The following is a 266,265-nucleotide window of genomic DNA, read 5'->3' on the forward strand; positions in this document are numbered from 1 at the left end:
TGTTTTAATGCTTATTTCACAAATATCACAGATAATCTGAATATAGATCAAAACATTAACAATTCTAGTAGTTGTTTTAACAAACTTGATGATTTTATATCGGGTCATGTACCAAATGAGGTGTATTTTTCTATACCACTTATGAGTTATGATTTTGTGTGTTTACAACTAAAAGCACTAGATCGATGAATCAAAAGCAACAGGCCTTGATACCATTAGTGCAAAATTTTTAAAGATGTTATCTCATGCTATTTCACTACCACTTTGTTATATTTTTAATTTGAGTATCAAAAATTGTATTTTTCCATCCTCATTTAAACTGGCAAAAGTCATACCAGTTTATAAGAACAAAGGCTCAAAACAAGATGTTTGTAATTTGAAATTGTAATTTTACCACTCATTTCTAAAATCCTTGAAAAACATGTAAAACACACTTAGTAAAATATCTTAATAAATACAAGTTATTGTATAGAATGCAGTCAGGCTTTCGTACAAACCATTCTTGTCAAACTGCGTTAACAGTTTTAATAGATAAGTGACTTAAAGCCATTGATGATGGCGATCTTGTTGGAGCAGTATTTCTAGATCTAGCAAAAGCCTTTGATCTTCTCAATCATGAACTGCTTATTCAAAAAGTAAACAAATACAAATTTGCCTATACTTCATTACGTTGGTTTACATCATATTTGGCTGACAGATATCAGAAAGTATCTATTTCAAATACATTATCAGACGTACAAAAACAAAAAAAACGTATGTACCTCAAGGATCCGTATTAGGACCGGTGTTGTTTTTAATTTTTGTTAATGATCTTCCTTTGTCTAATCCTAATCATAACACCGATTTATTTGCTGATGATATCACCATATCAGTCATTGGACAAATCAAAAATTGCATCAGTCAAAAACTTAATACGGTTTTACAAGATATTTTTCGCTGGTGTGATGACAATAAAATGGCTGTAAATGTATCTAAAACGAAAGCTATATGCATTGGATCTAAACAAAAGCTTTCCGTTACATCAAATGAAAACATTAATCTTACTTTAAATGGACAACAAATTATAGAAAGTACATGTGAAAAGGTTCTAGGTGTTTTTATTGATGCATCTCTATCTTGGTCTTCTCATTTCGATTATATAATCAAAAAAGTTAATTCTTCTTTAGCTTTACTTAAAGGATAAAGAAATATTTAAATCACAAAGCTAGACAAATGTACTATAACGCTAACGTTTTACCTCACTTAGATTATTGTTGTTCAATATGGAGAAACTGTAATAACTTTCTATTAGGTAGTTTACTAAAACTGCAAAAAGGGCAGAAAGAATAATTTTAGACGAACATGATTACACCAAACCTTCAAGAGAATTATTTCACGAATGTAACATTGTGCCAATCACGCAAAGAATACTATATCACAAATCATTACTAATGTATAAGGCAAAACATGGCTTAGCTCCAGAATATATGTCCAGTCTTATTGTATCAGCTTCTGCAAACCAAAAATATAACACAAGATTTTCATCCTCAGATAATTTTATTATTCCAAAACCAAATACACAGTTGTATAAGTCTAGTTTCTCGTACACTGGACCAAAAGTGTGGAATGCTCTTCCTAATTCAATAAAGAAATCAAAAACAGTATCTGAATTTAAACATAAATACAAATCTATGTATTTTTAACATAATTATTACCGTCATATTTGTACTGTAATGCCATATCATAATTGTTTATAGTATTTTTTAATTGTATATACTAGTAATTATGTCACCCGATCGACAATGTCGGGTGACATATTGCTTTTCCTCTGTTTCTTTTTCTGTATTATTATTATTCTTCCACCTATTTTGTCCGGCAGTTTTCTCGGAGCCAATGGAACCAATCCTTATGATAGTCAACTATAATGAGGAACAGAAAATTCCGGGTTGCAGTAGGTCTTAAGACCATTAAAAATGGCTGCCGTTACCATGGAAACGGAACAAGTGTGAAAAAATCCAGTTTTTTGTTTTGGTGAATTATTTGGAGATGCTTAAACTTAGAATCATTATATTTTGATACAATGTAGGTGGCGGCCATATACTGATTTTGGAACGATTTTGGCAATAATTGGAACTATCATGTTGCCATGGAAACTACACCAAAAAATTCAAAAATATCAAAATGCTCCAATTTTTTTTAAACTTCACAGTAACGATGAGCAAAATTGGTAGATGTGCAGTTTGGCGTTGGAATTTCGAAAATGTCTGCCGTTACCATGGAAACAATGCAAAACAGGTCAAAATGGTTCAAAAAACTAAGAGTGGCATTTACTTTCTTAAAATGGTAGGTCAGATTGATTGAAACTTTGATGGTATAGTACCATTCATGTACCAATGTACCATATGCCATTAAATTTTGGGAATGGTCTCTGTTGCCATAGGAACCAATCAAAATGTCAAAAATTTCAAAAATTTCAAAATGCTCCAAAATTAATGAAACTTTATAGGATTGTTGACTGGTAAGTCTGCATAAGACTTTCATAGTTGGAATTTCCAAAATGGCCACCGTTGCCATGGAAACTGCAAAAATGTCAAATATTTTCAAAATGCTCCAAACTTAATAAAACTTAATATTATGGTAAACTGGCATGTAGAGATGAGACTTTTGACTTTGAAATTTTCAAAATGGCTGCCGTTGCCATGGAAACAGCAAAACTATCAAAATTTTCTAAAATACTCTGAATGTACTGAAAATTTACAGAAAGATGTATTACCATGCTATATGTGCATGGACTGTTATACAATTTTGAAATAGCTGCTGCTTATTGGCAATGGGGGAAGGGTGACATTCGCTATTGCTTGCAATAGCAATTCTAGTTATTATTATACTTCCACCTATTTTGTCCGGTAGGTTTTTTGGAGTGAAATGGAACCAATCTTAATGATAGTTCACTATAAGGTGGAACACAAAATTTCGGATTGCAGTAGGGTCTAAGACCATGAAAAATGGCTGCCGTTACCATGGAAACGGAACAATTGTGAAAAATTCCAGTTTTTGTTTTTGGTGAATATTTTAGAGATGCTTAAACTCAGAATCATTATATTTTAATACAATGTAGGTGGCGGCCATATACTGCATTTGGCGGATTTTGGCAATCATTGGAACTACTATGTTGCCATGGAAACTACACCATAAATGTCAAAAATATGAAAATGCTCCAATATTTTTGAAACTTTACCATAACGATGAGCAACTTTGGTAGATGTGGAATTTGGCTTTGGAATTTCCAAAATGTCTGCCGTTTCCATGGAAACAATGCAAAAAATTTTAAAATGCTCCAAAAACTTCTGGGTTTGGTATATAACTTTGTTATGCTTCATTTTAAAATCATCAAATTTTCTTGCAATATAGTTGCCCACTATATACAGGTTTTGAATGATTTTGACCATCATTGGAACTACTATGTTACCATGGATACAGGATCAAATATTTCCAAAATTTCAAAATCCTCCAAAATTGATAAAACTTGATATGATTGTTCACTGTCAAGTCTGAATGATACTTTTGAAGTTGGAATTTCCAAAATGGCCACGGTTGCCATGGAAACTAAAAAAATGTTAAAAATTCTCAAAATGCTTTGAACTTGATGAAACTTGATATTATTGTTGACTGGCAAGTAAAGATGAGACTTTTGACTTTGAAATTTTCAAAATGGCTGCCGTTGCCATGGAAACAGCAGAGATATGATAGATTTTAAATGCTATAAATGTACTTAAAATTAACACAAAGATATGCTGCAATTCATAGATCTGCATTCACTTATAAATTGTTTTGAAATGGCTGCAGCTTAGTGTCAATTGGGGGAAGGGTGACATCCGCTATTGCTTGCAATGGCAATTCTGGTGAATAACTTTGGTATGCTTGAACATGAAATCATCAATTTTTTACATAATATAGTTGTCCACTATATACAGGTTTTGAATGATTTTGACAATCATTGGAACTACTATGTTACCATGGATACAGGATCAAATATTTAAAAAATTTCAAAATGCTTCAAAATTGATGAAACTTAATATGATTGTTGACTGGCAAGTCTGGATGAGCCTTTTTACTTTGAAATTTCCAAAATGGCCACCGTTGCCATGGAAACTGCAAAAAAGTCAAAAATTCTCAAAATGCTTTGAACTTGATGAAACTTGATAATATTGTTGACTGGCAAGTAAAGATGAGACATTTGCCTTTGAAATTTTCAAAATGGCTGTCGTTGCCATGGAAACAGCAGAAATATGATTTTTTTTAAAAATGCTCTGAATATACTGAAAATTGGCAGAAAGATGTATTGCCATGCATATATGTGCATTCACTGTTAAACAGTTTTGAAATGGCTGCTGCTTAGTGGCAATAGGGGGAAGAGTGACATCTGCTATTGCTTGCAATGGCAATTCTAGTTTTTATTTATCATTATTATTGATGCATTGTTTTTTTTTTTAATGTAATTATTATTGTATTAAGAGAGCCTCATTGAAAATTGGTGTAATCCAAATGAGCTACTCTCTCTAAATAAAGATATTATTGTTATTATTATTATTATTATTGCATAGCAATATAATATTTCCCACGGAAAGTAACCAAAAGTTAGCGTGCAATAAATTCTATTATTGTATAGCAATAAAATATTTCCCTCAGAAAGTAGCCAAAAGTTAGCGTGTAATAAATTCCATTGATGCACTAGTGCAATAAATCTTCAAAATTCATGACGTCATCAACGACAAAATATTAGTTTAAACCAATTTTTACTTTCAAATATTATATTGCTATACAATAAAAGAGTTATTGCATGAATATTGTGAAAAATTTTCCCTCGTAGAACAAATATTGCACTCGCAAGCTCGTGCAATATAAAATTCTACTCGGGACAATATTCCCCAATATTCATGCAATAACCCTATGATATTGCACTAGTGCAATAAATCTTCAAAATTCATGACGTCAACCCATTTTTTACTTTCAAATATTATATTGCTATACAATAAAAGGGTTATTGCATAAATATTGTGAAATATTGTCCCTCGTAGAACATATATTGCACTCGCAAGCTCGTGCAATATAAAATTCTACTCGGGACAATATTCCCCAATTTTGCAATAACCCTATATTATTATTATTAATATTATTATTATTATTATTATTATTATTATTATTATTATTATTATTATTATTATTATTATTATTTGTATATCTAAATGCGAGAGAAAGGCGATGTTCGCCGAGCTTTCTCATTTTTCGTACAAATACATCTTATATTTTCCTCCAATGAACACACTTATGTTTTAGCCGACAATTTATAATTTACGGATGAAAACATGTACCTTTCTTTGATCGACGTTACTTTTCAATAAAAGCAACAACATTTCAACGGTGACCGCAAAATAAACTGCAACATAAACAATGATTCAAATGTGTCCGTTCGCTTCAATAAAAGCAGGATACAGGGTAACTATGCGAATACTACTTGTATCTGTATTTCCTATAGTAAGACGATCGACTCCAGGACAGGAGTTCGTCTTCCAGCTATCGAAATAAAACACCTTTGCTTTAGCCGACAAAGCACGGTTAGATTTTAATTAATTAAGTTATTTTTATACTCGCGATGTTTGTACGTATACGTGTAAGCGTAACACATCGTCGCGAAAAAAAAACTTTGACTTTTATAAAAACGTTGTTTTTAAGCAATTGCGACATTCTTGTAAGACTCCGCAAAATCGACGATGCTGTTTAACTACTTATTGAAAATTGATGTATTTCAGATTTTTGAAAAATTAAAAAAATAGTTTCAACAATTATTATACGGCCCACGCAACGGGTTGCGGAGGGTGTAATGTTTTTGACCCGTCCGTCAGTCCGTCCGTCAGTCCTGTTTCTTGTCATCGCAACTCCTCTCAAACCACACAACAGAAATTCACGAAACCTTTTCAGATAATAAGGACATACTATTTAGTTGTGCATATCGACGGGAAATTGCGATTCAATTTTTTTGTCTAGGAGTTACGCCCCTTTGAACTTATTTACTTTTTTTAATGTACTACTGCAACAGTTTGTCATCGCAACTCCTCTCAAACCACACAACAGAATTTCACGAAATCTTTTCAGATAATAAGGACATACTATGTCGTTGTGCATATCGACGGGAAATTGCGATTCATTTTTTTTCTAGGAGTTAAGCTCCTTTGAACTTATTTACTTTAATGTACTACTGCAACAGTTTGTCATCGCAACTCATCTCAAACCACACAACAGAATTTCACTAAACCTTTTCAGATAATAAGGACACACTATGTAGTTGATCATACCGAGGGGAAATTGCGATTCAATTTTTTTTCTAGGAGTTCCGCCCCATTCGAACTTATTTACTTTAATGTACTACTGCAACAGTTTGTCATCTCAACTCCTCTCAAACCACACAACAGAATTTCACGTAACATTTTCAGATAATAAGAACCTACTATGTAGTTGTGCATATCGACGGGAAATTGCGATTCAATTTTTTTTCTAGGAGTTACGTCCCTTTGAACTTATTCACTTTAATGGACTACTTCAACAGTTTGTAGGCAACTCCTCTCAAACCACACAACAGAATTTCACAAAATCTTTTCAGATAATAAAGGACATACTATGTAGTTGTGCATATCGACGGGAAATTGCGATTCAATTTTTTTCTAGGAGTTACGGCCCTTTGAACTTATTCACTTTAATGTACTACTGCAACAGTTTGTCATCGCAACTCCTCTCAAACCACACAACAGAATTTCACGACACCTATTCAGATAATAAGGACATACTATATAGTTGTGCATATCGACAGGAAATTGCGATTCAATTTTTGTCTAGGAGTTACGCCCCTTTGAACTTATTTACTTTAATGTACTACTGCAACAGTTTGTCATCGCAACTCCTCTTAAACCGCACAACAGAATTTCACGAAACCTTTTAAGATAATGAGGACATACTATGTTGTTGTGCATATCTACAGGAAATACAATTCATTTTTTTTCTAGGAGTTTCAACCCTTTGAACTTATTTGCTTTAAGTAGTACACTTCAACAGTTTGTCATCTCAACTCCTCTGAAACCACACAACAGAATTTTATGAAATTTTGTAGATGATAAGGAAATACTATGTAGATGTGCATAGTGATAGGAAATTGTCAAATTTTTTTTCTTATACAATTTTTTTTCTTACACTTATATAATTTCTCCAATGACAATGTGGGGACGTGGGGTGTGTGAGCGCGCTCACTAAGGTTCTTTATTTTTTTTTACGTTTTTTTTGGTTAAACATTATTTAAAAAAAAAAAACGTACAATAGCAGTGAATATGATATCACAAAATTATTGATTTTGGACTTGCATCTTGCTAACTGCACCGATTTTCCCATGAGGTACGAACATCGCACGTAACGGCGTGTTCATTTTTAGTTCATGTATAAAAGTCATAATACAACTACGTTTCATACGTCTTTACTTTCGCAGAACATTGGATTTTAGCGTATGGAGGAATCGCACTTTAGTTTGATCATCGTACTTTGGCGTCCCCATCGCACTTGAGAGATCTACATATATATTATTTTATAGGACTGGTATTTGAAAATACATTTACAACACCAAAGATTTGGATACAAGGATTTCTTTTCCATAGCTGATATTTTGAGGTAGTCAACAGTCTCCGGGACAAGTTTGCAATTCCGCTGAGTGCAAAAGTTGTCACCTTAATTTTTGGAGTTAAGTCAAAACAAAGTTGATAACTTGGTTGGTATTGGTTCCCTGATATTTGTCCTAAAAAATTTTGGCTCTAGCACCACTGTTGAAAAAGTTATGCCCCTTTTTTCAACAATTTCCTCAGAGGAAAAGTACTTTTCCTCAAGGGAAATCAAATTTCCCTGAAGGAAAAAGATTTTTCCTCAAGGGAAATTGTTTTTTCCTCAAGGGAAAAAGATTTCCCTTAGGGAATTTGCTGCATAATTATTTCCTTTGAGGAAATTCTATTTCCTTAGAGGAAATTCTTTTTCCTTAGAGGAAATTCTTTTTCCTTTGAGGAAATTTGCAGCTTCAAATTTTCCTTCGAGGAAATTTGCAGCTTTAAATTTTCCTTTGAGGAAATACTTTTTCCTGTGAGGAAATTTGTAGCTTCAAATTTTCCTTGGAGGAAATACTTTTTCCTGTGAGGAAATTTTTGACAAACACTTTTCCTTGGAGGAAAATTCAAGACAACAAATTTCCTCTGAGGAAATCATTGTATTTCAAATTTCCTCTAGGGAAATTTCTGAACATCAAATTTCCCTTAAGGAAATGTTTTTCCCTTATGGAAATCTCATAACAGTACAAACAGTATTAATATATTTTCTGCTAGACTGAATTATTGATACAAAAGATAATTAAAACTTTAATACTGTAATACAAATTTTCATGGTGAGTATTTACAAAAACATACAAAAACAAAAGGCTGAATGTTTAGCATGTTTAAGACCATACAATAATAAGCAAAACGCTATGAATAGCATACCATTTGTGATGTTATTAATATTGTGCTCATATTTGAATATTAAATAAAATAAACACTTTTCATGTCAAATTAACTTGTCTTCTGTTACAGCTGCTGTGTATTCAACCCCCTACATAACAGTTCAGTGCATAAATAATTCAATCCACAAGACATCTTCCTTCAATTTGTTGAATAAATTTTTTGCAACATGTTCTTCAAACATCTTCTTTGTATATTTGATATGATGGAGCCATGTACATGAATGGATAAAGCAGGTGTTTATTTCGACAACAAACATGACAAAGACACTATTATTTTTCTTAATTTCTCCATAATCCATCAGTGAATATGAATGTAGGTTGTTACATTTTACACAATTGTGTTCTTTGATAGTACTCCATTTTGTTTATAGCAATTTTGTAGGATTTTTTTCTATTTCTTTTTCCAGAAAAACACACAGTTGAGTTCATTTCACATTAGTAATCCAATTAGCACATTATGTAGAAAAGTATTAACAATTAAAATTCCTCTTCAGTATAGACCTGCAGGACCTGTTGATGATCATAAAAACCAAGATATCTGACCTATGAATACACAAAATAAAAAAATAAATGTTATAAATTGAGAAAAAAACAGCAATATAAATAAGCTTATTTTATCACGTTTTAATGAACATTTTGAGAAACTTTCATTTGATATTCTTACTTGTCATGCTTATGAGTTCTCTTATTTCAGTGCTTTGTGTAAAAGATTTAATATTCTTTGTTTAGTGCCTTGCAGTGATATTTAAAGTTGAGCCACTTGCAATAGTTGTTATAGAATGTTCATATGTTGTGTTAATATTTGAACCACTGTCCTATATTATGGTCAGGTTGAGTGCTCACAGACATGAGGCCTAAATTAATATATTGTTTGTTTCCCTAATCCCTATTCTGACAAGCCAGGTGTGGGTAGGTAGGTAGGTAAATAATTTTATTTTTCCCAAAAGCCTGAATATTATCTGATGATCCGGTAAGCCCGAAAAATCAGAAATGAATATAATAATATTTGGCTTAGTTTTGACAATAAAATTTTATGAGTAGGACCATTTTTGCAGGGTCGGTCGAGATTGGAGAAACAAACAATATTTTATATTAGGCATGATTTTTTTTTATTAATTGTTATTGCCTTTGAACAGAACATGTTGAAATAAATTGGATTGTTTAAATCTTTATATGTTGGGATCTTTAATGAATGACCTATAAAGGAAGTGTTTTCTCATTATTGAAGGCAGGCCCATGATTGACCTTTAATTTCTTGCATCCGCTTCATTGAACTCTGGTGGATAAGTCACTCATTTACCATACCACATTTTCTTATTTTTATATGATTCATCATTCAAAGGCAATTTCTTTTATTACTGTAATTCAGAAATTATCCAAACTTTTTAGTAATGCGAATAATGTGACTGGGTGAGTATCGCAAAAATAAGAAATCATATTTTGAAAACAGAAACATATATATATATTATATATATCATGTTATGATATATATCTTTATGCAGTTTTTTTTTGTAATCACAATAAGTTGTCCATTCCCTGAAAAATCTGAATTTACAGTATATAGAAGTGGTCTTACCATTTAGGCCTTGTTGTATTCTGTTTATCTTGTTTTGCGCTCATTTCTATTGTAACTGTTTATATTTTTCGTTATTTTTCTATATTTCTTGTCCTATAAAACATAAAAAGGGTAAAAACTATTATTAAACATCAGTTTGTGTTTTTCTTTATATGCAGTTATATTTAAAAAGAATGGAATATTTGTGCTTTTTCATTTCACAAACTTTTTGCCAGTCATGACTTTCGCAGACTTTCACCCTGGTCAATAGTTTAAAAACAAACATTCCCATACTTTTTCTTTGTGTTCGTACTAATTTTTCATTTGACAAAAAAGACATGATTCAACTATTCTTCTATAATTTGTTTCGCTTGACTACGTTAAACTCTGAAATATTGTTAACAGTATAATCAGTATGTGTCTCACTCGTCAAAATTTCAAATTAATATATAAATAACCAATAAAAATGCTATGCATGGCTCAGCTTGATACAAACGTACAGGTTGAACCCAGAACAGTTTGGGCAAGTATGGACACAACATTCAAGCTCGATACAACTCTGAATTTTAAATTTTTATTGTGATTCAATAGTTGATGCAGCATAGGTTTCTGACACAGAATGAATGTGGTCCAAGTACTTAAAAAAATTTAAATTGACAATTAACCTCTAAAATGGTCCAATATTCAAAATCTCAATACATGGTTAGAAGCAGCATATCAACATGATCAAAGAAAACCAATAATTCATTTTTTGATGAAATCAAATAAAGTTAAATTTTGGACCCTTTAGAACTCAATGTGGACCAATTTGATAATGGGACAAAATATAAAAAATCTTAACGAATGGTTAGATTCAGCATATCAAAGAGCCCCATATAATCAATTTTTGTTGAAATCAAACAAAGTAAAATGTTGGACCCGGATTTGGACCAACTTGAAATTTGGGCCCTTAATAAAAAAATCTAAGTAAATATTCAGATTCAGCATATTAATCTGAACACCAAGAATTTAAAAATATTGTTAAAATCAAAATAAGTTTAATTTTGGACCCTTTGGACCTTAAGGTAGACCATTTAAACAGGACCAAAAAAACTAGGAATCTTAATACACAGTTAGATTTGGCATATCAAAGAACTCCAATAATTCAATTTTATATAAAATCAAACAAAGTTTAATATTGGCCCCTTTTGGCCCCTAATTCATGTTATTCCTAAACTCTGAACAAAAACTCTGGTCACAAATTTTAAACCTTGTGTTTTAATTTCACAGATTTCTATTAACTTGTACTAAAGTAATTAAGCGGAAACTAAATGTCCTGGGACAACGACGACTACATGATAAAATTGAGAATGGAAAAAGGGAATGTGTCAAAGAGACAACAACCTGACCATAGATTCAAGGGTTGGAATCCTTTTCTTTTACCGACCAATGCATTTGAATGGGAGATATAGTTGGAACCCCTCTTTACTCATGGTTGGGACCCCCCTTTGAAAATGGCTGGATCCGCCCCTGAGAAGCATTATAGAAAAATCTATAAGCTTTAACTCAAAATAAGGATCATTTTATTTTTAAAGGGCAGGCACAGATCCAGAGGGGGGTTCAAGGGATTGGAACCCCCCTTTTTTTGGATTATCAATGCATTTGAATGGGGACATGTAATTGGACCCCCCCCCCCCTTTTCCCCTTTTGTCCTGGGTTAGAATCCCACCCCACCCCTTTTTAAAATGACTGGATCCACCCCTTAAGGGTCTATAATTAAGTTTGACAACATCAGACATACTACTTTAACAAAAATAAATGCCACATTTCATCCAATTTAATTTCATCTCTTACTTGCTATTTCATCCATAATATTTAAAGAAATATAAATTTGGGAGTAGTATGATTTTAATTTGCAAGTTATTAACTATCCAAACTAGAGACCTAATCATGCTAATAGAGTAGATATACTTGACTAATTTAAATCAAACTTGGGGTGACTGGGAACAAAGATATAAGGGAATAGATGCCAGTTTACCTACAATGACCTAGTTTCATAACAATAGCATACATTAATAAAGACTACATGGTCACTCTTATGTTTAAATTTTGGGTGTTCATTTTTTAATGTTTAAAGCTAACAATTTCAACTACATACAAGAATCAAGATTTGATCCTACATTATTTGAATATTGAAAAAAAATAGCTTTTTAAATTTGGATCTAACATTATATATAATTGTGTATGTCACATGGGTGTATTTTAATGTAAAGCATCTAAAAAATCATTAGCCGTCTCATATTAATTTCAGTTCTTCAAAAGGCAAATTTATATGAGCTTATGCGGAAAATAGAGATTTCTTATCCCTGCCCCCCTTTTTGTGTGAAAAATTTTGTTGATTTATACAGAAACATGACTGAGGCAACCATCCCCCATCTGAACCCCCCCCCCCCCCCCCCTCCAAATAATTATGACGTCTTGAAAGGCTATTATATTTTTTTTCTACGTCGATGTTAGGCGCCAAAGAAAAAAAATATAAGAGCCTTTCAAGACGTCATAATTATTTGGACTACCCCCCCCCCCCCCCCCTAATCACTCAGGTCATTGGTGAAGAGTTGTCACACAAAATAAATGATACTAAATATTCATATGAATATGTTTATATGTTTTTAGCTAGTGTAAGTCAGTCAGGAGAGGAGGCAACCATTTGATTTGTAGGGTGAAAAATGTGATTAATCTTGTTTGGTAAACTTGTGCTATAAATAAAAATTACCAATCCATTAAAAAATCCGTAAGCCCAATCTCATCCAATGAAATAGATTATTGTCTGTTTTCGAAGTTATATGGAAGTAAGTTAGTAGTCCAGATAAATATGACGCATTGCAAGGCATTTTTTCTGAGGAGAAGTGTAGAATGGGGGAATGGAACCAATAAATTGATCAGATCCGAAATGCCCTTCCCAGTGAAGGAGCACCTATTATTTTGTAGGTAATTATTATTAGTGTCGGTGGTCTCACAAGTAAATCAGAGTGAATATTGCATGCACATTAAAATTAGCAGAGAAGAGACAATTATCAACTTGTGTTTTATTAATTTTCTCGCAGTTATTTACGGTAAATCAGCTATATAGACATAGGAAGATGTGGTGTATGTATATATATAACACAAAACAGGTGTTCGGTTCTAGTACTATATAGTGGCTATAGTATATGACTTTTAAATAACAATTATCAATTATATCTGTATTCTGTGGCGGGTCGAAGGGGATGGAATCCGGGATTGGACTCCCCTAGCTTTTTGTGAGCAATCATTGCATAAATGATTATCTCGGGAATCCTCTCAAGTTCCTACAGAAAAAGGGAGAAGGTTTGGATCCATTAAAACGTTTAATCCCTCTGCAAATGTTTGCACCTGTCCTAAGTCAGGAATCTGATGTACAGTAGTTGTCGTTTGTTTATGTTATATATACGTGTTTCTCGATTCTCGTTTTGTTTATATAGATTAGACCGTTGGTTTTCCCGTTTGAATGGTTTTACACTAGTAATTTTGGGGCCCTTTATAGCTTGTTGTTCGGTGTGAGCCAAGGCTCCGTGTTGAAGGCCGTACTTTAACCTATAATGGTTTAATTTTTAAATTGTTATTTGGATGGAGAGTTGTCTCATTGGCACTCACACCACATCTTCCTATATCTATATACAAGGTGATAGGACGTTCCGTTGGAATAGGTTACCTGTGCATCAGGAAAAGTTTTAATATAAGAACCTTAAATATATGTGAACAGGTCGGTAAAAACTCTCTTTTGACACATAGGTAGTGCACTGTTGCATTGAACACCAATCAAAACGCTAACAATATGTGAAAAGATAACGTTTTAACCTACACAATATATGAATAAGGTATACACTTTTGAAATCTAAATTATATGAAAAGGGTGAGGTAACAGAAACCCAGCGGCAATGACACCCCTTATTTAATGGAGACATGTAGTTGGAACCCCCTTTATCATGACTAGATCCGCCCATGATTTTTACATGTAAATCAAGCCTCGGGTATTTGTTGGCATAACGGTAACCACGAAAGGGGGAGGGCTAATTAAAAGCACGAGGAATTATAAATATACAATTCAACAGGGGTAGAGTGCATGGAGGAATGGGAATTAAAATTGTCTCTTCACGATAATCGAAAAAAGTATCTTGCACGTTATTTTCATCATCTTGTCTGAAACACTCTGAATAATGAGCTTTAAGGCGAAAACAAGGCATGTGAAATACTATAATAACATACACTTCTTTTTTTATACGTTGTATGGACAAACCCATAAATCCCTCAAACAATTTGCTTGATTCATGTCATATCAAATAAATTACAGCGCGGAAAGGTATAAACTTTAATTTAATATCAAACCTATTTTTTTTTTATATTTTTCAATAAATTTAAAAATCTTAATTAGGCATGCGTGAGTTCCATTTCATGAGACCTACACAGATGTCTATAAAACAAATTAAAAATTATAAATACAGTTTTTCAATTCTTTCCGGCATAAATTAAAAAAATATGTATATAATCTTTATACGAGTTTGGTTGAATTATTTCACTTCATTATAATGATAAATCTTTTAGTTCTTAAATTTTTGATTAAAAATGAATTTATCATTTTGATATCTAACGATAAACTTTTTAAATTGAAGTGACATGGTCAGTAACCTAATTAGTTGCATGGCTGATTACCATCTTACAGGTGACCCAGTAATTTTCCATATGACAGTAGCGTGTGCCCTCGGGGTTATATCGGGGTGTGTATAACTTATTTTCTGGGGAACATCCTGTCCACGTGTAGTACTTAGCATATATTGCAACAGATGACATTAAACAAATTTTCTTTGTAGCATCGGAGGCAATTTCATGTTTGCCGACCACACAAAATATTTAACAAAAAAAGATATGATAAAATCAAAAGAAAAAGATAAAGAAATATTAACAAATAAAGGTGAAATTGAGTAAACGGGGATTCGTGTTTTTATGAGCTTATTTTCAGTGGACAACAATAAATGGAAGTTTTTAACGACCTTGTGTGACCTATAGTTGTTGATGTTTGTGTCATTTTGGTCTGTTGTGGATAGTTGTCTCATTGGCAATCATACCACATCTTTTTTTTTAATATTGACTGGTTATATACATGATATAATATATATAGCCCTTGCACGGTCGGTCCAGTGGACATATTTCATACTAGATAACTTATACAGTAATTCTTTTTATATATATGACAATAATTGTCCGATCTGATACACGTACCTTTAATGTACAGAATTTTGAACAGCTTCAAATATATGGGGTCCGTAGAAACACCGCAAAGGACCTCCTTAGTGCACTAAGAACAAAAATGTGCACTAAGGACCTGATGGAATGATACAACTGTCACAAAGGATATGGCATATAGAAATAGACTTTGTAAAAGGAGAAGGTCCGGTAAGGCCCCAAAATATAGCAGCTTTACAAAATTGTTAAAAGTAAACTTTTAGTTATTTTTTGGACAGTAGAATGCTTCAGCTTCATAAATATGGGCTTTTTTTGACAATACATGCATGTCACATATATCGGGTACTGGCACCATAAAGTCATGCTAAATGGCAAAAACCATCTGAAAAGTGACATTTTCCGGCATATTTGCTGGATTTTTCATATTTGAGCTTGAATCGGATCGTTTTTAATGACAAAATCAGTGAAAATCTTCCACATACACTAATAAATCAAATAAAATAGACACTTAAGTGTTTCAAAAGTGGTCAAAATCTTTCGTCAGATGAACCTGAAATTTGAGGCCAAAATCGGTCCTAACCGGACCTACTACTTTCATAATTTTAAATTATATCTTTTCTATAATGTTTTCTCGACACGTACCTCAAAAAGTTGATTGTCACCTTTAGTATAATCGGTAGAAATTCATGTTCGCTCAACCTTGAACCATGAATAATCTGCTAGTATACTGATTAAACATGTACTAGTATATGGTATTTCAAATTGTTCTCTATTTATTTTCATTTGTTTGTTTCTGTCGTATTTATTCTGTCTGCTATATTTTTTACTTCTAAAGTAATACCGTATTTTCAACTCTTTTCAGTTTGGGATTTTTTCATCCTTTTAATTTTATAAAGACAAATAATTGTGAACACTTCATGGAAAAGTGAGGATTGATATTTGGTTGCCAATACTTCATTTATTTTTCTAATGTCAGGAACTATGCCATTTATCAATATTTCGATTAAATAATTAAACTTATAGAATTATATATATATATACACTTAAAAGTTTATTTAGAGTAACCATATGCCGGATGAACAAAAAGTGTGCCATTTATTGAAAAAACATATGGTTTGGTATAACAAAAAAACTTCTCTAGTGTTCTAAACATTTCTCACATAACCCCTCCCTCCAAACCCCCACTTCAAGCTCTGGATCCGCGCTTGCCCATAGTGCTTATTACATTATAAAATAAAATGGTATTCGTCTTCAATTGTTGAAATAAAGATGAATTGTTAAAAAAAAAAGCATTGACACCAGTTTAAAGTTATCGTTCATAGAAGACAGTTATGATTTATTCTATAATTCTCTTTTTAAAACGTCAAATAATTTTACCTCTTGGAGTTTTTCTATATTACTTCTGTAATCGGATTTTGAAGAACCCCATGGACACCACATACTCTCAAATGTCTTTCAAGGAATAATGATAGTATGTAAACTCTTGTTTTGTTAGTAAGGAAATAAAATATCAAAAGCCTTTGTTTCTCAATTTGTATATTAATAATAGAGTTTGTTAATTAAAAAAAAAGCTTGCTTAGCAATTTCCTTAAAAACTAAATATATATAACAAAGGCAAAGTTTTAAAACACAAAATTTATTTTTTATTTTTCTTTCATAAACTTTTAGTTTTAGAAATTATACCACGCTAAACCGTTAGGTTAACAACCATTGATTAATCAATAAGTAACGATCAAAAGACAATTGTTTATTGGATTAGGTTGATTGAACATGATGATTCGGGAATCTGCAATAAACCGTTGGTCACGTGGCGAGTGGCACGCGTTTATTAAAAAGTCATTTAACTTCAAAATTACAAAATCTATTGATACATAACTTTATAGATATGAGGTTTTTAATCATACCCTCTTATATTCATGCTCGCTGTGATCTTAAAACATCGTTTTAGTGTCCTTAATGCAAAAACTTTCTTCTTAGTGCACTAAGAAGTCTTTTGCAGTATTTCTACACACCGAAATATATGGCATTATTATTGGTAATATACCATATTAGTGTCACTAATGGCTTAACGTGTTACCAAATTAAGAAGAAGAAATAGGCTCAAAACCGCATTTTTAACTTTAGATTTTTTTTCAATCCCAAAATAGAGAAGAGGTCCGGTATACAGACTAATTAAAAAGTCCAGATGAGAAGTTTAACTTTTAACTGTTTCTTGACGCATGCAAAAAAAATGCAGTACCTGGTTACAGTTGCTCATTGAGAAATTATCATCTTTCGATTAAATGATCTTCAATCTATATGCCAGGTCTTCATTTTAAAAGTTATAAAATCTAAATGTGAAGTGATCTAAAATGTTCAATATTAATGAGTATTTTCGCTGTGAAATGAATCTTAGGTCGTCTAAAAGTATATACATGTGTATTTGACCCGACTACTGACTACATAGTAAACTATTCATTATGTATGTATAAGGGGGTCTGAGCGGGACTCGGGATTGTCGAGGCGTATTTTTTGTTGTGCCGTGAAAAAGCGAAATGAAGTTTAGCGGGACATGGGAAATTACAAAAATATCAGAATTGTTCACTTATATAGTGTAAGCGTAATGGCATCATGCGGGAATCTAAAAAAATAAAAAGTAACTAAGCGGGATCCGTGAACAGAACCCCCAATGAGACCCCCATTAGTTGTGGCTTATTTTGGTTCTTTTTAGGGGTTACACTAATGACTGGACCGAATGACAGGACCGAATGACAGGACCAAATGAAAAATGCTAATAACTTTTTCGTTTCTTAAATGATTGATCTCAAATTTGAAATATAATAAGATTTCATCATTTGATAAATAGATTTAAGAAAAAAAATAAAAAAAAATTTGTAAGAAACTTTAGAAAACGTGACATGACAAATACTGATAATGACAGGACCAACATCGAGAATGACAGGACCAAATAAAAATGCTAATAACTTTTTTATTTTTCAAAGAAATTATCTCAGATTTGAAATATAAAATGATATGCCATATTTTGAAACAAAAATGTTATAAAAAATATAGTTTTATTTTCAAAAACTTTCAAAAACATGACATGACCATCGCTGGCTGACAGAACCAACCTCGATAATGACCGGACCAGATGAAATTGCTAATTTCTCTTTTGTTTCTCAAAATATTTTTCTGAAATTTGAAATATAATAAAATTTCATCATTTGATAAATAGATTTAAGAAAAAAAAATTAAAAAAATTGTAAGAAACTTTAGAAAATGTGACATGACCATCTCTGATAATGACGCCCAACGCGTTATTTGAATTTTTTATTGGTAAATTGTATTAATAAACCGAGTTGTCGAAATATTGTTGAGCTTTAGAAACTTTTTAGATTTATATATTTCTGTGAAAGTATATCCTACTGGTTAGTACAACTATATGTTTATTTATCTAACTATGTATACTTATTTGGTTTATGAGAATAAAGATCATTCATTCATTCAGAATACTTTGTATATTAATTACCGGTCATAATCTGACACATCTGAAAACAATTATAAGGTAACAAACAAAAGGTGTGACATAAGCCATAAATAAGTTGATAAATCCAATAAAGATTGTGATGACAGTAATTAAAATCACATAATAGTTCATGTCGTTGTTGTATTATTATTTTCAGAACAGTGAATAATTATGTCCATGTATGCTTGAGTATATGCAGGGTATATCTTGATAGTTTTCCCTCATAATAAATAAACAAATAAACATGTCTTAAAGTATGCCCGACTCTTGCATGCATGATTTCTTGGTTGTTTTAAATATTTTCATAAAATATTATGTAACTGAATCAAACATTTTCACGGACTATACTTTAAAAAGTTTGATACCTTTCCAAAGTGGCTTAAATTGGGCTTCATGATGTCAAGAAATATTATGATGATTATTCAATAAATCTCAATTAATCTATAGTTTAATGAACTATCTCTTAAACTAAAAAATGATTCTATTAAATTGAGAATGGAAATGGGGAATGTGTCAAAGAGACAACAACCCGACCATAGAAAAAAACACAACAGCAGACAATATAACATATAAATATTTCAACAACAGCAGATATTATTACATATACATATTTCAAGATCTCTTTCTTAAATATAGTGAGCACTTAATTAATTGTGTCTTTTTGTCCTGTGACTCTCCGCCAACATACGTTTAGTAGCTAGGTCAAGATTTTTTACCACCATAGAATATATTTTCCTGAATTTATAAGATATATCTTATTAGTTATGAATCAGATTTGAACAATTTCAGTAAAATAAGAAAGAAAATATGATTTATCACCGGCCAGATCATAGCTGAAGTTGGTCAGGTCACACAACCACAAGCTTTCAATACGTTTTTTTTTCCTATAGTTTTCTTATATGATGTGCGAAATGGTCTAAATTGTCATTATTTCAAATTTGAGAGGAATATTCTGACAAATGTTATGCATCATTAGCATTTTTATTTTGTCCTGTCATTAATTGCGAGGATTGTCCTATCATTGACAACGTTAACCAGGTCACAGTTCAGCAAGCTTTTTATGCCTTTGTCTTATATTTATGCATAAAATGGTATAATCTTCACATATTTTAAATTTCCGTGAAATATTTTGAGAAATAAAAGAGAAATTATCAATTTCATCTGGTCCGGTCATTGTCGAGGTTGGTCCTGTAAGTCAGCGATGGTCATGTTACGTTTTTGAAAGTTTTTGAAAATAAATCTATATTTTTTATAACATTTTTGTTTCAAAATATGGCATATCATTTTATATTTCAAATCTGAGATAATTTCTTTGAAAAATAAAAAAGTTATTAGCATTTTTATTTGGTCCTGTCATTCTCGATGTTGGTCCTGTCATTATCAGAATTGGTCATGTCACGTTTTCTAAAGTTTCTTACAATTTTTTTTTATTTTTTTTCTTAAATCTATTTATCAAATGATGAAATCTTATTATATTTCAAATTTGAGATCAATCATTTAAGAAACGAAAAAGTTATTAGCATTTTTCATTTGGTCCTGTCATTCGGTCCTGTCATTCAGTCCAGTCATTAGTGTAACCCTCTTTTTAGTTCGTTTCTTTCCCCTACATTACTTGACCGTTTTGAGGTATAATATTGGTGGTTCTTACCATTTAAAAACCACGATATGGACCACGCTCTGATTGGTTAATTTACCAATCATTTTTGTCATCTATCTTACCATTGGCTCTTAATCAAACTCGGATTTTTTATACAAAGAAGAGAGGTTCCGAAGTTTATGTTTACTTTCGTTTTAACTTTTTTTACTTCTGACTAGAAGATGCCGAAAAGGGTAACAAAAATTTGTTTTCGACCCAATTCCTGATATCAATTCGCTTTAAACATTTAGACATACCATGCTCTGGTTCAAACTGGGATTTAGATTGCTCGAAGATGTTATGATTTGGGGCTCGTAAATTATATCTTACATGGTGTGACAATTACTGTTTATAGTTTTATTTTTCCATTGATATTCATGATTGTATCATTACTCAGTCTTATCATGATAAAGCATAAAGGCCCTCTGGCTGATATACACAGGCACTTGTCTCAAAAAAAAATATTCCTGTATACCTTAATATAACACAAGGTACTTAACTATTTTTTTGAATAATGACACCCAGTCCCAAATTCCCGTTATTTTTTTTATTTCTCGGTTGTCAAACCTTCTTAAACTTAATATGCCGTAAATCTAAATTGATTTATCTACACAATGGTATATGACACGACTATCATTGTTGTCGGGATCATTAGTAGCAGGCCTCAGAAGTCGGTCAACGGGATGTCTTTTTGCATTCGTCTCATTTTTTGGCAACACCTAGCCCGCATGTAAGTTTATACATGTTTCTCATTGGTCAATCGTCTGTCTAAAAATAAATGTGGGAAATTTTGGTCAATTTATAACTCTACATTAGTGTCGTTGTGTACACGTGTGTTTCATAACAAACTTATTTGTGTTTGTTTCACATAATTTGTAAAGAATTTACAATAAAAGTAATAATTCATAGTCAGAGGGAAGCTGACAGTTTTTATTTTAATAACTTTTTATAATAATTCAATCACTGCGGGCTGGGTGTTGCCAAAAAATGAGACGACTGCAAAAAACATCCCGTTGACCGACTTCTCAGGCCTGCTACTAATGATCCCGACAACAATGATAGTCGTGTCATATACCATTGTGTAGATAAATCAATTTAGATTTACGGCATATTAAGTTTAAGAAGGTTTGACAACCGAGAAATAAAAAAAATAACGGGATTTCGGGACTGGGTGTCATTATTCAAAAAAATAGTTAAGTACCTTGTGTTATATTAAGGTATACAGGAATTTTTTTTTGAGACAAGTGCCTGTGCTGATATACACCTTATCGCTATTTGTCTGCCATTCCTGGATTTCACACAGGTTTCCGTAAAATTTTGACGTCATAAAACAAAACATCTGATGCCACAATGGAAACGTGATTGTTGTGTGCGTCAAAAGGTCAAGCTGCTGGGTCGCCCGGCTGAGTAGGCTAATAGCGATAAGGTGTATTGGTATCTCTGGATGATACGGCATATGATATGGATTTAGACTTGTATTATTCTCTATTTAAAGAACCATACACAATACTATAAGTTATCTACGTTCATATCCATATCTACAGTCGTTGTCTTAATCTGGCGATTTATAGAGAAATGTGACCACAAAGTTTAACATGAAAGTAACATTTTTCATTTTTTTAAATACCTATTATTGAAATATGGGATTTTGACATGTTTTTAATGGGATGTAGGGTACTACCTTTAGAAGAACCCTACAGGTAGACAAATATAATAAGTTTTCAATCTAAATACAGAAAGTGAAATGGGTCCAATTTGGCGCTCAAAGTTGTGAGAGTTACATCATAGACAGTGTGAAGTAAACATGGGTCACTTTCATAGCTAGGAACAATACATATAGACTTTAATGACCCGCCACATTATTAATGTATGTGCCTGTCCCAAATCAGCAGCCTGTAATTCAGTGGTTGTCATTTGTTTATGTGTTACATATTCATTTTTTGTTATTTTTTTTACATAAATAAGGCCGTTAGTTTTCTCTTTTAAATTGTTTTACATTGTCTTATCGGGGCCTTTTATAGCAGACTTTGCGGTATGAGCTTTGCTCAATGTTGAAGGCCCTACAGTGATCTATACATTTTAGTTGTTAATGTTTGTGTCATTTTGGTCTTTTGTGGATAGTTATCTCATTGGCAATCATGCCACATCTTCTTTTTTATATTTACATGAGAACCACAGACAAAACATATAGACTATACCTAAGAACCACAGACAATACATATAGACTATACGTAAGAACCACAGACAAGACATATAATTTGTACCAAAGAACCACAGACAAGACATATAAACTGTACCAAAGAACCACAGACAAGACATATAAACTTTTAATGAGAACCATAGACAATACATATAGACTATACCTTATAAACAAAGACAAAACATATAAACTGTATAAAAGAACCATGCACAATACATATAGCCCTTACCTAAGAACCATAGACAACATATATATTCTATGCCTAAGAACCACCGACTACATATAGACTGTACCTAAGAACCATGTATAATACATATATATATATATATATATATATGTATTATACATGGTTCTTAGGTACAGTATTTACAGATCTAACATTGTTGGGTTGATGTTTAGACGAGTTGTATATATATATATATATATATACACCTAAGAACCATGCACAATACATATAGAATACATCTAAGAACCCTAGACAATATATATAGGCTTTATCTAAGAACCATAGACAATACATGTATACTATACTTTAGAACCATAGACAATACATAAAGAACATACCTAAGAACCGTAGACAATACATAAAGAATATACCTAAGAACCATAAACAATACACAAAGAACATACTTAAGAACCATAGACAATATACATATATAGAATATAAATGCCTTATAACTATGCACAATACATATAGACTTAATAACCATGCACAATACATATGTAGTATATATAAAAAGTAAAATAAAAAAAATACTGAACTCAGAGGAAAATCAATTTGGAAAGTCCATATATGTAAGAACCATAGAAGAACTTTGCACAATATGTATCATGTATATACTCTATACTTAAGAACCATAGACAAAACATATAAACTGTATAAAAGAACCATAGACAATACACATAGACTTTACCTAAGAACCATGCACAATACATATAGCCCTTACCTAAGAACCATAGACAACATATATATTCTATACCTAAGAACCACAGACTACATATAGACTGTACCTAAGAACCATGTATAATACATATATATATATATATATATATATACCTAAGAACCATGCACAATACCTATAGAATACATCTAAGAACCATAGACAATATATGTAGGCTTTATCTAAGAACCATAGACAATACATGTATACTATACTTTAGAACCATAGACAATACATAAAGAATATACCTAAGAACCATAAACAATACACAAAGAATATACTTAAGAACCATAGACAATATATATATATATATAGAATATGCCTTATAACTATGCACAATACATATAGACTTGATAACCCTGCACATATGTAGTATATAACCCTGCACATATGTAGTATATATGTAAGAACCATAGAAGAACTTTGCACAATATATATCATGTATATACTCTATACATAAGAATCATAGACAATACATATAGACTATACCAAAGAACCAATTGCACAATACATATACAATATACAACAGAACACTAGACAATTCATATATATGCTAAAGACAATAAAAATGAACAATACATACATTGTAAGAACCATACACATTTCATGTAGACTGTTCTTAGGAAATATTGATAATACATATAGACTGTACCTAATAACCATTGATAACCTGTACCTATGAAAGATTGACAATACATATAGTCTATATCTAAGAACCATAGAAGATACATATAGACTATCTGAAAAATCATAAGCAATATACATATAGACTGTATCTAAGGACCATAAACAATACATATAGGTAATACCTGAGAACCGTAGACATAACATACAGGCTGTATATAAGAACCATAGACAAAACATATTGACTGAACCTATTAATCCAAAATGACACAAAAAGACTATACTTAAGACCACATACAATATTAATTGACTGTATCTAAGAACCATATTGAGTAAACTAAACAACCAAATAGGATACCTATAGTCTACACGTGAGGACCACATACAATTCACATACACTCACTTTATTTAGAACCATGGACAATAGATAGATATTATATCTAAGAACCACAAACAAAAGATACCGATTATACATTAGAACCATAGACATAACATACAGACTAGATGTAAGAACCACAGACATAACATATAAAATATACTGAAAAAAACAAATACAGAACATATATACAATACATAAGAACCACAGGTAATACATGTAGTCTTAACTTAACAACCATATACAATATATATAGACTATACATATGACACTTTAGACAATGCATATACACAATACCTAAAAACCATATACAATACAAACATGAAGACTATAGCTAGGCACCACAGGCAATACATATAGATAGTACCTAACTGTTAGGTATCTTGTATTAAGTTTAAATTTTTTGTAAACAAGAATAGACAAAACATTTAGAGTTAACATAAGATGAGAGCCACATACAATATATATATATATGGACTATACTCAAGAACGACAGACAATAGTTCTAGATAAAACAAAAGAACCATAGAACCATAGACACTACAAATAGACCATGCAGACTTTACATTACACCATTGACAATACATAAAAACATTACCTAAGAACCACAGACATTGCAAATAGACTATACCTAATAACCATAGAAAATATATATTAACTATACCTAAAAACCATATAAGAAACATATAGACTATACCTAAGAACCATTATACAATGCATATAGACTTTACATAAGAACCAGAGCTAATACATATACACTTTACCTAAGAACCACAGACAATAAAAAAAGACTATACCTAAGAACCATAGAAGAAACATAAAGGCTATAGCTAAGAACCATAGACAACTCATATAGACTTTGCATAAGAACCAGAGCCAATACAAATAGACTTTACTTAAGAGCCACAGACAATACATATAGATGATTTAAATAAGAACCATAGACAATACATATAGACTTTACATAAGAACCACAGACAATACATATAGCCTTTATTTAAGAACCAGAGCCTAAACATATAGACTTTACATATGAACCACAGACAATACATATAGACTTTACCTAAGAACCACAGACAATACATATAGACTTTACATAAGAACCAGAGCCTATACATATAGCCCTTCCCTAAGAACCACAGACAATACATATAGACTTTACCTAAGAACCACAGACAATACATATAGACTTTACATAAGAACCAGAGCCTATACATATAGCCCTTCCCTAAGAACCACAGACAATACATATAGACTTTACCTAAGAACCACAGACAATACATATAGACTTTATCTAAAAACTAAAGACAATACCTTGGAAACATAGACAAAACATATAAACTGTATAAAAGAACCATATACAATACATATAGACTTTACCTCAGAACCACAGACAAGACAAATAAACTGTACCTAAGAACCTTAAGAACCACAGACAATGCATATAGACTATACCTAAGAACAACAGACACTATATATAAACTGTACCTAAGAACCACAGATAATACATATAAACTTTACATAAGAACCACAGACAATACATATAGACTATACCTAAGAACTACAGACAATATATATAAACTATACCTAAGAACCACAGACTACATATAGACTTTACCTAAGAACCACAGACAAGACATAAACACTGTACCAAAGAACCTTAAGAATCATAGACATTGCATATAGACTATACATAAGAACCACAGACAATACATATAGACTATACCTAAGAACCACAGACAATATATATAAACTGTACCTAAGAACCACAGACAATACATATAGACTATACCTAAGAACCACAGACAATATATATAAACTGTACCTAAGAACCACAGACAATACATATAAACTTTACATAAGAACCATAGACAATACATATAGACTATACCTAAGAACCACAGACAATATATATAAACTATACCTAAGAACCACAGACAATATATATAAACTTTACATAAGAACCACAGACAATACATATAGACTATACCTAAGAACCACAGACAATATATATAAACTATACCTAAGAACCACAGACAATACATATAGACTTTACCTAAGAACCACAGACAAGACATAAACACTGTACCAAAGAACCCTTAGAACCACAGACAATGCATATAGACTATACATAAGAACCACAGACACTATATATAAACTGTACCTAAGAACGACAGACAATATATATAAACTGTACCTAAGAACCACAGACAATACATATAGACTATTCATATAAACCACAGACAATACATATAGACTTTAACTAAGAACCACAGACACTATATATGAACTGTAACAAAGAAGCACAGATAATACAAATAAACTTTACATAAGAATCATAGACAATACATATAAACTATACCTTACAAACATAGACAAAACATATGAACTGTATAAAAGAACCACAGACAATACATATTAACTTTACATAAGAACCATAGACAATACATATAAACTATACTTTAAAATGACAAACAATACATAAAGACTATACTTAAGAACCAGAGACAATACATATAGATTATACCTAAGAACCATAGACAATAAATGTAGACTATACCTAAGAAACATAGACAAAACATATGAACTGTATAAAAGAACCATAGACAATGCATATTAACTTTACATAAGAACCATAGACAATACATATAAACTATACTTTAAAATGACAAACAATACATAAAGACTATACTTAAGAACCAGAGACAATACATATAGATTATACCTAAGAACCATAGACAATAAATGTAGACTATACCTAAGAACCATAAGCAAGAAATATAGACTTTACCTAAGAACCATTAGCAATACATATAGAGTATACCTAAGAACTATAGACAAAACAAATTGACATGTATATAAGAACAAAGACAATACATATTAAACTATATCTAAGAATCACAGACAAGACAGATAAACTTTACATAAGAACCAAAGACAATACATATAGAATTTACCAGAAAAATAGACAAAACATTTAAACTGTATAAAAGAACCATAGACAATACAAATAGACTTTACCTAAGATCCATAGACAATACATATAGACTTTATATAAGAACCAGAGCCAATACATATAGACTTTACTTAAGAACTACAGACAAGACATATAAACTGTACCTAAGAACCACAGGCAATATATATAGACTATACATAAGAACCAAAGACAAGACGTATAACTTATAAACTGTACCTAAGAACCACAGACAATACATATAAACTGAACCTAAGAACCACAGACAATATATATATACTATACCTAAGAACCACAGACAATATATATAAACTGTACCTAAGAACCACAGACAATACATATAAACTTTACATAAGAACCATAGACAATACATATAGACTATACCTAAGAACCACAGACAATATATATAAACTATACCTAAGAACCACAGACAATACATATAGACTTTACATAAGAACCAGAGCCTATACATATAGCCCTTCCCTAAGAACCACAGACAATACATATAGACTTTACATAAGAACCGGAGCCTATACATATAGCCCTTCCCTAAGAACCACAGACAATACATATAGACTTTACATAAGAACCGGAGCCTATACATATAGCCCTTCCCTAAGAACCACAGACAAGACATATAGACTTTACATAAGAACCGGAGCCTATACATATAGCCCTTCCCTAAGAACCACAGACAAGACATAAAGAATTTACCTTAGAAACATAGACAAAACATATAAACTGTATATAAGAACCATAGACAATACATATAGACTTTATATAAGAACCATAGACAATACATATAGACTTTATATAAGAACCATAGACAAAACATATAAACTGTATATAAGAACCATAGACAATACATATAGACTTTATATAAGAACCATAGACAATACATATAGACTTTATATAAGAACCATAGACAATACATATAGACTTTATATAAGAACCATAGACAATACATATAGACTTTATATAAGAACCATAGACAATACATATAGACTTTATATAAGAACCAGAGCCAATACATATAGCCCTCAACTAGGAACACGAGACAAGACATATTAACTGTCACTAAGAAACAAAGACAATACATAAAGACTTTAACTTGGAACCACAGACACAATGTATATACATGTAGACTATAACTATATATACAATACAATTAGGCTATACATATGAAACACAGAAAATACACAAGACTATTCCTCAGAACCACAAGCAATACATAAAGATTGTCTCAATATCTATAGACAAAAGATACTTTAATAACCATGAACAATACATATATAGACTTTAACCCCTCCATATTATTATTTATGTATGTGCCTGTCCCAAGTCAGGAGCCTGTAATTCAGTGTATGTCGTTTGTTTATGTGTTACATATTTATTTTTTATTAATCATACCACTTCTTCTTTTTTTATATTTACATAAGAACCAGAGCCAATACATAAAGCCCTTACCTAAGAACCTCAGACAATACATATAGCGCTTACCTAAGAACTGGAGCCTATACATATAGACTTTACATAAGAACCACAGACAATACATATAAACTTTACCCTAGAATCATAGACAAAACATATAGACTTTACCTAAGAACCACAGACAAAACATGTAGACTTTACATAAGAACCAGAGCCAAAACATATATACTGTACTTAAGAACCACACACAAGACATATAAACTGTATATAAGAACCATAGACAATACATATAGACTTCACCTAAGAACCACAAACAATACTTATAATATATACCTTATTAAGAAAAAAGTAAAAACACAAAAATACTGAACTCCGAGGTTAATTCAAAAGTCCAAACATATCAAACGAATGGATAACAACTGTCATATTCCTGACTTGGTACAGGCATTTTCTAATGTAGAAAATGGGGGATTGAACCTGGTTTTATAGCTAGCTAAACCTCAAACTTGTATGACGGTCGCATCAAATTACATTACATTGTCAACAATGTATGAACAAAACAAACATACTCAAAGAGTAAAGCTCAAATAGTTAATACACAGCAATTACAGTATTTTTACACAAACACTATATCAACTTCTTACCAAGTCATAGTGTTTGTTTTGTTCTGTTGTTTTATAAAAAAATCTTCTTTTTTATGCAGAAAGACACTTCTCCATTACCTGTTCCATTGAATAAGATAAAAGGAAAGGGAATATTGAAATATGACTTGTGCAATATTCCCCCAAAACTTAAACGCACAAAATCAAACCAGAAGGGAAGTTCATCAACTACAACAGAAAGAAGAGTTGTTGACAAGCACTGCAATATGACAGATGTATTGGTAATTATGTATAAACTTTTACTGAAAGTGTAAATGTGGAAAGTATTGGCCACCTTGAAAATTGTACTTTAGCACAGATTAGGCGCAATAATATTTCACTTTAAGGTTTATTGATGTATTAATCTAGTTAATACATTTATGCTGATTAGGCTGTTGTACTTTTAATTGACGCAATCAAATAAACAAAATATTGGTTTAACTTTTACTCTCTTGGTATAACATGGAATAATGTGATAATAATAATTTCAACACTGGATAAACAACCACATGCATCTTATAGTTTTTGTAGACTTCAAATATTTTTCACACTGAATTAGGAATTAACATTATATAAAGGTTGCATTATTTTCCAATATAAATTTACCACCTGTAGTGGCCGCTGTACAAGGAATAAAAGTACATAATAAGCATATCTGCCAACCATCCAAAAATTAACCAGAAGCAACATGGCTAGTGGAGGGTGCAATAAAATTGTTACTCTTATTGTCAACAAATGAATGTTTGATTCATATTATTTCCAGACCTGTATTTTTTTTATTTGTTATAAAATTAAAATTATACTCTGCCTAAAAATGTAACCTTATGAAACTATCAATTTTTTAGAATGCTCATCAGGACACTGAAGAATTCCGTAAATCAGATGAACCTATTTTCATGGCTACAAGCAGTGTACCTGTTGATGATCCATTTCAGTGGTATTGTCTTGGAATCAACAAGTCAAATTATTTCTGTCCTTGTAATGAAGACTTCACAGCCTTTGCGATGGCAGACTTTGACATAAACAAAAATGAGGTTATGGTAAGAAATATATGATATATGCATACTGATCAATTCACAAGCAAAGTTACCCATACTGCCCATTTCTTCCCATGGCAGCAATGTTGTTAAAATCATTGTCAGTCATAATCCATCTTAAAAAATATTGAAATTGAACTGTTTTATATATTTTAATATGATATTTTAGATACCCTACATTACATGATTGCTCAGAAATACAGAGATGATCAGGTGGCATGGTATATGGTAACTTCTTGAACGTTGTAGGCAATTATATCTTACCTACTTATTACCAAAAAAAATCAGATTTATGCAATACAACAAATTGTTAGAGGGTTGTACTTCAGTGTATTGCTGTACCTTGATCTCATACTTTTCCTGGTAAAACCTATCTGAAGTAACTACCAAAATGAAGTTAGTGTACAATTTTTACTACTGTTCTGGTATTTTACATATAAACCAAACAGAAAAGAATAATATACAGTTTGCAGTTTTCACCAATCTTTACTCTTGGAATTATGTTAGATACTTATTTTTTCATTTAGGAAAGAAAAGTGCAAATTGTAAGGAGAAAAGCAGTGTCATTCATTGGAGATGTTAGATGGTTGTATAGTTGTTCCTGCAATCTAACTTATGCAGAATACATTGAGTCATTGTCTGAGAAATTGAACTTCCCATTCAAAGGTAACTTATTTACTTTGTGTTACAAATATTAAAACGTGAAGATGGCAGTTGAAATTCATGTTGATTATTCTAACAACATTGTTCGGAGGCAAAATATAAAGATAACTAAAACACACTGTTTTAATACAGGGAGCATTTGATTCTCTGGCTTATTTGAACTGATGAAAACAACATGATTTGTGAATAAAAATTACCCATTGTGAAGCAAGAAATCTATTCTTAGGTTAATTAATACAATGAACAAGTAGGTTTTTATACAACTTGGATTTACTAAAATTCATTGGATACTTTATATTTTCATACATTTTTTGGTAACAAGCTTAAGTGAGCCACAAGTTTAAATGTTTATTAAAGTCTTTACATGATTGTATGCAGATTTATGTAAAACCAAGAAAAATCCAATCTCAACAAAAAAGATCTTCCTTTATGTCTAATTATTAGTACCCACTAAAATTAAATAATTTCATAGTATTGTGAATTCTCTTAAATTTGTATTTACAGATTTTCAGGAGACAGTGTGTATTCACTCTAAGTTAACAAATCACATTGTAAAGGATTTAGACACACTCTGGGAAGTCACACCAGAGTTGTTAGATACTGGTAGGTACACAGACAAGATCACTAAAAAAATTATGATTTCAAACTTATTGCATAACTCTATATATAACCAGGGAAACACACCTTAGCATGTTTATCCCTGGCAGTATAGCATGCATTAATTAATACCCTTGACATTCAAAATTGTAAATTCCCTTTTACTCTTTAAAACCATGATGTTTTTTTTAACATATCAGAAATAGTAAAATTGATAATGGAAATGGGGAATGTGTCAAAGAGATAACAACCCGACCAAACAAAAAAACAACAGCAGAAGGTCACCAACAGGTCTTCAATGTAGCGAGAAATTCCAGCACCCCGAGGCGTCCTTCAGCTGGCCACAGAAATTTTGTTTATATATATAGAAACAAAATTGTTAGGTGTTTGTATCAAAAGATAGAAATATCTGGGAAAAAAATGGAATTTTGAGTAAATGACTAAATTTTGACCACATTTATTATTACAGTAGCACATGATGATATATATATTTCTTTTTAATTTTGTATGCAAATTTTTATAAAATAAATAATCATTGGATCAAAACTGTATCACATGCCTTTAACTGTTGCAGAAGTTCAAATACCCATGATAATGTATTCAAAATTATTAAATTTATCTTAATTTATGTACCAATTTCAGATCATTGCTATGGGAGAAATCCTCAAACAGACAAAAAGGTAAGTTTTTTTTTTCATTCTGGGTAGAGTACAGGAACTACCTTATTTAAATTGTTTCTCTATTTATTGCTTATATAGTTTATGAATGAGAATTTTACTATTAAATTACTTGAACAGTGACCATTACATTGGTAATATTTAAATTAAAGACAAACCTAGCTGTTCTGTCAGAATATGTTTATATTTTCAGTTGAGTAAACTGCAAAACTCACAAGGTCAAACAGACCCTTCCCTAGTGGTTTTAGATTGTGGAGAGATAAATAAAAATTTAAAAAGTTAAAGTTTACTTTTCCAAAGAAGTATACATTGTGTTAAATGGAGAGTTTTCTCATTAGCATTCACACTGCATCTTCTTATTTATAAATGTTTATATATTATGTCATTAAAGTTTCATATTGTTTTGTAAATTTGTTATTGTAATTTTCAACATCTGGCTTTGGATGAAAATGAAAATCCTTATTTTCTATAAGCTTATATGTAAGTCAAACTGACTGACTTTACAGTGATCATAGTCATGGGTACTAACTATTTTGTGTTATTATACTTCACGTTAAAATGCCATATTTTGATTGGCTTATACAAGGGTGTTAATTTACTCTATCACTTGGCTGAGTGGGTGACAATTACTTTGAATGTTATCCTCTCATCCAGACCAATCAAAATCGACCCTGTTTACAATGTTTCCTCGTGGTAACAATCTACTCTGTCACCCTCTCAACTATTTCCTATTTATATACTATTATACTTGTGAATTTTTTAATTTTTTTATTTCAGACATTACAATTTACTGAATTAGACTTTGGCAGTACTTATGTTGCTGTGATCTGTGCAGGTTTCTTTCCTGGGGTAGTATCTATATCTTCCTCAAAGCTATTTTGTTTGACTTGTCACCAACAATACTGCAATCATTGTACATATGTAAAGTCCTTTATGGACAAATCAAATGATGAAGAAGTGCCTGATATTATATTACACATGCTTGATTTAATGGCTGAAGGAAGTAAACAAAAAGAAACATACATCTATAAATGTTTGTCATTGGAGTCAATAGATTTCCACTTGCCTGAAAATTTAAGACAACAATATATGCATCTAAACTTTATCAAAGAAAATGATTCTTACCAAATTTTTCCTGATGAATTTGCAAAGCCAGTATGTGATAAATGTCAATGTGAATGGGAGGATACATGCTTCAGCCAACAGAAAGATGTTATACCTTTGTTTTGTAGAAACGAAATACACAAGACAACAGGTAATATTTTGTTTAGCTCTCTTTCTCTTAATTTTTCATCTTGATTAGGTCTACAACAATTGATATTTGTCATATATCCTCTTTGAATTGTGTCTGTTAACATGACAAAATAGTAAAGGGATAAGGAAGTAATAAGAATAACACACATCTCAGTTAAAATTATTGTCAACAATCATGTTGTCAGTGTTACCGCATGTGATGTCCTTACTCATCATCATTTTTTAAACACTTTTGAAATTTTTAGAAGAAAAAAATATTTATGTCTCAGTGTTGATCCAATTTGTTATTTGAACTAAATTTGTATTCTTGGTAGACAAATTACTTAACATACCACATAATAAAGTAAGCAAATAAATAATGTCATTTATCTTGCAGATAAGTAAAATTGGGTACAACACTTATCAGTTTTTACGATAGAAATAAATCAATACAGTGAAGACTGCTTATATTCCAGACAGCACAGGAAACAAAAACAATATAATAAATATCTAATTACATAAACCAAAAAAAAAAGAAATCCTCATAGTATATTTTAACAGTATTATAAATGTAGATATTTTTTAAGCCATGTACATTTATTCCATTAATTTTTTATTAGCAACCCTTTATCCAGGATCCTGTTATGATAGGAATTGACTCTGTTAATGTTGACTTTTTTTAACCAATTACAACAATATCTTAGGTGTAAAAACAATTCAATACATTGTATTGCACCAGGTGTCAGAGAGGTAATGTTATTCTGATGCATTGACTGGATAAAGCATACTGTCATTACCTTCAGTCATATGTCTTTCTTATTCACAGTCTTTGGCAAGAAATGTCGACAGTGTGATAACCAATTGATATTTGATGGTGGCAGTTCATGCATTTTGAATATGAATTCATTTCTAATACACCATGAAGTTTTGCGAGATTACATGTTGCATTTCCTGTATGCAAGGTATGTAGTGTAATAAAAAAAAATACCTTTAAAAAGATAAGTAGATGCGGTAGGATTGCCAGTGAGACACCTCTCCATAACAGACCAAATGACATAGAAATTAGCAACTGTAGGTCACTGTTAAGCCTTCAACAAAGAGTAAAATCCATATTGAATCTTTGCATTGTTTTAATTTATGAAAACTAGATTGAATAACCATTCATGATATTTTAGTAATGCATGTTATGATAATACAATGAATTTGTATAAAACCGAAAAAAGGCAATATAGTCTAAAATTGAGAATGGAAATGGGGAATGTGTCAAAGAGACAACAACCGACCAAAGAGCAGATGAAGGCCACCAATTGGTTTTCAATGAAGCAAGAAACTCCCAGACCCTGAGGCATGCTTCAGCTTGCCACTAAACAAAAACTTAAACTGATTCAGTGATAATGGATGTCAAACTAAACTCGGAACTCTGAAGTAGACACAAGAAACTGAAATTAAAAATCATACAAGACTAACAAAGGCCAGAGGGTCAGGACTTGGGACTGACACAAAAATGTGGCGGAGTTAAACATGTTTTTTTATATCTCAACCATCCGCATATAACTGTAGCAAAATAGAAATAAAAAAATACACACACAGTAAAACTCAGTTCAAAAGATGTCAGAATGGGTAACAAAAAAAAAGATACTAAAAAAATGACAATGATACATAAATTAACAAAGGACTACTAGCAGTTAATTGATTATTCCAGCTGGCTGCAGACCTCAATTAAAGTGATTGAAAGATTATGTCTTCATCATATATTATCAAGTACAATCCCTCCTGTTAGGGGTTCAGTTTTATACCATCATTAAACTAGTCCACTTAGTTGTTTACCTGTTTACTGCATACTTTAGTTACTGAAAGAATCTCACTTGGCCTGTATTGGATTTATATTTGCAATCACACAAAATAATACTGATTTGTGTTGAGACTGACTTAAATAATTTTATCATGCTGAAACCAATACTTAATTATTAATATGTAATATATATTTCTTTCAATTTTCTGTCCTTAACAGATGCACACTCTATGCCTATTACAATATTTGGAATGTGCGAATGAAGCAGATGGGTATCCCAAATTTTCAGAGTCTGCTATCATACTCTAAGTTTAGACATTCATGGTATGGCTATCTCAATCTGCTGAACATTGACTATCAACAGGGATTTTCATGTCCAGATTGTAAGGAATTTCCAGATACAGTTATCTGTGATGCCACATCCCTGTCATTTCGTAAAACTTTTGTGACGTGGAACACAGAACTAAACCAATCAACAGAAATAAGGAATGGCAGATAAGTATTTAGTGAAATAAATCAAGTAACATTGTCCTCTTTGTCTTATAAAGATGTTATGTTAGCTAAGAGGTGCTGAAACCAAGAACTATAAGGCTACGGGAATGTATGAATACTTGATCACTTTAGAAGCTAAATTACCAATAAAAAAAGACTACAGAAGAAAAACTAAATCTTTTACTGTGATTTCACTTCAGGTGATGTTCATTGCTGTTATTTATTAGTCAACAACATTTAAAAAAAAAGACAATGCAATTTGGAAATCTAAATTTCACAGTTGGTTCTGTAAGAGATAATGAGTGGACAATAATTCATACATTTAAAGTACACCTTCATGCTGTCATTACCTTACCTGTTCCATTGTCACTATTGTAGTGTTACTGAGATAGTGATTAGCCTTTGTTTTCATCTTCTTTTTCGAGTAACATTTAATTAAGATATAGTATGGTATGATTGAAGACAAGAGTATGGTCACAACATGCAAACTTGTTTAATACCCAATCTGCTTTTTGTTCAAATATTTGAGGCAGAATCCTAACTTCAAACATAATCATTTCCCCATATTTCATTTCAGACATTATGGTTTTGCAATAAATTTATTCCTCTAAGTAAATGCCTATACCAATTGTGGCAAAACGTTTCAGAGCAAAAATATTAATAACTGTAGGTTAATATTTTTTCAAAGAGCTTTTCATAAGAGGAACGTATAAATGCACTTTTTTTTTATTTTCTTCGAACTTCTTTTAATGTGATAAGCATACAGATCGTACCTTGAAACCAGTATGTAAACAAAAAAATTATCTATGAATATTATTTATCTCCCTAATAGAAGCATGGTTTGTCAAACAGCTGTTTTTTACAAAGTGCCACATAAATCTTAGAAAAAGGGATGAATTTGAGGCTTTTTGATGTATAAATTGATAGTATTACTCTATCTTTTATAATATCTTTTTATACTAGGTTCAAGGATAGAGTACTAATAGACAACAAACCAACAAGAATATTGATCCAAAAATATGCTAGTGGAAAATCCTTGGAAGCTGCAGAATTTCAGACAATCTTAAAAAACATAAAAACACAATTTCCAAGCAGTCTGCCATTGTTTGAAATGTTAAATGACATTGGATGTTCAACTTTGTGTCCAAAGGAATATCAGTCCCTCCTACAAATGATCAGCAGTTCATCTCCAGCCTGTGCAATGTTGCCACATTCTGCTGAAAATGATCAGGCTATAAAAAAGTTATTGGAGATTAATGATGATATTGGATTTCACCCAGACCTATTGCTTCATATACAACAAAATTTACCACTTCTTTATGAAATTGTGAAAGACATTGGACCACTAGAAAGCAATATCCAAAAAATAATATCAGCTGTTTCAAAAAAATCTAAAGCAACTTATGATTCCAGTGAATATCGTGACATTGAATCATTTCCACAAAAGAATGATATTTCAGCGTTTTTCCCACTTTTGCAAACACTAAGAGACAGAGGACTTTATAAAGCTGACAAGTTAAGAAAGGAGGCAGACTTTTGTAAAAAAGATTCCACAAGACACCCCACCTTGTTGCCTGGGATATTCACTGTATTTTGTAAGCATGGTGAGAAATTGTATGCTTATATGCTAATATTTACGTGTACATTGCATTTTACCACAAACTGTGCTTAGACAATTCAGTATTGTATCTAAAACTGGTTTATGTATACTAACTTTTTTGGGGGTGTGGAGGGGTCCTGATCCCGAAATCCCTTGCTTAAAAACATGTAATCCCCAGGTCCCGATTTTAAATAAATTTAAATCCTGAAATTCTGAAATTTGAAGAAATAATTCCAGGCTCCTGAAATCCTGAGCTTAAAAACACCTGATCCCGGAGTCCAGATAAAGATCCTATCCCCCCTCATTAATGTCAGTACAAAAATTATGAAGTTTAGCATAAACTCACTAATAGGAAATTGCAATTGAAATGAAAACAAAAACTTGAAAGATTCATTCTTCCTAGCAATAATTCATTTTTCAAGAAGACAACAATTAATGATTATAAATGGCAGGGTCTAACTATTCTGACCGGTTGATGAGCTATCAATGCAACTGTACTCCAGTTAAGGTATTGAAGGTTATACAAATACCTGCCAGTTCAGAAAAATTCATGATTAAGAAATTATTATTAAACATGTTAAGTGATTAGTATTACCCCTTTATGTGTATTCTCTCTTGCAATTGTAGGGATATGCTATGGTTTCCAAATAATGGAAAGTAATGAGTCACCAAATGTGCCATTTACTTTTCTGAGGACAAGATTTAAAAGAGGTATGGAAGTTGGTTTGTTGAAACTTGACAATTGGAAGTATTAAATTGGGGGGAAAAAATCTAGCTTCTGTCAGAAAAGCACACTTTTTTTCTGAACCAACACACAAGTTGGTGGGGAAGGTAAATGTATACAATGATAATAAAATTGAGAATGAAACTGGGGAATATGTCAAAAAGGCAATAACCAGACCAAAGAGCAAATAAGAGTTGAAACCCACCAAAAAAGCTTTAAAGTAGTGAGAAAATCCAACACCTGCAGATGGTCCTAGACAAGGAAAATGGATGACATAATAAACACCAAGACATATAACCAAAATAAATTTGAAAAAAAGACAAACATAAGGCCATGCAATGGCTTACGAATGTATTAGTGCTTGGAATTAATTTTATATATATATATATATTTATGTTGGGGAAAATTGTATTAATGTCAATTGATGTATTTCAACCTTGCTTTGATAATTTGTGATTCCAGATATTTTCCTATTTTCTGTTCTCTTTATTTTACAGCTCCAACAACTGTTGTTTACGACAATGCATGTAACCTTCATGCATACTGCCTGAACAGAGACCCAGCATTTTTTCAACAAACATTATTTGTGGTGGACAATATGCACTGGGGAAATCATACCAGTTAGTATAAATAAAGACATACTAATGAATGATAATTATAACATATGATTAAAGTTGATTACAACTGTTTCTATTAATTTTATGAAATTAAGTTCCAAAGATTATTTTTTGCAGTTTGATCAGTTCATAATTCTGTTAAATGGGGAAATGTATAATTACTGTTTTATTGTTTCAAGACTTGAAATGTGTTTCATTTTATCATTACAATTTTATTGCTGTTGCATGTCATTGCTTTTTACATGAATACTTCTGATATTCTAAGGGTTTGCAAATGAAAGGAACTTATTTCTGCTTTAAAAGTACATATATGTTGTTTCAGATAATATTTATGCTATTGATACATCTCAAATTTCAATGTATTCTTTCTGATTTCTTGGAAAGTTCTAAGTTTAAATACTGAAAATATCGATGAAAGCTTTCAAATTCTATTATAAATATTTTATATTTCAGGTTGTTCAAAAGTGTACCATGCCAGAGTTCACCCCAGACTCCATGGAGTTAATACGCAGATGGTTGAGCAAAATAATGCAAAATTAAGAAAACTAAAGAGCCAACTTTCTTACATGAACCACAATAATTTCATGAACCACTTAAAGTTTTTTCTATGGTACTGTAACATGAATGTACTTGGTAAATTATAAACAGTCAATTAAATGCATCTCATTTTAGGAACTTTGTTTCTGTCTTTATATTCTTCTATTAACATTTTTTTAAATGGTCAATGATGAAAGGTAGTTGTAAATAGAAATATTGTTGTAACACTTATGGAAACTTTTTGATTTCAAATCTTATTCTTAATAAACGAAAATTTCCTAATCAGTAATAGTAATACTATATCTCAGTTAGGAGAGAAAATAATTAATAAATATAAAAAGGTTGTTGTACAAAAATATTGTCATTTTATTGAACAGTAAAATGAGAACATATAAATGTTTCAAACATAACAGTATAACTTTGAGCAAAATTTGCTATAGAAAATTTCACTACATCATTGTTATACTTTTATGATTTAGATTAATAGTTGAAACAGGTAGGTTTAAAAAGAGATGACAATATTTGTTTTAACTAAAATATCTTAGAGGAAGAAAAAAATGTACTTTTAAATTGTGCATTTTATAAGGATCTACGAAAAGCACTGTTTATTGATATATTGTGTTACAGTGATATGTTTTGATTTTGTATGATGAAGTATTATATATCTTTTTAGAAATACTGATATTTGTAATATTGTGTCCAAAACGTGCAATAACATTATCAAAAGAAAAAAAAGGTAATTGCTCTTTGTGGTGTTTTATTTTGGTATAGATATGTATATACATAGTCTGTCATAATTCTTTCAGATTGTCATATATATTTGACTCGTTTCATATATGTTTACTGTATATTTATTTTTATATTATTTCAGATGTATTTTATGTGTGTTGATACTGAAATAAACTATTGAATCTGAATCTTGAATCTTTAATGGCTCAACCAAATAATGACATCTAAAAGCCAAAAAAACAAAAAAACATCCACTTGGTTTCCTCACATAATGCTTCCATCGTATTACATAAATTTGATTGAATATTCTCTTGTTCAGTTTTTGATATTGTCTGTGGTCGTAAAACACAGTCTACATAGGCTGTCTGTGGTGATTAGATACAGTCTGTAGATCTTGTATGTGGTCATGAGATACAGTCTACATATTCTATAAATGGTTGTTAGATACAGTCTGTAGATCTTGTATGTGGTCATGAGATACAGTCTACATATTCTATAAATGGTTGTTAGATACAGTCTGTAGATCTTGTATGTGGTCCTGAGATACAGTCTACATATGCTGTAAATGGTTGTCAGATTCACTCGACATATGTTGTCTGTGGTTGTTGGGTAAAGTGTGTGTATGGTGACTGTGATTGTTAGGTGTAGTATACATATGTTGTCTCTGGTTGTTAGATACAGTCTGTATATGGTGACTGTGGTTATTATATACAGTGTGTTAATTGTTTCTGTGGTTGTTAGATGTAGTAAACATATGTTGTCTGTGATTGTTTGATACAGTGTATGTATGGTGTCTGTGGTTGTTAGATACAGTCTGTATATGGTGTCTGTGGTTGTTAGATGTAGTATACATATGATTGCTGTGGTTGTTGGATACAGTGTATGTATGGTGTCGGTGGTTGATGGATACAGTCTGTATATGGTGTCTGTGGTTGTTAGATGCAGTGTGTGTATGGTCTCGGTGGTTAATAGATACATTCTGTATATAGTTTCTGTGGTTATTAGATACAGTATGCAGATGGTGTCTGTGGTTGTTAGATGTAGTATACATATGTTTTCTGTGGTTGTTAGATGCAGTCTGTATATGGTGACTGTGGTTATTAGATGCACTCTGTATATGGTGACTGTGGTTATTAGATGCACTCTGTATATGGTGACTGTGGTTATTAGATGCACTCTGTATATGGTGACTGTGGTTATTAGATGCAGTCTGTATATGGTGACTGTGGTTATTATATGCAGTCTGTATATGGTGACTGTGGTTATTAGATGCACTCTGTATATGGTGACTGTGGTTGTTAGATACAGTGTGTGTATGGTGTCTGTGGTGGATAGATACAGTCTGTATATAGTGTCTGTGGTTATAAGATACAGTCTGTAAATGGTGTCGGTGGTTGATAGATACAGTCTGTATATGGTGTCTGTGGTTGTTAGATGCAGTGTGTGTATGGTCTCGGTGGTTGATAGATACAGTCTGTATATAGTTTCTGTGGTTATTAGATACAGTATGCAAATGGTGTCTGTGGTTGTTAGATGTAGTATACATATGTTTTCTGTGGTTGTTAGATGCAGTCTGTATATGGTGACTGCGGTTATTAGATGCACTCTGTATATGGTGACTGTGGTTGTTGGATACAGTGTGTGTATGGTGTCGGTGGTTGATGGATACAGTCTGTATATGGTGTCTGTAGTTATTAGATACAGTGTGTAAATGGTGTCTATGGTTGTTAGATGTAGTATACATATGTTGTCTGTGGTTGTTGGATACAGTGTGTGTATGGTGTCGGTGGTTGATAGATACAGTCTGTATATGGTGACTGTGGCTGTTAGATACAGTGTGTGTATGGTGTCTGTGGTTGATGGATACAGTCTGTATATAGTGTCTGTGGTTATTAGATACTTTGTGTAAATGGTGTCTGTGGTTGTTAGATGTAGTATACATATGTTGTCTGTGGTTGTTGGATGCAGTCTGTATATGGTGACTGTGGTTATTATATGCAGTCTGTATATGGTGACTGTGGTTATTAGATGCACTCTGTATATGGTGACTGTGGTTGTTAGATACAGTGTGTGTATGGTGTCTGTGGTGGATAGATACAGTCTGTATATAGTGTCTGTGGTTATAAGATACAGTCTGTAAATGGTGTCTGTGGTTGTTAGATACAGTCTGTATATGGTGTCTGTGGTTGTTAGATACAGTGTGTGTATGGTGTCTGTTGTTGATGGATACAGTCTGTATATAGTGTCTGTGGTTATTAGATACTTTGTGTAAATGGTGTCTGTGGTTGTTAGATGTAGTATACATATGTTTTCTGTGGTTGTTAGATGCAGTCTGTATATGGTGACTGCGGTTATTAGATGCACTCTGTATATGGTGACTGTGGTTGTTGGATACAGTGTGTGTATGGTGTCGGTGGTTGATGGATACAGTCTGTATATGGTGTCTGTAGTTATTAGATACAGTGTGTAAATGGTGTCTATGGTTGTTAGATGTAGTATACATATGTTGTCTGTGGTTGTTGGATACAGTGTGTGTATGGTGTCGGTGGTTGATAGATACAGTCTGTATATGGTGACTGTGGCTGTTAGATACAGTGTGTGTATGGTGTCTGTGGTTGATGGATACAGTCTGTATATAGTGTCTGTGGTTATTAGATACTTTGTGTAAATGGTGTCTGTGGTTGTTAGATGTAGTATACATATGTTGTCTGTGGTTGTTGGATGCAGTCTGTATATGGTGACTGTGGTTATTATATGCAGTCTGTATATGGTGACTGTGGTTATTATATGCAGTCTGTATATGGTGACTGTGGCTGTTAGATACAGTGTGTGTATGGTGTCTGTGGTTGATGGATACAGTCTATATATAGTGTCTGTGGTTATTAGATACTTTGTGTAAATGGTGTCTGTGGTTGTTAGATGTAGTATACATATGTTGTCTGTGGTTGTTGGATGCAGTCTGTATATGGTGACTGTGGTTATTATATGCAGTCTGTATATGGTGACTGTGGTTGTTAGATACAGTGTGTGTATGGTGTCTGTGGTTGATAGATACAGTCTATATATAGTGTATGTGGTTATTAGATACTGTGTGTAAATGGTGTCTGTGGTTGTTAGATGTAGTATACATTTGTTGTCTGTGGTTGTTGGATACAGTCTGTATATGGTGTCCAGGGTTGTTAGATGTAGTATACATATGGAGTCTTTGATTGTTCACACAGTATGTATATGGTTTCTGATATTGTTAAATACAGTCTACTTATGGTGTCTGTGGTACTTAGATGTCGTATATATATGTTATCTTTGGTTGTTTAATACAGTCGATATATTATGGCTGTGGTTGTTATGTACAGTTTGTATATGTTGTCTCTTATTGTTATATGCAGTATCTACAGGGTGTCTGTAATTGTAAGGTACATTCTGGTATTCATTATCTATGGTTGTTAGATGCAGTTTGTATGTTTTGTCTGTGGTTAATAGGTATAGTCTATATTTATTAGGTACAGTCTGTATATTATGTCTGCGGCTGCTAGATGCAGTCTGTATAAGGTGTTTATGGTTGTTAGGTACAGTCTGTATTTGGTGTCTTGGGTTGTTAGATGCAGACGTGTAATTCGGAGTCCAGTAGGACGTCCAGTATCACTGAACTAGTATACATTTTTGTTTAGGGGCCAGCTGAGGGACACCACCGGGTGCAGGAGTTCTTCGCTGCAGTGAAGACCCATCGATGGCCTTCTGCTATTTTCTCTTTGACACATTCCATATTTCCATCCTCAATTCCATGTCATAAGTTGTCTTTAGCTGTTTTTTGCAGTCTGTATATAGTGTCTGTGGCTGTTGCTGTTATATATACTGTTTATACGTATTACAAAAACAATCTGTGGTATGATTGTTTATTAGATAACTCTTCTCAAAAGACAAAATGAGTGAAGTGCGACAACCTTTAATTTGGCAATCGCACAACGGGTACAGAGGAGGGTGCATGAACGTAATGATAAGTGTGTGTTTTAAATTAGTTAGTGACAGGGATAAAGATTAAACGGTTAGCAATTGAACATTATTTGTTTTTCATATGTCTATTATTTACGATCACTTCGATACGACGGGCACATGACGTTTGCGCTTTCTACCTGTAATACGATATGACATTTGCGCTTTAAAATTTCATTCATCTGTATTAAATTGACCGAAGATTTGCGCTTTTTGCTTACAGTCGTCTACCCGTTAATGCATTCTACTTCTAGTATCGGTCGTTAGTTACAGTCTTAAACACGGAGTTTAAAGTTACAGATACTAGTAAAGAAATAAATGTATATGTCATGATGGATTTTTATATCGTTTGGATCAAACCTTCAAATGTGGATACCTTTAATAGAAAATAACCGTGAAAAATTAAAATGCTAGAATTAAAACGGACATTGGACTACTAATATTACAAGCAAGAAAGTTAACCTAATCACTCACAATGTGATGACAGATAAAATGAGCGTTTAAAATCCTTCCATGCCCACTGTAATGAACAGTTATACTCGACTCATCTTTTATGTCTATCTTTTTAAGGAGTATCATTGCACAACAGTCTGTGTATTACATCAGGAACATATATATTGTTCCCAGATTACATTTAGACTGGTTATGTTAATAAGCAAGCACCGCAGTCAAGAATTAAGAAAGAGAAACTTGATTAATAATTTTTATTTGAAACGTGGGTCCTTGCATGTGCTATGAAATGTGATAAGAACGTAAGTGTCCAAAAATAAAAGCGCAAATGTCCTATGAAAAAGCGCCAACGTCCCGCGCCATATACGACAATGTACGGCAGCGTAGTTAGAATATTTTGCATCATTGAAACAATAAGAAACCAAGATAATAATAAGTTAACGGTCATTTCAGTAAGAGTAATAATAATTGAAATTAATGATTTGGGTCAATATCACTTAAAATGCATATTCAGACAAGGAAGTGAATGCTTACAATGATAGTGATGTGATTTAAACCCGCTTTGAAATCAAGCAACACTGATCTTCATTTTTTGAACTGTTTAATTCCAAATGTTGTCATGCACAAGAAGACGTGTGACCATACACAGACTAATTGGTATGATCCCGTGTCTACAACTATTTGTCCTATTTACCAACTTCTTGCTGGGAATTGAATGTTAAGCCATAGTACGAAGATATAATATAAAAACTTCTGAACTGCTGATCCACGTAGTTTTACATGTATGTTAGACCATAGATGTGGTTATGAAGGAACTGAAGAATGTTCACGAATAACCTGTATTTCAAAGTATGTCACTGTATTGACCTTTGTCTCTACGTGTATTAGTAAAGTGTTATGCATTGAGTGTAGTTCATTTTTATACAAATGTAATCTTCTTGAAACATCTTTTTGACCGACAACTCACATCCGGTCATGGTAGGTATGATAAGACGAAGAAAACTGTATGCATCCACGAATTTGAATATCACGTTGGTATCTTTCGAAACTTCCATAAGAACCAAAACATGCATAAAAATCTGTATCCAGAAACATTGACATGCATAGAAAACTAGACCCTATAACAATACCGTGCAGAGACAACATCATATTATTACAAAGTCATGTATGATCAAGTATAGAGAACTTGTACCTAGGAACCATACCATGCATAGACATCTTGCCTCTAGAAACCATGATATGCATAGACACCGTCAATCTAGTAACAATACCATGCATTTATAACTTTAATCTATGAACAATACCATGCATATATTACTTGAATCTATGAACAATACCATGCATTTATAACTTGAATCCATGAACAATACCCTGCATTTATAACTGGAATCTATGAACAATACCATGCATTTATAAATTGCATCGTGGAACCATACCATGTACAGATAAACCTGTATCTTGGAACCACACCATGCATTGATAACCTGTATCTAGGAACCATGTCATACATTGATAACCTACATCTGGGAACCATATCATACATTGATAGCTTGTATCTAGGAACCCTGTCATGCATTGATAACCTGTATCTAGGAACCATGTCATACATTGATAACCTGCATCTAGGAACCATGTCATACATTGATAACCTGTATCTAGGAACCATGTCATACATTGATAACCTGTATCTAGGAACCATATCATGCATTGATAACCTGTATCTAGGAACCATGTCATACATTGATAACTTGTATCTAGGAACCATATCATGCATTGATAACCTGTATCTAGGAACCATGTCATGCATTGATAACCTGTATCTAGGAACCATGTTATACATTGATAACCTGTATCTAGGAACCATATCATACATTGATAGCTTGTATCTAGGAACCATGTCATTCATTGATAGCTTGTATCTAGGAACCATATCATGCATTGATAACCTGTATCTAGGAACCATGTCATGCATTGATAACCTGTATCTAGGAACCATGTTATACATTGATAACCTGTATCTAGGAACCATATCATACATTGATAGCTTGTATCTAGGAACCATGTCATACATTGATAGCTTGTATCTAGGAACCATATCATGCATTGATAACCTGAATCTAGGAACCATGTCATGCATTGATAACCTGTATCTAGGAACCATGTTATACATTGATAACCTGTATCTAGGAACCATATCATGCATTGATAACCTATATCTAGGAACCATGTCATACATTGATAACCTGGATCTAGGAACCATGTTATACATTGATAACCTGTATCTAGGAACCATATCATACATTGATAGCTTGTATCTAGGAACCCTGTCATGCATTGATAACCTGAATCTAGGAACCATGTCATGCATTGATAACCTGTATCTAGGAACCATGTCATACATTGATAACCTGTATCTAGGAACCATATCATACATTGATAGCTTGTATCTAGGAACCATGTCATACATTGATAGCTTGTATCTAGGAACCATATCATGCATTGATAACCTGTATCTAGGAACCATGTCATACATTGATAACCTGTATCTAGGAACCATGTTATACATTGATAACCTGCATCTAGGAACCATGTCATGCATTGATAACTTGTATCTAGGAACCATGTTATACATTGATAACCTGCATCTAGGAACCATATCATACATTGATAACCTGTATCTAGGAACCATATCATACATTGATAACCTGAATCTAGGAACCATGTTATACATTGATAACCTGTATCTAGGAACCATATCATGCATTGATAACCTGTATCTAGGAACCATGTCATACATTAATAACCTGTATCTAGGAACCATGTCATACATTGATAACCTGTATCTAGGAACCATATCATGCATTGATAACCTGTATCTAGGAACCATGTCATACATTGATAACCTGTATCTAGGAACCATGTTATACATTGATAACCTGCATCTAGGAACCATGTCATGCATTGATAACTTGTATCTAGGAACCATGTTATACATTGATAACCTGCATCTGGGAACCATATCATACATTGATAACTTGTATCTAGGAACCCTGTCATGCATTGATAACCTATATCTAGGAACCATGTCATACATTGATAACCTGTATCTAGGAACCATGTCATACATTGATAACCTGTATCTAGGAACCATGTCATACATTGATAACCTGTATCTAGGAACCATATCATGCATTGATAACTTGTATCTAGGAACCATGTCATACATTGATAACCTGTATCTAGGAACCATGTCATACATTGATAACCTGTATCTAGGAACCATATCATACATTGATAGCTTGTATCTAGGAACCATGTCATACATTGATAGCTTGTATCTAGGAACCATATCATGCATTGATAACCTGTATCTAGGAACCATGTCATACATTGATAACCTGTATCTAGGAACCATGTTATACATTGATAACCTGCATCTAGGAACCATGTCATGCATTGATAACTTGTATCTAGGAACCATGTTATACATTGATAACCTGCATCTAGGAACCATATCATACATTGATAACCTGTATCTAGGAACCATATCATACATTGATAACCTGAATCTAGGAACCATGTTATACATTGATAACCTGTATCTAGGAACCATATCATGCATTGATAACCTGTATCTAGGAACCATGTCATACATTAATAACCTGTATCTAGGAACCATGTCATACATTGATAACCTGTATCTAGGAACCATATCATGCATTGATAACCTGTATCTAGGAACCATGTCATACATTGATAACCTGTATCTAGGAACCATGTTATACATTGATAACCTGCATCTAGGAACCATGTCATGCATTGATAACTTGTATCTAGGAACCATGTTATACATTGATAACCTGCATCTGGGAACCATATCATACATTGATAACTTGTATCTAGGAACCCTGTCATGCATTGATAACCTGAATCTAGGAACCATGTCATACATTGATAACCTGTATCTAGGAACCATGTCATACATTGATAACCTGTATCTAGGAACCATGTCATACATTGATAACCTGTATCTAGGAACCATATCATGCATTGATAACTTGTATCTAGGAACCATGTCATACATTGATAACCTGTATCTAGGAACCATGTCATACATTGATAGCTTGTATCTAGGAACCATGTCATACATTGATAACCTGTATCTAGGAACCATATCATGCATTGATAACTTGTATCTAGGAACCATATCATGCATGTATTTTACGAAATCATTGTGTAGAAAACCGGATACTCTAGAAGTATCTTTTCTTATCAGAAGATACTATCACATTGATTTTCATTTCTGCATATTAGGGACTGTTCAATATTCATCAAACAGATCGGCATGTGCTTTATTATGTTGTTTCATTTAAAAAAAGAAATGCTTTTTTTGCAAAGCAAGGCTTGCCAATTCCTCTAAATTTCTATAAAATAAAAACTGATTGGCCCTGAAAAAATAAAGACAGTAAAATGATTTAGGTTTCATTTCTGTTTTAATGTTTGCATGTTTCTGTCTGATAAACCACAGAATTCAGACTTTGTCGTTATACAAAATACAAAATATGCTTCTTACATTCATATATATATATCAAAATCATAAATGTTATTGGTATTAAAATCCAGTATGATTATAAATGTATTAAATAGATTTCATATAAAGTGCAGTCTGATACAATACAATATACATATGAACATCCATATTACATGTGCATCTCCATATATGTGTAATAGTGAACTTTATCAGCTAGCCTTTAATGAAGACTAAATAATGCTAACAATATTCATACAAGTCATAAACCTATGAAGAAAGATTAACTACCATATTCTGTTAAGTGTTATTAAATGAAATTTATTCTGAAAGCTGAAATCATTTTAAATTTGAACTGTTTAATACATCCCTGTTCAGTATTTGTTGTAATGAATGATTGAATAAGTGACCATTTAATAGTTAAAATTAGAATTCTTCTTTTGGAAATTGCATGGATAAATACGGTCTACAATAGAATGGATGTATCTATTGGCATGTGAATATCCTCAGTGATCTTTCTTTAGTTAATTATATTGCTAATCAATATGTTATCTCCCCTTTATAATAGTTTGTATAGAATTCACCCTTTTAATTCTTTCAATCACTCAGGTCCATTCAATATAAGGGTGATATAAGTTATCTGTACATCTTTGATTTTCACTAAAAAAAGAATAAAAGCTTTTGGTTTTTCCTGAAATACATGTACCTTAATCATAAACTTGGTTCATGAAATATAATAGAGCTACTTGTTATCTGTAAGATCTGTGTTTACAATATTTGTGTAACAAACTATTGCTATAGATGTATGTATTGATCCTTTGACTGTCTTTAATATTAATATAGAATTCTAACTATAAGATAAGATTATCTCTGATTGAAATGTGTAATAGAGGACAGTTGCTATTAATTTGTTAAGAAGAGCAAATAATGTGAATCTTTTTCTTTAAAAATATGTGCTCTTTAAGTTATCTCATCATTTAGAAAAATGTAAATATAAGTCAGTATGCAATAAATTCTTTAATTACCTTATATGTTTTTAACATTGATCAGAAATTATATACTGAATATTTTGAACAAGTACAATTTTACAAGCTTGAATACATGGGAGATAACTCGATTCTTGTCAAAATTTATGTTAGATCAAATTATGAAAATATTGTGTTTTCAGGTTACGGGATTTAATTATTCAAAAAATAAGGGAGACATTTAAAAAAAAACATAAAAATCCTATAAAAATTGTGACTTATTTTTTCATAATGATTTTTGTGTATTTAAAAAAAACAATTATTTTTCCAACTTTGAGCACTGAGGAACTGTTATTCATGTTTAAAGGTTGTACCATTTTAATTTTATTAAATTACATCACAGTGTATTAACAAATATGTTTGTAGTTCTGTGTGAGGTTATAATGAAACTTACTTGTGATTATGTACATGCAACTTATCTAAGGCAATATTTTTGATAAATGCCCAGATACTCACTGTTCCTTCCAGGAATTCATCTCCTGTTTTTGGATTTGTAAATGTACGATATATGATATTCATTAACAAATTGTTACAAAATACACTTCAAATTTACAATTATCAGACTGAAAATAAATGACATTATTTGCGAGTATCTGGCAGTTTAAAATCATTTATAGACTGCAACAAATTGTCAACTTAAAAGAAAGTTTTCTTTTTTGTGATGTAAGTATGACAAAGTAAAATAAAAAATATGAGCCAGGAAACTCATGTGGAACATGAGTGTAAATTGGCCTAACAGTGGCACTGATCCTAACTTTTAACAAAAGTATATACATTGAAAAAATATCATATAACTATAAATCATGATTTATCTTACACATTTATACTCCACTGTATTATGTAAATTTGATTGTCCTTAAGAAGAATGCACTTTCAGATTTGAAATTTCTATCAATAAATAAAAATTGAAGAAAAACCCCAAATATTTTTTTTGTTGCCAGTATATGCTGTTGTAATACCACTAAAACATAGTATGTCACATCCAGTGGCTTTTGAAATAGGATAGAAAAAAAATCCCTAGATTTTGAGAATTGCAGGAAATCACTTATACATTTTACTGTAATAGAACATTTCTGAATCATAAATATATATATTTGGTGTTTAAAAGCAAGTTTTGTTATTTTGTTTTTCAATAGAATAAGCTGCTAATTCTGTACAATTCTTTGAACAGTGAAAATCTAACAAAGACAAATAGGGTAAAATAAATTGTGGTATTACAACTGAAATTTGAATGCACCAATTGTCTGTGTTTTTGATACCAGCCATACCAACAAAATACACTGTCAACAGTCATTACACCCTATCTAGTGCACATGTGAACTCTGTAAGGTTGAGTTGGTCTACATTTTCACCAACACAATGGCTCTTCTTGTGGAAGAATTTACAGCAAGTAATGCACTTCACCTAAAAAAAGGAATATAAATATGTGATATAATTCCTGGTTACACCTTTTCTTGTACTTTATCATCTTGATATTTTTTAAAGACAAGTTCTCTGTATAAAGCCTTGTACTAATATTGATTTGATTGTTAAAAGTTCAATCCAAAGTACATAATTATCAACAAGTGATAATAATAAGTTATTAATCAAATATCTTTTTCTATAACTGCTATTCTATGGGGGTTATTAATCTATCATGCTTTTTTATAAGTTGAAAAAGAAGGGATCATGAAAATTCAAAGCTTTAAGGTAATCTAAATTTATAAATGAACAAGTTTTCAAAATATGTCAAATAAAATGTAAATACTTGCATTAAATTTTAAAACTTTTAAAAATTCAGGCCTTCACAATATTAAGATATAAGCTACACCTATCACCAAACAAATACATTGCTACAAAATACATTTTAAGTCAGATGTTAATGTGACTAAAATACCTTATGGGAATAAACCTGGCTCTTATCTATCTAAAAAAAAATCTTGAGTAATTTGTTTTCTTTGTTGATAATGACAATCACAAAATGTTTATGACATTGTAGTGACAATGTTGTATGTTAAGCAGAGGAATGAGCACTGTCAAATGTATTAATAGAGCATGATTTTTTTTTTTAAATCTGTGGTGCTGTCTTTTTTGGTAGCTGCCATGAATGTTTGCATTTAACAAAATAAAAATGTCATTTTCTTTTCTGACAAAAAATGTAAATTAACATAATTATAAGATGAAGACAGTTTAAAATAGTACCAAGGGTTCTGCAACTGGGTTGGTGTGGTAACCACAACAAGGACAGCAGCCTTCCATATATCCTGTAATAGAAAAAATAAGTTATTAAGAGTTAAATGTGGAATAAAAGTTATCACACATTAATATTCAAAAGTAAAAATTATTAAGTTAACATTTTTATATAATTCTTCAGTTCTGGAAGTAGATCAAGAAAAAGACAGATAATTGTGTGAATCATTGGTTTCATCAAAAAGCAAATAAGATTAAACAAAATCTGGTACATTTAATATGTAATAAAATGCCATTAGAATGATTGAAAGTTACCTTCAAACATCATCAGACTGCGGGCAATACTTTTCCTTTTCTGATTCGATTCAGCTGGCGTTATATGTAACGAAGTTCTAGCCAGGTATTTGTCTGCAAACTTATAAAAAAAATCAAATTATACACTTAATTAAAGTAGCCCAAAGGTTTTGTATATTTACTGTAATATGTTTTTATGAACAGTAACTAGTAACAGTTTGTATGTATACAACAGGGATCATGTACTGCCAAATACTGATACCCCATGTAGGCAATGAATGTGAATATGCATTGTACAGTATCAAAGTGTACTCAATTCTAATTTTTAAGGAAGTTCTGATTAGCCAAACGGGGATGAAATTAAATTAATTTCTTTTTCAGACAAATTTAGACAAAAATAATAGACTAATTTTAATACAAGGCATGTGTGTAAACAGACAAAATAAATTCCTTTGATTGTATGTATTCCTCTTCCTTTTTCCCCTACTTATTAGTTATTGTAACAACTGATCAACTACCCATTGTCATCTACTGGTATATGTTCTTTTATACAAAGAAATAGTAAAGTAAAGTTAAGAATTAGATAACCATAAATTAAGGGAAGAAAACTGAATCTGGTTTATCATAACACCACCAGCATTCTTTTCTTTTTATTTGAATGAGGTAAACACGTTACTAAGAAAACATATTTCTGTGAAAGAGAAAGCAGGTCAATACAATACACACCATTAGGCAATAAATTCCACAGCTGGATCCGTCCTGTTGCTTGGAATGAGTTGGTACCTCTAGGTTCCACTCTTTATCTATAACAGCAGCATCTGCTGGAAACTGGAGTAGAAGTTGTTCAATGAATTTTCTGAAATGAAAAAAAACAAATATGACATTGACCATTGACCAGTCACATTGGACTGATATCTTTTAGAAAAATATTTGCTAAATCCTTTTATAAACCTAATGCAACCTCACTTTCACCTTGTATAACTGAATTGCATGTAGTTTGTAAATACCCAGATGTTCCCTTTATATGACAGAAATATTCCTTGCCCAATAGGTTTAAGGAGTCATTAAAGAAATGTCATAGATGTTTCACAGTTTGAATGAAATCTGATAAGTGATGAAATATATATTTGTATGTTGAAACCAGTTCTAAGAGGTTTATAAAATTACTGTTTTTATTGCAATTGTAGGCAACATTATCAATATGTTCAAAGGATATGTACTGTGTCATATTTGAACATATATGAATATGATGACTGATTTGAATGGTTGAAGTAAAATTATTGTGCTCATTTATTAAATGTTAATTTATTATTTGTGCATTGACACAAATCGACAAATTCAAAATAATTACAGGTACATTTTGTTGTTGAGTCTTTGGTGCAGCATTGAGCATTGATATTTTTTTATTTTATTTTACAATATTTTTAACATGTTCTTACTTCCATCTTAAAGGAACTGTCCTCATCTGGAAATCTGTTTCACCCATTGGATTAAGGAAGATAATCCTTCCATTTAAAGGTTCTATAATCTAAAATAAACAGGTTAAATAAAAAAATCTATCGCTATCTCTCCTTATAAAAGCACATGCATGCAAATCTAATATACAGTGTATTATATAAAAAGCAAAACATCTTAACCTTTTCAGTGTAGTGTCAGTCAGTCTTATCACATTAATCTAGCATGCTATGCATTACTAAATAGTAGCGCAATGTTTCAGTCAGGGTATGGTTATGGCCTTACCATTATTAAATATGCAAGAAATAAGGAAATGTAGCTCTTATCAACAAATGTATATTTTTATAAATTGGCTTGAATGCCCTAACCATTTTCTGGTTCATTTCCATCTTTCTTACCTAGCATATATTATTTTGTGAATATTGAATTTGCTTTTAAATATTATATGTTATTCAGGTCTCAGACAGGGTATATACTGTGACATTCCTGGCTTAGAGTTTATATCGCCTGAGCCGAGGCGAAGGGGATATAAGCCCTAAGCCAGGAATGTCACAGTATATAACCTTTCTGAGACCTGAATTACACATACATTACGGATTACCCCTGACTTTTAATGTTATTTTCCAGTGCAGGTAATTGTTGACAACATATATATATTGAAAAATCAAACCTGATATATTCAGCGTACGTGAAGGATTTTCTTATTTGCTGTGAACATAATTTTATCATGTATGTAATAATTTTTAATAACACTTTTAACATTAAATTTAAGTATTAATAGTGTAAATTGCGTGATTTTGTATCAAAAATGTATTATTGACTGAAGCACGTCATTCTTTTCCCTCTGTGAGCCTCTGACAGTCTGATAGCTTTTGACTACATCACATAGTAACTGGTGTTATGATGCCTTTTTGAGGTTCCAATTGGAGAGAAAAACATGGTATAAACCCCAGCAGTTTCCTGAATATATACTGACATCTCTGTGTTGTTATCCAATCACAAACCTCGACACATTTGTAATCCGTAATATATTGATATATTTTCATAATCATTTCATTAAACAAAATTATACTAATAGAAAAAAGATGAACACTTACCAACAAATCCCAGTGACTTCCACTTTGGTGGTATGCACCAATTATGAACTCAGTAGACATCAATATATTCTACAAAAAAAAAAAAAAAATCAAATCATACAAAATCTTAGCACATGGAATTCATCTCCTGAATAATTCACCTCCTGAATTTCATTTCTATACAAATAAAAATGTCTAAACAAATGAAAATATATATAAAAAATATGTTACTTAGATCACTTAGTTTTAGAAAATAGTTGTTATATTTGATAGAGTCACACATTATATCACTAGACAAACTACATGTAGCTTCATCAGCTCATCATTAATCAGTTAACATTAAACACTGGATGCTGTTGAGAAGTTTTTGCAGGTTATTTTACATTTCATACAAACAGATCTAATGGTTTTGTGACATTGAATAAGTTTCTTCAGGGTTCATTCTGTCGGTAAAAAAAAATAAAACTGTTTTCCCTTTTCTAAAATGGAACGGATTATTTCTTTGACTGGATCTTAGGATCTTTTACAACAGAAATTTTAGGTAATCTGCCATAAACTCCATCTTCTTACCTTAAATATCATGTACTGCAGCCATATTTTTTTAACACCAACAGCTCCTAGAAATTAAATTCAGACAAAACTAAATCATTGTCTCCTAATTTTCCAATACAGTATGCCATCAAACAGGACCCTCCCAAATTTGGTTTTATTGATGTACTTTATAGTATAATATAACAAAAATTGTGTTTTTAAAACAGTAATTATACAGTTCCCATATAGGAACTATACCTTATCATTCCGTGCAGGAACATATTCCCCATTTAAAATGTTGTTGGTTGTTGTCACTAACATATGCTTTATTTTTATACCGTTTGCCATCTCTCTATTGGCAACAAGTTCTAGGTAGGCGTCCATTATCTGAAAAAGAAAAAACAATGACAAAATACAATGTTATGCCTTAGCATAAATATATTACACATCAACACTGAAAACCAAAAAAAATATCAGTGGTCACAGATGCTATTAATGTTGCAAAAAAAAAAAGCATCTACATTTTATCATTTAAAGAATATACTCAATTTGATTGCAATCTCCATGTATATAACATAATTGACATATATTTACTTTATCAGTAACCCAGCTGTTCTTTTTCAGAGAGTAAATATCTCCATACGTGATGCTAGTTCCATATACTTTTGCAATAAAGTAATGTGACCAGGGTGCAATTTGGTCCTCCCAAATCTTTGCTATCTTAATAGCAGCTGAAAAAGAAATATTGCTTAATCACAACAATAAAAGAAAAAGTAGTAAATATCAAATAATCATGTGTCCCACACCTTCATTAATATGCATATTAGCAAAACAATCAAAAAAACATTGAAGATAATAATAGAATTCATATTCATGACAAAAATCTTCTTTTTGCTAATTTGTATTGCTGATCATTTATTTTTTGTTGTTGATATCTATCTTCTTTAAAGGGCAAAGAGTTATATAAAGAGTCACATTCTAATAAGTATTATGACAAATTTTAACTTGCTTGTAGAGCTTGCCTTGCTTATCAAAGTTTCTTTTTATCTATCATAAGTTTAAAGACATAAAAAAATGGTATTTTTTTTATTACACAACAATAACTCTTATAATTGTTCAACTGACAACATAACCTTGCAAACTTAAGACATCATTTAGCCAATATAAAGATTCTCATTATCCGTCAATTTTTTACGATAATAGGCAGAAATTTAAAAAAAAAAAATGGTTAGGGCAATAACTTTAGTTATAAATATCTCAAAATTATTCCATTACCAACCTTTTTGTCTATCAATTTCATTGGTTGACAAGGAATCATCTTCAATTGATGTTGAAACACCTTTAAAAGAAATAAGTAGACATGAAAAGGTAACCATATCTTGTCTTATATATAGTAATAAATCATATTCTGAAACAAAAACATCATGGGGTGATGCTAAGAGTTGTTATCCTGTGATTTTGTAACTGCTGTCATCCTTTTTTTTTCTCTTGACTATTTTTTATCTATACACATAACAGGAAATTCATCTTATCAAAGGAACCCTGTCACATAAAGGGAGATAATTCAAATTATAGGGATGATTACATAGATAAAGTTAAATTATAGAATAAAAAGATGTTGTGGATTGAGCTATTTTAATATGTAGCAAGAAAACAAGTCTGATTTTTTCTTTTATTATCTGGAAACATGATATAAAAGCTATCTTTTCAATTATATATGAAAACTCGAGGGTTAGTTCCTTTTTTCACACAAATTTGGATTTACCATCCATAATCTATACAAACCTGAAATATTTGCACAGGTAATGTGAAAAAAAAATCTGGTGACTCTGGTTATTATTGAAAAAAAGATTGATCAGAAATACATTATGACAACTTATATACACCTTAAATTAAGGGCAAAAACTTTAAATAAATTGTACAAAAAGATGAATGAATCATGTATGAATGAAACTGTACAAGTTTTTTTTATTTTTTAATGTTGGTCTGATAAAATCACCCTTACCTATCAGCTGAAAACATTTTTAATCTGAAACAATTGGACATTTGAACATAAGTGTTTCTTTTTTTCATAGCAGTTACACATTGTTAGACAACTAAGGCCAAAATTATTAAATGAATATAAGTACCTGCATCAGGACTTGAATGCTCTACAAAAGAAATAATGGAACATATAAAACAGAAAGTTAACCAATGGTTTTTGTACTTTGAGTCGATTTAATGAATTTCAACCTTATCTATCATTTATTTGTAAAAGTTGGTTTAAAGATTTTATTTTTACATCACTGATATAAATTAAGGATCAGGTTACGCACTCACAAACAAGTTTAATCCTCTCCTTAACTCTGGTTTTGTCAATTACAAGTCAGTAGCAAGCGATTGAGTAGTTTTTGGCTAATGTCTGTCCTATTCAGTATTTTTACATATATAAACCAGATTTGCTAATAGGAATTGTCTGACATTTTAGGATAAAGTTATTAAAAGCTGCTTTGCCTATAGGGTGTAGGTATTGCTTATTATCTAGGGTCCTGAAGTGACATATATTTTCTTACATCTTGTCATTTACAAATTGAATAGTGTTTTTTAAAATAACTCATAGCTGGACTAACCTGTACACATTTTCTTCGGTTGGGACTCTTTAAAATCATCATCTTCCATTCTGTCTTTTGACGTACTGCAAAGGTAAATATTAAATTGGTCAACCAGATAATTTCTTTCACCTTTATTTCTCGCATGCATTAGGTCTATGGAAATATTTTTCCTCATACACTTTAATCATTTACCAAGAAAAATAATTTGATTATTACTGGTAATGTACAAAGTAACAAGTCATGCTTTCATTAATATATGTGTTAAAAAAATAAACAGGCATAACTCTATAGAACAATTAAAGTGACACCCCTAAAATTCAAACTTGATGCATACATTTTTAGGGGAAATAAGCATTGTCTATAAGTTTCATAACATTTATTTGAGGCAAACTGGAAACAAAAAATTCAACACTTTTTCCATTTGTAAAGATGAATTACTCTAGAACAATGAAGTTTATGTCACAAAAAATCAACCTTGATCTGTATTTTGTAGTAATTATCATTGTTCATTAGTTTTGTGTATCAGTTTCATAACATTTAGTTGAGACAATCTGATGTTAGTAATTCAATCAAACTTTTGGATATGCAGAGATATGTATGTACAGACAGACAAGGGTAAAATTGTATGCCCCCTCCGCTATAGCAGGGCATACAAATATGCACTGTGTGTACTATATATGTTGATAAACATTTAAATTAAATAATTTTGGTTTAAACAATGACAATATCTATAGTGTATATCCAATTTTTTTCGCCAATATACCTAATCCATACCTTGTGTCTGTAAATGTTTGTTCTGATTTACTGGAACATATTCCCTGAGAAGGAAAAAAGAAGAGTGCAATATAATAGTAATTTGTTCATCATATATTGGAATATAATTGTAGTTTTGCAAAACAGTATAAAAGGACATGCTATTATTAACATGTCATTTCTACAATGAACATTTATGATACATTTTTGCAATGAATGTGGCACAGAGATTGATACAAAACAATAAATCATTGCTTTGTTTCTTTTTATATTATTCATATATTGCAAGACACAGAATTGATATCTTCATTGTGTAGTCTTGCATATGCTAAAATGATATGGCAATTAGTTTTTACCGTTAGAGGACACTAATATCAGAACAAAATTATGTAAAGACATAGCAAATAATTTGTAAACTTCTTACCTTTAAAACAAAAGTTTTGTATGACTCAACCACAGACACACATTGCGCCCTACTTAAACGTTCTTCTGAAAAAAACAGAATAATTCTTAAAATATCTACTGGGTATAAAAGAATGGTTAGAAATACCCTTTAGAAAACACCACCAACATGTATATGCTATATAAATCTTATGTACAAAACCTTATTTATGTTGTAGAAATTATTTTTTTTTTTTAGATTTTTAGTAAAAGTTGTAAGTGTTTAATGGAATGCTATCACAAAGAGATGACAGAAGCACACAGTCTTTTGCTATGCATATGTCTGTAAAATTTCCATGGCTATGATACAGTTACTAAATATTATTACAAAAAAATCATTTTATGAAACACAAGAAGACTTCTTATGGATATGATTTTGGTATAAGGAGAAAAACAAAAATAAATTAAAATCATTATGGAGGTCCTTATTTCAAGTTTGATGACAAGGAGAAAAGCACTAATTATAAGGTTTAAGTATAAAAATTTGAATTCATAAACAATAAACTGATACATTTTAGGAAATTCACTTTTATTACCTGGTGAAAACAGATATGTGTCAGAAAACTTGTGACTGGTACAACAACCTGGTACAAATTTAAAGGTATAAACTTAAATCTTAATTAAACACAACAAATATATATATTGTTCTTTAAAACTGTTGACCTATAACCTGTTAATTTATACAAAGGAAAGGAAAAGTGGACAGTCATATTATATATTTTCCTACAATGGGTTGTTATTGAAGTTTAATGACACATGCATTTTTTCCCTGAAATGTCCTATAAATTCAATAAATTGTTCCAAATTCTAAATGACTTACTGTTTTTGTTGTCATTTGGTGACACAAAGGGTACCTCCTCAGGGTACCATTCTGGGGCCAACTTTCGTATACCCCAGAATCCTCTCTGTATGTTGAGCCTGCTGAAAACTGGTAAATAGAAAAAAATGTATAGTTTCAATGTATGAAAATTAAAGACCTATTTGATTTGTATTATCATCTCTAACAACTTAGTTGAAGTTGATATTTGTTATGAAATTTTCTTAAAACTTTTACAGAATGGTGATTTGGTATGTCTACAGTTTGAATTTCAAATTTTGTTCGTCAATCAAAAAACACATAATGAAAATTGAACTTACAAATTTCTGAATTGAAAGTTAAATTGTGTACCTTTCAAAAATTTAGTCTGTTAAATAGCATAATATTTATTTTTAACACACAAAAAAATTAAGTCTCAACTAGTGCCATACAAACCAAAAAAGTGTGTGAAATTGTGTATAAATATAAAACATACATGACAATAATTAGTTATTATATAGAAAGGTATAAGCAAAGCAAAAATTATAGTCCATATATATGTAAAGAGAAAATTTCCATGACAAAATTCCACATGAATCTAAAATACTCTGCACATATCTGTTAATGTAGGATATCATATTATATATATCATCTAAAACTTTCACCAAAAACAGGATTGATATGTGTTTCTGTTGGGAAAAATTGTTTAATCATTTACCTTCAATGCCAATTCTATTTATATTAAAAGTGTTCCATATTAACATGCAATGTGCTCATTTGTAGATCTATTAGTATTATATATATATATATATATTTATAAATATGAATATAATATTTTGTCTAAACGTCAGTCTAACAATGTAAGATCTGTAAATATATATATCTTAGTAGTATGAGTTCACATCCCATTGAGGGAAGAACAGAAAATTGGCGTATGCAATTTACAGTTTTAACATTGTTGGGCTGTTATTTTAGACAAATTATATCTATTTATATGGAAGCATGGGTATATTCACACAATATCTTTTTACAAGTATGCATAAAATGGTACAGCTAGCTAGCATTTTAAACATGAAATACTTATTTGTATATAGAATCAATGATTAAATTTTCTTTTTTTTATCAACTTAGTTTTCTCGTTTGAATTGTTTTACATTGTCCTATCGGGTCCTTTTAAACCTATATGGTATGGGCTTTGCTCATTGTTGAAGGCCATCTATTGACCTACAGTTGTCAATGTCTGTGCCATTTTTGGTCTCTTGTGGACAGTTGTCTCATTGGCATTCATACCACATCTTCTTTTTTTTATATTTGTCACATTAAACAGAATTGGATATCTTCAAAAAAGGTTGAAAATAAACATGGTATTCAATTTTTTCCATAAAATGTATGCTGGCTTCTACAGTGAATAAGTAATAAGTGCTGAATTAGGTTTTTTTCCAGAATTATGAGAAGATCAATAATATTCAGTACTAATTTTCAATAAAGAAAACAGTGTTTTAGGTTCATTTACTATTCAAGCTAAGACTAACTTGCATATAAATCTAGTAAATAATTGGGTAGTCTACTTCAAAGTTTAATGAAGGAGTAGAATGATATTATGATACAGATAAGTAGAAGCAGTCACCACAGCTAGGAACACTTAGTACAAGTTGTAGAGACACCATAAGCTACACATTATATAATAATCTCAAATCACAAATACTTACCAAATATAATCTCCTTTAATATAATTGTAGTGATATTGTTATAGTTAATAAAGACAAATATATAAAAAAGCAAATGATTCATACATTGCATTTAAAAAGTAATAATAGTATATCAATTTTATCTTTTTCCTATGGGGTCAGTTTTTAATTGCTTGAGGAAGCTGGAGATCTACTGACCTTCAGTACAAAAACTGATGATCGTAGTCACTTAAGATAGAAGTCAGGTACACAAGCAGGTGATGCAGCGGTAAAACAAATTAAACCACTGGATCACCAAGTATAACTAACATTTATACATAAATGTATTAAAAATATAACTATGCTGACCAATTTTCTTTTCTATAAACAAATACTGTCCTGTTTGCAATATCATATATCATATATTATTGTAAAGACCGTTTAATGCAGTGTCATACTGTAAAAACAAAAATTTTCATGGAGGATTTTTTTTTTTTAAATTCGTGGAAAGAATATTATATCCACAAAATTGAAACCTCCAAGGAAATTTAACTTACATATGATATCACTTCCCTTTACTGGAAACCACGAATGTAAATTCCCATGAAATCTTATATAGAGACAAAACCATGAAATTTTTATCCCACTAAAAAATAAATGTTTCTGCAGTATCTGTCAACATTAAAAGGTGTAAAATGCCTAATGGTGTCTGCCTTTTTAAAAACTCATTATTGCATGTAGAAATGGTAACATCCTAAATTTGATAAATAACTGTAACAAACATGATCAAAACACTACAACTATCTAAAACTTACCATCTGTGTTGACAATATCTGCCATCACCTTCCTTATGTTATGTGTATTGGCATTGTCTATATCCATGGTTGCCACTCCTTCAAAATATGAATATTTTTAAATGTAAAGCACATGTGTATCAGCTTGTAGTATTTGTTACATGCTTATTATTCATAGATGATATGGCATGGTTACCTGTTTTTAATATTGTCTGCCTGTTGAATAATGTATTACTTTTGTTGGAGTTGCTCTCTTAAGATTTCAACATTGCTTATGTTTGTTAGTATATCAATGTTTTCATTTTTATTGTTGCAAAGTGTTTGTCCATCTTTATTGATTTAATGAACTTGTTCATGTCTTGGCATTATCTGCATAGCACATAAAAAATTAAAAATTAAAAACATAAGAAAATAATAATTCAATCCCAAACTTACACTTAACTATATAATCATTTATGATACATATGTCAACTTTGTCTGGGCTAAGTGGAAAAAAGAAGTTTGGCTTTGACAAAGGCTAAAAACCACACCCCATAAACCACAATATCCGTCAGATCAGAACTTTTAATTAAGGTTGCCAACAAACAAATTGCATTTGCACTCAGTATCATTAATTAAAGGGGGAAAAAACACATTGCTCTGTACATCTTATCATTCAAAAATAAAAGAAAAATACCTAAATTTATTGAGGGTGCACAGACTTCTATCTTTGTTGCAGCCTGGACAAAATCATTGGCAATCCTTTGCCCAAAGCCTTTCATGTGGTCAGGACCTGAAATTACATTTATCATCAAAATATAAATACACATGTAAAAAAGGAAACTCCATGTACATTTTAAAATAAACTGTTTTGCTTATAAAAAAGATACCTTATCTTCTCAGTTGAAATTGGTAAAAATTCTATTTCTATCAATAGCAATATTTCATACTTCAAATACTTGTGTCTTCAATAAAAATGAAACCATATCTGTGCTTACCACAAAACTCAACTGTTTTTGAATCTTTGTTAATCATTATAGATACAATAGTATCCCCTCTGTCCAACATCTTATTCACCTGCAAGTAAAAAGAAATTTATCAAACAAACTTGAATACTAGTCAAAACAGATCAAGCGTACAGAATATCATATATACATAAAAAGACATTGATAAAAATTCTATCTATAAATTATTTTTTTAATGTAAGCCTTTGTTAAAGAACACCATTTAGAAAAAAAATCTGAGTTTCAATGTAAAAATCTAATAAAGATACTGAAACATAAAAAGAAATGACACCTATTAAATGTTTGGTAATGAAAGTTGTTGCAAAGAATATGAGTTATTAAAGCTACTACTGCAATTGTAATTTGATGTTGAACTTACAACTGCCTTCACCTTTTCCCAATCTTCCTCACTTTTTCTGTCCTATAAATATATAATAGAAATTATTTACATATTGGCACAGTAATTATGCACTTCCATTTTTTGTTGTTGCAAAAACTATAACAACAAATGGGAATCAAAGATAATGAAACATGTAACACCTGTTAATATTGTAAAACAAGATGATATGTATATACATATAATGAATTATCGATATAGAGTCTTGATATATTATCTGTGCTCATAGATAAAGGTTTATGTTGTTCTAAGAAACTATCTATTTGCCTAGTATTTGCATTATCTATGGTTCTTAGGTATAGTCTGTATGAGTTGTCTTTGGTTCTATATACAATTTTTATGTCTTGTCTGTGGTTCTTAGGTAAAGTCTATATGTAATGTTTGTGGTTCTTATATACAGTTTATATGTCTTGTCTGTGGTTCTTAGGTACAGTTTATATGTCTTGTCTGTGGTTCTTAGGTACAGTTTATATGTAATGTTTGTGGTTCTTTTATAGTTTATATGTATTGTTTGTGGTTCTTATGTACAGTTTATATGTCTTGTCTGTGGTTCTTAGGTACAGTTTATAAGTCTTGTCTGTGGTTCTTAGGTACAGTTTATATGTCTTGTCTGTGGTTCTTACATACAGTTTATATGTATTGTTTGTGGTTCTTAGGTACAGTTTATATGTCTTGTCTGTGGTTCTTAGGTACAGTTTATATGTAATGTTTGTGGTTCTTTTATAGTTTATATGTCTTGTCTGTGGTTCTTAGGTAGAGTCTTTATGTCTGTGGTTCTAAGGTAGAGTCTTTATGTCTGTGGTTCTTAGGTACAGTCTATATCTATTGTCTGTGGTTCTTAGGTATAGTCTTTATGTCTTGCCTGTGGTTCTTACATACAGTTTATATGTCTTGTTTGTGGTTCTTAGGTACAGTTTATATGTATTGTTTGTGGTTCTTAGGTACAGCTTATATGTCTTGTTTGTGGTTCTTAGGTACAGTTTATATGTCTTGTTTGTGGTTCTTAGGTACAGTTTATATGTATTGTTTGTGGTTCTTAGGTACAGTTTATAAGTCTTGTCTGTGGTTCTTAGGTACAGTTTATGTTTCTGGTCTGTGGTTCTTAGGTACAGTTTATATGTCTTGTCTGTGGTTCTTACATACAGTTTATATGTCTTGTCTGTGGTTCTTACATACAGTTTATATGTATTGTTTGTGGTTCTTAGGTACAGTTTATATGTCTTGTCTGTGGTTCTTAGGTACAGTTTATATGTATTGTTTGTGGTTCTTTTATAGTTTATATGTATTGTTTGTGGTTCTTATATACAGTTTATAAGTCTTGTCTGTGGACCTTAAGTAGAGTCATTATGTCTGTGGTTCTTAGGTAGAGTCTTTATGTCTGTGGTTCTTAGGTACAGTCTATATCTATTGTCTGTGGTTCTTAGGTATAGTCTTTATGTCTTGCCTGTGGTTCTTACATACAGTTTATATGTATTGTTTGTGGTTCTTATATACAGTTTATATGTCTTGTCTGTGGTTCTTAGGTACAGCTTATATGTCTTGTCTGTGGTTCTTATATACAGTTTATATGTAATGTTTGTGGTTCTTTTATAGTTTATATGTCTTGTCTGTGGTTCTTAGGTAGAGTCTTTATGTCTGTGGTTCTTAGGTAGTCTATATCTATTGTCTGTGGTTCTTAGGTATAGTCTTTATGTCTTGCCTGTGGTTCTTATATACAGTTTATATGTCTTGTCTGTGGTTCTTATGTACAGTTTATATGTCTTGTCTGCGGTTCTTTTATACAGTTTATATGTCTTGTCTGTGGTTCTAAGGTAGAGTCTTTATGTTTGTGGTTCTTATGTACAGTCTATATCTATTGTCTGTGGTTCTTAGGTACAGTTTATATGTCTTGTCTGTGGTTCTTATATACAGTTTATATGTATTGTTTGTGGTTCTTATATACAGTTTATATGTCTTGTCTGTGGTTCTTAGGTACAGCTTATATGTCTTGTCTGTGGTTCTTATATACAGTTTATATGTCTTGTCTGTGGTTCTTAGGTACAGCTTATATGTCTTGTCTGTGGTTCTTATATACAGTTTATATGTCTTGTCTGTGGTTCTTATATACAGTTTATATGTCTTGTCTGTGGTTCTTAGGTACAGCTTATATGTCTTGTCTGTGGTTCTTATATACAGTTTATATGTCTTGTCTGTGGTTCTTAGGTACAGCTTATATGTCTTGTTTGTGGTTCTTATATACAGTTTATATGTCTTGTCTGCGGTTCTTTTATACAGTTTATATGTCTTGTCTGTGGTTCTAAGGTAGAGTCTTTATGTTTGTGGTTCTTATGTACAGTCTATATCTATTGTCTGTGGTTCTTAGGTACAGTTTATATGTCTTGTCTGTGGTTCTTATATACAGTTTATATGTATTGTTTGTGGTTCTTATATACAGTTTATATGTCTTGTCTGTGGTTCTTAGGTACAGCTTATATGTATTGTTTGTGGTTCTTATATACAGTTTATATGTCTTGTCTGCGGTTCTTTTATACAGTTTATATGTCTTGTCTATGGTTCTTAGGTACAGCTTATATGTCTTGTCTGTGGTTCTTATATACAGTTTATATGTATTGTTTGTGGTTCTTATGTACAGTTTATATGTCTTGTCTGTGGTTCTTAGGTACAGCTTATATGTCTTGTCTGTGGTTCTTATATACAGTTTATATGTATTGTTTGTGGTTCTTATGTACAGTTTATATGTCTTGTCTGTGGTTCTTATGTACAGTTTATATGTCTTGTCTGTGGTTCTTATATACAGTTTATATGTATTGTTTGTGGTTCTTATATACAGTTTATATGTCTTGTCTGTGGTTCTTAGGTACAGTTTATATGTCTTGTCTGTGGTTCTTATATACAGTTTATATGTATTGTTTGTGGTTCTTATATACAGTTTATATGTCTTGTTTGTGGTTCTTATATACAGTTTATATGTCTTGTTTGTGGTTCTTATATACAGTTTATATGTCTTGTCTGTGGTTCTTAGGTACAGTTTATATGTCTTGTCTGTGGTTCTTAGGTACAGTTTATATGTATTGTTTGTGGTTCTTTTATAGTTTATATGTATTGTTTGTGGTTCTTATATACAGTTTATATGTATTGTTTGTGGTTCTTATATACAGTTTATATGTCTTGTTTGTGGTTCTTATATACAGTTTATATGTCTTGTCTGTGGTTCTTTTATAGTTTATATGTATTGTTTGTGGTTCTTTTATAGTTTATATGTATTGTTTGTGGTTCTTATATACAGTTTATATGTATTGTTTGTGGTTCTTATATACAGTTTATATGTCTTGTTTGTGGTTCTTATATACAGTTTATATGTCTTGTCTGTGGTTCTTAGGTACAGCTTATATGTCTTGTCTGTGGTTCTTACATACAGTTTATATGTATTGTTTGTGGTTCTTATATACAGTTTATATGTCTTGTCTGTGGTTCTTTTATAGTTTATATGTATTGTTTGTGGTTCTTATATACAGTTTATATGTATTGTTTGTGGTTCTTATATACAGTTTATATGTCTTGTTTGTGGTTCTTATATACAGTTTATATGTCTTGTCTGTGGTTCTTAGGTACAGCTTATATGTCTTGTCTGTGGTTCTTACATACAGTTTATATGTCTTGTTTGTGGTTCTTATATACAGTTTATATGTATTGTTTGTGGTTCTTTTATAGTTTATATGTATTGTTTGTGGTTCTTATATACAGTTTATATGTATTGTTTGTGGTTCTTATATACAGTTTATATGTCTTGTTTGTGGTTCTTATATACAGTTTATATGTCTTGTCTGTGGTTCTTAGGTACAGCTTATATGTCTTGTCTGTGGTTCTTACATACAGTTTATATGTATTGTTTGTGGTTCTTATATACAGTTTATATGTCTTGTCTGTGGTTCTTATGTACAGTTTATGTTTCTGGTCTGTGGTTCTTAGGTACAGTTTATATGTCTTGTCTGTGGTTCTTAGGTACAGCTTATATGTCTTGTCTGTGGTTCTTATGTACAGTTTATATGTATTGTTTGTGGTTCTTATATACAGTTTATATGTCTTGTCTGTGGTTCTTATGTACAGTTTATGTTTCTGGTCTGTGGTTCTTAGGTACAGTTTATATGTATTGTTTGTGGTTCTTATATACAGTTTATATGTCTTGTCTGTGGTTCTTATGTACAGTTTATGTTTCTGGTCTGTGGTTCTTAGGTACAGTTTATATGTAATGTTTGTGGTTCTTTTATAGTTTATATGTCTTGTCTGTGGTTCTTAGGTAGAGTCTTTATGTCTGTGGTTCTTAGGTAGTCTATATCTATTGTCTGTGGTTCTTAGGTATAGTCTTTATGTCTTGCCTGTGGTTCTTATATACAGTTTATATGTCTTGTCTGTGGTTCTTATGTACAGTTTATATGTCTTGTCTGCGTTCTTTTATACAGTTTATATGTCTTGTCTGTGGTTCTAAGGTAGAGTCTTTATGTTTGTGGTTCTTATTTACAGTCTATATCTATTGTCTGTGGTTCTTATGTACAGTTTATATGTCTTATCTGTGGTTCTTATGTACAGTTTATATGTCTTGTCTGTGGTTCTTATGATAGTCTTTATGTCTTGTCTGTGGTTCTTAGGTACAGTCTATATGTATTGTAAATCCCGGCATCCCGAAAGCGGAAATGAAGAATTCCCGGATCCCGAAAGGATCAATCCGGAAATCCCGAGCTTATTAACAGCCGATACCGGAGTCCTGATAAAGGTCCTATCCCCCCTCATTTGACGCAAATGGTAGCCGAAAATGACTGAAGTAAACAGACATTACTACCCTCAAGAATACAAAAAGGTGAAGTAACTTTGGTATTTTCATCTTTTAATCAGTGGTAGATCCAAAATTGTTTATGAAGCGGCCCATAGACTGCCACGAAGGCGGGACAGCTCCAGTCAGGCTGAAGTAATCCCTTGTCTAATCATCAATTGTTTCCAACAAAAAAGGGGGACATTTTTTTGCTTTAAAGTTTAATGCAAAGGTTATATTTGCAATATGATGGTTCTATTTTAATGTGTTACCCTTTTCGGCATCTTCTAGACTGTCTCAGTAGTAAAGTAAAGTTAAAACGAAAGTAAACATAAACTTCGGAACCTCTCTTCTTTGTCTAAAAAATCCGAGTTTGATTAAGAGCCAATGGTAAGATAGATGACAAAAATGATTGGTAAATTAACCAATCAGAGCGTGGTCCATATCGTGGTTTTTAAATGGTAAGAACCACAACTATTATACCTCCCGTTTTTGTAAAAACAACAGCACTCGAGGTCTGACAGTATTTTACCAAGAAATGCACAAAATATTCAAAAAGAAGGCCTAGAAAATTTAAATATTGGTATGCACACATACTCCCCTGTCAGCACAGACAATTATATTTTTGTAAACGCGCCAAACTCGTTTCTAATATTTATAATAGAACTGAAAAGAAAATTGAAATGGAAATGGGGAATGTATCAAAGAGATAACAACATGACCAAAGAGCAGATAACAGCCATAGGTCACCAATGGGTCTTCATTGCAACGAGAAAATCCCGAAACATGAGACTTGGGTGGATCCTGAGTCATATAAAGGGGTTCCTAACCCAGGACAAATTTGGGGGGGGGGGGGGGGGGGTGTGTTAAACTACATGTCCCCATTCAAATGCATTGATCGTCCAGTAAAGAAAGGGGGGGTTCCAACATGTCCAACCCTCAGCCCCCTGGATCCGTGCCTGTGAGGCATGCTTTAGCTTGCCATTAAACAAAAATGTATACTAGTTGAGTGATAATGGACGTCATACTAAACTTTTCAATACAAAGAAAAAGAAACTAAAATAAAAATCATACAAAGGTCACAAAGGCCATAACTTCTGGCTCCTGAATAAGAAAAAGTGCAAAATGCAGTGGGGATAAAAGCCTTTACTGTAAATCCTGAAATTACAATTATATAAATCATCTCGCATCTTTGTGCATTTCTTGAAATTGGTCATATTAATAAATGCATGCAATATTTTCAGAAAATTTCAATATATAGGCTTTTTTAAAAAAAGTCAATCTTGTGCATGATTATCAATGATTATACTCGCACAATTAACACATGTGGTTCTCAAAACTCAAAGGTGTCTATGCTATTTATGACAACTTTTATACCCCCGCTTTCAAAAAAGGGGGGTATACTGTTTTACCTCTGTCTGTCAGTCCGTCCGTCCGTCAGTCAGTCAGTCCGTCCCATGAATATTTTTCTTCGCATTTTTCGCAGGAACTACAATACAAGGATTTCTGAAATTTGGTTTCAGGGTTTATCTAAGTCATTTATACCATGTGATGCGTTTTCAGATTGATCACTTGTCAACTTCCTGTTAACCGAACACTTGTATGATTTTACACATGATACTGAGCCAAGTTGAAAATTTTCGTCACATTTTTCTCAGGAACTACAATACAAGGATTTCTTTAATTTTGTTTTAGGATTTATATAAGTCAGCTATACCGTGTGATGCGTTTTCAGATTCATCACTCGACAACTTCCTGTTTACCGAACACTTGCATATTTTTACACTATTTATATTATCCACTTGCGGCGGGGGTATCATCAGTGAGCAGTAGCTCGCAGTTTCACTTGTTAATAAAGTATAAATTTACAAAATATGTTTAGAACTATATGATTTTTATGTTTTTAAGCATAGATATAGTAGGTCAGGATCTGCCAACTCTCACTGACTGACTGAGCACATAAATTCAACACTAGTTTTTTGGTGTTGCTTAGTGTTTTGTTTTGTTTTGTTTTTCTTTTCTGCATCTTATGTTTTGCCTTGGCATTGTCAGTTTCTCTTTCATTGCCTTTGGTTTTTTTTGTTATGTTAAATAACAAGTCACATATAACATGTATAATCATGATAATTAAGGTCCTTTTTAATTTTTAGGGATTTTAAATTTTTTATTTAAAGTTAGGGATTTTATTCATAAAAGGGGGGATTTTCCAGTACGTATACTATTAATAATGCTTTGAGCAATTTTAATGAAACTTGGTGAATTATTTTTGTATAACATAAACATGATAATTTTCCTTTTAATTTTAAAAAAAAATCTGATTTATGTCATTGTACTATCATGACTTGGGATTAGGATAGTCTCAAGAATGCTTTCACAAATTTTTATGAAACTTTGGTGAATTGTTTTTATATCTTGACATAAACACCCTTTTTATTATTATGACCCAAAGTGGAGGGGGCATAATGTTTAACACTTTATCGTTTGTCCGTCTGTCCCAAAGTTGTTTTTTGTTCTCTTACATTACTTTAGTTTGCCTCAAACAAATTCAATTAAACTTTTACAAAAGCTTGTTATCACAATACTCAGATCAAGTTTGAATTTTGGTGATGTCAGTGTTACTGTACTAGAGTATCAGAGTTATGCCCCTTTAGAAATGGGGAAAATATGCTGAATTTTTGGTTTCCTGTTTTCTAAACTTTAGTTTGTCTCAACCAAATGTTATGAAATCAATACACAATGCTTATAACCACAAAATACAGATTAAGTTTGAATTTTGGTAGTGTCTCTTTTACTAAATTCTATAGTTATGTTCTTTAAAAATGGAAAAAATTGTTTCAGCCTTCTAACTTAAGTTTCCCTCAACCAAATTTTATTAAACTTTAAAACAATACTTTTTATCACAATTTTAATCAGATCAATTTCAAATTTTTGTAGTAAAACTTTTACCGTTCTTCAGTTATGTTCCTTTAAAACTTTGAATAATATGCAAGCTGGAGTATCATTCCCTATTTATCATGTATATTTTTTTATAAGATGCAGAGTTAAGGAACTTTAGTTGTTGCAAAGTTATTTAAAATTTGTCCATTTTCAAAATCTTTGAAAGGTTTTAGAAATGTATTTGTTAAAAAAATCGCAGCCTTAAACTTATAGTCACTTGAGAGATCTATAAATTGAGCCAAATTATATACATGTTTTATGTCAATGAATACCACTGTTTGTGCATGTTTTTGTTTTTTTGGAGGGCGGGGGTCTTATTTGCGCAGTGCTCATAGTTTTTTAGTCGATCAATAAAATTCATTTAAAGCTTACAGACCAGCTATAAGGGCAAGAAGCTTATCAAGCACTCATGGTTTAGATTTTTATTAAACACACATTAATATACATATAAATGTACATTAAACAGAAAAAATATTGATGCAAGATGTCATTCAACTTTTACTCTTTTATGTATAGGACAAGAACTATAGAAGGTACAGAGAAATAATATACAGCAGAAATGATAGGCAATGTAAAATTTGCAGAAGCCAACTAAACCTAAATGGTAAGGCACCTTTTAATTTTAAAAAGTTATTGAACTTGAAAGATGATTACTAGTATCATGATTACTATAAAAACTCAAAGATGTGGTATATTAAATATGAAAACTATCACGGCTTTGAGAAAGAAATTGTAGGCCTGTTATGACCTTCAATAATGAGAAAATCAATACCCTATACTATAGTCAAAGTATAAAAGACCTAAAGATGAAACATTGAAACAATTCAAACTGTAAAACTAATCATGCTAATTGCCTAGTTTATAACAAAATAAATTACAAAAAATAAATATGACCGGTATGAAACAACAACAACAACAACCACTAAATTTTAGTGTCAGACTAAACTGATAAAAGCTACAGGCTCTGAACTTTGGACAGGCACAATAGGAATATGGCAAGGTTATATAAAAATAAGATGTGGTATGATTACCAATAAGACAACTCTCCACCAGACAACCAATGATGTAAATTTCCTGCAAACATGGACTTGACTACTGTAAATCAACTAATTTTTCGTGAATACTTTATCTTGCATTTTATACTTTTTAGTCTACATCGCAGTTATTTATTTTTCTCGAGTTCAAGTTTACTTAATGTATTTTAATAAGGAAAGATACACATGAAAAACATTTATTGCTGTTTCTCTCTCCATTTATAACATTTTATTTGCTTTTTTTGTGTATTTATAGGTGATCAGACATCTCAGTTTTCATGATTACTGAAGAGGAAACTTAAAGTTGAAATTTATTTACATAGTGCATAATTGGAATAATTTGAAATGGAATGTGTGCTTTCCTGCAAAAAAGAAATAGGAAATTTCAACATGTGATAATGACCATATAAAACAAAATGGAGTTCTATCATAGATACCCGAAAACACTATTGCATAAAAGCAACAACATATCTTAATCAAAAGAAAGGAGAATGCAGAATAAATACTATTTTGTTGTTGAAAAAAGGATAACCAGTTTTATCCACTCATTTACATCGCTCCCTCATATCAAATATACAGAAGAAGATCATTGAAGAACAATTTGCAAAAATGATTTCTCTTAGAATTGAAGGGAATTGTTTAGTGAATGGAATAATGTATTCACTGAATTCTTACATAGTGGATTGAATAACTGTACACAAGCTGAAACAGAAGAAATTCTAATTTAAAATAACACGAAAAGTGTTTATTTTATTATTTAATCTGCAAATATATAAATATTTTTTTTAGAACACCACAAATGATATAATGACATTCAAATTGGTTGCTTATTATTGTATCGCATTGAAACAATTACAAAGAAAACAGAAGCATTTGCTCCAAAAAAATTATAAATCAAAGTTAAATTTATATAAAAAGTATAAACAATACCTAGATCTAAACAGTCAGACTGTATTATTTTCAATGTCATTAAAATTTTGAGTCAAACATTTATTATTAAATTTTTAAATATCATTTGCATCAATTCTACAGTCTTTTAATAATTATATTCATACTGTTAGTATACATGGTGTAGTGAAGAAATGTTTAACAAGTAAAAATAAGGAAAAACATTTCCTTAAGGGAAATTTGATGTTCAGAAATTTCCTTGGAGGAAATTTGAAGAACAATGATTTCCTCAGAGGAAATTTGTTGTCTTGAATTTTCCTCCAAGGAAAAGTGTTTGTCAAAAATTTCCTCACAGGAAAAAAAATTTCCTCAAAGGAAAATGTGAAGCTACAAATTTCCTCACAGGAAAAAGTATTTCCTCAAAGGAAAATTTGAAGCTGCAAATTTCCTCAAAGGAAAATTTGAAGCTGCAAATTTCCTCAAAGGAAAAAGAATTTCCTCTAAGGAAAAAGAATTTCCTCTAAGGAAATAATTATGCAGCAAATTCCCTAAGGGAAATCTTTTTCCCTTGAGGAAAAAACAATTTCCCTTGAGGAAAAATCTTTTTCCTTCAGGGAAATTTGATTTCCCTTGAGGAAAAGTACTTTTCCTCTGAGGAATTTGTTGAAAAAAGGGGCATAACTTTTTCAACAGTGGTGCTAGAGCCAAATTTTTTTAGGACAAATATCAGGGAACCAATACCAACCAAGTTATCAACTTTGTTTTGACTTAAGTCTAAAAATTAAGGTGACAACTTTTGCACTCAGCGGAATTGCAAACTTGTCCCGGAGACTGTACTACGTTGTTGATATCAACAAATATGGCATTGATTTAAGTGGGATAACGACACTTACATTTGAGGCGAAGGCATGTCGAGATGTTTCAATTATTATGTCCAATTCAGTTGATGGAGATTCCTCAAAGCCCATGTATGGTTTTATTATTGGTGGCTGGGCAAATGGAAAATCAGCTATTCGAAAACGGTATGACGATTCACTAACAAAGGATAGCAAGCAAAGCGTCAAATACGACACCCCTGACGTTTGTAAATGTGATGAGTACCGACCATTTTGGATCAGTGCCATAAACGGAGATCTAAGGATAGGAAGAGGACTTATCATTGGTATAAAGGTTATAGCTGAGTGGACCGACCCAAATCCCTTTACAGTAAGAAGCATAGGAATATACACAAATCATGATAATTTAGGAGAATGGAAGGTACAATTAGAAGGTAAAAGTGTTTCACCTTCTCAATTTCTTAATGGCTTCAATACAATAGTTATTGTTTATAAGAGTTTGTAAATTTTGTTCTTTGAATTCAATTGAGAATGAAATTTATTTCCTGATGAAATGCCCAGTATTCGAACAACAGCGAAAAGTAATTCTTCTTTAAAAATGGTTTATAATTAATATAAATACATAAAACACATGGTTGTTTGGTTTCTGACTTGCAAACATGAAGAAGTATGGAACATTGGGACTTTCATTTTTTATAAATATTTAACGATAAGAAAACAGATGCTATAGTTAAATCCATATTATCATATTAAACAATATCATTGTTGTTTTTTTGCTTCACAATATCTTATTATTTTGGAGTGAACACGTAGAACAAGATAGCATTACAAGGCAGTAAGAAACTTAAATCATTTATTCAATCATTCTGCATTCAAATATCCGAACAAGACCATTTACAAGAAGATAATGTATTGCCAAATAAGGGGCACATAGAGCATGTATAAGGGAAAAAACAACATTGATTAGTATAGATATTAAGAATCTAATTACACAATCACAATACAATTTGATTGTAACAAAAACTTTGGTTTACAATATAGTTACATGAAAAATAAATAGATCTAACTCATATTCGTATCGAGGACCTGATTGTCTTCACACTTAAATAAATTAATTTTTGCTGATTATTCAGTGTAGATAAGTTTAAAATTTCTTAAGCAATGTCAAAGAGGGCATCTCTATCAGACTTCACATGAAGTTAAGAATTGATTTCAGCTTCAACACAATCGAGGAGCGTTTTTTTTTGGTCAATTCTGTCATTTCGTGGAATATTTGAAAAACGACCATTCCAATTAAAATATAGATCTCTGATTTCGCCATACTACGTTATACTACATATTTTAGATCAAATAACTACCGTAATCTCTTTTAAAATTTATATTGTCCAAAATGTTTACTTCTTGTCTAATTTACCAAAAAACTTCTACCAAGGAGTATTGTTAGATTTGTGAATTGTGAAGTTCTCGAACTTGTATTTTCATGTGTTTTGTAGTTGTAAACAACCTTTACGATGGCAGATTCTCTAGATGTAAAACAAACTATAAAGCAGACTTGACCATTTTGTTCTCAAAGAAAATACCATTGTTGCAATGTGCTGCCGTGTGTGATACGCAACTCTCATGCATCGGATTCAACTATCATAATCAAAGGTAGGTTTTGATCCTCTGCATTGTCATTCCTCCAAATTATCTGAACCATTAAAAAGTATACTGGTATTAGATATATCGGACAGATATACCACATACAATACCAAAATTTGAAACAGTGATGACATAAGCCAAACTTCTTTACTTTGGAGAGAGCGGAGGATATGACCCGAAAGAAAACGACGTATGGAGTTTCTGTAGTGTATGATGCACGTCCGTCGCGTGAATATTTTTCGTCGCATCTTTCTCAGGAACTTTATAAAATTATAAACTTTTAGAGTTAACAACCTTTAAAAAATTATATACTAAAACAAATCTAAATTTTAGATAAAAGAGGAAGAACACCGGTCATAATTTTGAAATCCTTTCATTATCCAAGAAGTATTTTCTGAAAAGATTTAAGACGTAAAGCTAAATTCTATTAAAAAGAAAAAACCACATGAAGGTTATTAATGATTTAATCTATTTCAGCTGTGAACTAGTCGCAGTAAGTCCAGGTGTTATAACACAGATCCCTAAGATAAAAGAAGACGGTTGGAAATTTTATACAAAATGTTACAGATACGATAGTGCATGTCTTTGGTGTAACTTCTGATGTTGCTTTTCGCCATCTTAGAGTTTGGTGTTGCTTCTGATGTATGGATGTTACTTTATTCAACTATATACTTCACTCGACTTGGTGTCACTTCTGGATGATGAATATTACTTATGACGGGCTGGTGTTACTTCTAGATACCGCGTGTCAGTCGACATTGTGAATATTCTGGATGTTGAATGTAACATCCAACGTGCTGATACCTCTTCTGGAGACTTGAGTGACAGTCGACATATTGATTCTTCTGGATGTTGAATGTAACACCTAACGGACTGATACTTCTTCTGGAGACTTGAGTGACAGTCAACATTGTGATTCTTCTGGATGTTGAATGTAACATCTAACGGACTGATACCTCTTCTGGAGACTTGAGTGACAGTCGACATATTGATTCTTCTGGATGTTGAATGTAACATCTAACGGACTGATACTTCTTCTAGAGACTTGAGAGACAGTCGACATTGTGATTCTTCTGGATGTTGAATGTAACATCTAACGGACTGATACCTCTTCTGGAGACTTGAGTGACAGTCGACATATTGATTCTTCTGGATGTTGAATGTAACATCTAACGGACTGATACTTCTTCTAGAGACTTGAGAGACAGTCGACATTGTGATTCTTCTGGATGTTGAATGTAACATCTAACGGACTGATACTTCTTCTGGAGACTTGAGTGACAGTCGACATATTGATTTTTCTGGATGTTGAATGTAACATCTAACGGACTGATACTTCTTCTGGAGACTTGAGTGACAGTCGACATTGTGATTCTTCTGGATGTTGAATGTAACATCTAACGGACTGATACCTCTTCTGGAGACTTGAGTGACAGTCGACATTGTGATTCTTCTGGATATTGAATGTAACATCTAACGGACTGAATTTTTTCTGGAGACTTGAGAGACAGTCGACATTGTGATTCTTCTGGATGTTGAGTGTAACATCTAACGGACTGATACTTCTTCTGGAGACTTGAGTGACAGTCGACATATTGATTCTTCTGGATGTTGAATGTAACATCTAACGGACTGATACTTCTTCTGGAGACTTGAGTGACAGTCGACATTGTGATTCTTCTGGATGTTGAATGTAACATCTAACGGACTGATACCTCTTCTGGAGACTTGAGTGACAGTCGACATTGTGATTCTTCTGGATATTGAATGTAACATCTAACGGACTGAATTTTTTCTGGAGACTTGAGAGACAGTCGACATTGTGATTCTTCTGGATGTTGAGTGTTACTTCCAATGGGCTGATATTACTTCTGCAGACTGAGTGACAGTCGACATTGTTTTTTCTTTTTCTTCGGGATGATGAAGCTTACTTCTGAAGGGCTGATACTACTTCTGGGGACTGAGTGTCAGTCGACATGATTTTTCTTCTGGATCTGACCGGCTAGCGCTACTTCTTGGGTGTTAAACTTATTACTTTTTTGTGTTAAAATGTTTCGTCTTTTCGTTTGTTGTTACTTTTGTTGATTTTATTCATTGAAGTAAAAGAGGGACGAAAGATAACATAGGGACAGTCAACCTCATAAATCGTAAATAAACTGACAACGCCGTGGTACAAACAGACAAACAATAGTACACATGACACAACATAAAAATCTAAAAAATAAACAACACGAATCCCACCAAAAAATAGGGATGATTTCGGTGCTCTGGAAGGGAAAGCAGATCCTGCTCCACGTGTGGCACCCGTCGTGTTGCTTATGAGATAACAATATAAAAAAGAAGATGTGGTATGATTGCCAATGAGACAACTATCAACAAAAGACCAAAATGACACAGACATTAACAACTATAGGTCACCGTGCGGCCTTCAACAATGAGCAAAGCCCATACCGCATAGTCAGCTATAAAACGCCCCGATAAGACAATGTAAAACAATTCAAACGAGTAAAACTAACGGCCTCATTTATGTAAAAAAAAAATGAACGAAAAACACATATGTAACACATAAACAAACGACAACCACTGCATTTACAGGCTAAATAGTCTAATTCGGTAGATCACATTTATGAAAGGGAAGGAGATTGTAGTTACGACGTAGGGAACATATCCCATATTCGTTATCATTTGTGAAACGGTTATTCCATAACGGTCAACCAACTCGTGATGGCGTCCGTAAAATTTACGAAGAAATTATTTCAACTTCACCATTTGGAACTCTTGATTTAATAGCTTCCTTGTGAGAAACAACCCTCTATCAAGAAAATCATTATAGGAAATGCAAGCACGGGAGTTTCGTATCAATTGGGAGATATATACACCGTATACAGGTGCTGCTGGTATGTTGCTACTTAGAATTAGAAATGGAAAGTTCACAATTAGAAAGCTGAAATCATCTCATTTGTTTTGTTTTCAATCGACCCTCAATGTCAATTTCTAGATGTAAGTCCAGATATGAGGCCGACTTAACTGTATCTGTTGTATCCTTTATATCTAGGTCAATGAGATAGATGCGTTCGACATATTCACCAAATTTTGAATTATTTAGTGAAAAACATCATCTATAGAGCGGAAAGTAGAGTTACATGATATTGCTAACTTCTTATCTTTCTTCCTACGACGTTTCTGTATAAAGTCAGCCTCAAAATAATAAACAAGTCGGCAAGAAAAGGGCATAATTCGTTCCCATTTGAATCCCGAAAGTCTGTTGATAAACACGTCCGCCGAACGTAACAAATATGTTGTCAATCATGAAATCAAGCATCTTGATAATGTCAGTTTCAGAGAATTTTTTGTTTGAGTTAGAGTGATCCTTTACAAAGTAGGATATATCCCTTCCTAAGACAATATACTTGTTTCTTTGTAGGCCATTCTTTTTTATGAAACAAAACAATACCAACTCTTTCAATTTGTCTTTTAGATTGGAATGTGGAATACTTGTATAAAGTGTAGAAAAATGAAATGTTTTAATACTATTACCAGATGAAAGAGAGTTAGATTGTATGTACTCTAAAAAGTAAAAACACAAAAATACTGAACTCAGAGGAAAATTCAAAACGGAAAGTCCAAATTCAAAAGGCAAAATCAAGGTCTAAACACATCAAACGAATGAAAATAAAATATCTTTGGAATTTGAAGTATCCACATCTGATTCACGCCAACTCTAAAATAGGCATTTTCACAATAACTTTGAAGCCCGTCTATAATTGCTGATAAAATAGATATTAATAATTTAGAAAGGTTTCGTGGAGTACTTGGAAGACCTAGCAATATACCGTTGGTTTGTAAGGACACTTGTGCAGTTTAGGTATCCAATACAGTGATGGAAGATCCAGTTCATCATCTTTGGTTGAAATTCCAAAGAAAAACAGAGCAGACCTTTGATTATCCAGGATTTCCTCTTTAGTGAGTGTCGTGAGGGTATTTGTTGGGTTTCCAAGTGAATTTTCAATACCTTATTCATTTATCAAGCAGTTAATGTAACGAGTTGAACACACACAAATGATGTTGCTTGGGGCTTTACATGTATTTGCGGGGACAACAACATATTTGTAATGAAGGTAGGATAAGTGTTTTGCAACATTATGGTCTTTAAAGATTGATGTAGCATGGACATTGATAGTAACATACTGTCAGGGTTGGACAGTGTCTACGAACAGGGTCATTGGATTGTAATTAGACCTAAAATGTGGTTGACTGTTTGATGCCGTAGATCTTACTTCTAGTCAGCTGATTGATTAATCGGTGGGTTTTTTTAACGTGTATCGACCTTTCATTCAACTAGAAACAAGAAACATGAACAATTTAACCATAAATTGGTAGGAGATGTCATGTAGGTCGACCGGGCTGGAAATGTTAAGATATGGGAAGACACCTTGTATTCCTTGCCATATGACACATACAGATTTCTTTGAGATTTCGTATTGGTTCTTGGACATGCAGATACCGTGGTATTCAAAGAGAACAACTGTGGATTCATTTATTTTCGTGAGCATCAATTTTCGTGGATTGAGGATACCTTGCATTTCCGAGGATATTTAATTCCGTGGTTTATTACAATTGCTGCTTACAAAGCCTAAAAAACATGTAATTTCGTTGTTGATATTTAAATTCATGGTTGACCTGTACTCACGAAACCCACAAAATTTAGTATCGAACGTGAATCCACAGTGACACCTAGATAAGAGATCGATTGGTTGCTGTCATGTAGGTCGACCGGGATGAAAATGTTAGGATAGGGGCAGACACCTTGTATTCCTTACCATAAGCCACACACAGATTTCTTTACGATTTTGCATAGGTTCTTTAACATGCAGAGACCGTGGCGTTCAAATAGAACAACTAGAACTACTAGTAACACAAAGTTGAGTGATCAATTTGTTGCTGCCAGGTGGTAAATATTTCATGCATATTTAGAACGATAACAGATTAAAATCAAAAACAGAACCATTGAAGGACTTTCCACATCTATTTTCTAAATTATTAATGAGAAGGTACTTCCGGTTTACTCAAAGTTACTATTGGCGTCCAAACATTATTGCAAAAAAAAAGCATGTTAGTGATTCAAATTTTTTATAGTTGTCGATCAAGAGCATAATTTATGTTCTGATACAAGTGTAATGGTCATATTCACAATTCCTCTAAAATATTTAAACCATTGTTTGGGGCTTTGAATTATTATCAATGACATAATCCAGATTTAAGCTAGAGATCAATATGCCAACGAACAATATGGTGTAACAAGCTAGCGAGCATTTTAAGAAATACGCACCGAAAACCGTCGGAAATGCTAGACATGTGCATGAAGGCAAAATTGATAATTTATACATATAAATATGTAAATTGACATAATATTCCTGACTTCCGGGCATCTCTGATAGGATTTTCAAAAGTAAAGTTATGAAACGTCTAAAAATTTCAGTCAAAAGATAAGGTATGATGACCACTACACACCGTCCCTGTTTTGATTCATAAAAAAGTCCCTACGAAAAAGCTTATACTTTTTTTTTACTTCTCCCTTGTTGAAAAGTGACGTCCGTTTGTCTGTGCAAAAAGTAGCCAAGGCCGGTGTTATATAGCCATTCTTCCCCCATGCCAGTTTTTCCCCCAGGGGAAAGACTGGCATGAGCCAATGTTTCCCCCGGGGAAATTTTGGATCATTGTCATTCTTCCCCTGCGGAAAGTTTACAATACGTATACATATAGTAACTTTTCCCCCATGCCACTCTTTCCCCCATGATATAGATTTCAATATATTTATATGCATGTCTGGAAATTAAACCGAACAGTGTTAGAATTATATTTATTTGTATACAAATATGTTGTTCATTCAAATTTACACAAGTCTGTCTATGTGTCAACTAGTCTGTCTTTCTGTTTAGCAGTTTTCTATGTGTCCCCTAGTCTTTACGTTTTCAACTGTCTGTCTTTATGTCCACAAGTCTGTCTACATATTCACCAGTCTGTCTATGTGTCAACTGGTCTGTCTTTCTATGTGTCTCCTAGTCTTTTTACATATTTAACTGTCTGTCTATATGTCCACAAGTCTGTATACATATTCACCACTCTGTTTACATGTTTATCATTCTGTCTATGTCCACTAGTCCGACTAGAGACCATTTTCACTGGCTTTGAAATAACTTTCAGTGTAAACAGCGCATACATTTGACTTTCATTTCGGTGCTTTGTGTCTATTGTTTTTTAATTTAAGTGATTATTGTGCACCGTACTAACAATTAAGTGAAGTCAATTGCAGATGATATTTTACAGTATTTTCTTGTGGTGTGCTGTCTCGTATTGTGTTGGAGGAGGGTTGAGTTTATTGCCGCCATGTTCTGTATGTGCCATTCCAGAGCCAGGAACAGTGCTACAGTGGTTGTTGACGTTTCATGTCGGTCATATGTTTTTCGTAAATTATTTTGTTATAAATAAGTCCGTAAGTTTGGTTTGAATTTTTTCACATTTTTATGGTAGGGGCATTCTAAAGCCGACTACATGAGGGTTTCTCGTTGTGAAATGCCGTACGGTCCCAGTGGCCTTTAATTACTTAATACCACGTCGAATTTGTATCATTAGTGCTGGAAAGTGTTCGACCCTATATATGCACCTGTAGGGCAGATGTTTTTTTTTGTAGATCTTGAACAGCTCAAACAATAATGTGGTTAGTCCCTGTACTTCCATGTCTTCCGTGCTGGCAAAAGCGGGTGTTAATATCTCCTCTAAGTTTAAAGAAGTTTCATCCGTATCGGACTTCTTCTCCTGAATGAAAGGTTTAAGTCGACGAGTATTCCTCTCTATCCGTGCTTTTTTTAGTTCTTTTACTTATTAATACTTTATACTTTATACTTTACTTGATATATCATGTGAAATCATTTCACCATAATACTTTGGAGATATCATAGACGTCTGTCCTGGGGAAAATCTACTAATTGACCAGAAGTGGTAAAAGTAATTGTATTCATTTAGTCAATGATACCAAGGGTTCACGAAAGAGAATGGATGTGATCATCACATCAGAATGTGTTTCGTGTGTATAAATATAAACTCTATTAATACCTATCAAAGGATTAATCATACAATGAAGCTTTGGTTACTATAAACTGATGCTGAGTTCACACGTAATTCGAATTCGATTCGCACTAACTAATTCGAATTAGTTTAATTCGCATTTGAAATGTTTTACGTCCTAACGTCAATTCTACATCGAATTGCAATGCGCGTCAAATTCACTTGACTGTCCAAACGACGTTTACTTTTAAGTCGTATTAACAAAACCGTGTTTCTAATGCAAATTGGATAATTCGAATGAGCCAATTCGAATCAATTCGAATTAAAAATGAAGAGTGTGTGGACGTGATTAGCGAATTCGATTCGCATTCGATTGAAATTCGAATTAAATGTACGTGTGAACGAGGCATGATATAAGAAAAGTTACAATTCTTTTGTTTCATAAAAAATTCTTACCGCGACGTCGCCGACGTTATGTTACAAGGCGGAAAATTTAGCTTCTCACGCTACTACGGGGGAAAAATTGGCCTGCTCCTGGTTTTCCCCCCATAACGCTGAAGGGGAAAGTGGGATCATGCCAATTTTTCCGGGGGGGAATATTAGATCGATCCAGTCTTTCCCACCGGAAAATTTGGCATGGGGGAAGAATGGCTATAGGACACCGGTCGCCTTCTATATATTAAAGAACCATTTGATTAACTCTCTTCTATCTACACACAAGTAAAATAATTGAAATCTTTAAACATCAACTAAGGTTCGCTAGATCTTCAAATAAATCACATGATTGTCCGTCGTCTGCAATGACGATAGTTTACTTTTGTTGCGCCTTTTGCTAAGACAAATGTAGATCAGCAAGAGAGAAGTCAAAATGTGACAATATTTCTATACTTTTGGTTTTGAATAAAAGGATATAAGGGTAAATATTGGTGAGATAACAAAACAACGACACAGACAATCAAGACATTTAGAGTCAACAGCAGTCTTCTAGCAAAACAACTCATGCATACGTTAATGCTCAAAAAGTTTAAGATCCTTACAATTATTTAGGAAGAACTTTTAATTACAACAGTAGTTTTTTACTGCTAGAAAACGATTTTTGATCAACTACAAAAAGGATCTACAGGAAGACAAAACGTATATCATTGCCAATTGATATCAAGTAACAACTTTTTGATGCTGTAATCGCACCTATATTATTATACTCATCAGAGGTGAAGAGGTTTGAACATTAACAGAATATTGAGAAAATGGATTTGCAATTCTGTAAACATGTTTTTGGTTTCGGAATAGGACACCAAATTTTATGGTTTATGGGGAATTATGTAGCATTTCTTTATATCTCTACAAAGCTAAGGATATGGCATCATTTTGTTGCAGAACTATTAAAGCAGAGAGAAAAATGTCAAATATTCCTTTAGGACTTTATGACTAAATTACACGGAACTAATCCAACCCAATTTAAATGATACTGGTCTTAGTTTTTTATAGGACGATCAATTAGTTGTAAATATTGATTGGTTAAAGAGTTACATTGTTAAACAGCGATTTTACAGATTAGTACTGTCAGCATTGGTTCTCACATATGCATAATGCATCAAGGGGGAATACTTTTCTTTATTAAAAATTAGTTTTGTTTGGAACCATATTTGTTATGATTATTACGTAAGGACAGATATTACATATCTAAACGTCTATGTTCGAATTTGAAGTATAAAATGTGTCCCCACCTGCAAACCAAAATGCCCGACAAGGCGAACAAAAATCGATCAAAGGAATAAAATGCAAGTTTTGTTTATTAATTTGAAAACTGTAATAAATAGGGAAAATCTAACAAAGCAAAAGTTGAGCTTTACAAATTATCATGGCAAAATACGTCAAAACTGTCAAACAACTTCTTATAGGAGTTCATGATTGCCCTTAGATGACAAATGTTACCATAGTTTTTTTATCTTTGTCTATTAACTTGAAAATTATAATAGATAGAGAGAACTTTAAAATGCCAAAGAAATGATCAGCAAGACAAATTCATGGTTGAAATCGTCAGTCGAGTGTTTATTAGAGTTTTTGCCTTTTGGTGTAAATTTTTACCAATTTTTTTGTGAGTCATTTTTGCCTAACATCTATAAAATTAAAATGGATAAATAGAAACTCAAATAAGAAAAAAATCAAACTTTGATGAAAAATTGAAGAAAAAAAAATATTTGAAAACTGTTATGTATATAATTTAACAAATAAATTGTTTTCCTTTCAGCCCCTTGATTGGTCAAAATTGAGGACAATTACTTAAGTTGCTGCTGTCTTTCTGGACAGTTATGTTGATATCTGAATGAAACATAACCCGAGAACAAGATTGTAAGTTGCTTAGCAGTACTTAACTCGTTTAGTTCGCTGCTCATTACACCCTCAAATGCTATCTGTCGATCAACCACCAATCTACCAAGTCATAAATTTTATATAAAGTTTTTACCTTTATGTTATCAGAATGCGTATGCATGTCCATTAAAATTGATGCTTACATGTAAATAGATTTAAAAAAAAAAAGAATTACAAGCTAATGACCATTCGAGCATGAAGGATTCAAGTACTTTATTGTTCTGATTTTTATAAAGTATTATTTTATGTGCCTTTTATTGTTATCCTGCCGCTAAGAAGGAAGGGAGGAAACAAACAACACTATAAAAAAAAAAGATTCACCGTTCTATACTTTACACAGATTTAACTCAAAAACATTGAAAGAACTAACCCAGCTTTGTTTCGTGAATAAGTGGACCGACGTACTTAGATACAAATGTCTGCTGTAAGAAAGCAATCCGATTCAAACAAACCAATCTCTGAAACTGACACCATAAGATGCTTGTGGTTTTATTGCCAACAAACTTGATATGATAAAAAAAAATGAAATATGATATGATTGCCGATGAGACAATTTTCCATCAGAGACCAAATGACGATGATTTCAACAACTGCAGGTTACTATACGGCCTTCAACAATGAGCAAAACACAACATAAACCTACACCGGATGGTTATCTATCGAAGTCCTCGACATGCCATACCCGACAACTGAATGTGCACGGAACAATTCAAAAGAAAAAAAAATCAACAGCCTTATTTGTGCTTAAAACAACAACGAAGAACAAATAAAACAGAGGTCAACATGCGACAACCATTGAATTTGTTTGATGAAGAGGTCTACAGAAAGCTGTCAATTAAATGAGAATCGACTGTGCTATCTGACTTGTTACTTTACTCGTGTGCTGTTGACTTTACACAGGGTCTTATCAAGACGTTTCAAGTAAGCTATCATTGTCTCTTTAGCCGCATGTGCCGCCATGTATAAGATATCCTATGACTGAATTTTTCAAAATGTGTTCACATTGTTGAATGTAGTTACCCTGTTGACATTTAAAAAGGATATCACAGAAAGTGTTCAATCTGCTTCACATATCTTGAACTAGAAATTGGCAGTGTATGTTGATTGATTGATTGATTGATTGATTGATTGATTGATTGATTGATTGATTGATTGATTGATTGATTGATTGATTGATTGATTGAGTGTAAATTTATCCAAAAGTTAGAGCTTTCATTGTCTGTGTTTAATCTATTTCAAGACTTTTTTTTGGTAATTTAGATACATGTATTGACATATACAGATGTCTGTCTACTGACGAGGACCGTTTGCTCCATTTTGGTAATATCTTTTTTGTGAGGGTGCTGTCTTATTGGTGTATATTACATATTTCTATCTATCCACGTTAAAACCAAAAGAGAACAACATAAATAATTATGTACGAATAAATATATTTGTAGAAAAGATTAACTGGAAACGGCACCACTTGTAACGTCACTGGTGACATTCACGTGACCGATAACTCGGCTCGGCTACTTGTTTCCAATGTTATCCCTGAGAAGTTTGGATTTCATCATTATAGATCTTTATCATCGTCCTACCATAGAGACACCATATTCACAACTGCTGCTCTCGTCTGATGCTTTCACAACGTGTTCATAACAACCATCTGAAGATACTATCTTTTTACAGTCGTCAGGGATTTTTTTAACTTTATTTCCAACTCTGAAATTATTAAAGGGTGTACATTTTAATAAACAAGAAAGGTTATATCGTGTGATGCGATAATCAAAAAGACAGCACTCGTCGTGTTATTAAATATACTGTTCACAAGACCCTGATTATGTACCTTAAGGAAAAAACAATAAAAAAATGTCTTGATTTCTACAATAGAATCTCGTATGAAATCTGAAAATTCAAAAATGTTGGTGTATCGTTGCTAATTAGCAGCAGAATACCAGTAAATCTGCGACTTATTCTCAGTGTAAATGTATTTGTGTTATTACAAAGAAAGGACGGAGACAAACGAGCGATGCAGGTTTAAACAATTATTATAATTTCAACGAAACAGGAGAAGTAGCACGTTTCGCACACATGATCTTACTGTAACCTATAATTTCTATGTCATTTGGTCTATTGTAGAGACTTGTCTCTGTGGCAATCATGCCACATCTTCTTATTTTTATATATATGATATTAAAAGCAATAAGTTAACCTAATGATTCTTGAAATTAAAGACCCGGAATATGATTTAATCGAAAGTCCTTACACCAAACTGTACCCGACCAGGCGATTTTAAAATGAACAAATTATTGATTTGATTTAAACTTACGTGCAACATTTGAGATATCCGCCACTGGAATGTCCACAGAAACAACTCATACAGTTCCTTGTAATTGTAGAACCGGGATACATTATTTCGCCAGCAAAGAAACATGTGTCATACACGTTATTCTGACCTGAAATACAAAATTGAAATTTTTAAAATAAATATATATTTCTATCGAAGTGAAAATTATAATTATCATGTAAAATTGGTCAGTATCGTCGTTGTAAATAGTCTCTGTTGTATCGTCTTTTGTATTTTATCATTTAATCTACATTCAGTGAATTTATAGGGTATCAAGTTTTCATATTTTATTTATTTCCATATTGGAAAACAAAATAGAAAAAAGAGAATACCTTTTAGCAACTGGTAACATTGGACTGTGTGAACAATTACAGAAAAAATATTAAACAAATGAGGTGACTTTAATACCAGCTTGTTAAAAATAATTTTATGAAAAATAACCTTACCTGAAGTAGGAGGTATCACCCAGCAGGATCCATGGCAATAGTAAACAACAGCAAAGAGACAACATACAATAAATGCTACTTTCATCTTTACGGTAGATATAAACACAAGTCTTAGTTCTACAGTAGTAGTGTAGCTTGAATGCTGTTAAAGTTATGTCCCAAGAAAGTCGAACCATTGTTTATATACTTTTTGAATTCCGTAAACAAATTTAAGACATGCATACTCATCATCGATGTCAATAAAAAGGTCATGTGTGAAATAACTAAAATTAGACAATTTCCTACTTTTTTTTACTATAGATTACACATTCTGAAGTAATCAGAAAAACCCACGCATCCTTCACATATCTAAGTGTGTATGTTCGTAACATTTATGTTAACAAGACAAAACATTAATTTGTTGGCCTTTTTTCCCTGAAACGTGTTATGAATGGTGTAGACCAATCTCTTCATTTGTCATTTTAGTTTGTACCTGGTACATAACTTTTCAATGAATGTACAGAAATTCATTAATTATAAATTATTTACGTGATACGGATTTATGTACAGCAGGCGTAGTGCTAGTTTCCAACTTGTTACTTGAACAAGCAATGCAAGCAGTAAACAGGAAATTGTGAGCCTACACATGCAATGTAGACAATAAACAGTAGCTCTGTTAACAAGCACAACTACATTTTATTAATAATAAATCAGTCTGACTGACTTTACTATAGTACATCTACGCCTATATACAAAATATATTGTAGCAAAAGATCAGTTAGTGCTTATCGTGAACTGATTTTATTGTATGTTCCTTTATGGATCTTTTGCTAGTCAACTTATCGAGATTAGAAGTCTACTAAAACTAGTTTAACCCCAATGCATGCCCAAGTGCCTGTCCCAAAGTCATTCTTTGCTTGTTCCTGATAAATTCATAATAGTAGTTGTCTGTTTATGTAGTTCAAATGTGTTTCTCGTTTCTCGTTTTTATGTAGATTAGATCGTTGGTTTTACCGTATGAATGTTTTTACACTAGTAATTTTGGGGTCCTTTGTAGCTTGATGTTCGGTGTGAGCCTAGGCTCCATGTTGAAGCCCGTACCTTGACCTTTAATGGTTTACTTTTATAAATTGGTACTTGGATGGAGAGTTTGGCACTCATACCACATCTTCATATATCTATCGACTTGTTGAAAAAAAAATGAACGCTATAGAGCTTGGCATTTTGTATAATGGTTACTTTAGATGTCTTTTAGAGTTGTGTGTGTGTGTGTGTTGTTTTGTTGCCTCTTGAACGTTTATCCCACATCTTCTTTTATTCACATTTTACACGTTTTGAAAGAATCTTTGTATTTGATATAAACGAGGGAAATAAACTAGAGACAAATTCGTATGAAATAATAAGAAATATACAAAAAAAGGAACTAAGAAGATCTCACATGAGAGCACACGACCCAAAATCACCCTGTTTGTTTTAGACTTTAATTTAGGGGACATATAACAAGGGGAAATAAAACCATAAATCATAAGAAATAACCCAGACAAAACCATTACTTACATGAAAAGACAAAACGGATATCAAAGTTTCACAAAACACAGCATGAAAATTTGAGTTTGAGCAACATAAACCCTACAAAAAACTGCGATAGTGAACTCGTGTGCGTCCAAAGAGTGAGCAGTTCTTGTAGTTTAGATGATACTCTTTTATTTCAAAGCGAAGATAACTGCCATACCATATCTATCTGCTTCATTAGTATGATAAAGTTTAAAGAATATTGGAAATACTAAATAATTCGTTCGACAGAATCGCTTTTCTGTGTTTAAAATATCAAGAACTCAACCCTAGAAACATTTGAAAATCAGGGGAGGGTAAATACGTAGAATTTTAGGATATATTGAATATGATAAAAAAAAGGACCGAAAATAGCTTCGTTCCTCCTGGATTTTTTTTCCTGCGGCCGATATTATTATTATTTAAATCTTTGGTTATAATAAAGGAGATGTAAATTGATTGCCTACGGGACAACTCAACTGTTTAAACAACGTGAATGTAGGCAACGAAAGGTGAACGTACAGCCTTCAATAATGAGCAAAACCCATACCACACGCGGCTGATTTTATTCCAAATAGTATTTCTTGAATTTTTAAATCTTTAATTAATGTGTATTGATAACGACAAAAATATTTTATATAGATACGTAATGAATTTTATGATGAGTATTGTGTACAAAGTACAGACAAGATAAAAACAAATATAAACATAAACAATTATGGACATCCGATGGATAATTTATGTATTGCTATTACACGTATGCACAGCTTCTCCAGAATATTGGTCTCCGAACGTTCCAGAATGGCCGGAGGTCTACAAGGTATCAAACTAATTGTGAAAACAAGAAATTGAAAGGGGGCTCTCAAAAAGAGGAAACTTTATTTAATTTCCCTGTTTTTATTTATCCCCATTCTTTGGAAGCTTTCATTATTTTCGTCTGCATTACCTATTCCATGATTTTTGATTTGACGCATCGAAACTTTTTTCTTTTTCTTATTTCTAGCAATATATGTTTTCCTTATTTCAGGCATGCGTACGTTTCGAGTCAACACGTGAGTTTCTGACCACTGGATGGTATGTTGATAGTCACAACGAATGGATGAGGCTAGACAGTTATGGTGTCCCTTCGGGTAATAAATCTAAAATAAAAAAGTCATATCACGCTATTTGAGTTTAAAATCTATCAAACAGAAAGGAAACATTGATATGAAAGAATATTTATTATTTTAAACTGCAGCTGCATTTGAAAAAAACTAATCGTTCATGCCATTCTTTTTATGCTTGTTACATTACTACTTTATGCTACTTATTTTGGTGTAGAGTATGGTTTAAAGGGTATTTTACTGTATATTCATAAAAGAATTGTGATGAACAATTGGTATTCTTGTTGCGGTTAAACAATTTTTCTATCGGTTTACCGCAATTTTTTAATAACGCATACAAATTTAAAAGGTTAATCGATAACGTAAATAGCGACTAACCAGGCTAACCACTTAAAATAGCGGTTAACCAATAAAAACATAATGAATGCGTTTTGTCATGCAAATGTGGAAAATTGGTTGCACAATCGTAGAAGAAACTTGCACAAACGCAACGCACCGACGTTGTTTCTTTTCTCAGTGATGCCATAGTTCTAAAAACATTTTTGTCTATATGTGCACTTTAAAAAAACTTTGAAATTTTCATGATTTTCAAAAGAGTTCTTTTTCGGAGAGAAACTTTATATTATTCAAGATTGTTTTCCATTTTCCATTTTCCAGAATCCAATACGACCTATCTCCTGGACACAGATGACGATTATGCCTGTGATAAACTTGGTGAACCATTGTACATGTATCTGTACCACTACAGCCAAGGACTTCAGTTTAATATATTCCCTGCTCCAGACCCTCCATATGTCAAGTGTACAGCTATGTATGTACTGATAATGTTATAGTATACTACCACCATATGTTCTGTATAGTAACTGAGTACATACATGTATCCATGGATGTATATCATTTAATATAATCAGACCCTAACCTTTACATAACAACGCTTGTTACAATTTCAACTTTCCACATTATGACATATCTATAGGGAGGTTACAGTTGCTAAAACCATTTTCAAAAGTATTCAATATGCTTCCCAAAGAAATTACGCCTTTATACATTCAAGTATTATATTCCATACATCATAAAATGTATAGTAGCTTGCACCTTGATATTCAGGTTGTTTTGTTATGTTCATTTGAATTTGTTTGTCGGTTACTTTTGAAATTAAGGCCTATACTTTATTGAAATAATCGTTTTTTCTTACGCAGAATGGTAATTGCTTCATGTGCTATTTTCCTTCAAACGCACTTTTAAAACACAGTTTAACTTAATAATTACAAACATTCTTTATTTGTTATAATGATCATAATTTGGTGGTCTTTATTAATAGGAAGATTCCAAAAATATTTCTACCAAATCCTCTGTTACCAGGAATACAGTTTGTAAGGCAGGCACGTGATAACGTTACAACATTTGATCATTGGAAAGCAGAATACTTCCTCTTTACGTTGGATTATTTCTTTCACACTGAGTCAGGTCTGCCGTATAAGTAAGTGATATTCTTAATATGCAAATTAAACTTTTCACGAAAACATACTTTACAATTGTAAAAAATGTCGAGAAAATATTTTCTTACCATTGTTTTTAAATGAGCTATTAACTATATAATAGAAATGAGAATAAATCCCCACCTAAACAAACTTGAAATAATAAAACGAAAATCACACACACACACTCACAAATAAAGTCCCCAAAACAAAATAAAACAAAGAAATTAATGTCATGTACTTTATTTCTATAATCTACATTGATGTATATATGTTGGTGTTAACTATTTTTCCTTGTTATATTAATTAAGTCCATATGAACATCGCACACAAGTTGCGGGAAGTTTCACACTCTTACCTAGGAGTCTACTCACTTATTCGGAAAAAGAGGAACCTCGAATAAGGCCTTACATTTCGAGTACCCGGTCATCAATATGAATGAAGTGGCTTTTCTTTATTTCATTTATTTCTTATGGAGATTTTTATATACACATCCAAGTCTTAATGTATCCTCCTAAAGTATACAATTTATTATTTTGCAGGATGTATGTCGAAACCGAATTGTTTGAGTTTTTGTCTATAGAAAGTGGTCCATTAGACGAATCCGTTTTTATGTTACCTCAAGGCGTCAAATGTACATGGGCAGAGACATAATTGATATTTTTACTATGCTGAACTACTGATATTAAAAAGGGTTAAAGATTGTCTAGTCTTATTTGTAATCATGATTTAATATATAATTTCGTACCTTACAATGTGTTTGTCAAATTTCTCTGTGGAGCATCTTTGAATACAAGCAAAGACTATATATATAAGACGCCATAGTTAGCCAGGTCTACCAGTGAACTTTACTCTACTGAAAGTATATCAAGAGAGCAGAACTCTTATTAGAAAATCCTATTGTCTCCTCTTAGACAAGAACCCGGCGCCTTTGCGTTTCGCGTCAGCGCTCTAACCGACTTAGCTAAAGATGTACCTCCGTAACGCTTTTGTCAGCTTAAAACGGAAAAATAAACATTAACCTAATAAGTTTTACTTTTTTTCTCTTTTCTTTAGATGGACCAGAAATCCATATTTAATCTTACACCCCTTACGTATATGTACCCACTGCTTATAGTACTGTGTTATAAATATAACAGCAACCAAGATTGAATCTCAGCTAAACTCTAAAAATGACAGGACCTCACCATTATTTCTATGCAAAAGACGCCAGCTTTAACTATTTGATGCTATCTAAATTTGAAGGCCCGAAATAAAAATTTATTTGATTCAACTTGATTTTTCCTCAAGGATAGCTGTGTGCGTTTGCGTTGTTGTTAGCACATATGTTTTCAGAGGAGACGGTTGTTGGTATTAAGTGTGGTCATGTTGTAATATCCGTTGCTGGTATTACGTGTGGTCTGTTATAATGTCCAAAATTTGCTGTTATTCCTGTTATCATCTTTATTATGAATAACTTAAATATGTGTTCCTTAAATAACGTAGCACCAGGAAATTGTATCAACTAGTATATGACGCTGTCTGTTGTGAGTCATTGTGTAGCATTTCTGACAGAAGACCTAATTATGCAATGCAATAAGTCTTTTAGTTTTTGAATTTGACATAATTTTTACCTAGTGTTTGATCAATTACGAGAAGTGTTTCTTTAAAGCTTCCGCATATTTAATTTTTAATTATAAAATAAGAAATGCACATTCATATCCCGAGGGGTTGAAGGCATATGAACAATGTAGTCAAAACTTAACGTGATAGAAATGTATGACTATGATTCAGAGCAATTGAATGTAAATCCAAACTACTATATATCAATTTTATATTTGTTAATTGTCTCCTTATCCATCATCATATATTATATTTTACATGTAAAATGTTGATAAAATTTTAAGTGGTGCCTTAAATTTGATTTAATGCACAATGGGTTTTTCAACCATCAAACCTAGAATTAAGACCGATTTTCTGAAAAAAGTAACGGTCATAAAAGTAATAGCGATACCTCACAATTTTACAATTAAAATTGGATTAGAAAAATAATTACCAACAACTCAAGCTGAGAGGGGGTTGTATGGTGAGGGGTATCTTTCTATTGATAATTTGATGTATGTATGGATATAGTGGTATGGGTGTCTTCCTCCATCTTGGATTGTTAAAAAACAGAGAACCAAAGGTCCAGATTTTCTATCAAATTAACAAAATTTGATGCAGGAATGCAGATATTTAATGTGAATTTTAATTTAAATGAACTAATTTATACGAATATAACTTACAAATATTAATATTTTTGAAAATGTTGATTATTTTTGGTTGTTTTGAAAAGAAAAAATAATTGTCATTTTAAGGGGAGTTAACTCTAAAACAGTGCATTTTGTGAAGGATTCTACATGGAATTTTCCTACTTTTCCTACTTGTATTTTAGCCGTAAAAACGTACGGTTACCTTATTTTTTCTTTTTATATTCTCAAAGCATTGCCTGAAAGCTATCATTTCCTTAAGCATTTAACAATTATTATATCATTTTGTTTATTTTCATATCACAAAATGGTGTTTTTTTTTCTGTATAATCCATACAAAATGTGCCATTTTGTCACGTCCTGTAGCTTGAGAAAATGCGCGGTGACCTACCACTTTTATCATATTTTTCAACATATATCAATAGATACTACGTTTTGGCAAAGTATGAACAAATTAATTCTATCATTTTTATTTTAGACTCCCATACCACCTTAAGACTTTTCTGTGACATAATTGAATTACTGCAATAGTGGGTTACAGACTAACGATTAGCATCTGAAATACAAGTACTATTGATCTACTGACCTTCGTTTTATCTGTGAATTATCATTGATTAGTTGTTATAGGTTCCTAACTAATGATATACTGCAGCCTTTTAGTGACTAACTACCAATCTGTGTTCTATTGATGATATACTGCAATTTGTTCCTGATATACAGCAGTCAAGTTCTGACTAATGCCAAATTTGTGATAACTCGTTGATATACTGCAGTCAACTTCTGACTAACGCCCAATTGGTGAAATATCGTCGTTATATTGCAATCAACTTCTGACTAACGCCCAATTTGTGAAATACCGTTGATATATTATATACTACAGTTAATTTCTAATTAAAGCCTAATTTGTAAAATATTGTTGAAATACTGAAATATGTTTCTGACTAACGACTTATCTATAAAATATCGTTGATATACTGCAGTCAACTTCTGACTAACGCCCAATTTGTGAAATATCGTTGATATACTGTAATCAACTTCTGACTTACGCCAAATAAGTGAAATGCCGTTGATATACTGCAATCAGCTTCTGACTAAAAACCAATTTGTGAAATGTCGTTGATAAACTGCAACCAACTTCTGACTAACGCCCAATATGTGAAATATCGTCGGTATACTGCAATCAACTTCTGACTAACGCCCAATTTGTGAAATATAGTTGATATATTATATACTACAGCGAATTTCTGATTAAAGCCTTATTTGTAAAATATTGTTGACATACTGAAATATGTTTCTGACTAACGACTAAATCTATGAAATATCGTTGATATGCTGCAGTAGATTTTCGTTGTTGCTAGCTTAAAGTTCATTGGCAAATTCCATATTGCACATTCAGGATGACAATTAGTTTCTTAGTACAAGTGACCTAAATTTAAAACTTAAAAAAAGACTTTTTATACATAAATGAGGGGGGGATAGGACCTTTACCTGGACTCTGGGATCGGGTGTTTTTTAGCTCGGGATTTCGGGATTACCCTTTGGGGTCCGGGAATTCTATTTTTCGAATTTCGGGACCTCGGGATTTCGTGTTTTTAAGCCCGGAATTTCGGGATTTCTTGTTTTTAAGCCCAGGATTTCGGGATCTGGACCCCTCCCCCCCCTCATAAATAGATGTCTAACTGAACTATAAATCAGGAACAAGATAGGATGTATAAGATGCAGGTGAAATATATTGTTTTGGGGATATTATGTTTTTCTCGTAATTCTCGGGAAATCGTGGTACCCCAATGAAAAGGTATTGCAATGGTGGTATGAAAAATGAACCTGACAAAAAAAACCACATATCTATTTAAGTTCTTATAAAAATAGACAAAACTAGAAAGAAAAAAAAAAATAAGTCGTATACTGAGATACATCATCCAAGAAAATGAGGTCAAGGACAGATAACCCAAACAAGAAATACATGTACACCTTGCATTCATTCCATAAAAATGAAAAGTAACCTTTTGCTTATACAATGTAGTGTACAACAAACAAGACCATGAAAACTTTATATTGACCAAAGAATCATGAAATAGTCAAGGTCTGTCAGATGAACCCTGTCAGACAGACATTACACCTTACAATCATTCAATACACAAAATATAGTTGACCTATTGATTATTGTTTAAAAAAATCTTACCAAAACACATAAACCTAACATTGAGCAATGACCTGTGAAAATGAGGTCAAGGTCAAATCAAACCTGCCAGACTGACATGTGCATCTTAACATATTTCCATACACCAAATATAGTTAACTTTTTATATATAAAGTATAAGAAAAACGGACAAAAACACAACAATAGGCTGTCAGAGTGGCATCAAACAGGATTTTCATGTAGGGATAACCCTGACCAGTTGAGCAAGTATGGACACAACATGTTAGCTTAAAACAGCTCTGAATTTATATTTTGACTGAAGATTTGATACAGCATACATAGGTTTGCGACACAAAATGAATGTGGTCAAAGAACTGAAAAATTTCTGAACTGAAATGTTGAAAGGGAAATTGTTTCCATGGACCAGAAATGCAAATCTAAAATAAGGTATGATTTTATCATTAGCAAAATGTTCTCTAAAATAAGATATGATGTTTTCAAATTATAATAAAATATAATTAATAGTTCCCAGTATTTTTTATTTCATTGGTCACACATTAATATCTTACCTGCATTTTATCTATCAATGTAAACAACTTTACCTATACAATATAACCTAATGCAAAATATCCTTTAATAAAAATAGATAATTATCTAAAGCAAATGATATTTGCAAATTTTAACACCCAAACAGGATCATGTAAAAATTTAATATTAACCCACACAACAAAAATAAAATACTAGTACCACATAACAACTATGAGAAAGGACACTGAAACGCACGTCTGGCGTATTAAATTATAATCCTGGTATTTTTGATAACTATTAAGCAGCCAAATCAATATCTGATTTTTCCTTCCAAAATCCAATTTTAAACTGAATTTAACAACTGAACCATGAAAATGAGTTCAAGGTCAGGTGATGTGTACAATTTACATAATTTCATACACCAAATGTAGACCTATTGCTGAAAGTATCTGAGATGTGGGCTTGACTTTGAAAACTGATGTATACATGAAATGAGGTCAAAGTCAAGTGAATACAGTCCGACAGGCATGAGGACCTGGCAAGGTATGCACATACTGAAAATAGTTATCCTATCACTTACAATAAGAGGTAATAAATTGCCTTGCCGAGGCCAGCTGGAAACGACTACAGAGGCCTATCCCAGAACAGTTGGGCAAAAATGGACACAATATTCACGCTTGATAAAGGTCTTAAATTGGATTGTAATTAAATATTTAAAAAAAAAAAAAAATCTTTCCCTCAAGATATGGTCAAAATCTCAATTCAAATTTCCAATGGAGCTTGCAACCATAACTTTACATTTAATAATTTAAAAGCAGTGTAAGGGAGGTAATTCAAATTTACTTAAAAGTAATTGTCCATTAACCAGGAAACCCTTGGGTTTTCCCCTTTTTGCCCCTAATTCCTGAACAGTTTGAACCGTAACCCTCAAAGCCAATCATAACCATCCCATTTCAGAGGGATACATACACTGACCCATAAAAAATTGTCTGAAAACTAGAAAAAAAGCCTTTTTGGGCCCCAAATTCCTTAACTGTTAAGACCACAACCCCTTAAATCAATCCCAACCTTCCTTTAGTGGTTATGAACCTTGTGTTTAAATTTGATAGACTTCTATTCACTTATATTTCAGCTATTGTCCAGAAACCAAGTGTCTTTGAAGGACGCTGACGACGACGTCATGATAGCAATATACGACCGCAAAATTTTTGGGGTCATACATTTTTTTTTTTAAAGAAGCTATTGAACTTATGAACTGAATATAAGGTCAAGGACAATGGACATATGACAGACGGAAACTTCATCACATTTTATGCCTGTTGACTTATTTGCAGATCTTTATTTGCTGAACATTATAAAAATAAGAATATTTTTGGTAAAATTGCCAATGTCACAAAGGAGTAAGTTCGGTAAGGGCCATATTTAGCCCCAATTATAAAGTTCATAGTTTTAAGACAATAAATGTTTTATGTTGCCTTAAAGGCATGCTAGAAAGTCAAACAGAACTGTTTTTGTCAAAGATTAATTCTAACACGTTGATTTTTACATCAAAAAAAGGTCAAGATTAGGAATTTTGTGAAATTTGACAAAATCAGCTAGATTTCAACTAAATAAAGGACCAGGAAACATAGAGTGCAGGCGTCGACAAGCTTAAGATTCGAATAACACATGTGAAATGTCTTCACAAACATTATTTTAAAAGATCTTTGTTGTCGACGTATGCGCTCTATGTTTCCTGTTCAATAATCTATGGAAATTTACCCATTTTCATTGAATTTTTCGTGAAAAATCAATATGAGTACAACTTGTGACGTCATAATGAAACACAGAAACATAAAATTTTCAACAAAATGGTTTATATCTTAGCTAGTCAATGTATTAGCTATAATTTATCGTGATATTGGTCGATAAATCCGAATTTGAAACTTACGCTAAAAAAGGGGGCCATTTTAGTACCTTATTGAACATACTCCTTTCTCATCTACTATTGTTTTGCAAAAAATGCCAAAAAAAGGGTTCAGCACTGAATTTCATACTGTTCAAAGACATTGTTGATATAAACCTGTAATTCAAGTTTCATATAATTCTATCAAGAAATATACGCATCTGAAGGCTAACAATGTCATTCATTGAAATTACTTATACAGTTTTTTCATATTTTTTAGGGCAAAGTATCAATTCAAAAATTATTTTTGTATCATTATTTGGGTGTTGATGTCAAAACCTTTTTAATTTATTCACTTCTTATTCTAGACTTCATAGACATGTATTAACTTCTAGTCTAGATGTCTTTTTGTGTTGTTGGGTTGCTGTGTCAACGACATATACCCACAATCTACTTTTATTCACCAATGTATACTTATGACTTCAAAATCAATAAAGCTTTACAAATTACTGTGGACTTCTCAATATTCATTGTTTACCAATTTTCCTGAATTTTGTTGGTGTATGTAATCCACAAGTTTGAATGTCCAGCAAATTATAATTTTATAAGGGATGTATGCACAATAGCAAATCAAGGAAATCAGATATACACCAAATTATATTTTTCACAATCCACGAAAACCAGTATCCACTAAATTAAATATAAATGAATCCAAAGTAAACAATAAAAAAAGGTAGACACATCATTGTACTGCAGCCCACCACAAGTCCTACTACTCAGAATTAACAAACATTGATATTCCTAGAATCAATCGTCTTTCAAGGTCACGTCTGCAGCGTAGACAAGAAAAATTGAATCATAGTAAATAAAGGCAAAATTAGCTATTTTGGGAAAATAATCAATTATTACCACACAAACAAACAAATAAACAATGTTGAATTTGACATTTAATGCAGATTAATAAGATGTTTACAATGTTTACAATATAATAAAACAAGCTAGAATTATACAGCAAAATTACATATGAGACAGCAAAACAGGCAAGAAATTTTTATCAAAACCCCCCATCAGCTTCAAATATGTATGTTCTCTTTCTGATGTAAATTCTTCCTATATAAAATTCAAGATTAAGAAAACATATTTTTGTTTTTATATTTGCAGTCCACAATTGCTGCAATTTTATTTGTTGAAAAATACAACAAAAAATAAAATTATTGTAAATCTCTATACAAACTCCAGATTGTGAAGAAATGTTGACAAGGAATGGTCATAGAGACAACATGAAGTGTTTTAGCTGTAGTATAAAAATCTATAACATCATATGAAACAAAACAAAAGCTCACTCAATATTACATTGGTACTTTTGATTTGATAATATCAAGCATCAAGATACATTATTGCAGCTTCCATTCTTATCATGGTGAGGAAACATTTCTATTACCAATGTTATTTCAACTGATCGGGCGAAGCTAGCTTTTAATTTGAATAAGGACAGTCTATTTGAAGATGTGTGTGATAAGGATGATTGCCGTTATAATTATTACTGATTTCTAATCACCTATCAGTGTCATGAAAGGAATTCACAAAAGAATTACTGTACACTTCATTGATGAGTTTATCCTAATACACCTGTCTATAGATGGACTGGTTTATTATGAGCGAACCGGTTAAACTCTGCCCAGTCAAGTGAAATAAATTGAGTAATATCATACTGATGAAAACAATGTATATTAATTTTTCATCACATTTATCCTTGTAAGGCAAAACCACAGCAAATGTATCTGTCATATGCTTGAACTAGCATGAATTCAAGGATGCATTCATGCATGAAAACCAATATAATTTTTAAGAATCCTTAAAATATCAATACACAGAAAACAGAAGGATAAGGAAACTGCATGCTTTTGATTTTAGCATCCATTTTTTAAATAAATATTCCACCCTAAATCAATTTGTTTTGACTATGCATGAAATATTTGCCGTGAACAATAAAATTACTATGAATAATAGAGTAGTTCACAGAATAATCTTTAATATCAAAATCTGATTATGTCATGAAAAAGACTTCTCTTATTGAGTATTCATAAAACATTGTCACACATATAAGCTACCTTTGATTTCCTGGTCTCTATTTGTGGTAAGCTTGAACAAAAGTACAAAATCAAATTAGGAAATGTTCGTAGCTAAAAATAGAAAAAAATCCTAAAAAAAGATGGATGTGTAACATATGATGTCAACAAGAAAGTAAGTAAATTTCCTAACTGAAAGGGGATTAACCTTTTGATGATAGCAATACAAAAAGTACATTTTTACGTCATCTCATAATTTTGATGTAAAAACTATAAATACTTCATTGATAGATGATGGATAATTACAAGACATTTTTACTTTTTACAAAAACTAAATTTTACAACATTTCAAATATCCATTTAAAAAAAATGATTTTTGAAACTTCGAAATAATGCATGAGTATCTGACTGAATAAAAGTTTTTCTCTGAAACAGCTACCATTATCCATGCAAAAATGTCTATATAAGAAATAGGGACTGAACAAATTTGATCTTCAATTTTCTAATCTTAAAATTTACACGAGCAAAGTTCAAATCTAGAACAGAAGAATAATAAGATATGTAAGATGTATGTCAGTGATCAACAAACTAAACATACTAAAACAGGTTTGAACTATTCCACATGAGAATTAGAATTACAAATCCTGGACTAATGTGATAGAACCTTAAAAAAAATCTTTAAATCAGGCTTATGATGCAACTGAAACAGATTTACTTTTATAGATCTATAGCAGCAGTGGCAGATCCAGAGGGGGGGTTCGGGGGGTGCGCACCCCCCCCCCTTTATTTTTGCCGATCAATGCATTTGTATCGGGACATATGTTTTGCACCCCCCCTTTACCCTGGGTTAGCACCCCCCCTTTCGAAAATTCCTGCATCCGCCCCTGAGCACTATATCGATGTTAGAATAAAGTCAGTATTAGTACATGTACTGTATGTGAAAGTATTGTAAGAAGTTGAACTATCCTTTTATATCATAGTTTTCATCCTAAAAAATATCTATCTAACAGTTCTAATGCAAACAAAACAAAACTAAATAAATAACAAGATAGCACTTTAATGTATATTGCACAGAATTTTAAATTCAACAATTGTTGGACAACTTCTGAGAAGGATAGACAAAACAAAAACATAAATTTTCAAAATTAACAAAATAGCAAACATACCTCAGTTATTTCCCTTTAATAGCACTCCAACCAATTCACTTATTATCACTCAATTTTTTTTTATCACATCACTAAATAACAACCAGGTTTACTTTTGCTACAAACTTGGCCATCAATTTCTACTTCATCATAAAATATCAAGAAAGCAGCACTTTGGTTTTTAAACGGATCTATTTCAAATTCTTAATACTAAATAAAACAAATCTTTTCATAGCACTATTTTATATGGTCTAAAGTCATAGCTATTTGAATATATTGTCAAAACACAATGATTTTTTGCCTTTTGTGTGACCTAAAAGTCTCAGTCGCCACCTATAGCTATGATCTAAAAAGTACTGAGGCACAATTTTCTGGATCAGGGCCAAAGTTATCTAAGAAATCAATTATGAAAAGATAAGATAGCAGATCATCTACAAAAGTGAAATCCTCTACAAATCTTTAGAATATTTAAATAAAACACTACTGGTTTGTGACTAGCAAGTAAAGTCAATTACACATGTTACCACTATAGACATCCTTCCTGAATCTTAAACCACTAATATCATATACCACTATGACTAGCAAGTCAAGTCAGTTACACATGTTACCACTATAGACATCCTTCCTGAATCTTAAACCACTAATATCATATACCACTATGACTAGCAAGTCAAGTCAGTTACACATGTTACCACTATAGACATCCTTCCTGAATCTTAAACCACTAATATCATATACCACTATGACTAGCAAGTCAAGTCAGTTACACATGTTACCACTATAGACATCCTTCCTGAATCTTAAACCACTAATATCATATACCACTATGACTAGCAAGTCAAGTCAGTTACACATGTTACCACTCTAGACATCCTTCCTGAATCTTAAACCACTAATATCATATACCACTATGACTAGCAAGTCAAGTCAGTTACACATGTTACCACTCTAGACATCCTTCCTGAATCTTAAACCACTAATATCATATACCACGATGACTAGCAACTAACATAACAATACAAATAGTTTACTGATGGCATCCAATATTCACACAAAGTGCAGCAACATTCAATTAATATAAAGTTATAACAGAAAAATACTACTGAACTTTAACTATCAATTGAAACAGAAAAGTGTAATAAGTGTACACAGTACAAATTAATGTCTTACGGCACATCCATTAACTTTTAGAATGAAACTTAAAACACTCAGAAACGGTTGTAAAAAGACCCTGAGTACTTTTGCTACTCAAAAGTAATAAATTTCTAGTACTTTTTCAAGGACTCATTTATTTTTGTGATAACCAATTTTCATGGATGAAGCAAAAGCAATTTTTGTTCACTTTAAAATTTGATTTTGTGGTTAAAACTGTGATCATTGAAATTTGTAGTTCCCCTTTACCCTCAAAATCCATGAAAATTGGTATACCACAAGAAGAAATGAATCCACAGTATATCAATATGACAGGTTTCTAAATCATGAGTCACAACATTATACAACGAGTGTAACAATATGGCAGCTTAAGATATCATGGTTAAATAAATCTTGGTTATTGGTCCTATATGTCAGCCTTAATAATATTGTATCAAAATATACACATAAATGTATATCTATATAAGATATCACTTCTTACTATCAGAAAGAAGCTCTAACAACTGGGTATATGGTGCACCTAATGAAATGACCATCTGGAATGTTGATACAAAAGCTCGAAGCTGAGCATCATCAGTTAATTGATTGTAGAAACTCATTGCTGCAACACAGAATAACCTAGTGTCTACAACTTCCATTTTACCCATTCTATTTACAACATGAGGAAATCTGTATCTAGAGTTAAGGAAGTTGATATTTATGTTCATGCAACTAAAGTTGCTTTTCCTACTAAAGCGAAAATATTTCATATGGGAATTAATTCATATATAGTTGAATCACAACTTTATTTTGCTAGTTGAGTTTCAGTGAACAATATAGTTGGCCTTCAAAGATCATCTTTGCTAGCCAAGGGTTACGATCCACTCCCGTTCTTTTCAACCTTGGCGGATTGAGCCAACATTTGTGATAACAATGTTGAAACATCTATCGGAAGATAAAAATCACGCCAATTCCGAATACATTAGTCTTGACGAATGGTAGCACTTGAACTCTTCAATTTGGAGGTAAAAACACGATAGTATCTAGATTCTACACACTTGGTAAAGCCGGAAATGAAAGCATACGTCAACATTCATGCATTTGTGCATGAAACATACACAGGAACTTCTATTTGTTGATTAAAAACATTTTCACTAAATATAGTGGTTTAGGGATGTTAAGGCTTGTTGCACAAAAAACACGTGGCAATTGTTTACAAACACTTTCTACATTTACACTTGATCATGTTATAGGCGCATTTTGATTGGATGCAGCGAGTTTTGACTGCAACCAATAAAAAAATCCAGTTAAAAATCCTTACCTTGTGTCTCCGAAATTTTATCTCAATCCGCCAAGGGTGAAAAGAGCGGGAATGGATTGTAACCCTTGGCTAGCAAAGATGTCAAAGATGAGCTCTCTGAATATTTCCCCAAAATAACGTTAATTAAGTTTAGTGGAATGAATGTATTAAACTTTAATTACAAAAAAGCATATTTAAACTGATATGCTTTTAAACAATAGAATTGAAAAAATAAAGACTTTGTTCAAATAACAATGTAATATTTTAACAAAATTACTGTAATTTTGTTAAAAAAAATATTAAAAATTGAGGAGTTTGAAATATAAAAAAATGAAGGGAATCTATGGTCATGACTTGCTAATCTGTCAAAATATCTAGTACAGCTGATTATTTTGTTGCCTCAAGTTTCTACCTATCTTATTATATTTCAATATAAGGGACAAAATTATAATCAAGTCACAAATCTTCATGAGAGCAATAACTCCTATAATTATTTATCCCATGGATTCAGTCATATTGGCATTTTTGCAGATATTGAATTGTTGAGTGTCTTTTTTCCAAAATGTAATTTTGTTTATGCTAGTTTATCATAAAGGATACAGAGATCGAAGCCATCGATTGGTTGATGCACTGATGAAGAAACATGTCAGACTCCAAACAGCCAATGAAATAGGAGTACGCTGTGTAAAGTTAGATAATGATAACATAACCCAGTCTTGTACCAGTAATGTCTGCGCTTGGTCATGTAAATTGCTGAAAACCTAAAATAGGAAAAAAACATTAAATTAAGATTAGTCAACTACAGTAACTGTCAATTCATTACTATTCTTTGGAAACCATTTTTTTTATTGGATTTCTTTGGAATATGTAACTTTTGTGGTTTACAGTAAATCACAAAATTAAATGCTTAACCAAGAAAACACACAAATCACAAAACCTCAAAAATCCTACTTTCCCTCAATCCACAGCACAGTACAGTAAAACTGTTTTACTTTCATAAATTACTAACCAGATGCTCCGCAGGGCGAAGCTTTATACGACCGCAGAGGTTGAACCCTGAACGGTTGGGGCAAGTATGGACACAACATTCAAGCTGAATCCAGCTCTAAATTTGGATTGTGATTAAATAGTTGACACAGCATAGGTTTCTGACACAGAATGAATGTGTTCTAATGAACTTAAAATTTTTGTTTTCTCTTAGAGCAATTCACTATGCTGTTGAATATTAATCCTCTCAAAAAAATGTTTGAAGAAATTTTCTTTTTATTTATGAAATTTCAAATGAGAAAAATTGAACCACCCCGCCCAATTTTATTTTCACATCCCACTTTCCCTTATTCCCAAACTGATCTCAATTAAAATTTCTAATGGAGTTTGCAACAATAACCACTCATTTAAATACATCATAAAATATTAAGATGTAAAAAACTGCTTGTTATCACTGAATTGTAAAGATTGTTTTAATTTATCAGTTGGTAGTAAAAAGTGAATATACATTGTATATTGTATATAAAAAAGATTTAAGTTGATTCTGGACAAAGATAGATAACTCCAATTAAAAAAATTCTTGCTATTTCACAATATTGTGCAATTAGATATTTCTTGCTTACTATTCTGGACAAAGAAAGATAACTCTAATTAAAAAAAAATTGCTGCTATTGCACAATATTGTGCAATTAGATATTTCTTGCTATTGCGCAATACTGTGCAATTGAAAAGACTTGCTATTGCACAATACTGTGCAATTGAAGATTTCTTGCTATTGCTAAATACTGTGCAATGGAAAATTTCTTGCTATTGCACAATACTTAATATAATAATTTTGGATCCTGATTTGGACCAACTTGAAAACTGGGCCCATAATAAAAAATCTAATTACATTTTTAGATTCAGTATTTCAAAGAACCCCAAGGATTAAATTTTTGTCAAAATCAAACTAAGTTTAATTTTGGACCCTTTGGACCTTTATGTAGACCAATTGGAGAACGGGACCAAAAATTAAGAATCTACATACACAGTTAGATTCAGCATATCAAAGAACCCCAATTATTCAATTCTTGATGAAATCAAACAAAGTTTAATTTTGGACCCTTTGGGCCCCTTATTCCTAAACTGTTAGGACCAAAACTCCCAAAATCAATACCAACCTTCCTTTTATGGTCATAAACCTTGTGTTTAAATTTCATAGATTTCTATTAACTTATACTAAAGTTATGGTGTGAAAACCAAGAAAAATGCTAATTTTGACCCCTTTTTGGCCCCTAATTCTTAAACTTTTAGCACCAAAACTTCCAAAATCAATACCAACCTTCCTTTATGTGGTCATAAACCTTGTATCAAAATTTAGTAGATTTCTATTTTCTTTTACTAAAGTTACAGTGCGAAAAACAAGAAAATGCTTATTTGGGCCCTTTTTGGCCCCTAATTCTTAAAATGTTGGGATCAAAACTCCCAAAATCAATCCCAACCTTCCTTATGTGGTCATAAAACTTGTGTTAAAATTTCATAGATTTCTATTCACTTTTACTTAAGTTAGAGTGCAAAAACTAAAAGTATTCGGACGACGATAACGACGACGACGACGCCAACGTGATAGCAATATACGACGAAAATTTTTCAAATTTTGCGGCCGTATAAAAATGAATCAACCACAAAATACATCATTTCAATGAACTCTCTAAACCTGAAAATTTACTGAAAACCAGAAATACATTTTGATGAATTCTAGATGTGGTGAATTGCTGAAAACATAAGTAAGAGAGGAACAAGAAAAATACAACTTACTGAACTTAAACTTTCGTAGTACTAAGTATTGAAATGCATAAATTGCAAAAAAAATATAATCATGTTCTCATATTACTACTAAGTCTTAATTTTAAAAGTGAAAAGATGATATATTACCTGAAAAACAACTTGAGCCACTAGTTTAGGGTAGGGTTGTTGACTAGAAATAAATTCTCCTATAACTTTGTTCATTATGTCTTGTGGTGGAAAGAAATCTGCCAGGAATGTTGGAAGGACCCTAGTTATCACTCTAGCTTCATATGGGTAACCCTTCTTTATTCTGTAAGAAAATACAAAAGGAATTGACATTTTTTTTCTAATGTAACATAAGTAAAGCTTAGTTGACTGTGCTATAATAGTTTTAAGTGGTCATATAAATGGCACCTGCTAGTAAAGAAAACTGACAAAGTTGACATAAAATAATAACAAATATCTGTTAAAACATACAACTGGTACTCATCTGGAGTCAGAAAAACCTCAATTGTTTTGTGGTAAAATTTCCATTTACTCGTGGTAGGTCAAGGGTATAATTGTAGACAATGGTAAATATAGATTTATTATTACTTTCTACTCTGCTTCAGTATTCAATTCAGGTCAGACTAAGTAAAGTAACTACCTACTAAATATACTCATGTGAATTGAGACATTAAAAAAAACAAGTTCCTCATTATAGTATTAAGCAAAGCAATGGCCAATGCATATTCCTTTGGTGTTTACATATTGTCACAAGAATTATATAGATGTATGTGAAATATACCACAATATGTCAAGCAGCCATCAGTCAATCAACTTTACAATCATATGAAGTAAGACACATATGTTTTCTTTTACAAACTGTATTTTCCTCACTCACCTATCAAATAGAACAGTAACTCTTTCCATAGCTAATATCAGAGATTCTGGATCCTGATAGACAGCATCAAAGTTATAGGCACTTGTATTCTTAGAGGTATCTCTGGGTACTGGGCTGTATTGGTCATACTGCTTACCTAGTGTACAAAAAGATAATAAATATATGTTAGCTTAGAAATTTTTTTTGCTCTCACGGGGCATACAGTTTAACTAAATAATATAAATACTATATTTATAAAGAGAAGAACTGTAACAGAGTGTTTTTCTTTCAGAGACACAAACAAGAGAATGTGTAAATAAAAAGTGCTACAGATTTGTTACTCTCCAGAACATGCAACATATTTGTGACTTACCAGAATACATACAAGTAAACACCAAACCAAGGGCTGCTAAAGATCTTTGTGGACTAGGAAGACACAGTCTACAAAAGCATATACAAAATGTTAGTATACCTACTAGGTAAATCAAAGATGAAGCTAGACATTACTTTCATGTCTTTGTGGACTCTTTTTTTTTTAAATATTGAAACATAAATGATATGATAAAAGGGATCAAGGAATATTTTGTTTGATATTTGAGTATGAACAGGATTTAATTTGATGCAAGAAAATGAAGTATCTGCATGCATTGGTATAACTGAGTATATGTATAGGTTTTAAGAGGTCCTTTAGAAATCTATAGTACCTATCTACACCTAACTTCATGATGACTTCTGAATCTTGTTGTGACAATACATCTGTCAATAGGAGTCTCTCTAGACCTTTCAATATAGCTAGATAGACAGCGGTAGATACACTCTCTTCGTTTCCTGAAGCTGTTGTTACTGCAAACTACAAAACACAAAGTTGTTGAATTGAAGCAATGGTAATACATGAGGATCAGGATTGGGTTTACACAATAAAGAATAACGCACGTTTGCTTTGTGGTGTCTAACAATTTTTTTTTATGCCAAATTTGAATGCGGATGTCCATTAGGTGTTACAAAACATTTTTGCAACTGGTGAATTTGAACGATTTCTTTTTTGCTTAAAATCTTCAGTTAAACACAACCTAAAATCTGTTATAGAAAGCAAACTTTGCCTGCCAAAAAAAGGGGCAACTTCATATTAATATTCGATCTTTTTTTAACAATGAAGAACACTTTTACCTGTAATATTTTGCTTGGAAATTCTAAATCTTTGAGATCCACATGATAGTTTTCCATGATGTAGAATGCTGTTGCCCACATTGTCAGAACATAGGTTTGGCTTGTTATACATGTCCTGTAAAATAAACCAATTACATGTACAAACTAATCACTGCACACTAAGTTCATTTATTAGACCTTCATCACCAACATAGGAATGGCATTCATTGTTTACCATGAACTTATTTCTGACTACATACACATAGTCTTCCACACTAAGAACACATTATACAGGAATAACATTATCAGTTTAGGATAAGAACATTTTAAAGCAATTTCTAATGAGTTAACTTCAAATTTCATATCAGATCAGCATCATCTTGAAATATTTCCCACTGGACATAATGCAAGTATTCATTCTTACAATTTAAACTACAATAAATATGTCAATTTAAAACAAGGGCAATTAAAATGCAGATGATATATATTTACTGGTTTACTGATGAAAGATTTTTCAAGAGGAAGTCAGTGGCCAATGGGATGATTTGTTTGGTGGTCTCCTGTATCCCTGCCTCTAGTAAGTACAGGATCCCATGTAATGCTGATATCCTGCTAGGTAAGTGTGGGGTCTTCAGTCCATAATCTAGTATAGTCATTATCTTGGAAGCAACAGAACTGTCCTGTAAATTGATGATAAACAATTTTATATGAAGAGCAGCAATGAACACATTGTTCCTTAACAAAATATTTTTTCAGTTTCTAGCTTTTAAATTTTGATGTTGGATTTTGTGTAACGAACTAAATATGCAATATCCCACATCTTGTTTGTTATTTTTACGCTATTGTTATCCAAAGTGAAATCAAAAGATGTTTTGCATTATGACATAAACTTATTTAACTGAAATACCATCATATTATGTGCATTGATAAAAGTGTATATTAACTACAATCAATAACTGGTAAGCAAGATCTGACCATCAAAATTAATTTCTCTGAAAAAAAGAAATGTCTGATCATCAATATTCAATACAGAAAAAAATATTTGAATGTTTATGCAATAACTGAAGCAAAGTATGAAGAGGAGAGATATACAAACTTACCACCCCCACTACTGCAGCAGCTTTACAGAGTCCTACATTAATATACTGATTAATCATCTCATCCTCTGAGGGGTGGATCTTCTGTGTCTCCAATAAAATGTTTAACATCCAATCATACTGGTCTCTCTCAACATACACATCAGATAGACATACAACCTTAAAACAAAGAAGAGAATGAGTTAGTTGGATCTCCATCACACTGGTCTCTCTCAACATACACATCAGATAGGCAGACAACCTTTAAACAAAGCAGGGATGAGTTAGCTATCTGGTTCTTCATTTTAATGGGTATTGCCAGCATTCTTATGTGAAGATGTGTCATATGCTATTAGAAAGAATGGTTAAAACCCTATCTACTTACATTGATAGTGCAAACAAAAATAGATACATAATTCATTCACTGAATTAAGCCACATTGAGTGAAATTTCCAAATGGAGGTTTAAATTTACAATAAGGGATTACCTTGCCAATGTACTCACTGATTGAGTTCATTAATTATAGAATTTAGGTTAACAGATCTGGACATGTACTGGCCATACAGTATTCTTATAGATTGTCTATGATTCTGAAAAGGAACATGTTTTGAGTACAACCTCAACAAAGGACTATAGCCCTGAGAAAAAAATGTAACTGAAAAACATCCACAAGTTTCAAGACCATAGATGATCTGTAATATCGCTATTTTCCTAAGCAACCTTAATGGCATCTGACAATGTCACTATATTCTCAATCTATTCAACTTAGGAAAACCTTTATCAGGTAGTTAGTAGATTGAAAATGATGATATAGAAATATTAAGTGTAGTTAATGGCAATTTTAAGAAGACCACTGACCATACATGTACTTACTGATTTAATAACTTCATTCCTTAACATGAGAGGAGGTTTAGGACTAGCACTACTGGACAGCCACTGACCATACATGTACTTACTGATTTAATACCTTCGTTCCTCAACATGAGTGGAGGTTTAGGACTAGCACTACTGGACAGTCACTGACCATACATGTACTTACTGATTTGATGACTTCATTCCTCAACATGAGTGGAGGTTTAGGACTAGCACTACTGGACAGCCACTGACCATACATGTACTTACTGATTTAATAACTTCGTTCCTCAACATGAGTGGAGGTTTAGGACTAGCACTACTGGACAGCCACTGACCATACATGTACTTACTGATTTAATAACTTCGTTCCTCAACATGAGAGGAGGTTTAGGACGCACTACTGGACAGCCACTGACCATACATGTACTTACTGATTTAATAACTTCGTTCCTCAACATGAGTGGAGGTTTAGGACTAGCATTACTGGACAGCCACTGACCATACATGTACTTACTGATTTAATAAATTCATTCCTCAACATGAGAGGAGGTTTAGGACTAGCACTACTGGACAGCCACTGACCATACATGTACTTACTGATTTGATAACTTCATTCCTCAACATAAGTGGAGGTTTAGGACTAGCACTACTGGACAGCCACTGACCATACATGTACTTACTGATTTGATAACTTCGTTCCTCAACATGAGTGGAGGTTTAGGACTAGCACTACTGGACAGCCACTGACCATACATGTACTTGTTGATTTAATAACTTTGTTCCTCAACATGAGTGGAGGTTTAGGACTAGCACTACTGGACAGCCACTGACCATACATGTACTTACTGATTTAATAACTTCGTTCCTCAACATGAGTGGAGGTTTAGGACTAGCACTACTGGACAGCCACTGACCATACATGTACTTACTTATTTGATGACTTCATTTCTCAACATGAGTGGAGGTTTAGGACTAGCACTACTGGACAGCCACTGACCATACATGTACTTACTGATTTAATAACTTCATTCCTCAACATGAGAGGAGGTTTAGGACTAGCACTACTGGACAGCCACTGACCATACATGTACTTACTGATTTGATAACTTCATTCCTCAACATAAGAGGAGGTTTAGGACTAGCACTACTGGACAGCCAATGACCATACATGTACTTACTGATTCAATAACTTCGTTCCTCAACATAAGAGGAGGTTTAGGACTAGCACTACTGGACAGCCACTGACCATACATGTACTTACTGATTTGATAACTTCTTGCCTCAACATAAGAGGAGGTTTAGGACCAGCACTACTGGACAGCCACTGACCATTCATGTACTTACTGATTTGATAACTTCGTTCCTCAACATGAGTGGAGGTTTAGGACTAGCACTACTGGACAGCCACTGACCATACATGTACTTACTGATTTGATAACTTCGTTCCTCAACATGAGTGGAGGTTTAGGACTAGCACTACTGGACAGCCACTGACCATACATGTACTTACTGATTTAATAACTTTGTTCCTCAACATGAGAAGAGGTTTAGGACTAGCACTACTGGATAGCCACTGACCATTCATGTACTTACTGATTTGATAACTTCGTTCCTCAACATGAGAGGAGGTTTAGGACTAGCACTACTGGACAGCCAATGACCATACATGTACTTACTGATTTGATAACTTCGTTCCTCAACATGAGAGGAGGTTTAGGACTAGCACTACTGGACAGCCACTGACCATACATGTACTTACTGATTTGATAACTTCGTTCCTCAACATGAGAGGAGGTTTAGGACTAGCACTACTGGACAGCCACTGACCATACATGTACTTACTGATTTGATAACTTCGTTCCTCAACATAAGAGGAGGTTTAGGACTAGCACTACTGGACAGCCACTGACCATACATGTACTTACTGATTTGATAACTTCGTTCCTCAACATAAGAGGAGGTTTAGGAATAGCACTACTGGACAGCCACTGACCATACATGTACTTACTGATTTGATAACTTCGTTCCTCAACATGAGAGGAGGTTCAGGACTAGCACTACTGGACAGCCACTGACCATACATGTACTTACTGATTTAATAACTTCATTCCTCAACATGAGAGGAGGTTTAGGACTAGCACTACTGGACAGCCACTGACCATACATGTACTTACTGATTTGATAACTTCATTCCTCAACATGAGAGGAGGTTTAGGACTAGCACTACTGGACAGCCACTGACCATACATGTACTTACTGATTTGATAACTTCGTTCCTCAACATGAGAGGAGGTTTAGGACTAGCACTACTGGACAGCCACTGACCATACAGGTCCAGTAGGAATTGTAGACAGGAGTTTATATCTATACTACTGAATGTCATGGACCTTTCTCTCTTCTCTATGGTTATCAATGGAAACTGTTGTTTACTTGTCTGGACTGATTCTGGGGTACTGTCAGGAGACTCTGAGGTATCAGATTCCACAATTCTGGTACTGAGGGCTCCAACGACAGACCAAATACCTTCAACTGATATCTGTAAAATATAAAGATCATCAAACATTGCCAAAATGGGCATTAGAGAAATGAAAATTTAACATTATTTTGGGGATTTTTACACTGATTAAACATGCATTTTTTTCATGCATGCTAGCTGATTTTCATGAAATTCTATTTTCAATCTTAAGTTGCATTTTCTTTTTTTTTACAGTATTCAAATTTATTATCTGCAATTACTTCATACAAAGGAATTCATATTGAATATAAGACAGATCATTTTAAATTATGAGTACATTGTAACAACTGACCTGTCCTAAATTAAAGTTCTCTACCCCTAATTCTCTCTCTAAGTTACTATCAAACATATATCTCAGAAGTTTGTTATCATCTTTCCCACCATTATAATACAACTGTCTACTATTACTGAAAATATAAAATGTAGAAAACTTTTAATAACAAATGAAAAGGTTATCAGTTATCAGTAAATTATCACATTTATTTTTCTTATCAAAGGAATAGGGGCAATAAGGCCCACATTTGGCCCAAAAATAACTGCAAATTTAAAAGTTATCATACATATTATTAAATAACTGAAAACTTGGACTAAGGTACAAGATATTCAGAAAAGCAAAACAAATTTGACATTGACCAAGATACCTTGGCAACAAATCATGACTTAATTTGCATATTTTGTATGTAAAATTTCATGATTTTCCTTGTTTATCATCAAATTTTAAGCATAGTTTAAATTGAAAAGTATATGCACACCCAAGAAACAACTTTAATTTTGGTGAGATTCTGTCAATAGTTACAGTAAAGCTTCTGTTAAATTATTGTGTTGTTTCTTGGCTGCGCACATTGTTTCCACAATGGAAATAAGGATAGAAAACTACCAAAATTCTGTATTTTTCATCCTTTTTGTTAAAACAGTATATATATTATGACGTAATTGTGTACTCCTTTTATAAATTTGAATGAATGGTTGTGGGTGACATTTTTGGGCCACCAGCTAATGCTTGACTATTTTTTTCCTTTGGATTATCTGGGGCCTCGGTGGCTGAGTGGTGGAAGAAATTCTGATACATCTACCACAAGTCTAACAACACTAAGATTGTTAGTTTGAAACCCTGCAAGTGGCATGTGTATTTTACTGCCAAAAAAATGGTTGCTAGGATATTGCTTATAGTGCAGCTAGTGACATAAAACAAAGTTTTCCTTGTTATACATACAAACAGGAAATCAATAACTTGAATTTATAGGGCAAAAAAAATATCAATGCAAGTAAAAAGTTACAATATCTATGATAAGGAATTAACCAGCATCAAAATTTCAAATGTAAGGAAAATTCCTGTCACAGAAAATCCAAAGATATGAGAATTTGTGATGTTCTTAATAACAACATAGGAAATTTTCAACCTAACAGTCTTATCTTTATTCAATACAAACCTTCTATTGTAAAGATTCTGTACTTCTTGTTCTATCACACCTCTAATAGACGTTAACTTTTTACCACATCTAAAATCAAAAAGTTGGTTTTGGAATTCAATCAAAGTTTTAATAGAAGTTGCATTTAAAAAACAATGTATTTATATAAAAAAAACAAGTGAAACTGCGAGCTACTGCTCACTGATGATACCCCTGCCGGAAGTGGATAATATATATAGTGTAAAATATGCAAGTGTTGGGGAAGTTGTCGAGTGATGAATCTGAAAACGCATCACACGGTATAGCTGACATATATAAATCCTGAAACCAAATTTCAGAAATCCTTGTATTGTAGTTCCTGAGAAAAGTGTGACGAAAATTTTCAACTTGGCTATCATGTGTAAAATCATACAAGTGTTCGGTAAACAGGAAGTTGTCAAGTGATCAATCTGAAAACGCATCACACAGTATAGCTGAATTAGATAAACCCTGAAACCAAATTTCAGAAATCCTTGTATTGTAGTTCCTGAGAAAAATGCGACGAAAAATATTCATGGGACGGACTGACTGACGGACAGACAGAGGTAAAACAGTATACCCCCCCTTTTTTAAAGCGGGGGTATAAAAATTGGCAGGGTATTATTGTCTGAGAGTATTTATCAAAGTGAGTTCATACTAATTTCTAAAACATTGCTGAACGTATGATTGAGTAGTATTCACATTTTCAAGGTAACAAGAAGGACATAATTGAATCTGATACAAAAACAGTTGTAAAGGTGATTTTCAGGATTGAAAGTTAATAGTCAAAAGGTTTTTCTTGAAATCAACAAGCATAAGAAAGGTTTGCTTTGTGTGAATATATTTGAGGATAAAATCGGTCAGCTTCATCACACGACCAATTCATAACTTTTATACTGTTAACTAGTGTGGATTCATTTATTTTCGTGGGTACCAATTTTCGTGGATTGAGGAAAATTTACAAGTTCGTAGATATTTGATTTTGTGGTTTTGCGGAAGTCTGCATACAAGCCATAAGAAAATTTGTCATTCATTGAATATTTAATTTCGTGGTTCAACTGTTCCTATGAAATCAAGGAAAATTGGTATCAAACGAATAATAATGAATTCACAGTACCTTGTATGTAAAAACCCTAGTGGTTTATCTCTGGGTCTCATTTCAAAGTTACTGTTGCTAGGGTTACCAGGTACAGGGGTCAAAGTTGAATGTAGTAACATTGAGGTCACACATTTTACTGCTATCACCATACACTGTGATTTTTCTACTTCTTCCTGAAAATTACAATCATATGATTATTTGATAACTTCAAATTAAACTTCTTCTATTTAAATAAAAACCAAATTTCACTACATATGTACATTACACTTTATCACCAATGATCTCTGAATTATTTTGAATTAAATTTAATAAAGAAATATCATAATCAAGAGTTTTTTTGTTTGTCTTCTGACCTCTTTCATAATTTATATGTATTCCAAGGTGCAGTTTATGGAAGTTTGAATATGGATGAAATAAAGTTACTAGTTAAAACTATGTTAAATCTATTGTAATCAATTACAGCTGATTAACGATTACAATTACAATTACCCCAAGTCTGGAATCAAAATAATTTCATCACATTATAATCTTGTTGAGGAGAACATGCTTTGAAAATTCATTACTTGAACTAAAATATTATCCCTGGGACTTGTATTGGTCTCAGTTTTAATATCCATAATACATTTTGTAATCTATGTAATCAAGCTGACACTAAAACCTACCTCAGGACTATTAATTTCTTCTGTCTCTTCATCCACTCTTACAGGGTTAAGTATTGGTAACAAACTCATCCATGTCTCTTCAAATTGTTGTCTACTTATCCAACCTGCAGATAAAACATTTATAAGGCACTAGCATTCTTTTAACCCACTTTCTGGAAAATTAATACATTTCTCCATACACATATCTTGAAAATTTATAAGAAAGATTTTCATTCTAGTTTTCTTGGCTTCAATGAAAGGGACTGTTCAGTATAATGCTTTAGTATACATGTGACATCTATCAATCACATGCAGTTCCAGACATATTTTGGTCTTGTTCCTAATTGCAAGAGTCAGCTTCTGCTTTATAAAAATATATTCATGCTTAAATCTGAACACCCATTAGAATTGTATCTTTTTCATCAGTCCAATTATAGAAACTGTGTATATCATGTCAACAACTAATATTTATTTTCATACGATGTATTCTGTCTTTTAGTCTACTTACAGTTCTTATTCATTTAAAATTCTTGTTTTACTTTACTTTCCTACTGTCTTTATAAAATGCCAAAGCAAATATTACCAAATGTGTTTATTCGGAAGACAAATTCCTTTAAAACATCTTTATCCTGTAGTAAATCTAGAGGTAAGGGAGGTAACTGTGTCCTAGGTTCTCCTGTTGGGGTTGGTGTCCATCCTATCTTCCATACAATACCAGGTACTCTGGCATAACTGTTGATGACGGACTGTCTACTCAAACCTAGGTAAAAGTACAATTCACATTCAAATAAAATAATGTGCAGGAAAAGTTGGAACACATTTTAATATTCTTCAGCAGAAAAATGACTCCATATGAGTTAAAACTAATTCTGAAATCGCAAGTAAGTGTGTATGGTCTGTATCTTCCTCTTTTCTTAGGAGCACCAGCATGAATATAAAGTACAATACATTGAAGCTAAAGGAACATGTAATGAAATTATGAGTCTCTCTCTTATTAATTCAGTTTAATTTTGGATTTTCTCATGATGAATTTAGAATATTAGAATATATAGTGTAAATTATTTTATCTATAATATTTGTCTTAGTCATTTAACATGTATAATGTGTGTAAAGTTTCTATATCTATTACTAACCTAAGATGATATTTTTGATGTGATCAGCAACAAATGAAGGTAGTAAGTTAGATGGTCCTTTTAATCTGGTATGGAGACAGATAATTAAATCAGAAACTCTATCACAGGCTTTAATTATTTGCTGCAAATCTACAAATAAAAATTAAAAAAAATTTCAATAAATAGAGAATGTATCCATGGGACACAGATGATGCCCATGCTTGCATATATAGTTTTAAAGGGAACCATAAAAGTGAAATGTCCAGTTCAAACTTAATCTGAGTTTTGTTGGTAATAAGCATTGTGTACATGTTTCATTACATTAGGTTGAGGCATTTGGATACATCTTTTGCAATTCCATATATGTTTTTATTTTGGCAGATTCAAATTGCATCATTGAATTATGTACTCTTATATTTCTTTGGACATTTGTTACAGAAAAAAAGGAATATCATGTTCAACAAATAATGGCAAGCACTGTCAAAGACTCAAACTGTAATAATGAATCAAAACATTCCATTTGACAGATATACAACATCATATATGATTAAAGTTGATGTGGATATCTCAATGAAACAACAACCCAATGATGCATTTTACCTGAAGATTTCTAGTGGTGCACATTATCTATTATACTGTATCAACATACCACTTTGTTCAGTATCTTGGTCTTCAGACGTATCATGAGCTGGAGATTTAATCAGCTTTTCACCAGGTAATACTTCATCTGAAAAAAAACCCAAACCCATATTGATATTGTGATATCTTGTATCTATTTTTTTCAATTGCTAACAAATAGAAGTTTACATATATTGTCAATGTTTAGATACCTTGGTAATCATTAAGTTAAAAGTTACCAGTAAGTGGAATAAAATGAAAGCTGGTAATTTTGATTAACTAGTTTCTATATTATAGAAATCAGCCCTGAAAGGCCATACTAACTAACTGACTGTTCAGCTTTGCAGGAATATAGCCATTTTTATTCCATTTCAGTATTAAATTCTAATGCTGACATTATGAGTTTCACATAGTTTTCAATAAAACAATAAAATTGAGAATGGAAATGGGGAATGTATCAAAGAGACTACAACCAAGCCATAGAAAAAAACAACAGCAGAAGGTCACCAACAGGTCTTCAATGTAAGGAGAAATTCCCACACCCGGAGGCGTCCTTCAGCTGGCCCCTAAACAAATATATACTAGACTAGTTCAGTGATAATGAAAGCCAGTACTCACATGATAATACAACCTGATAAACCATGGATACCAATGAACACAACCATGTGACTTGTTTATCTACTTGTTGTGAGAGCTGTAAACTCTGTAGGACAAGTGACACACAATGTAAACAGGAACTCAGCTGTTCAGATGTTGGTAGTTGGTTATGATGCAACATCCAGTCTATAACCTATAGAGAGAAATGAAAACAAGAAAGGTCATGGTCAATTACATAAAATGCACTATTAAAGTAACAACTAAGTGGGGTAATGGTAGTTCTAAGTAAAAATTATATCAGAAATAAACAAGCGAAACTGCGAGCTACTGCCCAGATATTTTGGTAAAACAGGAAGATGTTGAGTGATGAATCTGAAAACCCATCGCATAATTTAGCTGACTTATATAAAACATGAAACAAAATTTCAGAAATCCTTGTAATCTAGTACCTGAGAAAAATTATTGAAATGTTGCCATTGTAACAAATAAACTTTTTTTCAGAAAACCTGATGGAATGCAAAATTTAAAAAAATAACTAAACAAATTCTAACTGTTAAATAATGTTTACCTCAGCTGACAAAACACAAAATCTACAAATATCACAGACAGATTCTGCTGGCACTTCTGGTTGCCATGGGAATGTTGATAAAGCTTGTAAGTACACAGTTAAAGAGTTTGTCAATGAAAATATCATTTCAATCCAAGAAGAATCAGTTAAAATATCCTCTAATTTCTCCTCATAGCGTGACTGTCTAAGGACAGCTTTTTCAAAAGTTAATATTTGATGTGGAATAGGTAATAGATTGACAATATTATTAAAGTGTCTGTTTAATGTCAGTTGAGCAGCCTGAAACAATGGATCAAACTCTGGTTCTAATAACACACGGTTTCCCTCTTGATCTAATACAATGACCGTCTCATTGTCCTTCATCATGGTCTGATAGGCTCCTAGGTATAGGCATTCTCTAAGTATACTTAAACAGAATTCCTAGAAAGACAATAGTTCAAATTAAGAATCTTCAAACCCTAACTTAAAAGAAAAATTAACTATTTGTTGGAAATACATGTATACATTCAAGATATAGATCAAGTACCCCAAATCATAAATCAAAATAAAGAATATCTAAAATTAATAATACAACTAGCACAAACCCACAATACTAAAGAATATTGTAAATACAAATTTCATTTTGACACCACTGTCAGAGGTAAGGGGAGGGTTGGCACCTTCAACCATGTTTAACCCCATCATATTCTTTATTTGCCAGTCCCTAGTCAGCAGCATGTAGTTAGATACTGTCATTGATTTATGTCGGTTATATTTATTTTAAAATATATTTTGTTTTGTTATTTATAAGACTCTTAGTTTTCTCAATTGAATTGTTTCATATTTTTCATGGTAGGGCATTTTATAGCCAACTATATAGAATTGGTTTTCCTCATTGTTGAAGGCTGTGTGGTAGATAGTTGGCTAGTTGGCGGTCATACCATATCTCCTTATTTCTATAATGAAATAAATTATTTTTTTCTTTCTCTAATGGTCCAAGTTGTCTCCCCTTTTAATGTACTTTATTATCCACTAACTTCTCATGAACATGCTATCTTACCTTTGTCATTGTTATGGACAATATATCAGCATAATCAAGCTGTTTTAACAGATGAGCACACTCCCTTGTATCACAGTCTGGCCTATAGCATTGCTCCTTTACTACAGATATAAAACATTCCTGAAATGATAAAATATTAAGCTGTTTTAAATTGGTGCACCTACTGTCTTGTATCCGTTCTATATTTAGTGAACTGTGAAATTGAAGTCAAAATCATAATTTGGCGTTCAACTTAAAAACCTCACATTAGAACTGATATATGTAACTTAGTTTCATGTTAATATAATAACATAAGTGTTAAATTCATACAGATACAGAAGTTTTTTTTATTATTCATTATGGCTTCTTCTTGGCATTATGTGGTTGAATATTTTTGAAGGTCTATATAACAAATAACAACAGATATTTTCCACTTGTTGTTTGCTTTTCAGAAAATTGAAGCAGGAAAGTCATTTAAAATTCACTTAAACAGACAAACAGAGGCAGATTCAGGTGATCTATAAAAATAACGTTTAGACAAAAACAAATTCAAGATATATAGTCAATTTTCTGGTATTATGCCCAAATGAAAAAACCTGTATCCCACTGTAAGAAATGTAGAATAATATGTCCTTTCCACACTGATTTTTATCAGAGCTTTATAGAGTTTACACTGATAATTGTCTCTATGTATATCACATTCACTGTTAACCTTTATTGTACCTTGTTAGGTAGGATATCTGTAACTTTATCTGGTAGTGTAATTGGATGTGGTCTATCTGTAGAGAAGGACACATTGTCATCTGGACTTACCTTGTTAGGTAGGATATCTGTAACTTTATCTGGTAGTGTAATGGGATGTGGTCTATCTGTAGAGAAGGACACATTGTCATCTGGACTTACCTTGTTAGGTTGGATATCTGTAACTTTATCTGGTAGTGTAATCGGATGTGGTCTATCTGTAGAGAAGGACACATTGTCATCTGGACTTACCTTGTTAGGTAGGATATCTGTAACTTTATCTGGTAGTGTAATTGGATGTGGTCTATCTGTAGAGAAGGACACATTGTCATCTGGACTTACCTTGTTAGGTTGGATATCTGTAACTTTATCTGGTAGTGTAATTGGATGTGGTCTATCTGTAGAGAAGGACACATTGTCATCTGGACTTACCTTGTTAGGTAGGATATCTGTTACTTTATCTGGTAGTGTAATTGGATGTGGTCTATCTGTAGAGAAGGACACATTGTCATCTGGACTTACCTTGTTAGGTAGGATATCTGTAACTTTATCTGGTAGTGTAATTGGATGTGGTCTATCTGTAGAGAAGGACACATTGTCATCTGGACTTACCTTGTTAGGTTGGATGTCTGTCACTTTATCTGGTAGTGTAATTGGATGTGGTCTATCTGTAGAGAAGGACACATTGTCATCTGGACTTACCTTGTTAGGTAGGATATCTGTAACTTTATCTGGTAGTGTAATTGGATGTGGTCTATCTGTAGAGAAGGACACATTGTCATCTGGACTTACCTTGTTAGGTTGGATATCTGTAACTTTATCTGGTAGTGTAATTGGATGTGGTCTATCTGTAGAGAAAGACACATTGTCATCTGGACTTACCTTGTTAGGTAGGATATCTGTAACTTTATCTGGAAGTGTAATTGGATGTGGTCTATCTGTAGAGAAGGACACATTGTCATCTGGACTTACCTTGTTAGGTAGGATATCTGTTACTTTATCTGGTAGTGTAATTGGATGTGGTCTATCTGTAGAGAAAGACACATTGTCATCTGGACTTACCTTGTTAGGTAGGATATCTGTAACTTTATCTGGTAGTGTAATGGGATGTGGTCTATCTGTAGAGAAGGACACATTGTCATCTGGACTTACCTTGTTAGGTAGGATATCTGTAACTTTATCTGGTAGTGTAATTGGATGTGGTCTATCTGTAGAGAAAGACACATTGTCATCTGGACTTACCTTGTTAGGTTGGATATCTGTAACTTTATCTGGTAGTGTAATGGGATGTGGTCTATCTGTAGAGAAGGACACATTGTCATCTGGACTTACCTTGTTAGGTTGGATATCTGTAACTTTATCTGGTAGTGTAATGGGATGTGGTCTATCTGTAGAGAAGGACACATTGTCATCTGGACTTACCTTGTTAGGTAGGATATCTGTAACTTTATCTGGTAGTGTAATTGGATGTGGTCTATCTGTAGAGAAGGACACTTTGTCATCTGGACTTACCTTGTTAGGTTGGATATCTGTAACTTTATCTGGTAGTGTAATGGGATGTGGTCTATCTGTAGAGAAGGACACATTGTCATCTGGACTTACCTTGTTAGGTTGGATATCTGTCACTTTATCTGGTAGTGTAATGGGATGTGGTCTATCTGTAGAGAAAGACACATTGTCATCTGGACTTACCTTGTTAGGTAGGATATCTGTAACTTTATCTGGTAGTGTAATTGGATGTGGTCTATCTGTAGAGAAGGACACATTGTCATCTGGACTTACCTTGTTAGGTTGGATATCTGTAACTTTATCTGGTAGTGTAATTGGATGTGGTCTATCTGTAGAGAAGGACACATTGTCATCTGGACTTACCTTGTTAGGTTGGATATCTGTAACTTTATCTGGTAGTGTAATTGGATGTGGTCTATTTGTAGAGAAGGACACATTGTCATCTGGACTTACCTTGTTAGGTTGGATATCTGTAACTTTATCTGGTAGTGTAATCGGATGTGGTCTATCTGTAGAGAAGGACACATTGTCATCTGGACTTACCTTGTTAGGTTGGATATCTGTAACTTTATCTGGTAGTGTAATCGGATGTGGTCTATCTGTAGAGAAGGACACATTGTCATCTGGACTAATTTTACATCTAAACTTCTTCAACAAAGACAACAATCTTGCATGTCTGTAAATAAAACAAAAAAGCAAATTGTATAAAGATAATAGATTTGTACAATGTTTGGCATAACAATTAATTAGGCCACGGTTTTTTAATTTGTTGGTTTACGGATTTTCTCCATGAAAAAGTCGGGTCGGTCGGTCGGAAAAAAAAGAAAAAAAAGATCTTTCAAGACAGAAAACTGATATGCAAAATAAAAATATATTTCACCTTTCCAATATATGTTTGTAATACTATTTTTTCATCGTTCTTAAATTTTAGTTTGATAATTATTATTGCTCAGCTGTAAACATCGCATGACATTGTCTAATAATTTCCCGTAAAAAAAGGGGGGGTACACTGACAAAGACGAAATTAAATCGTCAATTCACAAACAAGAAAAACAGATTCACGTCAGTTATTTGACTTAGCTTTTAATCAAAACTTGGTGAAAAATAATAAGCACGAAAACTGATAAAGAAAAAAAAGTAAAAACGTCGTACGAAAATAAGTTTCAACACACGTGTCAAAAACGTAATAGACTCGTCCATTGGAAAAACGAGAATATCAGGTTAAATAATCTGTTGTCATGCATTCCCGTTTTTTTATCCAAATGGACGATATTTTTTTTATTATCTATGAAACAAGAAAATATCAAATGATTTGTTAAAATTCAGTATTTTAACTTGATGTCTTGAACTTCCACCTGTCCACATTTGGACAAGTCTATTTATATGAGAACATGCATCTTACGGACTGGTGACAAATAAGGGAAACGAACTTATTGTGTAATTGGTTTTAAACACAGGTTTCATTCCGCAAAATTATTTGCGCAAACAACATTTCAAGGTCATTAATAATTGATTTGTCTATTTTTAGAAATGTAAACTGAAAGTTTCATTTTTCACAACAGAAAGGGTCATCACTTCTGTTAGTGATTAATGCATTTTATTTCATAAAAAAGAATATTTTAATTATTTTTCAGGGATAATGCATTTCTTAGGGTCGGCGAGAATAAAAAAAAGCCTGAAAATTCGATTTTATTTTTATTTTGGAAATCGGTTAAATCGGGTCGGCGGATCCGTAAACCAACAAATTAAAAAATCCTGGCCTTACTGTTACAATAACAGCATTTGACTACCTATAAGGGTCTCACATAGTTGCTGCAGAGTGCTTCTTTGTGCATTACAAAAAGGAGTAAGTAACTGATAATTTTTTATCAACCCATTTAAAACTAATTCTTATAGTCATGTTTTTTATAGGTTTATTGTAAATCTAACCTACCTCTTTGTGAGTGAATGTGTTTCCATAAATCTAAAGAGTTTATCTAAATCTTCTAGAGGAAGCTGCATCTTGGCCTCCTACAAGTAAGTTTTTATTTATTAATAATGAGATTGCTTTTGAAATCCGGAACAAAATGTTAAAAGAGACAAAGTGGATGTGACACAATATCAAATGTACGGCTGAAACAAATGAATGATAATAGAGAACAAACCTGTGGTTCCATAAAGGTATATGTTTCATTGCAGTATATGTATCCAACTTGTATGTATATTATTGCAAATTCAGAAATTATTAATGCGAATAATGCGATTAGGTGCGTATTGATATAATAAGAACATGCATTCTGATATCTTGTACATAAATCTGTATGCAGATTTCCATGACACCACAACAATTAATGTCACAGGTATCAGTACTTAACGTTTTCATTTTCATCTAACAAATGAATAGTTTTCAATAAAAATTTGAATATCAAAAATATATATGTATCTGAAATCAAGTTTACTTAGTATCACTGCTTTATTTCCCACAATTCTACTTATTTATAAAGTCTGTGAAGTATATTACAATACACTTGCTCTTGTGCAGTATCTAGTGCTGTATCCAAACTACATGGTACTAACCTCAACATTATCAGCCAGTAACAGCTCCACCCGACGACAAGAAATGGTATCACAAATCCTAGAAACTGCTAAATGGTGAGTGTTTAAAAACTTATCAATTAACAAAGTAATTAAAGCTCCTGTCTGAGACAGATGAATAGCCTCTAAACACTTTAAAGTTCTTTTTATCACAGACGGTCTGGTTACATTTCCACATCTGGCATGGATGGCTTGGATGAATAGACTGCTAGCTGCTGGGTTTCTGTGTATAGCACTACAATGTAAATATGGGATTAATTCGATGTTTGTGCAATTTTGAAACAGCAGAATAGAATTAATATGTTTTATCTTGAATTGTTCCTCATTACTGGGAGTAATATGATGTCCTTTAACAAGCTATGCAAAAAGGCAAAACAGAAAGAAGCATTTCTAGAATTTATTGGGTGGAGAATCACAAATTACTTGTGTAAAAGTAAAATAGTTCTAAATTAAAACTAGTAAAATTATTTTTGACGTAAGCTCTATAGCAGGATGATCTGTGTGTCCCAAATTCTACAAAATGTCTTTATTGATTGAACAACTGCATTTGAGATAACAAAATTCTATAATTCCATAAGGAATTATTCACGAGTGGGACGTTAAATTCTGAGTTGTAAAGGTATAGTTTTACACACAAAAAGTTGTAAAATATATAAACTATTACAGTTCTAATAGCTATACTATGTATACTTAGCGCCTAATGAATATGCACAAAAAACTTTAATTTTCACCAACCTAACAAAGTCCAGTACAGGTGATTCCTGAACCAGTTCTATCAAATCTCCAACATGATTAATCACTAGCCAAGTTAACTGTTCTGCATCACTCAAATTCTCACACTGAAATTTAAAGTTACAACTTATTTCAGTATATCAAAACATATTTAATACTGGGATAATCTTTTCTTTTCAATATATTTTCCAATCATATATTCTAAAGTTGATGCCATATGCAGTTTTTGTTTAATATGTTTTCTTCAATGTGTAAATACATGTACTATGCCCATGCTTTTCTTCCAACTAACTAACATTAGCACGTTCTATTTTGTGTTTTTGATACCATTTTGGGGGGTCTGTAGTTTTTTCGATAACAGTACACACTTTAAGATATTTGGAGGCAGAAATCATAACATGAAGTGATAATTGTAAAAACAGAATGTAGAAATGAGCATTGTCTTTATTAAAATATAGGTCTTGAGTAAAATTTATGATACAGAATTCATTTCTGAAAACGGCTATGAAGGAAAATTTGCCCTGCTTCTTTGATTCCTATAAAATCGTAAACTTACCACATAATCACAAAACAATACCAATCCACCCTGTCTTAAGATCTCTAGATTACAACACTGAGTCAGTGGTGACAGAGAACTCTCTAAATTCAACGATTGGCTGAAAGGGAAAATGTTCACTATCAGTAATTTACCCTTTTTCTTACAAAAAGTCAGTATCCCAAACAAGAACAAGACCAAATCTATCACAACTAATATAATTAATACTACAGAAAAATCTTGTCAAAAGATTATCAATTGACTGAAGAAAACTAAAGAAAAGGTTCTGACTGCACATAAACATATGGAGGTGTAAAACTGTAGTTTTTAAAGAATTCCAATGTCAATCAGACGCTTTTTGGGAAAAAAACAGTTTTGTAAAAAGTTTAGTATAATTTAACAATAAATGTAATTACTGAAAATTATTTTTTATATACACTAACCTCATACCCGGTTTAAGGTATCTTTTGGGTGTCTGCATCACATCAGACCACAGGATCTGATCATCAAAGTTCAACAGAATCAGAATGTTACACCACTGTAATGTCAAGGTCGGAGAGGTCATGGAGAAGGACAGGAAGTACTGGTTTAATTGTTTGATATTGTACAGACATTCTGGAGATTCCTGACTTGATATCTGCATAGAACATGTAGCTACTTTTCTAAACATCCCTACAAGATAAACATGACAATACATATATAAACAATCTCTATTTTTACTTACGAATTTACTATGCGTCTTTTTAAATGTTAAATAATATATATAACAAGGAGATGTTGTGTTAAAGCCAATGACAGAATTATCCACAAGAGCCCAAATGATGGAGTTAAAATAATTGGCAGCCATAAAACCTGCAACTGTGAGCAAAACCCATTTTCCACCAGAGCCCAAATAATGTAGATGTAAGGAACTATCTACCACCAAACAACCTTCAAAAATTAGCAAAACCCATACTGCATAGCAAGCTATACAATTTTTCTACATGTTAAAATGTATAACAATTCAAACAAGATATATAACAGACGGTTTAAGTACAAAACAACAAACAAACAAGAATGTGTCCAAAGTACACAGATGCCCCATCGGCATCCTCACTATCAATTTCTATGTTCAATGGACCGTGCAAATGGGGGAAAATCTCTAATTTGGCATTAAAATTAGAAAGATTATATCATAGAGAACATGTGTACTTCAACTTCATTAAAAACTACCTAGACCAAAAACTTTAACCTTAAGCGGGACAGACAGACGCATGAACGAATGAATGGACGAACGAACAGACAAATGAACGGATGCACAGACCAGAAAACATATTGCCCATAAATGGGGCATAAAAACAAATCTGAGAAAAAGTAGATGAGGGTAACATCTCAAAGAGCCAGCAAACCAACAACTCATAAAACACAAAAATATATCTTTTACATTGTATATACTTCACATTTAAGACCAAATAATTAATCTTACTACAATTAATTGAAACAAACTCCACTTTTTAGTTAAGTGAATATTGTAATATTTTCATTATTGTCGCTTCTAAAATTCAAAATAAGTAAAAAAAAATCATCAAAATGAGAGCATTAATGATCGAACTACCTTTAAGCCTCTCTTCTAGTTTCATTTTTTACAATAAATGTATTTCTAATACAGTTTGATTTTTTTTTTTAAATGCAGAATGTTTTTAAGTTGTGTTTTGTATAACTTACTAACCTGATTGAAACATATGTGTAATATACAATAGAAGTTGTGAGAGCTGTATCATCAGGAAGTCACATGACTCCATTCCTGTTATTCCACGATTCCTGTTAATGGCATCCACACATCTACCAATTATCTGTATCAGAAACCTAAAAAATATTTGACAGAATTCAGAAAAATAAATCATGTTTTCATACAAGTTGCAACTATTCCCGTATTGAGCAGAAAAAATGTCAGAAAGCTGAACTGTTGAAAAGGAATAATTTATTTTCTAAATTACACAATTGACATGTCTTGAATTTTAATCACTTACCAAGCTATAGTTTCCTCTGGAGTGAATGCTAAAACTAATAGTCTCTCCTCCTCTGAAAGTTCTGAGGCAGTCACTTTGAACACAGTTAGCTTAAGTTTTAACTCCTGCATCCTGGTTAGAATAACTTCCTCCTTTGAATGAGCCATTAGTACCCTCAGTAAAGATAAAACCATGCAGAGCCATCGCTGAAGACTTTCTACGGATCCCTGTAAAATATAGTAAATAAAACTCATCACAGATAATAGATGTATAATTTTGTAGACCAGACACGAGTATTGTCTTCTAAAGAGAATCATCAGTGACACTTGAATCAAAAGAGAGGTATTTGGATTAGCCATGTACAGTTAAATCAGTCATTACAACTTATTGGATATATCTCATCATATTTTCTTAATTATTTCTAATATAAGTAAAGTATAATGTTGATCACACATATCAAAAAGCACTTTACATAGGGTATATAAAAAAGAAGATGTGGTATGATTGCCAAATGAGACAACTATCCACAAAAGACCATAATGACACAAAAACATTTGTATTGGCTTCAGACAGAAAATGATAAAAACAAACATCAATTCAAAGCAAATCTCAAATTATTTGTGCTGGACATTTAAACACAGACAAAATTCATAGCCGACATTACTTTACTAATTTCTTTTTTAAATTGCATTACTTTTAAGTGCTCTTCATTTTTAAATTTTGGATATTCAATATTTTATTTTGGTGTATCTGCCTCACTATTCTAATTTTCATGATTTAACAAATATACAGGAAAAGCCTGAAGACAGACAGGAAAGGAGGACATTGAAACAAGTGTAAAACAATGATTTTATCTGTTATAATTACAAACAATTATCTCACTAATAAAGTGTACAACACATGTAATTACATGCAATTATTCCACTAATATACTGTTAAACAATGATTCCATCTATTATACACATCTAATTACATGAAATCATCCCACTAATAAAGTGTTACATTTCTACAGCTTCAATCTTTTTTTGTTTTATTATGTGTGAAATATATCACTAGTAAATCATATTTCATACAGATTATGGAATGGGAAAATAATTATATTGTTATCATTCCTAATCATGTTTGTCTAAACATCACAAAAAATAACCATATTACAAAAATATTAATTATTAAAACATGTTCAATTTAAAAGTCATATTTTAAAATTTTATAAATATACCATGTAAATTGTACTGTTTATCTTCTGAATTTTTAAAAATATATTATAAAATGTGTTTAAGTATTATCCGTTCACAAAAAAAACTGAGCTACTTTTTGCTGGACTATAGGGTAACAGCCAGATATTTCATGGCGGTCATTTAAAAAAAAAAAAACACATTTTAAAATCATTATTTTTTCATATCTCAGACCAATTTTAATTTGTAGCAAATGTTTTTCAGCCCTCTTTTAATTTTCATTTTGGATATTAGGAACTCTATTATGACGTATCTGCCTCACTATTCTAATTTTCATGATTTAACAAATATACAGGAAAAGCCTGAAGACAGACAGGAAAGGAGGACATTGAAACAAGTGTAAAACAATGATTTTTATCTGTTATAATTACAAACAATTATCTCACTAATAAAGTGTACAACACATGTAATTACATGTAATTATTCCACTAATATACTGTTAAACAATGATTCCATCTATTATACACATGTAATTACATGAAATCATCCCACTAATAAAGTGTTACATTTTCTACAGCTTCAATCTTTTTTGTTTTATTATGTGTGAAATATATCACTAGTAAATCATATTTCCTACAGGTTATGGAATGGGTAAATAATTACATTGTTATCATTTCTAAATATGTTTGTCTAAACATAAAAAGTATGGTAACATAAATACTAATCATCAAAACATATTCATTCAAAAATCATATTATGAAATTTGATCAACAAATTCACAATTCTTTAAAAAAGTACAAATGTGGGTTATTCCTTTTCCCCCAAAATACACATGTCCTTGCGTACCGTTCTTTTCTCCCACTATACATATCATAATTTGTCTTTCTCTCCCACTATACACATCTGAATTTGTCTCCAAGAACATATCATAATGATTTGTCCAGATTCTTTCTGTTTTCCAGAGTAAATATTCTCAAATGACTTTGCTTTCAAATTGTCTAGTTGTAAAAAAAACACCAATCTTTAGAGTCAACAGTGGTTTATATTTAATTTTAAACAAGCCATTAAAATATTCTAAATATTCCTTTTTTTCAATGCAAATATTTTCAATCCAAGAAAGGGAGATAATCAAATATTATATAAATTTTACTAAAATTCAGAAGACACAGGCTCTTAAAACCCCTGAAACCACTTCCAAATGTCTGAATTTTGAACGTTGAATTCTACAAATAATTTATTCTATTCATATTATGGAACCCCATAAATGAAAAATAATTAAGGCAAATTCAATTCTCAACAAAACTGCCAAACATACTATATCAACATTCCCTAACTCATGCATCTTCTTATACTTATTTTAAATTCATAAACAATTCTCACATCAAAGGATGTACACAAAAGCAATTATCCTATTTTAAATATTCCTAAATCTGAATTATTTCACAACTTTTAATCTCTAAATCATCATAAATGTCAAAGAAACTTTATTTCCAATCTGTATATATTGTTAAAATTTTCAAAATGAATTACTATTTTTCTTTAAATAAAGATTTTAAGTATTGAAAACAAACACACTCACTGAACAAGAACTATTCAGTTAAAATGAAATAAATTACACTAAAAAACATATGTGCACTTTTAATTTTTAATAGTAATCATTAAAATACTAGACTATATTTTTTTTCTTTTTCTTTGCTGTTAAACAACTTTCTTTTAAATTTGAGTCTGGTTTTATTTTAAATTAACTTCTAATTTTTAATATTTTATAAACTATTTTGTTCATTTCATATGTAAAATTAAAATATGAATAGAAAACAAAAACTGCTTTAGGCAGTGTTTTTCTTCTGTTAATTGACCAATACTGTATTAACACCCAAACATATCATCTGACTATTGAAGAATAATTACTGCACCTCATTGACCAATCAAATTGATCCATCAATTTAAAATCCTGTTACAAAGTAATTATCATTTAATTGATGGTCATCAAATTATTACTCCAAACTAATATAAATATGACAACTTTCAGAATTACAATACAAACATTTTCTACTTCAATATCATCACTGATAATCATAAGTAGTGTTTAAAGATAAGACATTAAGATGGAATATACAAATCAATCTACTCCTTTCTTCAATGGTGGTTTTCCTGGATTCATCTACCAATCTCATCACAGTCTAACTGGATTTGCAAGTTATCCACATGTTTACAAAAGTACTACAAATCAACCGTTGAGTGACAAGGCCAAGGCTTTCACTATTGATGCTCTGTTAGGAGGAGAACAAGAAAAAAAGAAAGTCAAGACACAACAACAGTATGCTGGCTGTAGTCAAATATCTAAAGATCTGCCCAGCTTTGGAAATATTTCACCTGTGAAGACACAAGGTACATCAATAAAACAAGAGCCTAGGATGAGAATAGCAGACAACCAAGTAACAATAAGAAGCCATACAAACAGTTATCTGCCCTTGAAAACTGAAGATGGATCTGAAAGTCACATGCTTCCTTACAAAAACTTTCTTCCTGTTGCACCATATTTCAGTCCAATGATGACTGGTGGACTTTTGAGAGCTGGGGAATGTTACAGCCCAATGACAAACGAAGGTCAAGGAACACCTGCAGGACTAAAATGTATGTACAAGACTCCTGTCAACTCACTAAAGAGATGCATTGACATAAACAACAGTAACTTATCTACACCAGAGTCAAAGAATACCAGTTTATTATCATCAGATGGATATTTCAGCCCAAATGATCAAGGTTATGTTTCCTGTTTTGGAGGTAGGAAAGTTATGTCTTCTGTCAGCAGACGACATGATAGACCACACCCATATTTGTCATCAAGACAAAATATGACAACACCTGATAAAACTGAATCAAAACTACCAGCACCCTTTCTATCAGGTAAGTGATATATATTTCAAATGATAATTAAGTATTTGTCAGCAGAGAAGATCCCCATATATAGTGGTATCTATCAAAAAGATGCTCAAATAGTCCCGCACAACAGTAATATAAAACATTGATGTCTTTCATTTTTTTGTGTTATTGGGTTTCTGTCACATAGACATATACTCTAAATCTCCTATTAAATGTATCATCTTATGTTGATATTAAGAAACATATAAGCATTTCATATAGTCAGTTACGTCAGTCAAATTCAATTTTTAAAAAAACTTTCTGTATCTTAGTTTTGATGTTAGATAAAAACAAATATTCAATTCAACATTTTCTCTAAATGTACATGCATGTCATAGCTGTAAAATTAATGATTATTTACTGACATAAATTTGAAGGAGTTATAAATAAAACCTTTCCCACCCCAAAAAAAATTATAATAAAATCTATACAACTGTACTTTTATTGTAGAAACCCAACAACACACAGGAGGAAAGTCAGCTAAAGGAAAGAGAAACAGAACAGCATTTACAGCAGTACAGTTACATGCTCTGGAAATGGAATTCACAAAACAACAATACCTAGTAGGAGAGGAAAGGTTAGTTATAATCATTTATTAGATCAAAGATCAAGTGCATTACTTATCTCCACCTATTCCTTCTTTTCCAATTCTTAATTTTTGCAACAAACAATTCCCTACATATTTAAGGAAATTTGATACCTAATAGCTGAAATACTTAGTATATAGCTTTCTTTATCAAATTATGCTATATAATTATTGCAAGTAAAGGGTAGCTTTAAACCTTTAGCATGAAAATCATAAGGAGCAAGTACATTATAAAACTCAAGAAATTTTGTGAGTGTGGAACATGAAAGTCTATATCTATCACGTGGCATATATCCAAGGTATAAATCAAACTAAAATTTTCTTTTTTATTACAGAATTGAATTTGCAGCATCCCTCAACCTGACTGTATTGCAAGTTAAAGTCTGGTTCCAAAATAGAAGAATCAAATGGAGAAAGGAACAGTTGGAACAGGGAACATTCAACTGAATAAAACCAAAAGTCAGATGTACTACAAATACATGGCGTCCAAGCCCTGGAAAAGTTCATATCAAAGATATGGAGAACTGAAATATATTCAGTACACAAATGAGGATCACAGCTACAAAGAAGGATTACATGACCAAGGTAACAGGATATATGAACTTTGAAGTCTATCTTATGAAAAAGTGGCGGAGTGTATACAGTAGCATCAAGTTATAAACATTAATACCAAACGAAATCTTTGGAGATAATTTAGAAACTTCTATGAGGGTTAACCAATGTTACCAAACGGTTTATGAAAATCCAATGAGTCATGGGAAGACATGGACCAGTGTGGAAGTGACCTCTACTTTATTAGTGCTATTTTGTTTTTGTTATTTTGATTAAACACATGATAATGTAATGACAATAAATCAATTGAAAAGCAAGTAATGTATATCAATTTATTTTATTAACCCTGACTATAGCTAATAAGACACACAGGACTTTAGAAATGCAGCTAGTTAGTGTATCATGGTAAACACACATGATATCACTTTACTCACCAAGTTATCAGGGGTTTGTAACAATGTCTTTAGCAATATATCTACGGGTCTGAATACAATAGGAGCTAGGGATTCAAACAATCTGTGTAATACATCTAAAGAAGCAGCATTATCCATGTTTATCTGAAAAACATTTCATTTGGTGTCAATGCATTCAAGCTTAAAATCAAGTTATACAGGGTTATGTGACCATCACAATACACACTTAATATCCTCTACATAAGAAAATACCTGTACCAAGTCAGGATTGTGACAGCTGTTATCCATTTGTTTGATGTGTTTGAGCTTTAGATTTTGCCATTTGATGAGGGACTTTCTGTATTGAATTTTCCTCGGAGTTCAGTATTTTTGTGATTTTACTTCTTATTGTTAGTGTGGTTTTTTTTTAATGTTTGTCAGTATAAGCCAATATGGAGTTATCTTTATTACATTTGATTCAAAAATGCATAAGGAAGAACATTTTCCATGGCAGGTTTGTAAAGAACCTGTAATTTTAGGCAGTAACCTTTTCATTCCCCTTGTATATGCTTTCAATGCTGACATTCAGTTCACTTTATAGAAATATTTATATGATTAGATAAGATCTAATTCTGTTACTTATCCCCCCCCCCAAAAATTAAAAAAAAATGTAAATAATTTGCTTGTGAAAATTGGTTGGTTTACACAATCTTGTCTTTAACCACACCATATTTTGTGCTCAATTAAGTAAGAAAATCTGGATCATGCATTGGTTGTACGTCTATTTTCTTGGAGGACTTGGGTGTCAGTGATTGATTTAGTCTAACAAAAAGTATTGTTGTTGTCGTTGTTGTTGGTCTAATGTTCTGTCCAAGGTAATTCCTGTAATGAAATATTTTAACACATGTCAATCCTTTTTCTAACCTGTCGTCCAGAACCCTACTATTAATTTATCCAAACTAACCTGTTGTCTAGCTAGAGAAGGTAATATAACATCTGTAATCTGTCTAGATAACCGTTTCCATCTCTCCTCACTTTCCTTATGACTTTGTTGTAATACAATAACTAGGATATCTAAAGTCTACAATAGAAGTTCATTTATGTTTAATTTTCTGATAAATTTACCGAATATATGTGAAGTAAAATCTTTTGTCATGTTTTCTTGGAGTAGAGGTAGGTATCTTTAAAAATAATTTATTTCTTTATTCTGATATATTAAAATGGGATATATATTTATATAAGTACTTTTAAAACGGTATTTTGAATAGTGTCCCATACTTTGATTGAAATTTAAAAAAAAAATCAGTATTATACCACTATTTTATTATAACAAAATTTCTCTAGAATAACCTTGTTTTTTGAATTTTTAGCAGAATTTTATGAACTGTTAACAGATATATATGCTACCATGAAATGTCTCATAGTTATATTGATTGGTGTTTAAGCCACTTGCACACTATTGCGCTATTTCATGGTGGTTATATTTTATTGGTGGAGGAAGCCAGAGTGCTGGAGATAACAACTGACTTATGTTAGGAAAACTGACAATCCAAATTGATTAAGATTGGAGTTCAGCACACTTGCTAAGTGCAGGATTCAATTCACAATGTCAGTGTTGACAGGCTAGTGATACCATAGTACAACTACTAGACCACTCGGCCACTGAGGCCCCTTAAATGTCCCAAACCTAACCTGATAGTATTGGATGAGTCTGAGTAACATAGACACTATTACTTCTCTCTGTGTTTCTAAATCTTTACTGATGTCAGCCTTGTTCACTCCTCGTAACAAGAACAAATCATAAACAATGGGTTTTAAGGCAGGAATAGCTGAAATAAATGGAGTATAATATAAGATGTGTTAACTCACGTTTTTAATAATACATTTTTACAATGAATCACTTCTATAGTCGCTGTCACATAAAATTGGCACCATTATTTTTGTCAAAATTTTCTTAAATATCTACCGCGTTTACTCGAGATCATGTTTTTCAATTGGCGGAAAAGAAATCCAATCCAAATATATACTACTGTCCTACCTTTTATTGTGTTTGCACAGTATAATCCTGACCTTCACATAATCCAAGATTATTTTGTATGGTGGAATCTGACATTGTTATTACTGGAAGTGTTGCCGTGGAGTTCCACGTGCTCCCAATTTTTTTGTGTCTCTCGGAACTTTCCGTCATCTTTACAGAAAAAGCGCAGGAAATTGTATCATCAATGACAATGATATGACCGGAGAGTAACGGATGTTACATAGTAAGGGATCCTCATAGAAACCAAGATGGCGGTTTTACAATGTAAACAATCTTAAAATATGTGAAGGTCAGGATTATACAGTGCAAACACAATAAAAGGAAGGACAGTAGTAGAAATTTAGATGGATTTTACTTCTGCTCATTGAAAAACATGATCTCGAGTAAACGCGGTCGATATTTAAGAAAATTTTGACAAAAATCATGGTGCCAATTTTACGTGACGGCGACTATAAGTTTATCTGTAAAGATGTTTTCCAAAATGTTGCTTTAACAGAAAATATTACAGAAACAAAATCTTATTGCCTTACAGAAGTAAAAAGTTTGTCAACTCATGTGTAGCTGAAATTTTGACAAATACATTTGAAATTTTGTCTACAGTGGGGTGCTCATTTTCACCACATCTTTTCATGTTTTCTACAGTTTATGTTCAGGTCTATATGTTTTTGAAGTATACTTATATTTCTATATGAAGACAACTTCAAATGCAAAATATTTTTAAGCTTGAAAACGTGTTTGTTTGAATATTATCACCTGAAAAGTTAGATTAAAGGGTGTTTGAAATTTCCTGATTTTTTTTCAATGGGGGACACATATTCGCCGTTTTTACACATCTATTTAAAACCAAATAACCGCAGCTTTAAATAACATTGATCAAATCAATTTCATTATAGATGAATAGCAGACATTTCAAAGGTGTTAAGAACTGAAATTTAGGGCATTCAGTCAAAGAATTACTTAGAAATACTTCTTTGAATTCCTGTTTTTTCTTCATGAAATTTGCCGAAAATCATTGTCCGCTTTTGGGTCCTTTTCAGTAGGTGCTGCAATTTTGTCTCAGTTTTAAAAAATAATCATATTTGTTATTTAATATCATTCACCGGTATATGTCTTCCATTTCAGCCATCCTTTGAAGTTTTTACACCTCAAAATCATAAAACGGCGAAATTGTGTCCCCGGCTAATATGGGCGCCCCACTCTACCATGTAAAGATATGTTTGTTAAGAAAATTCTAAGAAGTCTTAGTCGTTTGATATTTGGTCCATTTTATGGGTTTGATATGGATAGAGATAACAACTAAACTGTCACAAAAGACTTCCAATTTTGGGAACTGCAATAATGTATTTTTCCATTCAACAGTTTTTTGTGTCTTATAATGTCATTGCTGTGGGAGAGGGGGGGAATCTCTCTTGACAACAACAGCAATATTTACCATGTGTAACAGGATCCAGTCCACTAGCCATTATCCCATCACATAACTGTATAATCTTAGGCATCATTATCACTGATTTACTGTGGAACTTCTCATAAGACAACATAACAAGGAAGTTAAATATGTTAGGTATCAGATCTTCTGAATCTCTGAAATAAAAAGTAGAACCAAGACTAAATAACAAAACCAGGAAGTTAAATATAATAGCTATCAGATCTTCTGAATCTCTGAAATAAAAAGTAAAACCAAGACTAAATAAAACTAGAGGCTCCAAAGAGCCTGTGTCGCTCACCTTGGTCTATGTGAATATTAAACAAAGGACGCATTTGAATTCATGACAAAATTGTGTTTTGGTGATGGTGATGTGTTTGTATATCTTACTTTTCTGAACATTATTGCTGCTTACAATCATTCTATCTATATTGAACTTGGCCTAAGAGCTTCAGTGGAAAATGTTAGTTAAAATTTACAAATTTTATGAAAATTGTTAAAAATTGACTATAAAGGGCAATAACTCCTTATGGGGTCAATTGACCATTTAGGTCATGTTGACTTATTTTTAGGTGTTACTTTGCTGTACATTGTTTTCCTTTACAGTTTATCTCTATCTATAATAATATTCAAGATAATAACAAAAAACGGCAAAATTTCCTTAAAATGACTAATTCAGGGGCAGCAACCTAACAGCAGTTTGTCCAATCCATCTGAAAATTTCATGGCAAATAGATCTTGACCTGATTAACAATTTTACTCCCTGTTAGATTTGCTCTAAATGCTTTGGTTTTTGAGTTATAAGCAAAAAACTGCATTTTACCCCTATGTTCTATTTTTAGCCATGGCGGCCATCTTTGATGGTTGGCGGGGTCATCGGACACAATTTTTAAACTAGATACCCCAATGATGATTATGGCCAAGTTTGGATTAATTTGGCCCAGTAGTTTCAGAGGAGAAGATTTTTGTAAAAGATTACCAAGATTTACGAAAAATGGTTAAAAATTTACTATAAAGGACAATAACTCCTAAAGTGGTCAACTGACCATTTTGGTTATGTTGACTTATTTGTAGATTTTACTTTGCTGAACATTATTGCTGTTTACAGTTTATCTCTATCTATAATAATATTCAAGATAATAACAAAAAACAGCAAAATTTCCAAAAAATTACCAATTCAGGGGCAGCAACCCAACAACAGGTTGTCCGATTCATCTGAAAATTTCAGGGCAGTTAGATCTTGACCTGATGAACATTTTTACCCCACGTCAGATTTGCTCTAAATGCTTTGGTTTTTGAGTTATAAGCCAAAAACTGCATTTTACCCCTATGTTCTATTTTTAGCCGTGGCGGCCATCTTGGTTGGTTGGCGGGGTCACCGGACACAATTTTTAAACTAGATACCCCAATGATGATTATGGCCAAGTTTGGATTAATTTGGCCCAGCAGTTTCAGAGGAGAAGATTTTTGTAAAAGTTAACGACGACGGACGCAGGACGACGGACGACGACGGACGACGACGGACGCCGGACGCCAAGTGATGAGAAAAGCTCACTTGGCCCTTCGGGCCAGGTGAGCTAAAAACCAGGAAGTTAAATATATTAGTTATCAGAGATTCTGGATGGAATAAGTAAAGGGGTAAAGCAAGTTGCTCCATCATCTTGTCACTGAGGCATAAAAAGATCTAAACTTGGATTTCATAAAAACATGAATTCCTGGAAATCTTTATCAAATACATTTTAATAGGTTGGTAACACTGAAAACAGTTATAATTCAAAATGAAATTATCATACATCTAAAATTCTGATGTATGACATATTCTATCCTAGATTTTAAAACTTTATTTTATGTTTAAGCGTTCTATTCATATACATTTTATCTGTATTATCTACTCTACCTGATCTGCCCCTCCTCTATGAACTCAAACTGTTTGATGATAAAGCCTATGAAGACTTGATCTGAATCCAATAAACAATAGTTGACCCTCAGTTGTATCAGCTGGGAGAGTAGGTCTAAAACTTGTCTTTGTAGTGGAACCACACTGGTCACCGTGTACTGTTTCAGGGCCTTTATCACTAAAGGTTCAAACAGACGAATATAAGCTGCTATGGCTGACTGAAATATAAATGTATAGAAAATAAGTGTTTTATATTCCATTCAAAGTTCAAGCTCCAGACAGCTGCAGTTTGTTAACCTTTTCAACGCTACACAAATCAAAGCGCTGAAAGCACTGTAGGCAGTTAACCAAAAATCAAGGCAAACATAATTATGAAAACTGTGGCAATGTTGCTTCAACTTTTTTTTAAAGATTTAAAAGAACAAACATTAAACATTTATTAAGTGTACATTTATGTTCATTTAATGAATTAATCATTAAGGCAAATAATTCATATTTTATCAAGGTTTTCAATAGCAACGCACATGACCATGAATGGTCGTGCGTCTTTCATGAGTCAGCAGTGGTACAAATTTGCAATGATTGCAGTTCTTCTAGTTGATCGTAATTGTTTGTATTAGTTGACTGTTAGTGGTTCAAGTTGACTTTAGTACGAGCTTGTAAAAGTATGAATGGACTTGCTTCCCTGGAAAGAAAACTAAGTTTGTGTTGTAAAGTACAAAAGTTACAAATCAGACAAATGTTTACCACTACAGTTCTCATATATGAATATATATGGTTTAATTTAAAGATGGGAGCTCGACTGTTTCCAATTTCTCAATCAGGAGGGGTCGGGTGAATGCAGGGACTCCCCCTATATTTCATTTAATTTAGAGTTGGGGATCCCATCTGTTTCAAAGTTCTTAAACATGAGGGGTAGGGTGACCACAGGGACTTCCCCTATATTTCATTTGATTTGTTATGTAGTCTTATACATGAGTATATATGGTCAAGGGGTGATGATCTGGAATTTTTCCAATTTCTCAGACAGGAGGGTTTACAGTGACCAAAGGGACTCCTTATTATTCATTTGATTTGTAATATTGTCCCATACATAAATATATATTGTTTAAGGTTGTGGATCTCAACCTTTATAAATTCTCCCACGACCTCCTGATCATACTTGCCAAGTGACATGATATTCGCGTGTAATACACGCTTTTTCAACGATTTACACGCGTGGATTTGTCACATGGCGTGTACACGCTTTTCACCACTTTACACGCGATTACACGCTTTTTTGTTCTTTTCATTTTTTGGTCGTTAGTGATATCGCTGTTCTCGGGTTTTTTCCTTATTCGGTGATAAATACCGAAAATTTCGAAGTAATTGCTGATTGTTAAGCCAAAACGATGTGTACGTACCAAGATTCAAGATTTATAAATCATATTTTGGAGTTCGAGTTTAAATGATCGAGGGACGAATTGTGCATTCTATGTTGCAATGATATAAACAATACACATGAGAGGGGAAATACAATTTAGCTATTTGAATAAGCATTCAACATGTTTATTAAATGGAAATCAAGTTATAAAACATTTTTCTTTTTCAATTTCAGTTTCAAATCTAGCCAAAAGATTTCCACGGGCCATGGGATGAAAATATCGCAGAACTGTTGGATCAGCTCTCATAGTGCCAGCTATCTTCTGATAAACTTACCAGTTTTGACCAGGCAGTAGCAATGGGAGCAGGGGCAGAGATAATAGATGACATTTTACATTGCCAAAAAAAACCCACACACTATGACATTCTTCCAAAGCTTTGTAAAGCTAATTGAGTTGAGCCAAATATCAATTCTTACTGAGAGAGAGCACTTTCAATTATAAAGAAATTCACACTGAATTCTGATCAGAACTTGACAATGTTACATTTATATTGTGTGCTGTTACAATGTATCAAATAAATTTAACTAAACTTGAAACTGGCAGTTGTTTTCAATATGTGCCTATATATAGCTAGTAGTGTTGCTTTAAAAGCAACATAACAGACCACTGTAGGATACAATAAAAGTTTATTGAAGAATATATATTGTTCTTTTATAATAACACTTTTGTATAATGTGAAATATTAAATGAACATTACCACATTCATATTAAAAAGTCCGCATCTACGTCACGCGTTTTCACACGCTTTTTGACATGTCATGTCATGTCATGACATGATTTCCTATTGTCAGAGGTTGGCAAGTATGCTTCTGATTATAACAAATTATATTTCATATGATTTGTTATATTTGTTATATTGTCCCATACATGAATATATATGGTTTAGGGTGGGGATCAGGAACATATATATTGTTAGGTAAACTGTTCCCAGCTGTCACATTGTACTGGATTTTGACATTAAAATTGGTGTACACAATATTTTCTGCTTTTTCTTTCTTTTGGTTTTCAATTCTAGTGTTTATATTTATTTACCATGCATAGATGTATTTCGTCACCTGTCTGGATTTCTTTAGTTAAAAGCCAAAACCCGGGATTACCCTTAGCCGCTTCCGGAATTAGATCTGATATTGTATTGTCTTCTCGCTGCAGCCATTTTATTTTCAATGTTGTTTTTGACAGATCTATAGTGAGATACAATTTTGCTCGGATTTACACATTATTAATCGGCGATTTTCTGTATAAAGCTAGCGGTTGAACAAATTGAACATCGCTGTCATGAATAGTAATGATGAAAATAAGTTTGAGATCGTTTATTAGGAAACTTTGGGTAAAAATGTTTGCAAAGTTATTTTTTTCTTTCAAGGTCCGTCGGGCATATTGGGCGCAGCTAGTTACCTAGTAGAAAGTCCGACTGCAAAAGTGGAAGGTCACAGACCTTGGACCACCACTAATTTGAACCCCTGCGTCCAAATTGAAAAGATAAAAAAATTTCGTCTTCTAATTCAAATTGCCGCCAACAGCGTGATCAGTTGAACTTATACTGACGTATATATACGTAGTTGACTACGTATTGACGACAAACAATATTCTTACTACTTTTGCAATTTGGGAAATCTTAACTACTTGTCTTTAGAGATTTTCGGCGATTAAATATTTCATACATTTGTTCTTTGACATCTTAGCCAAAAGCTCAGGGGATTATAAACTACATAAGGATTCTTTATGTGCTCTACTTCCTATGTGCAACTTCAAAACTTTTGGGAAAATCAATGATCATTTAAGGTTTTTTTTGGTCATATTTTTTGTAATCCAGAATGAAAAGTATGAAAAAACTGTCCTATAAGTTATAAATAATATAGTAGCCATCTAGATGATAACAATGGCAAGTATTTCAGCATTTATTGGGTAGCACACAAAACCAGGGTGCTCGCATAAGGCAGCTTAACTGCCTAAAAATAGTAACCAGATGCTCCGCAGGGCGTAGCTTTATACGACCGCAGAGGTTGAACCCTGAACGGTTGGGGCAAGTATGGACACAACATTCAAGCTGGATTCCGCTCTAAATTTGGATTGTGATTAAATAGTTGACACAGCATAGGTTTCTGACACAGAATGAATGTATTCAAATGAACTTAAAATTTTTGTTTTCTCTTAGAGCAATTCACTATGCTGTTGAATATTAATCCTCTCAAAAAAATGTTTGAAGAAATTTTCTTTTTATTTATGAAATTTCAAATGAGAAAAATTGAACCCAATTTTTTATTTACATCCCCCTTTCCCTTATTCCAAAACTAATTTCAATTAAAATATTCTAATGAAGTTTGCAACAATTACTACTCATTTAAAAACATCATAAAATATTAAGATGTAAAAAAACTGCTTGTTATCACTGAATGGTAAAGATTATTTTAATTTATCAGTTGGTAGAAAAAGTGAATATACATTGTATATTGTATATAACAAAGATTTAAGTTGATTCTGGACAAAGAAAGATAACTCCAATTAAAAAAAATTCTTGCAGATATTTCTTGCTTACTATATTGGACAAAGAAAGATAACTCTTAATTAAAAAAAAAATTTGCTATTTCACAATATTGTGAAATTAGATATTTCTTGCCATTGCACAATACTGTGCAATTGAAAAGACTTGCTATTGCACAATACTTAATATAATAATTTTAGATCCTGATTTGGACCAACTTGAAAACTGGGCCCATAATCAAAAATCTAAGTACATGTTTAGATTCAGCATATCAAAGAGACCCAAGAATTTAATTTTTGTTAAAATCAAACTTAGTTTAATTTTGGACCCTTTGCACTTTAATTTAAACCAATTTTAAAACTGGACCAAAAATTAAAAATCTACATACACAGTTAGATTTGGCATATCAAAGAACCCCAATTATTCAATTTTTGATGAAATCAAACAATGTTTAATTTTGGACCTCGATTTGGGCCAACTTGAAAACTGGGCCAAAAATAAAAAATCTAAGTACATTTTTAGATTCAGCATATCAAAGAACCCCAAGGTTTCATTTTTGTTAAAATCAAACTAAGTTTAATTTTGGACCCTTTGGACCTTAATGTAGACCAATTTGAAAACGGGACCAAAAATTAAGAATCTACATACACAGTTAGATTCGGCATATTAAAGAACCCCAATTATTCAATTTTGATGAAATCAAACAAAGTTTAATTTTGGACCCTTTGGGCCCCTTTTTCCTTAACTGTTGGGACCAAAACTCCCAAAATCAATACCAACCTTCCTTTTATAGTCATAAACCTTGTGTTTAAATTTCATAGATTTCTATTTACTTATACTAACGCTATGGTGCGAAAACCAAGAAAAATGCTTATTTGGGTCCCTTTTTGGCCCCTAATTCCTAAACTGTTGGGACCGAAACTCCCAAAATCAATACCAACCTTCCTTTTGTGGTCATAAACATTGTGTTTAAATTTCATTGATTTCTATTTACTTTAACTAAAGTTATTGTGCGAAAACCAAGAATAATGCTTATTTGGGCCCTTTTTTGGCCCCTAATTCCTAAACTGTTGAAACCAAAACTCCCAAAATCAATCCCAACCTTTCTTTTGTGGTCATAAACCTTGTGTCAAAATTTCATAAATTTCTATTTACTTAAACTAAAGTTATAGTGCGAAAACCAAGAAAATGCTTATTTGGGCCCTTTTTGGCCCCTAATTCCTAAAATGTTGGGACCAACACTCCCAAAATCAATACCAGCCTTCCTTTTATGGTCATAAACCTTGTGTTAAAATTTCATAGATTTCTATTCACTTTTACTAAAGTTAGAGTGCGAAAACTAAAAGTATTCGGACGACGACGACGACGACGACGACGACGACGACGACGCCAACGTGATAGCAATATACGACGAAAATTTTTTCAAAATTTGCGGTCGTATAAAAAGGCAGCTGCTGCTGCATTTTTTTTTTTTTTATTCATTAGAACAGTGTATTCCTTTTCAGACTGCGATATCTTTTTTAATATAATAAGAGATACTGCCAAGGTTTGTGCATGAAAAGTGCTCAGGAGAGCACGAACTGTAATGTTATGCAATTAATGTAGCAAAATGTTCATCAAGCCACCTGCATCTTTAGGTAATTGACAGTATTAGGCTATACTTCATGCAACAAACAAATAAAAAAATATATATAATTCCTACCTTATCTGTTTTACTGCTAGGCTTTAAAATGGCTGGTATCTTTCTCTCCACACATTTTCTTATCCAGTTCAAACTACTGTAATATGATAACAAGAGGTTCTCAAGAGCCTGAATCGCTCACCTTATTTTTTTTTTGTTAAATCTCTCATCAATGATTATTTTGGCTTTTCAATTTATTTAAATGTTCTTTGAATCGTCCTATTTTCTTCAAAAGCAAAAAAAGAAAATCATTTTCTCCTATGTTCTATTTTAGACATAGGAGCTATTTTTCTTGACATACAAGGAAATAAAACATAAAATTTATACTAGATACTCTGAAACTCATTAAGCCTAAGTTTGGCTGAAATTGATACAGCAGTTTAAAAGGAGAAGATTTTTTTAAAGTAAGTCAACATGATGAACAAATTGAGAAAAAAGTCTTTAAAGAGCAATAACTCCTTAAGGGGTCAATTGACAGTTTTGTTCAAATTGACCTATTTGTATATCTTACTTTGCTTAACATTTTTGCTATTAATAGTTTATCTGTATCTATAATAATATTCAAGATAATAACCAAATACTGCAAAATTTCTTTAAAATCATCAATTCAGGGGCATTATACCTGAAAAACCAGTTACCCAATTCGGCTGAATATTTCAGGACAGGTAGACCTTGACCTAATAAATACTTTAACTTCTTGTCTTATTTGCTTTAAATGCTGGAGTTTTTGAGATATAAGCCAAAAACTGCATTTTACCCTGTGTTCTATTTTTAGCCATGACGGCCATGTTTTTTGACGAAATAGAAAATAAAACACAAACTTTATTTTATACACCCTACTGATCATTCAGTTGAAGTTTGGTTGAATTTGGTTGAGTAGTTTTAGAGGAGAATATTTTTTAAAGTTAGCAAATATGATGAACAAATTGTGAAAAATTGTCATTAAAGGACAATAACCCCTTAAGGGGTCAATTGACAATTTTGGTCATATTAACTTATTTGTAGATCTTACTTTGCTGATCATTTTTGCTGTTTACAGTTTATCTTTATCTATAATAATATTCAAGATAATGACCCAAAACTGCAAAATTTCCTTAAAATTACCAATTAAGTGGCAGCAACCCAACAATGGTTTGTTTGATTCATCTGAAAATTTCAGGGCTGATAGATGTTGACCTAATGAACATATTTACCCCATGTCAGATTTGCTCTAAATGCTTTCGTTTTTGAGATATAAGCCAAAAACTGCATTTGACCCCTATGTTCTATTTTAAGTAATGGCGGCCATGTTTTTTGACGGATCAAAAATCGAAGCACAAACTTTGTGCAGGATAATCTAAGTAACAATCATGCTAAGTTTCATTCAAATCCATTCAGTAGTTTCAGAGGAGAAGATGTTTGAAAAATTGTTAACAACGACGACAGACGCCAAGTGATGAGAAAAGCTCACATGGCCTTTTAGGCCAGGTGAGCTAAAAACAAAATAACAAAATAAGACACTGAGAAATTAATTTGCAATATTTTGTAAACTCCAACTATGTAGACAAATCTTCTCCAACTTTAAGAAAATGATTCACCACCTATAACAAATCTATCAATGTTGTTTCTCCATCATGCATACTTTAGTGATGAAAAGTTTTTTCTCTCTTCAGCTAAAAACAAATGATATAGTATTTTAAAATGAGCCAAACTTTTATAAGTATAGGCCAATTTATAACCTAAATGAATCCTCTTGTTCTCCATGAGAGGGAGATTTAAATGTTGCTCCTGCCATAGACTGAGTAAAATGTTTAAATCCTTGATGAGTATGGACCATTTTATTACCTTAATGAATCCTTTGGTTCCTCCAGAGAGTTAGCTTTAAATGTTGCTCCTGCCATAGACTGAGTAAAAACTTGATGAGTATAGACCATTTAATTTTATTACCTTAATGAATCCTTTGGTTCCTCCTGAGAGTTAGCTTTAAATGTTGCTCCTGCCATAGACTGAGTAAAATGAGTAAATACTCTATGAGTATGGACTATTTTATTACCTTAATGAATCTTCTGGTTCTGCCTGAGAGGTAGCTTTAAATGTTGCTCCTGCTAAAGACTGAGTAAAATGAGCATATGGTTGAGTGAAACAGTAATGGTAAAGTCCTGGTTTAACATTCCCTGTCATTCTTGTGGCCTTTCCAGGTTTATGTGAAATGTTTGGTAGTTGCTGAGGTTCCCACTGACTTACTATGTTAGTTCCAAATAGCCCTTTTAGCATCTGCAAAACAGAACAGAATGGTAAAAAACATTAAAAAGATCATTCAACATCGCTGATGAATCTTCTGTAGATCTAGTTTTATTTCAGAATATGTCAATCAATTTTATCTGTTAATGATTATCATTGTAACTTAATATGGAGCTGCAAAAGCACTGTTGTATGTTTGCAAATCTTTTATTTGAATCTGTTTATATTTTGAGTAGATAAACAAATGCACTTTACCTGTTGTACACAAAGGATGGACACAGTAGGTTCCAGTGAAACAGTTACTCTCAAATATCCTAATATTTGCTCTGCTAGATAAAAGCAGTTAATTAGCATTTGTCTTATAGTATTATCGTGTACTATACAATATGAAAAGACCTATACCTGTTGTACACAAAGGATGGAGACAGTAGGCTCCAGTGAAACAGTTACTCTCAAGTATCCTAAGAACTCTTCTGTAGATTTCCCAATATCTGATATCGTTGATATTTCTAAGATCTGTGACAATACATCTAATGCTGTCTTTAATATTGTACAAAACTTGTCTGTAGAACTCAGGTCTAAGGAACGCTATGAATAAGATTGTTAATGAATAAACAAATAATATAGATGAAACAACCATAAAGATAAATCAAATTAGAAAGATCAGCCATACATTGAATGAAGAAGATCAAAACAATAGACATATGGACTATGCAGTCTTCAGTTTCTGTGTTGAGTTTTTGTGTACTGTTGCTGTCTGTTTTTTTCTTTTCCCCTTTTTTTACCATGTATTTATTTTTGACTTATGAGTTTGAATGCCCCTCTGATATCATTTTTCCCATCTCTTTTTTAACTGACTGATTGCACCTACTTGTAGTTTTTAAGACTGTAAACATTAAATTTATAGGAAATGAAATCAGTATTTAAGGTCTAAAATTCAAGCAATACAACAAAGGACACTTTATGCTTTGCATTTAAATCATAACAGCAAATTAATTCAGCTGTCATATTACTGGATATATATAGTGGATATCAATATTGTATCAAAGTACTTATTGTAGAATAGCCTTAATCAGATAACTTTATATCAGATCCCGATAACCCAGATACTGTTTGGAAAAGTAAAAGCTATTCAAATAAGTCTACACAAAACTAAATTTTAATGAAATAATAATTACCTGATAATTTGAGTAAGCTCCCTTGAACACTTCATATAATTTCATATAATGAGGAGTATTATAAAATAATCCTATTGCATCTTTCTTATTCTTTTCTTTGTCTGGTTCTTTATCTTTTTCTGTAAAAAGAAGACAATTGTTTACAATAGTTTTTGATTTTTCATGCGGATAACATATTACTAAATAGGAAAACATCATAGACCTAAAACAAATCAAATGTTGTATTAAAAAAAATTGTTTAGGCAGAAAGGTCTTTAGATTAACTCTTAGGTTTTTAAAAACATTTGCATTAAGAAATGCTATACATTGAGCACACAAATTTCAATTAAATTTACTGTATTTTTTCTTCAATAGATCCTATGGTCATGATTGTATGCTGTAAATTCAATTTTAAACATGAATGAAAGAGCTAGCTGTTTCTTTTTGATGATGGCCATCTCAACCCATTTTGCATACTTACATTTATGAATATGTGCAATTTACCTTTGGTTTGTTTCTGAGGTGTTGATTTATCTGGCGTAGTAGTGGCACCACCTGGTGAGTTCTCTACCTTAGATTTACGTTTGATTGGACTTAAAGAAGGAGCATTTGGTAATGAGGGTAAGGTTGGTTTCATCTGAGGAGGACCAGGCACATTTTCTTCTATAACATGTGTAAATATGTTAAGCAACCTAAAAAATATAAAAAGATTAAATCTCAATTATATTTTTAAATTAGTCTAAATATATATTTGGAGAATTTTTAGTTACTGGCATTAATATATCTCTGAAAACATTTTAATTTTCCTTGATTCAAATCTTGAAATGTATTATAGATAACTTTCTCCATCAGACTATATTCTAATCATCATTGTATCAAAAAGGATGCTCAGTGCTTGGAGCACAAAAATCATGCTCGAAACATTATATCCAGCATTTTGATTGGTTGATTTTCGAGTATGAGTACAAAAAATCGACTCAAAAGTTTTATGACTTCAAGGCCAGGTTTTTATTGACTTACCTTGCTATATGAGTGAACAGTTGGTCTATTAGTGGAACCAGAACTCTGTCAGAGATTGCTGCCCATTTAGTTTCAGGATGTTCTTCTGTATGATGACTATCATCTAGAACTTTTAATGACTTATATGTGGCTCCTGACAAAAAGATTTAGATTGGTTGATTACTTGATTGTTTTTTAATTGAGTTCTTAAATAAATTTTGCATGTAATCATCTACATTAATTATATTTTTCCAAATCAATATGTTACTTTAAAAACAACTGATATTGTCAGAGAACAATTATTTAATAATGTCAACGTTTTGAACTTAATGTATATGTATCTTTGGAAATCTATTGTCAGAAATTATCATTTTGATTTACTGACATTTTTCAATACTGTCAAATTCTGTTTTGTCAAATATTAAATTGAAAGAAACTAAGGTTAGGTTTTACATGCATGTTTTTACATTTTTGAAATACAATGCTGTTTGATAAATCTGTAAACTTAATGCATTGTCATTTATATGAAAAAAGAATTATCTTTATATATCTTATTGCAGAAATTTATATGTTATTGGAAATTGGTCCAACAGATATCAGAACTATGAACAGTATTGAAATAAAGGAATATATTTGGAGGGTGGATTTACAAGTCTGTGGAATTATATGGACTAGAATGTTTACAAACCAGCTACTAAATTTCCTGCCAGCTTCAGAGCATCACTATGAGCTTTAATGTCCAGACTGACCATGTGTGAGGTGAGCAAGGACAGGACAATGGTCAAAAGTCCACCACCAGAGCCAGTGGTCATCTCATCTATACTATGGGTACTGTAAATAAATAATAAAGTTTGAGTATGAGTAAAACATGTATCAACAAAGACAAAACAATGGTCAACCTGATGTAGTGGTAAAATCCTCTATATCTTAGACTATTTCAACATAACATCAAGAATAGAAATAAGGAGTCAAATCATAATAAATGAATTAAGTTTCAACTTGACATAAAAGTCTGTGTATGTCCCAATCTAAGAACCTTGCCAGTAGGAATGGGGTCGATTATTTAAAAATATTATCAATTACATTAAAATTACAACTGAATTTTATATAATAATTACACTGGTTTTTTACATGGTAAGCGATTAAATTTTGATTACATGTAATCAGAAATTGCACATATGTGGTTACATTGAAAATGTAATTCATATTAGCTGATTACGATAAACCCCATGACTGTTTGACTTATCTCATATCTTAATATTTTCTGGTTATTGGAGGCTTTAGCATTAATGAAAGATATTTGATGACTATTTCCATTTAGTTTATTCACTACTTTTTCATACTCTGAACTATTTTAATACAGCTTGCGATATTTTTTAGACACTTTCTATTGTTGACCTATAAATGTCCATTGGTTATTTGTGTAATAAGACATGTACTAAAAATCTAATTTTATTCATAAATGACCTTGATGGAGAACATTGTCAGGTTTGTCTATTATGACTTATTATTAGTACTTGTTGTGTAGGTAAACAAAATAAACATGAGTTGTAGAAGTCAGGATAGAGTTACCGTATTTGGGCATGTATAGTCCGCACTTTTTTTCCTGAAATATGTAGTTTGTACAAGGGGTGCGGACTATACACGACTATAGACGGTTTTCGAAATTTAAATATTTTTTTTTTTTTTTTTTTTTTTTTTTTTTTAAATTTCGTTTTTCTGCATCAACAATGTATATTGGAGACGTTTATTGTTTTTACTTCATTTAATTCTTATTCTTTTTTAACTTTTCTTTTCAAAATTGATTATTAAAAGTTAAGGTGTGACATCCTGCATAGGTAATCAAGAGAGGTAATTAAGGATTAAGTATGGGTGTGTAGCAATTAAATAATGATGTCAAGTTTTGACAGGTGTTAAATATTATAATCCCAGGCAATAAAACAACATGATCAATGAAAAGATTATATAAGATTAAATAGTTTTAAAATTTTGATTACTGCTAAATAATTTAGATAAATGTTTGATCTCTTTTTCCTTTTGTTCCATAATATTCAAATTATTTCTGTTATATTATATATCAGCTTGGACATACTTAGACAAATGTTGATTTTAAAATGAATCTCTTGATTAATGACTACTTATATAAAATTATTAAATATTAACTACCTGATGAAAAGATCTAACATTTCATTTTTTTATGAAATAAATAAAACATAATTATTTTTTTTATAAAATACATGGAGAATACCTTTCTTTCAATGGATTTTTACAGTGAACTAGACTTTTACAATAATTTTTTTTTTTTTTTTTTTTTTTTTTTACAAAACTTTTTTTCTCGATTTTAAGGGGATGTAAAGGGGGTGCGGACTATACATAAATGCGTACTATACACGGCCGAATACGGTACTCATCTTGGTAAATAATTTTATGGGGTATATTTTTTTAAGAAGGTATTCTAGTTTTAAGTTAATCCATTATTCTCTTAAATTGCTAGAAGGATGAATGCACACAAAATAGATAGTTGAAATTAAAATCACTCACCTGCATGAACTTAGTGACCTTGATGGAGGGCGTTTACCCGTCTGTTTGGCTGTACTATCTTTAGGTACCAATGGGGTAGGTGGACCACAACACCATGAATGGCAGTAGACTGTGGCTGGGTAGGTCTCAGATAGTAGACATAAGGCATGACAGCATCCATACTGCAAAACAGGAAAAAAACAAAACTAAGCACAATATTACATATATATTTAGATTCGTACACTACAACAAGTGTATTACGTTATTTCTCCACTCAAGACAGATAAATTTTATTATTTAAAGCGCGAGGCTTGCCAAGCTCTTTAAATAATAAAATTTAACTGTCCAGAGTGGAGAAATATCATAATACACGAGTTATAGTGTCAAAATCTGTTTCTCTAATGCTTTTTATCATTCTTTTTCAACGATTTTCAGAAACTTATGTTCTTTACATGCGATGTCATCAGGCATTGTTGCCTTTTTTCATGACGTCACAATAGGAAAATTCAGAAGAAAACAAAACATTTAGACGCCATAATCAAATTTTGAATAATCATTTTCAGACATCAGATTTTTCACTAGTGAGGAGAAATATTTTTCTCACACCGCTCAGGAAATGTATAAATAGTACAAAAATTAGAGAAATTTTGTTCTTTTACTGCTTGCTAAGAAAGAACAACATTGGTAGTATCATGTAGTTATATAAAAAATGTATCTTAATTTGTCATAATTCATGGGATACAACTTTTTGTGGATTTTGTGGTTAAAGGTACCAGTAAACCACAAATTTAAAGGATCTCTGTGACCAAAACCAAAACATCTTTAATGCAAAATCAATGAAAATGATATCCTAGTCAACAATAGTTTTACACAAAAAATTTTAGAAATTGGGTCCTTTGCTTTTATTTTTATTTTTTCTAAATGTCTCTTCTATCAGACAGAGACTGGAAAGGCATGAAGAAAAACTACTGTATATTCAGAAATTTTTGAGAGGTTTTTATTAAAGTGAATAATGCGGCTTGGAGATTATTATAATAATAAAAACTCACATACTTTCTGACACACAAATTTTCTGGAAATCACAATAATTGACCTCACTTATTTGTCCATTTTTCAAAATCGCAATAATAAATGTACACAATGATTTCTGATTTAACAGTATCAACTATGAAATTCTGCAATAGTTTTTCCTTTATCTAAACTTACTGTCAGCTGTTTTGAATCTGACATATTTAGGATATGAAGTAAGTTCATAACAATTCTTGATAAATTACTCTCTACATCAGACTGTACAGGCACATGATTGATCACATGGTATGGTTTGACTAGACCCAGAACAAGGGGAGGTAAGTCTAGGCTGCTATCTCTAGTCACATGACACATCAGTCCCTCAACTTGGAATCTGGATTCTGTTATAATAGGATCATGTTGGGAATGATCAACCGGAAAGAACAGGTTTGGAATTAATCTGAAATATAATAACATATTCCAAGTGAGTAAGTAAAGGTTAAATTTCATGCTTTAGCTGTTGTTTCTTTACTTCTTTGCAAGATTACACATAAAACTACTGTAGCAAAGAAGTATAAATTCAGAATGCTCTACAATAATGTTAAAATCAAATTTATACTCAGAAATCATTCCACAAACTTCCAATAGTCTTCAATAAAGGTTAAAGATTTCGAAAACAATACAATTCAAAATGTCCTTTCTATTTTTATCAAAATCAAAAACGCTACAAAGACTCATGAAAACATGTTATCAATTCAAATTAAAGAAGTCTTTTCAATTTAACTCATTGAGATTGCTCATAATAGAATCTCACATATACACAGATCACAAGTGTCTGTGAAGCATTATGGCATACTCTTGTGTAGTTAGAACTTACTTGACAAGTGTCTGTGCAGCATTGTGACGTACTCTGATGTCATCTGAACCAAAATATGCCATGATGATATCTGACACAACTCGCTTCTGTAAATTTAACTTCTGAAAAACAAATCAAACAAAATATTGAATCTATCAAAGGATAATCATCAAGAATTGTGAAGACCAACACTTTTTATATCCAACAAAGTCAAGACAACATTTCATTGGGATTTTTACATTTTACGTTGATCCTACTGGAAAACTATTATTTTCTTCAATGGCAGGCCCTAAAAAAAATATGAATTGCTTTGGTTTTTCTTTAGTGTTTTGTTACTGATCAAATCTTCAAGTAGTTTGTTACTGATTGATAAATTGAGAATGGAAATGGGGAATAGGTCAAAGATACAACAACCTAAACAAATAGCAGATAACAATCCAGTTCACCAATGGGTTGTCAACTGATTCTGTTTTAACTTGTGTACTTACTCCTAGATAGTGGTTGTCTCCCTTCTGTACATCATCACAACAAGATTCTAGATGTGTAACCACTCTGAAGTTGATAGATCCAATTAAATCTAATATTTCTACCTACAAAAAGATATAGGTAAAATTAGTTCATTTTTCTTTATCTCTAATATTTGCCAATGGATATTAAGCAAGCAATAAACAACCAATCAATCTGTAACGCTTTTAACATGTGTCTAAAGCAGGTGTACACATTTTCTCTTATCTGAGAAGGGCTTATGGTGATTAACAAGTTCACATTTTTGTCTTATATGAGAGCAGACTTACCTTGACTAACCAGTATGGGTTTTCTCTGATTTCCAGTAACTTCAGTAAAGCTTGTAAACCTATGTTACTGTCCACACTCAGTAACAGATCATGGATACAGAGTTGTAAGGCTGACAATGCCAGTCTGACAGCAACGGAGGAACTATCGTCTAACACACCAAGGATTGTTTCTAACAAGGTGGAAATTGTAAGAGCTGAAAAATAATAACAAAACTATTGACTAAAGAATCAGATACATGCACCTGTCGCCAAATAATATGCAAAACTTACTTTTATTTGATGCTTAGAAAACTTAAACACAAGGTCCCTCTGTAATATGATTAAAATAATAAAGCACAAATCGGTTGACATGAAAGCCTTGAAAAGCAGTCAATGGTAAAAGTCTACTGATTGCTTGACAGCAATTGGTATCCCAATAATCAATTGAACTCAAATTTTTCCTGATGCTCTTTGAGAGGCAGAGGCCTACCAATTTTCATATACTGTACATTCTGAAATCATTGCATGCATTTATTATTTTGAATGATGTCAAGTATATCAAGGCACAATATTTGCAATATTACAACCTTTGCAAAAACTTCTAAATTTAGCGTATACATGTCAGTAAAATTACCTGAAGCCTTTTACAACTACAATAGAGGTTTAATTTTGATTCTTAATCTATCAATCACAAAAAAAAAATTTTTTAAAAAGGTGTACTTGATTGGTATCCTATAATTCATTTACATAGAGATCCGCATAAAATCGTATTCATTTCAAATGAATAATAGCTTATATAAATTAAAAGAGATTTGGTAAGATTGCAAATGAGAAAAATATCCACCAAAGTTCAAATGAAGTGAATGTAAACAATTAAAGGTAACCGTATGAATCACCGTATGGCTTTGGTTAAATATGGAATATACCTTTACTATCATAACCAAGAGTGACAGTCCACTTGTTAAAGTTGCCTTTAGCTGCTTTCAAGGCTGACCGGACAAAGTTACCAATCAGCAATGTGACATTGCCCTTCAACTGTGGGTCAAGGTGACTAGCATATATCATAACATCTTGTATCAACTGATAATGTTCTGAAATAAAATGAGATCTATATATATCATGAAATGAAAATATTGCTAAAGCCCCTCATTGTTGAAACTTTTTTTTTCAATACCGAGTATTGATCTTGACCATGAACAAATATCAATTGTAAGTTGCTACAAAAAGTGCAATCTATGATTTTTATTTAAGGCCACAAGAATGTTTTAAAAGAATATAAAGAATACACTATATCTGAACTTGTGTAAAGACTGATCCAAAGGCAGTATGTATGACTTGTGATTATCTTAAATTGCTTTCCACTTGAAAACTATATAAATCCTTTACAACTACAAATAATATGTCAGTTAAATTGACCAAGCTTGATATTAAAAATATGTACTACACTAACCACTGTCTACATCTTTGAACACATTATGGAAGAAGATTTCAGGTAAAATGTTAAGTATACAACTGATACATCCCAAAGCTAGCGATTTGATACTGACACGAACTTTCCTGTCGGTAATTATCTCCCCTTTTTGTCCAGCTAGTAAAAATTTACGACATATATATCTAGCAAAATAAACAATAGGTTTTTCATCATCAGTTAAAGCTCCAATATAATCTAAAGGAACTTCTGTATCTTTTAAACTATTTTCTGGTTGTTCGGACGAAACTTCTATTTCAATTTCAGGATTTCCATTCATGTCCTGCATAACCGATAACTGAGGTTGAGTTTGATGTGTTGGACTAAGACTCTGAACGCTATCTAATGTCTCCTGACTACCAGTTCGCATCTGTGATAAATTGGACCTTTCTGATTTGTCATCGTTCAAATCACCAATCGTAAGACCAGAATATTCCGTGTCTGATGTAGTAAACACAACCTGATTGCTGTCACTATTTATTTTCACATTCTCTGATTTCTGCATCTTTCCATCATCTTCATCCAATATCTTATCAGGTAAAACATTTTCAAGATCTGACATGAGATGTGATTGGTCGACAAGTTCGTCTGCTATAGATTCAGAAATATCTGTATCATCATCTACAGAAATATCATCTTCTAATTTAGACATACTTGGCACAGCATTCATCCCTATTAAAATAGAACAAATAAATTAGATTTTTATTGCATAATTTTAATCATTTTATTCATTTATTATTTCATAAATAACCTTATTGACAGCAGTCTTGTATTGTTCTTCCGCTACAATTTGTGCTTTAAAGATTTAAGGATTTTCCCTCCTCTGTTTCAAAATAAGAAGCTTTTCACAAGACTGTTCTTCATTGATAGCATGCAAATAGTGGAATTTAAAAAGTAAACACAAAAAGTAAAAAAAATAAAAAAATATGTTAGGTCTGTTACCTTGTTATTGGATTATAAGCAATTTAAATTTGACAGAAAATTATCCCTTCTATAGAGTTTTTTAACTCTTATTTTAGCCAACTATCAATAACTTTCATTTAGCCAATTATGAATAACTTTCATTTTAACCAACTATAAATAACTGTTACTTCATCAAACTTATAAACAACTCAAAACTTTTATTTTTTTCAATAATAATGTTCAACAAGACTATTGAATGAAACAATTTTATAATTTACCTAAGTCTGTTGTTTGTGATAAGACATCCACCTTGTACACTGTTGTCTTTTTGATACTCCCCTTGGTGTTGAGTATAGAGAGTAACACGGGTGTGGGATGTTTGAATAACTGTTGACACACTTCTAAAGCAGCATTCACAACATTGTGATCTTTGTGGTTCATCATAAACACTAATATTTGTAAAACCTACATGTATAAGATAAAAAATAATATACTTTTGTGGTTGATTGAAATTTCTTCAATTTAAATGATTTAATTTAAATACTAAGGATGTTGATAAGGTCAAAAGTATATGAATACTGAAAGAGTCAAGTGAGTCATAGTCATGTCATACTCACTCAGAAACAGCTGATTCATGTCAACATGCTCTGAAAATTCATTTTATCTAGTATATATCAAAGATTTTTTTCAATCAGATCCTACACATTGCATTCAGTAAATTTGATTCACAAGAGAGTCACAAATTTTGCTCAGATTTTTTCCAGTAAGATTATTGTCCAACCCCAAATTTCATAAACCTGTATAAGACAACAATTCTTATATAATGTGCATATACAGTGAAACCTGGATAAACCGAACCCTGATAAAACCGAATTTCAGTTTAAACCGAACTATTTTCAAAGTCCCATAAAATTTCCCTATCAATTAAGGTTAATCTAACCTGAAAAAACCGAACCCTGTCAACACCTAATCCCGAACGCTTTTTGAAGGCTTGTAAGTAAATTAGTATCTAAAAATTACCTGTCAAAATCGATCAATACCAATCAAAACAATAAAATATAATAATTATTTGCATGATTTAATTAAACAAACACAGGATGGCAGAGTTCCCCGAGGGTATTTTAGGTTTAATGAACTGGTGAGTTGTTATTACAAACTAATTAGCATGTCTGTGTCCATTATAAAGTGATTTTTTTTGTAAAGAAACGTTAAACTGGTCAGCTACCCCCATCGCCGATAATGACAAGAAAGGAACTTTCCCTCAGATCAATTAAATGCACCTTACTCAAACATTTACGGCCACAAAATCGTGACTGCCATTATGTAGCTAAACTGTTTAATTAAATTATAGTTTTAAAGCCTTTCACTGGATTAAGAAGTTGTGCACCACAACAAGGTCAATGGATTTCGATTGCTGGATTCCCTTTAGAGGCCCTATATATTTGATTCAAATGCTCCCGAAGACTTCCGTTAGACAACGATAAAGTCCGAGAATAAACTGGACCCCTGCTGCTGTTTCACTCTTATCGTTTGCCGAAGTATCAATCAGCTGGTGACCAGTTTAGTCCGAGAACTCGTGTACAATGATGTTCCCGATTCAACTACGGAATCGTCATTCGACAGTGACTGTGAATCTGAATTGGTCAGAGAATTAACGGATGAGAAAATAATTAGAAAAAGCAAAATCGCTCCACGTCCGACATCTCACAACGACGAGCATGATTCACTCAGTGGCGTTTGATTTATAAACAAAAATGTAGCAATACGTCTATCTTCATCTTCTTTTATTTTTACATTTACATCTAAATTAACACAAAAATAAACTGTCGTCTGTTGTGTCACCTATTATCCCTTGTCAGTAAATACCAAAATTATTTTGGTGTCGACTTCCGTTTACCTCTACAATCCGAACACCTGTGAAAACCGAACAAAACGCAAAGTCCTGTGGGTGTTCTGTTTGGACAGGTTTCACTGTATCTACAAAATCTTTTATTTGATTGTTTCTTAAGAATTTCTTAAATTGGTCTACACTTTGATAAACTATATTGCCTGAACTACATTTGTAACCTACATGTATGTAAACATTTTGTCAACTGATGTATAAACTGAGTAAATACAGTCATAATCTTTCCAGGAAAGTTTGAATAGAAAATTGCATTGTATTCCATAGTTTGTTACCTTGATTAGCTGTTCTTTATTTCCTGTATCTTCCTTATCTTTGGCTGTATTTCCAAAACTTCCCTTCATTCCATGATCTTGATTGGCAGGGTCAGACAAATGGGGGATCAACGTTCTAAGACATAGCAGAATACCAAGTAACAGATATTGTGGTTGGTCACCATCAACTGGTATAACATAATCTGTAATAAAATCAAATATGACATAAATTAACTGACTCATGTCAGATAGGTTAGATGGGAACTGGCTCATAATGCATTTACGAAGCTTACTGGGCTGTGTGAGCCAAGGCTGTGTGTTAAAGACAGTACTTTGACCTTTAATTGTTAACTTTTTTATATAAGTGACTTGGATTGATAGTTGGTCTATGTTTTGCTCTTTTGTCGGATTGTTGTCTTTTTGACACATTTCCAATTTCCATTCTCAATTTTGGAATAATGTCGCTAGGTAAATTAAGAAAAGAAAAAAAATATTAAAGGAAAAACCCTTCTTATATTGAAAATGTTTAACCTTATCATATTTTTATATGCCATTCCAATAATCAAAAAATCAAAAAGAAGAAAAAATATAATTTCAAATGATAAATGTGTTTATACCACAAATTTACTAACTAACTTACCTACAAGTATTCCAAGTAAGTATTTAAAAAATGAGCCTGGACTCCTACTATAACGACAGATCAATACTAAACTAGACGCAGCATTCCTTCTACATGATGCAAGGTTTGACCGCAGGTTTGGTAAAAAGGCTTTCAGAAGGGCCTACAATAATATATATATATATATCTAAACAAGTAATGGATTTAATTCACCCTTCACTATTGCATATTTGTTAACAGTCATCAGCACTACACCCTCCTTGTATAACAAGTATCCATGCATTCAGAATATAAAAAGACTAACAAGAATGTCCAAGTTCTCCAAAAGACCATTTAACATCATGATAATAAGATGGTATATTGCTTCAATGTGATGCTGTCAAATTAGATTTTCTTTTAGGATTTTGTTAGATGTGTTGCTATTATTTTGAAAAAAAATCCCTTTTACTAAAGTAATGTTTGCTTTTTGGATATGTATTTTAATTATCTCCCATTGAAAGACTTTAATTTAATGTTTGTATCAAGGGTAATTTTTATAAAATATGAGTAAAATTGAACAGTTCCATTACACCAATAATCTGCAATAGGAGACATAATTCAAAGCAAAAGTTTAGCATAAAGACTCTGATAACTACAACTGCACACAAATCATGTTATCAGGTACATGGACAAGGATCTGGACAGGGGGGGGGGGGAGTATTCTGTTGACATTTAATTTTCACCCCTTTTTTCTCTAATCTTCATTTTTTTTGCCCGTTATTCTCTAATCTTCAATTTTTAAGGGCATTATTCTTTAATCATTTAACCCCATCTAAACCCTCATGGACATTTATCATGTAATTGTTAGTAAAGAATATGGACAGTCAATAGCCTGTTGTTCAGTAGTTGTTTTTTGTTAATGTGGTTCATAAGTGTTTCTTTTTTCTCGTTTGTTATATACTAGAAGATAAGCTGAGGCTCTATCCTTAAGGCCATACTTTGCCCTTTAATAGTAAACTATTTATACATTTTGACTTGGATGAAGAGTTGTCTCATACCACATCTTCTTATTTATATTTAACATTTACAAGTAAGTAAAATAATGAACCTTACCTTAACCTCTGATTCTGTTGCAAAGCTCATTAATGGAGGACAGATTTTCTGCATGGCTATTGACAATGTTTCTTGGATAGCTTCATCTTCTCTCTTGCAAATCCTTGCCAAACATGGTAATAAGTTCACTATGTATGGTCTGTAAATATAGAGATATAAGTTAAAAGATACAAATGCGTATGGTTAGATATTAACACTCATATTCAAAGAACAGAACACATCATGGCTGAAAAAAAACAGATAACTTTTGAATTATTATTTGTGATCACTACCTATTTCTATTGAACCCTCTGTATGAAGACAAGTTCCAAGCCCAAATACCATAATTTGGTCAAAGGCATCTTAACCGAAAAATAGATAAAACAATAATGTGCTATCTTAGGTGGGGCATACAAATATTTAATGAAAAATCATCCAAGCCTTCCCCAAAGCAGTTATCACATTATGAACAACCATTGAAATTTAGAATTTCACCAAAACAAGTTAGAAATCAAGGAAAGGGATGTAAAGAAAAGTTAAAGTTTAGTGTATTTATATTTCCTTATTCTTGTAAAAATATTGTGACTCATAACAAATATTATACAACATTAATTAAATGAAAACTGGATAATCGGTACAGTCCAGAAGATTTGTCTAAAATTACAAAACACATAACCAATAATACAAATTTTGTCATACCTGCTCTTTTGTGGTCTTATCAGATGTGCCATGTCAGCAAATCTCCACACAGCTGCTCTTAAACTTCTAGATGCACCATTCTTCTTTATCTCTTTGTATAACTCTACCTGTAATCTTCCTAAATTTGTCTCTAACAGGACCTAAAAATAATTTGAATGATCAAATTACACAGAGATTTGTATCACCTTTTTGTTATTTTGATACATGTAGTTAAATATTGATTAAAATAGCAATATTTTAACATTCAGTTATGCATAATATTCAATGAGCAAGGGCCAAATAATCTGTCAAGGAAAGACAAAAACTACATGTCAGATATTTTTTGCATTGAAAAATAAATAAATCATGTTCATTCATGAAAAGGCTATCTAATGCAAAGGAAGTGTTGAAATGTTTCTGTTTGCCACTTTTGTATTCAGCATCACTTTTGCAAAGCAAAATAACTAATTGGGGTAGCTTAGATTGAAAATCTTCCAAACCAACTATAGTCTCTTACACAATAGGACCAATGTGGCTAGAATCCACTCAGAGTTCGAAAAGTGGAAAAGGGCACAATGTAGACCAAGGCAAACCAGTCTTTTGAGTAGACTTGGGCATTAAAAGTATGATATGAATGGCCTTGAGAACAGAACAATCCCTGATACCAACATACCTTGTCCTTAGCTATGAAGTTAATTGCTCCAGTATCTTATGGATAACTTTAAACAAAAAGGCTTTGAAATCAAATTCTTGTCACAGACTCAATGCAAGCAAATGGAGGAATAACCCCTACAGAAAAAAGAACCTGCAGAAATCTGTTTTTTTACATGGCTTATCACCAGTAAAAAAAACTAAGATTACAGAATAGCAAGATACATTGAGAAGACAGCAGATTACAAGCTTTAAAAAAATCCCAGAAAGAACAAATATCTTAGATTGGATTTGTTTACTTCATGAGTCATTAAATTTGTACTAGAACTGTTTCAATGGCAACCATTACCTTTATTGATCTGTTAATGCATTCATCTCCTACCATTCGTACATCTGACTCAGCATCATCACATAGACCCAGAAATGTTTCCATGGCAATTCCAAGGAATTTTGGAAAATCTGTGATTGCTCTGATTATAAAAAAAATTCTCAAATGAAACAAAAATTTTGGTAATTATTTCATTCTTTAACTTTTTTACTGTCAGAGCTAAACCTGTTATCCAATCTCTAGTTTTTCTACAGTTATTTGAAAAACAAAATAGCACATATCAAATTATTAAATGTGATAATCAAATAATCAAATTTGTTAAAAACAAAATATAATTGATATACATCAAAGTCTATTTCAAATGTCTAATGTGATTGCAGTGTAATTTCAAACTGTAAAGTAAAGTTGTCCGTTTATCACACAGGAAAAGCTATAAAAACATAAACTATAAATAATTCTGGCCATTTTTTTTGCTGTTTTAAAATACTTTCAGTAAATTTAACAGTTCTTGTCCTACTATTTAAGACAGGCTTAATTCTCTTTGCAGAAAACTTATTTGAATGCCTACATAAAAATTATGAATTTTTGCACAAAAGCATGTTTGCTGTTTACAAAATGTAGTTTGGTTTTCCCGTTTGAATGGTTTTACACTAGTAATTTTGGGGCCCTTTATAGCTTGTTGTTGGGTGTGAGCCAAGGCTCCGTGTTGAAGGCCGTACTTTAACCTATAATGGTTTAATTTTTAAATTGTTATTTGGATGGAGAGTTGTCTCATTGGCACTCACACCAAATCTTCCTATATCTATTTATAAAAGTTATTTCATTTATTGATGTTTGCTAATAATGTTTTGATGGCTTTTCTCAATGAATAACATGTATATACAATTACATTTCAATTACAACAGTACCTCATGTTTGTTGCACAAATGCAATCAGCTACTATGTTGCAGTTTAGTATCTTATCCTTCTTTGTAACCACAACATCTTTTTTCCTAAATATAGATAAAATGCACATGTGATGCTTGTATGGATTATAAACAATTTTAAGTAATAAGACAATTATGACTACAAAAGCAAAATTCATTCAAGCAGACCACAACATGCCAAGAATCTCACAATTGTAAAATACACTGAAATCTCTATTTTTGGCAAATTTGTGATTAAAATGTCAGCTCTTCATTTGAATGAAAATCTTTCTTCTTCACTTTCTTTTACATTTATACATCAACAGTTTTCATCCTGAAATAATGGCATGAAAAAGAAAAATATGTTTAAGGACACAAATGCCTTTCAAGCTTGCTTATAATGTGTGAAAAATACTGTTTAAGAGAATTGTGTATGAGTTTCAGAAAATTAAATTGATGCAAACTAATGCTACTTAACAATGTTTGAAGAGAAGTTATCAGTTATGATTTATTGGGTGAGCAGAAATTATCAAGCTTAATTTGTCAAGCTTAAAAGGTTTAAAAATATGTAAAAGACCAAAAATTAGCACTATCATGAAATACCTACAAGTGGCCTTTGACTCTTTTTTTTCACTCTATAGTAGGGTTATTGTCTCTTTGACACATTTCCCACTTCCATTCACAATTTTATAAACCCTTATTTAAATCAAGAGTATGATATATATATGAACATTTATATTTCAAGGAACATATCTGAATGATTTAATATTTCATTTACCTCAGAAAAGTCTGAGCAATATACTTTGTTTAGTGAGGACAATGGAAGGCAACAGCTTTACAGCTGATTTCTTCATGCTTGCAAAGTAAAACTTTGGTTTGCTTGCGTGCTTTGTTTGTATAATAGTTTATACAAGCTTTGTAAATAAGATTGACATCTTTAAACTATTTATATAGGCATAGTTTAACCTGTATATCATATTTGAATTCAATATGGTGTTATCCTAATGATTGTACAATATACAAACAAAGTAAGCAAGCTAACCAACGTTTTGTTCTACATGCATTAGGACATTAGCTGTAAACTTCCAGCATGCAAGTTTAACCATGTTAATTACCATACAACAATATTGACAAGATTGAACTTACTTAGATGATTCCTCTGTGGCTGTCCCTTGTGGATGAAAGACTTTTAAGGCTTCAAATGCCTTGATTAACTTCTCTATTGTCGCCATTTCAAAAGGGAGTAAACCTAAAAAGAAAAGCATAACAGTAGATTTAAATATTTATCAATTGATTTCAATTTCAGAAACAATAAATGCCTATATTACAATGATTATTCTGTGAAAGAAGACAGTAAAACATTTTTTGGAATTATGTGAAATTGCAACGGTGCTAGGTCAGGAACCATAAAATCAAATAAAATTGTTAATTTTCATGCTTTTTGTAAAAAAAAATCTGGGTAAAGGTTGAGTTTAGCCAGTTTAGACAATTCTAATTATTTTATTCTGAGATCACTTTAGGTGGCATATCTCAAATTATTTAATATCATTTATCCATAACTTTCAAATTTATGTAAAAAGAATAATTGTTGGGATGGGCCCGGGTCAATTACTTCGACTAGTAACGAGAAGAAGATGATTATAGCAGGATAGACTTCTTTGGTTTGTACTGTGTTTGCAACCTTAGTTAAATCACAAGGGGGAGGGGTGCTTATTTACTTGTTATTGTTGTTCTTCTTTTTCCAATAATTTGCATACCACCTCTGGTTTATTATTGCAAATGACTATTATATGTGGGACATGTGACGTCACAGATGTCAAGTTGTAGTATTTTCAGGCACATAAAATGCAAGCATATAAAACTACCCACAGAAATATGAGCTAGAGGGTTTAGTTTTGGTAAATTTGGCCTTGAATTAAGGCTAGCCAACAACAGTTCTCTGTGAGATTACAAAACAATTTACTATTTACCTACTTGGTAGGAATTAACATATGATTCTGACAACAGAAATATTGGTGTGTTAAACACCATTTCATAGATTTATGACATAAAAAGTTTGAGTGCTCTAGACAACCATGGAATGACATATTTTTTTATCAGTGATAGGTGCCTATGCCTATGGCATGTATGATGCACCTGAGACTACTATAACACAGAGATTGGTCACTTCCTGTACTGACCAGTCAAATCGTGATTATTTTTGTGTCATCGATAACATCTGAGTCACATGACTTGATGGGTTCGACAAGATGGAAAAATCCGCCATCTTTGACTGCTGAAGAAAAATAATTATTTAGCGAATGTGTATGTTTAAAGAGGTTTATATTTCGGTAAGTGTGAATATAACATTGAAATAATCATTATTGTTTGCTTATTATCACTTTAAATAGAAAAAAAATGCAGTTATATACTTGAATTTACTAACTAAATCGGAAGGTAATCTCCATTTTTTACCAGTGTATGGGACTGGGTCAATGAGAAATTCGATCATCACTTATAGTTCAGATGAACAATCTGTTTCCCTGATATTTAAGTACAAGCCTTGGTTATAATCCTTTGTACTCATGTAAAATTTGTAATTTTACGAAATACCGTTTTTTTGTGATCGTGCCATTTCCGATTCATAATTAAGAATCACACGTGACAAGTTCGAGTGACAAGGTGAATAAACAACATGAGGTCTGATAACAAATGAAAGGTTCATTTATATTGTTAGTTTAAGAAATTCAGACTTATATTTGGATCTGTTAATAAAATAAAAGCAGTCTTTTAAAAGCAGGGGGAGGGTTGGGATCCTGCTATAAACATGTTTAACCCAGCCACATTATTTAAAATGCTGAAATGGAGGGGTCACTATGAAAACTTTTAAAATATAGAAAAATAAAGGTTGGCAGGTAGAACTTACATAAATGAAGAGATTAATGAAAAATGAAGAGATGGATGCCCTATTTATAAAATTCCAATGTCCCCAGTCGGCTCCAGAAGCGATGAAGCAGCGCATCTATTTTGGGTAGGCAAATATCCACTTTTTGATATTTGAGAGCTCTGACGTCCTACCGCCCCAGCTTGTCTTGCAAAACAGCAGTCGGACGTCAGAGTAATCTCGGAGTAATTGTGTCTGTCCTAGCTAAGTCCGGAGCCTGTAATTTAGTGGTTGTAGTTTGTTTATGTGTTACACATTTGTTTTTCGTTAATTTTTTTTTTACATAAATAAGGCCGTTCGTTTTCTCGTTTGAATTGTTTTACATTGTCTTATCGGGGCCTTTTTTAGCTGAATACGAGGCTGGGATACGAGGTATGGGCTTTGCTCATTGTTGAAAGCCGTACTGTGACCTATAGTTGTTAATTTCTGTGTCATTTTGGTCTTTTGTGAACAGTTGTCTCATTGGCAATCATACCACATCTTCTTTTTAAATTATGAGATCTTATAATGATAAAGGTTCTATACATTTTCATTGATAATATATTCTTTATTGTAGAATTATCCCAGAAAGAAATCATGCATTGGATTTGGAAGAACGTTGAAGTCTACTGGACAAAGTGGAAAAAAATAATTATCATTTTAAAATTTCATTGTCATATTGTTATGCTTGTCTCAGTATATGGAGAAATAAATATTTATGAATTTTGATATACATGTTTATTTATATGTCGATGATTTCTACAACTGAATTGCAGAAATTTACATACATGCTTAGTCTGAATGACAGGTCAATTAAAAAACACACAAGCAACCACACATCTTGATATATTAAAGGGAAAGCGACTTTAAGCAATACATGTACTAATACTATTTAAAGAGGAGATGTTGGTATATTACAGTAGAGAAAACGAATAGTCTACATTAACAAAGCAATTTACCAAAAAATCAGATATGACAGACATGAACCACACCCAACCACTGAAATACAGTATGCTGACTTGAGACATAGGTGAAACAACACAATCAGAACTAACTTTAAACATGTTGAAAAATGTTTCATTGCGGGATCATCAGACTGACTGTACATAAAATATTCATCATTGACAGATGAGTTGTGAATTGAATTTTAATTGACAGAAAGAGTGACATCATCATATACTATCATATTTTATAGTCTTGTTTAGATCTGACCCTGCTTCATCTTTATACATTCTGCAATGTTTTTGCTCACACATATAATTTGTATGATATTTTGATCATTTAGTCATGCAACCTGGAAGCTTTCTTCATATAGAACATCTTGTGTCATTAAACCTGGAACTGCACTATACATTAAATGGTATATAACTAGATTTGTTACACCAAGAAATACAATTCACCAAAAATACTTCTTCAGTTGTGGCGTGGTAATATTTGGAAATTGTCAACGAAAACAATGTGATATTACAAATTTAATTGAGTTTTAGATACTTCATACAACCTCAATCACTAGGGTACAAAAAATTATAATGTACGTCATAAGATCTCATAAGGATTTTGTAAAAACGCAATAAACCCCATATTCGAGAAATATTTGCCACTGGTGCTCTCATGTAGCTTAGAAATTGAAATTTGACAATCCTTCACCATACTTTTCACTGATCAAATTGAAAACAGGATTTTCATTATTAATTCAAAAATGTTGTTTTTGTTCTAGACAATTCCTGTTAAATAAAAAGCATTTCGTTGGAAATGTCGCCATTAAACATAAGATTTTGAAACAAAAATATACCATTTCATCTATTTATATAGTTCATTATGGTATTGGTTTTGGCAATTGTTCTAGGCAGTTCGATTTCGGAATTCCTGAAGTTTACTTCTGTGTTGTTTGGTCTCTGAGGAGACTTATTACTTACCTTTTATCTTGATTAGAATGTTTTTTCTTCTTAAATAGCCATGGAAACCAGAAACGGAAGAATAATATAAAAAAGAAGATGTGGTATAATTGCCAATGAGACAACTGTCACCACAAGAGACCAAAATGACACAGACATATACCACTATAGGTCACTGTACGGCCTTCAACATTAAGTATTGTCACACTCGGGCCACTGATATATAGCTTGTCGTTTCGATTGACAAGCAACTGCGGTTGCTACTTCTTTTGTAGTTTTTTGCAGTCTTTGCAGCAGAGACTTTATCCTTGTCAGATTCAATATCTGATGCAGTATAATCACTCCGTTAAAGATCAAGAATTGAGATCGATTTCAATGATCCCAAGATAAAAAAAATCATTGTGAATTTGAAAATAAAAATGACGACGATTTTGGGGGAACATTTAATCATAATTTTAATTTTTATGGCTTACGTGTAAACTGGCCACATACTGATTGATACTTCGACATGATCGAAGATTGAAACAACAGCAGGGGTCCAGTTTAGCTTATGTGAAGTTCTAACTCTTTTCTGATCTATTACCCAAGTAAATTATTCATTTGACTTTTATAATGAAATTTTGTGTTTCTAATGTATTTGCCGCAAAATACATTGTTTGCAAAATCTTTATCTAAATTGATTGAATAAGGAATCTTTGATTTATCATTTATTATTGACTATGAAAGGCATCCTTATTAGCTGAATCTGTAATAGAAAGCAATGACTATATGTGATCAGAAAGAAACCGCACCACCTTATTATCAAACTGAAAATTTAAAAAAAAGACATAAGAGAAAGGGGTTGAAACCGAAAAAAATATGGGTTCAAAAATAAAATTTACGTAGGATAATCTGAATGAGGTTCTTGGTGGGGTTTCTTTATTTACTATAATAAAATATTTGATTTGATTATTTCTGTGTAATTATTCTCTATTCTTTAAATTGTAACACAGAGTTAGTTTCTAGTCTCTATTCTTTATTTGACGTCCATTTTTCTCCATTCTCTACATGTTTTTTGAATATTGTAAAACCCCATTTATACCCTCCTGAATCCTACCTCCAGTGCAACGATGGTAATTGACAAGGTTTACTGCAATAAATATGTAACATGGGTACTCGTAGTGAGCTGTAAAAATACCTTGTACAAGTATACAAGTTTATTGCAATTAACGGAGCCTCGTGTATCTTGAGGGCACCCAGCTGTGAAACAAATTCACCTCCCATGCTATTGAGACTACCTGTCTTTACAGGTAAAATACTTGTTTATTAGATACAATTAACAGACCTGTAGCAAAACAATGTACCAAACTTTAAGATGGATAAGATTAATCACATTTGCATTTTCGCCGCATAATTAAAATTTATTAACAAACTATAAACTGATTAAAAATATCTAGATATGAATAGTTAAATGAAAATAATAATAATTTATTTTCTTTTTCCCTCAAATTCATTTTTTTTTATGATTTATTTTTAATTATATCCGATACTGAAATAGACAATTAGTAGTCTCGGTGATTAGGTGATGAAATTTGTCGTCTGCTACTGATAAATACGAAACTACGTTATATTAACGTAGCTGAAAAGGTGGAGACTCACACTACACGATAAATCGGTAGTGACCAATCTCTGTGTTATAGTAGTCTCAGGATGCACTCAGCATCTCCACAACAAAAACAACTGTTGTCACTTGTTTTGCCAATGCAAGTAAGAAACTAGCGATAAAGTGTCACATGGCTATGTCAAATCGAGCAAGAGATGGCATTTTGGTTTCGACAAATGAGGAAAATATTATATGTCCGTGTGTGTGAAATAATTTAGCATGGTCATAAGACTGGTATGATTACTGATCTCGACAAGAAATGGGAAAAATTGAACCTTTCTAGTTTGGACGTGGATCACCAAAACGTCAGATGAAAGACTGGGGCAATCGAAAATATAGGTACGACTGCTGTCATTGTAGCTTTCACTATGTTTTCTTTCAGTAAAGTGGTCAAGTTGATCAATATCTTACACCGGAAGTTTAATTTTACGGTCACAAATATATGTGTTTTCGACCCAAAGTCATTTCGTCCTAAATGTGGTTTCGTCCCATATTCAAGTTCGCCATTTGATATTTACCGAAATGGATTAGAAAGAATACCAACATGTAATTATAGGAGTAGAACAATAAGGCTTGTGTTGTTGCAATCCAATCCTCTTTTTTGGAGAAAAAAATAGTGGAAATGTAGAATATTTACTGATGATTTATTTTTCCGTCATCAGGGACCGGTCAAAATTTATCGTCACATAGGACCGGTGCAAAGTGCAGTAGGACAGACACTTTTTTCCGGAATCGCTTTTGTTGGGACATCACTTTTTTCACAGATAATATCCATAGGACACAAGTTTTTTTTCAAACGATTACTTTGAAATATTTTTTATTAACATTTATAACAAAACTTGAAATAACCGGGTATAATATACAATATGTAAAAATAAAAATTATTATATAAAAATTCAGATAGGCATCTTTAATTTTGTTTATAACTTTTTCAAATCAACTTGGATTTTTATCAAACTTTGCAGCTATCTTAGATATATATTAAGCTTACTTAAACACAGGTCATTTTGTTTTTGTTGTATTGCTGTCAAATTCAAGAATTAAATTAATCTAGGTAAAAAAAGCTAGAATTTGCAGTTCGAACAAAATAGAGATAGTACACTTTAATTTTTTTTATAACTTTTTAAATTTGATTTGAATTTTCATCAAACTATGCCTCTATCTTAGATATATATCAAGCTTACTGAATCCAATGTCATTTAGTTTTTTGTTGTTTTGCTGTAAAATTTAATTTCACTTGTATGGTGAAGTGCAACACACATACATCATGTACATCATGTACATTACATCAACCAACAAAGTAGCAAAAATCATTCGGGGGTCAGGTACATTTTCTGTAAATGGAAAAATGTTAAAGCAATTATTACCATTCCTAATAAAAAACACATTCCAAGGCAACTTATGGGTCTTCAGGTTAAAATATATATAGAGAGTTAAACCAAATGCTATTCAGTTTCATGTTTCTCCTGGAGCTTATTTTTATAATTAATATTTAAAGGTATTGATAAAATTTTATATAAGATACATGCAGCTTCATTAATTTTTCAGTTTAACAAACACCTATTTGTGGTTTGATTGCATTATGAAATGTCTTTGTTTTTTTCAATGCTTTATTCATTGTATAATTTATGATAATGCCATGCCTGTAATTGTATGTGAATCAACAAAATAAAACATGAAACTGTTGCTTTTGATCATATTATAAAGACAACATTTGTTAAATACCTCTATTAAGTATACTTTTATTTACAATTACATTGGGAAAATAGGATAGGACACCAACTTTTTTTATTACTAAGTTGGCATAGGACATCATTTTTTTTCAGTCAGAAAGCCCTAGGGTTGTAACTTTTATTAAATGTTTTTATTTTTTGCACCGGTCCTATGTGACGATAAATTTTGACCAGTCCCTCATGATGTTTTGATCAATCCTACATATCTCATTCTAATGCAACATTGCTTGTAACATTCATATTCATTGGTTAACGTCAATGATTTGTATAGTTTCCTATACAAACACTAGTAATGCTATCAATAATCATGGCATCAATTCACAATTAATGCTTAATAATAATGAAAACGTACAAGCAACTGCAAATGACATATGACAGATTTTAAATGTATGTTTGACGATGTTTTCTGTCAGTTTCATTAGAATGGAGATGACAATATTGTTTTTTAGTCTCACATGGCTTCAATTGGTGAATTGATGCCTTCAAAGCTTGAAATACAAAACAGTTATCTCCTATTTTCAATACTGAAATGTTTTCTATTGTCTAGGATTTCAATGAACAGATTATTTTCATTAAAAAAAGTTTCACTCAATTGTATCAAATCTGTTAATAGTTGAGTTTGATTTAACATTGATTTTAACCAAGCAGGAATTTGATAAAATTTTGTAGTTCACATCAATTTTTTTTAGATATGTTATCTATAAAGCTAACAAGTTTAGAAAGCGTCCTTCTAGACTCTTTTAGGAGAAATAGACTTTTTGGTAGAAGTTATAATCAATTTGTTGTTTAATCAATTAGAAAGATATTTGTTTGGAATCAATGAACATCAATTTGCAGATTAATAGTGTGTCTGTATAAAAATCCTTTGGTTAATCTGCTTTAAAAAAAAATGTTTTTCCTTTCCAACTCAAAACACCTTGTACTCCTGTTCTGTGTGTGGCATTGCCGTATGGCATCTTCAATGTCTGATATTGTAAAACATTGTTTATTTTTTCTGTTTGCATCTTTTTTACCGGTATGTTATTTTCAGATATTGGTTTCCCTGTACTTAATTGTTATTGTTGGTTTTATGTATCTTTTGCTGGTCAAGACTTCATTTAATAGGGGAGGTTTGAAATATCAAACCAAAGGCTCAGGGAAAAAATGTCATTCCTATGATGTATGGGTTGACAATTTTGACAATACTGACTGATTTAAAGTGCTGAATATTTTTTTACCAATTACAGTTTCTTTCTTTTTTTTTAAGTTTTAGCAAAACAAATGATCCTTTCATAAGACAGGAACCTTGTTAGCAGCTTTTTTTTCCAAATCTTTAAGTGTGTTTGTCATTTCAGAGAATAAGATGTTGGTAGCAGTTTGATAGCATCTGTTATTCCTTATTTGTATTCACTTTGGGATATATTTAGAGTGTATAGACAGTGTTGCTGGTGTAAGTGCAATCCCAGTAAACCTAGAACTTTTTTTGTGATGTTTTTTTGTGTAATGTTGATGTCTCATTGAAGTTAAGCCCATTCATTCATATTAATTACTGGGCATCACCCTTCATACACATTTCAGCAATCTTGCATAAAATGTTTAAGAACATTCTAGTTGCCTATTTAAAGCCTCAACTGAATATGATTGATTACAGGGTATGTGATATATACTTTCTCAAGAATTAAGATCTGCTGTGGGAACAAGAATATTGCAAGAATAAATGTCTAGGTTCACAGGTGTTCAGTATTGAGTGGCAGGTCAAATTGCAAGAATAAATGTCTAGGTTCACAGGTGTTCAGTATTGAGTGGCAGGTCAAATTGCAAGAATAAATGTCTAGGTTCATAGGTGTTCAGTATTAAGTGGCAGGTCAAATTGCAAGAATAAATGTCTAGGTTCACAGGTGTTCAGTATTGAGTGGCAGGTCAAATTGCAAGAATAAATGTCTAGGTTCACAGGTGTTCAGTATTGAGTGGCAGGTCAAATTGCAAGAATAAATGTCTAGGTTCACAGGTGTTCAGTATTGAGTGGCAGGTCAAATTGCAAGAATAAATGTCTAGGTTCACAGGTGTTCAGTATTAAGTGGCTGGTCAAATTTTTAGGTTGACCAATGATAAATAGCACATCTTTTAAACTTTCCATTTGTTCATATTTTTTTCCATGTAAAATTTGAGCTCACAAGTGTACAATGTAGTTAACTTCTGTGCCATTTGGTCTCATTGTCTCATAGGAAATCATACATCTTTTTTTTATGTTTTGTTAAAATAGTAGAGAGATAAAAAAAAAATAACCACATAAAGGATTAACCAAAGACATGCAGGCTGCAGCGGTTATAATTATATGACTATCACATCACTGGATAGCACTTAGAGGTACTGGTAAACAAATAAAGACAAAAATAGCTATGATCTTCTGTTTATTATGTTGTCACATAGAGAAAAAAATCCAATTTGATCATTGACAATATAACAGATTTTTTTAGTATTTCAATAACACTAATATGATCATTATTTAATAAATTAGAAAAAACATAGGCTACACAAATTTATATTCAATTTCATTTCTTTAAGATTCTTTAAGGAGGTAAACAAAAGAGATGTCCAGAAGTAAATTTAAAGTTTTCCATGAAAAAAAAAGAAAGATAGCATGCTCTTTAAAGTGTTTTTAACTTTGTAATTCAGCAGTATAAAATGTAAATTTGTTTTACAAACTTATAAATCCTATCAGAGGATTCATTTTCCAAATTCAATCATTCACACACATCAATTTCAATAAATTTCAGATGAAGCTATGGTCGCTTTCCAATGTACATTAAATTATAAAGGTATTTATACAGAAAATCACATACAGAGCCTTTTTTGTGTAAACACACATACATACATACACATTGTTTATTGAAAGACTAACTCAATAATAGAAAAAAAGTAAAAAAGAAGTAACAAGAGTGCACACACTGAAATGTCTCGCCTTCTTTAATAATCCTTGATACTATCTTGATAGACCTTAATATAAAGCTTTATTACAACTGTCACATAACTCAACATTAACCAAGAAAAGGAAACATTGATCAATCAACCATGAAAATGAGGTCAAGGTCAGATGAATCATGCCAGGCAGACATGAACAGCTAACAATTCTTCAATACAACAAATATAGTTGACTTATTGCTTATACTAGTAAATTAAGAAAATCAGACCAAAACACACAAACACTTAAAACTTAGCAATGGACCGTGAAAATGAGGCCAAAGTCAAATAAACCCAGCATAACCGACATAAAGATCATAAAATATGTCCATACACAAAATATAGTTGACCTTATGCATAAAGTATTAGAAAAATAGACCAAAACTAAAAAACTTAACTTTGACCACTGAACCATAAAAATGAGGTCAAGGTCAAATGACACCTGTCAGCTAGACATGTACACCTTACAATCATTCCATACACCAATTATAGTAGACCTATGGCATATAGTATAAGAAAAACAGACCAAAACACAAAAACTTAACTATAACCACTGAACCATGAAAATGAGGTCAAGGTCAGATGACACCTGTCAGCTAGACATGTACACCTTACAATCATTCCATACACCAATTATAGTAGACCTATTGCATATAGTATAAGAAAAACAGACCAAAACACAAAAACTTAACTATAACCACTGAACCATGAAAATGAGGTCAAGGTCAGATGACACCTGCCAGTTGGACATGTACACCTTACAGTCCTTCCATACACCGAATATACTAGACCTATTGCTTACAGTATCTGAGATATGGACTTGACCACGAAAACTTAACCTTGTTCACTGATCCATGAAATGAGGTTGAGGTCAAGTGAAAACTGTCTGACAGACATGAGGACCTTGCAAGGTAAGCACATACCAAATATAGTTATCCAATTACTTATAATAAGAGAGAATTTAACATTACAAAAAATCTTAACTTTTTTTTCAAGTAGTCACTGAACCATGAAAATGAGGTCAAGGACATTGGACATGTGACTGACAGAAAGTTCGTAACATGAGGCATCTATATACAAAGTATGAAGCATCCAGGTCTTCTACCTTCTAAAATATAAAGCTTTTAAGAAGTGAGCTAACACCGCCGCCACCGTAGCCGCTGCCATAGCCGCCGGATCACTATCCCTATGTCGAGCTTTCTGCAACAAAAGTTGCAGGCTCGACAAAAATGTTGACCAGAATTTCATCACAATAATTGTTCTTTCAATGCTCCTTTTTCAGTTTCCTTACCGGTAAGAAAAAAAAGAAAAGGAAAAAACTTCTAAATAAAGAGGGTGAGAAATTATGATATTCATCTCATCTGAAATTAGTATTTGTATTTTTCTCAAGTCAAATCATCTGATCCTGCCCAACTCCCCCCTTCCCCCTCCAAAATAAATGAAACTCAAATGCATGACCACATTTTGAAAATTAAATCCTAGTAACATTAATGTTCAATCATAACTTTTATCAAATTAAAATAAGTATTTTATCCGAAACAAAAATTGCGAGGTTTCTTCCCTTGGCCTTAAAATCAATTATCACCCTTATTTTTAAACCATTGAACTTCATATACAGAAGATATGCATCAGTATTACACATATAATATTCATGATATCAAAGTATTTTTTTCCTTTAAAAAAACATGGTTATAAACATCTATCATAAAATGTCAACTTCTTTAGTATAAATATCACGTTCATACTAAGAAAAATTTGTAAAAGTAAACATTTTGTAAATATAAATTAAGATAAATAATGGACATATTTATAAATATCTATTTACATTTATGATATATAACCATTCACAGACAAACAAATTAAACATTCTAAACTTCAATATCATTGCACAACAATGATTATCTGAAGGATCACAAATTTAAGCAGCACTTTGTAATAAATGAAAGATGTCAGAATGTTAGCTTATTATATTTTGTCTTCTTATTGCACATGATAATACTTTCATAAATATCAAATAATCAATTCCATTCAAAATTAAATCTGTGAATTTATCTTTAAAGAAAAATTGAAAAAAACTACAACTTTTGATTTTTTTCAATATCTCCCATGCAACATAAAAAAAACTTTTGAAAAACAATAATACTATTCAAAACAAAACTTTTATGCAAAATGTACTTTCACTTCAAAAGGATAGAATTCCAAATCAGCATTAGACTGTCTGAATAACTGGGTATGTTGCCATGAGTTATCTCCCTTCCCTCCACTCAGATCAGCTGTGATTGTCATACCATCTTCTCCTTCAAGGTCATGTACTGTCTGAAAGTCATTACTTCCTAAAATATTATTTAAAATTGTAAAAAGATTCATTCATACAAAATTCAAAAGTACAACGTGTTCAATTAAAATACTTACTGTTAAATCAGAAATTATCATGAGGTTTTTATCATAAATGCAAATAATGTGACTGAATAATAAGTACAATAAGAAGAACTAACATTCTTGTATCTGATTTATACATCTGTATGCAGATAATAAAAATTAAGAATGGAAATGAAGAATGTGTCAAAGAGACAACCACTTGACCTAAGAGCTGTTTATATTTCCTGAAATAGCAATAAAAAATCTCAAATTTTAGTCCTTTTTCTCCAAAATTTACGATAATACTTTCTAAATTAACAGTAAAAGATCATTAAAGATTCATTTATCCAAACATACATAGTATCGAAGAAAAGCACTCACAATATCAAGTTTATGAAGACATCAAGTAGCAATTTCTTACTTTAAAGGAATAAATTCAGTTAATAAATGTAGGTCATCAAGGACAACCCAATAGTGGGAGAGCTTTGTGAATACTGAAGTCATATGCTCTTCTTATTGGTAGATAATGTTTGTAATTAAATATTTTTTGATAAAAACATGTACATCTCATTACTATATACCGGTAATCATAAAACTTTCGCTTATTATTTCAGGTCGAAAATAACTCAAAGAAAATAAAGTAATAAATTATACATGCATCATGTACATATAAAAAATTAAAATAAACATGGTTTAACTGCAGTTAATTTGGTAAGTACTAACATATAATATTACATAATAATGATAATAGCATGTAGTTTTACCTTTTAACATGGCACATGTGGAATCACTACATAGAAGCCAAGAGATCACACCATCTTCATAAACTGCACTACTAATTCTTACTTCTAGTTTGCTAATCTTTAGACCTGTAAAATAATGGTATATTTAAAAACATGAATAAGAATTCATTTCATCTTAGATTCTCTAAACCATTAAAAATATTTTAAATTAAACATTGCCTGTATATTTGGATTCTTGTCAAGCATAAATTATAATAGCTGTTTAAAATAATTTTAAAGCAACATTTATGTACAACATTGGTCAGGTACCACTACCTACACATTGAAAATTACTTTCTTTTCATATGTAACCAATTTGATCCTGGCCAATGCTATCAAAAATAAATTCTATGTTATTTGGTCTCTTTGATGAGATGTTTCATTGGCAATCATGCCACATCTTCTAATTTTTACAACAATATGAAACTTTCACAAAAATATCTAAATATCGTCCAACTGTAATTTTATTATCTTTCATCTTAGAATGAATAGAAAAGTATGTTTTGACTTTGTTATCAAATTGAACTGAAGTACTGTTATTCATTTGACTAAATATACCTTTGAAATCAAATTTCCATGACAATGAGGATTTTGAGGACCCTTCTTTTCTAGCAAGATAGACCATCTTCCAATCTTGCTCCTCTTTTCTGAACATTTCCTCACATTTAAACAGACATGAAGAAAAGCCTACAACTTTATCTGCATCCAAATCACTCATTCGAACATATTCATCTTTGGCACAACTATATCTTATATGGAATGTTTTGGATTTTTTCTCGTCTTCTGTCAGATTGAACACATATTCAGGTTTGGATTCAGCAGAAGTTGAACCTACTTCTCCTCTAGCTTGTCGCCATGCCAATGATCCAGTTGTCCTTCCTGATAGATTCTGACCTTCGGTTGACTTAGGGGTTATGAATTCCACTATCTCTGTTAATAATCTATCAATCATTTCTTGTTTTCTAGTATCAGTAACACTTGATAACTTGCCATTCCACAGCTTATGTAAGACTTGAACAAGCCATGTTTCTCTGCACTCACGTCTCCTAGTTAATAATTCAGAATGTTTAGACGAATATCGCCATGAGACATCTTGAACTTCGTCAGCAGAAAAAGCCAGAACATAAGTTAACTGCTTCCCCCAGCCAGATTCATACAAAAGGGGCTTATCACAGATATTTTCACAGGGATCACAATGTAACCAGCGTTTTTGTGAAGGAGAATACACTTCTGTCCATACATGATCTGTCCAGTCCAGCACATATCTAGCTTCAAATCCCATGGCCCTACAACATAGTGTAAAACAATTCGCCCATTCTCCACAGCGTCCACATCTGGTTTCCAACAATTTCTCTGGACTATTATATCGTGGAAATCGTATAAACTTCTGACATTTTTCACATTTGTAATTTTCAACACGACCTGCTCCCCATCTAGTATCATCAGCAGTTGGAGTTGCCATTCCAACACTCGTTGGTTTACCACCGCAAGTATCACATGGAGGTGCATCAACCCATTTAAAAAAAGAGTTTTTAAACCATGCTAAAAGTTCTAGGATCAAACAATCTCGTATCCCAATGTCACCTACATTACCAGACTGTGCTAAAGCCTGAAATGATTTCTGGGCTTTCTCTATTAAATGCTGTGTTGGTATAACATGTCTTGCTTTGGCCTGAAGACCCTGATTTTCATATTTCAAAACATGAGACAAGTTACTCTCAATCTTCTGGAAAAACTGGCGTTCTAATTGCTGAAAAAAACAAGAGAGTAATTCATTATCAAATGAATTTCAGTCGAATAATTGTAATACATTTGTACTAGCAAAACTGATACATTGTACATGTATCTGCACTTGTTACTGATGTTTAATGAGGTAAGCTACAGGTAATTAAATCAAAATGCTACACATAATATTTTTTGATTTCTTCCATTTATTTTGTTGGCTTTTAGAGTTTTTCATAATGTAGTATAGAATAGAATATTTTTTAGAATAGAATAATGGAAAATTTTCAAATACGATCAAATAAAAAATCTTTATTACCTGATGATTTATTTGAAGGGAGACAATTTCATCAAACTCCCTTTTAAATAATGAATAAAATGTTATACAGAGGACCAAATGTAAGGCTTGCTTCAGATGCAAATGAAAAATGCAATGTACTACATGTATCAGCTGACCATTTGGAAACCAGATGCCCGACATGGCCCAGATTTATACAGCAGATGTCGAACCCTGAACAGTTTGGGCAAGTATATATATATATATATGAACACTACATTCAAGCTTGATGCAGCTCTGAATTTGGATTGTGATTAAATATTTGATACAGCATAGGTTTTTGACATGAGTGACACAATGAATGTGGTCTAATGAACTTAAAAAAATAATTTCCTTTAAGCAGTACACTGCTGTTGAATATTTATCTCCTAAAAAAGAATATTTGAAGAATTTTTATTTTAATTTCTGAAATCTGAAATGAGAAAAATTTTACCCCCAACAAATTCGTATTTACACACCTCCCCCCTTTCCTTATTCCCAAAAAAAAATCTCAATTCAAATTTCTAATGTAGTTTTAAACAATAACTACTAAAGTTTTAAACAATAACTACTAAAGTTTTAAACAATAACTACTAAATACATCATAAAATATTAAAATATAAAATGACATACAGCCATGGTTAAAAAAAGTATTAATGAATAATAACTTCTAAATTTTTTTTTACAGCTAATCATCTCAAGACAATCATTATTTCTTAATACATAATTTCCAAACAGTGTAACGGGTAAGGGAGGTAATAAAACAAATACAATTAACAGTATTCTTTAAATTTAAATTGGATTACCTCCCTTACACTGCTTTTCAATGGTCTAAATTGTCCTTGAACCAGAAAAAAAACTTGTTTTTCCACCTTTTTTGTCCCTAATTGTTAAAGCCTTTGGTAGCAATACACAGTTAGGAGTTTAGTTTCGCATTATGGCCCCTGTGGATTTTTCAAATAGGAAAGTTATTGTGTAATAAAATCAATTTTTAGACAGATTAGTGCTAATTTAGCCTTCAAAGATGGTTTATAAGAGCATCAAGATTATTTTTTACATGTTTTATGGGCTGTTTTCTGTTTGACCATCCGTATTTTCATAGCTAGACCGGCCATCGGTCCAGAAATTAATGTACTGTTTACAAACACTCTATTTATACACGAAGTTTTTGATGCAATTTTACAAAAAAATGAGATGAAAGACATATGATTTTCATTGGATTTGCTGAAAGATATATGAACACAGTTTCAGAAAAGGTATTGCTTCAAACGATTGAAATTCTACTTTTAGCCAAATTTTGGGGAAACATGTGACATCTTTCCCCCCTTTTTGCAATATTTTATAACAAATAAATGCAGATTGTTGCCATGGATACACCAAAATGAAATGATATTTTACCATTTTATATACTAGATATAAAATCTATGGAAGATTCTGATTACATACATATGCCCATATATGACAAAAACAGTAAGCTTGATATTGCAAGAAATCAATGAAAAAGGGTTGGTAAAATTTATAAGGGCAAATTTTTGTATTTTTTCCTAACTGTTTATTGCTACCTTATGGCATACTTACCAAGCTCAGAATTGTATAATTTAAGACTTTTCATGTCACAAATCTATTGATATTTTGATTCTAAATAAACTTCTGAGTAAATTAAGTGTTTAAGAATGACAATATATGTCAATTTTATTGTTTACAGTCCTTAGCAACCAAAATTAGACATTTTTGACACTTGGCTTATATTTATACTCTATCGGCTTAACTCTTGCTTCTAATGGATTGGGCTGCATGAAGTAGCCTAAGAATTGAACGCGTTGGTTTTTTTCTTGCGAATATATCAAATTATTGTTTTTATCAAGATTTCATGTTACATTTTGGCATATATAAAATGTATAGTTAAATCAGATGTAAGAAATTGATTCTCTATCACCAAATTTTTTAATTAAGTCTTTGGTATGCAATAAGCATAAAGATTAACATTTTTATGCTTTAAATTGCTAAATTTTGTACAATGTTGCATCATCAGAGATCTCATTAAGATATTCAACATTAAAAAACTGACAAAAGAGGTACAGTTTTTCAGATTTGGCTAAAAATTGAGATAGAGACAAGATTTTACACATTGACTTGGCACCTTTCTTTAAATCAGTTTTTGTGGCGTTTCAGTGTCAACTGCTAACCTTCATAAAATATTCATTACTCAACCAATTTTCAAAAATAAAAGACCATTTTACTCGTATTAGCTAGCACAACTAAGAAAATAAGTTAAAAAGGAGAATTTGAAAATATTATTTACTATTAAGGTAGCAATACACAGTTAGGAGTTTAGTTTCGCATTATGGCCCCTGTGGATTTTTCAAATAGGAAAGTTATTGTGTAATAAAATCAATTTTTAGACAGATTAGTGCTAATTTAGCCTTCAAAGATGGTTTATAAGAGCATCAAGATTATTTTTTACATGTTTTATGGGCTGTTTTCTGTTTGACCATCCGTATTTTCATAGCTAGACCGGCCATCGGTCCAGAAATTAATGTACTGTTTACAAACACTCTATTTATACACGAAGTTTTTGATGCAATTTTACAAAAAAATGAGATGAAAGACATATGATTTTCATTGGATTTGCTGAAAGATATATGAACACAGTTTCAGAAAAGGTATTGCTTCAAACGATTGAAATTCTACTTTTAGCCAAATTTTGGGGAAACATGTGACATCTTTCCCCCCTTTTTGCAATATTTTATAACAAATAAATGCAGATTGTTGCCATGGATACACCAAAATGAAATGATATTTTACCATTTTATATACTAGATATAAAATCTATGGAAGATTCTGATTACATACATATGCCCATATATGACAAAAACAGTAAGCTTGATATTGCAAGAAATCAATGAAAAAGGGTTGGTAAAATTTATAAGGGCAAATTTTTGTATTTTTTCCTAACTGTTTATTGCTACCTTTAGTCCTTAAAAGGATTAAAGCCATAACACCTCAAAACTATTACTTGGTAGTATGGAAGCTTGTGGTATATTATTTTCAGAGATATTTATACACTTAAACACAAGTCATTGACTGTAAACTACAACAAGTTATTGACAGGAAACTAGAAAAAATGCTTGTTTTTGGCCCTTTCATGGCCCCTTATTCCTGCTTAAATAAGACAATAATCCCCAAACTTAATCATAGCCTTTTTTGTGATATGGAACTTTGTGGTACAATATCAGAGAGACCCATACACTTACACCTAAGTTATTGTACATAAAACTACAAAAATGCTTGTTTTTTGGCCTTAATTTGGCACCATAACCCCAATAGGAATCCCAACTTTCTACTTGTAGTTTTAAACATTGTGGAACAATTTCAGAGCAATTGAAATACTTATACACAAGTTAGTATCCTGAAAGTAGAAAAATGCTTGTTTTGGGCTGCTCATTTCTAAACAGTTTGGACCATCATCCCCAAAATCAATCCTAATCTTCCTTTTGAGGTATTGAACCTTCTTTTTAAATTACAAAGAGATACATTAAGTAAACTAAAGTTATTGTCTGGACGCCAAATGTGTCTTCTGACGACGCAGGCATCATACCATTAGACAACGCAAAAAAATGTTTGGCAGCCATATAAAAAGGAAATGTGTAATCTTTCTATGTTGTGATGTTACACTATTGTTTTAGATAAGATAGAAGGTTTGGTTAAATACATACTACAGTGTACATATTCTTCTAGTCAAAAAATTATGTCTATGTCCATAACTTTATAGCCATAATTGGGAATTTATTACTAGTATCACTATGCCATAATTACAAAATGCAAATATTTATAATATTTCTTTCATGTGATCACTATTATATTTATAAAGCATTGTGACTTTTGGTTAAAGTAGGACTTGTCAGATGAACCATGGTACAAAAATGTATAAATTTCACAACTTCATATCAAATTTGATGGAAACTGTTATTAACAAGTTGTTGTTGATCTTGATTTATGATTTGTACATGTATATGCATGTTACCTGATAATTTGGAAGTATAGCAGAAGAAGTTGAAGGTCTTGGTTGAGAAATTGATCTAGTAGGTTGCACACTCCCACCTGCAGATTGAGGTCCATTTACAGACACAGGTGAAACCTTCTGTATTTCCTGAAGTAGACTGTCTCTTATGGTCTTAACCTGAGAGATTGGAGAGGTTCTTGGCAATGTGAGATATTCTCCATCCTAAAAATAAAATAAAACATAATGAACGTCCACAGATTCTTGTACTGATTATACAACAAAGGATGCAGAAATTGTTTCAAAAATAAAATTCTTTAACTCTGATTTACTTCTAGTCAACCAGAGTAACTAACCTTCCAAACACCTTGAGATTGAAATATTTCATTTTATTAAAAACGATACTACATGTATGTATGTAGTGAAATATCCCACCAGTTGGCATGGCATCACTTAAACAATGATGTCAATGGACACACAAGGCTTACCCAACTCTTCTAAGCTGAGCTACTTTAACAAGTAATCATCACTTGATATACATGTACATACATTTTATTAAACAATCAAGGGTCTTACTAATTAGTGACTAGCGACAAGAAGACTAATCAAGCAACAAGAATACAAATTTAACATTTCCCTTGAGCTGTGAAAAGACAAAATTAGGAAAAAACAAAATGATGTAGATACAATCGACATACTTGACAGGCATGTTACAAATGATTCCAACAAAATTCCAGAAATTTCATAATGATTAGGCGACCCTTTTACGGTATCAGGTCCTCGCGCCCAATATACTTTCAAACTGTCATTTTCGACTATTGTTAGCGTCAAATTGGTAATATGTTTATCCTGATTCATCAAAATATCTTTTTTGTGATTGTCAGATGTTTCAAATAATTATCGCTACCATTATTTTTGGAAAAAAAATAGCATGTTTCATAAAATTCATTTGATTTTTTTTATCATCTAAAAATACGCTAGTGTACATTTTATCGTCATGAACTAAAAATTACTATTCACCTAGTCCAAATAATTATGACGTCTTGAAAGGCTATTATAATTTTTTTCTTTGACGCCTTACATCGATGTTAGGCGTCAAAGAAAAAAATTATAATAGCCTTTCAAGACGTAAGGCGTCAAAGAAAAAAATTATAATAGCCTTTCAAGACGTCATAATTATTTGGACTACCATTCACCCAGTAACGTCATTTGGCAAGAAATTTTTCTTCTTCTTCTTTTGTTACAGAAAACCATCAACGTACGGATGTTTACTTTCCAGCGCATGCCTGGTTAATGTTTTCAAAATAAATTTGTGAATAATTTTTGTCAAAACATAAATTAACAAATATTTCTTGTTCAAAATTGTTGTTTTTGGTCACATATTTTCGTATTTTTTCAATTTTTACAATTTTTCTTTGGTTTTAATTTATACAATTTTTATTTAGTTTTAAATATTACATTTTTTTTTTTTATTTTTTTTTGGTATAAGATAAAAACAAGAGTATCTGTTTATTTCAGATACATTCAAACATAAATTATTAGTCTGGAATTAACTGCAGGATTAATGGAATTCAAAGAAGACAAATGACAAGACTGAATGGTTTACAATGTGGTGTTTTGATATTATGTCTTGGTAAATACCTCCTGAAATCCCATTTCAAAAATACATTCAAGAGCTCCGACAATCGGTAAAAGTTTGGTTTCCACAGTTGGATTTCCTAGTCTTATTTTGCGATATTTTTCTTCATTTGGGTTACTCAGTATGTTGTCTGCAAATTTCAAAATTATTTTAGCTGCCTGAACAAAATCTTCTTTAGGATTTTCAGTTGAAAGAGATATTATACTTGAATGAATCGGTGCCATTCTTTACCGGAAGTGTACGTGTTACCAAATGAATGAATAAAGGAGAGATTTTTCTCGGACAACTCAACTTTCCGGTGAAGCACGATCGTCGATCCTCCGAAGTTTTCTGACATGACCAATTTACTGGTCCGCCGTTGTATCTATAATAGCTTCGCACAGAAGTCAGTGTAGCGATAAGCAAACACAACAGGGGTCAAGTTTACATGACCAAGTGACACTATTTTCATGTCTGTGCAAACACACATGGTGGCTGAGGGAGGGTAGGAGGGGTACTGATCCCGAAATCCCGGGCATAAAAACACGAAATCCCGAGGTCCCGAAATTCGAAAAAAGAATTCCCGGATCCCGAAAGGGTCAATCACGAAATCCCGAGCTTATAAACACCCAATCCCGGAGTCCCGATAAAGGTCATATCCCCCCTCTTGGCTGATAGACATGATAATGTTCTATATAGGCGTTATCAATATAATAAGGCACTGGCTACGGTTACATGGAAATGTAACAATAATAAAAATATTATTGTTACATTAGAGACTAATTGACGGAATGCAAAGTTGGGTAAGGAACTGATTTATTACAAATGTAACAATAATTATTGAGGCTACGGTTACATTGCGTTATTGTTACATGAAAAAACGACAATGTACGATGGGACTAGTAATATGTACTAAATAATAAAAGTTTAAAACATTTATTTTATATTTACAATACATACAATTATTACATACAATTTCTTTGTTTATTTTTATTTACAATGACAGTTTCTACATATGCAGTAAGTGGTTTTTGGAGCATTTTAAAGTCCGACACATTTTTTTTATAAAACATCCCAAATATATGTATATAGGTACTTGAAAAAAATACCTTTGGTTTAGGCTCCATCTGATTTTGAAACGAAATTACGTCCTCCATGGATACATGTATACAGAAGTTCACAGTTAGCAAACTTTGCTTTTGATATATCATTTTTTTCAGAACTGCGTTTGTATAGTTGTATGAAATTTGTGTCTTGTTATTAAATCAGTTTCGTTTCAAACCAATCCAAAAATTTAAATTGTTCACCCAAAATTAGATTGGTAATAGGAATCTCTTCATCCTTTGTTCAAAATATAATGACAGTTATGAGAGTAGGTGTGCAGTTAAATACCGAGAAAACGAAACTTTTCTCAGCCCGACTCGGTTCCCAACAACAAACCATTGAACTATAATTTTCGCCTTTGACACTACAAATCTGAAGTAAAATTGAGAATGGAAATGGGGAATGTGTCAACTTAAAAGCGACAACAACCCGACTATAGAGCAGACAACAGCCGAAGGCCACATGGGTCTTCAATGTAGCGAGAAACTCCCGCACCCGGAGTCGTCCTTCAGCAAGCCCCTTAACAAATATGTATACTAGTTCAGTGATAATGGACGCTACGCTTAACACCGAATTATACATGAGAAACTAAAATTAAAAATCATACAAGACTAACAAAGGCCAAAGTCTCCTGACTTGGGACAGTATCTTTAAGAACATCAAAACCATTAATACGTAAAACTATCCAAGCACAATTTGTTGAATTATAATATTTATTATTTGTCATTATTACAAGTATTATTTGGTACAAACCTATAGAAGATTTAAATTTGATAAATCCAGAGTATATTGCTGTTTTTCATGTAACAATAACGCAATGTAATCGTAGCCTCAATAATTATTGTTACATTCGTAATTAATCGATTCCTTACCCAACTTTGCATTCCGGCAATTAGTCTCCAATGTAACAATAATATTTTTATTATTGTTACATTTCCATGTAACCGAAGCCAGTGCCATATAGGAGATTTAAATTTGCAGTGAAAGAGGGTCTTCAGAAATACTGTGAAACTGTTTACTCGCGTAGTGGTATTAACCATATGTGGATTCTTAAAAATTCTAAAGAACTTCTAGACAATTTCAAATCTCGGTCTCTTTCTGAAATAAGTTCCATCAAAACTTTTGATTTTTCAACCCTGTATACCACCATTCCCCATGTAAAATTGAAAAATCGCCTAAAAGAAATTATCCACAATGCCTTTCAACATAAAAATGGTAGCATACGCTATAAATTTATTACTTTGGGATTTCATAAAGCATATTTCGTTAATAGTGACAAACAAAAAGGTAAATCATGCTACACAGAAGAACAAGTAGTCAGTATGCTGGAGTTTCTTATCGACAACATATTTGTTGAGTTTGGAGGTAGACTTTTCCAACAAGTTGTCGGCATTCCTATGGGAACAAACTGTGCGCCTCTTCTTGCCGACCTCTTCTTATTTTCATATGAATCGGAGTTCCTCCAGACACTTGTCAAAAACAAGAGGATCAAAGAAGCCAGATTATTTAATTTCACTTTCAGATATATTGATGATGTTCTTTCCTTAAACAATCCGAACTTTTCTGATTGGGTTCCATTAATATATCCCCCAGAACTCGAGATTAAAGAAACAACAGACACGGCTTCCTCCGCCTCATTTTTAGACTTATATCTCGAATTTGACTTACACAGTCATCTCAGTACCAGAATCTATGACAAACGAGACGATTTTAATTTCGAAATTATAAATTTCCCCCACCTTAGTAGCAATATACCAACTTCACCTGCATATGGGATATATATTTCCCAACTTATTCGATATTCAAGAGCTTGCAGCTCCTACTCAGACTTTGTAAAACGTCATCAGTGTCTGAGTAGAAAGTTGATGAACCAGGGGTATGTCAAAGAACGTCTCGTCCTTTTTCTAAAAAAGTTCATCGGAAGGTACCAAGACCTTGTTGATAAATATTCCGTATCAACTTCTCAAATAATACACGATGGTCTTGATGTATAGATTCTGCGTACTGATGTTGTGTATCATCTTAACAACATATTTTATTGTTCTTTTATTTGTTTTTGTTCTATTATTAAGATTACTTTTACTGTTGAATGGTTTTATGTGATATCCCTTTGACGTGGATCGGTACTTATACATCTCGTCAATGTGTTTGTATTGGCTTTCATTTTTTGGTGATTTGTTTTGTATATGTGACTATTTGTATTTCTTTTGTGCTTATAACGTGACTCTGTACTTTAAAAGATCCCGTCAGTATGATATTTGTCTATAATATGTCATTATGATATATTTCTATTATGAATTACTTTATACGTTGAACCACAAACGTCAAAATCAATCAATGGCGTAGTGGAATTGACAATTTTTGGATTCTCATAAATTCTATGTATAACTTTTAAACTAGTTTGAATCTCGGTCTATTTCTGTAATTTATTCTTACATACTTTTGATTTTTTAACTCTGTATGCGTACATTGCCTATGAAAAAATTTTAAAATTGTTTGTATGCACATTGAACATCAAATTTATGTGACGTATATAATTTTTCTAACGTCAGACACTCAAATCAATCCATGTGTTCTTAGACAGTAGATGTTATTGTGTCCTGTTAAATTGTTCCCTTTAAAAAGTTTTGGATTCTCATATATTCTATGTATAATTTTTGGACTAGTTTGAATCTCGGTCTATTTCTGTAATTTATTCTTACATACTTTTGATTTTTAACCCTGTATGCGTACATTGCCTATGTAAATTTTAAAATTGTTTGTATGCACATTGAACGACAAATTTATGTGACGTATATAATTTTTCTGACGTCGGACACTCAAGTAGATCCATGTGTTCGTGGATAGGTTTTTGTGTCCTGTTAAATTGTTCCTTTTAAAAGTTTTGGATTCTCATAAAATCTATGTATAACTTTTGGACTAGTTTGATTTCTGTAATTTATTCTTACATACTTTTGATTTTTTAACCCTGTCTGCGCTCATTGCCTATGTAAAATTTAAAATTGTTTATAATCCAGGTACTTTGGATAACTATTGTATGCACATTGAACGACAAATTTATGTGACGTATATAATTTTTCTGACGTCAGACACTCAAATCAATCCATGTGTTCGTAGATAGTAGATGTTGTTGTGTCCTGTTAAATTGTTATACGATGATGACTGATGTTCCCATATTTTGACTATTTTATTGATTGTGACTGTTTACGCATCATGTAAATGTAACGGAATTTGATGAGACTGTTATTAAAGTGAGAGGGTTAGCGCTATAGAACCAGGTTTAATCCACCATTTTCTACATTTGAAAATGCCTGTACCAAGTCAGGAATATGACAGTTCTTGTCCATTCGTTTTTGATGCGTTTTGTTTTTTGATTTTGCCATGTGATTATGGACTTTCCAAATTGATTTTCCTCTGAGTTCAGTATTTTTGTGATTTTACTTTTTGATAAATCCAGAGTATATTGCTGTTTTTCATGTAACAATAACACAAAGTAATCGTAGCCTCAGTAATTATTGTTACATTCGTAATTAATCGGTTCCTTACCCAACTTTGCATTCCGGCAATTAGTCTCCAATGTAACAATAATATTTTTATTATTGTTACATTTCCATGTAACCGTAGCCAGTGCCATATAATAATGTATCAAGGATTGTATAGCTATACAAATCCTTGATACTACCAATAAAGACATAATAATGAAAACAAATGATTACAAAAATTTATGCCGGAAAAATGGTAAAATATTAACTGTAGCTAGCCCCTAAAGGGCAATAACTCCTTAAGAGGTCAATTGCATTTGATAATTTTGGTTATGTTGACTTATTTGTGGATCTTGCAATGCTTAACATTATGCATGGCTATTTCCAGTTTACTCATTATCTTTAATAATGTTCAAAATAATTACCAAAAAACTGCAAAATTTCCTGGCTTCAAATTACGAAATAGTTATCAAAGGTACCAGGATACTAATTTTTATGCCAGACGCGCGTTTCGTCTACATACGATTGATCAATGACGCTCATATCAAAATATTTATAAAGCCAAACGAGTACCAATTGAGGGACAGAAACCCACTGTGACAACATGTTGTCTGATTCTCGAGGTCTGATTTGTCTGAAAATTTCAGGATGGATAGATCTCAACCTGATAATCATTTTTACTTAGCATATTCAGCCGGATTTTCTCTTAATGCTCAGTCAGTTTCAAAGCTATAATTAAGAAGCTTCTATTTGTATGGATAGTCGACCTTCCAATGGATAGAATTTTTAAGGTCCGTGCAGCAAGGTCCATCATTATTTACATGAATCACGGACTATTATTCATATAATAGTCCCAACATGAATCACATAAATAAACAAATTAAATTAGTCTGTTAATAACATATACTATATACATATAAGAGTATTGTCATGTTAGTATCATCTTCCTATATATATGTCCGATCTGCCTATTTCTGGACATCAAATGTCAATACGATCGTTTTAATGTCAATTTCGTCTACCTCACAAAATCTTGTTAGGCACTATAGCTAGATTAATGATTATCAGAATTACTTCCCTTTATACGGCTTTACAAAAATTAGGTTAATTTAAATGGTCTAGTTCTGAAATATTGATAATGCTTTGATTAAAAATTTTAATTAAATAATATTTGGTACCTTATGAAAATATGTTCCGAGCATAATTGTATTGTATTTTATTTCAATTTGAAGAAGTTTTATTGCAAAAATACCTTTTTACTTTATGAATTCTATAAAATCCACTCCATTTGTATGTGAATATATGATGAAGCATAGTACAACTATGCACATCTACATAGGATTTTTGTAATATGTCACTGTTACAGTGATGACAGTTCAAATATCGTTCTACATTATCTGCTGCACTCAAATCATCCGTAATAGGGTAATTTGAAGCTCTCTTTGTCCGCCCAACTAACAACGAAATTATTGACGAAAGCACAAAGCTGCAGTAACCAGCTGGTAACGATTAAATAAGGAAACAGTTTAATCTACAAACATTGTAGACAACAGTTTATATGGAATTCCCCCAAACAAGGAAACTAATGCTGGGATGAAATGCATTGTTGGAGTTTTGTTTCCCGTTTTCAGGAAGAAAACTTATAAAATGGGATTTTTTTTAATTTTGTCTTGCATAATGACATTTGGGCTTCAAAACATTAATTCTATACAAACAGCTTTATCCAGAAAACGGCATAATCACTAATCAATAAATTGCAGTACATATGTTATCTTTTGTAGTTTGCAAAACTTACCGGTACATAGACATAAACGTAAAACATGGGTAAAAATCGTCATTAAACTGTTAAAGAGTTTTCCTATTCATCAGTTTTGCTGACTGGGAAAACTAGAGGTTGCATAGTTACTAAACTTGTACAAGAAAAAGGGTAAAGATTTGATTTGTCTACCTCCAATGATGGTCGGTTTTTTTCTATGATATGTTATGTGAGATTTTGTCTGTAGTACTGGACATGATAACAAATTAATCATGTCAAGTATGATAATTGCTTGAAATAACCAGTATAACAACCATTCTGAAATTATTGCATGACAATACGAAGTCACCTACCAGTGATCACCAGTTAAAAATTCATTGTACTGGAACAAAAATGCTAACTTGATCTATATATTGACAGACAGACAGACAGACAGACAGACAGACAGACAGACAGACAGACAGACAGACAGACAGACAGACAGACAGACAGACAGACAGACAGACAGACAGACAGACAGACGACAGACAGACAGACAGACAGACAGACAGACAGACAGACAGACAGACAGACAGATGCACAAACCGAAAAAAACATAATGCCCCTAGGTGGGGAAAAATTGCATTCAGTTTTCTCCAATGATTCCATAGAAAATATATAGCTGACCTTTTTAAGAAACGGGAATTGCTTTAAAACTTGTTCAGTGAACCATTAAAACACAGTCATGGGTAATGGACATATGCTGTAAACCAAATCCAGTAATTCAGAAAGGATTTTTCTTTAAACTGCACATTGTTAGATGACAATAAGAACATAATTCGAAAAGAATGGTTCTAGTAAATTTATAAACGATAATGCTACGTAAGCCATAAAAGCTTTTATATCAAGCATGCTTTTCCGTTCTAAGTGGCACTTATTTTCATTTATATCTGAAACAAATTAAGTGCCTATTCAAACTTTCAAAAAATTCAGTTATGTCAGTTTAAGTATTGACAGCAAAAGGAAACAAAGATCCCCAAAATACATACATTTATGCAATGAGGTTACATGAATCACTAGTGTTTGTTATAGCACAAAGTTCTTAATAGACCTTGGACTGGAATAAAGACTAATTTCCACCAAACCTTCATTGTATTGTGAATGAAAAAATATTTTTATGTATATTCAACAGCATTTATTTTATCACAATATCTGTAATATGTATAAGATAACAAAAAATAAACAATGCTCATTTTTAGCTCACCTGGCCTAAAAGGCCAAGTGAGCTTTTCCCATCACTTGGCGTCCGTCATCCGTCGTCCGTCCTCGATAACTTTTACAAAAATCTTCTCCTCTGAAACTACCGGGCCAAATTAATCCAAACTTGGCCACAATCATTATTGATGTATCTAGTTTAAAGTTTGTGTTTTGTTACCCGGCCAACCAACCAAGATGGCCGCCATGGCTAAAAAATGAACATAGGGGTAAAATGCAGTTTTTGGCTTATAACTCAAAAACCAAAGCATTTAGAGCAAATCTGACAAAGGGGTAAAATTGTTTATCAGGTCAAGATCTATCTGCCCTGACATTTTCAGATGAATCAGACAACCCATTGTTGGGGTGCTGCCCCTAAATTGGTAATTTTAAGGAAATTTTACTGTTTTTGGTTATTATCTTGAATATTATTACAGATGGAGATAAACTGTAAACAGCAATAATGTTCAGCAAAGTAAGATTTACAAATAAGTCAAATGACCAAAATGGTCAGTTGACCCCTTTAGGAGTTATTGCCCTTTATAGTAAACTTTTAACCATTTTTCGTAAATCTCCATGATCTTTTACAAAAAACTTCTTCTCTGAAACTACTGGGCCAAATTTAACCAAACTTGGCAACAATCATCATTGATGTATCTACTTTAAAATTTGTGTTTTTTTACCCGGCCAACAAACCAAGATGGCCGCCATGGCTAAAAATAGAATATAGGGGTAAAATGCAGTTTTTGGCTTATAACTCAAAAACCAAAGCATTTAGAGCAAATCTGACATGAGGTTAATTTGTTTATCAGGTCAAGATCTATCTGCCCTGAAATATTAAGATGAACCAGACAATCTGTTGTTGGGTTGCTGCCCCTGAATTGGTAATTTTAAGGAAATTTTGCTGTTTTTGGTTATTATCTTGAATATTATTATAGATAGAGATAAACTGTAAAATACAATTAATGTTGGCAAAGCAAGATCTACAAATAAGTCAACATGACCGAAATTGTCAGTTGACCCCTTTAGGAGTTATTGCCCTTTATAGTCAATTTTTAACATTTTTTTTGTAAATCAGTTATCTTTTACAAAAATCTTCTCCTCTGAAACTACTGGGCCAAGTTAATTATAGATAGAGATAATTGTAAGCAGCAAGAGGGTTCAGTAAATTAAGATGTACAAACACATCACCATCACCAAAACACAATTTTGTCATGAATCCATCTGCGTCCTTTGTTTAATATTCACATAGACCAAGGTGAGCGACTAGTTTGGTTTAGTATAGAAATTTACAATATTACATTCCTTCAAACACCCTTGAAATAATGTTTATAAGACTAAAGTAAAATCATGTACTTTTTGAACAGCTTTATTGTTTCTCAATACCAATGGGTAAAGGTTGTCATGTTACAGTTGTAATTTACACTTCAATCTGTCCACCTGCTCAGAAATAGTTGAAGCAAGGATTTGTATAGTTACTATAGTAAGAACCTTCTTACTATACGAATCCTTGGTTGAAGGTATTAAGTGCAGCATTATACACATGATCTTACCCCCCAATTTCAATGAAAAAAGAATGGAAGAATCTATTTTTTTCAAACAGACATTAAACAAAGAGTGCCTTTATTGCTTAACTGGTGGAAAAGCCACTTTGCTAACCTAAGATCAAATAACTTTTGAGTTATTAAAAGCCAAAATGATGAAATCATTAAAATTAACCTTTTAGACACAAAAACTCAAAAACAAAGTCCAAAAGTACTAGTAGATAGATCTTGTCATGCTGATTCATGCAAATCTTACATTTTTAGTCTTTTCAGAACAGCTAAAAAAATCAAGAAATTTTTAAGAAATAAAATATGCTCAATTCAGGGGAATTCCAAAAACTAAAATGTAAAACTGCATATTATAAAAGAAATTGAATTTGCCTGTTGTTTATGTCACAGTAATATGGATATGCTCACATGCCCTACTGGTCATACTAATTAGTTGGATGGCCAAGTTAAAGTTTTTGGTTTATTTTTCCATTTTATATAACATCAACATCAATTTTTTGTGGATTAAGGGAAACTAATATGTTCGTTGATATCTGATGTCATGCTGGTTTTGCATAGGTCTGCATACAAGCCCATAGAAAATGTGTTATTGGTTGAATATATAATTTCTTGGTTCATCTTTACCCACAAAATCCCTGAAATTTTGTGTCTTACGTGTATCAATAATAATGAATCCACAGTACATTCATACATATATTTCTGCAAAGCCATTAATAAAATGAAGAAACATACTGCATAGATTTATATGTATGATATTCAAACTCAACAAAGAAGCAAACAAGCATGGTCGGATTTATCTAAATTAAACATTAACGTAATATCTACTAGGTTATGCTTCCTCCACCAATAAACACTAGCCTCAACAGAATAACCAAAAATGCAGACAGAAGTGTTAAACACCAACAAATCAATAAATTAATCTACAAATTTATTCAGAGCAGCTTCTTCCTCTATAATCAGTTATTCTTGCTTAGTGGCTGAACTAAAGTCACCAAAATATACTTTAAAGGATGTTTGCACCTCTGCTTCAAAATAGCAAGCTTTTTAAAAGACTTGTTAATTGATTGAACACAAATAACAAACATATGAATTAGACAAATCTGAAAGGTAAAAGTCCATTGTATAAAAGGTAAAAATTTTATATATTTGCCATAAAAATATATTCTAACAATTATTTTTATATGAATTAGCCAGATGACAACGTTTTTTTCAACAGTCTGCATTAACAATATATATCCTATAAATCATCCTCTTGTGATTGAGACATCTTAATCTTTCTTTTTCATTTTCTATTTGTATATCCCCTAATACACTATACAAAATTCAATATAATCTGAACTGTATTCTGAATGATAATCATATCGAATTAAAAATTCAATTAATATTTAAGATATATCTATAACTGAAATATAACAGTTAAATCATTTTATCATAATTTTGAATCTTTACTGTTTTGTTCTATCACACCAGATTGTAAGAGTTTTTCTATTTCAATATCACTATATCCCATTTCTTTCATAATCATGAGAGTTTGTTGTCCAATCACAGGCTGAGGTAGGACCTTATCAACTCCTGGTGTCCTTGACAATCTAGGTGCTGGACCAGGCTCATAGCCTCCAGACTCATCCTGTAAAAATGTCTTATTATCCACATTGTGTAAATGTTCTGCTGCCTCTTTGGGTTCTAATACTGGGCTTACACAGGCATCTAAATTCTGGAATTGGTATACCCATTCGTCACGAGACTTGGTAAGAAAAACATCTTTAAATAATTTCTTCATTTCTTCAGGATCATCTGTTTGATTTATATGTTCTAACCCAAGACCTCAAAAGAAAAAAAAGGAAAAAAATATATATAAAATTTTGAAAAAGTATTTACTTTGACCCTTTGACAAAGATATAAATATTTCAAAAAAATTGAACCAACCAATTTATCAGAAAAATTACACTGGTTATATAGCAGTTTGACAAACACTTATTTTGATCATTGAGAAGCTTGATGTTCCATTTACAACACAACGTAATTAAAACGTTAAGCTGATTTTACAGAGTTATCTCCCTGTAGTGTTAGGTTCCACCTTAAACATACCTGAGAAAGGTAGCACATTGTTTTCTCCATAGTATGATTTAAGATAAAACTTCATTTTTTGTATATATGTTGTGTTTTAATGCAAGGTTTGTTATAGACAGGTTTCATTGTATTAAAAATTGCAAAAACTGAAAGATTGAACTTAAAATTCAGAAAATTATCAATTGTGTATATATATTGGTGAGGTCAGTACCTCTATTTAAATTGTCAACAATACCTTTTATCAATTCCTTAAAAAACTGTGGCTCCAATGCCCCAACTGATATATATTTTTTGTCTTTGGTTTCATAGACACCGTAAAATGCTCTCCCACCATCTAATGTGTTATCTCCCCTTTCTCTGCCCCAAATATATGGCATTTTCTGGGAATTAGATAACCAACTTCCTGCAAATGAAAAGACTTATGATTATTAACTTATTACAGATTTTCTTGACATGCAACTAATTATATATCTTTTTAGGGTAACATACAATCTGGCATACCCGTAGGCGTACATATAATGCATCTGTACAAGACTTTTTTAACTATGCAGTTGTCTTCCATTTTATTGTGTAATATGCTTAGTGTTATGAAGCCTCTATTTCATTTACCTCAAGGTAGTAAAAGTTAAAATGTTTTCTTACATTATCATATATTTACAACAAGAAGAGCTGATCTATTTTTGCAATTTCTGGATATAATGCAAGTAAATTATGTTCTACATATTTAAAATGGAAATTTTTATTTTAGCAAAACTAATCAAGTTTTTGCAGTTACTGATATATAAACTGACCATCCCATTTTTTCATACATTTCATATATGTGTAATATAATTAAATAGTTGATAAATAGTTTTGGTAAATTATGTAATCTCCTTTTTCTGGGTAGTTTTCAATTATTTTTTTATCTTACCTACATATGCTGAGCCTTCTACCATACTATTATCAACAACTTGTCCTTTACCAGAAATATTTCTCTCATACAAAGCCATTACAATTCCTAAAGCACATGTTAAACCACCACCAGCAAAGTCGGCAAGTAAATTTACAGGATGCAATGGGGGTTCTCCTTTCTTTCCAAGATATGACAGTAAACCTGCAATTAAAAAACATATCAGTCATATATGCTTGGAGTTTTCTGCTAATGGTGCTTTCTGTGTTTACCCATTATTCAAAATATGAGGGAAGATCATGTGTTTCGTGTCAAATCTTTAACCCTTTTTCTCAACATCTTATTTAATAAATTTATTTAAAAAAATTATGAGTAAATGGAGATGACATAGATTTGAAGATAAGCCCCAAAGTATAAAATACTTGGTAGTAAAATAAAGTTTCCACCAATTTCTTGTAATTATTGTATAAACTCCTATCTTTGCTAACCTGACATTGATATATAGTTGATATCATGTCCTGCCTTCTTTGCAACTGCTCCTTTCTGTCCAAATCCATTGATTCTTGCATACACCAATCTAGGGTTGTCAGCTAACAGTTTATCTGCACCTAGCCCTAACCTTTCCATTACTCCTGCAATGAAAAATATCTAACATTTTTAACAGTTTGATGAAATTCCATTTTTACTTGAGGTTTACTAGTAATATATATATATGTTCTTCTGTTTTTGTCTATATTATTTTAATTTTGCTAATTCAGATGTTAAGACTGAAGAAATCTATTATTACAATTGAGGGTAGAAATCATTGAATGAGAATAAATCATCAAGTGCAGAACCAGCTAAATTTTATGATTTTGAACTTCTATTTTAGATTCAATTAATTCAATATTCATGGGATTTTCGTGGATTTTGTGAGTATAAGTGACCACAAACTTAAATGTTCAACAAAGTACTATATAATAGGCAAATTTTTCAAACTTTGGCAAACCACAAAATCAAATATCCACAATAATACAATTTCCCTCAATATCCAAAAATTAGTACCTGTTAACAAAAAAAGAATGTGTCCCAAGTACATGGATGCTCCATCTGCACTATCATTTTCTATGTTCAGTGGACCATGAAAATGGGATAAAATCTCTAATTTGGCATTAAAATTAGAAAGATCATATCATAGGGAACATGTTTACCAAGTTTCAAATTCATTGGACTTCAACTTCATCACAAACTACCTCGACCAAAAACTTTACCTGAAGCTAGACAGACGGATGGATGGACGAACGGACGGAAGGACGCACAGACCAGAAAAAATAATGCCATAAATGGGACATAAAAAAGAATTCACAGTAATCCTAATCTCACCAGGTCTAAAGGGTTCTATAAGAACATCTGCTTTGGAGCACATCTTATGTACAATATTTAAACCTTCTTTTTGTTTTAAATCAATGGCGATTGATTGTTTTCCTCTCCCCATACAATCTGTATCTGCAAAGGATTTTGTCTGAAAGTAAATAGAAAAACTCAAAAGTTAAAATCTTGAGGATAAGTGGTTTACAGTACTGATATCAAACTTTGTTTGAAAAAAAAACCAACATGTACATACATGTAATTCATTATTATTGGTTGTGGCTCTCGCCTTGAAAACAAAGTGATGTCAGGTAAACTTTTAAATGTGAAGATTCTAAACCAGATATGTAACAGTGTGTTGCTATATATATACACATATAATGTATCAATAAAATGTAGAATTTTGTTTAATGTATTTGTCTTTTCTGTGTAGTATTTTGTGTACTGCATTTGTAGGTTTTTCTGTTTGTTTTCTTTTACTTAAATGTTGGTATTTTTCATCTTATGGTTTAAGTTGCCTTTTTGGTATTTCTTATATATGCATCTTCTTAAACTTAAGAATTTATATAATCCATGTGCAAATTATTTCACATTTCTTTAATTTCTTTAATACTTTTACAATCACAAATATTGAACAAATCTAAAGAAACAGAAAATATATGGTACTTTCTTTTGTGTTTATTTCTTTTAAATTCTAAAATTTGCATAAATGTTGTATATAATCAAATAATGGTACCCTGTCTACTCTAATCACATTAGCTCCAAAATCAGAAAGAATCATTCCACAGAATGGTACTGGAGCCAACCCACCAAACTCTATAACTCGAATACCTTTTAATGCCATCTGTAAAAGAAATATATGCTTTTTATCTGAAATTCTGATATAAGAATAATGTGAACTTTAATAAACTGTATAACTGTTAGAGACCCTTTTAAATTGAATTGATCTATTAATCAAAATATTTGTAGGATGGTATAAATGGTCATTTTTTTTCTGAAAAGATAGATAATATCATTTGTCATTTTTAATTGAAAGATTTATATAAAAATTTGGAGTTTCCATAGTCCAAAGTGATCATGACGTCTGAAAACTGGTTGAAAATTTTTAGGCTAATTTATCCTCATCTCATTGGTTTTCGTTCTATAAAGAATGTACTGTGATGTCACAATTTCCATTGAAAAAGCATGCATAGTAGGAATTCAGTAGTAAAGACATCATAATCATTTGGACATTTCTAATGATTTGTAACAGTTATAGTATAATATTTGTTTGTTAGTTTGTTTTATATAAATGTCAGAACGTCTGTATATTCAGAGGTTTTGTGTATTTTGTGTCTCTATGTAGTGCAGAAGTAAAATATGACTGATCTCATGGCAACACAAAGAATATCTGGATTTGGGGCGACACTACTCTGGGGCGAACTGGTCTGCTTAAAACTTTTCTCGATTTTCTTTTTGTGTAACCTGTGTTTACTTAAATTTTGTGTGCGGAAATGTGATACATTTTTACGCTGATATGTTTACCTCGGCTCCTCGCAAGCTTCAAATTGTATGCAGAAATAAGAGTCTTCTCTAAAATGTCTTTTAACTTTTGGACTTTGTTCATAACAAATACAATATACAAAATCGTTACGGTATAGATTTCCGGGAAATCATGTAATACGATTTTTTTTCTTTAAAAGTCAGATTTGGTCCTTATATATGTTTTTTTGTTTTGAATGGAAGGTTATTACATTACTCATACTTATTCCATTGAGTATTTTATATTAAAAAATAGAAATAACATAGAGACCTATATAATGAGTTAACTTTTTTGATTATTTGTTCAAAATTATGATATTCCTAGTCAGAGTTCGTATATATCATACATTAACAAACATGAAGATAAAAATATTTATAAGTAAAAAGGATTTTTTAAGAATTAAATTATGAAGATTTATAGAAATCATACAGACTATAGATTGAGTCAAATTTTTTTTGGCGCAAAGCCATAGTATAGTTTTTTTACGCTATCGATATCATGATAAGAATAAGAATAAGAATATTTAAGAATATTTATTATTCCAATCAAGGGCCCTTGATGGGCAGCATAACATGTACACACAAAACAATACATCATGGTTTGTAACAGAAAAACATTTTTATATAATAAAATGAAACATTAAAAAAAGTTCAGACAGGTGTTATATCATATCTTCATTCTATAAAAATCATATACATTTAATTTCATTTATTAAATCGATACTTCTTTCTTCAAAATTTAACACTATACGGTATGGGGGACATGTGGTCTCAGTTTATTTCTGGCAGACCACCCTCTTCTTGAACTAAATATTTTTTTCATTTATTTTCAAATCAAACTATTTTTTTAGGAAAAACCATGTCCACCCCCAAAATGGTGTATTTTCTATTTTGAAGGCGTAGGCGGCAAAATAACCACTGCCTTAAAAAAAATTACATGTTTGCTCCCATGATTTGTTTTTCATTGCGTTCCACTTTGGAATCTACTTGGCCAATCTAAAGTGGGAGAGGCGGGGTTTCTTTAGCCGGGGAGAAAGGGTTCATCTTTTTTGTAATGAAATATGTTGACAAATATCGAAATGCTTAAATTTCTACAACTTATTGATGATAATCATATTCTATGCTAAGTTCGCGAACATATTAATTTTTCATTAAATTTAAACAGCACTCCATGCACTCCACATATAGGATCATATAGGTCAGGAGTGTTCACCGAAAACTGTTTACAAGAAAATTAAAATATATTTTTTAATAGCAGTCATCACATCACTGATCTCTAAAAGTTCCGATATTTGACCAAATAAAATTTAATACATGAAAGTTAACAAGTTCTATAGTATGGTTGGTCAAAACATCCAAAAGATAAAGCTTTAACTTCTCGTTTTGTGTGAGACATTTGCCAGATTTTTATATACTTTCTTGTGGTTATTTCTGATACGTCATACCCGCCGTAGAATAGATATCAATATGTCTGTATACTAGTACATTACTGAAAGTAGGTTATTTTATGTCTGAGAATCGTGGTTATCGAAAGCATTTCGCTAAGTCCAAGTGTTCGAAATGTTAATCTTTCTTCTGTTTGTTCTAATTGGTTGTAGCAATGGAATTCAGTTAGGAAACACAAATAATGGAGTAACCGAATCTGAAATCCGACTGAAGAATTTGGAGACCTTGGTTTACAGACAAGCATTGCTACTGAGTGAACAAAGTAATAGTATTCAGAATCTTGAGACAACTAGTACTGTTGCTTTTCAAAGAAAAGAAATCCAGGAACTAAAAACTAATTCGAAAAGTATTAACCTAAAACAAACTAGTCATGGAGAGACACTTTCAGTTTTGAAAAAGTTGTTACTTAAGAAATCTCTTGGCATTGATGCTGAAATGCCAAATAATATGGTAAAAATCGAAAACAGACCAATTGGAGTACATGTTCCAGTGAATAGATGTATGTAATTTTTTTTATTTTAAAATGTTTTGTTTTTCAAATCTCCTGTCAAAAATTTCTATCGATGAATTTAAAAAGACTATCATTCATTTAGTAAAACATATAATTAATGTAAAACGAAAAAAGCTGTACCAAACAACTAATAGTACAAATTTCCTGACTCGACTGTCGAACAGACATACACCATTAACCAGTTTTACCTATATGTTCCATATTTCTTGAAGATAACATACAGTAACATGCTTGAAAAATTGCAGTCAAACTTCAAGCAGAAATTGAATGACCATCAATAGGTTTTAGCCCTGCTGTTTCCGCTGCACATCATCTACGCAATAGAAGATTGATAATATAATACGATTCTCTTGACTTCCAAGTCAGTTCTTCGCTCGCTCCATCCCTTCATAATTTAAACTACAAAAGTGTGAACTAAATAATAAGCATTTTCTTAAAGGTGTTTTTCATCAACTGTCATTATACTCAATACTAATATGCATTTCTTTCTACAGATCAGCGACTTTTGATTGGAAATCCGTCAACTGATCGCCCTCCGGCCTTATATGCTTACATGAGCAATAATGACAACAATCACGGTCCACATCATACACTGAAATTTGACATCGTTGTTACAAGTACAGACAGTGCTTACAGTCCCTTAACTGGAGTATATACAGTCCAAACTTCTGGTGTATATGTTTTTACCTTCAATGTTAGAATGGGGTGTCATGCTTATGGCTCTTTTGTATTGATGCAGAACGCGAACGCAAAAGGGTCGGTTTGGCTTGAGACGAGTGAAACATGCGATCATCAGCACGCAACAGCTGTTCTTGTTCTAGACACGGTGCAGGGGGATGTTATATATATACGAACACATTCATCTTTTCCGGGATCTGGTGATATTGAAAGTGATGATAAAGGAAGAACCACGTTTTCAGGGTGGCTTATTTCAAACTAATAAAGTATCTAGTGCCAAACTTAATCCTTTCATTATCATTACGTATTTGAACTTTTTAAATGCATAATATTCTGTTGATATTATCTAATGAATATTCATAAAAAGGATTTTTCTGGCAAGACTGCATTAATAAAAACCTAACAAAAAAATTCACATTAGTTGTTTAACAATAACTTACCAATTTGCTTGTCGTTCATTGGCAAACAGTGGACATTCAAGCATGCAGAAATTTTTATTTTACTTCCACTTTATGTATTGTAATATTTCAAGAAACTGTTGACACAGAGATATGTCTCGCCAATATGCAGGATATTATTTCAAGGCAGACAATCTAATGGACAGCAGCATTGCTTATTATTTCAAAGTTTCTGGACCATAACAAAGAGATTTACTAATATAATGAACATCAAAGAAAATACCATATTTAATCATAAGCCAGTATAGTTCCTTTCAAACTTACGTCAGAAGAAAACTTAGCATTGAAAATTGGTTATGTATTGTCACTGTACTATGACCTAGGTTACAGGGTCTTGAAATAGTCGACAACCTGTTATGTTCCCTCAACTTTGAATGTATCATTGGTCTATCACATAACTGACTTATGCAGAAAACTTAACAGTTGTTAGCACCACCAGCGGAAAGAAACCCATATGTTTCGACTTCCGCGACCAAAACAACATGCGAGACAAAAACTGCAAAATTGATAGTTAGATTTTTCCGAAAATTCGCAGGCCTTTTGATACAAAATTCTACCACAAAATCTTTGAAATTTACTAAAAGATTGACTTTTCAGATCTTTTCAGGATAAATGACTCCGAAATGGATTGTCCTATTTTTCTGAAAATCCTGCAATTTCTGACCTGCTTATCATTTTCCCCGACATTAGACTTAATTGTTCTTACTGACTCAGTTTTTGAGATATAATCCAAAAACTGCACATAACCACTATTTTATTTTTTGTGTAATATGGACTTAGTGACGATGGGTCAAATCCCCGGATACACGATCTTTAAAGACGAAATCATATGGCATTTCCGTGCAGATGTACCTACAAAGTAAGGCAAGTAGGTTTAGATCAGAATTTATTTTAAATTGTTGACGAAAGTAATTTTTCACTGAAGTGCTTGCTTACGGTAATGAAATGAAGGAATGGGCATAAGTCAGGAATACTTTTTTCCCTTTAAATGATGGACTATCCCGACACTTAATTTCTAAACAAAACAGGTTGTTTTCTTACTCTCACTTCGTAAATACCACAGTTAACTTCTTGCATTTGGAAAGTTTGACCTGGTATTCCAGTGATGCAGTGGAAGATGTACCAACCCAGAGGAGAAACATTGCAGGTTTGAATCTCAAAGCCCAGAGGTAAAAAAAATAATTTCCTATATCAAAGGTGACTTTGACTTTATTTTTAATTTTAAAAAGAGACCCCTTAACATAGTCTAAACTGAAATAAAAACGATTTTTGTTTGCAACATACGCACACACAGTTTTTGCATTTTAAGGATGGTCGCTATTCCTGTTTTTTTGAATTTTTATCAAGATATTCTGAATCCTCTAGTTTGACACTCATATATCTATATAAAAATTAAATAATTACTAAATCAGCAAGCAGAGCACTTTCAGCCTTATATGCTAAATTTATTTCGTGTGGTGGAATGACTTATGATGTGTTTACGAAACTATATAGGTCGGTAGTTGAGCCTGTTCTATACTATGGTTCTGGACTATGGGGACATACAAATTGGAGAGAGGTACAAGTTATACAGAACAAAGCATGTCGGTTATTCTTAGGAAGTGCTTCAAATGCGTCAAATATAGCCATTCAAGGTGATATGGGACTTACAAGTACGAAATCAGCAGAAATGTTGGAAACTTTTCGTCTATTTCTTAGAGTGAGCAAAGCTTATGATACAAGACTTACGTATAAGGTTCATATGTGGAGTAAGGATTGTTCTAGGTCATGGGATAAAAATTGTATAAAGAAAGCACAAATTTTAGGTATTGAAAATGTTATTAATGATACTTTTTCCATTAAACATAAACTGCAAGATATCAAATCTAAACTATGCGAAAAAGATAAAAATGAGTGGGTTGAAATTTTTTTAATGTTTAATGACAGAAATCAATGTAATGGTAATAAATTACGTATTTATAGAGAGTATAAACTTGTTTTAGAATTTAGTTCTTATGTAAAATTAGTTCGTAACAGGCAGCATAGACGTGTTTTGTCAAATTTTAGAAGTGGCTGTTTACCACTGGCAGTTGAAACGGGTAGATACACCAAGCCAAAAATTCCTTTAAATGAGCGCACTTGTATATATTGTACAGATAATTGTGTAGAAGATGAAAAACATTTTTTTATTAGGGTGCGATTTTTATGCAGATTTAAGATATGATTTAATGAAAAAATTTGGTGATATTTGTGATTCTTTAAACGATCTTGATTTACAGGACAAATTTATTTTTTTAATGTCAAATGATGCTATTCAACCATTTTTAGCTAAAACTTTATATCAAATGTTTTATCGAAGAAGGTATTGTGTATAGTAATATTTTAGTACATTAGTTTAAATTGTTTTATAATATGTGTGATATTTTTAAAGTGTCTCATAAGTCAGTAATTTGGCTGGGTACCAATATTTTAATTGTAATATTTAAAAAAAAATAATTGCATATTATGTTATTATATGTATTCATTGTGTTTTATATTGGTATGTGACACTATAATAAATTATTCTGATTCTGATTCTAATATATAATATAGCAAAAAAATGCCAGTTCTATAAGAATGAACAAATGAATAAAAATTATATGACTTCTGAACTCAAATATAGTTGTTACATCATGTAAGCGATTGTAATGATTGTTTTATAAAAGAGCATAGGGGTTAATCTCTTTTTTTGCCTTTTTTTCTTGATTAAGAGTCATACAATTGTGAGAAAGTAAACAATTTTCAAATAGATTATCCCTATTTTTTTTTATAACTTTTACATTCTATGAGGCAGTGTTTTTCATCCTCCAGCAAGTGACACAGTTTACATAGTCTTTCCTTTCTAAGAAGTTTGTTATAGCGACTCTTTTCTATTTTTAAATTATGGTAATAAATTCTCAAATTAGTGTAGCATTATCTTATAGAAAATCCATTGCATAGAAACTAAGTAAAATTATCTATCAAAGCTAGGCCAGTTTTGATTTTTAACAAAGCAACATTGTGATAACTTTTTTCTATTTATTCTTTTTTCAAAAATGTTTTTATATTTTTCTTTAAATTCATGATTAGTAAAGGGTTTTAATGAACATATACATGTCATTATTGTCCCTAAAATTTACAGGAGTACAGCTGTTTTGAAAATATAAATGCTTCTTTAAGTTATGAGTTTGATTTAATCTGATTTATATTTTCAGAATTCAGTCTTGCTACGTAAGAAAGAGGTAACAGAAAAAAAGTTAATATGCATTTGTGTTATTTTCTGCTTGGCAAAAAAACCCGCTTCAAATAAAGCAGTCCGCGTATAGTGGAGCTTGGAGGAAAACTTTTTTTTTATAATTATAACAGTTATATCAATTCAAATTAAATTTGATTAAAGTTTTTTTTGTGTATTTTAGTGATGATCAGCTCCTCTATTAAGCACTGTATATATCTTGTTAAATAGCTATCCCGATCTATAATGGTTATTTAAAACTGGTATGAATTAATGTATTTAAAAAAGTTCCGTTTGGATGATTTTATGTATTCTACCCAATAGTTATTTATAGTAACGGCACTCAAGTAGAACATGTAGAAACGGAACTTTAATATGGAAAATGCAACGTGGAATTTTTTAACGAAAACTCTCCAGATCACTTTATAAGGTAAAACATTAACTTAAAGGATAATCATGCAAAATTGACAATAGCTTTCATAGTAATGTACTCATTTCAATCAATTCTGATCATTTTGAATCCACCATTATACATTACCATTAATACTTTTGTAGACACAATTGGCAATCGATCACTGGACTTCTGCGACAGTATTGGATCAACATGTTTCAGATGAAAGTGAAATTAAACGGAATTCTGCTTTTGTCTCACTAGGCTCTGATTTGTAAAAAAAAAAAATGACACAGATACTAGACCATAGATGACTGGAACCGTTTCTTTTCAATATCAAGACGAAATTGTTTATAAATCGGTATTCATTCTGTTGGTACAGAATAACAATGTAAGCCGAAGTAGGCCCCGCCCATAGGCCGGATGACTGACAACACTAAACAGTTTAAATGAATATTTTAATCACCAACGTGTGGTCATCATGAGTAGGACATACTCGTTTTCTTTTTGTAACGTTTGCATTTTCTGACTTCCAACTCGCGAAACAAGGCACAAGGAATGTGTTTTTTTTTAATTTGGTAGATGCTTTTTGTGTTTTTTTGTATATGTTTGTTTGTCTTGAGATTGTAACACAGTGATGAATGCTGTAAACATATTTTGACTATTTTACCGATTATGTCTGTTTTGTTCACTCATCGTTGTAAAAATAACGGAATTCGATGCGACTGTCATCAAAGTGAGAGGTTAAGCGCTATAAAACCAGGTTCAATCCACCATTTTCTACATTTGAAAATGCCTGTACCAAGTCAGAAATATGACAGTTGTTGTCCATTCGTCTGCAATCGTTTGACGTCTTTTATCCTTTGATTTTGCAATTTGATTATGGACTTTCCGTTTTTAATTTTCTTCGGAGTTCAGTATTTTTGTGATTTCACTTTATGCGAATCGCAGACACTAACACGTCACAGACAACTTGAATACGAATATTGAAAATTTGATTTGAAACATACATCACACCAGGAACCTATATATATTTAAGAAATAATTCATGGGGGCTTGAATATATCGTTGTTTTACCACGGGTAGATATACTGTTCCCAGATCACACACAGACACGTCACAAACAATATGATTTGAACCATACATCACACACAGACACTTCACATACAATATGATTTCAGTGGGGGATTCAGAATTTTTCATAAGAGGGCACTGACTGACTAAAGGGGGCCGATCCAGTCATGCTTCAGTGATTCCCTTTTTAACCATAGGCGGATCCAGGGGGCTCGGGGCCCCCTTTCGTGGGAAAAAATTGGTAAATTGTATAGGGAATCACTGAAGCATAACTGGAGCGCCCCTTTTTTAGGTCAAGTTCTGGATCCGCCACTGAATTAACTTAGGGAGTCCTCCCCTGAATCTGCCTATGGATTTGAAACATACATCACACACAGTCACGTTACAAACAATATGATTTGAAACATACATCACACACAAACAATAAGATTTGAATCTACTTCGACAATCTGTGTAAGAGACTGAGTAAACATGCGAATGGTGAAATTTCAATAGTTTTTTTTTTTTTTTTTCAACTATTCTTTACTTTTTAGCCAATTCAGGATTCAAAAATGTACTTTGATCTGTTGAAATTACTGTTTTGAAACACTGTTAATGAAAGTCATACGTATATGTGCAGGCCTGCAACATATAACTTGATCCTTGGTTATGTGTACCGCTCCTCTTTTTTGGCCAATTGAACAAAATCGGAACCTGACCACCGTTTCTAAGAATAAACTTTCATGATAGCATTTAATTGTGTTTGTTCATGTAATAACTCAAAAACCTACCAATAAAAGCATTCGATATGTTTAAGTAAAATTCGTATTAATAGCCAATCTGTATCATCTGTTCCCGTGGAGGTAGTCATTTTGATATGACGACTTGTTCGATAATTTGTCAACGAAGTATTGAACTTCAAATTTATTTTATACAAAACGATATCCAATTATAAATGAAAGAATAAAACAGTTTTAAACAAACATTTATCACATTAAATGTACATCTGTACAAACAAAACTCTTAGTTAGCGATTTAAGGTAGGTTTACGGTTAAAGAGTTACTGATGATCCATGTACCAACACTGTAACAAAAGTTTGAAACATACTTATTGGATTTATTAATTGTCAGAATAGAGTAAACTCGTATTTCATTAATAAAAGAAGGAGGGTATGCTGTCATTTTGGTTTTTTTCCATATGCTACTTAAGGTGAGTTCTGGTATGTGAACCCTTTGAATGTCGATGGTCAGTTGAGGTGATAACTTTGTCCATTTTCATTGGTCATTTTAATCACTAGTATGTCCTGGGACTATAATTGTCCCAAAGTGTGTCTGAGAAGGGTATCTACATGTATTTGTTCTTTAAAAATATTCTTTTCGGTTGTATTCAACATGAATGCAGACATTTTGAGTTATCACAATCTATCATTTATATTCTGATGTCCATTTGAGGCTTAAGGTGGTATGGGTGTCTTCCTCCATTTTGGATTGTAAAAAACAGAGAAACAAAGGTCCAGATTTTCCATCAAGTTAGCAACATTTGATGCAGGAATGCAGATATTTAATGTGAATTTTCATTTATAAGAACCTATTTATAAGAATATAACTTATAAATATAAATATTTTTGCAAATGTTAATTATTTTTGATTGTTTTTATTTTTTTGTTAAATTGGCATTTTAAGGGGAGGTAACTCTAAAACAGTACATTTTCTGAAGGATTCTACATTGAATTTTCCTATTTTGTATTTTAGCCGGGAAAAACGTACGGTGACCCTATCTTTTCTTTTGATATTCTAAAAGCAGTGTCTGAAAGCTATCTTTTCCGGAAGTATTTAACAATTCTATCATTTTGTTTAGTTTCTAAACACGAAATGGTGCTTTTTCCTGTATAATCCATACAAAATGTGCCATTTTGTCCCGTCCTGTAACTTTAGAAAATGCCCGGTGACCTATCATTTTTATTATATTTTTCAACATGTATCAATAGATACTACGTTTTGGCAAAGTATGAACATATTCTATCATTTTTATTTTAGACTCCCATACCACCTTAATACTCAGCTAATGTGATAGTCCAGATATGCCGTCTGATTGGGTATTTATCGATTTTGACCTTTTTTTTAATTCCACATTGACAGGAAGGCGCCAAAGCCAAAAACACCAACATAACATAGCCTGTCGTGACATCATATTTCATTAAACTACTTCTATAACTGACTGATAATAAAACCACATGAATAGTTTTCTGTTAATAAACTTGAAAATATTAATCAAAAGGAGGATTTTATGTACAATCTGTGTATTTTTTTATTTAAAAAAAAAAAATATCATTTGAGGGGCATAATAGTTATAATGAGATAAATTAGATTAAATTTTAACCTACATATATATTACTTATTGTGTCTGTCACTGATAAGTCAATTCTATGGCTGTAGATTGAATGTGGGATTTATTGTGTATTTTACTCCGTCATTCAATATGAGACACTTTAATAACATTAATTTATTATTTATATTATTGTAATTATTAATAATCTTTACTTTATATTCAGGTTTAATGATTAATGTTAACTTTGATTCCATCCCATGAAGAGGTTAGATTGTTTTGACCTTCGCATCCCATTGTGAGGTAAGCTTTGTATAATATAAGGATTTTTTAAAAATGTGATTCTATTAATGTATATTTTAGTATTGCTTTTTCTTAATTGCGTTGCTTTTGCTTATTATGTAATTTAGTTTATTTCGTGTAAAATCTTGTTTGTACCAACTATACAAATCCTTGTTTGTACGTTATTATATATTCAAGATATATTTCACATTATTGACAAGTGTGGACACAAATCAGTGTGGGCAGAATGTTTGAATGTTTGACGATTTACTATTTTTTTTAACGATTTATCAGAAAACAATAAGGAGCATATAAACGTGTAACATGTGGTCAAATAGATAATACAATGTGTGTAAATAACATGACAGAAAAAGATTTTAATATATGATTTCGATAAAAAAAAAAAAAAAACCAAGTATTAGTTCTACAATAAGACAGTAAACTTTCAAACTTGAAAAGCTCGTGTGAGGTGTGTAGTACATAGATTTGTGCTTGTTTTCTTAATGACACAATAATTCAATGTTCACTATTGACCAAATCCATTTGAAGTTGTGTAAAAGAAAACTTAATCGAGTCTGGTTCTCAGATATAATATTCAGTTCATTTGCCAACATATTCAGTCTAGTATTTATAATGAACGTGAGAAGTTCCCAAAGGCAACTGATGGGAGTAATTGCTCTATAGTTGTTAGGATCAATTTGTCATCCCTTGTGTTTAAAAACTGGTTTTATAATACCAGAAGTCCAATTTCCAGGTATAATTCCTGTATTCAAATTGATATTGAACAATTTACAATAAATAGATACTAGACTAGGAGGCGAATATTTCAAATAGTCGTTCAATATTTGGTCAAAGCCCGGTCAGTCGGAAACCAGATTGAAATAGAACAAAAGAATCGAAGCTTTTTTTTTAGAGAAGGCGATAAATGTTTATTGTATTGTTTACTATAGTGACAACATTTTTAAAAGTTAATAGAAACAAACAAAATTGCAATTTTCTTCTCAATTACGAGGTGTTTTATTATAAAAACACCATTTGCATAAGTTTTCAATTTATCTAGTTCAAAGTTAAGCAGAACAATTAGATATCAAGTCGACGACATGGGTATCTTTCAAGTTGGATGACAAAAAGTATAACCTCCGATTTTTTGGTAAAAATTACCACGGACGGAAAACATATCAATCTATTAGTTCAGTAATTTTCGTGTCTGCCCTTCCATTATGTGACTGAAGAAAAAAATCCAAAAAATGGGTAACAATTGTATCGAAAAGAGAAAATCGAGTGCACCTTTTAATGTTAGGGCGTGCTTGAGTTGAATATTTTGTCTTGATACTGTACAAAGTAAGAATATTTCATTCATCGTATCGCTTCAGATTCTATCATTTTTATATATTAAAGCTGCAGGTTGACGTTATAACACAAAAAAATCACAGTACTAAAAGATGAAATATATGGGTCAAGTGAAATACCTATCTAATGAGTCACAAAAACAGAGAAGGTGTGTTCGAATAGCTATTTTTTTACTGAAAGTACTTGACGACAGTCTTTCATGTTGGATGATGAAAATGCATATATCTTCGAAAAATTCTAATTTTTTGTGTGTGATAATTAGAGTTTATAGTCATTTGCATAAGTTTTCAATTTATCTAGTTCAAAGTTAAGCAGAACAATTAGAAGGGTTGAGATCTCACAAACATGTTTAACCCCGCCGCATTTTTGCGCCTGTCCCAAGTCAGGAGCCTCTGGCCTTTGTTAGTCTTGTATTATTTAAATTTTAGTTTCTTGTGTACAATTTGGAAATTAGTATGGCGTTCATTATCACTGGACTAGTATATATTTGTTTAGGGGCCAGCTGAAGGACGCCTCCGGGTGCGGGAGTTTCTCGCTACATTGAAGACCTGTTGGTGACCTTCTGCTGTTGTGTTTTTTTATTTTGGTCGGGTTGTTGTCTCTTTGACACATTCCCCATTTCCATTCTCAATTTTATTCATTCACTAAAAAAATCTAGTCTGCCCTTCCGCGAAATATTTAATTAGAATTTTTTTAAATGTTTATGAATTTTCGAAAATTCCACCCGACAACCGATCAGACAATAGTTTTAAGTTGAATCAATGCAGACCAGATTATTAACTGATGCTCATTAGCTAGTTGAGACATTTGTCTTTAAAAATACAACTGACATATAAGGATCGTAATGGTGCAATGTGGATAAATTTATCAGTTTCCAAGAGCAAAATTGTTAGCGCGTCATCCCTACAATGGCTTCCTTTTCTACGATTGTGAAATTGAAATGGCGTAATGGGGAGATAATTTTGTCGAAGTAGGATCCTGACTGCGGTGCTTTATTATTTTTTAAATCTTTTATGGCTTCACTAAATTTCAGTACAGTTATGACTCCGTTGAACTTCAAGATCTCATCACTAATTGGATTATTGCAAACATCCTTTATTTCATAGTCCTCCTCATCATTATCAGCACCGACATGTTATTTTTCTATGATGTGCTAGAATTAAATGCTTACAAAAAAATCATGAAATACCATTTAATTCCAAAAATACTCCTGCTTGGTCACTAATGTCGAGTGCACCATAAAAGGTGTGGTTTAAATGGTCCATATTTATATTTGTTTTAACTAATATCTAAATTTATAAACTGGTTTTAAGGAAATCATTGGTTGCACTGTATGCAATAATCCTCTACCTATCAAGCAAGTAATTGCCAAATATAAGAGTACAAGGTAGAAGGCTGTTGATTTTCTATAAAATTTCCATATACATGTTTATCGTCTATCTGTCCAGGCTTGACATCCTCAATGTTTACATGATCGAGTACACCTTTCATCTGTTGTAATACTTGACCTGCGTCATCACTGAGCATCTGTTCACACTCTGGTGCCTTTTGATGGTTTCTATCTATCGTGAGTATAACCTTTGTTTTTAAACACCAATCAATGATCAATCCGAGTTATTGACATTGATTGGTGCATAGATCTATGATGGGTGTAACAAATAAATACCGCACTGGCAGGTCCAGTCGGAGGACTTTTGTTTGGTTATCATATGGTGGTCCTGGCTTGGCTGTTAAAAGAAGAAAAAAGTTTCCTGTTATACTTCTAAATAATTCTGTTTCCTAAGTGATGAACGTATGCCTTATATATTAGTTTATATAGAAATGAAATGGACCAGTTTAGTTAACTTTAGAAAATTAGATCATAAACTTTGATATAATTTATTCCATAATTTCTTTTCTCCTCTCCTTTTTGTGGTTATAAATTTAAACACATACATAATATGTGTGTTTTCGGAATGAAATAAATTACATAACGAACTTGTTAAATATTTGTATTGGTTTAAGGCTTTAGGTTATAAGTATTTGTTTTGATAACTTGATATAATGACCGTTATATATAGTTTATCAATTAAATCAATTCTTTACAATTTATATTTAAATTTTGTTTTACATAACAAAATGATTAAATTGTGAATTTTTAACTAAATCATTGTAAAATGTATTTCCTCACACATAACAAATCGAATGTACACAATGTTGTCAATATTTGAAGCAACACTGGAAAATTTTATGACTATACACCAAAGATTTCCAAATAATACGTTTCAAGGTATTTCAAGAAGTCAGCTTAGCCTTAACATTGTCCTTAGAGATTTAACGGTGGTCGGTTTTTTTCTCGTGCCAGAGGCATAATGTTCAGACTTGGATATTCAAACCTCGTCGGGACATGATCACTTTAAATTGGGAAAACTTTTAATATAGTAAGTTGCATTTTATTATATTTCGTTCATCGTATTACTTATTTATCGTAAGATATGTAGAAAAATCCGAACGTTCGGATATCAGTCAAGAATCATATTTGTGAATGTGAATATGTGAGCCAAATATCTTCCTGTGAAAAAGTGTCCGATATATTCAAATGTGCCTAATGTTGTGAAAAAAATGTCCATTCAAATATGATGTTCTTTCTATAAGTTGTGTCGACCTGTTCAGTATCGATTCATTAGTTAATTACTTAGGGGCGAACTCGGTTTAAAAAGGCAACATTTTATTCATTCAATTATTTTAATGTTTATTCATGTTTTGCATTTATTTTATTAATTTATGCATAACGGCGTTTTGCATTTGCGCCGATCTGCATTTCATTTGCGCCGACTAGTTTCTCTTTCATTTGTGCGCCGATTTTTTTTCAGGTAAATTACAGGTGAAAAGTTATAAGAAGATGTGGTATGAGTGCCAATTAGGCAACTCTCTATTCCAGTCATGTTATCATAACATGTATATAAATATAACTGTTGTCCTCTGCTCACCACGGGGAGGTGGAAGTAGAGTTTCACCGGAACCGGATAAATCAATATACAAGCTATATATTATATGTACATATAAAAAAGAAGATGTGGTTTGATTGCCAATGAGACAACTATCCACAAAAGACCAAAATGACACAAACATTAACAACTATAGGTCAACATACGGCCTTCAACAATGAGCAAAGCCCATACCGCATATGTCAGCTATAAAAGGCCCCGATAAGACAATGTAAAACAATTCAAACGAGAAAACTAACGGCCTTATTTATGTAAAAAAATGAACGAAAAACAAATATGTAACACATAAACACACGACAACCACTGAATTACAGGCTCCTGACTTGGGACAGACACATACATAAATAATGTGGTGGGTTTAAACATGTTAACGGGATCCCAACCCTCCCCCTAACCTGGGACAGTGGTATAATAGTACAACATAAAAACAAACTATAAAAATCAGTTGAAAAAGGCTTAACTACTATTTACAGCATTCAAATCATAAACTGAATCTGTTCTTGTCGAGTGATTATATGCAACACATCCAATATATTCCTTTCTTGTGATTTCGTCTCATCTATATTTAGCATAATTGCCGATAACAAGGTCCATCTTTTCTATGTCTGGCTTATGAACTGATACGGGCAATTCTAGAGTTCGCATTTTACATATACGTAACGGCCTGGATTTTCTTGATAACATCTATAAAAACACATAAGTTGGGGCGCAGCTGCTCAGAAATGAGGCGGATAGCGGTACATTGTGCATGTATATATGAACATTGAACTTAGTCTGTAGGCTAAGAATATAAGACAGGGAGCGTCAGACATGTTGTCAAACGTGAAGCAGTCATCGATTTCATTTGAGGGATGGAATGGTAACCCGAAAAAATGGGATAGCCTTTTACCAATGTTGCTTAATTTGTCTTTATACTCTATGCTCAGCCCATGTTAAAGTATTATAAACTTATTTGTAACTTATCTGTAAATCCAATTAGGAGAAAAAATAAAATCGGCGTAAATGAAAATATGAAATCGGTGCAAATGAAAGCATGAAAAATTTAAAAGTCGGCGCAAAGGTCATTTGCCCTTATGCCGTTTTTTACACGGATTATATGTCATAATCTTGTACAAAGGACTTTAATTCATTTGATCTATTCATTTAATTATCCATTCTTGTAACAATTTAGACCATTATTAAAAAAGACACTAATTACTCTTTTAATCTATTGTTCTTTCTATTTGACATCTGTTAATCTGCATAATTCTTTAATTGCTTGTGCTTATATTTATATATATTGTTCTTGTTTGTATATTACATACATTTAGTTTGTTGTTCGGTTTTGTCGGACTGCTAAAATAAAAGTTTAAGGATACGAGGCGGATAATATACGTTCTATGTTTCCATATAGTCTGAACTTCATCTTATCCGGATATAGTGTAAAATTATACTTAAAGGTCAAAGTTGGACTATCGTGATAAGAATTACTTACAAGTATGTATACATGTGATAAGTTACATTTATAGGCTTTGTGGAAACATTAATGCATGTCCATACACTCATCATAGAATTAAATCAATTAAGTGCTCTTAAACTTTGTACTTTTATGTTATTTTGCCTTTTACTTTTTTTAATTCGAGCGTAGCTGGTGAGACTTTTAAAGACATTTTCACGAGACTTATGTATGACATAGATTGTGTACGCCAGACGAGCGTTTCGTCTTCGAAAGTTTAAGAGCACTAAATTGATTTAATTGAAGACCCACTATTCCGAAAGATTTTTGCTAAATACAACTAAGGCCAATTTAGACCTCATCGTATAAAAATCGCAAAGACCAGAATTTTAACATTTAGTTAGAGATTGCTAGGGCTGGACCATGCATATATCAGCTGTGCTGCCGAATGTAACCGTAATTAATTTTCAAATATTTTTTTTATGAGAACATATTAGAAAATAATTATGGGTTAATCTTATGAAAATAATATAGACGTATGACTTCGTTATTGCTCATAGAGCACCCGAATTCTGTTAGATTTCAAATTTAATCAGATTTATTCAAAGGGTAATTGGTATTTTATGATAATCTCCAATAAATTTGAATGTGATTTCAAAAATAATTTTAGTTGACATTATGCATCCATTATTGGAGGTCTGCATTTTCGACATTACAATGTCTTGCTATTATTTTTTTCTTTAAGCTGTCAACATTATTGGATTATTATTTTTTTTATGGATTATTTTTTTTTTATGGATTATCATTAGCCAATGCATGTATATGACATCAGCTGTAGGGTAAACTATTAACATCATAATTTTAAAGCCGGTTCCCGGGAATATCTGTAAACATAAGGAAGTGAACATAATTACAATGTGACTAAAATGTATGGATCGATTTAACTTTTAATTTTATGCTCCATATTTAACATTAAGGATTGATTTATGTCTGTGTTTTTAATATATGGCCGACTTTTAATTCGATCATGCACTGTAAGTAAGATAATTATTTTAATTAATGAAACATCGGTCATATATTAGAACTGTTTTAACTACTAGTATTGCCTTTCCTTGTCAGCATGAAACAATAATTTGTTTTAAAACACTTAAAGAAAGGTTATTGAATCTGTAAATAATTTTCAGTGAGGGAAAATTCAAGCATCAACTATTTATTGTATAAACCTAAACAAACACGGAGGCCCGTAGCATAACTAGAGAAAACAATGCAAACGCATACCATTAAAGGTCATTAGACTGGCATATATTTCCGGCCCATAAGTATTTATGGCACAAACCCTGAACTTGTAATACGGGGGAAGGTACGATAGATACTTTTGGCAAGATGATCGATCATGGGTTTCAGACGGGGGCCGTGCACGCCCTGAAAAAAAATGAAAATAATGGCTAGGCAAAATAACTCATTGTATGGTCAAAATATGGTCCACTTACTTCTAACTCTCAGAAACGCCGCACACATCAAATCCTTAAAAGTACAACTTTGTTGGCAAAACATCCACATAATAATACATAAAAAGGAGCTTTAAGAATAGCTGAAAACATTCTAATAAAACCATTTGTACGTAATAGGCGTTTGAAGCCCTTTTAATCTTTGATTTTAAACCCTTATCGGGAGGTAAGCATGCTAAAATTAAACATACGAAAGAAGAGTCACAATGAACCTTATCAAGTTCAAGATATATACTATACACGTAAGTTTGCATTGTTTATTACCAATCAAAATGAAATTATAACAATGAAGAAATCGTTTCTAATTATACGATGAAAAATCGCTAAGTCACGGGTATTTGTCCGATGTACATTCTATACTTGATTCAAATATAAAAACCTGGTAATTATCTTAAGCTAACCATTATCTATATGACATCTAAGAGTTGCTCTTATCAATACACGACGACAAATGGATGATCGAAGATAAAATTTGAATAGCCAGATATTTATATGTTAATGAAAAATGGTAACTTTACCTCAGTTTAGTGTGCTAACGTTTCACTTTACACTTAAAGTATGCTTGCCTTTCACTTTAGTGTGTTTGCCTTTCACTTTCGTATATAATCTTTTCACGTTTGTATATAAACTATTGCCTTTTAATTAAGTGTGCTAACGTTTCACTTCAGTCTGCTTGTCTTTCACTTTAGTGCGTGTATCCTTTAAATATTTCACTATATTGTGCTTTTCATTCAGTTTAGTGTGCTCACGTTTCACTAAAGTGTGCTTGTCATTCAGTTTAGTGTGCTCACGTTTCACTATAGTGTGCTTGTCATTCAGTTAAGTGTGCTCACGTTTCACTATATTGTGCTTTTCATTCCGTAAAGTGTGCTCACGTTTCACTATAGTGTGCTTGTCATTCAGTTTAATGTGCTCACGTTGCACTATAGTGTGCTTGTCATTCAGTTCATTGTGCTCACGTTTCACTATAGTGTGCTTGTCATTCAGTTTAGTGTGCTAACGTTTCACTTAAGTGGGCTTGTCTTTCACTTTAATGTGTTTGCCTTCCACTTAATGGTGCTAGCCTTACACTCAGGCGTGTTGCCTTCCACTTCAATGTGTTTGCCTTTAAGTAAGTATGTAATATTCATTGTGAGAATCTCTATGCAAATGTACTTTCAAGTTGTATGCGCTGAATATTTAGAACAGCTTCGACCTAAAACATTGAATCACGAAGAGTGGAAGGCTAGAAAAGTAAAGTGAAAGGCTAGCATACTTAAGTGAAATAATTTCTTCAAATAAGGAGTAGTCATTTGAACGTTACGGAAAATTTGCAGAATTTCATTTGTACCCTCTTTATAACCGAATTATTACCAAAACCCCAAAAACACGTGCAGTGGTGCCGCGTATGATAATCAGTTATTACAACTATTTTTTGCAAATTTGATATGTGAAATAATTTAACGAGTAACTTTGCTTTTGACTTTTTCAGAAATATATGGACTGGAAGAGGATTGTCGTTCCTGTGTTATTTGTTGCATCAATATTCCTCATTATTTACTATCAGAGTACCATTCTAACTATTGGACAGTTTTTTGCTGACGAAGGAAACTCTACAAATTATTCATTTCAGAAGAAAATTATTGAACCGCCAATCAAAAGCGCATGGCATAAACCAATCTCAATCGCATGGCATGGGCGGCCAAGATGGCTGCCACCTACTTTCAATTTCAGTGGGTGCGGATTTTCAAACTGTATTTTATCAGATAGTAAAACAAAACCTTTGGATAATTATAAAGCAGTATTCTTTCATAATCGCTATTTAAGTAAACATGTTCCAGAAAAATCGAAAAATCAAATATGGATAATCTGGACAAATGAAAGTCCTGCGAATGACGGATCTTTACCAAAACAATGGCACAATAAGTTCGATTGGAGTGCTACTTACAGAGAAGAAAGCGAGTTTTCACTTCGCTGGGCAATAAAATTGAGAGAAAACTCTAATAAGATGCAAAGAAATTATACCGAGATATTCCAAAGAAAAACAAAACAAGTCTCTTGGGTTGTTAGCAACTGTAATACTCAATCTCAGCGTCGAACATATGTGGAAGAATTAAAGAAATACATTCCCGTTGATATTTATGGAAATTGTGGAAAAAACAAGACATTTTGCAAAAGGAAAAGTTCAATCGAATGTCATTCGAGTTTGTCAAATGATTATAAATTTTATCTTGGTTTTGAGAACAGTATATGCAAAGATTATATTACAGAAAAAGTTTTTAATAATTTTCAAGACCACAATAAAATGGTATATGTCGCCAGATCAGCTCCAAATTTAAAAAGTGTAATTCCTGCAAAAACGATAGTCAACACAGATGATTTTGAGTCTCCGAAGGCTCTGGCACAGTATCTGTTGAAACTAAGCTCAAATGAGAAAGAATACATTTCTTATCTAAAAGAAAAGGACAAATATTATTTTCCAGATGAACGATTACCGCGAACATTCTGTTCTATGTGTGAGCTACTGCATACGTACAAGAATAGAAAATTAAAGTGGTCGGGGCGAAATTTTAATAATTGGTTCAGAAACGGAGCCTGTATTAAGCCAAAGAATTGGAAATGATCGATTGGTCATAGTAGACAATTATTGCGTAGTACGTCATAGAAATTTTAAGTGACTATAGATCACTATAAGAAAGACAGGAAGGAACAATAGTTGTTCTCTCTGAAACGTCATTTGTTTCAATATCAATTTTCATCGACGAGTAGAAAGAAAAGGAACAGGAGACGTTTTTCTTCATGTATTTTAGAATTCGTCATGGTAGAAAATCTCAAAGAAAAACCAAATTAACCAGTAGAGATCAAACAGATCGATAAACAAACAATTTGGCTTGAAGATCAGCGAACATGCTTATGTGGGTCATTAAATAAAGATAGACTTTAAATTATTTGATATCAGTCAAAAATAAAAGACTTGTATCATCATATTTGTTTTTTACTTTGGTCAGGAACTTTCTATACTAAATACTTAGTATAGAAAGTCCCTGCTTTGGTTGAAGATATAAAATTAAGGAGATACAGTATAATTGCCAATGAGATGACTATCGACTAAAGTTCAAATGAACTGCATGTAAGCATTTAAAGGCACACTTTGGTCTTAAACAATGAAAAAAGCCCATACCATATTATGGGTATAGTAACGTTAAGGAGCGTTTAGTAAAGTCATTTTATCGTGATTTGGTCCAGTCGATCATGGTTTGTTTAAGTCATTCCTAGGAATGAATACCTTAAAAATATGCATACACAAAGCAAATAAGTTTGATTTAACCCGACTTTCACAAACAAAAAGAGAATTACCGTTCACTCTTAAAAAAAATAACATATGTACACAAACATATATTTAGAATGAAATTCAAAACAGTGTGGCTGTGGCTATTGATTGACAGATTAAATTCATCCATTGACTGGGACAATTTACGTGAACGTTTGTCTGTAGCGACCACTGTTCACGACATACCTACGATAGACATTTAAACTGTGGGGTCACAAAATGTTTATAAACGCCTTTAATTATAAAATAATTCGAAAAATTAATCAGGAATAATCTTTATGTTTTTTGATTTATATAATTGATATAAATTAAAACATCGTGTTATTTCTGATTGATTTTTCGAATTACTTTATTTAGGTGTTGAGAACTTTTGGTGACCACATAGTTTAAGAATCTTTTAAAAGTGTATAGTGAGCAGTGATCGTTACATACAAACGTTCACCTAAATTGTCCCAGTCAATGGATGAATTTAATGTGTCAATCAATGGCCACAGCCACACTGTTTTGAATTTCATTCTATACTCATGTAAACATTGAATGTAAGGTTTATTTAGTAGGTCATTTCAAATATGGCAAAGTTGAAGAAAATATTTTGGAATACGTCCGCTGTTTACAATGGTATACGTATTATTTTAACACAAAGGATGACATACTGTTTATTCTTCCACTGGTCATCAACAACAAAAAAGATTTGTCTTGATAAATTGATTTGGTCAAAGTACCCTATTACCTGTGCTACAAGAGTAGATATCAATCAATAATAATAATTAGATTTGAACCATTGTCATCACTAAATATTGATTAAAATTTTATCAATATACTTAATTATATTATTAATTGTCATAATTAATTATTAATTAAGAAAACACAATATTTACCTAATTATATTACTAATTTAAAAAAAAAATGACCACTTGACCCTTGTCGAAAAATTCCCTCCACCAAACAAAATAGCGACTTTAACATTGGGTCTATGGGGAAAAAGTGATCTAGTCTAACAGGGATGACTACGACTACTACTGGCAAAAATTTTGTCAAATCTAAAATAAGTAGAACTATATACTCCAGCAAATGACAGAGCAGAAGGATAATTATATGTGGTAGAGTTACAAGAGCACACTCATTTGTTATGAATTTTACATAGGGTACCAGTTGTGTTCCGTAATTCATAGAAGACTACGCACACTATAGTTTCTGTTACTAGAAATTCCAGTGTTTCATAAGAAGAATATATAAACACATTGAAAAAAGTATTGCAACACTTCCATTGAAAACAATGTAAAATGTATATTGCATGGTATTGGTTGCAAAATTCAATATTTTTCATTTTAATGCAATATCTTATATTGAATTGGTATATTTTTTCATTTAAATGTAATATTTTTTGATTTGAATGGTATATATTTTTATTTGGATGCAATATTTTTTATTCAAATGGTATAATTTTTAAATGAAAAAATTACCATTTAAATGCAATATTTTTATTCAAATGGTATAATTTTTCATTCAAATGGTATAATTTTTCATTCAAATGGTACACTTTTTCATTCAAATGGTATAATTCTCTTTCAAATGCAATATTTTTTATTAACTTGGTATACAAAAATCATTTGCATGCAATATTCTTTATTCAATTGGTATTAAAATCAATGTGTACTTCAATCTAAACATAATTGCTGTTTTAAGAAGTGATTTGGTCGAAGGTTGATGAACAGAGATGTCTCATTATTTTCCCAAAACAAGAGGGATTACTAAAACATTGTAAAAGCATGTGCAAATACTTGTCAAAGAAGTTGGCCCTCGTCTCATTCGATATAATTCTATATTCATTCATCTCTTTTTCTGATATAAGGTCAATGTGTGTGTGTAATAAGAATAACTGTTTCAATATTTAGCATTGAAATCTTTCATACTGTAGCAGGAACAATTCTGCCTAAGATTCGGGGATGCGGACCACAGCTAATTCTAGTTTGTAAACTGATGTAACGGAGACGATGGATGCCAAATGTGATGCGGTATAATATATCTAAGTAAATGAAATCAAAAAACTGAAAACAATATATAATTTAATCAACAAAGTACAACTTTTATTATGATATGCCGATAGTAAGTAGAAATTGAGCATTCGATGACTTCAAACTACCCGTACTAAGAAAGCGTGTAGCAAATGCACTAACCTAAACGATGGTTGGAAAGCTTGGCTTTCCTTGGTTTGACTGAATGTCAGTCCTCAGAGGATTCAAGATAAGAATCTAAAACGAGTTGTATAAAATACAGAACTCACAGAAGGTAATCAAAGGTTTTGTGACGGTGCAAATATTAAACTTTACAATATAAATAAATATCTTTAACCAAAGAATCAAATAGCAAAAGCTATGCAATTTAACAAATATATACCTAATAAGCTTCATGTAAATCATCAAATAAAGAAATATGAAATTTATAGTTTTAAACAAGAAAAATAATAATAACATAATAATCCTAACTGCCACATTCCTCCCCCCTAAGACAAACAATACATTTCATAAACAAAGTCTGCAAACCAAAATGTCTATCAAATTGATGTATCTGCTGCATCAAAATTCACAAGTCATGTAAACATTAAATCAAATATGTACCAGTCAATTCAAATAGCGAGACAGTTCAATCTGTTCAATGGAGACCACTTCACTAATCTGCTACCCTCCTCCTCCCTTCGGAAACAAATGTATATGGAATAACATTTGATAACCAATGTCATCAGATTAAATGTCTTGTAAAGGCATGTAATACTATCCCTTTTAAGTAAATGTCACTGTTTAACGCATACACAAACACACATCATAATCAGGTTCATCTGTTAACGGTCGACTTTATAAGTCTTTTTGATAGGTAGGCTTCAGAATCAGTGGTACGTCAAATATAGGGCAACGGCACAGCTAACGGTTGAAACCCAACATGAAAGGTTATACCAGGCAATGTCCACCAATGTTGATCTCACAGTGGTACATTTGACGTGTACCACCGGGTTCTTTCATTGCACTCCAACGCTGTTGATAACAGTAACACAGACGTTGTGCCACCGGAGATGGATATATATAAACATTGAAAAAAGTATTGCAACACTTCCATTGAAAACAATGTAAAATGTATATGGCATGGTATTGGTTGCAAAAAATCAATATTTTTCATTTAAATGCAATATTTTATATTTAATTGGTATATTTTTTCATTTAAATGTTATATTTTTTCATTTGAATGGTATTTTTTTTTTATTTGGATGCAAAATTTTTTATTCAAATGGTATAATTTTTAAATGAAAAAATTACCATTTAAATGCAATATTTTTATTCAAATGGTATAATTTTTCATTCAAATGGTATAATTTTTCATTCAAATGGTACACTTTTTCATTCAAATGGTATAATTCTCTTTCAAATGCAATATTTTTTATTAACTTGGTATACAAAAATCATTTGCATGCAATATTCTTTATTCAATTGGTATTAATATCAATGTGTACTTCAATCTAAACATAATTGCTGTTTTAAAAAGTGATTTGGTCGAAGGTTGATGAACAGAGATGTCTCATTATTTTCCCAAAACAAGAGGGATTACTAAAACATTGTAAAAGCATGTGCAAATACTTGTCAAAGAAGTTGGCCCTCGTCTCATTCGATATAATTCTATATTCATTCATCTCTTTTTCTGATATAAGGTCAATGTGTGTGTGTAATAAGAATAACTGTTTCAATATTTAGCATTGAAATCTTTCATACTGTAGCAGGAACAATTCTGCCTAAGATTCGGGGATGCGGACCACAGCTAATTCTAGTTTGTAAACTGATGTAACGGAGACGATGGATGCCAAATGTGATGCGGTATAATATATCTAAGTAAATGAAATCAAAAAACTGAAAACAATATATAATTTAATCAACAAAGTACAACTTTTATTATGATATGCCGATAGTAAGTAGAAATTGAGCATTCGATGACTTCAAACTACCCGTACTAAGAAAGCGTGTAGCAAATGCACTAACCTAAACGATGGTTGGAAAGCTTGGCTTTCCATGGTTTGACTGAATGTCAGTCCTCAGAGGATTCAAGATAAGAATCTAAAACGAGTTGTATAAAATACAGAACTCACAGAAGGTAATCAAAGGTTTTGTGACGGTGCAAATATTAAACTTTACAATATAAATAAATATCTTTAACCAAAGAATCAAATAGCAAAAGCTATGCAATTTAACAAATATATACCTAATAAGCTTCATGTAAATCATCAAATAAAGAAATATGAAATTTATAGTTTTAAACAAGAAAAATAATAATAACATAATAATCCTAACTGCCACATTCCTCCCCCCTAAGACAAACAATACATTTCATAAACAAAGTCTGCAAACCAAAATGTCTATCAAATTGATGTATCTGCTGCATCAAAATTTACAAGTCATGTAAACATTAAATCAAATATGTACCAGTCAATTCAAATAGCGAGACAGTTCAATCTGTTCAATGGAGACCACTTCACTAATCTGCTACCCTCCTCCTCCCTTCGGAAACAAATGTATATGGAATAACATTTGATAACCAATGTCATCAGATTAAATGTCTTGTAAAGGCATGTAATACTATCCCTTTTAAGTAAATGTCACTGTTTAACGCATACACAAACACACATCATAATCAGGTTCATCTGTTAACGGTCGACTTTATAAGTCTTTTTGATAGGTAGGCTTCAGAATCAGTGGTACGTCAAATATAGGGCAACGGCACAGCTAACGGTTGAAACCCAACATGAAAGGTTATACCAGGCAATGTCCACCAATGTTGATCTCACAGTGGTACATTTGACGTGTACCACCGGGTTCTTTCATTGCACTCCAACGCTGTTGATAACAGTAACACAGACGTTGTGCCACCGGAGATGGATATATATAAACATTGAAAAAAGTATTGCAACACTTCCATTGAAAACAATGTAAAATGTATATGGCATGGTATTGGTTGCAAAAAATCAATATTTTTCATTTAAATGCAATATTTTATATTTAATTGGTATATTTTTTCATTTAAATGTTATATTTTTTCATTTGAATGGTATTTTTTTTTTTATTTGGATGCAAAATTTTTTATTCAAATGGTATAATTTTTAAATGAAAAATATACCATTTAAATGCAATATTTTTATTCAAATGGTATAATGTTTCATTCAAATGGTATAATTTTTCATTCAAATGGTTCAATTTTTCATTCAAATGATATAATATTCAAATGCAATATTTTTTTATTAACTTGGTATAAACAATCATTTGAATCAATATTTTTTATTAACTTGGTATAAACAATAATTTGCATGCAGTATTTTTTATTCAATTGGTATTAATATCAATGTGTACTTCAATCTAAATATAATTGCTGTTTTAAGAAATGATTTGGTCGTAGATTGATGATGAGAGATGTCTCATTATTTTCCCAAAACAAGAGGGATTACTAAAACATTGTAAAAGCATGTGCAAATACTTGTCAAAGAAGTTGGCCCTCGTCTCATTCGATATAATTCAATATTCATTCATCTCTTTTTCTGATATAAGGTCAATGTGTGTGTGTAATAAGAATAATGTTTCAATATTTAGCATTGAAATCTTTCATACTGTAGCAGGAACAATTCTGCCTAAGATTCGGGGATGCGGACCACAGCTAATTCTAGTTTGTAAACTGATGTAACAGAGACGATGGATGCCAAATGTGATGCGCTATAATATATCTAAGTAAATGAAATCCCAAAACTGAAAACAATATATAATTTAATCAACAAAGTACAACTTTTATTATGATATGCCAAGAGTAAGTAGAAATGGAGCATTCAATGACTTCAAACTACCCGTACTAAGAAAGCATGTAGCAAATGCACTAACCTAAACGATGGTTGGAAAGCTTGGCTTTCCTTGGTTGGACTGAATGTCAGTCCTCAGAGGATTCAAGATAAGAATCTAAAACGAGTTGTATAATATTAATAAATATTAAACTTTACAATATAAATAAATATCTTTAACCAAACAATCAAATAGCAAAAGCTTTGCAATTTAACAAATATATACCTTATAAGCTTCATGTAAATCATCAAATAAAGAAATATGAAATTTATAGTTTTAAACAAGAAAAATAATAATGACATAATAATCATGACTGCCACATTCCTCCCCCCTAAGACAAACAATAAATTTCATAAACAAAGTCTGCAAACCATAATATCTATCAAATTGATGTATCTGCTGCATCAAAAACGCAAAATTCACAAGTCATGTAAACATTAAATCAAATATGTACCAGTCAATTCAAATAACGGGACAGTTCAATCTGTTCAATGGAGACCACTTCACTAATCTGATACCCTCCTCCTCCTTTCGGAAACAAATGTATATGGAATAACATTTGATAACCAATGTCATCAGATTAAATGTCTTGTAAACGCATGTAATACTATCCCTTTTAAGTAAATGTCACTGTTTAAAGCATACACAAACACACATCATAATCAGGTTCATCTGTTAACGGTCGCGACTTTATAAGTCTTTTTGGTAGGTAGGTTTCATAATCAGTGGTACGTCGTATATAGGGTAACGGCACAGCTAACGGTTGAAATCCAACATGAAATGTTATACCAGGCAATGTCCACCAATGTTGATCTCACAGTGACACACATATTCAACTAAGTTAGACATCACGTGACTTTTGTGACGTATAATAGACGCCATTTTGTTTTATATTTCCCCATATAAAATGCATATATTCTTCAATAAAGTTTAATTTTCTCATAAACCTGATCCGTTTTCTTACTTTTGCAAATCAATCCTTGATATTCAAAAATATTTCTATCAAACAATGTTGGTCCTAACAGTTTAATTTTTGATTAAATTCGGTCAAATCGACATTGTAAAACATGCACTTTTTCTCGTCATTTCTCCGTTGACTTAATGCTAAATTACCGATACCCAAGTCTCCCTTTACAACAAATAAAGAAATTCTGTTAATAAAACACAAACTTTGCAAATCGATCAAGTATATTCAAACATATAGCTGGCAAAAAATACTACTTAAAACAGTTTAATTTCAGGGCAAATTCGGTCAAACATCGATTTAAAAAAGGGAATTTTCCGAGATTTTTCAAAATGGCGGCTGATGTATCACATGAAAATGTTGCATCAAATCAATGATTTCTATAGTTAGACTTTCCTAGATTATATCTAATTTTTCATTAGGAATCTCTGATGTTTCTGTTATTTTCCTTTAGTGATATTTCGATATCATTGATTTCAAAATTTCTTTATAAAAAAAAATATTTTAAGTGTGACACGGGAACATTTATTTTGACAGATATTCATCCAGGAGATACTATTACCAGAAAAGAGTTTACAATATCGATAATAAAAAAAAATCTCATCTCATTTTTAAAGTTTTCTGTATATTTTATTCTCTTTAGAAATATATTATACATTCCTTTTAAAACAAAACAAAAATATTTTCATTCTAAGAAAAAAAAAACGATGTCCAATTATAATAGATAAATATTCTATACCTTTACATTCCTTGACCGAACAGGTGAAATATAACGTGGGTTAAATATTACATCATAATATATTGTCAGGTAGACGTGCAAACCAAAAGTAACCAGGTGACATTCAACATCCTGTCAGTGTGTATACATGTATTACCAGAGTTTAAATTTTGTGATATACAAAAGTTTTCATAAATGTACAAATAAATATCTTCTCCTTCCCGTGTCAAATCAGAAGAAGTATGGTTCATAATCAACTTTAGGTGAATATTAATATTATGAAAATTTCTTAAAAAATTTTTTGCTTAAAAGGCATTCGAATATTTATATGTTTCTATAATTATTTCAAAGAATTATTCTGATTCAAATTTTAATTTAAATGAATTTCGATAACTGAATATGATTTTTATTAATTGTTATTTATTTTTTAATTCAATATTTAAAGCTAAATCCAGGCAATGAATCGATGTAAAGTTGAAATTGTTTTAAAAAAAAAGAGTTATTGTATACATTCCAGCAGAGACGTATGATACGATTGATCTGGATTTAACAATATTATATACCCTATAATATCTATCGACAGAGTTATCGGTCCTGAATAGGACTGATATAGTTGGGTATGCTCGACGTGTACCACCGGGTTCTTTCACTGCACTCCAACGCTGTTGATAACGGTAACACAGACGTTGGTCCACCGGAGATGGATCGGGTCCATCTATATGCAAGGTTCTCAAAATAAAGTTGGGTGATACCTAACTGTTATAGCAAGGTTCTCAAAATAAAATGGACGATGCCCAATTTTTTTGCAAGTTTCTAAATAATGGTTCAGATCCATCTGTATCAGCTAGAAGCGATCCTAACTTAAAGCTAAACGTTCACTCTATTGGTTTCTGCCATGACAAAAGTCAAGAAGTCGGACTTTCATAAACTCCCTAAATACTTAATATTAAGCTAGAGATTACAATTCAGACAAACGAGCAACAACTCATAAAACAAACCAATTCCTACTACAACTAGCTAACAGTCTACACTTCAAACTATACAGACAACCCGCCATATTCAAGTCAGTACTGATGAAGAATTGAACAAGTTGGGATGTGTGTCATCCCTCCCTTTGAAAAATAAAAGCCAAACAGCCAAAAATTGAGGCGTGTGACACCTCTGAGAATATCGAAATAAATATAAAGTAAAACTATAAATAAACAACACAATGTAAAAACAAACGTTAAACCAAGGTAACACAATCTGAACTACAAAAGTTGTGATTTAAGTCGTTCTTCAACATCCTGCCTATTTCCGGGAGCATGCCTTCACTATCTACAGACCTTTCATCTCTATCATGAACTTTGATAGACATATTTGGACACTTAGACCTGACATGACATGACTGATGACATTTAAAACATCTCTTAGGTTTATGTTTCCTGCGTGATTTCAATCGCCGCCTCAATATACGAATTAAAATTTCAAAGCTTTTATGAACAGTATTACAACAAACTGAACTTTTTGACTCATCATTTGTCGCAGGATCTCCAGCAAAATGGACAGCTTCATATTCCACAGCCAGTGATAAAGCCTCATCTAAACTATGAGGGTGCTTAAAAGTGACAAATTTAGCCATCTCAATATTCAAACATGATGCAAGTAAGTCAGTAAAATACGAATCCAAATTGGAAAAATTATCAGGATAAGCCTTATGAGCTAGTATCTTAAAACGCCGACCAATTTCAGAAATTGTTTCACTATCGTTCAAACTGCAAACTCGCAGTTGATATTTAAAATATGCCAGCCGTTCCTTAGGATTGATCCTCTGAATGAGAACATGTTTCATGCAGTCATAATCATACAACTGGGTTTTTTTTTTAAGAACCGTTAAATAGTTTGAGCATCACCTCTCAAATTCATTATCAACTGACATGCCATCTCAAATTTATTCCACTTGTTCCAAAGAGATACTGTCTCAAAATGAACAAAATAATCTGTAATATCAATACTAATACCATCAAACAAACAAGGTTTTTCCTCAAACCTGATGATAACTGAATATACATTTACAAAATGAACCAAACTATAAAAATAAAATACCCCAGGCACAACTATTCAAAATGGTCTGAGTTAGGACTGGCATATCAAATAGCACCAATAACTGACTCAAATGCCTGCTCCATTTCTTCTAAATAATTTGGTTCAGTTACAAACCAGAAAAGCTGCTTTAGAATTCCACACCCCACCCGCACTACCAAATGTAGCAGGAACAATTCTGCCTAAGATTCGGGGATGCGGACCACAGCTAATTCTAGTTTATAAACTGATGTAACGGAGACGATGGATGCCAAATGTGATGCGCTATAATATATCTAAGTAAATGAAATCCAAAAACTGAAAACAATATATAATTTAATAAAAAAAAAGAACAACTTTTATTATGATATGCCAAGAGTAAGTAGAAATGGAACATTCAATGACTTCAAACTACCCGTACTAAGAAAGCGTATAGCATATGTACTAACCTAAACGATGGTTGGAAAGCTTGGCTTTCCTTGGTTGGACTGAATGTCAGTCCTCCGAGGATTCAGGATAAGAATCTAAAACGAGTTGTATAAAATATATAAGTTTCTCACAGAAGGTAATCAAAGGTTTTGCGACGGTGCAAATATTAAACTTTACATTATGAATAAATATCTTTAAGGGTTATGTACCCTTCAGTAGCCATTTTTGTACGAACTTTTTAAACTTCAATTGTATCAAAACTATAGATATAATGAATAATAGAGATAGACCATTTTGTACATATTCCAAGGGGAAACTTGATGCAAAGCATTATTTTTTACTGTTTCATTGCATTTAATAGAAAAAGAAGACTTTGTGGCAAATAACTCAAGATTTTTATAGAAAATACACAGCCTTTGTCCTAGTTCTCTCATATTTAGCAATTTGATGACTGATATATATAGGATTATTGCATGCAGTGCTAGCATTGATTTCCTTAAAACAAGTTTGAAAATGTAGTTATTGGTTAAAACAAATATAAATATGCCCAAAATCAAGTACACCTTTTAGGGTGCGCTCGACTTTAGTGACGCAGCACGAAGTGTTTTGGAATTTACAGGTTGCTTAGAACTTTTGGTAAAAAATAAACACTAGCACATCATAGAAAATCAAGTGAGTAATTTATGTTTCAAATTTTAAAACAAAAATCTCTGTATTAAATAAAGGCTGTGGATATTCTACAAAATTCTTCATTTATTTGCCACAAAGTCCTCTTTTTCTGTCAAATGCAATGAAACAGCAAAAAAATGCTTTGCATCAAGTTTCCCCTTGGAATATGTACTAAATGGCCTATCACTATTATTCATTATGTCTGTAGTTTTGAAACAATTGTTGTTTGAAAAATTCGTACAAAAATGGCCACAGAAGGGTACATAAACCTTAACCAAAGAATCAAGTAGCAAAACCTATACAATTTAACAAATATATACCTAATAAGATTCATGTAAATCATCAAATAAAGAAATATGAAATTTATAGTTTTAAACAAGGGAAATAATAATGACATAATTATCCTAACTGCCACAATACATATGTTATTTTTCGAAATTTTTTCCCTAAAGAAGCGTTGTGTACGGTGTTTAGCTGGCCACATAAATCCTTATGTACGGTGCATAATTAAATTATTGTACACCGTACACAAAAACATTATTTTCATACTCGTTTATTACCCAAAAAGTTTCAAGGAATGAGTAATCACAAGTAGATGTATGATTGGTAAATATTACTTTTGCCCTGTATTAGATTTCTTTCAGAATGTCTTAACAACTGTATCGAAATTGAAAGTTGGTGTTGACATTCACAACTATTAGCGCATGTACAAGTTAATTGTTCTTTCTAGAAGAGCATTTGCATTATTCACGTACTAGTATCAGGATACGTGCACGGATCGACGTATACGTATCGAACAGATTTGTTTACAATAATGTTTTTACCCCGATCTCAATTAAAATTTAATGCATTAAATAATATTTTCATCGGGACCAACTTGACTTAATTTATTTTTTCCTCATCTACGTGTTATATGATACGTCGATACGGATACACCAGCAAATAATTGATTTATGCAAATGCTCTATTATATTTTCATCGGGACCAACTTGACTTAATTTATCCTTTCCTCATATACGTGTTATACGATACGTCGATACGGATACGCCAGCAAATACTTGATTTATGCAAAGTAGTTGTTAAAATATTTTAACAAATATCATTTTTTTTGGTTTAAAAATCGTTCTCCTCTGAACTATAACTTGAATTTTTCAACGAGTTGACACCATCTCTTTAGTTTAATGCTAGTTTCTATCACGTGCAACATCATTTATTACTTAAACGATCCTGAGCTGACTAGAAGGAAATTATTAAAATAGTTTCGTTGTTGTTTATTGTATATTTAGTTCAAACGTTACAAACATATCTCTTAAATATATAAAAAAAAAGATGCGGTAAATTGACTTTGAGGCAACTCTTTCACAAAGAGACCAAATTGAAATGTCCATAAGTATTCATACTTAAGCCTGTGCGAATGTTCAACATACACAGATCATGCTTATCTTATACACTGTTTATTAAAACTTGTCCAGAAAATAATTACACTAGATATATACTTTCTCTTGCTTATCTTCAAACCTAATTCTAAATAAAACGGGTCTGTTTTTCCTTTCTTTTTGTTAAATGTTCTCTTGAAGATGATAGTTGGTTTCTTAAATCTGTTATTATGGTTGAATTGTTTGTGTTTGTTGTCAACAGTCAGAATTGAATAAGCACAATATTTTCAAAACGATTTTCTATTCATCACAATATACATATATTAAAAGGAACGATGTTATTTCTTATTATTATGCCTAATATGGAGATCCACCGTTACATAAAACCAGGCGATTCGGCATAGTTGCAAATGAGACAAATATACTCCATAGACCCAATAACGAAAATGTTATCAACGATAGCACGAATAGGTCATCATACTATGTCAGGTCTGATGTGATTTTGTCTGTTTTAAGTTATAGTTGTTGACCAAGCAAGTCGGTATATGGAATTTAATCTGCACAGCACGAGATGACCCAATAATGGGTCATCTCGTGCTGTGCAGATTAAATTCCATATACCGACTTGCTTGGTCAACAACTATAATTTTTAACAATAATGGGTCATCTCGTGCTGTGCAGATTAAATTCCATATACCAATTTGATTGGCCAATAACTGTTTTAACACATGACGCAATCAATTTACGTGAACGTTTTAGAAATGTTGACCTCATTCCGCAATCCACGGATCATAGGAAAGTTTCTTGTATGGTAAAGCAAGGCGGAAATACGACTTTGGTAAGTTTTAAATTAATATTTACACTCATTCTAAAATTGTGATTTAATGGTATATATTTTTTTTATCGTTTCCGTTAAATTTATTCCCATTTTTTATTTAATGGTGACGATTAAGACTTTCACAAACTGTGTACTTTCAAATCGGTGTATGAATAAAAAAAAACATAACTGCAAGGGTTATTGAGTTTAAATTAGAATAATTGCTTTTGAATTTCTTTCCCTCAATGATATGCTTAGAGAGAAAAAGTACCGAGGAAGATATTATATTACCTACATTTAAAATGTTAAATAAACAGAAAATATGTTTCTCTTTCAAAACCTTTAACTCCCCTCACCCCCCCCCCCCCCCCCCCCCCCCACACACACACTTTCTTTGTATCAAATAGTTTCCTCTTTTTCCAGTATGACTAATGAAGCAAGATTTAAATTTTTGTATACGTATGTTGAGACTGATATAATTAGGATTATTGTTAAATTTATAAGCGACATGTACATTTCTCGAAATGCTTTATTAAATAAAGGCAACAGAAGTATACCGCTGTTCAAAACTCATAAATCCATGGACAAAAAAACATAATCGGGGTAACAAACCAAAACTGGGGAAAACGCATTAAATATAAGAGGAGAACAACGACACAACACCGAAACGCAACACACACAGAAACGAACCAAGCACTGGATATTAAGCACTAAATAACTTTGTGGTACCACCTCCTCATATAATGTTTATAAATTTGGTATGATATATATATATGTTTGTTTGTTTGTGGATAACAAATTTGTATTGTCTTGGTATCAATCCTGTAATTTTGGATTTTAAACCAATAAAAATTACTTACTTACTTACTGTATTACTGTATTACTATTTAAGACACGTTGATCTAAATGAAGTCTGATTGATCTCCAGTTAATCCCCCTCGGGCCCTGTTTTAAAACAAGCTTAAATATGGTCCTCATTAAATTCAATCAAAAAATAGTCCCTTTATATTCGGATATTCAAAAAGTCGTTATAAATTCCATTGAGTCTGAAACTAATCTAAAGCAGATTGATTTCTTTATATTCGAATATTCTTAGATACAATTCTTTTTTGGCAGAAATTAACAAAACATGTTTTAACTATCTTTTTAACTTTAAAACACTGATTTAGATTTACGTTGTACACAAAATATATTAAAATGGTTTATTTCTCAGCTTAGATACAAAAAAATAAAGGAATTAGAAACCTTTCTTTTTACTATTTTGAAACTACGATGTTTGTACGGAGTTCAACTTTAACGTAATTTCAAGGCAGATGGCGGATTCGGGGGTGGGGGCGAACAGGTCGTCAACCCTTGGATTTGACAAAGTATCGTGTTTTAGCTTGAAATCGTCAATATTGACTTTAGTCTCGCTACACTCGGGGATTTTTTTTTTATAATTTGATAGAATAACGCCCCTTTCAAAATCCAAGAACCGCCCCTTAAGGTAAAAATATATTTGAACTGTGCAGATTATCTGAGGTAGTTAATGTACACCTTAGCTGTGCATTATCCAGATTATAACACAGTAAAGAACAAAGAGATTTTACTCTTGCCATGTGTTAATACTCTTTATGAGTATTTGTTTGATTCATTCGGATGATCTGAATTTAACTTTTATTGTCATTTTATTCTCGGTTCTAAGGGAAGAAAATGATATTATTCTCCTCTTATATTTGATGTGATGTTTTTTATAAATTGAATTATGAATTTCAAACAGTGGTATACTACTTGTCTTTATTTTTTAAGGTTTTATGTTGTTTTTTAGATGGCAGTCCTGGATTTAAATAGTGATTCAACTGAATGTACCATGACAAGTTGTTTTAATTTAACCAAATGTTCCGTGACAGAAGGACTGCGTGTGTATTTTTATGGCTTTGAAGTTGCTTTTAGCAGCTCACTGTCTGCCTTGAACCTATTACTCAAAAGAAATATCTATATAACATCTGATCCGTGAGAAGCATGCTTATTTGTCATCGACACGTCGAAACTTTTTAATTTTAATAACAACAAAAACATCAATGCACAACTACTAAATCAATCTACGAGATATACTGATGGCACGAATTATATATTGATAAATTCAGAAGCTAAAGACGAAAATATTAATAAGTTTCTACAGTTTACTACTGCGCGAACTATTTTAGCACAATCAAACTTTGTTGAAACGAAATTTCGACCAGGATGTGACATAGTTATTCCAAAAAATGTCAAAAACAAAAACGGAAGACACGTGGAAGAGAATGAAGCCGAGCATGCCTATTGAAAGATTTTTTTTAATTCTCGTTTTAGGATTTTTCTCTGGAAAACTGCATAACCACAGCCGTTTCAATGTTAACGATCTTGTTAAATATTTCAACATTATTCAATCAAAATTAGGTCACAACATATACATAAAAATTTCTTGCAAACATTTCAATTCAGATACCATTCATGGATAGTTTCTCCTTTGTATGAATGAGAGTGAGAGAATGGAAGTGGTGAAACGTTCTACGTTTTCTCTGATACTTCCATCCAATAACATAAGTCATAAATCTATAGAAATCATTCAATTTCGAATTACCGAAGCATCGAAATTTGACGCAATTCCAAAATTATACAAAAGAAATACACACTAAACACAATAATGTCAATGCAACACGTGGGAAAGCTTTTGTATCAAGCATTTTCTCATTTTACTTATATCTTAAGTCTTGTATTGACAGTTCTCAAACAAAGATTGGGTTTTCCACCTTTACTTGTTAATGAGAAGTCAAGTAGTGTAGTTATAGATAACAAACAAGTCGAACATATAAATTTCTCAGATACGTCAACGTATCAGAAACGGATACGATACGTCTTTAAATGTCCCACTTCTAATAGAATATCAAAGTTGTTTTATGAATAAAAAAACAATCGACGCGAAAATTATTTGGGAGCAGGAATTTCAAATGTTGAGAAAGGTACTTTAAATATTGATCAAGCAAAACAAAGATTTTCGTTACCGTGTAAGGTAAAAATCGATCATTCCCGCTTGGTTAGTACCTATATCCAGTGTACTGATGATACACGGTAACATATAACTTGATCTTTGGTTATGTTTACGGCTCCTCTTTTTTAGCCAATTGGAAAAAATCTAGAATACCTGACCACCGTTTCTAAGAATAAACTTTCATGATAGCATTTGATTGTGTTTGTTTGTGAAATAAATCAAAAACCTACCGATAAAAGTATTCAATGTGTTCAAGTAAAATTCGTATTAAAAGCCAATCTGTATCATCTGTTCCCGTGGAGGTAGTCATTTTGATATTACGACTTGTTCGATAATTTGTCGTACTTGAAATTTATTTTATTCAAAACGATATTGAATTATAAATGAAATAATGATATATAGAAATTAAAACAAACATGTATCACATTAAATGCACATCTCATACTAATGTGTATCACGTGTACAAACTGTTACCATAGTTTGAAACATACTTACGGATCTATTTATTTATTATCAGAATATAATCGTATTTCATTAATAAAAAAAGGAGGTATGCTTTCAGTTTGTTTATTTATTTGGTGAGTTCTGGTATTTGAACCCTTTAAATGTCGATGGTCAGTTGAGGTCACGTTGGTCATTTTCATTGGGTCATTATAATAACGTGTATGTCTGAGAAGGGAACTTTCTTCGTTCTTTAAACACATTCTTTTCGAATGTAATCAACATGAATACAGACATTTTGAGCTTTTTATGCCATTTTGACAGGAAGGCTTCAAAGCCCAATAACATAAAATAGCCTTATTGGACATCATATTTCTACTGCGACTGATTGATAAAACAGCAACCTGAATAGATTTTCTGTCATTAACTAGAATGCTACTATTAATCAGAAGGAGGATTTAATGTACAATCTGTGTATTTGTGTGGGTTTATTATTTTGCATTTTGTAGGCACAATAAGTATAATGTGATAAATAAGGTTAAATATTAACCTACATATTATAGTATTTATTGTGTCTTATAAGTCAATTGTATGGCTGCTTATTAAATGTCTTCACTATATAGTCACTGGTGGCGGCTTCGAAAGGACCCTATAATATATTTCGTAAATTGGCTATGGTGGCTCTGGCTTGGTTGTTAAAGCAGAAACAAGTTTCATATAATACTTCTATTAATTCTGGTTCCTATAAGTGCTGGACTATTTATGCTTTATACATTAGTTTATAGAGAATTGAAATGAGGATCAGTTTAGTTTACTAGCTAGAATTTAAACATAAAGTTTGATATGATTAATTCGATAATCTCTTCTTTCTCCTCTTCTTTTTTGTGGTTCATAAACACTTACGTGGCCAAATACTTGACCCAACTGGTCAAATCTTGTTTTGTGTGAGAGCACTAGATAATAATTTTCGTAAAAATCAATTCGTCAATAAATTCAATAATATATGTGTTTTAGGAAAAATTTTATGAAATGAATGAGTTTATGAATTAAATCATTTTTTTACAATGTATATTTAGATTTTGTCATAATGTTTACATAAAAATCGTGAATTTTATGTTTTAACTAAATCATTGTAAAATGTATTTCCTCACACATAACGAATCGAATGTACACATTGTTGTCAATATTTGAAGCAACACTGGAAAATTTTATGACAATACACAAAAGATTTTCAAATAATACGTTTCTGGATATAAGGTAATTCAAGAAATCAATTTAAAACCTAAGATTGTCCTTTAGAGATTTACGGTGATCTTTTTTTCCCCTCGTGTCAGAGCCTCAATGTTCAGACTTGGCATGATTTTTTTAATTTGGAGAAACTTTCATACCAGTATGTTGTGTTTTATTTTAAGTCATTCATCGTATTATTAATTTATCGTAGGACATATAGAAAAATCTGATCGTTCGGATATCTGTCAAGAATCATCTTTGTGAATTTGAATATGTGAGCAGAAAATATTCCTGTGAAAAAGTGTCCGGTATATTTAAATGTACCTAACGCTGTAAAAAAAAAGTCCAGTCAAATATGTTGACTGTCTTAACTATAAGTTGTGTAAACCAGTGACCACTTGACCGAAGTAGTCATACTTGATTGATATCCAGTCATTCTAGAGGATAGACATTGGTGTCCACAATTACCAAGAATAAGTTTTAAAAAAAACGTCTCCCAACCACATTCAATGATATCCAGATTAACTAATATATATTCTGATTATATTAACTAATTCGGGCCGAACTCGGTTTAAAAAAGCATAATGTTATCATGATCGGACAATTTGGACTGTGAAATAACATTAGTTTTTAAACAACATTTTATTCATTCAATGTTTAATGTTTATTTATGTTTTGCATTCATTTTATTATTTTGGAGTTTGTCGTAAATTTAGGCATATAAGTGTTTTACACGGATTATATGTCATAATCTTGTACAAAGGACTTTATTTGATCTATTCATTTATTTATCCATTCTTGTGACAATTTAGACCATTATTAAAAAAGACACTAATTACTCTTTTAATCTATTGTTCTTTCTATTTGAAATCTGTTAATCTGCATCATTCTTTAATTGCTTGTGCTTATATATATACAACTCATCTAAACATCAACCCAACAATGTTAGATCTTTAAATTTGCCTTCGCAAATTTTTGGTTCTTCCCTCGCCGGGATTCGAACCCATGCTACTGTGATATCGTGACACCAAATCGCCTGCACTGCAGCCGTCCTGCTAGACCACACGACCACCTGGGCTCTTCTTTAATAAACCTTTCGGTGGCCGTGTGTTACCTTTCCTCGTCAGTTTTAATCTAGCGTCGTACTACAGTACATGATATATAAGGCATGGAGATGTTATTGTGACCGATCAGCTCAAAATATTTATATATATACATATTGTTCTTGTTTGTATATTACATACATTTAGTTTGTTGTTCGGTTTTGTCGGACTGCTAAAATAAAAGTTTATTGACTGAAATATACGTTCTTGATTTCCATATAGTCTGAACTTCATCCGGATATAGTGTGGACGGGATATTATAGTTTAAGACCTTTTATGACTATTTTATATTTACAAGATGTAAGTGACACCAGTTCCCGATAAGACTGATCAGGTGCCTCCAAGAGAGCCGTGGTGTAGTGGTTAGTGCATCGGACTACTAACACAAAGGTTCCTGGTTCGATTCCCGTTTGGGATGAAAATTTCAGGATCTCAATTTTCGGCTCTCCCTTGACACCATTTGCGAGTATGGTCTTGAGGAATCGATGATAGTCCGTCGGACGGGGACGATAAATGGCTGACCCGTGTTAAGAGAGAGCCATATCTCTTGCACGTTAAAGACACCCTTGTAGATTTCGAAAAAGAGTAGGCTAATGCCGCTACAAGGCAGCACTCGCACCCGCAAAGTGGAAAGAGATTAATATAAGTTGCAAAACTTGTTTCCCAATCCACTATAAATAAATATGTTTAAACTAAGAAAAATTGAAACTAATAGTAGATATACTTAAAGATCCAAGTTGGACTATCGTGATAATAAATACTAACAAGTATGTATACATGTGATAAGTTACATTTATAGCCTTGGTGGAAACATTACTGCATGTCCATACACTCATTATAGAATTAAATAAATTTAGTGCTCTTAAACTTTGTACTTTTATGTTATTTGTCCTTTTAGTTCTTTTTATTCGAGCGTAGCTTGTGAGACTTTTGAAGACATTTTGAGACTTATGTATGACAGATTTATACGCCAGATTAGCGTTTCGTCTTCAAAAGTTTAAGAGCACTAAATTGATTTAATTGAAGACCCACTATTCCGAAAGATTTTGACTAAATACAACTAAGGCCAATTTAGACCTCATCGTATAAAAATCGCGAAGACCAGAATTTTTACATTTAGTTAGAGATTGCTAGGGCTGGACCATATATTAGCCGTGCTGCCGAATGTAACCGTAATCGTTTAAAAAAAAAAAATATCTTAATAACTCTGTGGTTGTAAGTGTTATGTGTTAAAAATAACGTATTGTGTCACTTGTTTATGTTTGTGTTAAATATGATAGTCAGTTGCTTTGTCGTATTTCTTGAATACTATAAGTAGACTATGTTTGATCAGTTGCCCCAGCCAGTGGTCCCGTGAGAATCGTGTATACGCACTATCCCACGGAAGATACAAACCATGATAGTGTAGGTTAATTGCAACCTGGAACAAGGCATCGTCGTGTGCTCTGACTGATGATCAGGCAGGCAGAAAACAAGGCCATGTCTTACTCCCGAAATGCAATAACTGTTTCATGATATACCCCCCTAAAAATCCAAATTGTATAGAAAGAAAAAAAAAAAATTAAATAAATGAAACTATTACTTATTATAAAAAAAACGGGGCATTCTACTTCTAAATTAATTACAAGAGTTACAATTTGAATTGTACGGGCTTTTTTGGCATTTCAGTACAATCGATTTACTTTGCGTTGACTCCACTGTTTTTCAACCTTCTTGCATGTCAAACTGGATTAAACTTTAACATAATTTCATGCCCTGTATGTCACGACTACCATGTCTGGGGTCGACAACTGGTTGGCACCGCTAATCTACATAAATGTCTACAAGAAATGAATACTACTTTTTAAATAAATTTGTTCGTTAGTTAAATTTTAGATTTTTTTGTTTTTTTGTTTTTTAAATGGAAGTTGTAGCTTTGGCCTCTAAATTGAAAACTCTGTAGAGAAATTTCGTTTGTTGGTTTTTAAACTTAAATGCTAAGGGTACTATTCTAGTACTACCGATATGCTTAAAAAGTTTGCTGTTTTGTAAGGTCGTAAAGGCACTTATTCGTCAAACTATATGTTGGATGGTATCATTTGAGATTCCCACCCTGAATATTAGTACTTCAAACTTAATTCCTTACGATGAAAGGCATTTATATGTGTGTAAAAAAAACAACAGTATCTTAATACTTCTTCTTCCCTTTCTGTGTTTGTTTTTTTCTCAGTTGAACTATTTAATTGACCTTGTAGTGTTGTGGTTTACATATGTAATCAAACAAAGAAAATGTGGGTGTGTTTGATTGGGTGTTTGGTTCATAAACTGGGTTTGGATGTACTAGTGTTGTAACACGTGTTTGAGGTGTGGTATTGGTGTTATTGCAGAAGTTGGGTCAGTTTTGTGTTTACATATGTACTTTTTAACCTGCTTTTTCTTCGTATTATTATTTCTTATTCCAGTTTTTAAAATTTAATATGGATATAATCCTTTAAATGAATATGTATAAATATGTATTTGTCTTTGCATTTCATAGCTTACGTGGACTTCCATTTATCGAAAATTATCTGAACTATATCCCTACCTAGTCCTTTTTTCTTTTCAGAATTTAATTGCAATTTACGCATTGTTTAATAAAAATGTCATATGTTTATATGTCCCCTTTTGTAGCATGGATAAAATTAATAATGGATAGGACTGATTGTGCTTTTTCACTAAGCAAAATTTGCATCTAAAAATTAGTAACTCCTTGTGCTATTAACTCTTGAAACATAACATTTCTATTATCGCTATATGTAGCGCACTCTAGCAGAAAGTGTTTTGTTGTTTCAGGTGCTCTACCGCAATTTTCACACATTTCAGAATTTTTAACTCCTATTTTGAATAGATGTTTATTTAGTCTAGCATAACCAGTTCTAAGTCTGTACATTATAGTTTCTTTGCGCCTTATTATTTTTGGTCAGGACACCTCAAAAGATATTTTTGTCTTTATTTCATACAAGTGTCTAACCTTTTTGTTGGAATCCCAGCTAGTTTGCCACATAGTTTTAAGTATATTTGTACATACAATTTTAATATCTGTTTTTTATAGTGGGGTATTTGCATATATAATTTCATAATTCAAAGCATGGTTTGCTTGCATATCCGCTAACTCATTTCCCCAGATACCTACATGGCTAGGAATCCATTCAAGCAGGACATTCATACCTGCTTTTAGTAGCGTGGTTATACTATTGTATATATCATAAATAATTAGGTTATTGACCTTTGATAGAGGTACCTGTATTGCCTGTAAAGCTGATAATGAATCAAAGAATATTACAACATTAAATTGAGTGCAAGGAATATTGCCATAAGTTCACATGTAAATACTGACAAATTGTTTTGAAGTCTATACCTTTTTTTATTTTGAATTCCGGTACTACATAAGTACAGCTACTTTTTCCACTATCTGGTTCTTTGGATCCGTCAGTATATATTTTTATATAATTTGAATAATTAGTATCAATGAGGATATCGCCCTAGCTTTTGATAAGATGTGGGAGGTCCTTTTTTGTTATAATGTTGTGTAACTGGGGGCCAATATTGGGTTTCAGTAAGTGCCATGGAGGCTGTAGGCATTCACTATGTTTAAATATAACTTTTGTATCAATATCTAATGTTTGTATAAGATCTTGTGCTACACAATAGAATGGTTTTAGCTTCGGATTAATACGGTTTTGATAGTATTGATAGTCAAAATCGTTTTGTAAACTTATTTTAGCTGGATGGAGATCATCAAAACTCATATTTAAATATGCTTTTGTAATTAAAGATTTCCTTCTGTCCTCGTAGGGAGAGTCACCCATTTCGGCCTGTAAACTTGCAAGTGAAGCCCCTTTGGTGACACCTGTACAAGTACGTAAGGCCTGCGTTTGTAAACTATCTAGGATCTTTTTTGTCGAGTATGACGCCGTATTATAAATTTGACATCCATAATTTGTTTTGGATCTTATTAACGTTACGTATGTATTTCGTAGTGTGTGACTGTTAGCACCCCATTTGGTCCCAGATATTACCCTCATACAGTTCAACACTTTTGTGCATCTTGTATGTATGTACTGAATGTGTTTATTCCAAGTTAATTTGCAATCAAATATAATCCCTAAACATTTTACTTCTTCAACTATTTGCAATATATTGTTTCCGAATTTAAATGTGATACCAGGAATATTCTTTTTTCTATTTAATATAATACACACTGTTTTATAGGTAGAGAAATTGAATCCCGAAGTATTACAGCATTTATAAATACTATTTAAATCATGTTGTATTTTTTTCTATAAAAAAGAAATACATTTTCCTGATAGCAAGAAGGCTCCGTCATCTGCAAACTGTGAAATTTCACAATTTTTAATGCAGTCAGTGAGGTCGACTCGTTTACCATAATATTAAAAAGAGCAGGGCTTGTGCAGCTATCTTGGGGCGTTCCATTTTGAAGTATATGTATTTCTGAAAACGTGTCATTTATTTTGACTTGTATAGTTCGATTTGTAAGATAATCACTAACATAAGCAAGCATAATGCCCTTTAATTAATTCCTAGTTTAATCATTTTTTTTCAACATTCATGTTTCCAAAGCATATCAAATGCTTGCTGGAAGTCAATAAATATACCTATAGTGACTAACTTTTTCAAACAGCTCTTTTGAAGGTCATTGTCTAATCTAATACACTGTTCTAATTTGCTTCTGTTTTTTCTAAACCCACTTTGGGTGGGTGCGTACAACTTATTTTTTTCTAAATACCATTTTTAGCTATCATTTACTATTTTCTCCATAATTTTATTGAAATTTGAAATTAAGCAGATTGGTCTATATGACAAGGGGTCGGAGTGGGGTTTACCAGGTTTTATATGTGGCATAATAATTGCATGTTTCCATGTTTTGGGTAGTTCCTGTATATTCTATAATGGCACCATTTTATAGTTTAATGCTAGTTTATATCACTTGCAACATCATTTATTACTTAAACGATCATTTTAATTCTTACAATTCTAAAATGCCTGAGCTGACCAGTACGAAAAATATTAAAATATTTTGTTGTTGTTTTTTGTTTATTTAGTTCAAACGTAACAAACATATCTCTTAGATATATATAAAAAAAAGATGCGGTACATTGACTTTGAGGCAACTCTTTACAAAGAGACCAAATTGAAATGTCCACAAGTATTCACACTTAAGCCTGTGCGAATGTTCAAAATACACAGATCATGCATTGTTTATTTAAACTTGTCCAGAAAATATGAATTGAATATCTGCAATAAATTCAAATCAGCATACCTGTAATGTGGATCACGATTTTTTTATGACGTCATTTCAATCTGTTATTGTAAAATTATATCTTGTATATGTATTAATTGCACTGGATATTACTTTCTCTTTCTTATCTTCAAACCTAATTCTAAACAAAACGGGTCTGTTTTTCCTTTCTTTTTGTTAAATGTTCTCTTGACGATGACAGTTGGGTTTCCTAAATCTGTTTTTATGGTTGAATAGCCTCTGTTTGTTGTTTGTTCCAGTCAAAATTGAATAAGGAACGATGTTATTTCTTATTGGTATGCCTATTATGGAGATCCACCGTTACACAAAACCAATCGATTCGTCATAGTTGCAAATGAGACAAATATACTCCATAGACCCATAACAAAAATATTATCAACGATAGCACGAATAGGTCATCATACTATGTCAGGTCTGATGTGATTTTGTCTGTTTTAGTACGCTTTAAGAATATTTGCTTGATTTATTCGGATGATCTGAATTGAATTTTAATTGTCATTTTATTCTTGGTTCTAAGGGAAGAAATGGTATTATTCTCCTCGTATATTTGATGGGATGTTTTTTATCAATTGATTTATGAATTTCAAACAGTGGTATACTACTTGTCTTTATTTATTAAGGTTTTATGTTGTTTTTTAGATGGCAGTCCTGGATTTAAATAGTGATTCAACTGAATATACCATGACAAGTTGTTTTAATTTTACCAAATGTTCCGTGACAGAAGGACTGCGTGTGTATTTTTATGGCTTTGATGGTGCTTTTAGCAGCTCACTGTCTGCCTTGAACCTATTTCACACAAGAAATATCTATATAATATCTGATCCGTCAGAAGCATGTTTATTTGTCATCGACACGTCGGAACTTTTTTAATTTTAATTACAACAAAAAGATCAATGCACAGTTAGTGAATCAATCTACGAGATATACTGATGGCACGAATTTTATATTGATAAATTCAGAAGCTAAAGTCGAAAATATTAATAAGTTTCTACAGTTTACTACTGCGCGAACTATTTTAGCACAATCAAACTTTGTTGAAACGAAATTTCGACCAGGATATAACATAGTTATTGCAAAAATGTCAAAATCAAAAACGGAAGACACGTGGAAGAGAATGAAGCCGATCATGCCTATTGAAAGATTTTTTTTACTTTCGATTTTAGGATTTTTCTCTGGAAAAACTGCATAACCATGGCAGTTTTAATGTTAAAGATCTGGTTAAATACTTCAACATTATTCGATCAAAATTAGGTCACAACATATACATAAAAATTTCTTGTAAACATTTCAATTCAGATACCATTCATGGATAGTTTCTCCTTTGTATGAATGAGAGTGAGAGAATTGAAGTGGTGAAACGTTCTACGTTTTCTCTAATACGTCCATTTATTAACATAAGTCATAAATCGACAGAAATCATTCAATTTCGAATTACCGAAACATTGAAATTTGGCAAAATTCCAGAAATAAACTCAAGAAATACACAGTCAACACAATAATGTCAATGCAACACGTGGGAAAGCTTTTGTATCAAGCATTTTCTCATTATACTTATATCTTAAGTCTTGTATTGACAGTTCTTAAACAAAGATTGGGTTTTCCACCTTTACTTGTCGATGAGAAGTCAAGTGGTGTAGTTATAGATTACAAACAAGTCGAAAACATCAACTTCTCAGATACGTCAACGTATCAGAAACGGATACGATACGTCTTTAAATGTCCCACTTCTAATAGAATATCAAAGTTGTTTTATGAATAGAAAAAAAAAATGATTCGAAAATTATTTGGGAGAATGAATTTCAAATGTTGAGAAATGTACATTAAATATTGATAAAGCAAAACAAAGATTTTCGTTACCGTGTAAGGTCAAAATCGATCGTTCCCGCTTGGTTGGTACCTATGTCCAGTGTACTGATGATACACATATAACTTGATCCTTGGTTATGTGTACGGCTCCTCTTTTTTTGCGAATCGGAAAAAATCTAGAATAGCTGACCACCGTTTCTAAGAATAAACTTTCATGATAGCATTTAATTGTATTTGTTCATGTAATAAATCAAAAACCTACCGATAAAAGCATTCGATATGTTAAAGTAAAATTCGTATTAATAGCCAATCTGTATCATCTGTTCCCGTGGAGGTAGTCATTTTGATATTACGACTTGTTCGATAATTTGTCAACGAAGTATTGAACTTCAAAATTTATTTTACTACAAAACGATATGTAATTTTAAATGAAATATTGATATATAACAATTAAAACAAACATTTATCCCATTAAATGCACATCTCATACCAATAACGTGTACAAACTGTTACCATAGTTTGAAACATACTTATTGGAACTATTTATTTATTATCTTCCTCGTCAGTTTTAATCTAGCGTCGTACTACAGTACATGATAAATAAGGCAAGGAGATGTTATTGTTACAGATCAGCTCAATATATATAAATATATATATTGTTCTTGTTTCTATATTACATACATTTAGTTTGTTGTTCGGTTTTCTCGGACTGCTAAAATAAAAGTTTAAGGACTGAAATATACGTTCTATGTTTCCATATAGTCTAAACTTCATCTTATCCGGATAAAGTGTGAGCGGGGTATTATAGTTTAAGACCTCATATGACTATAGTAAATTTACAAGATGTCAGTGACACCAGTTTCCGATAAGACTGATCAGGTACCTCAAAAGACAAATTGAAAGTAATAGTAGACATACTAAAAGATCAAAGTTGGACTATCGTGATAAGAAATACTTACAAGTATATATACATGTGATAAGTTACATTTATAGCCTTGGTGGAAATATTAATGCATGTCCATACACTCATCATAGAATAACATCAATTAAGTGCTCTTAAACTTTGTACTTTTATGTTATTTGGCCTTTTAGTGTTTTTTTTTATTCGAGCGTAGCTGGTGAGACTGTTGAAGACATTTTGAGACTTGTGTATGACATAGATTGTGTACGCAAAACGAGCGTTTTGTCTTCCAAAGTTTAAGTGCACTAAATTGATTTAATTGAAGACCCACTATTTCGAAAGTTTTTTTTCTAAATACAGCTAAGGCCAATTTAAACCTCATCGTATAAAAAACGCAAAGGCCAGACCAGATGATTACACATTTAGTTAGAGATTGGGCTAGACCATATTTATATTAACTGTGCTGCAGAACGTAACCGTAATCATTTAAAAAAAATCTGTATGAGAACATATGAGAGAATGATTATGGGCCAATCTTATGAAAATAATATAGATCTCTGACTTCGTGATTGCTCATAGAGCACACGAATCGTGATAAATTTGAAATTTAATTAGATTAATTCAACGGGTAATGGATTTTCAAGACTTCAAACAATTCAACGATAACCTCCAATAAATTGGAATGTTGAGATATTTTTGTTGCTGTTAAAAAATAAATTAAGCTATGAACATTTTTGGATAATTATTTTTTATGGATTATCATTAGCCAATACATGTATATGACACCAGCTGTAGGGTAAACTATTTACACCATAATTTTAAAGCCTGTTCCCGGGGATATCTGTAAACATAAGGAAGTGAACATAATTACAATGTGACTAAAATGTATGGATCGATTTACATTGTAACTTTTGATTTTATGCTCCATATTTAACATTAAGGATTGATTTATGTCTGTGTTTTTAATATATGGCCGACTTTTAATTCGATCATGCACTGTAAGTAAGATAATTGTTTGATTAATGAGACATCGGGCATATATTAGAACTGTTTAAACTAGTATTACCTTTCCTTGTCAGCATGAAACAATATTTTTTTAAACACTTCAAGAATGGGTAGTTTAATATATTCTTTAATCTGTAAATAATTTACATTGAGGGAATTTTCAAACATCAACTATTTATTATATTAACCTTAACAAACACGGAGGCCCGTAGCATAGCTAGAGAAAACAATGCAAACACATACCATTAGAGGCCATAAAACTGGCATATATTTCCGGCCCAAAAGTATTTATAGCACCAGCACTGAACTTGTAATACGGGGGAAGGTACGATAGATACTTTTGGCAAGATGATCGATCATGGGTTTCAGACGGGGGCCGCGCACGCCCTGAAAAAAAGGATAGACAAATAACTCATTGTATGGCCAAAATATGGTCCACTTACCTCTAACTCTCAGAAACACCGCAAACATCAAATCCTTAAAAGTACAACGTTGTTGTCAACACATTCACATATATATAAAGCATAAAAAAGGAGCTATAGGAAAAGCTGAAAACATTCTAATAAAACCATTTGTACGTAATAGGTGTTTGAAGCACTTTTAATCTTTTGATTTTAAACCCTTATCGGGAGGTAAGAATGCTAAAATTAAACATACGAAAGAAGCGTCACAATGAACCTTATCAAGTTCACGATATATACTATACATGTAAGTTTGCATTGTTTATTACCAATCAAATTGAAATTATAGCAATAAAGAAATCGTTTCTAATTATACGATGAAAAATCGTTAAGTCACGGGTATTTGTCCGATGTAAATAAGCATTCTAAACTTGATTCAAATAAAACTTGGTAACTATATTAAGCTAACCATTATCTATATGACATCTAAGAGTTGATCTATCAATACACGACGACAAATGGATGATCGAAGATAAAATCTGAATAGCCAGATATTTATATGTTAATGAATAATGGTTCTTCGTTATTTGATTGCCTTGCCTTTTGCTTTAGTATGCTAGACTAAGTGTGGTTGCCTTTTACTTTACTGCAGTTTAGTGTGCTTACGTTTCACTTTACACGTTAGTGTGCTTGTCTTTCACTTTAGTGTGCTTGTCTTTCACTTTAGTGTGTTTGTCTTTCACTTTAGTGTGTTTGCCTTTCACTTTAGTGTGTTTGCCTTTCACTTTAGTATATAATCTTCTCATTTTTGTGTTCTAACGTTTCTTTAATTGTGCTTGCCTTTCATTTCAGTGCGCTAACGTTTCACTTTAGAATGCTTGTCTTTCACTTTAGTGTGTTTATCCTTTTCACTTTGATGTTTCACTATAGTGTGCTTGTCATTCAGTGTAGTGTGCTCACGTCTCACTTAAGTGTGCTTGTCTTTCACTTTAATGTGTTTCCCTTTTACTTTATTGTGCTAGCCTTACACTTTAGCGTGTTGCCTTTCACTGTAGCGTATTGCCTTTCACTTAAGTTAGTATGTAATATTCATTGTGTGTATCTCTATGCCTATGTACTTTGGTTTACTCAGAAATAAAGATATATATACGGATCTTTTGGTGCGCTGAATATTCAGCTTCGACTTGAAACATTTTATGACGAAGAGTGGAAAACTAGAAAAGTAAAGTGAAAGGCTGGCACACTAAAATGAAAAGTAAGGACACTTAAGTGAAAAAAAATTCACACTTAAATGAAGGATAAACACACCAAAGTGAAAGGCAAACACACTTAAGTGAAATGCTAGCACACTTAAGTGAAATATTTTTCTTAAAATCAGGAGTAGTCATTTTAACGTTACTGAAAATTTGTAGAATTTCATTTGTTCCCGGTCTATAGCCGAATTATTACCGAAACCCAAAACACACACGTACAGTGGTGCCGCTTATGATAATCATTTATTATAGCTATTTTTTTGGCAAATTTGATAAGTGAAATAATTTAACGAGTAACTTTGCTTTTGACTTTTTCAGAAACATATGGACTGGAAGAGGTTTGTCGTTCCTGTGTTATTTGTTGCATCAATATTCCTCATTATTTACTATCAGAGTACCATTCTAATTATTGGACAGTTTATTGCTGATGAAGGAAACTCTACAACTTATTCATTTCAAAAGAAAATTATTGAACCGCCAATCAAAATCGCATGGTATAAACCAATCACAATCGCATGGGATGGGCGCCCGAAATGGCTGCCACCTACTTTCAATTTCAGTGGGTGCGGATTTTCAAACTGTATTTTATCAGATAGTAAAACAAAACCATTGGATAATTATCAAGCAGTATTCTTCCATTATCGACGTTTAAGTAAACATGTTCCAGAAAAATCGAAAAATCAAATATGGATAATCTGGACAAATGAAAGTCCTGCGAATGACGGATCTTTACCAAAACAATGGCACAATAAGTTCGATTGGAGTGCTTCTTACAGAGAAGAAAGCGAGTTTTCACTTCGCTGGGCAATAAAATTGAGAGAAAACTCTAATAAGATGCAAAGAAATTATACCGAAATATTCCAAAGAAAAACAAAACAAGTCTCTTGGGTTGTTAGCAACTGTAATACTAAATCTCAGCGTCGAACATATGTGGACGAATTAAAGAAATACATTAACGTTGATATTTATGGAAATTGTGGGAAAAACAAGACATTTTGCAAAAGGAAAAGTTCAATCGAATGTCATTCGAGTTTGTCAAATGATTATAAGTTTTACCTTGGTTTTGAGAACAGTATATGCAAAGATTATATTACAGAAAAAGTTTTTAATAATTTTCAAGACCACAATAAAATGGTATATGTCGCCAGATCAGCTCCAAATTTAAAAAGTGTAATTCCTGCAAAAACGATAGTCAACACAGAGGATTTTGAGTCTCCAAAGGCTCTGGCACAGTATCTTTTGAAACTAAGCTCAAATGAGAAAGAATACATTTCTTATCTAAAAGAAAAGGACAAATATTATTTTCCAGATGAACGATTACCGCGAACATTCTGTTCTATATTTGAGCTACTACATACGTACAAGAATAGAAAATTAAAGTGGTCAGGGCAAAATTTCAATGCTTGGTTCAGAAACGGAGCCTGTATTAAGCCAAATAATGGAAAAAGATCGATTGGTCATAGAAGACAATTATTGCGTAGTGCGTCATAGAAATTTTAAGTGACTATAGATCACTATAAGAAGGACAGGAACTATAGTTGTTCTTTCTGAAACGTCATTTATTTCAATATCAATTCTCTTCGACGAGTAGAAAGAAAAAGAACAGGAGATATTTTTCTTCATTAATCTTAGAATTCGTCATGGAAGAAAATCTCAAAGAAAAACCAAATAAACACGGTTGAGATCAAACAAATCGGTAAACAAACAATGTAGCTTGAAGATCAACAAATACTTATGTGGGTCATTAGATAAAGTTAGACTTCAAAAAATTTGTTTCATGCCAGTCAAAGACTTGTATACATATTTTTCCTACTTTGGTTGAAACTATAAAAATAAGGAGATACAGTATAATTGCTATTGAGATAATTATCAACAAAAGTTCAAATGAACTGGATGAAAGCAATTAAAGGCATCCCTTCGACCTTCAACAATGAGAACAGCCCATTATATATCATGGGTAGTAACGTCGGCATATTGAGAAGCGTTTAGTAAAATGATTTGCTCGTGATTTGGTTCAGTCGGTCATGGTTTGTTTTAGTAATTTTTCCGAACGACTTCATCTTAGTTCTCTATATACAGTGTACAAATATGCATACAAAAAAGTAAATAAGTTCGATTCAATGTTTTTACTCAAATTCAACATTTAGATTGTTACTCTGTGTAAAGTTTTAAAATTCTTAATTTTTGGCGAATCATCAAAGTCACGAAATTCGACAAAATTAAATGAGTCTTCTTCGACTTCATATATATATAGGAAAATACAATCTTTTTGTTTTCCGAAATTCCGTTGGACATTATTTATAGTTCATTTGTATTGTATTTAGGTGCTGTTGACCTTTCTCTTTGAGAGCGGTATATAAGTAACAACCGCATTACTTAGAAATGTAAACAATTGACAAAAATGTGAACCTTGACGACATTGAAATTTTCGGGAAATGGCAGTACTGTAGTTGGTTATTTTTTTGTACATGCTGCAAAAATATATCATGGTTTGTCCGGCTGTCTCCTCCTACAGTTGTGGGGTACATCTTTAATATTTTGTAGGATGTTCATACACATTATGAAGATGTGCATGGCCACATGATTTTGATTTCTTTTAAATGTTCTGAAAATGACATGTAGCTGAACTTAGTCATTTTGTGGTACAAGCTGCACAAAGAGATCGTGGTTTGTCCGACTATCTCCTTTTACAGTTTTGGAGATACAGAAACCTTTAGGTAGACACTCAATCCTGAAAGTGTCGCATTTAGCATATAAGATTAAAACCAAGATCATGATAGATCATGATACATAGTGTCGAATTAACAATATATATATGGTCAGGCGAGGGCCTCATTTGTGTCTTACATACAGTGTTAAATTAACAATATTTATGGTCAGGCGAGGGCCTCATTTGTGTCTTACATACAGCATTAAAATTTCAAGTTGTATGGAAATATTACTGTTTGTCACCTAAAATATGTAGAACTATACTCATGCAAATGGCAGAGCAGGAGGGTAATTATGTTTGGTAGGGTTACAAGAGCGCAATTATTTGTAATGCATTTTACATACTAGGGTACTAGTTGTGTTCTGTAATTTCTCAAAGAATACGCACACTAGTTCCTGTTACTAGAAATTCCAGTGTTTCATAAGGAGAATATATATACACATTGTAATTGCAACACTCCCATTGAAAACAATGTAAAATGAAATGATTGTAGAATATGTATAATTTGGGTTTTAACGCATATTTTTAATCAGTTTATGGTTTAAATTTGAATTTGTGTTTAATATTAACTTACATTTCAGACAAACTTAAGACTAGTTAAGAGAGACGCAACGTTAACGCTGTAATGAAAAAGCTATTGAAGTTTTGTCTGGGCCTCTATACCGACATTTTATAAAGGTAATTTTTAAAGCAAACTAAACATCTGATACAGAAAATGTGTTAAACTAGCCATTTCAATCAGTTTTAGAATGAGTTTAATGCATTAAAAATCTGTATTTCTTGCTGAACCAATGTTTTGGTGAAAAAATTACCAATTGAGTACTGCAAAATTTGCTTTTTTTGTGAAAAGCGCGAACAACTATTTAGGTGCAGCTGTTATGTCCTATCCATGTAGCATTTATATTAGATGAAAAATAAGTTAATACCATGAATTTAATTTTAAACTATAAACGGATGTCCCAGTGTCAGACAGGGTTCACCAGACCTCTTTATCATTTTATGGATCAGTAATTAAGGTTAAAGTTACATGACTAGGTCAGTTTCTCAGATACAATAGGCAGCAGGTCAACTGTATGCGTTATATCATTATGGAATGATTGTAAAGGCTCCATGTCAGGCTTGTCGGTATCAGGATCATCTGTTCTTGACCTTATTTTCATGATGAATAATTGGTCAATAATAGGTTTTTTTTTTTTTTCAGTTTTAAAAATACTGGTAGCAATAGGTCAGCTATCTTTAATGTATGGAACAATTGTTAGGTGTAAATGTCTGTCTGGCAGGTATTATCTGCCATTGACCTCATTTTTATTGTTCATTGGTCAATGTTATTCTTGAGTTTTTATGTTGTGGTTCTTTATATTTGGTGTATGGAATGATTGTTAGGTACATGCATTTATGTATGGGCTGGTACATCTGACCATAAACTCATCATGGACAATTTGGTAATAGTGTGTGATACTTGTTGTTTTCGAAAATTAATGCACGTAAAGCATGATATCGCAAAGTGACATGGTTTGGTTAAGATATTGAGATGGGTTGATTAAGTGTTCAAAATTTTGTCATGATTTTGATCACATTCATCTTCGCTAGCCAAGGATTACGATCCACTCCCGCTCTCTTGAGTTCGCGTTACCTTTGGCTAGCGAAGATGATTACACATTTGGCTTGGCTAGTTTAGATACAAACTGATAATGAATTCGAATGCGTCTAAAAAAAAACACGTTACATTTTGTTCCTCACTTCTTCTGACTTATGAATTCTAGATTGTTTTTGAAACACCCTGGGAGTATTTAAATTGAGTCCCCTCTTCTTTCATTTTTAATGAACGGTTTCAACTCTGAGGTGCTTGAGGACAGGATCCTGTATGAGCCCCATATAGTCCCTCTCCCTACTATCGCTTCGCTCTATAGTCGAGATTCACGTTGATAGTAAACATGCATATTTAGAGTATAAATATGTCTCTCGCTGGTTAACTTTAAGTGCCTACCTATAAATATGGTATATTAGTATATATATGATACAAATAGGTGACATATATCGAAAAATCTGAGATTTATGATAAGGGGGAGGGACTATATGGGGCTCATACAGGATCCTGTCCTCAAGCACCTGTGTTTCAAAGGGTTCAATTTGTATATTGTGTTGACTACATTCCTACATAACAAAAGCAAGTAAAATAGACCAAAGAGACTGAAATTAAGGTATTCTAATAAATATACATCAAGAAATGCATTGAGGACAACAACAAATGTTTACACATGAGATGGGTTAAATCTCTCTTCTTCTGCGAACTGTCCTATAATCTGGATACAGAGGCAGATTTAGGGGGGGTGCCCCCTCCCCCCCCCCTGTTTGGGAAAATTTTTGGTTGCTTATATAGGGAATCAGTGAAGCGTGACTGGAGCGGGCCCCCTCTTAGGTCAGTCAGTGGGCCCCCACTTATGAAAATTTCTGGATCCGCCACTGGGATAATGCACAGCAAAGGTATGCATTAATATAACTACCTCAGATAGACTGCACAGTTCAGAGTTTTAGGGGCGGACCCTGGATTTTGAAAGGTGTGTAAATCCAGAAATTAAAAAATATATATATATCACTGAGTTTGTCGAGACTCTTGGAAAACATTTTTGACGATTTTATGCTAAAACATGATGTTTTCAGTCAAAGAGTGGAACATAGTTAAATGCAAATTTAAAAAAAAAGCGCTTCAGAGTCAAACCGGGTAAAAAAATGTAATTTCTGCTAAAAAAAAAAATATGTTTAGAATTATCTAAATAACTAAATCTGATTTGGATTAGTTTTGTGCTCAATTATTTAGATATGCCTTTTAGTGACTATTTTAGGATCGATTTAAGGGGTGGGTGGGGGTAAGCTGCAGACCAATCACACTTTGTTTAGATGCGACTTGTCTTAAAAAATTAATACAGTAGAAAACAACATTTGGAAAGGGGAGGAGGAGATAAAAATTGAAAAGAAAAACAGTTTCTTTCAGTTTACTTGATCTAATTTAGGAACATCGCTCCTCGGATAATTTTCCTCTAAGCATATTATTGAAAGAAAGACAAGTAATCTTTAATCAATCAATAACTCTGTATTTTTCATGTATATGAAATAATATGTCTATAAACGATAATTTATAATCTTGTCTTGATAGCCGCTTAAAAATTGTTAAGTTTAATTATCTCCCTTTAAATAAAGACATACACAAATATATAAATTTATTAAAAATTTGAATTATTTTCATTCACAAAACATAAAAATTACATAAAACAACATTTTTCTATTCAATTTACAAATATTAAGACAATTAAGAGTACATAAAATAGAAATTTTGCAAAACAAATGCTTGAATTTATCCATATTATTTGTTTTCAAATAGTAAGTACATGAACAATTTGAAACCAAACCTTGATGCCGCCGCCGGAAAAGCATACCTATGTCGAGCATATTGTATTACACGAGAGTGTCTCGCCTACTTTATGCAATCTTTGCAGCCTCTGGTGAGGCGATAATAAATAACAAGAAAACAACGTCACCCTTACCCATTCAAAACCGTTGACTTAAATATTCCGGAGCATGTTATATATTGAATAGATATAGGAAGATGTGGTGCGAGTGCCAATGAGACAACTCTCCATCCAAATAACAATTTAAAAAAAAAGCAAACCATTATGGTTTTAAGTTAGCTCTATCTTATACTCATAGCAGGGGTGATTCCAGCCGTTTTCAAAAGGGGGTGTCCAACTATGTGTCCCCATTCAAATGCATGGATCGTTCAAATAAAGGGGGTCCAACAGTATCATAATTTTCAAAATTGGATGTGAAAGTAGTATTCCTTCTGAGTCATGTGAGTGGTTTTTTATGTTTTTTTCCCCAAATTTTCATCATGGCAATTTTAAGTTTTCTGTAGACAATTGGTTTAACCCTGTCGACTGATAATGGACTAAAATTCATCAGCGTGAAAAGTTTCACAGACGTCATCTGTTTCGATTATTTATTTGATTGATTGTATTTTGATGTTTATCACATCTTCAAAGATTGCTTATAAGTAGGCGAGAACACGGGTTCAGCAAACGTATAAGCGAGACTAAGCGATCTACCCTCCAATAGTTTCAAAAGATTTTTTATATTTATTATTTTAATGTCAATAGGAAGGTTTATATTGAACAATTCTTTTACAAATTTTGTTTGTTCATTAGTATATTACATTAGATTAATTTTAGTTTAATTTGCATAAAGCTTTAATTATCAAACTGGAAATTCTATTTATTGTTAACTGTACAAGAAATGACTATGCTTAATGTTTTTACAATTTAAGGGGAGGTAAATCACTTTGCATAAGAAATTAAGAAAACTACCGATATCTATTTAAAAAGCTAGTAAAGAAAAAATCTCGCACGTTGTATATGATCATATAATATGTGATGTTATATAAACTAATGAAGGGGATTTAAATGGCTATACTGATTGTTGGTATGACCAAACTGTGGAAAGAAATTTTGTTTTGTCAAGACTCAAGTAAAGACTAGAACCGAGAGCGGAAATTTGTTGTGGACTTTAACGGTGTTGTGGACTTTAGAGGAATTGTGGACTTAGGGACCGGTCAAAATTTCTTGATGCATGGGACCGGTGCAAAAAGAAAATTGTCTGAAATCATTCTCTTGATCCCATGGTTACTGGCAGAATAAAAATATGCTTGTCCCATGCACTTTACCTAGTAAAAAAGTGTGTGTCCCATGTTAAAGCACAAAAACATGATCAAAGTTGTGGATACATTTCATGCTACAATGTATTTGGATAGCTGAAAAATAATGCTACTATGTGTGAACTGTATCTATTTTGCTATTATAAAGTAAACAAAACAATAACATTTTTCTGTGACATGGCATAATATTTGTTGTTCTGATGGAATCATTAGGTCGCCCAATTAATTAATTAGTAAAAAATAAAAGTGATGTTTAAGAGAAAAATATCTTCTGTCAGGAAAGACAACTCTGGTAAATGGGAGACAACTCTGCTTTTTGGGAGGACAGATTTATATTTGACAATCATGCTTTTTTGTGCAGAAACACTATCCATGAATTCTTTTTTTTTTACATTTGTTTAATAAACAGTTATACATGCATGACATGTAAAATATCTAATCAAATTTTTACATATTTTTTTAATTTTATATCAAAGTATTTTCTCATGTTTATTCTGTTTCAAATTTTTTTTTGTTGCCTTCACTGTTCTTTAAATCTTGAAAATGAATTTTCTATGTTGTAACTGTTAAATTCACATTGCTAGATGTTCATGATGTTATTTTGTTTGTTATAGATTTATCAAATATTTTTTTTTTCATATACAGACATTGTTTCAAAAAGTTCATGTCCCATGCTTGCCAATAATGAAAAAAACATTGAGTCCCATTCCTGTAAACAATGCAAAAAGTGCTTGTCCCATTACAGTTTGCACCGGTCCCATGCATCAAGAAATTTTGACCGGTCCCTTAAGCGGTGCCACACGACAGCCTGTAATACAATGTGTGTGTCGTTGGTTCATGTCTGCCATATTTTTTTCTTTTTTTGCTCATAAATTAGGCCATTAGTTATCTCGTTTAAATTGTTTACATACCTCATTTAAAGACCTTTCAAATGATAGCCGACAAATTATACGGTATGGGTATTTACAATATGCCGCGTTCTAAATCAACCGGAATATAGGAGAGATGTGAATAAATTCAAAAGAGACTGCAAAAGTCAAAGATCTCCCTTCGACACTTATATTCAGTAAATAAACAACACCATCAGCGTGATCGTATTTGTCTGGTTCCAAGCCAAATGAAAAGCTTTAGAGTCGATTGAAGTATGTACACATGGCGGATCCAGCCATTTTAATAAAGGGGGTTCTAACCCCGAACAAAAAAGGGGGATTCTAACTACACTGTCCCAATTCAAATGCATTGATCGTCAAAAAAGGGGGATTTCAATTCCCGGACCCCCCTTTTGGATCCGCCACTGAATGGGTCATTCGGCGATGGTATATTATGTGTATTTGTTTACAGGGGGAAATCAATGAGATAATTATAGATTATCGTTGATTATCTCAACGAGATTGATTTTCTCGCTTGAGCTGGTACAGCGAAAGTGAGAAAAGCAATCGAGTTGAGATGACCAATGATAATCTATTTATCGCTGTTTTACCTATGACGACGTTGTCAATTTCATCATGTTCACGTCAATTTCGTTAGCAACGCCACGTGGCCTCCTTAGTTTCTAGTGATAATTATTCCATCTCAAGCGAGTAGCATGATATGAAAATTATCACAAAAAAAGATCAAACGAAAAATGCACAAAATAGCGATAAGTAATTTTACAGAGAGAAAAAAATCACTTCGGTAATCTTTTATTTTTTGATTGCATAAACTGACTTTTCAAAACATATCTATAACATATCCAGTTACACAATGTAAAGAATAGAACACATCTATAATGTATATGTCCTTTAAGCACCTGCCATTGAGGACTCATGCATTATGAATACTAAGGCTTGAGTGTCTTTTAAGCACCTGCCCTTGGTGACTCCTGCATATGAACAACAATACTATTTGCTCATATGCATCAACCACGAGGAAGGACTTAACTCGATGTGACTACATGTATTATTCACTCAATTGATATTTCAGGTTTTTTGTCAAACGTATTTCTATTTTTATTTTTGTTTATTGTCTATTGCAATTGTGTGATAGTTATACAAAAATCATTGTACTGATTATGCATGAATGGCTTTACTATTGGAAATAAAATATATCTTATCTTATATAATATTGTGTATGGTAGCAGTTTGATAAAATAATGAACTTTTTACGAATAACTTGAAGTCTTAAAAATGATACTGGTTTCTGTGTTTATTTCCATCAATCAAAGTACATGTCATTATTATCTAATACATTTATTTGTACATGTAATTATGTGTTTTGATTTATTAAGTGTTTTACAATTAATATCATTATGTATATGTCAATATTATTGCATATAAAAAACAACTAAAACGGCAATATAATTAACCATCTTTACATCTTACAAGAATGATACGTTTTGATCTACAAATCCAGAAATATAACCGGTTTCGATAAAGAATCCAGTTAACTTTGAATAAACTTATCCTAAAAAGTTATCAACTTATACCGTAGCAAGATCTTTGAATATTATTTTTGTCGGTTCTAATATTGATTTTGTTTCCGAAAAATAAAATAGAACAATGTGTTACTTTATTTATAAAAATTTGAAGAAACACTTCTTTGCATCATATTCCCTTTTAGGCTGTCTGTTTACTGTTGATAAATTAAAATAAATAATCTTAAACGCTCATGGAGAACGCATGACTCTTTGAGAAGCATGGAGACAACCCAAAAGTTGTTCCGTTACCTTGAGTTCTACCGTCCGACAGAAAAAAAACCCAATGTTATGAGGGTATCTGCTACCAGAATTTTTCCTGTTCGACAGTAAAATCGTTCGCTACACGAGCTTCCAAACAAAAAGAGCGTTGTTTTAAGGGTGTCTTATATCTTGTCCTCTCCTGCTGTCGGACAAGTATAAGCTTAGATGTAGGCCCGGATGTATTGGGTATTTCTAGTTAAGTTTATAACTGTTGACTTGAAGGGTTGGTTATCGCCTGAGTGTAGACTTCTACCGTCCGATAGTTAGTGTTGCCATGTGACTATCTGTGTAGTCTAAAGATTAATTCCGGATGGCGTACTGATTTTGTGGAATTGCCTTGCTCTTATTTAAACTCCCGATTGATAACTCAGTAACTAATTTCTTTAGCAGTGTTGTTGATATTATTACGTAACTCATTCCCACCTCGGATTCACAAGTTCATTAAGACTTTCAGACTTTGAGAATCTATCTAATTAAGGATACATATTGCATTTGTCATGATTAATACATGAAATATTTGCCGCTGGACGATTAGCAAACTATTATCAGGCAAGATGTTTTCATGGTTTAATACAATATTTGTTAATAGCGTTTACTATAGTTATTGGCACATTCACTTATTTTGAAAGGCAATTTGGAATTTGTATTAAAAAGCGCATCCAAAAGTAAATCATTTATCAAATTCTAAATAACGAGCTCGTGGACGCGGTTTAAGATGTTTTGAAAGTTAATGTTTAGTTCGTTTCTATTTCGACGAGCATCCTTTTGTTTTTGTTGCATGTCTATGGAATTGATTGATTGGTTGATAGATTTTATTGTGTTTAAATGCCACTTTTAAGCACCGCGTTCAGGCCAGCTATGGAAATTGAAATTGAAGATCACATTGTATTTGGCTTAGCCATCAATGTGATAAGTTCCTTTTAAAGTCAAATAAAGGAAGCGAATAGAATATTTATATAAAGAACCTAACTATCTACTTAGACCGGTTATAATCATTCGTTAGAGAGAAAAATATCATCATGCAAGTATACAGACAAAAATATTCCAGTTTTTAGGAAATATAAATATCTAAAATTCTACTCTTATCGTACTGTCCAATCAGATTGATTGGCGAAATAAACAAGGTAGCGATTTAATTGTTTGTCAAATGAACATCTTGACATTTATTTGTCTGACTATAATTTATTACAAAAAAAACAAATCAGATAATTATGTGTCAGAGACCAATGTACTTATTTGATCTATCCTATAAAAGGAGACTGACCATTGCAGGATTGACCAAACTCTTCAAAGGACTTACAAGCGCACACATTTCAATGTAAGTATTTTTTTTTCTGTGATCTGTAAATTATGAATTCTTTCAATCATTTCATATTTACACTACTTTTTCATTTCAATTACTCTCTGAACACACAAAAACGTAGTTTTAAAAGTATTTTTTACATGAATTAACTGTCATGAATACATTTATTTTGTATGCTACGCAAAGTGGTATTTTGAATAAGAGATGAATCAAAAACTTATCTTTCGTGTTAAAATTTCAAAAAACCATTCCATGATCTCAAATGATCCGGAAGGGTAAGCAGATGCTGTTCCACATATGACACCCGTCGTGTTACTCATGTAAGTCAAATTCTGTAGATCACATTCGGAAGTCAAGAAAAGAGGACCGGATTGTGGTTAAAATACAAGCATATCAGTTCTTATCTGGGAAACAGATTTTCCATAACGGTCAACCATCTCATGATGGCATTCGAGTTTTTTAAAGGAATTCTTGGTTTAATAACTTTATTGAAAGTAGCAACCATATGTTAAGGAAATCAAATAAAAAAATGCAAGCACCGGAATATCGCTTTAAATGGAGATATATACAGGCTCTGCTTGAATGTTACTGCATAGAAAGTAAATGTTCACAACTACGAAACTGAAATCATCTCCTTGTCGTAAAATATTATTCCGAACACACCATCACTACAATTTCTAGGTGTAAGTCAATGTATGATGAAGACTTGACTGAATCTATTGTATCCTTTATTTCAAGTTCGATGGAACCAACATTAGGTGCATTATGTATTCAATTACGTTTATTTGTGTTTGACAGCACATCATGGCGATGGCGAGGAGATTGTGTATGCTGGTTCTATTAGTTTTGTTTGTAATGTCCCTGGCGGATGCCTATGTAATATACAGAAGATACTACACACCAAGATATTACAGATCATATGATCGTAGGCCCATCATAGACACCGACGATCTAGATGATATAGACCCAGTGTATGTTATAACAGGTAAGCTCTTATTTCTTTTCTCCAATAAATATAATAACGAAGTAAATTGTTCTGGCTACCATTATCAAATTATTTCCTGTTAAATTTTCAATATATGATGTGACTGAATTTTTTTTTTTACATTTAACCCTTACAAGCAAGACACCATCACATTAAGAAGTAGCCATGCTTTTGTAAATTAACTCTTTGTAACAGAAAGGAATAGATACAATTTATATCCATACAAGGCGTGAAATTGACAAAACTGTCACTATATGAATAAGAAAAGAACTATTATGGCAATGATTGGAACAAAAGCTGAGTGTATTAATTTTATCTAGTTTTAGTGAAGATGAATCTTAACAGATTAAAATTAATATTGATTTTTTTATTTGAAGGTTAATGGACAACGAAGACAAAGATACAAATGGATTCATTATTATGGAACATCTCGTCACATACCATATCTTTCACTGACACTCATTCTTCATCTAGTCATTTAAACTTCAATATATTTATTTTTTTGTATTAAATAAAAAAATACTTCTTTTACTTAGTTGTTGTAGTTCTTTGATTAAACCATTATTATCAGTAATATTTTTTTTATATCAGATAAATATATATATATATATATCCCAGTTTAGGGAAAGGTAATAGGAATCAACCGTCTGTTTAGCTCCAATATAAAGGCTAGAAAGATATTGATGAAGCTTCCAATTGTAAAAGTCGATCACTTGAACCAAGAAAATCACCCTGCCTAAACACTTATCACTCAACAAAGAAAAACACAAGTGGCAACACTCGTTATTGAACCAAGAAAATAACCTTGCTGTAACACTTATCATTGAACAAAGAAAAACACAAGTGGCAACACTCGTTATTGAACCAAGAAAATAACCTTTCTGTAACACTTATCATTGAACAAAGAAAAACCCAACCAATGCTACAACACTTGTTATCATGAACCAAGAAAATTATTGTGCTTTAACATTTGCCATTGAACCATGAAAATAACCGTGCTGTAACACTTGCCATTGAAACAAGAAAATTACATAGCTGTAACACTTGCCATTGACCAAAGAAAATTACATAGCTGTAACATTTGCCATTGAAACAAGAAAATAACATAGCTGTAAAATTTGCCATTGAAACAAGAAAATTACATAGCTGTAACACTTGCCATTGACCCAAGAAAATAACCTTGCTGTAACATTTGCCATTGAAACAAGAAAATTACATAGCTGTAACACTTGCCATTGACCAAAGAAAATTACATAGCTGTACCATTTGCCATTGAAACAAGAAAATAACATAGCTGTAAAATTTGCCATTGAAACAAGAAAATTACATAGCTGTAACACTTGCCATTGACCCAAGAAAATAACCTTGCTGTAACATTTGCCATTGAAACAAGAAAATTACATAGCTGTAACACTTGCCATTGACCAAAGAAAATTACATAGCTGTAACATTTACCATTGAAACAAGAAAATAACATAGCTGTAAAATTTGCCATTGACCCAAGAAAATCTGTAGGCCGTAACACTTGCCATTGACCAAGAAAATTTGTAGGCTCTAACACTTGCCATTGACCACAGAAAATCTGTAGGCTGTAACAATGGCCATTGACCCAAGAAAATCTGTAGGCCGTAACACTTGCCATTGACCCAAGAAAATCTGTAGGCTGTTACACTTGCCATTGACCCAAGAAAATCTGTAGGCTGTTACACTTGCCATTGACCCAAGAAAATCTATAGGCCGTAACACTTGCCATTGACCCAAGACAATCTGTAGGCTGTAACACTTGCCATTGACCCAAGAAAATCTGTAGGCTGTATAACACTTGCCATTAAACTAAGAAACTCTGTAGGCTGTAACACTTGCCATTGACCCAAGAAAATCTGTAGGCTGTAACACTTGCCATTGACCCAAGAAAATCTGTAGGCTGTAACACTTGCCATTGAAACAAGAAAATCTGTAGGCTGTAACACTTGCCATTGACCCAAGAAAATCTGTAGGCTGTAACACTTGCCATTGACCCAAGAAAATCTGTAGGCCGTAACATTGCCATTGACCCAAGAAAATTTGTAGGCTGTAACACTTGCCATTGAAACAAGAAAATCTGTAGGCTGTAACACTTGCCATTGACCAATGAAAATTACATAGCTGTAACATTTGCCATTTACCCCAAAAAATTACATAGCTGTAACACTTGCCATTGACCCAAGAAAA

At 32.0% G+C, this 266,265-nt stretch overlaps 11 protein-coding genes and 1 long non-coding RNA gene across 20 annotated transcripts; 6 read left to right on the plus strand and 6 right to left on the minus strand.

Moving 5' to 3' along the window:
- Nucleotides 1-51,665: 51,665 nt before the first annotated feature.
- Nucleotides 51,666-58,555, minus strand: LOC134716546 (sentrin-specific protease 2-like). The gene is made up of 11 exons (XM_063579556.1): nt 58,507-58,555; nt 58,027-58,047; nt 57,177-57,236; nt 56,492-56,628; nt 56,156-56,284; nt 55,388-55,456; nt 54,275-54,363; nt 53,562-53,691; nt 52,857-52,956; nt 52,554-52,615; nt 51,666-51,776 (listed from the first exon to the last, which is right to left on the minus strand). Exons 1-11 carry the CDS (start codon nt 58,553-58,555, stop codon nt 51,666-51,668), a joined length of 957 nt encoding a protein of 318 aa, XP_063435626.1.
- Nucleotides 58,556-62,850: 4,295 nt separating this feature from the next.
- Nucleotides 62,851-69,467, minus strand: LOC134713850 (uncharacterized). The gene is made up of 5 exons (XM_063575130.1): nt 69,399-69,467; nt 64,302-64,343; nt 63,917-63,995; nt 63,616-63,711; nt 62,851-63,038 (listed from the first exon to the last, which is right to left on the minus strand). The coding sequence occupies exons 1-5, from the start codon at nt 69,408-69,410 to the stop codon at nt 62,950-62,952; spliced, it is 318 nt and encodes a 105-aa protein (XP_063431200.1). The 5' UTR covers nt 69,411-69,467; the 3' UTR covers nt 62,851-62,949.
- A 5,361-nt stretch (nt 69,468-74,828) lies between these two features.
- Nucleotides 74,829-77,891, plus strand: LOC134715090 (uncharacterized). Its single transcript, XM_063576998.1, has 3 exons — nt 74,829-75,255; nt 76,315-76,471; nt 76,940-77,891. The coding sequence occupies exons 1-3, from the start codon at nt 74,916-74,918 to the stop codon at nt 77,061-77,063; spliced, it is 621 nt and encodes a 206-aa protein (XP_063433068.1). The 5' UTR covers nt 74,829-74,915; the 3' UTR covers nt 77,064-77,891.
- A 9,419-nt stretch (nt 77,892-87,310) lies between these two features.
- On the minus strand, nt 87,311-88,995 carry LOC134713851 (uncharacterized). Its single transcript, XM_063575131.1, has 3 exons — nt 88,676-88,995; nt 88,212-88,338; nt 87,311-87,604 (listed from the first exon to the last, which is right to left on the minus strand). The coding sequence occupies exons 1-3, from the start codon at nt 88,758-88,760 to the stop codon at nt 87,469-87,471; spliced, it is 348 nt and encodes a 115-aa protein (XP_063431201.1). The 5' UTR covers nt 88,761-88,995; the 3' UTR covers nt 87,311-87,468.
- Nucleotides 88,996-90,908: 1,913 nt separating this feature from the next.
- LOC134713852 (uncharacterized) lies at nt 90,909-93,491 on the plus strand. The gene is made up of 5 exons (XM_063575132.1): nt 90,909-91,025; nt 91,233-91,335; nt 91,966-92,119; nt 92,630-92,788; nt 93,329-93,491. The coding sequence occupies exons 1-5, from the start codon at nt 90,924-90,926 to the stop codon at nt 93,438-93,440; spliced, it is 630 nt and encodes a 209-aa protein (XP_063431202.1). The 5' UTR covers nt 90,909-90,923; the 3' UTR covers nt 93,441-93,491.
- Nucleotides 93,492-103,623: 10,132 nt separating this feature from the next.
- On the minus strand, nt 103,624-171,322 carry LOC134715093 (huntingtin-like). Its single transcript, XM_063577000.1, has 56 exons — nt 171,179-171,322; nt 165,611-165,713; nt 164,468-164,551; nt 163,581-163,701; nt 162,602-162,741; nt 161,924-162,062; nt 160,853-160,994; nt 160,234-160,415; nt 158,334-158,520; nt 157,135-157,824; nt 156,611-156,775; nt 155,706-155,899; nt 155,400-155,501; nt 154,933-155,033; nt 154,254-154,515; nt 153,069-153,229; nt 151,216-151,358; nt 150,549-150,681; nt 150,033-150,220; nt 149,550-149,668; nt 148,774-148,959; nt 148,184-148,404; nt 146,173-146,248; nt 140,565-140,782; nt 138,677-138,825; nt 136,899-137,035; nt 136,171-136,287; nt 135,249-135,371; nt 129,601-129,806; nt 129,300-129,436; nt 128,035-128,263; nt 127,613-127,712; nt 127,060-127,163; nt 126,307-126,559; nt 125,684-125,760; nt 124,294-124,426; nt 121,522-121,641; nt 120,483-120,902; nt 119,936-120,107; nt 119,349-119,426; nt 118,721-118,849; nt 118,171-118,347; nt 117,609-117,712; nt 116,965-117,119; nt 115,851-115,919; nt 114,713-114,827; nt 114,163-114,441; nt 111,075-111,230; nt 110,467-110,654; nt 109,996-110,110; nt 109,533-109,678; nt 109,202-109,269; nt 108,850-108,985; nt 108,114-108,276; nt 105,813-105,973; nt 103,624-104,602 (listed from the first exon to the last, which is right to left on the minus strand). The coding sequence occupies exons 2-56, from the start codon at nt 165,694-165,696 to the stop codon at nt 104,404-104,406; spliced, it is 8,955 nt and encodes a 2,984-aa protein (XP_063433070.1). The 5' UTR covers nt 165,697-165,713; nt 171,179-171,322; the 3' UTR covers nt 103,624-104,403.
- Nucleotides 132,794-134,919, plus strand: LOC134715092 (homeobox protein Hox-A11b-like). Its single transcript, XM_063576999.1, has 3 exons — nt 132,794-133,661; nt 134,127-134,253; nt 134,598-134,919. The coding sequence occupies exons 1-3, from the start codon at nt 132,860-132,862 to the stop codon at nt 134,707-134,709; spliced, it is 1,041 nt and encodes a 346-aa protein (XP_063433069.1). The 5' UTR covers nt 132,794-132,859; the 3' UTR covers nt 134,710-134,919.
- A 3,687-nt stretch (nt 171,323-175,009) lies between the features above and the next one.
- On the minus strand, nt 175,010-186,664 carry LOC134715094 (peptide-N(4)-(N-acetyl-beta-glucosaminyl)asparagine amidase-like). Its single transcript, XM_063577001.1, has 5 exons — nt 186,396-186,664; nt 184,779-184,979; nt 179,275-180,466; nt 178,699-178,803; nt 175,010-177,909 (listed from the first exon to the last, which is right to left on the minus strand). Exons 1-5 carry the CDS (start codon nt 186,615-186,617, stop codon nt 177,737-177,739), a joined length of 1,893 nt encoding a protein of 630 aa, XP_063433071.1. The 5' UTR covers nt 186,618-186,664; the 3' UTR covers nt 175,010-177,736.
- Nucleotides 186,665-196,560: 9,896 nt separating this feature from the next.
- LOC134715097 (alpha-methylacyl-CoA racemase-like) lies at nt 196,561-208,304 on the minus strand. 2 transcript variants are annotated; one of them, XM_063577010.1, is made up of 7 exons: nt 208,188-208,304; nt 200,543-200,650; nt 199,822-199,960; nt 198,948-199,091; nt 198,481-198,663; nt 197,806-197,973; nt 196,561-197,324 (listed from the first exon to the last, which is right to left on the minus strand). In XM_063577010.1, exons 1-7 carry the CDS (start codon nt 208,188-208,190, stop codon nt 196,930-196,932), a joined length of 1,140 nt encoding a protein of 379 aa, XP_063433080.1. In that variant the 5' UTR covers nt 208,191-208,304; the 3' UTR covers nt 196,561-196,929. The 2 variants fall into 2 exon arrangements, with proteins under 2 accessions (XP_063433080.1, XP_063433081.1); XM_063577011.1 differs by lacking the exon at nt 208,188-208,304 and adding an exon at nt 201,331-201,446.
- Nucleotides 207,957-221,945, plus strand: LOC134715095 (glycoprotein 3-alpha-L-fucosyltransferase A-like). Of its 7 annotated transcripts, XM_063577004.1 has the most exons (3): nt 207,957-208,079; nt 211,646-211,722; nt 220,453-221,945. In XM_063577004.1, the coding sequence occupies exon 3, from the start codon at nt 220,459-220,461 to the stop codon at nt 221,581-221,583; it is 1,125 nt and encodes a 374-aa protein (XP_063433074.1). In that variant the 5' UTR covers nt 207,957-208,079; nt 211,646-211,722; nt 220,453-220,458; the 3' UTR covers nt 221,584-221,945. The 7 variants fall into 7 exon arrangements, with proteins under 7 accessions (XP_063433074.1, XP_063433077.1, XP_063433078.1 ...); XM_063577007.1 differs by lacking the exon at nt 211,646-211,722 and having other exon boundaries at nt 207,993-208,079; XM_063577008.1 differs by lacking the exons at nt 207,957-208,079; nt 211,646-211,722 and adding an exon at nt 214,518-214,618.
- Nucleotides 221,946-249,808: 27,863 nt separating this feature from the next.
- On the plus strand, nt 249,809-253,323 carry LOC134715098 (glycoprotein 3-alpha-L-fucosyltransferase A-like). Of its 2 annotated transcripts, none has more exons than XM_063577013.1 (2): nt 249,809-249,861; nt 251,954-253,323. In XM_063577013.1, the coding sequence occupies exon 2, from the start codon at nt 251,960-251,962 to the stop codon at nt 253,124-253,126; it is 1,167 nt and encodes a 388-aa protein (XP_063433083.1). In that variant the 5' UTR covers nt 249,809-249,861; nt 251,954-251,959; the 3' UTR covers nt 253,127-253,323. The 2 variants fall into 2 exon arrangements, with proteins under 2 accessions (XP_063433083.1, XP_063433082.1); XM_063577012.1 differs by having other exon boundaries at nt 249,813-249,974.
- Nucleotides 253,324-262,989: 9,666 nt separating this feature from the next.
- On the plus strand, nt 262,990-264,628 carry LOC134713853 (uncharacterized). The gene is made up of 3 exons (XR_010106401.1): nt 262,990-263,084; nt 263,868-264,054; nt 264,432-264,628. It is a non-coding gene; the product is annotated as an uncharacterized LOC134713853 (long non-coding RNA).
- The last annotated feature ends 1,637 nt before the right edge of the window (nt 264,629-266,265 follow it).

This window comes from Mytilus trossulus, chromosome 4 (assembly GCF_036588685.1).
Source record: "Mytilus trossulus isolate FHL-02 chromosome 4, PNRI_Mtr1.1.1.hap1, whole genome shotgun sequence".
NCBI classification, from domain to species: Eukaryota; Metazoa; Mollusca; class Bivalvia; order Mytilida; family Mytilidae; genus Mytilus; species Mytilus trossulus.

Coding starts and splice junctions, on each gene's coding strand:
- LOC134715093 (XM_063577000.1), bottom strand. CDS start 165,696: ATGGCGACAATAGAGAAGTTAATCAAGGCATTTGAAGCCTTAAAAGTC. Junction 117,120..117,608: donor AAGAAATTAATAGTCCTGAG/GTAGGTTTTAGT, acceptor TGTAATTTTCAG/GAAGAAGTAGAAAAATCACA. Junction 109,270..109,532: donor ATGAAGTTAGGTGTAGATAG/GTACTATAGATT, acceptor ATGCTTTTGTAG/ACTGTGTCTTCCTAGTCCAC.
- LOC134713852 (XM_063575132.1), top strand. CDS start 90,924: ATGGACATCCGATGGATAATTTATGTATTGCTATTACACGTATGCACA. Junction 91,336..91,965: donor CAGTTATGGTGTCCCTTCGG/GTAATAAATCTA, acceptor TCCATTTTCCAG/AATCCAATACGACCTATCTC. Junction 92,120..92,629: donor TATGTCAAGTGTACAGCTAT/GTATGTACTGAT, acceptor CTTTATTAATAG/GAAGATTCCAAAAATATTTC.
- LOC134713850 (XM_063575130.1), bottom strand. Junction 63,996..64,301: donor GGGAAAAGGTGAAGGCAGTT/GTAAGTTCAACA, acceptor TTTTACTTGCAG/GTGAATAAGATGTTGGACAG. Junction 63,039..63,615: donor TGCACCCTCAATAAATTTAG/GTATTTTTCTTT, acceptor CATATTTTGAAG/GAGTGGCAACCATGGATATA.
- LOC134715092 (XM_063576999.1), top strand. CDS start 132,860: ATGGAATATACAAATCAATCTACTCCTTTCTTCAATGGTGGTTTTCCT. Junction 133,662..134,126: donor ACCAGCACCCTTTCTATCAG/GTAAGTGATATA, acceptor CTTTTATTGTAG/AAACCCAACAACACACAGGA. Junction 134,254..134,597: donor TACCTAGTAGGAGAGGAAAG/GTTAGTTATAAT, acceptor TTTTTATTACAG/AATTGAATTTGCAGCATCCC.
- LOC134715094 (XM_063577001.1), bottom strand. CDS start 186,617: ATGGCACCGATTCATTCAAGTATAATATCTCTTTCAACTGAAAATCCT. Junction 180,467..184,778: donor CTATACTTCCAAATTATCAG/GTAACATGCATA, acceptor TGTTTTTTTCAG/CAATTAGAACGCCAGTTTTT. Junction 177,910..178,698: donor CACATGTGCCATGTTAAAAG/GTAAAACTACAT, acceptor ATAATATTTTAG/GAAGTAATGACTTTCAGACA.
- LOC134713851 (XM_063575131.1), bottom strand. CDS start 88,760: ATGAAAGTAGCATTTATTGTATGTTGTCTCTTTGCTGTTGTTTACTAT. Junction 88,339..88,675: donor GGTGATACCTCCTACTTCAG/GTAAGGTTATTT, acceptor TTTGTATTTCAG/GTCAGAATAACGTGTATGAC. Junction 87,605..88,211: donor GGATATCTCAAATGTTGCAC/GTAAGTTTAAAT, acceptor TAATAATTTCAG/AGTTGGAAATAAAGTTAAAA.
- LOC134715090 (XM_063576998.1), top strand. CDS start 74,916: ATGTCCAATTCAGTTGATGGAGATTCCTCAAAGCCCATGTATGGTTTT. Junction 75,256..76,314: donor ATGGAAGGTACAATTAGAAG/GTAAAAGTGTTT, acceptor TGTGTTTTGTAG/TTGTAAACAACCTTTACGAT. Junction 76,472..76,939: donor TTCAACTATCATAATCAAAG/GTAGGTTTTGAT, acceptor AATCTATTTCAG/CTGTGAACTAGTCGCAGTAA.
- LOC134715097 (XM_063577010.1), bottom strand. Junction 199,961..200,542: donor ATGTGATTAGAGTAGACAGG/GTACCATTATTT, acceptor ATTTACTTTCAG/ACAAAATCCTTTGCAGATAC. Junction 198,664..198,947: donor CAACTATATATCAATGTCAG/GTTAGCAAAGAT, acceptor TTTTAATTGCAG/GTTTACTGTCATATCTTGGA.
- LOC134716546 (XM_063579556.1), bottom strand. CDS start 58,555: ATGGAAGATGATGATTTTAAAGAGTCCCAACCGAAGAAAATGTGTACA. Junction 58,048..58,506: donor ACCGAAGAAAATGTGTACAG/GTTAGTCCAGCT, acceptor TTTCTTTTGTAG/AGCATTCAAGTCCTGATGCA. Junction 52,957..53,561: donor GTGGAATTTATTGCCTAATG/GTGTGTATTGTA, acceptor TTTTTTTATAAG/TTTGCAGACAAATACCTGGC.
- LOC134715095 (XM_063577002.1), top strand. CDS start 218,460: ATGTCTGTGTTTTTAATATATGGCCGACTTTTAATTCGATCATGCACT. Junction 218,508..220,452: donor TTTTAATTCGATCATGCACT/GTAAGTAAGATA, acceptor TGACTTTTTCAG/AAATATATGGACTGGAAGAG.
- LOC134715098 (XM_063577012.1), top strand. CDS start 249,927: ATGTCTGTGTTTTTAATATATGGCCGACTTTTAATTCGATCATGCACT. Junction 249,975..251,953: donor TTTTAATTCGATCATGCACT/GTAAGTAAGATA, acceptor TGACTTTTTCAG/AAACATATGGACTGGAAGAG.